This window comes from Leuresthes tenuis, unplaced genomic scaffold (genome assembly GCF_036924035.1).
Source record: "Leuresthes tenuis unplaced genomic scaffold, fLeuTen1.0.hap1 SCAF_9, whole genome shotgun sequence".
NCBI lineage: Eukaryota > Metazoa > Chordata > Actinopteri > Atheriniformes > Atherinopsidae > Leuresthes > Leuresthes tenuis.
In genome coordinates, this window is record NW_027325363.1 from 7,622,936 (window position 1) to 7,866,728 (window position 243,793).

Genomic DNA, 243,793 nt, shown 5'->3' on the forward strand with positions numbered 1-243,793 from the left:
TGCAATAGATTTCTTTGGCTTTGGCATTTAGCATTTTTCCTAAACTTTTGACAAGCACTTGTTATGTTTCCAAAGATGGACTTATTGAACACAACAGGCTGTGTTGCATGCATGAAAGACACAGATTACATCAGACTACCATCCAGACTTTCAGAGAATGATGTGTGTGGTTACAGCTGTGTGTTCCTGGCCTTTGATGTCACAAAATTCTCTCACCGTATAAATCTGAGGTAAGATTCCTATGTTCTAATGCTATACCTGCCTAGCACAAAACGTGAGTCTTGCTAAATTTTAGGATTAACACACCACAGGAACCAAGGCCCCTGGAGAATTTTTGTTTCATATTATTAATGAAATAGTTGAATCATTAAAGATATAATCTTAATATTAATATTAATCATTAAAGAGTTTATGAACAAAAAAGTGTTTTCGGTTATTTTTATTGATTAAGGTCACAATAAGAGTACGATATTGATATTGTTCATAAATAAGGCACAGTTCTAAGGTTTCAAAGTGTTTTGTTGAGTCTTTTGTACAAAGAGCCATAATCCATCCATTTTCTATACCCGTTTAATCCAACTCAGGGTGACGAGTTGGGGGAGGTTCTGGAGCCTATCCCAGCTGTCATTGGGCGAGAGGCGGGTTACACCCTGAACAGGCCACCAGCCCATCACGAGCCAAAAGAGACACAAAGAGCCATAATATAGAATATAAATTGATGAATTAGATACATAATGATACATTTCCTCAACAACTGCACTGATCATTGGTTATTAATTTAGTTAGAAAAGTATACAACCATGTGAAGTGTAAAAATGGCATCCATAAAGGTCACTTTCTAAAAATAATATATTTTGAAACCTGAGACCACCTCCTCAGTTTTATTTTTTTGTTCCTTGGGTATCACCTATCATGGAATCTTGACTCTCCTCCCGTGGCAGTTTCACAACAATATGCACCTTGAATCTTGTGAGCCAGACGTCTCACAGGTTAGAATGACCTATATGACCTCAAAGATGGGCCGGTGAGTCACTGACACACCCCAATAACTCTCAAAGTCTGAATGTCCCAACAACAGCTTATGATGGCAAGTTTACACTTGTACAAAGGTATCTATCTACTTGCTCTCAGACGTCATATACAGATACATTTTCAACACAGATACACAGAGATGAATTCCTTCAAAAAGCTAATAATGTATAGGCCTCAAAGAGGGCAATACATGTTCATTAAATCCATGACCTGGATGACTGAGAATCTACATTAATATGATCATAAAATGCTATAACTAAATAATACAAAAACCTAATGACTCAGTGCATACATGTGATTTTCTCTCGGCTGCCAGCATATTTAAAGCCAACATCAGTGGATGGATTGTAAGGTTTACACTTCTTATTTATTCATTAGGTGAAAAAAAATTCAAATTTATTGACTGTAAAAATCTGAGAGTGGAGATCATTATTAGAAGCCAGCAGGCATTCACCAGGCGTTAAATAAGCATCACTGGGCATTTTATTAACCACGGGTGCCAACAAAATCGGTGAATAGTCGAAATAAAAAATGACATCGCTGAACCAGAAAACTAAATGAGATTCATGTGAAAAAATACTTTATGGCAATTATAGTTTAAAAGTCATCGATAAAATATCAACACCATCCTAAAGCACTTATAATGTATGTTGTTTGAAGATGAGCAGTAGAATCTTTAAAAAATCTTGTAAATAAATCTAGATCTCCAGGTTGACGGGTTTTGAGCAGCCCCAGTTGCTTTCCATCGTTAGTAAACTATAAATAGGCAGCCAATCTGCAAATTGCTACTCAACAAAGTTTAGAATTGCAGTTTCATTCTATAAATGAGTTCAGAACTCATTACTGCATTCTTGTACATTTATAGTGATGTTTTATGTAAAGTGTGTTTAAATCTGTAGTATGTATACTCTGTTTAATGAACATAAAGATTGCTACAGTAACTATAATTGCACATCAAATACGATAACTAGTAGTGGTAGCCTACTCCATCGTCAGCTGGACCCTGTCACAGTTTACATTTGACAAGAGGCAGGGTAGAGGTCACCAGGCCATCAGAGCACTATGAAACAGAGGAACAGATGACCATGCACACCCACACCTGCAACCAATTAAAGATCCCTGATTAACCTAACATGCACCTTTGTGAGAAGAAACTGGCTGCACATGAAGAAAGGTCTCAGCTGATCAGCAGGTTCCAAACACCTGGGCTCACAGTTTAGTACCCTGATAGTAAAATGTAAGCCGTACCAACAAACTACAGCGTTTATTGTACCTGAATGATACTGATACTAACACTCCCCTACAGAACAGAACAGCACACGTTTTTGGGGAAAATTGCCCCATTTTGGCTCAATCTAGGCACCTGTTTTACAGTAAATGTGCAAAAAGACAGCCATTAGAAAAATTAATACAGTGAGGCAACCAATATGTCTCATTTACAATCTTATATATCATTGATAACCTCAGTTTCCATATCTTTCTCAATTTTGAGAAACATTCACAAAAGACAGAAATCATTAGTTTCATGTTCTCCTTCAGGGAGCTGAATAGAGTTTACATCTGTTTTAGAGCGTAGCCACATCACAACAAAAGAAAAAAAATGCATTTAACCATTTAATTAACAAAATGTGGCTAAACATAAGCATAACAGCACTTTGCAGAAGAAGTCTGGCAGCTTCCTATTGACGTGGAGCAAAGGTGACCGACTATAGTAATCGTTCTGTTTAGGTTAGCTTCACCACAGCAGCCTGTTTCAAAGAGGCTGATTGTATTTGAACATTCACATTTCTGTTTTTCTTTTCATTCAAGCAGCACTAAAAACATATTTTCACACATTTTAATTTACTTTTCACAACACCTTTTGACAATGCCTTGACTGATAAGTTGCAGGGAAAATGTGAAATGAAATTACTTTTGTTCTCACAGCTATTAATAAAGGAAGATGATTTACTGATGATAGGAGGGTGGGTCATTCGTGTTTCCTGTGGAACTAACCAGGAGCTTCACATCTGCCAAAGAAAATCACAGCAAATAACTCAGGGAGGGAGAAAAAGTTTCCATGGTTAAATATTATTTCAGTTTATCCTGTCACTCCATGATGCTTTTAGTGACCACCCTTTTTTTAAGCAGTGTTGGTTGAAATGTGTGAGGTAAACACCACAGATGTGCAGTTCAGTAAGGCTGCCATGGTGAATGGGTGAAGGAATTCCCCCATTTGCTTTGTGTTGGCAGTGACTGTTCACGTCAATGCCAATGCTATGCGTTTCAAAATGACAGATCAAATAGTCAACAAATTCTGAGCGTTCTCAAGTGACAGCATTGTGAAGTGTGGAGTAATGGGATTGGATCCCTTATTCTTTCAAATTTTTTCCTTCAAAGGCACGTTTGCTTGAGCAGTTTAATTGTTTGGAGAATTCCAGAGCATCACTACCAATGCAGTGCATTCCTTTCCTCCGCAACACAATGCATTCCTGGAGAATAAAAGTGATCTCCATCAGAATAAGTTAGGCTCCCCACAATGTGTGAGGAATTTCGTCCAGCAGGAGAACGACATGCTGACAATGTGATTGATAGTGTATTAATTAGAGAGCAGTCATTGCTGTAGTAGGTGTTTTCTTTTTTTTCAAATTTAGACAGCTGTTAATCAAACAAAAGCCTGAAGTAGATCTGATACTGAATATTAAAAAAAATCAAAAGAATATTAGAAATGACTTTTATGTTCGCTGTAGGTTTGAAATAACTGAATATATTTGTTTTCTTTCCTCTGCTCTCCAAACAACACTCAAGGTTCCAGTTCAGTTTAGAGCTGAAAAAATATTTTTGCTGACATGCTGAATTATTATTAAGAGTAGTGGATCTATATACCAGAGCTCAGCTGGACTCCTCTGGTTGTAAGAAATGTTCTTGTCTGCATTGCTTGAGGAAAAATGCCAGTTTTATTGATTTCTTGCCTCAGTTCCATGTATTTTTCATTTTTCCAGAAGCTACTGTCAAAACTAGATCAATTATCATTAACGCTAGGTGTTAACACTAAAACAGCTACAGAACAACAAGACACAGATGATTCCGTTTACTGTTTCTTATCATTCACAACACTTTTTCTGTTAGACTATTAAGATAAACACTGAGCATTACTGAGGTGATTTGACTGTCTCTGCTTGAAATGGATGCAAGGTCAGTAAAATAAAACCAGTAAAAACAAAGGAACCACAAATTCAAGCATATAACTTAACTGGTTTGCAGCTGATTTAAGTATGTCACCATGCAAAGAGTAGGAAGAGAGAAAAACAAATAGGCGCTGGGCAACTTGCTGTCTTTCTTGTTACAGAATGCATGAGAGACACAAAGTTGTTCTGATTAGTGAGACTCCCCCTCCCTCCCTTCCTTGTTTTTTATCCACATTAGTCACACACATTCACACCTTGGAACTCAAACTCCTCATTCCTCTAAAACCTCTGAGCACAAACTGTCAAGGAAGAGCAGGGCCCTGCCAGAATTCTACTTTGTCTCTGGAATAAGGTTCTGCATAGAAAGTGAACTTAATGCTTTGTAAACTACACTTATTGTGATGTAATATGCTGTCTCCTCCCTCTGTGTCCTGTTTCAGTATGGAAAAAAAGAATGTAGTTTAGAATCCATAATGAAAAAAGATATACTCACAAAAAAAGTCATGTCCTTTGTGAGACAACTAAGACAGAAAAATATAATGTTTCTCAGCCTGGCATCATGGTAGGTTTGATCCAGCAGCACCAGGGCGATAGCAGAATCAATTCCAGATGCTGCTCTTTCAAATACATACAATAAAATGCATCTATGTGGGTGAAATTAACTATATTTTGGTTCGGCAAACCAAATTATAAGATTATAGTGGCCTTTGTATTGAGCATCGTACGCCTCAACAACCACAGGTACTAATTTTACACTGAAGACTGATTTAACACATTCAAACTGATAAAGCCATATTGTATCAGGTCTTAATGGGTTCATATAATTAGTTCACAGGCCTTAATTGCAGAGTCCTGTCATGGGTATTACAAATAATTTATTCATTCACTTATTGTCCAGAACATGAATGATTTATTGTGGCAATTTCTGGAGACAGCTGAGGCAGTAGTCATACTTAGCAGAAAAGTCTAAAATATCTCTTAAATCACAATAAGTTTGAAGATGACAAAGAGCTTGGTACCCCAGATATTTTCTTAAATAAATGAAAACCATTTGTGCTCTCAGTATCCAATATCCAATATGTAAGTCTATGTAGAATAACTCTGTTCAGTCCATACAATGAATGTGCACAGTGCACAAATATGCACTGAACTGTGCTCAGGTTTCTTAGTTTGATTTATATATGCCTTATGAACGTGTCCCTTCTTCGTGTTTGAAAGATAACATTCAGTGAACCAAAACTCATATATCCTCAAATGCAAAGCAATCTGGGGGAAATCGTCTAGTAACGCTTCTGGTTAGTGTTTAGCCCCAATGAAAGTCCACATTAAACCTCATGTTCAAATCCTTGGGGTCCGAATAAATGCAACTGGACTTCTTTTCCTGCTTCATGAAGAAATTACAGCCCTCATGTAAAAGGCTTATTTAGTTCTTACCAGCTGATGGGGACTTTCAAGCTTAAAAGCTGTAGCTGGGACATGTTCAAGCAATTGTCCAACCTTTAAAAGCATTTTACGCTATTAACCTCAGAGATATAGTGTATATTCCATTATTTTCTGATAACCATGGAATTCCAATAGAGCAGCAATATGAAACCTTACTGACCTCTAGCAAAGGCAGTTTTACATTTAAAAAACAGCATCCTCTTAACAGAATAAATCAGTGATGACTGTGAAATTATTTTTGTTTTAATGTCTTTAGTAACAGCTTAAGTGGTTCACTTAAAAACAGTCTACTATAGTTTAATATCACAAAACAGAAAAAATGAAAGACGAGTAAAGCTATTTCATCTAAGGTTGAATCTTTGCAACAGACTCAATACATTTATCAGTGGTCTTTGGATCAAATGGTGTACTTCTGAAAAATAGAGCTCAAATTTGAAAATAATTCCTACTTTAGAATTGGAACACAAGTGCTCAGAAAGTGGATCTGCTGTCATGGCCAAGGCTTTTGGAATTTTAACTAAACTGATCTCGATTCACACCATGATTTAATGGTTTTCTTCCTGTGCTCCTGCTGCCAACCATACAATTCCCCTTGTTAGTTTTAACATGATCTTCCGAATAAAAAGAGAAAACAAACTCCAATCACATGTGCCACAGCTCTTGCCTTGCAGGAGGAATTACAAGGTAGGAAGATGTGGTATCAGCTGACTCTTACATAGCTTCTCATAGTATTACTGCCTGTGGCAACTGAACAAATGTGGACTTCTGCTACAGTTTGTGCTGGAAAGTCTAATTCATAAGACTTTTAGATTTTGTGTATCAGGTTGGATGCTTCTTTGGTCTGGTTGATGTTAATTCCTCTGACAGAGTGTCTTGTCACACACATATACCTTTATTCTTGATTAAATTTGATCTGTTTATTATTTCTTCCATGACTTTAAGCAAGGCTGATGGAGCCAAGCTATGTGGTTTTTTCTCTAAGCCATAGTCAAATGTCACTAAAATAGGCATCAGAGAAAAATGACTAAGACTACAAGTTTGTGATGTGGACAGCATCTAACCTCAGAGTAGAATTGCAGATTTATCCATTATTACCGCACCTTGGGTTTTATTCATGGTCTGCTCTGACTCACAGGGGCAGTCAAACTGGTCTAATAACCAATAACCTAAGCTGAACTCAATGTATTATGCATCTTAGACAATTTTATGCAGGGATAAGCGACATGAAAATTTTATTGAAAATGTCTCTGAGTGAATCTATGGCAGATTAGCTTTGAAGTTGAAGATATTCAAACCTTTGCTTGAAACATAAGGAACTGGAGCTCTGATTAAAAAACAGCATCAGAGGCTCCAATGATGTTTTCAGCCTATGTAGCTCCAGATCCAGTGATGATACCTAATCTGTCCATTGTTGTTTTTTTTAAAAAAAAACATAAACAATGCATCATTTTGACACTTTAATTTCACCACATCTTTTCTTCTTGCACCATATCTCAAAGTTAGACAACTCTGTCAACATTTTGGTTGATCAGTATGCTGAGAGAATATTTATCAATAAATTACCATGTCCTTCTTTTGAACGAACAGATAAAAAAAGGAACGGAAATTTGCAAATTCCATCTTGATGAGGCAGGAAATTTTGCGTTCCTTAGTAAAACAAAATCAAACAGATAGCGGGTCTTTGTTATTAGTTCAGCTGACAATACGAAACATCCCGCTTGTTGGATACAAAAGGAAATGAAAGCATGAGCAACATTTGTTTTATTTACAGCCACATTTATCTATACTGCTATCACAGTTCACTAGATACTGACTTGCTTATGCAAACCTCATATTTTATGTTTGTGCTCTATAGCTTCCTGATTTACACTTTTGATCTTTTGCATGGGAAATGAAGTTTTATGCCCAAAGAGCAAAACCAACCAAACATAACTTTAAATTGTGCTGTCAGTCTGACAGTCAAATTAGGGCAGTCACTGCAGGTAACAGGCGATTATACCGGTGGAAGCAAAGCTGCAGGCTATCTGGGCACGCTGATTGGTGCTTGCATATCTGTGTGTGAGCCTCCCTCCTCCGCTGTCACAGTCATAATAAGAAGCTGCCGCCACTGGATTTGGTGATAAAGTAGTTCACAGAGTCAGAGTAGGGAGACATATCTGAGCTGCAAAAGGTTCAGCAGCAAAATTGTTGCACTGTGATGGAAAGGACGTTGACCAACCACTACTCATACAGTCTATTTTTCTTAATCAGAACAAAAACAGGACAATGCAGCTATATCTATACTCTGACTCCTACGAGCCATCATTTTATTTTGCTTAAATGATTGGATCATAAATCAGATTAAGTTATTTTGTTGGTTTCAAAATATAAGAAATAAATCATTAAGCTGCATGCATTTATCCCATTTATGTCAGATGTTTCTCAGTATGATGCTGACACAGCAGGATTCCCTTTGTTGTACTCTTATTTATCAGCTCTAAACAAAAAGTGGCAGGCGCTCAATAACTTTAATAGCATTCAGTGATTGACAAGACAGTAAAGCAGGGTTATGACTCCAGCACTATGAAAGATAAAAGTGGGGTTCCTCTTGGGAGTTGACAGATGATGCTGGCTATACTGCTTTCAAGAGTTACAAGATATGAAGAAAAGTTACAGACATTGTCTCTTTTCTATGAAAATTCCCCTCAGGAGGTTTCTTGACTGTCAACATCTGAGGGAAAATATTTTGTGTACTGTGGCCATAGGTTTCCTCTTAATACCGTGTTTTCGTTGAGGGACAGTACTGTTCAAAAGCCTCGAAACACCCCTTACTTTTTTATATACTGGCAGGTAAATGCAAACATCAATGGATTTACAGTATAGAAGGCAAAAACTGTGTTTGCACAATTCTAATGAGTGTCAATATTTGGTTTGACCAACTTTATTCTTCAACACAGGCTAAATCGTTGCAGACAAGCTTTCTTTAGTAGTCTTCAGAAATAGTTTGCCAGGCTTCTTGAAGGACATCCCAAAGCTCTTCTTTGGATGTCGGCTGCCTTTTGTTCCGTTCTCTGTCAGATGATCCCACACTGCTTCAATAATGTTGAGGTCCGGGCTCTTGGAAGGATTCATCCCTCCATAAGACCTGTTGCCACTGATTTTTAGTCCAGCTCTTGTGTCATTTGGCATATCAAATTTTTCCCCCCTATTTCCATTTTTTGATTATGGCCTCTTGACAGCCACCATTCCATAGAGACCATTTCTGATGAGGCTTCAGTGAACAGTGGATCAACCAAAGAGCCAAATGCATCTCCATGTTCTGTGTCAGGTCTTTGCTGGATCACTTTCAGATACTGTTTATCTACAGCAGATAGTTTTTTAGGTCTGATGCTTCTTCTTTTGTACTCCACTTATCCAATTTTCCTTAAACTTTACAACTTACCAAGATATTAAGAACACACTGCATAAGAATGATATATATACGCTCACCGGCCACTTTATTAGGTACACCTTGCCAGTAAAAAGACCCCTTTTGTCTTCAGAACTGCCTTAATTCTTCGTGGCATACTTTCAAGAAGGTGTTCGGAAACAATCCTCAGAGATTTTGGTCCATGTTGACATGATAGCATTACGCATTGCTGCACATTGCACATCTATGATGCGAATAATCTCCCATTCCACCACATCCCAAAGGTGCTCTATTGGATTGAGATCTGGTGATTGTGGAGGCCATTGGAGTACAGTGAACTCATTGTCATGTTCAAGAAACCAGTTTGAGATGATATGAGCTTTGTGACATGGTGCATTATCCTGCTGGAAGTAGCCATCAGAAGATGGGAACACTGTGGTCATAAAGGGATGGATATATAGATAGATAGATAGATAGATAGATAGATAGATAGATAGATAGATAGATAGATAGATAGATAGATAGATAGATAGATAGATAGATAGATAGATAGATAGATAGATAAACACAGTCAAGCCCAAAATTCTTCATTTTCCTGGCAAATTTTGACTTAAAGTTACTTTTATTTAAGCAGCAAGTATGTGCAAGAGGCATCATTGTTGAAAATAATATTTCTCAGCTTTTATTTACATTTGAACAAAAAGTGACATGTCCAAAATTATTTATACCCTTCTCAATAATCAATAGAAAAGCCTTTATTGGCTATTACAGCAATCAAACGCTTTCTATAATTTTAGGTGTACCTAATAAAGTGGCCGGTGAGTAGTATATATATATGTGTGTGTGTGTGTATAATTTAATTTGATATATATTAAAGAATATTTCGGGTTATTTTCCCGTAGGCTATATGTGGTTAGTCTCTCATATCCAGTTTAGGCTGTGCTTAGATTTCAGAGATCCCCTCCACATAGTTAAATTTCATACATGTTATAAATGCTCTACAACATTTTCGGATGGTTTTAAAGGGATATAGCACGTTACATTTTCCACCCTTCGAACAAGAAAGGGAACAATGTGGTATGCATTGAAAAAGCCTTGCAAGTAGTTGATTTACAGTTCCCTTTTGGATAGGATGGTGGCACCAAAGTTCAGCAGTAACCTGGACTGCCTCCCTGCAGTGTGGCTTCTTGAGGTAATCACAGCAGCAGCAGCAGCGGTAAAGAGGAGAGGAGCTGGAGGTTGCACCCCGTCACGTGTTGAATAAATCAGATTTTGGAGACGGACGTCCACTGCACGGCCCCCACATCGTTTGGTTTCAGTTAGCGTGCTGCTGCAGTGTGCCTGCGACCAGACAGCCAGGCAGTGGGAGCCGATAAGTTCATGGTCCGCTAGACGAGGAAAGTTTCACCACAAGTTTGCTTTTTCACTTTGTCTTGTCGTTTGATAAGAAAGAACTTTCTTTTTCAAAGAAACAATTTGTGTGCTGCAGAGAAAATCTCCCGAGTCTCTCTCAGAGTAGACAAGATTTTCCCTGAGATGGATGTAACTCTTCCTTTGTACTTCGTCTTCTTTACGGGGTACTGAGAAGGATATCTTAAAACTGAAAAACACCGGGAAGGGACAGATGAATGTGAGTATCCATCACAACAAAAGGTATCCTCACTCCACAAGTACCCTTACCTTGCGACGAAGTTGGGTATCAGTGCAGTTCTCCATAACCATTGTTCTAGCTGTGGTGGATGCTCTTAGTGGATGGACGTGTTTAACACTTGTACTGGCAACTTTTTTTTGTGCAGATCGGTGGATATGTCATCTGCAAGGTTCAGTGTAACTATAGACTTTTCCATTGTATGAATGCAGGCTTCTCTCTTCACCTTGAAAACTAAAACCTGGAGCATAGTTGATATTAGGAAACGATCTATTTTAGAAACAAAGGAACTGGTGTTGCCCTTAGCCTTTTTCATATAATTAACTACCAAGGATGTTCTACAACATGAAATACTGTTGTTGTGGTTATGCACTGAAAATGAGCATATCATACTCCAAAGCCTTAATTTATTTTTTTTAATACTACCGAAGTCTCTTTGAGGAGCAGCCAAAAAATAAAATAAAATAAAAATGAACTGCCTGTTTTGTCGCTTTCGATTAAAGCCCCCCTGAGACGGAAACATTCCTCTCGAACTGTTCAGCCTATGGAGTTATTGTTATCCTCCCAGTGCTGCTGGAGTCGCTGCGCCTTTTCTCCAATTTAACACACCAAATGGTTTCCCACATGACGGCAGACCTATTGTGGTAACACACTTGTGCTCACTGACCGTGATTAGGTGTTCCTTTCCCTCAATTAATACATTAATTAAATCTCCACTGGGTTCCATCACATCGCACCTAAGTTGTGAGCGTGATGGTTGCTATGGTGAAGATGCACAATTTTGGGATTTTTTTCTTCAGCCACAAGCCACAACAAGACTTTAGGCTCCTCCTTTGTTTCTGTCACCAACAGCTGGAATTACCTTAGCAGACTTAAAGGTTAAGGTTAAACTTAAGGTTTAATTTATGGATTACTTTTGTGTATCTGTAGGTGCTGGTGGTACTTTTTTTATTTGGTGACAGTTATCATGAGTTCTTCATTTGCTGCAACTCTAGTCTAAAACTTTATTGTGAGTGTCATTTTCAGACTCTGGGATTGATTAAAATTTACAGGTCACAGGGAAAAACAAACAAAAACTATTGGCAATGGAGAATAAAACCAAGATTTGGACAACAACTTTTGTTGCAATCCAGGAACTATGTCATAAACTCTTGGTGCAGTGCCTGACATAATCATGTGCCTGTTGCTCTTTGTGGTGTGCATATGTTGTTGATGAAGCTGGCATTCCTTATTTGTAAAGAAAGAAAAAAATAAGAAAGAAAAACACAAGATGTTTATCCCAGATTGACCACACCAAATGCTTGGCTGCAATTATAACTCATCTCACTGTAGTGTCGTCATAAGCAAAATAAGTCATGTGTACATAAATTATGGCCTTTAAGGGTGTTGTGCTGGGCTGCCATCTCAGAGGTTCATTTGATCATTTTTGTGATCTTTGAAATTGATAATCTACACAACTGAAAGCGAGAAACTTGTAAATTCCCAACATTGTTGAATCACAACCAGTCCTGATCTTTTGGGGGATGAAAATGTTCGCACATTTGGTCAACTTTTACCATAGTTGTAGCTGTTGTTACTCCTTGCACTCCTGCTACTGTAACACGATGCACATGTGTTTTTAGTGATGCAATCACTTGTGCTGCCAGTGCAATGCCAGATGGTGTCATCTTCAAAGATATTAGGTGTGTTGTTTTTTTTGACCTGGACATCCCACACAAACAGCTGGACCAACCCATGCTGCTTATTCCGTGCATGGGAAAGCAATGATTTCTCTTGTCACGGATCCTCAGAACCTAGGGCTAAAGGGTTCACCAGGAAAAAGTAGCCAGTGTTCTTTTTTCAACTCAATGTTTGTTGTGACCAGGATGTGCTAATGTATATGAGGCCTGTGATGGCTTTTCCTTGTCTTTTTTCATGCCCAGGGACTGAAGTTTCAAAGGCTAATGCAAGGCACAGAAACACAGCACTTAGTCTGGCAAACATTCAGAGCATTTTAGTTTGCTTTGTGCTGGGCCTGTCATCCTCATGTCCAGGCAATCTGCAGTTCTGTCTGTGGTTTCCATTATGGCTCCAATGCTCCTCAGGCAGGCTGGCATGGTTTTGAAACCACAGACGTTTTCTTTGAGTTAACTGGAATCATGACATGCTCATTTTACAAAGTCTGTCACTATAGTTGTCTCTTTTGGACTTTTGGTCGTGGAAATGATTTGGTTCTGTTAATTAAGTAATGTAGTTGCTATATTACTTTTGATTATCATGTTTTTGATTGATGGAGATAGATTTCAAGTAATGTTTTGTTTTATCTGTATAGATTAGATATTTTAGTTGAATAGGGGACTGTATCTAAATTACTGACATGTGACTAACTCAAATAATGTCTATGTGTGTTGTTTAAGATATTAGATTATGATAACTATTTGTGTTTTCTATTACTTGTATATTTGGGAACTCTAATGTGTATTCTCTGATTAGATTATATAGATTGGCAGTGTGCTTCATGGCTCCTTGTCTATTCTTCTTTTACCTATATTTTCACTCCACTTTTTAAATAAGGATATTAATCTTTTAATATCAGAATGATTTTCATTGTATTCCAACAGTGGTTTCAGTCAGACTGTTGGTTGACTTGGTTTAAAGGATTAAAAAAAGACTGCTTAGGTTATTGCAACAATGTCATGTCAAGAAGTGCAAATTAAATATTTTGGTGACTTGGTAAAGGGTGCATGGGAGTTAATCCTCACCATAACTAAACTCATTAACAATCATCAACCACTAGTAGGATATATGCAGCATGCTCATGGCAATGATGTAAGAAAAGCACTTGAATCGAGACCAGAATGGGATTACCTTACTAAATGCAACAGCTTTTAACCATTATCAGCTTTTCCAAACAGTGCTATTTCCCAGATCTCTGTCCCTTGAGCCCTGTGCATGATGAGACTATCCCAAGTTTCAGATCTCAAACTCCTAGTTCCTGTTTTGGTGGGTGACAGTGTTTGAGGTTGGTTACCCTAGTTTTTAGCTTTAAAGAGTCAAAATGGCTATTGGGCTTCACATTGAGCCTTTTAAAAGCAAATGTTCTACTTAACCTGGTATTGTAGAATTAGCTCAGCCAACTACATCTGTTATATTCATTAGGCTGCACTGCTCTGCATAGGTCCTCCACTGTGGCTCAAATAGAAAGTGCATTATTTCAGTTGTGGCATTTGGTCAAAGATTTAGGCCTTGAAAAGCTATCTTTTGTGCTTTGGAAAGGGCTTTGTTGAAGTTCATCCCCAGTGTTGCAGCAAAGTAAATCATTTCTGAGACTTAAAAGTTTGTGTACTGTCAGTGTTTTTAAGCCGTAATGGATGTTCTTATATTTTTTGCCAAGAACATCACTCACAAAACAACCCAAAATATTGAATGTAGTGGTGAATATCTAGTGCTTGTCATTTGTGGTCTTGTCATTTACAGTTATAATGGTCTCCTTAAATTTAGTATGATTCCAAATCGATGTAACAAATTGGCATTTTTTATGCTTAACTATTGAATAATCTTGCACCAGTAAAGATACAAACAGAACTGATTCTTATTTCATATTTCAGAAACAAGTAGTACTCATAGCTTACTACTCACTCTATGTTGAATTCAAACCGATTTATAACATTAAAGTTAGCATCTTCCGTGTTGTGGGTTCTGAATCACGGCAGACTGAAATTAGCCCTGGAATCTTGTGCGCATATGGCCAACTTCCAGAGGACCTCAATTACAATGCAGCAGAGCCAGAAAGGGAAAGAGGTAGACTGCGTGGAGCCCTTCAATTCTGCTGTAGCCTACTACTCTGTCACTCAAGCACACTGCTTCTACCGTGGCTAAGACAGATCACCACACTACATTCAGGGACACATGGGAGGCATTTAGTGAGTGCACACACACAGACACATGCTCTCTCACACATAAATGTTTTTTGAATGTTTCCATGTAGATGCCAGTTAAGCCACTGGGGGGAGCTTTCAAGAGCTTTCTTAGGAAGCTCAGTTCTTCAAATTTTAATACAGTGTGCTGTGCTTCTACTTATATTTCCTCAAAATTAAAGCTAAATTTAATTTGCAAACATGTCAAGTATTTTTGAATGACACAAATTCAGACAGAACCGCACACAGTTGGAAGCTCCTCTCTTTATTTAGTGAAAATGACACAATAATTTCATGTGTGCCAGACATTTAGTGGTTTTGGATTATTCTGCAGATGGTGACGGTCTTGTTGAACAGTTTCCACACTGCTCCATCATGACTCTCATTCTCAGTTACAGACTGTGTGTAGTGGTGTGGGTCTCGTGCCAAAGCGCGTTTGCTATTTATGCAAGGCATTCTATAGTTTCAAATATTAGTATTTTATGTTTGATTTTCCCTTTGATCCAACACACAAACCATTTATTCTCAAAATATTGCTAGATATGTTAGCTTAGTGAAAGTCAGATATTTTAATTGTTCTCAGAGGAGTGATTTAAAACTGCCTGCTCCATGAGAGCTAAATGTGTTGCTAATATTGAATCCAAGACCTAACCTCCTACTCTCATATGAGAGAGTGTTGCTATAGTTAACATGCAGAGTATCCCTGTAAAAGTGACTCTCACACCTTTTTAATTTGAGCTCGATAGCAACAGTCACAGACTCCCTGTCTGAGGTGGTATGCTGTGGCCTTGGGTTTTGATGTTTCTTTAGCAAAGGAGATTTTTCTGGTACAAAGAGGAACAAGGTGTTGACTTATTAGCTGAACTAAGACATATTGGAAAATGTTATAAGCTGGGTCTATTGTAAGTTGTGTGGTAAGGAACAGAGCCAATAAAACATAAGGGAAGGTGTTTAAGACATATATCTATTTTTCTTAAACTGAGTTACTATAAAAACATTACATAAATATTTTCTCAATTCCTGCTGTTGTAAGGTTTTGATATTACTCAGGTTTTCCTCTTTGTGTGTCTCCAGGTTTAAAACGAAGGAGCAAAAATGAAGACAGCTGCCAAGGGTTTTGGAAAGTCTATAATGGATCCTTTGCACCGTGAGTGTTGGGGGAGCAAAAGGATACTGCTAATGTTGTATGTGGTCTTGGAGCTCATAACAGTCCATTCACCTCTGGTCTTAGCGACCCTTGAGCTACAGCTAGATGAGGAGCAACCAGCTGGCACAATTGTAGGTGACATCAGTGCTGGGCTTCCTCCTGGAGTCACAGCCTCCCTATACTTTATTTCAGACCACGAGGGCACAGGAGTGGGCAGTGATTTGGACATAGATGAAAATACAGGCATAATTAAAACCGCCAAAATTTTGGACAGAGAGTTGAGGGATAGATATAACTTCATTGCTGTCACCATGACAGGCGTGACAGTTGAAGTGACCATCAACGTGAATGATATAAATGACCATGCCCCGAAGTTTCCCAGAAAGAGGGCCACATTTAAAATCCCTGAGCAGACAGCAATCGGCACTAGGTTTCCTCTCGAGCCAGCTGTTGATAAGGATAAAGGCCAGCTTACAACACAGGGTTACCTTATCAAGGATGGAAACGTTGGCCAGGCATTCACCTTGGAGACTAGGAGGGGAAGTAATGAGGTTCTCTTTCTCGACTTAGTGATAAATGCCATTCTAGATCGAGAGAAAAGATCCATCTATACCTTATCTTTGGAGGCCTTTGATGGCGGTTCCCCCAAAAGAACTGATCAGATGACATTAGATATTATTGTGCAAGATATTAATGACAACGCTCCTGTTTTTAACCAGAGCCGCTACCATGCTATAATATCTGAGAACCTCCAACCAGGAAGCAACATCCTGCAGGTGTTTGCCACAGATACTGATGAGGGAGACAATGGGATGGTGCTATATGAAATCAATAGGAGACAAAGTGACCCAGACCACTACTTTGTCATAGACTCTCGCTCTGGAATCATCACTTTGAACAAGCCACTGGACTTCGAGATGAGGAGAGTCCACGAACTGGTGGTCCAAGCGCAAGACAATGCGACCCAGCCAGAAGTGACCAATGCCTTTGTCACCATCCATGTCAGAGATTACAATGACAACCAGCCAACGATGACTATCATCTTTCTGAGTGAGGATGGATCTCCCAGAATCTCAGAAGGGGCACAACCGGGTCAGTATGTAGCGCGGATCTCAGTGACTGATCCAGACTACGGAGAGTATGCCAATGTCAATGTGTCACTAGAAGGAGGCGATGGAAAGTTTGCCTTGACCACTAAAGATAGCATCATCTACCTCATTTGTGTGGATCAGATTCTGGACCGGGAGGAGAGAGATTCCTATGAGCTGAGGGTAATGGCAACAGACTCAGGCACGCCTCCCCTCAGGGCTGAGTCCTCCTTTATCATCCAAGTGACTGACATCAATGACAACCCCCCTCTATTTGATCAGCCTGTTTACAGACAGATCATCCCTGAAGTGGTTTTTCCAGGTAGTTTTGTGTTGCAAGTAACTGCTAGAGATAAAGACCATGGGCCCAATGGAGACATTAGCTACAGAATCATACAAGACCAAAGTTCTTACTACAGCTGGTTCAGTATAGACTCCATTACTGGCATTATCACCACCTTATCCCAGCTGGATTATGAAAAGAATCCTGGTCCCACTATAACTGTCGTGGCTACAGATGGAGGGAAACCACCACTTTCTTCCACCGCAGTGGTAAACATTATACTCCAGGATATTAATGACAATGAGCCTATTTTTGCAAGAAACTTCTACAATGTGTCCATTAAGGAGAACACAGCTCCAGGGACCTGCATTCTGGAGGTAGGTCATTTTATTTAATCAAAAGTTCCTTTGATTGATTGACTGATTTAGGCAACACTTCAGCACTAAAATGCCTTGCTCATATAGGATTCTGCAATCTCTGAGGCTGTTTAGAAGATAATAATAAATATTAATAATTCATTGTATGTCAGATTTCTTTTACTGGATTTGTGAAGTCATTTTATTCCTCTGAGAGAAATGATTACTTAATGGAGAAGCTGTGGTTACTGCATGGTGGTAGTGAGGATTTACCTAATATTTTGGGTCCCGAGGATCTCTGCTTTGGCTGTCCTCATCTTCACCTCTCAAATTGTTTCCAGGGTAACACAGGCAGTTTAAAGTGCTTCATCAGCCCAGGCATGAAATGGTTTTTTGACAGGTTCACAGAAAGAGAAAAATTCAGGGCTTTATCTTAAGAAATACATGTCACTTCACTCTTAAAAGGCACCTTAAGTAAGATTGTTGAGAGCGAGAAAGTGGTCACAGGTGACAGGAGGAATCAAAGTTCAGACAAATTACAGTTACACTCTATTCAGCTGCAGTCTTTGGTTTTTGGCTATCACATCAAAAAGCAAGCAATTACAGTGGGAAAAGAAGCTCATCAGGTGTTAAAGTCATTCCAATAATTCCCATCAGCAGGGTTGTGTTTCTTTTAAAAATCGAAGAGGTTCATATAAAATCTTTTCTACCACTGTCTTCAGAGGAATTGCATGGATCAAGGAGTTGGATACACTGTCCGGTCCACGTTGAAGGCTGAGCAGATGATATCTTGGCCCAGGGTAGGCTGTTGGCAAGCGTAGGGTGAATGAGAATGCAGGCCTTACTGCAACAGCTGGCTTGGACGTACAAATACGAGCTGGGACGGGTGTAGGACGTCTACAAGAATACAAGAATGATGTGGAATCTGAGAGTGTTCTGAAACTGATTATGACAGTTGGAAAATGAGCCAAATAATTATTAAGATATGTATATGTTTTGGAGAGCTGTGATACTCTGTGATAACTGTGTCCAAGACAGTTCTTAGAATATGACAGTTTTAATCAGTGGCATGTTTGGGTTCCACTATGAAGTAGCTGTTAAAAGCCACTGCTCTCTGGCTTCCCTTCGGCCTGGCTGGATGCTGCAGACGTGTGTTTGGCGGACCATGTGAAAACAGACTGCTCTTACTCAGGGTGCCAGCTCCACATCCAAACATCACAGCAAGACATCTGATGTCTGTCTTTTTTCTCTGTAGATAAAAATCACTGTGTCCCCATTTCAAGACACAGTGCTGTCCAAAAAAACATTACAATATGGGTATTGTGTTTATTAATACAGAAGTTTGAAGTTTCACTATTTGTTTTGCTCTGTGGGTCACCAGCACAGCAGTTCATGATTATTCTAATGAAGTCTGGCTCCACAGTTCTGTGCCTGTGATATTTTGTCACTTACTGCTTAACATCAGTTGGTTTTGAGATGACTTTATAATTAGATGTGTGGGGGGCTGGTGGAAAACTAAAAATAAGGACTTAAGCCAATTAACAGCAATCAATCTTGTAATTCAATATGTAAGATCTGCTTCAAAGAAAATAGGTCATCCTTGAGAGGGGAAATCAAATACGACACGAAAAACATTCCACAAACAACAGGCTTCTTATTGGAGAGTTTTTCTGGAGGCATTATTAATTTGATTGTACATTATTAATTATCAAACTGTGTTTGTTAAGTTTTCTGGATGGTGCTGAGATCAAATGAAATAGTTACCCCACAGAAGTGATGTGGGAAATGAACCAAATTGTTGTAGCAATTTGGTTATTGTGGTATTTTTACTGCAATTTGTGCACACATTTTTTTTATCCATGTTTTTGGCAAATTCTGTTTTTATGCCTGCTATACTGTATATATATCACTTTAACACAAAAAAATGCAAAAGATTGTTACATTGTATGTTATGCTAGTGTACATGTAATGGCTAATATGTGAAAGCCCTCTCAGAATTACAATAGGAAAGTAATAAGATGAAAAGAGTTTTTCCTTCACGGTCATTTCATGAGGTTTGTTAAGCACTGGGGCTTTTAAATCCTGAAACGGGAGGGGAAAAAAAACTAATACAAGATGTCGTGAGGGATAATGAGGCACATGAGCCAGCTTTAATATATCCAAATGGCGTAAAGCAAAGCATGGTTGTCTTGGCTTTGAGAGTTAGCCATTTATTCTACTAGTTGTTATTTTACTTATGAAGTAATGAAGTTTTTCAGTTGGTTATGTCAGAATCACGCACTGGGGAATAATTTACACATATCATTGTGGTTTTGGGTTAATGTGTAGGGTCTCTGCTAAGAATTGTTCCTCTGTCTACTTTGGGGGGTTGTTCTGGCTCCAGTAGAAAGGCGAGAGGGGGTCTCTTGGCAGCTGTGGGGGAAATGAACCCTGACAAGCACTTGCAGGAGTGGCGGAGGTGACATGAGCGGGGGGCTTCCTTTTCTGTCCATTGGCCTAGAGCTCTCCAAAATTTTATCTGATCTCACTTCATTTTTCATTAGCGAGGTGTGAGAATAGGCCAGATTTAATTTTTAAACCCACCCCCATGATGTGCATTGCAGAATGGACTGCTTGTCATTGCTGCAGCTCCCAACATAAGGCAATCAGTGATTGCTGCAGTTAAAGAAGCAAACATTTGTCAGTTTTTCCTTGTTTAAGCTGGAACTCAACTGCTGCCTGAAGTTCCTCTTTTGATGCCTTGACTTTTTTCTAAACGTTACTTTACCTCTAAAGTGGGATTGTCATTATTTTGTCAGATTGTTGTATTTAGACTGTGATTTCTGGTGTGCAGCAAAGCTATGATCCTACTAGTTTTTAGTCGAGATGAGTACAGATGCAAAGTCTCTTTCTGTGCTCACAAAGCAACACCCGAACATATTCATTATTTCACCCTGAATTCTTTAAAGGCAGGCTCGTTGAAAGAGGTACCCCAGTGAAGTGGCACTCTTGAATCCCTTCCTCACTCCTGCCAACATAAAAGCAGTCAGTCTTTTGAGTAAAAAGACTACTCATAATTGCCCTGGAGAGAAAGCATAAGTGATTGAAAGAATGTGTTCCTTTCACACCAGCCCGCCATAGTTTTTGCTGCCTTTTTGTTCTATAGTGACCACCCACTGGTAACCACCAGGCAGGTGCTTATACCGATTCCAGTACTTAAAGCCATGTTTTAACTACTGGAACCTCTTAAAAAAAAGAGGCTTTTTCTAATTTAGTAATATTCACAATGCTTGGTGCAGTGGTCGGGTTTTAGATATCTTTTTTAGGTAACTTTTCTCCAGGCTTCCTCCATGGACTTTAAAATTTCTGCACTGCTTTAATGTTTAACAGTCTCTTCCCTTTTAATGTGCCCCCCTCAGAGTATATATTTTTATACAATATAACTGAAATGGTATTGTATAACCTCTCTGGTAAAAAAACAAAAAAAGAGAAATGAAGTTGCTAAATGAATATGGCCTTTGGGACTTTTTTTTGGTTCTGTTGTTTATTAAAACAAATCATAATTTATATATTTTAGTTTTAGAGCACAACTCCACAAAGAGCTTCTCTTCTCTAACTCCTAAGTGACAATCCTTTTTCTCCCCCTTTTAACAACAGTCCATAAAAAGGGCTCATTATAACTTTCACTCTAACTAAAGTTCTGCAAAACATCCATGTGAAATGCAATCATTTGGCGAATAAAAAGGAAACCTGACTGTTCTATCTCAAATAAAGCTTTTCCAAAAAAAGACTCCAGCTTTCTGAAAATGAGAGGAGACTAATTATGGAGATCAGGGAAATTGCTAATTTTAGTCAGGTATTTTGGTTCACAAACCATGTAATCAATTCTCACCAGATATTTTTCTGTGGATCGTGTATGTCACGAGTCTGTTTTAATACTAGACAGCTCTGTCTCACTGTGAGACTGGTTTAGCTTGAGGCAAGCTGACTCTGCATTTGGTCTTTCTGCTGTTTTTTTTTGTACTCCTCCCAACAACCAAGCTTCACTGTGGCTCTGCGGTATAACACTATTTTCAGGGAATGGTAAAATTGCAGGAAACTGGATGTGCTACTTAACGTGTTCGTGAATGTAATACTTCCTTGAACACTTACTTCTGGGCATAGCAGGAGCAATGAAGTGAACATAAACACTGATGTACATCTGGATAGAATGTGGGTGTTCCGGTCAAAGTTGCTATGCTTGAGACAGATGAGCGCATTTTATTGTGCTCAGACATCCATCAGCAAATCTACTGCGCCAACGACACAGAAAGAGGAGAAGGCTGTGGTGAAAATTTTAATGTCAAATGGTTGAATATAGAAGCTGGGAGGAAATACCGTTCATTATTGTAAAACCAAAGATGTGATTGTTTTACCACCAAACTGTTAAACTAAGTGATAGAAATGCTGCATTTTTGTACTTTATGAATCATGGACTAAATTTGGAATTACAAGAATAATAAGGGCGTATCTCCATTTATAGCTTCATTATTGATTATACTTCTCATTCTATTATAGTTAATCATTGAACCATTCAAAAAGTAAGTAAAATATGTCTCCTATAATCTACTTGTTCCACGTGTTCTTCTAAATATTTTTGAAGTTATTGCTGTATCATGCAGGTCTAACCACCAGCCAGTGATGTTGTGCAAAACATGTTGTTTTCTACAGAGAAAACACGTTCTATTTATTGAAATACTCATCAGTGGTTGAGCAAACAGTTAAGAGCTGTGAAGCAGTGCTGCCTGTAAAGCAAAAGTTGTAAAGGATAAAAGTCAGCTGGAGGGGTTTCCTGCCCACATCTGGCAAGGAAGGTGGATGGGTTTATATACATCTCTCAAGGGGCACAAAATTTCATCAGGACAGTCTGTCGGACAGGCTGTCTGCTGCAGGTGAGGTAGACCTCCTCGTACGACTTCCAAGTTTCTGTAAAACAGTGTGAATGTAGTGAAAGGCCAGACACAGAGAAAAAGAAAGAAAACACTTGAGAGTCCTCAGAGGGACTCAGCCTCTGGCAGGAATGACAAAGCTTCTACTCAACAGCTGTATCCAGCTGTTGATTCCTCTTTTAACATGTATCCTCTGACTCTGAGGTGTCCTGTCTCGTACTCTGTTTGTCTTTCTTTGCTCTCTCAGCTTGACCAGACTTCATATCTCTTCTCGTTTCCTTTTCCCACATTGCTTTGTCCCCTCTGTGATCTTGTTACATCTCTTCACTTCCGCCGTTTCCTTGTAGTGTGGTGACATGTGGATCGGGGCAGGTGATAGCAGTGCATCTGCTCGCCTGGGGATGCTCAGTCCTCCCTTAAGTGACCTAAGCAGAATGCCTTGTGGATTTCTCTAATCAGGCCCAAGCTTATCTAGCTCAATGATGCAAGAAAGATGGGGTGTACATTGCAAGCAAAGTGAAGTCAGACTGCAGGTGCATGTGTCTTCACAGTCGCATTGTCACAGTCTTGTATTCAAGCACAAGTGGAGCTTCTTTGTTTGACCTTTGTAAATACGCAGTCTGTCGCTTTGCTTTCTCCGTTGAGACAAATTAATGGGGAGGGGGCTAGACCTTGAAACTGGCTGTGGTGACGGCTGCTAGGCCGTCTGTTCGCACCTCCCTGGTACCCCTGCACATGTGCAAGGCTGTTGGCACTACTAAACAAGTTGGGCATCAGGAAGCATCATCTGCTCATGATATTCTCTCGGTTCCAAAGCAAATCTGTGCTAAATCATCCATCCAGGCCCCTGCTGTCCACCAGAAACCACCAGACTGGAAAGCAGATGCTGACTGACAGCCTGCCAGGTAACAAAAATCAGTAACCAGGAAACTAGATCCCAAACAAAAAGCAGCAAATCACTTTGAGTGTGATGATGATGGACACATACTGTAATGGTACATAGTAGATGCCAGCATGTTAAATTTTACATTCATGACCAAAGTGCCTCTTCCCAAGATCATGCATATATCTACGCTGCCTGAAAATATCTTAACCACTGAGCAAATGTCTTTATATCCAGAACTTGACTGTTACAAAGAATGCATCGCTGTTGACTTCCAGCGACCTCAGCCCTCATTTCTGCTGCACTGACTGCCAGTTGAAATAACGATTGAGAAGAATGTTACTGAGCCAAACAAACTCATTGAGGGGGTGTTGCACTGAATTACAGGGTATGTGTCTTCTTTCAAACAGAGCAGTTTTGGTTTACAGCAACACTAAATAGGTTGTGAAGATAGCTGAAAATTTGAATTAGTCAATACTGTGACTGCCCAAGTGAAAAAGAGGTAAAAGGTACCATTTCATGAGGCAGTAGAATAGGGAAAAAACTATCTGTCTGTGTGGTCAAGAACATGTAGGACCAAATCTTTTTTTTGTACAGGATATTTTGCAGATGTTCTAATGTCACTAATGACATTGTGAAAGCGCTCGGTTCCTAGGTGGACTAAAACAGTGCTTATAGGTGTATATCGAATCACAGTTACTGTTTTTTTTAGTCCTAACTAAGTACTGTATATCTCTCCTACTTTGATTATTTTTCCCAGAACAGTTAGTTTTTGGATTTAAATCCTTGTTTGGCACATTTAACTACATTTTATTGAGCCACAGTTATTGTAAAGAGGCACTTCTTAAAAGCATTTGCTGTTTTTAAAACATTTTTTAAAATGAAAACACTGTGTGAAATACCCACACTCGATGAAGACCCCACCGAATAGAAGAGATGCTGAAAACGTATCAAAAGCAAACATTTTCTCATCCTTGCACCTGGCCCAGTTCCACCATGTAAGTAGTTTTTCCAAGCTTTGTGAAACAGAGCACGAGGTAGAGAATTACAATCCTCACAGAGAAAGAGGTTTGTGGGAAAAGACGCTCCACTTTTACATTGTGGTCTACCAACGTTGCCTGTCTTGGCTGCAGACATAAAGGGATACAGTACTACTTTAACCAGGCTCTCAACCTGTGTGCAGCGATGCTCTGTGGTGGTCCACCCTCACACCACTGTTGGCATATGTTGAAATCTTCACCTCATCTGCCAGAAATAGTGTTTTAAGAGAGGACCTGTGCTCTGTTTTTTTATTCTATGGTAATACAACAAACCTGTAGATTTGTTGTGATAAGAAGTGATTTGGACTGAGTGCAAGGAGGTTGATTTAAAGACTTAGCAGGGGAACTAATTACACAGGGTTTTGTTCCTCATCAATAAAGCTAATTTGGTCTGGTGCTGAAGAATTTATGTTGGGAGTAGTGAACTGCTTCTTTAAGCCATTGAGTTGAAAGGCCAAATCTTTGTTTAGATTGTTGTGTATGGACTGGGGCTTTGGGAGGTCTGGAGGGAGAATTTGGAGCGATTGGACTCTCTGCAGTAATTAAGCAGAGCTGGTATGTAGGACTCAGATTTGTTATGTGGTATCACAGCAGACGAACAAAAAGCCAGGGACGAGAGTGTATGTGCATGTCATGATGTTAACAAGGTTTTGGGTGGGAGAAATTCTCTAATCAGTGCCCTCCATTCCTCCCAGACAGCATTACCAACGTTTTATGTGGGATTCAAACAAACTCAGGAGCAGGATATTGATGAGGCAGACAGGATTTTGGCTTGTCAAATCCATACTAAATGATGCTCTGCACCACCTTTCCGTTATAGCATAGGTTGAAGGCTAAATACACAGCCAGTCATCTCCAGCAGAAGCTGCGGTCACCCTCACTGCGATGCAGCACCTCAAAATGAGACCTGACATTTTTGTGTTTAACTGTAATTGGCTTAAGCACACTAGCAGAGGCTTTCTTCCAGGCTTTCAAGAAAATCTGATCACCCTCAGATGGTGCATGACAAGAGAGTTAAGAAGTGCCCAGAAAAAATGTGGATCGTCTGTAGCGCCTTCTGTCAACTCAATATTCAAATCAATGTAGACATGATTCAGGTAGCCAGCACAATGGGGAAACAAGTTGTTGATGATTTCAGTCAGTACATCATTGCCGGGGCTGAGGACATCCAGACATTTGGTTTGAGAAGCTGTCTCCTCTCAAACCTGCATTATACATGATTATGTTTCATCAGATCCTGTTGCAACTACAAAAGCCTCAAATCCCAGTATGAGATTTCTGTTATGCTACACAGAATATTGCATTATCTCCTCTTTGAACTTTGTGTGTATGTATCCTTCTGCTCTTCCTTAGTAATAATGGTGTTTTCACCTGTTCTGTCAGCTCCATTCTGATAGCAACACTGCGCCTTATTTTTGGCTTGAGCACAACCTTTTAATTCACGTAGAGAGCGTTGATACTCAAATGCAATCTCGCTAAACAAGACTGTTGGATGTAAAGACGTGAAATATCTTGTTTCACAAACCTGCACAGATCTTTGGTTTGATTTAATTAAATTCAGTTTTATTTATATAACCGCCAAATTACAACAAATGTCATCTCAAGGCACTTCAAAGACACAATCTAATTCAAGCCAATTCGAGTTCAATTCATTGTAATACAATCAAATTCTGAATTAGTCCAATTCATACATACAAGGCCAATTCTAAAAAAGTAGCATAGCTAAGGAAACTAACAGATTGCACCAAAACTTCGATCTAATTCCCCATCCTGAGCGTGCACGAGCCGACAGTGGAAAGAAAAAACTCCATTTTGATTGGAAGAAACCTCCATCAGAACCAGAACCAGGAGGGATGGCCATCTGCCTGTTATATGTACATAGAAATCATTGTACATCATGGCAGGCCTCCAGCCATCTAAATCTATAACAGTATAACGATGAGATGTTTCAGGGTCACCTAAGCCATCCCTAACTACAAGCTTTGTCAAAAAGGAAAGTTTTAAGCCTAATCTGAAAGTTAGAGGGGGTGTCTGCTTCTCTGATGTATACTGGCAGCTGGTTCCACAGAGAGGGGCCTGATAACTGAAGGCTCTGCCTCCCATTCTGCTTTTAGAGACTCTGGGAACCACAAGTAAACCTGCAGTCTGAGAGCAAAGTGCTCCGTTTGGAAAATATTGCACTATGAGATCTTTAAGGTATGATGGAGCTCGGTCATTAAGATCTTTATATGTGAGGAGAAGATTTTTAAATTCTATTCTGAAGTTAACAGGGAGCCAATGAAGAGAAGCTAAAACTGGACAAAAATAATATCTCCTGTTCTCATCAGATCTCTGGCTGCAGCATTTTGGATCAGCTGGAGGCTTTTCAGATAATTTGTGACACAGCCCAATAATAAAGAATTACAGTAGCCCAGTCTTGAAGTAACAAATCCATGAACCAGTTTTTCTGCATCACTCTGAGAAAGGATGTTCCTGACTTTGGGAATATTACGAAGGTGAATTATTGCAGTCGTAACTAGACAGTTTCTTCCTGAAATTCTCAGGTCCAAAGGCAACAACTTTGGTTTTGTTTGAATTTAGGAGCTGAAAATTCTGAGCCATCAAGGTCTTTATCTTTAAGACATGCTTGTAGTCTGACCAACCTGTTGGTTTAATCTGGTTTCATAGATAAGTACAGCTGAGTATCATCAGCAAAGCAGTGGAAAGCAGATTGCATGCTGTCTAATAAGATTACCTATAATACCTACCTAATAATGGTAGGAATGATTCCATGAATCTTCTAATAGAAAGAATTTTATTGGTGAAGAAGCTCATGAAATCGTCATTACTGAGAGGAATACAGGGCATTGATGCCGTAAGGCAAGCGGTGAAATAACCCTGGACTGACTTGTTCATTACATTCTGTTGTCTCATTTGTGGCTTTCCAGTACAACCCAAGTGTTTTCCTACTAGTTACCAAGTGAGTTTTCTCAAGTGCGCTTTGTTAACAATGGAATCGGAGTGTATAGTTTAAATTACATTTTCATTGGCATTTTCATGGTCCAAGCAGCTATCAAACTCTCAGTTATGAGATTGCTGCTCTAAGCTTGTGATGATTGTAGTTTCCTGACATATCACTCAGCAATGCATGGAACAATTATAACAAAAGCTTTCATTTAAACACTCTTTTCAACCCATTAGAAGCCATTAAATGCGTTGGACTATCACATCAGAATGGTTTAAAGTCTGCTGTAATAGCCATTAGATGTATGATCTCCAAAGTAAACAGAATCTTTCATCAGACATTTCAGAGCCTCATAATTACTGTACTGCAGATTATATATTACCCTCATACAGAAATGTGCCTTTCATGGTCATGTTTGAATCATAAAAAAGTAAGGCCTAGCAAAGCCACAATACATGCAGGAATTTCATCATTGTTGTCAGTGTATAGATAAACTTCCGTACTGTTAGCTGTAAGTGTTCACTCATCAATGTGCCTAAAGTGTCTAGCCTAAAATATCTGAAACTATATCCTTATACGAGTACCAAACTTATCAATCAGCTGTACTATTAAGCATTTGTGAGTGTTTCCGGATGAGTTCTGAAAGTTTGATGCTTTGAGAGAGACATTTTTGTGAGCAATTGTTTACTAAGTATCGTGACTGTGAACAGGAAAAATGGGAAGATAATTAGTCTTCTCTGATTTTAAATCTAAGCCAGTTTCAAGCATCCCTCTTCTTCCTCATCCTGTCACTTTCTTTTTATTTATGAGCCTTCCCTTCCAATTTATTATCATATATATTTTTTTACCTCAAAAATGCTGTTTTTGCAGTCTAATAGACTTTGAGTCATAAGTTTTTTAAATTTACTTTTATTTTGAATGAACTGCATGGGAATCTCCTGCTAATGTAATGTTCCTACCTAGGCAAGAGGTTGCATTTTGTAACAGTACAGATAGTAAAGCTATTAGCTTTGTTTACTCCGCTTACGTATTTATGAAAGAGGAGCTTTATTTGGGAAACTCTTCTGAGTCCCCCTTCCCCTATTGCAGCTCTGTAAATGACTTGTAAACAGGCTGTTTAAGTGTGAAGTCACCCTGTGCCCTGCTTCCGCTCTTTATTCATCACACTGACACCCATACACATGGAAGTATGGTGAATGTTTTTGCTGAGGAGCTGGGGGAAGGGCTCCACTGCTGCTATGGGACTGGGCCAAGCTCTGACACACTCTGCTTTTTTGTTGTAGGAGCGAAGTCTCTTGAGAAAAAGACTATTTTCAAGTCAAACCAGTTTAAAATTAAGTTTGTGATTAATTGTTGATGATTTAAAGTTTTTTGATAATGACATTTCAAAGCTGCCCATTTAAGTTTATCCCTTTTGAAAATTCCCCTTGGATCCACCACTATCTGTTATGCACAAAGTTTGAGTTCCAACATTCTTTAAGTGGGCAACATCGTGAAAAAGAAAGAAGTCGTGAAGATGCTGGCGCACAAAGAAAATAGCATAAATGCAAAGGCAAGTGGAAATGATTGAACAGTATGTGGAACACGGAAGGAAGAAGAGTGAGAAAGAAAGCAGATGCTGAGAGGGAAAAAGAGGCCATTTACCTCATGCAGTGTGAGTGCAAAAGTGGCGTGTATATAAAGCGCTAGTGGTGCTTTGTTACCATGGCAATATTGGGAAACAAGGGAGGGTAGAGAGTAGCCTAAACAAGAACCTCATCGATTCCATGGGCAAATCATCATGCTAAAGTGAGGGCTTCTCTGTTGTAATTGCAGTGGAGTATTTATGTGCTTGGTTTGTCCCCACATGAATTGAGGAGAGGTAAACTTATGAAACCTGGAAAGCTCAGATTATGCAAACACAGGTCTTTCACTTTAAATTGTACTGTCCTTTTTTTCTAGAGTTCACCCGTCTTTCTTTTTTTGACGTTCTTGCTGTCTCAGCTATCACATGACATTATCAACACATCCTACAGGTCCAGACAACATGTAGCTGAGTCTGGGATGTTTGTTTGGGGATAGAAACATCATGATCCCTTGGCTGGAGAGATTACATTTATCCTGGTGTATAAACACAAAGTATAAACTGAGCTATCAGATGATTGTATATTGTATATCAACTGAGGTTTTCATTTTGAGGGGATATCATGAGAGTGGCAGAGAACTGAGTATGTTTATTCAGCATGTTACCCCTATAAGACCCCCACTCTCACATGTTGTCAGTGGCAGGATCACTGCGTTTGTCATAAAGGATGCACGAGAAAGAGTTCACAAGATTTAGCCTTTACAGGCTTTGCTAGGACATCATTGTCCCTGCTTTTTGTCTCACTGTGGAGCCTTTCATTTACCCTGTTCTTCCCAGCTCTCCTGGGTTCTGATAATAGATGGAGGTGACCTTAATGAAGTGCCAGCTTGATTAGATTTAATTTGCCCTGTTTTTCTTCTTGGAAGGGAAGAGCTATCAGTTTCAAAAACACTTCCCATCAGAGACAGACTTATCCCACACCTACAGCATACTCTCATGTTGCCAGAAGCTGCCTGACTGTTGCTATCATTTAGCCTTTATCTTGCACAGTTTAGCCATGTGAAGAAACAAACACAACTGTTCTGTCTCAGATTGGACAAAGCCTACATGGGCAACAGTGTAAAATATCAAGGGGAGCTGCCAAAACAGGAAGTTTTTGTCTGAAATCTGAAGTTGTTTAAACTTCAAGTCAAGAATAATGTGAAGAATTTTTCCTAGAGTGTCAAATTGCGCTGAAATTGGAAAACCATTTTTTGTGTGTCTAATTCAAAATGTGATTGCATAATAGATTAAGCCTTTTTGGAAAGTCCTTTTTTAAACTTCTTGATTAGTGGTAGATTTGTCCTAGTTGTCAAAGTAGTGTTGGGTCTGTAATGTGGAAGACTGAAACCTAAATAAACACAGTAATGTGTAAATTGCTTGTGCATAAAAGGATATGCCATATCGATGCACCAAAAATTATTAATCAAGATAATTAAAAATAGTTTACATTTCAGTTTTGACATTCTCCTTGGTTTGATTACCTTTATTTTAACCCCATTTATTCAGTTTTCAGGGTTTCTTTTTGCTTTTATTTTCATGTTGTATCTCCCCCTATTATTTATTCACATATTGATATATCCATTGAAGCATCTATTCAGTCTTGCTTTTAGTTTTGGCAGTTTTACTCCTCCTGACAGGAACTCTCTCCATGACAGGAAATTAAAACTTAGCAGGAAAATGTTTTTTCCATCCAGAAGGTTTTGCTCTGAAATTGCAATTAAATGTTTTCTGTGACGCTTTTTCACATTGGAAATTACAAACAAAAGTTGTGTTTTAAGGGAATGAGAGAGACAAATTGCAACACTGACAAATTGTGTCAGTGTGCTCTGTTCCTGGTTTGTGAAGGTGGAACAAAGCTGCAGGATTTGGCCAGGGCCAGTGCAGTAGGAGAAGGGTGCATCAAGATGAGGCCAAAGCACACAAGCTGAAAAGATTTTTGGCTTGGATATACAGGAGAAAAAAGCTTCAGTCACAGCAGATCTATTCAAAAGTACCATTGAGAGCTTAAAGCAATCTGTGACTTAAATTACCTAATTCTTGTGTGTGTGCTTGTGATTGAGTTAGGGTAATGAAATTGGCCTAATAATGATATTATACGGTAGGACAAATATATAAAAAGTGTGTTTTACTGAGGAAAGTGTATTATATAGTTACTCCACATTTTAACATTGCAAAGACCAACCCACAGTCTAAAGTTTTTTGTGACATCTGTAGATGCCATTGGGATGTATTCATAATTGATCACCCCAAGGCTAAAAAGGAACATCAGTGAAGAAAGTGAAGTTAAAGTTAAAGTTCTATAGAAGTTAAAAACGGGTAACACTTACATTCAAAACATTTAACCCAGTAGAATCAGTGGAAAATGTTATCATTAGCTCTTATATCTTGAACCACATTTTGATGATGATCTCTTTTAGGTCAGAGGACACGATTATGGAAAATACGTAGTATTTAAAAAACATTCCATGGGGACATTTTATGTATCTACTGGTTACTGATTTAGAGATCCCTCTAAACCATTTTCACCGCTTAGTTGTTTATTATTCTCCTGAGAGTTGTCTTGAGCTTGGTTGGCATGACCACATCAAATTGGAAGTGGTTAGGTATTTTCCTTGAAGTGAATTAATCTGTCAGGGACACTAATTAACAATATTGTGCCACTAAAATTTTACTAGGGTTGACATTCTACAACTACGTTTTCACATATTAGAATACATTTTCCTTTTTGATGCAGCCTTTCTGTACTGCACGATTCATATTGTATGAGTTAGAAATCAACTTCTTTTAATGGTGGAATCCACCACAGAAAACATGCTTCCTAATACATTTAGAGTGATTTTTAAAAGCCTAATGAAAAATACATTTAAAAAAATCTTCTAGGTTTAGATTCCATTCTGATGATGACGGAAAACAATTGATTTGGACCTAAAGGAAACAAATTGTCAACTTTGTTAACATTACAGTGAAGTCAAGTAAATATTTCTTGCCAATGCAATAGCCTCATATTTTGTGAAGGGAAGTCTTTCTTTCATGAGCTCTAAAGCGTAAACAACTAACTTTTATGACACCTTGTTTACTGGTGCAGTTCTTAGTTGTTTGCCTTCGTTCATTACTGGTGTATTAAACCTCATTAATGCAATCCCTGGGGTAATTGTTCTTCTGCTAATGGAGGTGAGTGAGGGATTCGGTGTTACCTCCCAGAGGCTTGGGTGGTATAGTGAAAGGGATTAATGCTGTGACGTCAGAGTACTCTGACGGGAAAGAGCATCTTGATACACTCGCATAACTGTGTTCACACTGGACTGTATGCTAGTTTCCAATCTCTGCTTAAGCCTGAGAAACCTCAGATGTGGGTACTGAAGGAAACCAGTGGAAAGGAACACCGTGGCAGTGGAGTGATCTGTGTATGAGGATGAAACTGCTCGCTCAAACAGCACCAAACTAATTCTCAGCTTTTGAATCTTTCCGGGCTCACCAAAGAAGACTTTATTATGTAACTTTTTATCTGTATTTGCTGTTTTTTTTCTAGCTCCTTAGTTATACAAAAACAAGGAAAAGGGAGGAAACCGTTTTTCTAAAGCTCAGTGTCAAACTAGATTGATGGATCAACCATTTCCCCAAATTAATGCTATTCTGTAAATAAAATTATTCAAATTAATTCAGTTCAGCCAAGACAACTGACAGCATACTTTGTGTAAAGCCTTTGTTTTAGGTACAGAGCTCATTTAGCTATGATTGTTAGGCAAGTGGTGGGTGATGCTGGGAGGAAAACAGTTTCATTCCTAATACACCAAGATAATTTTTTTTAAATGCTTTGTTGCCTGAAGTAGCAAAGTAATAATGGTAGCTTAAGTTTTTGTGGTATTTGAGGCTTTGCTAACAACCCATTTCCTCCCTGACACTACTTACAAAACTTACTGTAGTTACCACATGCTCCAATTTAGAGGTCCTAATTAGGGGATTATGTACAAGAACATCAGTATCCCTTTTGCTGTTTCTTTTAACCCCAAGTGCTAAAGTGAAGTGATGGTCTCCTGAGAAGACTGGTCTAGACGCTTTTCACTGTGAGCTTGTTGTTGCCAGGCTGTTAAAAATGCCAGAGGAGTTGCCACAATGTGCTTGTATAGAATGGCTTATGGCACAAACACGGCACTGTGTAAGTCTGCAGGGACTGTTGATTTGGGACAGCTGCTTTATGATGGTAAACTTCTTTCCTAAAAGTTGGGGACCCCTGCTAACTCGTTGGCATAACCACATTGCATGTGAATCGAGTCAACATGTTGGATTAGCTGGTTAGATGCAGAGATCCTCTCCATCAGAAGCACAATCATGACATAAAGGGCATTATAATCCCAACAAAGACTTTTCAGTCTTTTCCAGGGCTTGCTTTTCCTGCATGTTAATTATGCATTTCACTACAAATCTATGCAAGAGGTCATATGTTGAATCAAAGTTGAATGGAAACACAAGAAACTGGAGAGCTTTTTGGTTTAGATTGCCTCTGTCTGTGCAACTTTATATACACTGCAGTGATACTGCCAAACCAGTGACAGGGAACTCTAACTGTCTTGGCAAGCATCTGCGAGACAGAAAGGGAAAAAGCAAGTGAATACTGGGATCCAAACCAAAAACCAAGCAATGTAAATTTTTTTCTTTTTTCTGTCATGGTGTGTACACACCGACACACAACTCAGCACCCTAGAAGAAGAGGACCGTGGTAAAGAGATAGAAAAGGCAGCAGCTGAAAAAAAGAGTAAGGATTGTCTTTGCAGAGTAGGAGAAAAAAGAAAAGGCAAGAAAATGGAATAAAAATAGTCTCATGATGGAGATGGTGTCTCGATGAGGCAGCCCACTAACCTCAGAGGCGCCACACTCCCTGCCTTATCCCAGCCCAGTGAAAAGGAGGGGCCACACCACAGATCCTTCTGACTGCCAAGACTCCAGCGCCAGGCCGCCTCCCTCTCTTTCAGGCTGGTCGTGGGGGGGCCAGGCATCTCAGACAGTGAAAGACAACAAAGCCCTGCTGCCATTTCTGTGTGACAGGGTGGCCCCTCATGCCTCAAAGCAGGAACAGTGGCAAAGTCTCAGCCAGGTGGTAATTCGGATGTGAAATTTTTTTCTAAACATGTCATCATAACTAAACAACAGAATAGAGTGATTGACAGTGATGCCCAAAGTTGGATGTATAACCATTTGCCAATAGGTACAGATAGCAGAAAAATTCAGAAGATGATGCATGATGTGGTGGAGGCATGACTAAAATGCAAGACTTTAGCTCAGCAGACTTAAGTTCAAGGGCTAGATTTACTCAACATTTACTATGTACAGGCTCCAATCCAGAAATGTGATCTGATCCAATCCAATGGAAGTGTCTTATTCTGTGGGCAACCTGATTGTGCTGCTCTATGAACACATATAGCTCATTTCAGCAATGAGACCTGTTGATAATAGACTTAGAGCAACTTAAAAACAACACAGGTGCTGCTTTTTTCTTGTACAAATGTTAAGATTGAACCTTATGGAAACAATATCTGAAATTCTTGCTTAACTTCTAGGACAGAGTCCCGGCTTTAAGAGGCTTTAATAGCTGCGCATTTTTCTTATTAGTGACTTGAAGATCAGGGACAGCTTAGATTCAAATATTATCTAGAAAAAAAACCATAAACTATGTTATGTTGAAAAAAGGATAATTGAAAAAGGAGGAAGTTCGTTTTGACTTCCTGTGCTTTTTGTCTTTATTATCACATTATTTCTCTTGTATTGTTTTGACTGCTCATCCAAAGAAGAGTTAAAAAAGCACTACATTGTTCTCCTACACTGTGAAATGCAACAGAAAATGCACGCTAACTTAGCTTACTAAGGTGCTGGAATTATCTTGCAATGCTCTACACTACCTGTTTGTTTCCGTAACACAAATGTTTGGACCAATCGGTGTCTGATGCTGTTAGCTACAGGTGGATTTAAAGTGTGACAGCAATCGACAGTGAAAGGTCCTTTTTGCTGACTGCTTCTGTCAGTGGGTCTACATGATGAGATTAATTTGATTATGCTATAGTTGGACTATGCTCCTTATTTGGGCAAAGGCAATCATCTAAGTATATATTGTGGTGAATAAATCGAATCATTGGCACAAAGCCTGTCACAGCCTGGTACAATAGGTGGCGCTGTCCCTATTTCAACTAGTAGTAATAGAGCCACTTCCGGTTGACCTCTTCACCACCACCACCAGCAACAACAAACTCAGGCATTTGAGATAAAATGTTCAACTCCTTCCGCTGGTTCAGCATGAACCGAGCCTGCTCACCCGTCCGGAAGTGAGCATTGCTTCTTGCATTCTCCATCGCGTTCTTTGTTTTTATTTCTGACGGCGACAACAACAGTAATATCGTCTTCTTCGACTGCCGGGTCATGACCCCAGGAAAAAATCTTGTGCAAGCACAGAACGTAAAGTCCAATTCACCGTATACAAGCACGTTTCGTACGACTATAAATCTAGTTATCTCGGAGTCTCAATCCGAATGCGAGGAACCTGATCCGGTATTATTCAGTCTAAGGTGTATACATGAACTTAATAACTCAGTTCTTATTGTAATTTAGCCATTAATTCAATTCTTTACAGTGCCTTGTAACCCCACTGTGTGTTGTTCCACTTGGTTGATCTGATTGGCTGAAGATCACTCTTGATAGAGAGATCCTCCATCAAATCATCTGATGAAGGTTTCTTGAAGGTGCCTCCACTTTCCCAAACAGTTCCGACTGAGAACTTTTTCACATGGTTCTGTGAAATAAACCCATTCAAAATGATTAACTATTCTGGCAAAGAATGTGAATTCTATGCGTCATGGCCAAGCTGAAGGGAGAAGAATACTAACATTACATTTTGTTTTGACACATGAATATTATGACACTATAAGTGTACTTGATGATTAGAACAAGATGTGAAAGCTTTGCTGTTTAGGGCTGTGACGGTGTTTTCTAGATGGGCTTTGTGTCCTATCTTTTAAAGGATATTTTTTTTGGATATTTTCGTGTTTGCGTCAGATTTTTTGATGCTATGAAGATCTCTACTTGGGTGTGTAGATTGTCTTAGATTCCCTCTTAATTGCATATAGCATGCCTTGGCAATATGTTTTAATTATGTCTACCTCTGGCATTCTAGATAGGTTCGCACAAATGGAGAAATTCTCCTCCCTCACCATACACCCTCTCTGCACTCTGCAGTGCCTTCTCCTCACAATAGTTATCAAAGTCATGTCAAGTGCAATATTTGTTGTTTTGGCTGTAAATAATGGAGCAATCAGCGATAAACTGCCCTTGGCAAACCTTGGTAAATCACACAAGACAGATTACTATGCTGCGCCTTATAGCCACCAACTTATCTCTGCGTCTCCTTAGTCAATCCTGACAATATATATGTATTTTTTTACATTGAAACATGGTTTCCACAAAGCCCAAGTCACACGTTATACCATCCTTCTTCTTTTCACAAGTTTGATACTGAAGGTCATGGTGGACCCTTCATTCTGGTAAGTGAATGCTTCTCTGACATACATACAAGAAATAGATATAACTTTTCAATATAGTCAATGGAAGGGAAGCTTGTCAACTTAAATAAAATCACTTATAATGCTGTAATCTGTGTATTATTAGCTTGGCATAGATTATAATGAACAATTTGGTTGTCTAATTTTAACCTCATTGTAGAAGCACATCTCTCTTTTTCACAAAGCTTCTTTTGAATTTTTTCAGATCGCCATAGTGATGAGTTCCACCAACATTGCTGACATTTCTGAAACAACATTTTTGCGAAGGTAGTTTTACCCCCTGTATGAATTAATCAATGTTTTTTTTCTGCTGGTACGATTCTTTTGGGTTTGGCGGAAGTTAGGGTCTCAGAATTTTGGATGGTTGCTAATGAATCAAAAACTTAAATTGGAACTGTCCAAAATATATGAATGCTGCAGTGTATTTTGTACCAGTTGCTGCAAGGTGGGGGTTTGAAAGAACAGACATGAACCTGGCAGGATGTCAATGACCCACGAACCACTTCCTGTCCTCCAGTGCAGTGGGAAATTTCAGTTAATGTTGGCTACATTTTCTGTGTAGAAAAGCAAATTAAAAGCCAGACTGATCTCTATAATATGCAGCAGACTTTAGCTCTCTAAAGGTAGCCAGTCATTTTAGGCAGCGAGGAACTGTCAGTTTTTATACCAGGGTCTGCTTTCGATTGTCGTGCAGTAAGTAAAGTGGACATTCTACTTCATGCGAAACCAACTGATTCTGATCAGAAAGTCTGTGCTGTCATCTGGGAGATATTGACAGACAATGAAGAGAAGAGGACTAGACAACTCAACATGCTCCATCATCTGGAGGATATTCAGAGAAAAAATATTTTCATAACTGTTTAATATTTTACATATTAGGGGGATTAAGATGACTGTACACACATATTTTCCTCTCAATTCAAAAAAGGAAACATCTGGATAGCATTAGTTGTGTCTTACTTGGAGTAAATGATTCTTTGGATTTGTCATTTTACGGTCAGACAAAGTACTCGCTGAAAATGTGAACAGAAAGACCCGTAATTTTACCTTTAGCTGCAATGGTTTGGAATTTTATTTCCTTAGTGGGTTCATTTCTTTGTTTCTCTAATGAAGGACTTTGTAAGTTGAGTTCTACCTTTGTTGCCTGCCTGAAAAATTACAGAGTGAATGCAGTCTTCTGTTTAGTTCCTTTCTCCACAGAGAAAAGTGATAGTGATGAAGCACTAAAGAAACAAGATTATGTGAAATTTAAACAGTTCAGCCAGAGAAACTCTTTTGAACAAGATTAAGCTTTTTCTGCTAAGACAGATAAATTACATCATTCAAGTTGGTGAATGTGTGTTTTTTTGTGAACCAAGATAGCAACAACAAAAATGTTCTACTACAGCGCTTACCAGACTAACAACCGAGAGTAAATGCAAACCACAAGACAGCGTCTTTTCAAAACGCTGAGACTTTTTTTTGCCATTGTCTATGAAAATTATTAGACAATTCAGGGCCAAGCTTGATTTCTATCTATGTCATACTGGTTTTCTTAATTAAGTGTGGCCATTGATAACACGACTTAGAAAGGGAAGAGTTACAGCTTTATTCAAAACCGCCCAGTTTGCACTCTGAGACCTTTTCATCTGGTAGCAATCTCCTTGTGAGCTTTCAGTCACCAAAAGCCCAATCCATCAGCCACTGTCATGCACCGCAATGAAATGTGAAAGGGGGTGTAAACGCATGGAGGCATAATGTACTTTTAAAATGGAAAATACCAGTTTAAACTTCATTTGTGCATAATTGCTTTTGGAAGGACAGGAAAATAAGGAAATCAGTTAAAAATTCCCTCTATTTATTTTAGCACGAGCATTAACTGAGTATTCACATTTTCTCTTTTTAAACTTGTGCCTGTTCATTACTCCTAAGACAACAGTGGGATTACAGTTAAATGTGCTTATTTCATACATATACAGCAGACTGGTTTTAATTGGTTCCTCTTTTATGTTTCATGAGACAGTCACCATACTATGTTTGGGTTTGATGTGGAAAATGAGCACCAGATTGCATACACTCCTATGCAAACAGAGAAAATGGGTGCTGTGTGCATGCAATGTAAGTGATTGTTGCCAGATTATACGCACCACATGTATTCCTTCAAGAAAGTAGACCAAATCTCCATTTTTATGAAAGTCATCACATTTGGAGCCATATTTACCTGCACTAGCTAACTGGTTCCATGCTTTTCAATTCAAATCATCTTGAGCCTGTGGACAGATGATAAGAGCACAGTAGGTCATAGAAGGATGGGACAGCCGGCAGCTATCTACCATACTTAAAAACACTCATATTTGCTCAACTTTAAAGACTAAGACCTGGGATAAAGGGTAATATTAACTGTCTGAAGAGATGAAAAGCAGCTTTAGATCATGCGGTCTCCTTACTCCTGCCCCAAGCACTGGGCATGCTGCAATGCATCCCCTCACAAAGGTCAAAGGAGGGCTGCATCATGGGATTGTTGGATGCAGGATGTCTGCTTTTACTGGACTGAAAGAAGGAAATGAGAGGTGTCTAAATAAAGCCAGTTTAAATGAGTCAGATATGAACAAGCCTCTTGCTCCATTCACTTGTGGCTTGAGTTGAGATAAATAGGGATACACAGAAAGGAGAGACAAGAGGAAAAGAAGATTAACTAACCAACAGCAGGAGAGAGGGACATCCAAATCAAAGCTGCTGAATGTCTTCTGTAGAGGAATGAGGATTATACATTTTAATGTGTTTATTTAAAAGGAATCAGTGAAGCTAAATGTATTCAAGAGCCTTATTGAGCTGATTCTTTTTACCAAGCTATACTTCAGAAAACTTTATTGCATTAGATCACAATTCAGTCTATGCTCTGGCCATTGACCTCAAGCTGCATGTGACCCAGCTCAACTGTAATCAGGTTTAGAAAATGGATGGGTGGTTAACCTTTTTCCTTTAACATGATAAAGATATCGCAGAGTTTTAAGTGTTTAATTTACTGAAATTATGCAATTATAAGGGAGGTTTGTGGATTGTCCATGCTACTTTTTTATTTGTTGGGAATAAAATCGGACATGTGTCTGTGGAAACATACTGATGTGTGTGAGAAAACAGCCGTGTGGACTGTTACAAGCTACTGTGCATTTATTTGGCAGAACCATGTTTAAGTAATTTGCTCTTTAGATAAAGGTGTATGCTAAAGTTTATCTAAAAAACTTTGAGGAATGGGATTTGGAGGCCATTGTTTGTGTTTCTTGGTATTTTTAATCTGAGGCAATAAAGAATTTGAAAAGGTTAAGAACGGGCTCAATTTTTAATGATGATAAAAAAAGATTGGGGTATGTGGTCGTCTTTTCTTTTTTGTCATTTACACGAATAATTTTACTTGGGTGAAGTGAGTAGCAAGTAGTCAGAACTAAGCAGCTGCTTCTCATCTTTTTCTACAAGCTTGAGTGTTATGACTCCACTCTGATTGGATATCACATAACCTCCCTATAACTCCTGAGCCATTAAAGACTAACTTATGAACACTGTGTTTTTCAAAAAGGAACCACAAGGTTTTTGCACCTAAAACAGTTAAGCAGTTAAGCAGACAAAACATTACACAACTAAAGAGAGACAGAGAGACATGTGCAAGTAAATAAGATTTGATTCATTCATTCAAGTAATTATACTGCATTTCTTGAATTTGCCTCTCATACATTGTAATACTGATGTACTAAAATGGTCTCAGAGGACTCTTTTACTCTTGTGGGGAAGAAACATTTGTAATGAAATTCAAATTTCATTCAAGCTAAAGCCCAAAGGAAACACCAGTTTCTGAACTCTGTTGTTCGAGTTCATCATTATTGGACAACAACTGCTAAAGCACTGTTTAACATGATATATTCATTTTACGTTATCTGAGCTTGCAAAGAGCTTTCCTCCCTTTTCCTCTTGTCAGAGTTCAGTCACTCAGATATAAACCTGGCCTCTTGCCAGACTCGAGCTTATATCTGTTTCTCTGTTTTGTAAGCTGGCTCCTTTACTTCCCGCATCCTGCACAGCAGTCCTTAGGTTGTTTGTGAAATGGAAGTAGCTTGGGATCCCTCTGGGACATAACAGCGAAGGCAAGGTCTGCAGCCCCCTCACCTCTGTGTTCCTGCAGAGTCCCCAGTGGCGCAGTGAACAGTGGGCTTGCTCTGCTGCTCTTTAGACGTCTTCTATGAGTGTTTGTCTGAGAGAGTGAGTGGACTTAACGATTGCTTTTTGAGGGTGGGCCTTTTTACTTTTTGCGGTAGAAGTAGATGTCACAGTGAGTTAGTCCAGCAGTCTATTGAGATCTGGCTAGACTGGAGAAAAATATTTATCCAAGATTGGGCTTAAATTCCAGTAGCCAAAATGAAGAGATTTAAGCCATTTAAGCTTCATCCATCTGTCCGTGTGATACTCTTCGTCCATCTTTTTACTGCATCTTTGCAAAAGGTTAAGAATGTAAATATTTTTCATTTTATAATTACACCTTGTTTGTGCTTAGTTTGTGCTTAACCCCTTTAACGCTGTGAGCTGCAGTGAAATTTGCATATTGTTATCCTTATCTGCAGGATGCACCAGGCAGACTGTGGAAATAGGTTGAATGAAGGGTGTTGCTTTTACAGTAAAGAATCTATCTCCAGCATGGGATTTCTGTGGTGTCATTTGTACTGAGCTTATTAACTTAATTAGACGTAGAAGCAGCCTTTATTCAATCAATTAATAAAATTAATAAATAATCAATTAATAAAAACTGATTTTTTTCCTTTATCCAAACACTAAGCATTGCTCAACCAGAGGAAAATTGACCTGCCTGACTTGTTCTTTCATGTGGTACATCCCCCATTAATGTAAAACTTTGATTCCGATAACTTGTATGAATGAGACCTATGAAATCTAATTTTTTTTTTTTTTTATTCATTTATCTTTGTGTGTGTTAGTCCTTTTTTATGCTCAAAGCAGCAAAATTAGAGTTGAGTGTTGTAGGCAAACAGGCACACCTCTGGACAACTGTCTCAGCCTAGGATTGTGCAATACCTGGATGGAACTTTCCATAAATATAGTTCAGATCAGAGTTAGTGTAAAAAATTATATGGCTACTGCAGAGTCGTTTGACCAAGGAAAGAGTGGCAATGGTACCCTTTTCCCACCAAAGACAAAAACCAGATGTTAGTGTTTACTTTTGCCCATTGGGAAAAGGGTTTTAGCGACCAAGCAAGTTGGCAAGAGCAGCATACTGTTGCTTACATGCTCAAGTTGCTAGCTTTAGTACAAATTTCTTCAACACCCACATGTTGTCTGTCAGCTGCACTAATCTGAAGCTGACAGTTGCAAAAGTAGGGCTGTTAGACGGTAGATCACCCTTCATCTACTCAGTCAATGGGAGTCTTTTAGCTTAATCCTGCAGTAGTTCCTCTAATTTGAAACAAAAGATCCTTTCATCATTGCTGTCATTAAAACCAAAATACTTCAGAACAGACTGATCAGCAGTTAAAGTTTGAGCAATTTCAAATTATTATTGTTCATGCTTTTTCTAAGAATGGGTGCTTAGGATTTCTAGGAAATGAGAAAATGCTTGGGCGCAACACACAGAATTGAATTCAGATAGTTGCAAAAGTATTAGGCTGAATGTATATCAAAAATTGGAAGGCATGATGTAGTATTTTGAGTAGCAAGGATAAACTTCAGGCATATTTCTGTTCTTGTCTGGCAGCAGATCATCAGGGTAGTTAAGGCCAAAGGTCAGGGGTCAGAGGAGGGTCAACAGTAGACTGAGCAGCTCCAGAGCCAGGATTCATAAATTAAAGACACATCTCTAACCTGTGCTCTAGGATTCTCAGTCAAATTAGGTTTTTCCATTTGGAAAGAAAGAGAAATACAACACTGAGGGGTCTCTCTCCGAGTCTCCCCTACCTCTGCTGTTTTCCTCACTCCAACTTTTATCTTTTTCTCTGCTCTTGGTGTGATCTGTTAGATCCATTAGCCCAAGGAGGCCTGCGGGCTCTTTGTCTGAAGAAATATGTCAAACTGTTAGCAGCGTATGGTCTATTGGCACATAACACCATGCAGAGAATTAAACCATGAGCTTCAAAAGAGAAAGCACTAAAAGACCAACAGACAATGGAGTCTGTCAGACAATAACCGTGGAGTCGATTTGTCTGAGCTTCGAATCTTCAAAAAAACAGTCAAAAGGTATTAGTTTGTATTTTACAGCTTCTTGTCAAGCAAATTGCTTTTCATGTTATTATAATTAGTATTTGATAGGCTCTATTCAGCTCCAGCCTAATCCATGCACTTCTCATAGTGCCATCACCAATGATGATGCAGCTTTATGGCGTAATACAGGAAAACTTGATGAGCTATATTGGTATTTTTTCAAATAGGTTGTAAATTTTTGACTGGAAAACTCTTAAGGCTCCAGATGGTAGCTTTAAGCTTGTCCATACATAGAACATGTGTTCTCTTCAGAGGAAATGTCTGAGCAGAGAAGATGGCAAACATATTAACTGACTCAATGTCCAAATGACTACACCAGAGACAAAACATGAGGGAAAAGACAATAAGCTACAATAAAGCTGATTTGAACTTTGAATTATTTTCAGCATAACGCTGCTAATTATTAACCCAGTTATTTGTTGCTGTTTATCTGAAAATAAGTATTTCTTCTTTCTGTATCTGTCCAGAGTCACTGTCATGAAGTATGTGGGCAAACTGCATTGAATTAGATGTCTGCTGAGCCTTGTTTTTACTGGTGTATGTATGACTGGTTTGTTCCATTGCCTCCTCCTGTCCATCTTCTGTCCTCTGACATGCTTCTGTTTGGCAATTCACATTGTTTTGTTGCCTGTGGTGTCAAGCAGCAGGTCCACCGGAATAATCAAGAAGCTAGGCGTTGAACTGTGAGAAAAGACGACTGTGTGATTGGATTAACTTTTGAGCGCCACATTGCTTAATTAATGAAAATGACCCAGTAGCAGAGAGTGAAGACATTGTCTTCACAATGACAGAGCCCTTGTACATTAACATATCCTTAACAGAATTAATAACACAAAGTACAACAGGCATTCTTAATATGTTGGCTTAGATACCTACAGAGCAGTCATAGCAACTGAACAGTTGCTAAGAATCTGCATCATGACAAAGAAGCTGAATTTTAAATGCCATTTGCTTTTAGTAAGTGGCTTCACCAAGCACTGGCAGAACTACAATTTTCTTTGAACTCTCTGACAAAATGCTGTCCAGTAATTAAACCTTCATTTCCATTAAGCAATACAACAACTTATACCTGCATTTTATGATACTCTTACGTGCATCCATTGGACAAATTAACAGTAGCTATAGTTTACTTGAAGGTGAGTTAACCCCTCTCTTTCCATCCTTTGATCCCTCTTCCTTTAGCTTTCCATAGAGGAAGGATGTAAATATGGGTTGGTGTTATGAGGGTGATGACCCTACAGGGTCTTCTGAGAGGTTCAGCAGATTACTTTGCATTCCTCAATGCTGAATGGCTCTCTGGAAACTATTACCTGGAATTACCTCAAATCAAAGACTTCTTCCTATTATCTCAGTAGGATCAGTCAAAGCAGACCATTCTGTGACTGTCAGCTAAGTTGTTAAAATAACAACACCGCATACATCCTCCCCTGCCTGGTTTTATTAAAACAGTCAACCCAAACAAAGCGTACAAAGGTTGAAAGCTTTAGCAGTCACGGTAATAACTCACCAAAGAATGTATTTTGCACAAAAAAGGTAACTTTTTAGTGTTTTTAGATGTTCATGTTCATGTTTTTTTCCAGTAAAATTGCTATTTGACACTATATTTTGCACAGAAGTTAACTTTTTCAACTATCCTGCCCAGCCCATACTAATCTTCACTGATACACAAACATCTCATGAAATGCTTTGCTCTTGCCCTCAAAGAACTATAGACATGTACTCGTATGGGCAATCTGCCCAGAACTCTTGGTCATAGTGCTATGGAGAAAGTAGATAATTTGTCTTTGAGCTGTTGTTCACCTCCCTAAAGAGAGAGGCCCAGCTGTTAGTAGATTGGAACACCACACTAGATCAAAATAAAGCCACTCTAAAGCCCAGACATTGGGCAAAATTAACATTCCAAAGGGGGATTAACTTGATGCTTCCCCCTTAATATTATTCCATTTATAATCATGAAAACTTGAAGAAATCAAACTGAAATGGCACATTCACCCAAGTAACCCAAAGCATAATTCTTATTTCAGAGCGCAAAAGAGGTTAAATGTTCCAGATGGAGTAAAAGCTCAGAGATATCAAGATCTTTGTGAGCCAAGGAGAAATATGAAACCATGAGCACTTGTGGGGGGTGAAGAATAACAAAAGGCAAGAAGCACTGAGAAGAAAGAGGAAGTTTTTCATGCTGTATCAAATTACAGATGATGTCTTAAACAATCAAAGAGCAACTTAAAACACATGCATTCAGAATATGTTCAGATGACCAGTAACAGTCTTGGTCACAGTGAGTAAGTGATTGTCTCTCGCTAGCAAAGTTCAGTGTAAATTAAAACAAAAAATCTATATAAACGAAGTTAAGCATTTCAAATTTTTGTACATTCTTGTTTTCATTTTTACTCAAAAGGAAATAATGACTCACGTTATGAAATGTTATCATATGACCAGACGACACAGTGAACAAAGTAAAATCATTAATGTTTAGGGAATCCTGCAACCTCTGCTTGACCCCATACTCAAGAACTTGATGGCTCCATTGCTTTGCTTTCATCTGGCAGTTGCTCTGTTTCTTCGACTTGTTACACAAGAGTAAGTCTGTCTTCTGTAGGCTGCAGACACAAAGCACACACTGTGTTTCACACATTTTTATCAACATGATGAGTGAGTGAGCATTTAGCTAATATTTAGCTAGTGTCAGTAGGTGTTACCAGTGATTGAACTGCTGCAATAGACTGACAGATGTAGAACCAAGCAGTCTGCGTTTGTTTTTGTTGGTGTGAGTTGCAAATGCTGATTGGTAGGGAGGTATGTGGATATGCTCTTTTTTTGTTTTATGGAGTCGAAATACTGGGCTCCCTCTATCCCTCTGTGGGGTCCAGCAAGTTTTAAGGGCTGTTTCAGAGTCAAAACTCTGTTTTATGATAAGGGTTAGAATTAGATTAAGGTTAAGGTTGGTCAGGAGCCCTTTGTGTCAGTTTTCAGTGCACTGGGCGCTCCTTTATTGCTTTTTCTCAGTACAACTAGCCAGAAAAATAGGAAAAGGCTGTGACAGAGAAATAGATTAGAAATTAAAAAATTATAACAATATGTTAAAAAAAAAAAAAAAAAGTATCCTCCATTACTTTGTGTTCTATACCTGACTTTGAATTAAATCAAATTATTGTAAAGGAGTGGTGGTCAATACACTGTTTGATTAGAGTGGTGGGAATACTCCTTTCTTTCAATGGTCTCCTTCCAGTTTGCTTGTGGGATAGAGAGCTCCTAATCCTCGATGTAAAGCGATCTGTTGTGGAGGAAAGTCTAATGACATCATATGTTCATACAGTGTGCAGCAATTTGGGCATGATGATTTAAACTGGATCATGGGAGAACAGTGGCATTTTCTTCCATTTATGGCATTTTGCATGAATAATAATGGTTTGTAAATTTTCTTGTAGCCACTGGCAAAACTTTACAATTCTCACAAACTGAGTTATGCTGCGTACCTTAGTGTGGTTCTGCCTGTCGAATTTTTCACTTCTTCACCATCAATGTGTTTTTTCAAGGAGGAAATAGTTGGGATTTTGCTCTTTATTATTATCTAACCTTGACCTTATCATGTGTCCTGAGATTTCTAATGTTATAATGTGTCACATTATAAACAGATTGAAAGGCTTTGATGAGCAGCTCGCTCTGCTTTGTGGTACAGCACAATCACCCAGTGTAGTTTAACCTCAACTCTTGTCTACTATGTAGTCCAAACAAAGTGTGAAAATGAATTTTTACCACAGGAACTCTACAATCTGTGTCCAACCATGTCAAGATGAACATAGTGAATAGGTTTTATTCCCTTGGTGGTCATTTCTAACTCGGACATGCTAGAGGTGGGATAAGCATGGAGAGCCCAGCTACGACCTATAGTTTCAAATGTAAATCATAAAAATGTCAGTTAGAGGAACACCATTCATCATTTCACAGGTTTCCACCAGAAAACATTGCAGAAATAAATGGATCCAGAATGTGTAAGGTGCCTAACGGGTTTACATGCTCAGCACTTACTGTATAGTAGTGTTAGTATTACCATCCTTAATCTATTGCACCCTTCCCAATCTGTTCTAGTTAGACGGTGACACACAGACATATTTATATAGTGTTAAAAATAGTTATAACCCAGGTGCGAAATTGATGAGAGTGACTCTTTGAAGTGTAAAAAACTTTTAATGGGCTGAAACATTTAAACATGTACATACTCTCAAAGAAAACACAAAGTTCATTGTCAGAGACATTTCTGGAGGATTATAAGTTTGCAGGTGTGGTGTTTTTAGTGGCACAAGCGTTCACCCCCCCCCCGAGGTCCAGCCAAAGTCCTAACATGTCAAAGTAACATGTTTTATAGATTAATCTCAGACATACTTTTCTGCCTTAAGGGCAACATATGCTGAGAAAGTGAAAATAAGCTCACTCAGTTTTGTATAGAAATCTCATAAAAACACAGTTTAAAACATAAAAGAAAATTCACATTCCAACAGTAAACGAGCCCAGAAAAGTGAGACAAATTACAAGGTGGACCTTTGAGCTTAGATTTGTTGTGTTAAACATGAAACTTTTAATGGTTATAGAGGTTAAGATAGCACACAGATATTAGGGATTCCAACAAACAAGAATACATAACAAATGTAAAAAACTTGACTTTTAAATGATACAGCTTAACCTGAATAAGCATAGGTGCAAATTTTAGTTTTTGACTATGTTAACTTGAATACTGCTAACAGATGAAATCACAAGGCTAACAAAAAGTCCATATTTCTTCTGGCTGGAGCCACATGTGTAAATGAAGTTTGCACAGGACAAAATCACAGACATGTTCTGGAGAAATGAAGATATCTGCCTGCTTTGTATCATGAAAATCTGAGCAGAGTTCAAGACGACATGCTATGAATTCAGCAGATCAAAGTGAATGTGAAACACTTTCCTCTTCTTCATAAGTCAGTCAGTAGAATGTAAACAAATGCCACAGTTAATGTGCTCTGTTCACTGAATTCTAAATACAGCAAAGCTCAACACTGATTTTAAATGTAAACTCTATCCATCTGTGATCACTGATATAATCCTTCCGAGGATGTCTGATTTATGTAAGACTTTAAAATAAATAAATGTACCTTTCTAATATGTGTCCAAAATAGACAAAACTGTGTTTCTTGTAAAATGCATAATGGTTCATGCCAAGGTCACTTTTTTAGTCTTGAGTTGGAGTCATATTTCCCATCTTATGTTTAAATATCAGCCAGAGAGAAAATAGTTGAAAATTGATACACAAAATAATTTTGCTTCCCAAATTTAATGTCACATTAGTGTTTAATGATATTACCATCACCATATACCGGTACATTTACCATATATGCTTATCCTTTTAGGGAGTTGTGTTAGGGTGGCTTGATCAATCCACACTGGACAGGCCTGGTCTGATGTGCTGTGAAGACAACCAATTTATTTAGGGATTTTTCTTGAAAAACATTGTTTTCTTTTTGTAAATAATCCACACTTATAGCTTGGGATGGTAATCGAAAACCTGTTCTTGTTGAGAACCAGTTCCCGGTGTTTCAATTCCTTTGAATCATTTGCCAATTGCCAACAATTTCTTTATCGATTGCAGTGGGCGCGAATGACGTCACCACGCACGTTGCGTAGCTTACGCAACTACGCAACGTGCATGGCGAATCCAGTGTAGCCAGCAGTCAACAACATGGCGCCCAAGCGGTACAAACGGTCGAAAGTTTGGTTACACTTCACTAAAAGAGACCACAACTAACATTAGTGCTCCGGACTAACAATCTCAGCCCAGCAGCAGCAGCAACGTTAGCATGTCCTCGGCTAATACTGCAGGTAACTAACTAACTAACAAACACTGCCTATCATGTTTGCGCCATTTGCCTCATTGTAAAACCTGCTATTAGTAACGGTTAACGTTAATGAATACCTTCTCATGCATTAAATTTAGATGACCATCACGAGAGACAGAGACTGACTGGCTCAGAGCCCAAGGCTGGCAGTACTACCTCCAGTTCACGTCTAGCTTCTCCTTTCACCCGAAGCAGGAAAGAGTAAAATGACCCAGGCCAGGATAGACAAATAGCACAGAGCAGTGACTAAGTTTGTGGTAAAAGGCTTGCACCCATTTGCCACAGTAGGTGCCCCTGTTTGTTGTCCTTTTTTCCCCTAATGAAAATCGATAAAGAAAAAAAAAATCGTTAAGCAGAATCGAAAATGGAATTGGAATTGTAAAAATCTTTTCAATTCCCATCCCTATTTATAGCCTTATTAGATAAATTGAAGTGCTTTGATGAAAGTAAAGCGCTTTGCCATGGTACATGTGTTTTTCATTGACACAGACACTCAGACAGTGTTTTTTATAGTACATATGCACTCTTTGTACTGTATGCAGCACTATTTATCTACAATCACACACCAATGAACAATTTCTGTACTGCCTCCTCTCCTCAGTAGTTCCTCCTACTTGTGCTGTGAGCAGAGGAGGTGAAGATAGACAAAAGGATAGAAGAGACAAGGCAACAAGCACTTAATAGAATAAGTCATCCAATCATATATATTTAATTTTATATATTTTTTGTTTTATATATATATATAATTACTTTTGGTCACCCACGTAAGGTTTTAACATGGTTTTACTACCTATTAAATGCTTCTCTTTGTAATAAAAATGGGGATCATTTATTATTTGTATGATTTTACAATTATTATTTTTCAGCTGAGTCATTTATTCGTATAAAGGACATTATTCTTTAAATTATATGCTCAATGTTGCAGCAAAACAAGAAGAGCATTTGGGGATGGTTATATATTGATATATATTGATTAGCTTGGCATCATCTTCGTTTGATCCGTTTGTCTGTGATGAAATGGGTATTTAGGTGTCTGGTTCTACCCAGCTGTAAATACCAGTGACCTCAGGCCACACACTCAGATCCATGCTGCCTCCCCATTCAGTGCATTTCCTAACCACCCTATGTGCATAACTAATATTCTCATTAGGACCAATGGAACAGCCGCTGAACATGTTTTCACAGCCGGCGTGTGACATCATCACATTTCAAAAGCACCCAATAAACACAAAGTCCTTGGCTGAGGTCAGGTCTGGGAAAGCTTATAGCTACCCCTCCACTCCTCCACTTATTGTCTCTGCAGTGACACTGATCTAACAGAACATGAATGATGAAAGCAGCTGAAAGAAAAGTATAAAGTTGAGGAGATATTTGAACATACAAGAGCTAGGTTTGTATAGCGCTATGGTATCAGTTAGTTTTATTTTATTTTTCATTGAACTTCTTTATTCTTTTCAGTCCAAGGTATTCTCACTGGGCACGCTGGGTACCAGGCTGTACAATGTGGATAAATTAGATTCACTCTGCCATTAAAAAAGTTTATGGAATGTCTACAAATAATCCTCAAAAAAAGAAAGAAATCCTCTCAAACTGCAGTGAAATATGAAACAATGAAAAGCTTACAAAAAGTCATTCCCTGGTCAGCCAAAAAGTCTTGTGTCAGTTAATAAGTGTGTTTCCAACAGCATTGTCTTTTAAACCTTCAAGCAAAGGCCACACAGTGTGCCGAACAAAAAGGGAAATATCTCTAAAACTGAGGCTTTGATCGCTGAAGCGAGTGTTTGGCAAAGAAATTACTGTTTCCCCACAAAAACTGCTTAATGGGGTTAAAAGAAAAGGCAGTAATCATTATCCACAAGCACTTAAACAGCTTGTTGGCATGGTGAATTATTATCTGTGCATGGTTCCAGCAGATGCTTATATCATTCTACATTAATTATTGATCACTGATTTTATTTGATTTCATTTTATTTTTTTTAGTCATCATTTGCACTTTCTTACTTCAAAATCAGCATCAGAAAAAACATAAATGCTGCTTGGAGTTATTGAGCTGCCAAAAACAGATCAGACATAGTCTTACTTTACATTTTTCAGAACTTTTCTGCACACTCTGTCATGGAATTAAAGCGGTAAATCTGCCTTTTAGGCAAAAAGAAAATCACTGGTTGTCCTCATGTCTCCATGTTTTTGTACACAAGTTGTCATCCATCCATCCATTTTCTATACCCGCTTAATCCTACTTGGGGTCACTGGAGCCTAACCCTGCTCTCATTGGGCGAGAGGCAGTGTACAACCCGGACAGGTCGCCAGTCCATTGCAGGGCCACACACAGACGAACGAGACAAACAACCATCCACGCTCACACTCACTCCTAGGGACAATTTAGAATCATAAAATTAACCTACATGCATGTTTTTGGGCAGTGGGAAGAAGCCAGAGTACCTACGCATACACGGGGAAAACATGCAAAGTCCACACAGAAAGGCCCCAGCTGGGATTTGAACCCAGAACCCTCTTGCTGTGAGGCGACGGGTGCTAACCACCACACCACCATGCAGTCCACACCGTTTTTCTTTGCAGACTTTTTAATGATCATCCAGTCCAAACTATGGCCACGCACCAGGTGATCTCTGTTTTATAGCTCCTATTACAGAGTCATTGGCCTCTGAAATCAGATGTAATTTCTGTGAGTGATGCTTGATCAGCTTATTGTATCATAACACAAAGAGCCTGTTTCCCCTCCAAAGAATCTATCATGTGACATTTGAATCTAAAACCTGTTTAATAAGCTTAAGTTAAACTGGTGAGGAAAAGTTAGAGAGGTCCCATGACTTGCCAGTAATCCACAGTCCCCATATCTCATTGGCATTTTGGACTACAAGATGTTTTCTTTGTGCCATTTTTCCCCTATTATTTCTAAAGCAGCCCACGTGGCTTTTGGTTTCTTTATAAAAAGCCACAACTAATCCCTCATTACTCCACATTTAGGCATTTATCGAAGTATTTACAAGGTTTGTATGCAGTCTTACTGGATTAATGGATTCAGCAGTTCACCGCTGAGAATTTGCAATGCACTGCAGTACATGTAGTAAATGCATTTTAGAGGCTCTTTGCAATGACCTGTGCCAATTTTTATCTACACTTGTGTGTCCCAAGCATCGTGCTGATCTATGGAAGTCACAGCCCTTCAGTTTTATGAAATTCTGCAACTGTTTGTAGTTGAAGGGAATGGACTCTAGAGTGCTGATGTAATCTGGTAAAGGGAAGAAAAACACTTTATAGTTGTTGCTGAATGAGCCCTAGACAGCCTGAGCCTTCAAGGAAACTAGTAACAGGGGGTTTGAGGTTTTTTCTAAGACTTTGCTTTGCTTTCCCCCACTTTTTTCCTCACAGCTTTTCCCAGTTTCCTTTCTTTGTAAGGGGGTACTAAATTTGCTGCTGGCCTCATTTTACAATGCTCCCTTTCACACTTTTTGACAAGTATGACTGGCAGATGTAAGTAGCTTTCAGCGTTATTGACAAAAGTACTTGACAATTAAAATTTTACATCCAAATCAGTGCTGCAGAACAGAAGGTATGAACACATAAATTCACCAAGTATATGAGCATTTGGTCACATAATAGTTTTGAAGTATCTTAAACATTGTTGGTGTCCTCTAATGTGGAAGTTTCTATCTCAGTATGTCCAATAAAAGACATCGGCAGTTTTGTAAACCATAACAGAGTTCAAACCATACTTTTTCTATTCTGCCAGTTGACATTATGCCAAGGAGACTTTAGGATGACAATCAGGAAAAAATCTGATTGTAGAGGTTTTCCATGCTGCATCCTAAATATAATTTCCTTCTAATAACTAACCATAAGATAGGCTACAATTAAGAGTAGTACCAATGCTAAAGTCTTGTTTTAGCATACTAAGTTTTCAAATTGAGTAAGCCTTGCCTTGGATAAAGTTTGGAAAAACAGAAAATTGCTTTAGCTAAATTCTTAGATGCCTATCGGATCATAATTATGTTGTTTAATCCCCTGCACACTTAGCAAGTCAGCCAAGAAACCCATGTAATGCTGACATATTCATACACAAGTCACTAATTATATAAAAGACTTTGACTTCTGACTTTGGGAAAAACCGTCAAATTCCACTTGAACTAATTTATCAAAGCTTTTGACTCACATAAAGTCTAAGTTATTCTTTTAATGACTAATGTAATGTTTCCCCTTATGATCCTCCCAGAAACTGTTTGACGGCACCCTGGGGAGGCCCACCTCACACTTGACTCTGCTCCACAACATGTGATCTCAAGCACTGGTTGAGTTTTCATTAAGAGCGTTGTTCGACTCATCAGCAAACCCATAATGATGCCAGAGTAGTAGAGTAGTTGGCTTTGAATGCATTACATCGTGCGGGAGAGAAGAAATACCACATGAAAGATAACCTTTCTTGACTGAAAACAGGTAAAAGAGCTTAATGACCCCTTTTTGTGCCACAGATGGAAAAAACCTATTTTTAACATATTCTCAACTCATTTCATAACTTTGCTGTTTATTTGCTTTGGGCTGTTAATTTCAGTAATTTTTGGCAGCTTTGTCTGCTTGACTTAAAGCTGCTTTGCCATTTGCTCCAGCTCATCCTCTGTCTACTGAATCACTTACCCTGTGGCACCTCACTGAGTTAGTTTTGGCTCTTATTCTGTTTCAGAGAAACAGCAGAAATGTAAGGCAGAGGGGAATGTGTCTTTTAGGCACTTTATCCTCCTTACACAGTATCTTAATTGCACAGTAACCCCTCTCAGTAAACCTCTCTTTGATCTGGTCAAGGTCTGTGTCCTTCCTCACTGCCTGCACTACTGTGTGCATGACCTCTCCTGTATTCCTATACGGAAATTTCACTTTGAGTGCTGTTATCTCCAAATGAGGATACGCCTTGGCTTCCACACTAACATTGAACTTGAAATATACTGACAGTTTTATATTTGGACTGGACTTTGTAGAAGTACAAAGCAGCCTCTTACATGGCTAGATCATTTTTCATGGAACAGGTGTTGAGAAAATGTGTTCAAACTTCTGCCTCTGCTATAAAGACCATATGAGAGTTGACATGTAGTCAGTTTAGGAGCAGCATTGCATACCTGTTCAGAGAAAGACATTTGATGACACTCCTCTCTGTGTGTTACAGTAGAACCAAGAGTCAGAAAGCAGCAGGAATAACTGATGTTGAAACTATTTCCAAGTTGTTAACATATAATTTATCTTTGAGGAAAACTTTGCTCACACTCACGTGCACTGCCTATTGCTCTGTGTTTTAAAGTTTTAAAATGATTTGTGGCTGAAGCCAACAGTTACCTTCCAGTTTAATTTTTTAGAACTGCCTTTTGCCTTTACTTTCTGCGATAATTTCAGGAAAACTGAGTGTACTGCAGCATCTTAAACGTCCTCTTAATTTCCCCTGTTGCATAGAAAAGGAAGGGAGATGGTGACCTACGGCTGTTGTTGTGTCTCTTTAGTCAGGCAGTCTCCACACCATGTGACACATTCCATTCCAACGCTCTGATAAATCTTTCCTCAGGATTCAAACTCTGATTTATTTCTACCATTGTCACAGGGGTCTGGAGTCAAAGTGCTCAGCAGTTACAGGGTTAGGACTCAGGGTCTCCCAGCAGGATGCAACACGTTACCCTATTCAGTTCCTGTGTAATACAACCTTAATGGGCTCATTAGTTTAACTGTTATGGGCATGTTTGAAAGACTTATATGCATACCTATTAATAATAATGTCAAGTGAACAAGAGCATGTTTTAGACAGAAGAACTAATGTAGAATAATTAGTTTCTGAATCACACACTGTCTGGAACCACTCACAGTCTTTGGGCTTTATGTGGTTGGGTTCTTCAGCAAATGATTTGGTGCACATCATTTGAATGTATTTGTTTTGAATAAGCACTGACAAATGTAAATACAAATATTTCCCTGCTTTAAGTTAGTAGAACTTTCATGCTCTGCATTCCATAAATTACTAATTACCTTCTAAGCAAATGCAGTGTTTGTTTAGAGAGCAACATCGCACAGCAGGAGATATGAAAAAGTCTTAACTGCACATGCTGTATTTAAGATAAAAGAAAACAAAAATGCAGATTTTTTTGCCTATAGAAATAAATCTTTTCTGCACTTTGTTTTACAGTTCACCATGGCGAGAATGTTTTTGAATAGAGGCTTAAATGAGTCATCAGTTTATTTGCAGTAATTGGTTTGCATCAATATTCATATGAGTTTATCATACTGACAGAAAGGCTTAAGTGGATCAGCATTATTAAGTTTGGAAAAGAAACCGGTATGCTCCTGTGACTCAAATAAGAGAGAAGTAACGGAGATACTTACATGGGCAAAAAGAAACTTTTTGGCTTCCAGCTGTAGGGAAATTAGGGTATACACTGAAACTGGTGATGATGAAGCTGTGTTGGCAGCTGATTATCTGTATTTACACAAGAGAGCTTTGAAACGAACCACAGCACCATGACATATGCTTTGCTGTACTAATGTATACCATAACCAAACTAACTACTTCACACTGAACCTCCTGAATGTGTTTGCAGATAAGAAGTCGACACATTCACATTCTCTGTGTGGATGATATATGCATTCAGTTATGATGAAATTTCTCTAGTGTGGTCTAAAGGTCACTTCAGCGCAGAGCAGTTTGTGTGATTTGTTTTATCATTTTCATCGCTCATACAGCAGCTAGCCACAAACTAAGATTAAATGAAATACCAGTGATGCCTGGAAATTAGATTTAACATAGCTAATGAAGCATGGACTCCAACATCTAAATGACAGAGTATGAATGCTGCTAGACCGCAGCAAAACATATTAAGGCATTAAATGGAGTGTAGTTTGTTGCTTGACTTTCTTGTTTAATAAGTGGGTTACTGTTTGTGGCTTATTTGAAGGTCACTTGCTGGCCTGGGATGGCCTATAATATCATACCTCAGAACATTAGTTGAGTCTTTAATTACAAAGTAAAAACAGAATTTTCTTGGATCACAGAAAGGCACAAAAGACTCCAGTGAGTTGTTAGATGCCAATTTATCTGAGATTTACATTACCCTTCCTTTTTCTTGCACCATAATTCACTCGTCTGCCTCAAAGTCATCGTTACCGAGTGCTGGATGGCTGGCTAACACATGAAAGACAGAATGAATGGTTGCCAGGCTAAAAGGTCAGAATAGGCAGCTGGACATTTGGCTGACCTGTGACCAAGGAACTCACATGTTAGTCAGAATTTACCGCTTGATTGGATTAGATTAGGCATGCTTTGTACTTCTTTCTGCAAAAAGGCCCAGTTGTACTCACTTGTGGACATGCGCGCAGACAAATGCTGCACAACCACAGGCCCATAGCTTGTTCTTATTATAGTAGTTCAGGACTGATTACAGAATCTCCAGGAGGTGGTCTTAAGAAGTGAGAAATTCAAATCCACACCATCACAGAATATAGGTGAGTTTACACTTTTTTTTATATTTTGCACTAATGTAAATCCCATATATGTGTGTGTATATATATATATATATATATATATATACACACACACACACAGTATGTACCAATTATTTACTCCCTTTGTGACACCCTCCCCACTGGTGTTGTGCCTGCTTTATCACTGTTGTAGAGTGTAGGAAAGCTCACTTTTACCGTGATGAACCAGTGAATGGAATAAAGTAATTTGTGAGTCTTTGAGATTTTATAAGTTTATGATGGCGCGCAGGCCTGCAAACATAATGAGTAAATACAAATCCAGTGCAGTCATTTCATAATACATTACAGTGCCCACATTTTACTCCAAAAGTCATGGCCCAGAATGAGACAAGTCTTGGAATTTCAGGGAGGAAATGAGAGTGTCATCTCTATTGCAAACAGCTCAACAATGGAAATGGGTCAAAGCGACCTACAACATTGTAGAAATATTTCACAATGGCTTTTTGCTGAAAATATACCAATTTATTTTGGGATTCTCAGTGGAACACAGCAACAGTTGTAGCATGGGTCCAATCTTGGTCCTTACACGTAACATTAAGTTTAACTCACTTTGGTATCAAGTTCCTCTGAAAAATGATTAAATTAGTTACTTTTTCGACTAAACTAATTTGGACGTGTAATCCAAGTATTTGTGATTCTGACAGCACCAAAAAAGTATTTTTCAATTCAGCAGCTGCAGATATTTTACACTTTATTCAACTGTCTTTAGATTGTTGACAAATATTTTTTTTTTTTTAAATTGTTGATGCTGCAAATGATAAAATTGTGAAATGTGTAAAATGAGTCTTTAATCTTGTGCTCCAGCAACTTTTTGTCTGTGCCGTACATCACAACCAATGTAAAAATTCAGGAAAAATAAAGAAAAAATATTGCATTTTGTTCTTGGAAACGTGACGTTCAGTGAACCTTCAGATTTTCAGTGGAAACTTGCGTCACTTTACAAAGTTCAGCTTCAGATTATGCTGCATTCGCTTAACTCTGAAGTTGGAAGTTTAAACTCTTGCTCTCCCTTTTAACTTTTTAATTAATTGCATCAAATACCATCATTACTTATACAGTTCACCTGACTTAAGAAATAGATGAGCTCATAATGCTCTACCAGTTCTTTGATGAATGTTTAATATCCTAACAAGAAAGTCTGACTTCCAATTGGTGTTCTTTCATTTTTTCAGAGGTTGTAAAGTCAGATTTACCATTTGTTATTGAATGCACCATCAGCACTGGTGGCTGCCATTGCAAAAACGAATATATAGACAAAATATTGCCCATAGGCAACAGTTCTTAAATTCAATCAGCTATAAACTTAAACAAAACCCAAATAACTGGAGCAACAGGGAAGCCCAGAGTTTATCACGTTGATATGTGACAGAGGAGTTGAGTTCATGGAGGTGTTATTGAACCGTAAAGGGCTGTTATGTTCTGTAGTCCATTTTTAACACCTTCGGGCAGTTCAACACGACTCGTGGCCATACTGTGCCTAATAGAGGGATTGGTAGCCCACCAGCAGTTCATAGCCGAACTGCAGATGAGGCCAATGTAATTCTACAGAATAAAATTACCAGTCAAGTATTTTTCTTTCAGTTCGGTGTGTCGTCTGAGCTCTCAAACTATTTACTGTTTGCTCTCTCGTGCTGCAATAACATGCTCCCAGGGTTAAGTAGAGAGATGGGAAGAGTGGAGCTGAGTACATCACTCCAGTCCACTAAAGTGATCGGCTTGAATAGAAATGCTAATTAATGGATGAAAATTGAGCTGTTGGTGTGCATCCTTGTTAGTTTGACCAAAGCATGTTAGAAGAACTTTTATCAAGATCCCAGGAAATTGTGTCAGCTTATAGAAAAAAAGATAAGAAATGTCATACTATGTCTCCTTTAAGGCTGCTTGTGGAGTTTAAAGCTTGTAGAATCTCCTCACAGAACATCTCTCTCTACCAACTGCGCACAGAAAACATTCCCCTGCACAGCTGGAGAAGTAATTAATACTGAAGCATATCTCCAGACACTTGATGATAACAACCCCATCCTATGCAATTCTCTTTGCTTAGCAGAAGGTGGGAAATGTAATCACTGAGCAGATTTTGGCCTGTGAATAAGTGCTCTTGGGTAGTGTGTGAGGTGAATTTGAGGTGTGTATGCATATACTTTACAGATCAGGGTGAAGTCCTTGCCAGAGCTTTGCTTTGTGTAACCAAAACAGGTTTTTATCTTTGAAAAAAATGAAAAATTTTTGATTCACTCTTGTGTGTGTTCCTTTTAAGAGCTTGCGTGAGTATAATCTTGTGGAGGACATGTTTACTGTGCAAGTCCCTTTTGCTCTGAGAAACAACTCAAGTGCTCACTGACTACCTTATGTATACTCAGAGGGGATTGTTTGAAATGACTCACATGAAGGAGGGGATTGGACATGTATACAAGAGAAAATATAATCACTCTATCACCTAAATATTTTGCTGAGAGCTAAATAAATATCTTAGAGAGGAAATGAAGCCTGTCTATGGGTTTGGAGACTCAAAATATTTTTGAGGAAAAAAAAACTACTCATGAATCAGATGGTAAAGATACAGATATTGTTTAAAACTTTATATCGAGCATGCTGAATAGGAACAATGTTCTAAAATAACAGGAAATTTTCTAGTTTAGGAGGAGGCACACGGTTTACATGCAAGCGGAAAATCTGCAGGTGTACAAGCGGAAAATCCCATTATCACTTTTTACGTAAAATCTAAATTAAGATGGAATTTGTTATGATGACAAGCCACCAGTGTAACAGCTGTGTATGTAGCTGGTAGAAAACAGGAAGGTTATTGATACACGGTTCTCTGTTCACTCAGGTTGAACCTGCGTTGACTTGTAATGAAGCAACTCGGTGAAACAAAAGAAAGAGATGTAAACAGACCATCAGCTTCTGGATTGTCTCCATTGCCACAGCATGTTGTCTTTATGTTACTGGCCCATGTCTGAACCAGGAATGACTTTCAGCCCTGGGCTTACAGTTAAACACAGTTTACTGGAGAGACGGGGCTCACGCCAGAACCCAGCTTTAGCAGACTTTGTTTATTTGTTTGCAGTTATCAGTCAGTGACAAAGTGTGTTTATATGCATGGTTCCAGTAGGCGTTCATGACCCTGTTGCCCTGGTGCACCCCCCCCATTCTCCTCTCCTCTCTCTTGTTCTGCAGACAATAACTTTGGAAAGTTCTCCAAGTTTCTTCCCTCAGGACTGATTATGACACCACAATAGTTAAATTAAACACTGAAAAAAAGCCGTGGCTGTGAAGTTCTTGCATGTTAGAAGTGGGATTTAATGGCTTCTTTTTAATCAGCAGGCTTACAGGAACATGTGTTAATGATCACATGGAGGGTTAAGTTCATCCCTATATCAGAATCCCCTCTAGGGCATGAAGTTTATCTGTGGAAAACTTAAAGAAATAGAAGAAAAATATGTTTTGGGTCTGTCTCACATTACACATGGAAAATGTAAATCAATAATTTGCACGTTCTCCTGAACAGTATCTTATCTGTCTGCTGAGGCAACCCAGTCTCACACTACAGTATGAAATAGTCATGAGAACTCAATCTACGGATTTGTGTCCACCAAACAATAGAAGAACACAGAGTCACCACATGTGGTAAACTTTCTCAACTCTCTATCGTCTTCATATTTTTGCTGAACTGTCACTGCCAAGGCAACTGAGGGATGGCATGGAGCCACTGGTTGCTGTGTTTAGAAAAATGTGATTGTCGTGTCTCTATTAATTTTTTTCAAATAAGAAACATCTTAACTGCAAGATAAATGACATTAGTGCTGGGCGGTATGACCAAAACAACACAGGCTGTGCTCTTTCATACTGCTTGTTTAGTGCAACTGCAAAACAGCCCCTCTCAAACAATGTCCAGCGGCGCCAGGTTCCGCCGCTCTGCATTCCCAACGTTTTGTACGCTATACACGCACCGGGATTTGGGTATATGAAAAATTCATATCGTAAAAAAAATAACACCGGTATTCGGTATGAACCGGTATACCTCCCAGCACAAAATGTTATAAAGCATAGAAAAATGTCATTTAGAAAGCAGCATCGTGTGTTCGGAAGTCTTTGTGCCTTTTTTGCTGCAAAATATTCCAGTTTTTAGTTTATTTATGAGAGTGGACTTTTGTAGACTCTTAACATAAGCAAATACACATGGTGTTATACGGATCTCTATCTTTGCCTCTTAAACTGTATGTTGTAATTATTGTTTTGCTACAAGAAATAACCATACCACTATGACTGCCAGTAAACATATCTTTCAAACTTCTTTACCCAAAAATCAGACGCCTAAAAATGGCAATGTTTTTGGTAGTGCTATGTTTTTCCCATTTCCTGCCCTCTGAGGTCCTGGCATGTTTATTTATATGACACATTTCATACACAAAGGCAATTCAATGTGCTTTACTTCAAGAATATGAGAGAAAACAGCTCAAGGATTACAAAAAGATAAAAGCTGAGATAAAGTATTAGAGTTCAATAGCTGCAGCACAGTTCACAACAAAGGAACACATCCTCAAATATGTGCAGACTATTGATCGTGAAAGGGAGAAAGGTGACAAATACACGAGAACAATAGAGCTGTACTCAAGGCTGAGCTGAGGATCAACTGCAGACTACAGACTCTGCAGATCCACATGATACCTTAGAGACTGTGTGAGAGGGGACAGGGAGGAAGAGGGAAGGCTGGAGGATGAGCCTTGGGAAAAAGAACAAACAGATGACCAGGGCAGGTAGAGGCATTTGTAGACATATGAAAGAAATGTTTGAAGTGTGGTGGTCCTGCTCCTGAACTGCAAGTTCTATTATTTTCAATAAAAGATGCAGAGCATTTAAAGACTTGACCCTCTGCCAGTCGTCTGTCAGGGCTCCATCTGCTGTGTTTGGAAACTCAATCAATCTGTCCAAGTTTTACTTTAACCATTGACATCAGCAGAGCCTTAGGGACTGGCTGTGAAAGTACGCAAAGTGAATGCGCTTGTGCATTTTTTTCTTCCATTTGTGTCAGTGTCCACATGCATCACACAGTAAGCATCTGTTTGTAATGTTGTCCGTAAGGAAGAGATCATGCAAATTCAGAAAGATCTGCTGTGTTATCATTCAGTACAGACTAACACTTAAAATCTGATATTTGGAGTGTGTTAGTCATTATCCATGAACATATGTGGTCATTTACTATACGATGGACTCTGGAAGATAAGATTAGGATGTGGTTGCATGTTTTTTTCAGAAACCTATGCTTACTATCTCCTAGCAGACTAGGGACTGCTGATTCTTTCCTTTTTAACTAGTTGTGATCCCAATTTTACTGAAAGTCGGTTTAAACACTGGAATGTAGCAGCCTGGCTCTGAGGAGAGAATGCTCTGGCACTGAATAATTTCCAGCCATGTCATCAAAGAGGCTCATAGATATATGGTAACCAGGTTCAATTTGGCTTTGCAACTGCATCTGCACTTTGTTTGTGCATGCCAGGCTCAGTGGGCATTCTCCCACCCACTGCAGGCAGCTGTAGCACTTGCCGAACCCACATCAGTACTCCTGCACACCCATGCTGTGCATGGTTCATATTATCTCCCCTCCCACCTACCCAGATGCTGCAATTCACTGCCTGGACTGCCTCAGCAGACCACAGCTAAGCCCTGCTATTGGCTACAGTGAAAGGTTTGAGTAACTGAAACAGAGCCAAGCAACAGTCTGACTGGGCTGCCTTGGTGAGTGTCTGCTTGGAGGTCACATCATTATAGTCTTCTGAGTGAATCTACTCAGCAGTTTTCTGTCATCAGTTCACCTCCCAGACTGATCCTTGGGTTTATAAGAGGTGACTTCAGAGGAGTGCAGCGACCCATCGTATAGCAACAGTGTCACGTCAGTTTTTTTGTTCAGGTTAGAGATATTTTATACATCTTAGGGCTGACAATCATCTGTCAGGCACATCTGAAGCCTTGGCAAACATCTTGTAATTTCACTGATAAAACTTTTTGATTCAACTTGTTGAGTCTGTCTGACCTGACCTTCCTCTATGGAGCTGCAGCCCCAGCGAAGGTAAAAATGATATCCAGCTCTTCACACAGACTTTAGTAAGCTGCTTGAGGTTGTCATTGGAGAATCCAAGACTTCACCCTCTCATATTTTTCATTACTTCCACAACCAACAGGCAGAGCGTCACCAACATTATTGCCCCAATAAAGTTCCCATTTGCCATGTCCTCAACCTGCACACAAACCTGTATGGTGAGATAATACCAGTGGCGTTATAATGAATAAACACTGCTTTGTTTGTATCTTATATCTACAAGGTCTCTTGGTTTCCTTGTTGAATAACCTAGACATGCTACCGCCCCCTTCTGAGCTTTAGAGTTATGTCCTCTTGCACAGCCGAAGAAGGGATGTCTTTAGCTGGCCTTTGAAAGTGGTCTCTGTGATGTGTCTGAGTTCTTCTTGTTGGGCCAGATACTGGTGACGAGCGGTGGGCCAGCTGAGGGCCAGCTGAGGGCCATTTTGTTGCCTCCAGTTCTTGTTGTTGTTTTAGTGTATTAGAGCCCTTAGCTTTGAGTTTAGTTGATCTTAATTTAGTACAAACAAATCCATGTCTTCAAGGCAGCTATTAGCAATTCATTTTACCGCCATTAGAAAGCTATTGTTTGTTAAATCCTCCAACATCTGAAGAAATTTTGATTTGAAAATAATTTGTCTTCAATGCAGTAAAATTTCAAGCTGACATGTCTCTTTTTCTCCAACAACTAACCAGTGTTTAACTTACTTTAAAACATCATGGCAGGTTTGTTTCTCCCATTTGACTTTTGAAAAACAAATTGGCTAATGTCTTGAGCAGAAGCCTCTCTGTCGTTCCAGGTGGTCTGGGGTTAATGCCACACTAGCAGCACACATAACACATCCAGCTGAGTTTTTGTCATATTTATTTTTCTAGCTAGTGTAAAACTTTACATGAGAAATATCCTTGATATTCTGTAAAAAGAGTTTGTCAGCAGTGGTCCAGCTGTGAACCTACACCAAGATCAGCATGCAGACCTCTCCCACTATTCTCTACAAACCTTTGCACACATGTGGTTAACAACAATAAATAAAGATGAGTCTTTTCAAAGCAACCCTCAGGACTTTTTTTTTTCTTTCTTTTCTGACTCAACCAAACAAATCAAGTTTTCTCATTTACTTATTGAGATCATGGCTAAAGTCAAGCATTGACTGCATTCACCAGATCACTTTGAAAAACATGTTAATGTGTTTTTCATGGTGTATTCACATTCCTTCTTGATGACTTAGGACATATTTGCAGACACGCAGCACTATGCACAGAGAGCTTTTATAGCACAGTTACATATGTGTATCCACCCTTCTTCTTCACCAACTCTGGGCATTTTGTCATTATTGTTGTTAGAGTTTGTACTTTTTTCTTAACTTGCACCTTGATTTAAAAGCTGAAAAATTAATTGGCATTGCATGTTTGTTCATGAATGCACCTTCCACTCCAGTCAGCACTATTATCTTTACCTTTTTTCCTTAAGATGAATAATATCTCTCCTCTCTGCCTTTTTAAAAAAACATTCTCTCCTTAAATGGTTATATGTTTAACTGCTTCCAGATGCAGTGTCCAGATGAGAGGCAGACACTTTTAGAAAGAAGTCTAATGAAAGTCTTGAAAACACAGACCACCTAACTTTCAGCAACTGAAGTTGTTATAGAAGAAAAAAGAATGTTCGATTTTCAGTTTGCCTGGGCATATTATAAGACATAAAAAGAAGACAATGTGTGTGTGTGTACATTCATTGTTGCATTTCAGGCCTGCAACACTAGGTTTTACTATCTGCCCTTCACAATGCTTAAAAGATGTCCTTGCTTTGAGGATACTGCGCTTTTAAACATTTCAGTTCCTATTTGTAGGAGTGCAACAGAACTTGTCCCGTTCTTCTTTAGAAATGTTCCACTCTTTATTTATTAAGAACAGGTCAGGCAGGCCAGCTCGCTACCCACACACCCATCTTCTGCAGCCATAAGCTTGTAATGCAGAATGTGGTTTTGCATTGTTGAAACATGCATGGAGGCTGCACAGTGGTGTGGTGGTTAGTGCGACAGCCTCACCGCAAGACCGTGCTTGAATCTTGGCTGGGGTGTTTCTCTGAACTCAAGGGATGATTGAAATGATTTGAAATCATTATTGTATTATCATTAGGATCCCATCTTGATGTTGTTTTATTTCACATTTAATGAATTGATACACTGACCTGAAGCAGAAACACAGAAATTGTGCTATGTCTTGGCTTATTTTTTTCAGCAGTTTTGTATTTACAGTGAGTATATATGGGAAGAAAGAGACAGAAATCTTATACCCTTTTGAGTCTGTAATCTTGCTCCAAGTGTCTTTTAAACCCTGTCTAGTGTATGACCTCCCTTCTGTTCCTCTGCCAGATTTGTGGATTTAACAATATACTAACCCATTGCCCTTAACCCATATCCTCCACATTTATGCATTACATGGATACAGATAAAAAGCTCCAGTTCATAAAACCATCGTTGCTTAGAAATGAATGCCTTCTTGTCTCCACACATCAGAGAGGAGTTTCATTTATGCATTTAAACAAATAAAAGAAATTAATTTCCAAGGCACTAAGACTGTCGGAACTAAAATGCTGCTTTGAACAGCTTTTCTACTGGCAGCCAAATATCACAGGCTTGGAAAATTAAGTGAGAAGTGTAGTTATGTTTACCCTCCTGCATGAGTAATTTCATTTTTTCTAGTGTTCATTTACAGTTCTCATCTGGTCGAGTCATTACCCCTTCAGTGATAGTTGGAACCAACGAGGATATGATTTGGCAACTGGCACATAAGCTGATATTTTTGGGAGAAATCAATGTGATTAAGATGGTTACTGACCTTGACAGTTATACTGTGTTTCACAGGGATATTCCAATTCAGCAGATGTGCCTTAATGCACATCTGGACAGACAAAGTACTTGACAAATCTGGAATAGATTGTCTATGCTCAAGTCATGCAGGGAAACCAAGGGAGGTTTTTTTTCTTCTATTTGCTGTGTGAATGAAACTCTGCAAAGATATAAAAAATAATATGTGGCAGTAGCAGTGCCAGTATAGGGTTACTTAGGCTTTTCAAACAGAATTTTGAATAGGATAGAACTATACTTGTGGTTAAATTGTTCTATCTGAGTAGAATTTGCTGTACTAGCCTCACAAAAAAGAAAAGAGAAGAAAATCTGTTCCCAACCAAAAGGATGTTTCCCTAAAGCAGGTAGTAAGATTGAGGTGTAAGCATGGTTGTGTTGCATATTAGCCCACCTACCCCATGTGTGGCCCTCTGCACTTTGTTTTAAGTCAACATTTTGTCTTTTACAACACATGCAAATGATAAGGTGTCTTTGAGATTGTTGGCTGTCTCTTGGCTCCATTAAATTCACTGTGGATATTAATGGTCCCCCAGAGTAAACCCTGGTGTTTTTGATTACCTCTGGCCTTCCTATGAACTGTTGTTTTTAACAAGTTTCCAACATACCTGAAGGTGAAGGAATACACAAGACAAACCCCCCAACCCCCATCCACAAAAAAAAAAAAGGCATGTTCAACAGTACAGTAGAGGATACCACAGAGTGAAGCACAGCATTGCAGCTTTGGAATCATGCCTTGGGGTTTCTGCTCTGGATTTCTCATATCATGTAGACTTTCTTCGAGTACACATGGTATTCATGATAGCTGTTGAACACAACCAGGCAGCTGGGATGATACTTGAACATATTTCCTGCTTCATCCTCTACATCTTTAGAAATTTCCTTACATGTATCACACTTGCACAAAGCAGGCAGACATCACAGGACAAATTTAGACTCTTACTCATGCATACGCTATGCTGTGAAGATTTCCGTTTTTTGTTTAGTTAGTGACCACCAAAATCTTTCACATATGGTTAGCGTGAATCCAAACAATACTGCCTGTTTGGCAAATGTTTATGTTTTGATATATTCGTCAACAATGTGTGGGCTTCTTCCTTCCACTGGGCTGCTGTGGTCTCCGTGTCTTCCGTGTGGTAGTGGACATGTCTCAAAGTCTCTGACTTGCCTATTTGCTACTTTAGCAAGTAGAGAAAGAGACCTTGAGGAGGTCTCCACCTCGTTTTCCTCATCTCTGCTTTCCTCTGAAGTGATGCCAGGACAATAGAGAGAGAGCAGTGTGCAAGGCGTCACACCAGCTGTGAAAGCTCAAAGCATCTCTCCGTCCACATTTCTGCAGCTCACCCTCTTGTTTGATTTCTTTGAGCCTACGCTTTCCTCGACTGTTTTTTTCATACGTGTCATTTCATCAATCATTAATATGATACTTCAGATTGCTCTTTTAGAAGTCTTACTATTACGTTAGTTTTATAGAATTAAATACTAAAATAACTCTTGCAGGTGGAATATCCAGTTCTGTACCTACTATTATTTCAGTTTTGACCCCCTTTTTTCTGAAAGCCCAGAGATGCAAAACTGTTCCTGTTTGACACCCACAGTGGCCTTTCTAGCATAATCACTTCATTAAACCTGCATCAGCTGTCTGCCCAGCATATATAAGTAAAAGCACTTTTTAAGTGTTATAAAAGCAAGCTCAGTCATAAATGTCAGCTTAATGTCATTGTGTATTTTCTGAAAATGTTTTCATGCCACAAAGTTGTATTTTGTTTAATTTGGGTCAGAACAGTACATCCAGCTTCATACTCATCTGAGCTTGGTCTTTTTGCACAGAGAATCCAAAAACATATTTAGATTTTGACGTCATCAGCTCACAGAATTGACGGGATCTTGCTCGTTTGCTGCAGTTAGTGTGAGGTTTTGATGAGCAATCGCTTTATCCCCAATGTTTGTACGTTTATGTCTTTGCTTACGCATCTAAGATGCACCCATTGGATGTGTGCACACAGAGTTTGATAAATGTGTGTGATAATTACCAAGTTGGCAAACATTTACATGCGTACTCCGTCATTTGTGGCCTGTTTGGATTGGCAGCAGCACAGTCCTGATTGGCTGGTTTCAGTGAAGACTCCGTGAGATGGATTTGTTTGACTGGGCACTCTAAAATACGGAGAGCATGATTAAAAACTACATCCCCTTCATTTCACCTCTTGTTGGCCTCAGTGGTTTAAGATTTGCATCATTCCTTTGCTCACAGTTTTGTACTCTACTTCAGTGGTTTTTTTTCTTTTTTTGCATGGCTGCACGTTGAAGGTGGAGTAAGGAGCAGTAGCTGAGGCAAACAAGGTCATGCTGGCATACACGTGATTGCATTATCATCAGAAATTTATGGACAAGAACTAGAAAACCACACTAGTCGTTCATATGCAGTGATCCTAATTGGCATTTTGGGAAAATCTAAATATAGAAACCACCTAAATTCTTTCCTTGTTCTTTTCTAGCGCTGGTTCTTTCTCAGACCACAGAGTAAAGACACTAGATGTGCCAGAACACTGCGAGCGCCCAAAGGCCTTTGGATCATTCTTCGATTTGGACATATTATACATAAACATACAAAGGCATGTTCTCTACTGTGAGCCCTCTGCTCTTTATTGGACAGTCAGTCAGAAAGTCTCCTGGAAGGCTTTTAGAATTTGATGGTTGAACCACAAAGTGCCCCAATCATCTTTGGATTTCCCAAGCTTGTTTTAGTAAAGACTTTGCCTTTCCACTGCTGATAACACAGCTCCCATCATGCATCACTCACACACAAAGTGTCGGGAGAATACTTCTGGCTGGCCCAGATGATCTAAGACGACCGTGCTTTTGAATTTTAAACTAGTGAAAACAGAGTTTGTGTAAAACCGATCCACTTTGAGGCTATAGTAAAAAGTCATTTAGAATAACTTGAAACAGAGGCTCTTCATGTCAATGACATGATGAAAATGACAAAGTGTTTTGAGGGGGGTTCCTTTTACCGTATGTATGGTACACCTTCCAAAACCTTCTTGGTTAGCAATATTTTGAAATGTACAGAGTGCATATGTAGATGTGGCTATAACCTACATATACCTTCTGCATGTGAGTGCTAGTATTGATACAAAAAGAATGCATGTTGACAAATGTATTAGCGTAATGCCACCATTTTGAAGTAGATTATGGATGACTCCATGCTGTGAGTTAATTGCTGAAGTTGAGTATTTTGCAACATCCCAAGGAAGCATCAGTATCCCACTTTCTTTAAGACTTTGTGGAAATTCAATTCCATTCACTGAAAATTACACTGACTGTGTCATTAAGCCATCCTGAGCTTTTTACAACACTTCTATTGCAGGAGGGTTTGATGCCAGAGGCACATTTTGTTAGATTGTCCTCATCTCTTTGGGTTCATGGTTTGTGGTTTCACTAACATTAACATTTTTAATTTGCATATGGCCTCCTGTGTCATTTCATATGGGTCGTTTGCAAATTACTGAATTTGCAATTCTGCTGCGTTCCAGCAAGATGGCACTGATATGCTGCTATAAACCTATATATATGAGAACTAAAGATTAAGTCTCTGCAGGATCATAAATATAGCTTAAAACATTCTACTGTAGGTTTTTGCAAAAATGACTTTGTGGTCATTATCATAAAGTACATTCCCCAATACAGTAATACACTTACCTTATGGAGCATATTATTTTCAGGTGTTCACGTCACACACATGACTCTGAAAAATCCTGACCACTTTGTGCACAAATTACTCAGACCACTGTCCATCCTCAACTTGTTCTTAACAGAACAGAGGCAGTATTTTTTAAGCATTTTTGAGCATTCAAGTTGGCACTTTTTAAAAACGGAGAGTATCCTAAATCCAGTCTGAATTGTGTGATCTATGAACAGAACAGAGTAAAAGAGCTTCAGCTCCCACCCCACTTTAAGCAACACTCAGCCTTTCCATGTTATCTTTCTTTGTCATTTTTTTCATTTCATTTTACAAATTTTTCATTTTCAAAAGTGAATGTACTCTGTATGGGTGTACTTTGAAAAATATTTCTCTATCAATGGTTTGTGGCTACAATGGAGAGCAAGATGGAGTCACTTTAAAAAGCTCTTGCATTGAAAGAACCAGTCACACAAAAGGAAGAAATACGTACGTTGATCTTTAGGAGATACTGTTGCATATCTGCCAGATTCATGTTCATGCTAAAATGATCCCATTGATTTCCCTCCAGCTGAATGTAACTAACGTATAAAGCTGTGAGTTTGTTACAAATAACCCCACCACCAACACACATGCACACACAAACACACACAACCTCAGCAAAATGATAAAAGTTACAGTAAGCTGTTGCCTCTACACCTTAAAAAATGGAGTGACTTTCTTACATATCTCTTGGTTTCCCTTTTCCTTACGTGGTTTGTTATTCTTCTCTTTGGCTTGCATCTCTGCCAGCTTTACAACTCTCTCACTCCTACACACCACTCACCCTCTGTTAGGAGTTACAGTCAAGAGTGTGGGCCATGCTCTCTGCTGAGTCCTCCGTCTGCCATCTGCTTAGGAAAGAGATGGAGGCTGAATTACTGCAGCCAAACTCATCACCTCAAATGAATGATTTCCAACTACTCGCAGTCATACCAATGGCATCTTTAAAAAAAAGAAGCTGACATTTGATGATCAGCATGGCTTGCCTTATTTTTCTTGGCAATGTTCCTGATGACTGTGCCGTCTTTTGCAGAGGAGTCTCCCTGCTGCTGAGTGTCGGAGCACCAGAGCATTTCTTCTAATTAGCGTTTTGCTAAAACGATCAATTTATAAAACACGGAAGGAAGGAGAATTCTAATCAACTTGTGAGGTTTAACCCTTCTGTAATCTACAGTCTAGAACCAACACTTGCTAACAATTATACTGCTGGTACCCAGGGGCCCGATCTGATTGGTCTGTTTGCCTTGTGCTGTCTTGGGAGATCCTACAGCAATTAAGTTGGCCCCTTGCCTGATGGCTTGTGAGTTGGTTTTATGGCTACAGTGTTTCTATCTCTCTGTAGATGGACAGCATTATTAAAACCAGACCACAGTCATGACTTTACATTAGAATCTAAAATGTTGCACTCAAGAAACTGTGTGGTATCCCACTCCTGCCCAACCGCTCCTGCCACTGTCCTTTTCAGACAGACACAACTCCTGAAGCAGGCAATATATCCTGTTGGCTGCCCTCCCAGAGCCTGTAGAAGTCAACCTCCATCCTGCTAACCCCCACCTTTCCCTCAGAGTTTGTTTCTGCCAAAGGGGCTGTTTGGCTCATATTCTAACTCAGATAAACAACAAAGAACCTGTCCAAAGACGCTCTCAAAGGCACCTGGTATGATGCTCTTGTTTCAGTTTGTGGAGGGCCATCACTCTTACGTTCCTCTACTGGATCATAGATTTGATTTGTTGGTGCTTTAGGGATTTATTAAGTGCAGAAACTGTTAGCCAATGTATGCAATTTTAATTCTAAAGTGTAATATTGGAATGTTTACTTAATAGCATGTCTTCATGTCTGTAGGTGACTGCGACAGATGCTGATGGTGGTTCCTTTGGCTCAGTTACCTACTCCCTCGGGTCTGGCAGTAACAGTGCCGTTCCTTCTCAGTTCACTATTGGCAAGGAGACTGGGCAGATCTGCACTAGTGCCGTACTAGACAGGGATCAAGGGCCGGACAGTTTCGACTTTACTGTTACTGCAGTGGATGGGGTAAGCCACTTTTTTTAAAATCATGCTTAATATTAATCCATTGAGCTACAATGTAATCCTATAAACACAGCAGCCATGCTTTTCCCTACTGACAAGAGAGCAAAGACAGAGCCAACTCTGAAAAAGACTTTGATTTGAACAGCCAAGTAAAAAATAAAAGTTTGAACAGCTCTCCATGGTAGGTGGACTTACTCAACCATCCTATTCAATGACTGCCAAAAAATACTTAAAGAATAAAAGGTTAAAAATGAAAGAAAATGACTCTGGGTATGTTAAAGTAATCAGATTGAGAAATACCTTAACTGTCAGGCTGTAGTATTTTAACAAGTTGGACTGCTGCCTACCTCCTTTCTGCCACCTGGTCCAAATGAAAAGCCTGTACTGTATTCACTGCAAATGAAAATCCTATGAAACAGGCTTGAGTCGCCACAAGCCCTCTCACCCTACATGGGTCATGACATATTGCTCTATCCCAATGGAAACTATCAATCTGTGTTCATGCACAGACCTGTTGGGACTACATTTTAGAGGCTACACCATTCATAGAAATTTAACGGGGTTTACTGCTGGTTTTTACTTTCACCATTAACATGGTGTATGTGCACAAATAATGTGGCCTAAATCCTGCTTTCAAGCCTTCTTTTTCGGTGCATGATTAATGTATGTGAAGGTATAACAAAAGAGTTTTTCTTTCCTTTGCAGGGTGGACTGAGCTCAGTAGCCTATGTGAAGGTAGATCTGGTTGACATTAATGATAACAGACCCTCTTTCTACCCGCTCAACTATGCCGTTAGTCTGAGCACTCAGAGTGCTCCTGGGACATCTGTGGTCAGAGTGATGGCCTATGACCCAGACTCAGGCGAGAATGGCAGAATTACATACAAAACAGTACCTGGAGCGGCTTCCCCATACTTTACTCTCAACAAAGACACAGGTTGGCACAAATATTTTCCCTGTTCCCTCACACTTTTTGGTGTATTTATCATGATTATGTATCAGAATAATTTAAAAATAAATCATAAAATGATACAATGTAAAAATAGTGTGATTTATGTTCTCTTGAACCTTTTTTAGGCGTCATTTCCCTGTCTCGGTCTGTCTATGGGAAAGCCAACTCCATCATTCCAATGGTAATCTCTGCTCAAGATGGTGGTGGCCTGGTCGCCTTAGTCAATGCTAAAGTTAACATTAGTGTGGTCGCAGGGCTGGTGGCACCGCCTGTATTTGAACAGGCCCAGTACTACTTTACTGTATCAGAAGATGCCCTGAGAGGGACAGTTTTAGGCACCGTCCAGGCCAGCACTAAGACAGGTGAGGACAATTCTTTTTATTTAGACTTACTCAATGATTTACACTGAAATCTTTTTTTGATCTGGGCAGCTTTTGTACATACTTTTGTTGGGTTATTTTACATGCCTATATGTGAAAATAATTTAATCAGCATTCCATCAAGGTTTCAAGGTTAAGTCCTTGGTTGTCAGTGACGTGTATTCATTTATTTATTTTTCTGTTCTTGTCACCTTTCTCTCTACCCAGGCACCTCTACAGAGATCTCCTACACCATCAGCTCTGGTGACCCTGCAGGCTACTTCACTGTGGATCCTGACACTGGAGTCCTAAGAACCAGCCTGCCCCTTGATCATGAATCCCAATCGTCTCTTGACCTGGAGGTGCAGGCCCGCAGTGGTAACCCCCCGGCCTTTGGCCAGACCCGTGTCCACGTAACCATTGCAGACGTCAACGATAACCCACCTATTTTTCTGCCCTCATCCTCAGAGTCCTTACTGCTGCCAGAGCATACAGAAATGGGCACAGTGGTGTATCGGGTCCAAGCTCAGGACAAAGACACAGGAGTCAATGGACAACTCAGTTTCGAACTTTTGTCTCCAAGTGGAATCCAGAGGATTTTCAGTGTAGAGCGCAGCAGTGGAGAGATACGATTGGTGGGCAGCCTGTGCTATGAAACTGCCCCCCGGTATGATCTCCAGGTGATAGCCAAGGATAGTGGAGTACCCCAGCTAAGCGCCACACTTATGCTAGTGGTCCATGTCCAAGCAGAGAATGACCAGGGACCTGTGTTTGATACCCTCACCTACCGTGTGGAACTAAAAGAAGGAACACCAATAAGCACACGCTTCCTCCAAGTCAGGGCTTTGAACAGAGATGTTCCTGGCTCAGTTCAATCTGGACCCCTGACCTATCACCTGCGTCCTGATGGAGATGCTGCAGGGTTTGGCATTGCAGCTGATAGTGGCTGGCTGTTTGTAAAGAGTGCCCTAGACAGGGAAGTGAAGGACATTTATCTTCTAACAGTGCTGGCCAGTGTAGGTCACGGACAGCTAAAGAAGACAGGCAGTGCCACAGTGCGGATATCGGTGACTGATGAGAATGACAACTCTCCTAGACTCACACAGGAGAGGGTTTTCATGGCTGTGAGAGAGAACCTGCCTACAGGAACAGGCTTCGGTCATGTGCTGGCAACGGACAGAGACAGTGGCTCCAATGGACGCCTCGGTTACCGCTTCCTGCATCCTGATCGCTGTTTCCAGATAAACACCCATACAGGTTAAAATGGAAAGTTTATGTACTGATACAGTGAGAAAGATGAGCATTAAAACAACACAGAAGATTAAATGCAGTTAAGCACGCATGCATAAAGATGCAAGAGTCATGGTTACAGTTAAAGAAAATCAAGAAAAATAAAAGCGTTGCTACTGCTGTTGTTGACTTTTGGAAGGGATATTCATAGTCTTAGTATATTTATTACATTTGTCTGGAGACTGTGACAAAACTAAAACAAAACTTTTTGGTTTGTTTGTTTCACTTGAGCTAAATTCTAAAATGTGCAGATCCAGCAGCAGTTTCCCATTAAACGTTTTATTTTTCATGAAAATTCAAACTATTGGGACGGAAAAAAAATCACTGTTTCGTCAACCCACTGACTCATCTTTGAAAGATGACAGACTAGACTAAAAGTTGCCCCTTCTGCAGTGTCATAAATAAGGAAGACAGCAGCACTAAGTGTCTTGCTGGGCTCTAATTGGCCTGTTGAGTCTTTTTGTCTGTGGGTGGAGATTCATGCTCTGATTTGTGATCAGTTTCTTGCTGAGTTGTTAGTCTCTGAAGCATCTGCCAACCTTCTAAAATTCATCTATTTATGTGAGCATATGAATGCATAAATCTGCACACTGTGCATGTCTGTTACTTATGTGCCATTGATCAAAGCCTGCTGGCTTCAAAGTTTCTCATCACTATTCCAGGGGACAAGTGTCTCTGCATAAACTTCCTCTCATTCATCCCTCTTCCTCCCTAGGTGAAATCAGTACAAGAATGACTCTTGACAGAGAACAGCAGTCAAGTTATCAGCTGGTGGTTGTGGTACAAGATGGCGGTTCACCTCCTCGTACTGCAACAGGCACAATCTTCATCACTGTACTGGATGACAATGACAATGACCCTGTTTTTAGCCACGGTCAGTCAGGCAAAAACATAATCATACAGGTAATGTCACAGGAACAGAAACATAGACTGTCAGAAAATTAAAATGTTCATGTCTTTACTGATTTCTTTGTTGTTTTTTTTATTCCACAGGTGACAGAGGGTCAGTCTTCAGGAGTTGTACTGGGCTTATTGCAAGCCAAAGATCCTGATGAGGGGGAGAACGGCACCATATTCTACTCTTTGTCAGGTACAGTTGCAGTATAGTACAAGAAATAATACAAATTACCTTGCACTTATTAATGTCTTCTGATAGTAAATTAAGGGAACAGTGTATCTCTCGAGGGAAAAATTTGCCTCCATCAAACTGACTTTCAAGTTTTTTTCTTTGACTGCTTTACTCTTTACTCTTTTTTTACTCTGTCTTTCTTTTGCCTCACTTTTATATTTTCTTGAGCTTATGTAATGGGCCAAGCAGTAGCAAGTAAATCTATGCATAAATCCAAAGCTATTTGCCTTCTTCTTGTAAATAGGGTAAGATAAAGAACACCATGGTCATTGTAATTAGTCACATTTATCTTGCATGTCTGAAAATGTCTTCATTTCAACATTTTGTACTTGTTTGCAACTCTCCAACGCATTTCGTCTCCAGTTAAAGTTTGGCCTTTTCTGTCTCCCAAAGGTCCCAGGGCTGAGCGTTTCTCTTTGAACGCAATCACTGGCGAACTACGTTCATCATCCCCTCTTAGCCACTCGGAACGAGCTGAGTACTCTCTGACAGTGACAGCTACTGACAGAGGACTGCCCCCTCGCAGCGCCTCCTGTTCCCTCACCATTCAGGTCAGACTCCCGTTGGATTCCAGCCAGCGCAAACACCCTCACTACACACCTATTTAATATCAAAGTATAGTCTCGGGGCTGAGAGGATCCATGTCTCTGGGCCCCTCAGACTAGCTGCCGACATATCAGCCTCACTTCTGACAAGGTCCCCTCCCATCCCCTCCCTTTTCTTCCCCTGTGAATTTTCAAAAGGGAAATTTCTATCTGAAATGGAAAAGTGGGTCTGAATCAAATACTCCCAGCTGGCTTATGATGAGGGCCAGCTGTAGACTGCTCTGATCAAGGTCATACTCAATGACTTCAACACTTTTTTAATACAGTAGCCCTTTTTTTACAAAGAGTAGCAGGGCTTTACTTGCACTCTACATAAAACACAGCCTTGAAGGTAATTAAAGTTAATATCTAATATAGAACAGAAATGGACACAATGGAGAAGTCTTGGAAGAAACGCTGATTTATAAGTTCCAGGAAAAATCTAAATTGCATATAAATAGCTACAGTAAGTGCCAGCTCAGTTTTTCCTCCTTTCCAATAACAAAAAATGAAAGTCATAATTATTAGTTAATTGGATTAAACAGTGCAGTGTTGTTCTTGCCCTCTGACGCATTTCCTTTAATCATCTTTTCAGACAAATTTTTAAAATCTGTCAATAACAAGATGGGACTGTGCAATTTATTTTTGGAACACTCCTTTTCCATCTAATGTGGAACTAATTTATGGCTTGTCAACAAGCTTTTTTTTTTTCTTCTTTCGAGTGCCTACTTATTGTGAGAACTGTGCTGTAGGAATTAGTTCTGAATACCCAGATCAATCCGTCATGTTACAAGATTGTAATTTAGCAAAATATTTGGTCAACAAAGTCTCAGTCTCCTGTTCCCTTTTATTGCTGCTGATTTATTAAACAGTGTGTCATGTGCAGTTTTCATACAATCCTGTAGTCTTTGAAGATGCTTAAACTGCTCATCAAAAGAAGTGTAAAGCAAGGAATATATGTCCCACTGTTCAACTCAGAGCTTTTCACCATGTTGTCCTGTGATTGCGTTACTTTTATCATCTTATTTTCTCTGGCATCAACATGAGTATCAGATGAAGCGTGATTAATGTTTGCAACACTTTTATGCAGATCTATAAAATCTCCTTGTAACTAGTCTGATTTATTTCCAGAAGACACAGCACTAGTGAGAGGATATGATTAAATCTGCTTTTACTTTTCATAAAATCCTTTGAATTATTTCACTCTAAGTTGAACATTGCACACTTAAGCTTCCTCCACACATCTAAATGAAACATCTGTTGATCTAGGTCCCATGAATATGCACACTGTGTGTTTCTTTTTTGCAGGTTATCAGTATCAACAGCCTTACCACTAAGACCACTTCACACTCCCTATCTTTTAACTCTGTGGAGGAGGCCAGTCCAGGCTCTGTTATTGGCTCAGTTTGCCTTCATGACAGAGGAACCTCAGAAGAAGGCAAGGTTACCTACACAGTGGTAGGAGGTACAGATCAAGATGGAACCTTTGTTGTGGACCGTCTAACTGGTGATGTCTACCTGGCACGTCCCCTCGATTATGAACGAGACGCACGTTACAACCTGAAAATTGAGGTGGATGACTTCTCTCAGATGCCTCCTAGCAGCACCCTTGTGCACTTGGACATTGACATAGAGGACAGCAATGACCACACCCCTGAGTTCATGGAGGACCCCATCACTATTGTCATCTCTGAGAGTATGGAGGCGGGCTCGTCTGTCTACACTTTCCAGGCCACAGATAAGGATGGCAGTGGGCCTAACAGTGAGCTGATATATTCCATTCTCCACCAATGGCCAAACACCCTTGGCTTATTAACCCTTGACCCAACAACTGGCATTCTCTCCTTGGGCCACCAACTGGACCATGAGGTCATTTCAACACTGATTGTTGTTGTAAAGGCAACAGATTCTGCCCTTGACGCCAGCCAAAGGCGCTGGGGTTCTGTGACAGCAAGGGTGTATATAACTGATGAGAACGACAATGCGCCAGTGTTTGTATCGCCAACGGCTGTGAGTGTGATGGAGGACCAGCCTGTGGGCTTTGTAGTGCTCTTTGTCATGGCCAGAGATGCAGACCAAGGGGAGAATGGTAGAGTGACTTACAGAATCCAGTCCGGCAACAATGGAGGAACATTCAGCCTCAATCCCAATACAGGTATGTCCAGCTCAGTCCCCGTGTCGGATGTAGTGAGTGCTTTATATTATTTTGCACAAAATACAGGCTCAGAAGTCAAGACAAAGGATGTGTTTGTTGCACAGATGACTTACATATTATAAACCAGTGATCATTCTTTACAATTAGTGTTTCCTACAGTATCTATGACCACAACTACAATATTTTACTCACCATAACTATCTGCTCTATAAAACTGTAAAAAATTATATTATTAAGCTCAATTTGGGGTTATGGACAAACTCAATCTGACAGCACTGCATAAGTCATGTATATCTGAGGGATTTGTCTGCATGACAATCATGATAATGTGGTTTCCTTCTTCAGTCTTTAATCAGATACAGAGTATAGTTTTATTTTGACCTCTGGAATGTCTTTAAATATCTCATGTTTTACCCACATGCTGCTTGTATGTCTATCTAGCATACAGTATTTAGCATTTCTGGCTTTGAGAAGAAGTGAACAAATTGCATTCAAAACAAACAGAGCACATGTTAACATAAGATATTGTTATTGTCATTTTCAGTACCTGTAGGGAAGTTCAACACTAAACCGATGCTTTTTGCTTGCTTGAGTTAGAATACTTAGAGAAAAAATGCTTTTGTTAAACATTTTGGGTCATTTAAATCTTTGTCAAACATCTAAATGTAGTTTTGCATTGCTTGTTTGCTTTTCAATGTTCTTCAGCACCGTGGCACCACATTTCTACCAAACCATTCGTTTCACTCACAAATTCTTTTAAAACTCTTCTTACTACTAAGTACAAACACTGTTGCTCCACCTCTCATGACTTATTCCTCTCAGTTGAAGGCCAGACAGAGCAGTCTGCCAAATATTAAACACACACACACACACACACACACTTGAGAATGTGCAAGCACACATGCACACACAACAACCCATCATCTGTTATTGTGGATCTATTCCCATGAAAGACCAAAGAACCTCCTGCTCGCGCTTCTGGGAACCATTAGAGAAGGGATCAGTTACGCATGTTTGTGTGTATTCGTGTGTGTGTGTGTGTGTATTTAGGCATGCACATGTGTTTGTGTGCTTGCTTAGACTGTCACTTAGTCAACGCTGACCTTGGGCTGTTTGGTCCTTTGGGTTTTGTTGTTGTGTTTGAGACACGTGTCAATGTTTGGTCCGCCTTCCCTTCAAGTCCCAACCAGGATGCCCCCTGGAGCACCTTGGGGGTGGAAACATTCAGGGTCTGTCATTCATGTCACTTCTTCTTCATCCCAGTGTGAACTCGTCTTGAAGTGTTTTCATTCACACTGGCTATTTATTAGAATAATGACAGAAGTAATCCTGTTTTAGGATCACTTACTGGAGTCCTGGGACCCACTGTTTTCATTACTTTTGTGTCACTCTTAACCTCAATAGAGAGAACCATAAAGGCTTTATTTAGAATCTGTGAAGTCACAGAGTGAAACTCATTTTCATCCGTCATTGTCACAAGGGAGGTCATTAATTTCACTTTTGGAGCAAAGAGAGAGTGCACTGGTGATAAGGTGAATATATTCTCAGTAAAAGACAACACCATGCAGGGATTAACACATCAAATGCTGATAAGTAGCCTCAGAATAAAAGACAAGAAATATGTGTTGTCTGAGCTACCTCTGCCAGCCCTAACACTGCAGTCCAAGGCATTGGCGCCACAAAAACTACATAGGATTAGGATGTTAGAATGAAAAACATCTAAAAAAGAAGAAAAAACTTTTCCCAGTAACCCACTGTCTGTTCTTTCTTTCTGCCCATATGTTATCAGTGATCGTGTATGTAGCAGGATCACAGAGGAATCAAATTTAGGTGAAAAAATTCCTTCCTGTAACTTTTACCAGATTAAAGCTTGGGGGCAAGTTGTGTCAGTCCTCGAAAGACACAAAGTGAAAAACATACACAAAGAAGTTAAAAGTAAAACACCCCTGACCCTCTTTGTCTTTAACAGTTGAATCTCATTTTAAAGCATGAAATTGAAATTGAATCAATGCAAGCTCTACACTCTTGGGGCAGGATAATGAAAAGGCTAGGACACCCCTAATTCGTATGGAGCACGGCAGGCCTGGCCGTTGCGTGTCTAGAGTGTGTGTTTACTGCTTCTTTCTTGATGGCTGCGGCATTCTTCAGTGGAAAATCTCGTAAACTGTGGCCAGACCATTTGGGCTGTTACAGCAGTGGTGGTGGTAGTACTCAGGTAGGCAACGTTGTATGTGTGGAGGATATTAGCTTTGATTTGGCCCTCACACGGCAACTTTTCACACTCACTTTTAAAATGAGCTGAAGACACACAATCCTGGAAAATGGTTGGTTTAACTGATATAATGCTGTATGTTTCGTAGGCAGCTGACTGCGTGAATAAAACTGTATACATACATACATACATACATACATACATACATACATACATACATACATACATACATACATACATACATACAGTATAGTACATCCATGAATACATTGTAGTTCATTAACAATCAATCTCTTTTGTCAAAGCTGACCCTTGATTAATCTCTGTACAGGCTCTCTGTCTATTTTCAAACCTCTGGATCGTGAGGAGCAGGACATCTTTAACCTGACAGTAATTGCTGAAGATCATGGGATTCCCCAACACTCATCCAGCCAACTGCTGTGTATCCATGTGATTGATGTCAATGATGAAGTGCCATGGTTTGAGGAGAGCCAATATGAAGCCCAAATCTCTGAGAATCAGCCTGCAGGAACTAGTCTTTTGACAGTGTCTGCCTCTGATCTGGACCAAGGTGATCCATGCAGTTATTAGACTTTGTTACTTAAGTTTTTGAACACATAGTCCTATTATGTAATCAACAGTTCAAATGTGAAATCTGACAATTTAAACAAGGTGAAATTTCATTGGAAAGTTAATGTATTAGGTATCCAAACTGCCTTTAACCATTTTTTCAGTCATCTTCAAATTGTTACGTTTTGTTGTGAAACAGATTCTGATAACATCTTAAAATATAATCAAAATATCTTAAATTATATAGTTATCATGTAACCAAATACATTTTTTGTGTTGAAAATCAAGCAGAACGCAAATTAGAATTTTTGTAATGTGCTGAACAAGTGTTCACCCTATAGAAATACCAGTTGTTTTAGTTGAATGCTACACAGGAGGGAAGGGATAAGGAGACAGAGAGGATGCATTCCCTTGGAGTTAGTCAGAAGCACATAAAACAGAAGGGTTATAAACTTTCTACACAAAAGAAATTAGTGAAGTAAACATATAAGGTTGCCAGACTGCTTTCTTTTAGCACGCAATCTGTAGACTCAGACACCTGAGGGAGGGCTATCACTGCCAAAAACTTAGACAGCAAATTCCACAACAAACAAATATAAGAATACAAGCTATTAAAATGAAAATGAGAAGCTGGTTTTGATATCTTAAATTTGTAGGTCATAGGAATGAACATTTTGTTTGACTGAATGCTTTAAAATCTACAAAATGTACATATGTGTGTGTCTCTGTAGGAACCAATGGGCAAGTGGCATATGGTGGCATCTCACAGGGAGATTTTAGCATCAACCCACTCACAGGTGTCATAACAACCACTAAGTCTTTGGACAGAGAGTCTCAGGACTATTATGCTGTCACAGGTATTATCCTCTGACTGTCTTATAGCGTTACAGATAAAACATGGTTTCATGACACATTATATTAAGAGTTGTGATTTGTATGTTTTGGCAGTTTATGCAAAAGATGGAGGTCTCCCACCCAACTATGCTAAAGCAACAGTGAGGATCAAGGTGCTTGATGTTAATGACAATGCTCCTGTCTTTGGACGTCTTTACTACACCATTGAGGTGCCTGAAAACCTGGAGGCATTACCTCTTTTCACCCTCAGAGCCACTGACCCAGATGCAGGAGAAAGTGGGGAGATAAACTACAGAATTGCAGGTGTGAATTTGTTTGTAATGTACCTTCTTTCTAAATGTTAAGTAAAACGGCTTCTTGTTAGGTTGCTGATACTTGATACTCAAACAGCTGTTTGTCATTGCTCCCCTGGCAGCTGGAGATCCATCTGGGGACTTTCACCTGGACAGACAGTCAGGTGTATTGTATACCTCAAGACCTCTGGATCGGGAGAAGAAAGCTGGATATACTCTAACGGTCATAGCTCACGACCAGGGCTACCCTCCCCTCAGCAGCACTGCCACTGTAGAGGTGACAGTTCTGGACATCAACGACCACAGCCCACAGTTTCAGAGCAGTAGCTATACTGCTGACATTTCGGAAGATGTTCCCATTGGCTCACTGGTTCTAGAGGTGAAAGCCATTGATTTAGACTATGGATCCAACAGCCAGGTTGTGTACTTTCTCAGCCATGGCTCCCGGAGTATGTTCATCATAGACCATAAGACAGGCCGCATAATCACAGCAGCACCCCTGGACAGAGAGAGAACTGCCTCCTACACCTTTGAGGTGTGTGCCACTGACTCCTCACCTGCTGACCCACATAACTCCACTGCTCAAGTGACAATCTACATTCAGGATGTGAACGACAATACCCCCTTCTTCATTCAGGACCCACTTATTGTGAATATCTCAGCCAGTAGTGTGTCTAACCGCCGAGTGTTGGCCACAATGAGGGCAGAGGACAAGGACTTTGGGGCTAATGGCTCTGTTTTTTATCGTTTTGCCAATCCAGTGAAGGGTTTTACCATTAACTCCCTTACAGGAGACATTCAGGCCACTGAGAAGTTGCAGACCCTGACTCAAAGCCAGAGGACTTTGATAGTTCAGGCCATGGATCAAGGAAACCCTGCTCAGTCTTCTCTCGGGGTAGTTATAATTTATATTAAGGAACAGAGTTACAGGGGCATTCGCTTCTCACGCACGGCTAGAGATGTCAGTCTGCAAGAAAACGCTGCTAAAGGTTTGATTGATATATGTATAGTTTTTTACTTTTTATTTCATAATTTCTGTATGCATGATGTAAATAATACATTGAAGGGAAATGTTTCAACACTGTCTAATTTTCCCCCTATAGGCACAGTGGTAACACAGACTCAGGCGCAGTACCCTGATGGCTCTAAAACTGGTATCAGCTACAGTATTTTTAGTGGAAATAAAATGCAATCCTTTGGAATAAACTCCATTACTGGTAAGTGGAAAAATTGTTGCACAAACTCCAAGACAATATTTTCCATTTTTCACAAAGAAATTCACTGATATTTTTTGTGAAATAGGTGAAATATGGGTCCAGAAATCTGAAGGAATCGATTTCGAAGAGACCCCAAAACTCCGCCTAGTGGTGAAAGCTGAGACAGCATCTTCCAGCTCCTACATGGCTGTCAACTTAAATCTGCAGGATGTAAATGACAACTTACCACGCTTCCAGCTCCAAAACTATGTGGCGTACATTAGGGAGGCACAAGGCTATGATTTTCCCCTCATCCAGGTGCAGTACTCTCACACCCACATGTTTATTATGGTAGGCCGTTGGTGAAGTGTGAAGTTGTAGAATTAAAAAGAAACATTCAAGCTTCAGACATCTGGATTTTTTTCAGCACTGTAAAGAAATTACTCTATTCATCTGCATTTATTCTCAGTGTCCCAACTGAATACACTCATACATGTGTGCCACAAAGCCAAGTCCTTATAGTTAATTTTTTATGAACTCTTGACTTCCAAGTTAAATATTGCTCACTAGTTCAAGTTACTCTGAAACAACAGTTGCAAATACTTCTGTATTTTTGTTTCCAAAATGGGGCGGTAATTTCCTCAGGTTGCTGCTGATGACCTGGACCAGGGTCAAAATGGTCAGGTGACCTACTCTATCAGGTCATCTTCCATGAGTGGCTTGTTCAAGATAGATCCATTAACTGGCAGCATCACCACTGCAGCTATAATGGACAGAGAGATCTGGACCCAAACAAAGTGAGCCTTGCTCTTTTTTTCTGTCATGTAATAACCTGTCTCAGATCATACATGACCCTCACACATCCATGTTTATCATTTGTCACTGTGAGTTATAATGTCCACCTCTGTCCTTGCTTTAGCAGTTAAACTAAGATTTTTCATTCTTTTTTATCACAAATACTCAAAAAGGAGGTGATCAGTTTCACCTTCCTTTCAACTGGATTTTAGTCTTTTATTGTTTTTATGTCTTATTGTTTAAAAACAATAAGGGGATGAAAAAATATGTAACTAGATTTAAAAAAAAAGTTCAGGTATTGATATTTATTTTGTGGTATTACTAGGCTTGTTGTTACGGCAACAGACCGAGGAACCCCACGACAGGCTGGCTCTGCCACCCTTACTGTGATCATCATCGACCTCAATGACAACAGTCCCACAATTCCTCTGCCTCGGGAGATCCGGGTGCCGGAGGGTAAGCTTCATAGTGGAAGTTAGTCCAGCGATATTATTATAAAGCCTCACATCACACTCGCTGGCAACTAACCCAGCAGGGCTCAGTGTGAAAAACCAGACTTTTTTTATGAAACAAGTTATTGCCAATGTTCTTCTGTTCATTTCCTGTCTGTTAGGTCAAGGCTTTCCAGAACAGGATATTTCTTCACGAAGAGCAGATTTTATTTCCACAACTAACACTCTAAGCTTCACTTGAGCTTCAACCTAAATGTCTGCTGTTCTTCTCCCACCTCCCTTCTTTATTGTCACCCACATATAGATACTCTCATTGGCACAGTTATCACCCAGGTAACAGGGAATGATGTGGATTCAGGACCACCCCTCTCCTATACACTACACCTGGATGTTAACAGCCAAGGCATGTTTGGGATTCATCATTATGGAGGAGGGGTGTCCTTGACTGGCCCTCTAGACTATGAGAAAAGGACATGGTACACCCTGACAATCCGCTCATCTGACTCTAAACATCAAAGTGAGGCCAACCTCACTGTGCTGGTCGATGATGTGAATGATAATGCTCCCATCTTTACACATGATTTGTATCAGGTACAACTAAGTTTTAATACCTGTCATCATACCTTTATACATTCACCTCGTCAAGTACCAGAATGTTTTGTAAATTATTGAATGTATCTGGAAGGTATATGTTCATATGTTGCATTTCTTATCAGGCGACTGTATCAGAGCACTTCCCAGCAGGCAGTGCAGTCATCACAGTAACAGCCACTGACTGTGACACTGGAGAGAATGGGAAGATTACTTATAAAGTAATGTCATCAACTAAGGGTGTTTTCTACATTGACCCAAGTAATGGTAAGATTACTATGCACATATTTAAGGTTCCTTATAACCATTTACATTTAATAAAAAATACAATATCCTAAGGCTCTCCTTCCAAGCTTATTTAGATAACCCTGGCATATTTGCAACAAGCAATCCAAAATTGTTTAAGTATTTTGTTTATTAAGGGAAATTGAAAAATGGATTTTATTATTTTTATTTACCTCTAATGTTCGGGCTGAGATAGCCTCCAAAATTAAGTATTATAAAAGAAGATTGTTTTGCCTCGAGCTCTGCTGTCTCCTGTTTACAATTTGTCAATATATTACAGACATCACCAGTTGTTTTATAGCTAACCATCATGAGTATTGGCTAGCGTTAACAATTAAATCCATGATGTTGTGAACTGTAACACATTTTTATATTACCTTGTTCTTTATTTCTTCACAGGCACTCTCTTCATCAGGCAAAAATTAGACTTTGATTTTGACCATCCCTCCATTCTGGTGGTAATTGAGGCACGGGACCAGGGTACTCCATCCCTGTCATCCATTGCCACTGTCCAAGTGCAAGTGTCTGATGTCAATGACAATGCTCCAATCTTCCACCAGTCAGAGTACAGAGCCTCTGTGTCTGAAGATGGGCTCCCTGGATCAGCTGTTTTGACATTAGAGGCTGTGGATGGAGATCTTTTTCGGGACAACTGCGGTTTTGATTTTTCCATTGCCACTGGCAACACTGGTAATGCCTTCCAGATTGAGAGCAGTGTGCGCTTCATAGAGGGGCAGGGCTTCCAGACAGTTGGCAGCCTGATCCTGGTCGAGAAGCTGGACTTTGAAGCAGTACCAAGTTATAACCTGACTGTAGTGGTGTCGGATCGTGGAATCCCTCAGCGTAGCTCCAGTGTGCCTATCCTTATCAGTGTTACAGACACAAACGACAACCCTCCAGCTTTCACCCGAACAGATTACAGTGTTATATTGAATGAGGGTACCGCAGCAGGGACAGAGATCTTCCATTTATCTGCTACAGACCCTGACTCTGCCCCTAATGGAGAGGTCCAATACTTCATAAGCTCAGGAGATGAGACAGAACTTTTCCAGGTGGATCGTTGGACTGGAACTTTGAGGCTGCAGAGACCTCTAGACAGCAAAACAGAGCAGTCTCATATGATTGTTGTCCAGGCTACTGATGGTCAAGGGCATTACGCTTTGGCCCCAGTTTGTGTTGAGGTAAAGGACATCAATGACAACAGGCCTTTCTTTCCTCTGAAACTAGTAACAGTAAGCATCATGGAGAACCAACCCCAGAATGCCTTAGTTACCAAGCTGCATGCAATTGACCATGACAGAGGTGCTTTTGGACTGCTGAAGTACTTCATGTTAGATACATTTAAAGAGGGAAGAGAGGGATTCCTTATCAATCAAACGTCAGGAGAAGTACGGACTCGCTCCATGTTTGACTTTGAGAAGGTAAACTTTTTCCGTTTTGTGGCTGTTGCCATGGACGCCGGCAACTATTCTGCTACTGTAACAGTACAAGTTTATGTTACTGGGGAAGATGAATATGATCCCGTTTTCACCTCCTCAGAACTATCGTTTGAAGTGCCTGAAGCAGCAAAGAAAGGTCAGATCATTGGCAAAGTACAAGCCAGAGATGAGGACGGAGGTGTGGATGGAATTGTCCTCTACTCATTATCAGACCATTCGCCTTATTTTGAGGTCAATAAATCAACTGGAGCTATCTCTCTAAAGATGGACAGCAACAGTAGACACATGAGTCGCTCTAAAAGAGAGGTACGTCTAGTTACACTGGATGTGATTGCTCACAGCCCTCTGGAAACCTCTCGCACATCAGTGGCCAAAGTTACTATAGATGTCACCCACACATCTTTTGGTCTCACCACAGACATGAATATGCTGCTCGTTAGTGTCATTGCAGTGTCACTGGCGACCATAGTCATCCTAATATTGATTGCTGTGGCACTGTTTTTTGTTAAATTGAGACGTCACAAAACAGAGCAAAAAGCACATAAACGAACACCAATGCCAGGCACCCTGCTGCATAAGCTTGAGGAAACAAAACTAGCAGCAAATGATATGATTTACCATCAGGCTCTTCCTGGATATGCCGCAGATCAGAGTGGCAGCAGCGGGGGTCCGTATACTCGTGGTGGATCCCTGGATCCCTCCCACTCCAGTGGCCGTGGCTCTGCAGAGGCAGAGGCAGCAGAGGATGATGAAATTAGAATGATTAATGAATATCCTCGAGTGTCAAGTATCTCCTCGTCCATGCAGGAGCGTATTTCTGCAAGAGGTCCAGATTCTGGAATCCAGCAGGATGCTGATCAGCTATCAGATGTGTCTTGTGAGCCCTCCTTAGATTGGTTCAAAGGGAAGAAAATGGGCAATTTAAATGGTACTTTATTTGCTGGCCAGGTGCCAGTCTACAGAGATGAAGGTGGTGGGTATGTGGGTGTGGGACGGGGACTCAGCATCTCCCACCCTAAAGACTATACTTTTCCTGAGGATGGAAAGCCCACTGTGGATGGCTCCCTTACAGCCATTGTGGCCAGTGATGAGGAGCTGAGGGGCAGCTATAACTGGGACTACCTCCTCAACTGGTGCCCCCAGTTCCAACCCTTAGCTAGCGTTTTTACTGAAATAGCCCGTTTAAAAGATGAAACTGCTCCTTCTCATCCTCGCAGATCATTTCATCACAAAGCAAAAGCAGAATCCAGAATTGACCCACCGCCTCTCATTACGTCTGTGGCCCACCCTGGAGCTAAAACTGTTCCTCCAAAACCTGCCGTATCAAGGACATTCCCTCAGTTGGCCTCTTTACGAAGATCTCCCATCAGCGCCGAGGGATCCATCTCATCAGTTGCAATGTCTCCAAGTTTCTCCCCCTCTCTTTCACCACTGGCAGCGCGTTCTCCTGCAATTACGCCCTTTAGTGTCTCACAGGGCCCCTCTGCGTCCATGATTAGCACAACTGAACACAATTTGGAACACAGTGAGGAGGCAGAGCTGAGGATTTAGATACTAACGGGTGGATTAAAACTAAATACTGCTGTTCCAAACTTGTTCTACTGTATGACCATCGGCTGCAACTTGAAATGAGTGCAAATCTCTTCTGTGTTCTGTTTCTCAAGAGAACAAGTACAACATGTTACACTAAAAAGTCCAAATAGCTGAAACTGGTGCTTTCTAAAGTGCTTTCTGAGGAGAAACTACATCATTTACAGGCCAAAAAGGACTATGCCTACGTGTGTTTGTGTATGTGTGACAGAAACTTATTCTTATGTTGATTACTGTTGATTTGCACATTGAAATAAAATGCATACATGATGTCAATATTTTGTACAAAATCATTCTCTATATTTTTATACTTCAATGTGGTTTCAGACTAAAAACATTGCATTGAAAGGTTGCAAAAACCTCAAAATATTTCTATATTTGTATATTTGTAGCTTGTACTGTAAACTCGTTCGTACTGTAAGTTTGTGGTATTGCTTGTAATTTTCACCTTTGTGTTTTTAAATGAAGCTTCTCATCAAGGTTTTATGAATTGGGATTTTTGTATGAAATAGTTGTAAATATTTATAGAAGAAGCAACATCCTTGCTTTAACAAATGAAACATCAGTGAGAATAGAGTATCGTGTCATCTTAGAATCCAGTGTTTGATCTCACATCAAAAGGTAGGAATGAATGTGAAATGCTGAAAAAGTTGTCTTAAGTTTTAAACATGCATCCCTTCAAACTGAGCAAAGGAAAATGGACCTTGATATCTCCTGCTCCTGTTCATCATGCACATTTCCTGTCATTTTTCACAAGCCTTACTGCTTTTTATGAAAAATGGTTAAATTAAAGCAGTTGTGTGGCAAATGTAAAACTTTATAATGTTGTGCAGTAATATAAAAAAAACATCACCAACATAATTGGTAAATTAGTGCTGTCATTATACTGACATTTACAACGGGTTCGTCTGATTTCTACCCAGATAAATTTTGTGGTATACAGTTGATGACCAATGTTAAATTAAGTTTTGGACCACATTGCTCCATCCAATGAATGGATGGACTAACTAATGTCATGTGTTACATAAAAAAAGGAAATATTTCTGAATGTTCAAGCACCACCATGGAATGTTACACATAGTGTACTGCTCCGCCTCCACCATGAAGTGTTCATGATCTTAAATGTGTTTTTGTCAGCCTTTATAGAAGAAATTAATGTGTCAGTTTGCATCAGTAACCGCCTAATCATCTCACTTACTAAGTTTTAGACTATATTATTACCTAACATTCTACCTTAATTCCATGTGAGCCTCAGAGGCAGAGAGGTTTGGTAAATTATTTACAGGGATAGTATACTGACCATGGCAAAAATAAACATTGAGAATATCCATGTGATAGAATGAAGGCACTTTGTGTTTTGCATTGTTTTGTATTCAGCAACTGTTGAAAAGTAACCTGCCGCTTGCCTTTCATGTTTCCTAAGGAATTTCTACAAATGTTCACACGTATCATTTTGCGCTTGTCCAGATAGAAAATGTTTTGAGCAAAAAGTGCCTGATTAAAGTACTTGTGATCACATTGTTGCCTCTGTCACACATCTGTCAGCTTTGAAGGATTACTTGTAATTTATATATGTATAAAGATTGCAATTAATTTGTATATCAAGTTGGTTCCTCCTAACAAAGCGGTTTTTTGTTTTGTTTTGGGGTTTTTTGTTCACATCCTTCAGAAGAAAATGTTTTTGTCTGTCTCCAGCTAAGACCAGCACAGACCTATAGGTTTGCATAATTGTCCAACTAAACGCTCACTATTTTCCAAAACAATGTGAACATAATTTGATTCAGTGATAGCCAATCATTGTAATTTAGAGCTTGACAGGCATATATGATGTAACAGTACCAAAATGTATTTAGAGTAAAGGCTTTACATTTTTACTGATAACATCCATGATGACTGTTCTTTCAGTTATTACTTTTCTTATTACTTTTTAGCTGTTTCAAGTATTTTTTTCCCAACATCGTACACAGAAGGTGAAGTACATACATTGAAATAAATTACTTGTAAATCTTTCAGCCATCTGACATTTGAGCTTTTACAACCTCTTGCAGCATATTGGTACAATGGTTATTATTCTAAGAGGGCACCTCATGTCTGAATGGGTTAAAGTTATCGAACTGAAGCACTTTTCAGCTTCAATATTTCAGAATGAAAGCATTTGAACGATGTGACTAAATGGTGTTGTTTTTTTGTAACTACACTTGTCTTGGAAACTCATAACCCTCACTATGCTAAAGGCTGAACAACAGGTCTGCTGCCCATGTGAAGCAGACCTGAAACTGACCAGTGCTATTTGCCTGTGCATGGAAAGTAAACTTTGTGGTATTCTGAGAACTTACCCACGCATATAGAAGTGAATTGATGTGTGTATTTGTTTGGTTTTGCTTTTTTTTGTCTCTAGACTCAAAATAGAAGCAGCTGGGGCTGAATTGCACAAGATGTTGATGATAAACTCAAGCGCGAGTGTCATAGCAGACTCAGGTTATGAGACGAATGCTGTGACCCAAATCAAGCACCTTGGATCAGAGGCCAGTATATACACAACAGAGCTCAGATTATATGAGTAAGAGGGCAAAAGCCAAGTCATTACTCAGGCTTAAATTAAAGGCTTTGCATAAACCAAATGAAATCTGTCATTTTCCTGTCAATGTAATGTGGATACACAGGAGGTTGCTCCGTTTACATGCAAACTTCAGTGCCATCATGCCCTTTTCCCTTCACTGACACACTGCCTTAAACTCTGTCTCTTGATGTGTTGTCAGTGCTTTAATGTGTGTTTTTTCTCTAAGAGTCTTAACCAGTCATTTACTTAATTGAATTCTTTAAATAAGTATCAAAGTAAGATGTTGTAAACTGCAGAAATAAGTTATATACACCTGGGTCTTTGGTTTGTTAAAGGAAACTCACTGCAAAAAGCAATATATTAAAAAATATATACTGAATTATGTTATTTGGTTTATTCAGCAGATTTTTTCTTTTTTCCCAAGCATGCCGTGTGTTCTTTCAAGGTGTGTTGATTACTGTAAGCTGTTTTCATAATGTTCAGATCTAATGCTGTATTTGCACAGACGAAGCATCCAGCTTTTAAAATCCTGAAGAACAAAAGTATCATTATTCATATTGATCAGCTAATCAACCCATTGCATTGTTGAATGATTTCCCTTTGTTACCTGGATTGCAACATTCTAAATAAATGGTAATTCTCTTGTCTTGCAACACTAAAAAGAATACATTTTACTGCACTGGTAAAAAAAGCTTTGCTCTGCCACTGAATTCACGTGTTTTATGTGAGCCAAATGTCGCATAAGTTCCATATAAATATGACTACCTATTCTGAATGACCCAATTTACGTTGTTGCACGTTAGAAAGTGGTTGTCTCAACCCTTTTATAATCTTCACACATCTTTGAGCTTAACATGATGCATGCAAAGTTGCACTTCATTCATTAAATTATAGCTTATTATGCTACATGGCAAAGTAAATAATTCGCACATTATCACTAGTTATCTGAGTACATCAGTTAAAGTCAATTCTACGTTGATGGAAGTCTGTGATGGTAAATTTTATGTCTCAGGACTAACAAACTCTAATCCACATTAACCATTTGTCTCACCCAGACACACTAATTGTTTTAAACTATTTACCTCTTAATTAACACTCAGACAAGTATTTTTTCATACCATTGCCGCTGAATGCTGTGGACTGATCTTTTTCCTTGCAACGAATAATTAAAACTTAGCCGGCGGACAGAAATTCTCTATTTCATTGCTCATCAGAGGTATTATAGGAAGGAAGCGATTGAAAACTTCCATAACAAGTTACAGGTTCCACATTTTATGCATACCTTGCATCATAAAAGGCTATTGATATACAGTCCATGATGGGTCACCATATACTAATCACGAACATATGGCAAAATGAAACTTTTGGTTATTCGTGTGAGCTGTCCTCTATATGGCAAATGAGGATACAGTAAAAGTCTTGGGTGAACAGGATGAACAAGCACATCCAAATGAGATACAGTTTATCTAATATTTGGTCGAATGTCCCTCAGCAAGTTGCACTTTGATCAGATGCTTTTGGTAGCTTTCAACGAGCTTCTGGCAGAATTCTGGCTGGTTATGTAGTCAATCTTCTTGAATTGGTTTAATGAAATTTGTTAGTCTCCGGGCATGGATGCACATGTTAAACACAGCTGCTTTACTTTTGATAAGATTGAGGATAAGACTTTGGGAAGACAATTCCAAAGCTCAGAGTTTGTCCATCTTATCCAGTCCACACACATTTTTTTTTCAGTATTTGGAGCTATTGTTCTGTTGGAACACCCACATGTCTGAGTCCTACATTGTTTGGAGATGTTAACAAATGTACCATTTACATATTTCTTGTGATATTGGGCTGTCATGGCAGATCATTTATGTGTTTGATCCTGATCATTTGAACCATTGCCTGACAGCTAGCAAACCTTCATGAAGTGACTACATTCCCCAAAAGGTAAACATTCATATAGCTTTTTAAACAAGTGATCATAGGGTAATCAAGAGATCCAGGAGATATTCCTGACATGTGTAACACTTCTCTTCTTTCTTTTTTTCAGATCTGCACTGACCTCATTGGACTTTTCTCATGGTAATGTTGAACTGAAAGATTGAACTCTTGTCAAAAAAACAAACAAAAAAACACATTTAGTGATGGCTCAACTACCAGTTGTAGTTGGTCATGATAACCAGGCCAGATAACTAGGCATTTGCTACATTAGAGACATTTTGGAACTGTAGACACCACTGTGTTAACAGTTTATGAGGTATATTTATGAGTAATTACTATTACTTTCAACTCATGCACAGGATTCAGTTTTTTTCTTTATTAAGTCATGGCTCTGCTGGTGAAGTGGTCGTCTTCCAACTGAAAGCGGTTCAAGGATTCAGTCCCCAGCATTTCCACATGTTAAGTGTCTTTCATGATTTGGTTCAAACAGGATCCAATGAGCAGGCTCGGGCAACTGCCAATAGTTTTAAAAGGTTTATTATAGGACGAGAATGTTGTGAGATAAATGAGGAGTGGAGCGAGTGAGTGGCTTCAATTCAGGGGAAGCAAACGAGAGCTCTGTTAGAGAGGAGAGAGTGTTAGCGCTGATTCCAGGGGAGAAGGAAATCCGGAGGTTCCAAAGAAGACCAGGTCAAGATCAGGCTGGCAGGTTGCGAGCAGATGAGTACCTTCTCTTGTAGGAGTTGACGAGCGAGAGCAATGGGGCGTTGCCAGTGGTGTATACACAGTGGGTAAATATGTAAATATATATACAGTACATATACAGACAGACAGACAGACAGAGAAAGAGAAATGAATAGATAACCCTTAAGTCAGATCTTTCAGGGAAATCTTTAGCAGTGGAGTAGCTTTGGAAGAATAATGTTTATAACGACTGGAGGATGTAATGGTTTCAGCAGAAAGGTTTGTATGGTGGGTTCTTTTCACTATTTCTAATCACTTTCTAAAATGAAGCCATCAAATTAGGTAGACTTTCAAAGATAAAACCAGGGCTTGACTTTGTTTCTTTTTAAAACCTGGGCAGTGATCCCATTTAGATGACACAGTGAATTATATGATGTGACAAGTAAAATGATGAATACCAGCTGCAGAGATTAGTCCAATGTGAAATGAGGGAATAGTGATCTTTGCATTTGAGCATGAGCTGCTTAGTCTGCAGGCCTGTTGGTGTGGATGAGACTGTTCTCTGAAGAAACCCAGGCTTCCATCCAGTTAAAACTAGGCCAAACCAGAGCGATGCCCCTGCTCATGCTTGGATTACCAATAAACCCTTCATACCTGAGGCTTGCACGGAAGTCTCTTCTTCTCTTCCCTCAGTAGAGAGCCAGAGTCAAGGGATGCTCCAACCTCAGCTTAACATGATCCTCACTCCAAACTCCACAAAGAGACTTTTTTTTCCTTCTCAGATCCCCTTGTCTCCCATGAGTTTTGTTTTTTCCCCTGCTCTTTCTTCAAGGTCTTGCCAGGCTACTTGCGTGACTAGAGGGAGTGGAAAAAAAAAGGTTTCAAAACCCATTGGCACGCGAGCCCCAAATCTATTTTTGGAGAGCCTTCTTTTTTTCTTTGAAAACAAAAAAGCCACAGGGAGAAATAGGCAATACTGGGGTGAAGGGGGTCTGTTTCTCATTTGGACAGGCCTGCCTTCTGTCCTGCCCTGCCAGTGTCAGAACCACAGCACTATGGGGAAAGAGGGTGGCTCAGACTAGGGAGGAGAAGTGTTTTTTTCTGTGAAACCACGGCCAAAGCTATGGACACTCATCTTAGCCCTTGTCACTTAGCAACAAGCCCAACCTGCTTCCCATTATGAGGCCATCTGCTTGTGTTTCAGGCTTTACTTTGTTTTGATTGGTTTCATCTCCTTTTAACTTTTCTTAAGTTCCCTATGTTTAAATTGGAGCTTTTAAACTCATCTCTCATTGTTAATTCATTTTCATCAAGCATTGTTTGGTAGACCCTACGCAGAAGCATGTGCCGTGATGCTGGAAAAGGTTTAAATCCATTCTCCTTCAGCAAGGGTTTTTTTCTTGTTATTGTGTACTGAAATTGGTGAAAGAGACAGATTATGAGATAGGAATGCAACAAACTATTCATGAGCTGTTTATTGTTTGACAAATTTGAAAATATTCTGGGCTGTTTTGACTTGTTTGTAGACAAACATGTTTACAATATGGGCCGATGACAGCTCTAACTAATGGGCATTTAAGTAACACCAGAGGTTTGAATTAGTGTTGTAATTTCTTTGAAGCAGTTGTTGTGACTACAGAGCAATGATGATGCTGAAGATCAACAAAATTACCAGCTGTAGCAACAGCCCTGTTAACCCCCACCCCCCCACCCCCCATCTCATTCACAGTAATTAGCAGTATTTTAATGGAGACCTATTCTGCTCCTTTTTTCACAAACTTACACAATTTTCTGAGGACTTAATGAAATCTCTGTGAAATAACACAAAGAGACACTTCAGCAGCTCTATCATTATCCATTCATTTACACTGCTATTTAAGCAGATATGTTTAGGAGTGTGGAGCGAGCCACTGGACCCCACCATGCCCCTCTTTTCATCAGGGACTTCCTCTTTTAAGATCTGAATAGAGCTCAGACCACACAACAAACTGAAAAAAACATTTACATTTACATAGTTACATTATGGACAGCTGGGAGGTCACTGATCCATCTTTTAAGCACAAGCTCTTTGCAAGACATGTGTTGCTCTGGCTCAAGTTGCTAAAAATATTGGCTTGCCTATTAATAACATCACTGGGTTATTAACGCATGTCGTAATTTCTCCATTACATATCAGCTCCATAAACTCTGGATTTCACTGTCATTCAATTCATTTGTTTTTGGCAGCTAACATTAAGAAATATTGCTAAAAAAAAGCAGTATTTCACTTGTGTTTATTTTTGTTATGACTGACACATGTGCTGTACTTATGGTGCATTCCAGGACAAATGGGAATTTGGAAAGTCATTCTTCCAACTGGTAAAACAAATTAAAGAACACCTAATAGAAGTCAAATGACCTTGCTGGAATATTGAAAATAAAACAAAGTTCTGGTAGACCATTATCGCCAATTAATTTCATATCTAAATTAGATTTTAATAAATGATTTGATTTTAAAAGCAAAGCAAAAAGCAATATCAAAAGAGTTACATATTCCTACTTCAGGGTCATCTGAGGTTGAAGTTAGGTGGAGATAAAGGGGGAGGAGAGTGGACAACCAAAGTTTCCACTGCAAATGTGAATGGTTCGCTGAAAATCATCTATTCCCCGCTAGGGTGCCCAAAACACAATGCAAGGGTTGTGTTTTGAGTTGGCAGTGACTTCAGACACCCAAATATGTGCTCTCAAGCACAGAAATAAAGGGATTTTTCCATAATATGTTCCCTTTATATGTGACATTTGTTGTCCTGATTGATTATGAAGATTTTTTATACCAAGTATACTTTTCTTAGTTCTGCCAAGTAAAGGCTTAAAAATGACTGAAAAATACTGCACTGCATGATGAAACTGTTTAAACTGTTTAAAGCTTTTACGTAGCGCTTTTCATATTCACAACTAATTTGAGTTTATAATGACAATAGCTGTAATTATGCCATTTTGGTCAAAAGCTGCTGCAATCTATCCGTCTGATGGGCCAAAACATTATGGCATGAATGAAAAGAGGGCGCTTTGTGGTTGCAGAATAATGACTCACAGCAGTGTGCTGCCTTGCTGATGACACAGTATTTCCGATCACTGATTCAGTTGTTTCTAAAATTTCTAAAAGAAAGTTTGGAAAACCAATGTGCCCTCAATGGATTCTGACAAAACATAAGCCTTGTTTCCTATTTCCTGCTATTCCAGGATTATGGGCAGATTAGAAAACATGCTTAAACATCAGGATCAGGGGTTTGCCCAGTCCTAACTGTGAGCCTTAAAACTCCTGCTCTCCACAAAAAATAGAAGAAAAAGAGTTGAAGAAAAGGTTTTGATGTCTCTGGAAACCTGAAGTGGCTGTACTTTTTTTTTTATTAAAACGCACTTGCTTAATTTCTGTCGCAGCAAATCTGGTAGACATGTAAGAACTTGTAAAATAGGTACAATAGCATCGACATGATGACTTTTTCAAATCTCAATCTGAGTTGATGATAGGAAGATTTTCTGTATTTAACAATGTCCCTAATTGTGCCATATCCATAGTGCCTAAGCTTATTCAGTTTAGCCCTAAAATGATGAAGCATTAACTGACTTAATCTGAGGATGTTTTCAGGGAAGTTTCAAAAATAGCCTGGGGCTTAAGGTGCTATGTCCTACTCATGCAACATATGGTATGCATCGTCATGCCCCAAAAGGTTAAAAAACATCTTATTACCTCAGCAAAGGGGGTAAGAGCTTAGTTCTGCTGGGTTTGTTTGCCTGTTTGCAAATAATGTGAAACTATTCTAACCATCAAGATGATTTTAATCAATGGTCTTTATAGATTTTAAGAAAGGAAAAAAATTTAATTTTTTACATTTTGATTGCTACTACCAGGATCAGCTGCAGGGACACAATGGAACTGACAAAGTGTTAGGGTGTTAGAATTAAGGTATGCTGAGTCAGAGCTGATCCAATAGGTCACAAGTTTTAAATGATGGTTTCTGTGCCACAAGCACTGTCGTGTTACCAATAACAATTTGGAGTTCCTCTTATCGACATCAATATAGATGATTCCCACTAATTATATTCTGTTGGTTTCTTTAGACTAAACCAGGTAAATGCCCCCTATGATGTCAGTTTCCCTCATAATAGAAATGATCCATCCATTCATCCATTTTCTATGCCCGCTTTGTCCAACTCAGGGATGCGGGGGGGCTGGAGCATAACCCAGCTGGGTGAGTGGTGGGGTACACCCTGGATGGGTGGCCAGTCCATCACAGAGCCACAAAGAAACAAACGAGATGGGCCACAACACTTTGACAGCGCAACACTTTGACATCCAAATGATCCAAATTAGCACAAATGGTCTTCAGACCGAGCTTCATAAATGGTGCACGATGAATGGATTTGATATTCAATAATAGGAATAGGACTCACAAGGAGTACGTTTCTGGATTTTGTGGACTTTTTTTCAGGGTTTTGTCTTTATCTCATTTCCTTATCATTTGTTATTAGGATTTGTCTTTTTGTTCTTGTTTTTTTGGTTTATCAGTTTTCTTCAGTTAGTCTTGCCTGAGTTCTGTTTCTTGCTCTACTTTCCTTCTCAGTTTTCCTTAGTTCACTGGTCATTACCTCCACTGTCACACCTGTGTTCAATGTTCTCAGCTGCACTCACTAATCACTCTCCCCACAGTATAAATTCACCCTGGTTTCCTTTAGTCCTTGTCAGATCCTCGCTGGAACACTTCATGGATTTTGCTGTCATTTGTGGTTGTCTTCCTGTTCCTGCTCTCGTCCCTGTCTTCAGTCTGATACTCCTGTTCATCCTTAGGTTTTGTTTCATCAGGTTTTTGTTGTTTGGATTTCTGGCTCAACCACGCCTTAACACGATTCTGATTCCGATTGAGGAAACACAACTAGGGCAATACCTTCACTTTGATACCGGTTCCTGAATGATACTTTTTCCGATAATTATTATATTATATTATCAATTCTAACAAAAAGGAAATTACATTACAAATAATAGTATAACTCTTCAGTTTTATTTTTCAGCTAAGTATTTCAATTTCAATTTCTTGGAGGGAACCTCCCAAAGGGATTAATAAAGTTGTCTATTTATTTTTCCAATCCAAGCAGTTTTCTTACAGAAAAAATTAACAACAAATAATTTCCAGTGTAAAACGGTTGCAAACAAGTGACAGGTTGGTGTCTAATACTATCCGACACACCGAGGATACTTTTCACTTAGCAGTTTTTCTTCAGAAACATCAACATGTCTGCTTTCTGCACTATTAAGTTGCAGTAACATTAAGATTACTGCCGGATTTCGCTGAACGTTAATTTACCTGTTAAAATCCCACACACTGCGCCGTCCTCGGTGCTCTTAGATGAAGCGGAGTCCAGTGGTGGAGATTTTGAATTATGTCGCTCGGGCTCTGTAGCGTCCACATGCTGACTTGAATGCAGAGAGGAGGATGGTTGCGATCCGACCTTCTTGCAGTAAAACACGGAGCAACTGTCTGCTCTTAAATTGATTTTGTGCATGTCAAATAATTCATTAAATTAGTCGTGTTGCTGGCCTTAGCAGCGATGACTTTTTGGCATATAGTGCACTGCGCACTCTTGGCATCAATCTTGGTGAAATGGAGCCTCACTTTAGACCTCGGTGGCATTGTTTAACGGTTCGACGACACACACAACTACAGTTCCCCACGCAGATACACATGAACCCCATCTGTGTGTGTGACCACATTTTCCTGCATGCGACAAAGTGTAACTTTAATACACCCAATCGAGGGTGGCATGATCAGTTCTTGATCACATGATTAATCTCTGGGTACCGAAATTTGGCACCGAAAGACGTGGCATGTTTTGATACTCGGTACTACCGAAGCCTTGAAAGAACTGAAGATCGGTACCCAGCCCTAATCACAACAAATTTAGAAATAGCTGCAAAAAACAGGGGGTAGTGAAATTTGCAGAACTGCATTTTGTCAGTTACCTTCTGATATGCACTGCCTTGCATAATTATTATGTCTAGTCACACTCTGAGACGTCCTAATGACAGTTCAGTGTATCAAGAGTGTACCAGGGCTGACTAAAACTTTGATCTGCGAACTCTTGTTTTTAGACTTGTTGCCCTATATGGACAAGAGAGAGTTATATCCCTCTTTTGCATCATGTACAAACTTGCTCAATACAACTATCAGAAATTCTAATTTTAAAGACCCAGAGGCTGATTTCAAAGCTCCAAAAACAATGCCTTCAAATTTGGAGTTTTAAGATGACAAAGAAAAGGCCTTTTGAAGGGAAAATTCATGGTCAGACTCAGATGACACAAATATTTATTTTTTATTTTTACCACAGTAACAAGAGGTATGTTTGGAGAGGTAGGCATTCAGAAGCAAGAGCACTCTACCAGATGTTATGGTGGTAGCATCATGTTCAAGGGCCTTTTGCTGTCAGTGGTACTGGTAGACTACACAGAGCTGACAAAATGACGGAGACAGCAGTTGGTGTTCCAATAGGACATTGACCATAAAGACATATCAGAGCTGGTTGGAAATGTTAAGCTTTTGGTATAATCTCCCCAAAGTCCTGACCTCAACCTTTCAGGGAACTAACTAATCTAAATTCACACTACCAGTTCTTCCAAGAAAAGTGAGAAATATCATACGTCAATTCTGCCAGACGTTCAGGTTCTGGTTAAGGGGCCTCTTGCTACTGGACTCTCAGCAATACATTACAGATTTTTTCTACTCTAGGTTGATTATCCAACAATAAAATCACCTAATTCTTGATTTAATGTTTTTCTTTTCTTTCCCTGTTAAAGATCATATGTTGAACAATCACGCTGGCCCAGAAAATAAATCTTCAAGCCCAATTTGCCATGAAAGTTACATCAATGATCAGAGTATTTAAACTTGCAACTGGACCTGTGGTCGCATTATGGTTACCATGTCTTACTAACATTTCTATTTTTTTTAGAAAGAGTGGTAATAGATTTCTTTGGTTTGGTATCTTTATGGGAATCTGTCTGAACAAACAAAGTCCAGCTCCTCTCTTCAAATTAGCTTGGTCAGCACATTTTGTCAATAAGAGCAGTTTCAGAGAAGAATGTTCAACGGTAACTTTCTCCACACAATGAAGAGCCAACCTGAATCTCCTGCAGAGATTGGATCTGATAAAAAAAAAAAACAACACTTAAATCCAACTGTTGTAAATGAAGAATTCAACATTCAACACTTACTTTAAACAGTCTTTGATACCTTCCAGCACAATCCATCTATGGAGCATAAATCAAGGGCTTGAAACTTGAATATGACAGACATGAATAGGATAACCATAAGAGAGCTTATTTATTTAGTTATTTTAATCTAGTGCATGTTTTACTTGAGAAAACATTGAAACTACTATGCCATTATTTATTTAGCCACTCTTGTATTGGCTAAATTCTAAATATTTCCACATGCTTGCATATCTATTTATTAGTTCAGGTCTCTGTAGACATTCAGACTGCACCATTGGATTGCACACCAACTCAAACAATATCACGCTCAGTTTTGAGTGATTTCCTGCAGTAAAAACTTTAGGTGTTTGTGATATGATTGGGAAAGGTATGATTTCTATCTCACAAACTACACCAATGCAGGCAGTGCAGGTGGGCAGGGATGAGGGAGGCCAAGTCAACATCCTGGGAGCCACTGAGTTCAGGGTCATCAAGCAGGGAGACAACCAGGAGTCTGGAGTTAGGAGCAGTGCAGTCAAACATCTTTGACGGTGCAATACATTAGAAAGTTATTACATTGCCATTCTGATACTTCAACTTGCATGTGACCTCATATCATCTAGTTCACTCTTCTTGAGAATCACTATCTAATTAATGTATGGCTCTTGACCTCAGTATTAGTCCTGGCCATTGAATGGCATAGCAGATACAGACAGGGATAGGCAGTGCCAGCTTCTATTAATAGATCCACTTTTAATGATTTTGACTTAAAAATGTAAAATGTTGAGGAACACAAATATGTTTTAAGGGGATTTTAACTGCTGGAGAGGTACTTGTTATTAAAAGCTCTGTAATATGTGGAAAGATAATGATTTTAAATTCCATTCTGTATTTCATAGAAAGCCAATGAAGAGAAGCTAAAACGGAAGAAATATGATTTAATTCCAGTCAGAACTCTTGAAGCAGCATTTTTGATCAGCTGGAGGATTTTCAGAATACCATTTGCACAATCTAATAATAGGGAATTGCAGTAGTCCAGCCTCAAAGTAACAAATACATGGACAAGATGCTTCAGTTTTTGACTCTGTAATGATGTTGAATAAAGGAAGTCCAATGGGCTTTTTTTTAATGTGTGATTTTAAAGAACATGTTCTGGTCAAAAATAACATCAAGGTTCCTAACAGCTTAAAAGTCAAGGTAATGTACTGCTTGATAAACTGCTGATGACACACGAAGATTTGTCTTTCCCAACATTTAAAATGTATACTACCATATTTCTCCTGTAACACTACATAATTCCAAACTTAGTATTCCAAACTAAGTCTGACCATAATTTAATCATGAAGTGGGAATATGGGAAACTATATCCTGTTAATTATTTGCCAGTAGAAACAAATGACTTTAGAGGCCACAAGAATAATAACATAAGCTGCTAATGAGTAAAGATCTGCGATGAATATAAATAATTTCGTGAAGAAGGGTGATATAATTTAAAAATATATATATTCATTCTTTTAGTATGAAATATAAAGTGCTTCTGGAGCTTTCATCATGCAATCATGCAACACAATCTTTGTACAGTTAGTTTGTCTGTGACCTGTTATTGTAAAAGTAAAAGCACACTGTCTTTAACTGTTGGACATTTAACTCAGGGGCACATAGCATTCTGCACAGACATGAAATCAGTTTCAAATCAAAATTCGTCTAATAAATCTGAACTGACAGAATAAGTGCAAACATCTGTGAAGATGTGAACTCCTTTGCTATGCTCCATGTCCTTCTCGTGAGTGTTTTTCCTTACTTTTCACTTAGCATGTAAAATAAAACAGCCTTATTTGCATAAGCCAACTCTGTTGTGTCTATATACTTTGGGTGCCAGTCTCCATCTCTCCCCTGGGTTCATCCAGCTCAGGAGACAGACTCAATTTGGAAATCAACACTCAACCAAATGACAATGTGATGAGAATAGTGGAATCCATAGAGTTTGAGCATCAGTTCTCCAGCCGCATGTCTGGAATAAAACCAGCTACTGAGTGTGCTCTAAACAAGAGTAGCCCACTTCAAGTGGAAAGAATTTTAGCCTACACTCCCATCTGCTTTCATTTTGATTTCCCTTCTACGTAGATACTCTCCACAGGGTAAGAATGATGATGTATTTTACATTGCAATCCACTTCAAAAATATTGATGTTAAAGAGATTTTTTTCTAATCATCATAAGTTCTTCAGTATGCACCATGTACTTGGATGTTGGTGTTGCACACTCAGCATCTCATAAAAGTTATGGCTCATAATTGCAAAACTTTTTACTGCTCACAGGAAGCTATTACGATTGAAACTTTAAACTCAGACAAGAATGTAATTGATATCCTGAGAAACTGACTGCTTGTTCCTTTGAGCCCCATTCAGTGGCAAAAATATCTTCACGTCTCCAGAAAAATAACACATGAGGAGTAAAGTTTAATCTCACACATAATTTTCTAAATGCTAAACACATCCAACATTCATGTGAGAAACAGCTTTTAATGATCTTGGTGAACAAACTACTATTTACTATCCACTGTCACTTTTCTGGCATCAGTCAAAAAATAAACCTCTTTTATGCATTTGGCAGAAAATTTTATCCAATGTGACTTACACTCATATCCCAAGTTGGCAGGCAGTGTAAGGAGTGTAAGGACCCCTGCTGGAGGTACTACCTTTCATGCAGGGGGGTGTCAGGATTTGAACCCCAGTGGCATCCCACCCCAGTACCACTATCCAGTACTCAGTAGCAAAGACAAAGCTAGTTAGTTAACTTTTGCAGATGATGTTAAACTGACATCACCTGAACAGGAACTTGAACCCTGAACCCTCGGATTAAAAGTCTGATGCTCTATCGACTGAGCTAAAGCTATCCAGGCTCTCTTTAACAATGCTCACTGGACTGAGAAAAAAAAAAATGTCACTACATTATAACATACTTTTATTACATTTTAGCAAAACTGTAGCCAGACCAGCAAAAATAAATGAATTTGGAATTTTTATAATGTAATTTGTATAGTTTGGTGGAAAGCTCTATGATGAGCTAATTAAGCTGGCCATATGCAGTTTTTCAAACTAGTTTGAACCACTAACTAATAACACTGTTATTAATGTTTCACATGTGGCTATGTATATAGACTGATCAGTCTATATACTCTAATTTGTCTTTGTAAGTTGCGATCACTGCGGTGGTGTCTTGTTATAATATGTGCGTTTTACAAAGCTAGTTGTTCTCGGAAAAATAGCATTTTGGGAAGCACCTTCACAGCTTGGTGCTCCAGTAGTAGTGGCAATCTTCAGCTTTAGAAACTTAATCAGATAAACAAATAATTCTACTTCATGGCTATCATTGCCAAATGAGATGGATGAGCTTGGAGCAGTGACAAGGACACAATAGAGTTATCAGAGATGTAGTACCATGAATTTCACCAAGGTCTTCTCTGTAGATATTAAACCTTTTGTTTAATCTTGTGTTTCACAAGTTTACCTGTGTTATTTGCCAAAGCTGTGATGCCATCTGCTCAGCTGATGCCAGCCTACAAGCACAACATCCCAATGCATTTAAGGTGGTCTCTGTAGATTTCCAGTCTTCTCTCTGTGACACACATTCAACTTTTAAACAGCATGTCAACTTCTTTTTTTATTTTCATTTTATGATATGACGAAACACTTTATAATCTGTGTCATCTCCACACCTGAGTCTGTACCTGATCCTGTAATTGTAATCCCAGTACTGATTAGGTTGTGTCCCTTACTGTGTAGGCAGTTAGTTTATCTATACTGGAATCAGTGCTCCACTATTGGAATACATTATCTAACAAGGAACAGCCAGTTTAGATTATCATGTCTATTCAGCAAGACTAAAAAAGTCTTTGGTTCTGTTCCACCCAAGATCCATGAGATATTTTAACAAAATAATTTAATTTTAAAGTAATATTGTTTACTCAAAACCGACAAAAATACAAGCTTTGCTGATGACATATCTTAATATTCAAGAAATGAGCCAGATGGTGTCTGCCTTAACCATGCAAAAACTAGTCTGCACAGTCAGCTTCTTTCCATTATGAAGGAGGTTGTTTTATATTCTCAGTCATTTTTGGATTGAGTAATCATTTTACTTTTACTTTCACACACATTTTACCTTATGTCTTTATATACCTGAACATTATACCTTTATGTCCTGGTGTTAGTCCCCTTCATATAGCATGGAAGAGCAATGGCTGAGGAAAAACCACCATCACATGTACAGTTTAACATTAACACACGTGGAATATGGAGGTGAACAAATCTGGATTTATCAATCTGTTTGGTTTACTAGGATTTACTGAGTAAAAGCTACTGTAGAAGTACATCTGAAAGTCAGCTTATGGTTGTACTGGGTATGAAAAGCGAATGAGAATCTGTATGAAACTCATGTTGCTTTAAAAGATGGGCTCAGCTGAAAAAATTAATGTGAAAAGCAAAAGCTAAAGCAGTCTTAGTGCAACCTGAGTGTAGCGCACACTCCGATTCAGGATGTAAAGTGTACAGAATTTAAGCTGAACTTCCCCAAAGTTGTTAAAGGCCTCAGCGATTCCACGTGTTGGGCCTCTGATTTGCAAATGTGGTTTTAGACTTCAAAGTGTATGGTTTAGTATTCAGAGATAGAGGGTGAATAATGATTCTCCCCTTAAAGTTGATGAAGAATAAAATGTATAAAGGCATTCTCCCCTTGGCAAGATTTTGACCAATCAAATTTCTTAGTACCAGTTAGAAAACTCATTATGACACCCTGTCACCAGATCTTCAGAAACTTTTACTGAAACTGGATAAACTTCACTGTTCCTAATGCTTCCATCTGTTATCAAAATGCACCTTAGAGATGATTTAAACTAACTGCAGTTGTTCAGTATGCACTGTCACTCACATCAAACAGCTGTTCTCAAGAATGTCTCTGAAATGTTCATAAAAATACCTTAATGGTGAATCACTCAAGGGCATCAGAAGGTCCAAACTGACAGTTCAAATGATACTTCCTTTTAGAGCCAACATCCATTTGTCTTCTTTTTTAAATAGTGTCATCTAGCAGATCTACCCACATGCTTACGCTTTTTTTTCACCCGTATATTTTTTTCACTTGTGCGATGACTTTGGCCTTTAAACACTGCAGTACTAACAAAATAAGCAATGATCATATTTAAATGACAAAAAGTGTTATATGTACATAAAGTGCAGAGCATAGTTATAAGGAACTTTCACATACAGTACTAGTATTGCTAATTATGCTGTATCTTATACAACGCATTGTATATTTTTTTCTATCTCCTGGGAGGAGGTGTTGTTCTGAAAAGTCTCCTCTGCATTAGAGTTACCCTAAAAGTATCATTTTAAACAGATTTACATACCACTTTGATCGCTGAAGGCATTCAGCGGAATGCACCGTTACTCATAAAAAGATCTGGAAAGAGGTTTAGATGTGGTTCCGCCTTTGAATCATTAACCAAAAGAGAGGCATGTATATACAGCCGTGAATGAGAAAGGTACAGGGATATTTCAAATGAACAACTTTGAAAAAGGCACTATTTTCTGGGGACTCAGGAGTCTGAGCCTATGATGACAGACCGTAACAGAGATCTCAGCCAACACACGGCTCTTAGTTCATAGCTGCTTCATCATATCAGCCTGCTGCTTTGATTTTGAGAGAAGGGCTCCAGCAGGAGTTATCCATTTACTGCATAGTAGAAAAATTGAGTCACTAAAACAGAAGCCAGCTATACAGTAGTGCAAAACTAATTCTACAAAGTGTGTCTCTTTTCCTGATATCTGATGAAGATTTTTTCGATATGAAATACAGAAACATTTTCAACAGCCATCTGTTTGAAGAGCAAAAATATTGCTATTTTTAAAACTTGAATCTATCAAAAATATAAATATTTCTTGCAGGATTTACTTTATTTATTTATTCTTGTGGTTTTTATTTGATTTATGTTAGTTCACAAAGCCTTTATATTTGCAGAAAATATATTTCTGGTGAAACAAAAGAAAAATTAAGCAAAATGCCTTTCATATAGCAGACATTTTGGCTTGCTACAGAAGGGAAAGTACAGAGAGCTACATTCCATTTAAGTGACATAGCTGAAGGATCTTTCTCACTGTCACGGCTTACTGGGACATTTAATGGAACAGAACCATTTGAAACTAAATTTGCCTCACTTATTCTTTTCTTCCACCTTCATTTCTGGGTGCTCTGGAATTTAATGGATGATATAAATCTATTGTATGCTTGATAGTCATCTGAAAATAGTACACTTAGCCAACTATAGCCAACTAATTCAATTAAATGTATTAATGCAGCATATTTTGGCATTTCCAGTATGTTACATCAATAAAAGCAGATGTGTTAGTTTTTTTAGACAAAAAATGAGACTATATTACAAAAGGACATGGTTATATCGCCTTGAGTTTTAGAGTTGGTTGTAAGTTCAGACATCCAAATACATGCTCTCAAGCAAAGAAAAGAAGTGATTTTTCCATAATATGTCCCCCTGAAACAGGAGTCACTGTTCAATTGGAAAAAAAAAACTTCTGCCATGGGGCTTAAAGTCAGACTCTCGCCAAAGATCAGTCCTACCCTAAAAGAATATTGAGATTTCTTCACAGTTGCAGAACAGTAATTCTTTCATCTAACGGAGGCATTGTGAACGTGCATTAATCCAAATGCAGCCAAATCCCTCGATGTATCCAATGTGAAAATGTCTTTTTTCGCATTGGATATGATTTTTGCACATATTCAATCAGAACTATGACTGTTCGCTGACCTTTCTCAAGCATTAAACTTTTATTTCGAGGCTCTATGTCCTCATCTCTTCATGTTGATATAGAGCATCCCTGAGAACAGTTTGCAAATGTATTCTCTGATTTACGTAAAGGGAATCTGGAATTATAGCACTTGACTTAGATATTCCAAAGTGTAGTTTGAACAAACCTAATTTCAATCTGTACTTCAATAATTGATTTTGTCAGTGTATTTTCTTAAGGGCATTGATGCATACATTACCATTGAAAAAAACATTACCAAGTGAAAGATACTTTCATGTGATCACAGAGAAACAATTAATTTTAAGCTGCACAAATACATGATACGTATCTAAGTGGAGAGGAGGAAGAATATAGCTTTCATCCAGGGGGGGAAAGATGAAGTTGCTGTAGAATAGGGCCCACATTATGGGATATTTTTATCCTGTGGTACTACCTAAGTCATCCTACATCAACAGTAATATCTTATTATGTCCCCTTTACCTGCTTCATTAGAATAGCTCCTTTACAAAGTTGCCTTGAGCGAGTGAGTTATGTCTATATAAGTAATTTTAAACAGTATGTGCACTGATATTAAAGTGGAATATTAAATCTCTTCCCAGGGTTCCTGATTCACTGTTGGGGAGGAAAAAGCAGACAACAGGAGTGAATGCCACTGCAAAAATTAGAAGCCTGCATCAGAAAATTGCATGAGAAAGTAGGTAAACAACAAACTAAACATGGCTTTTCGTGCATATCCTGACCACAGCTTCTGTGCTCCAAGTCGAGGTAGCGTTCATGGAAACAAATAACAGCTACTTTAACACTTCACTGAAAATGCCAACAATCTCTTGCGGGATTTACGATTCTTAAATTGCCCCCTCAGTTTATTTGCGGCCTCTGACTGCTTGTCCCTCTGATTATGCAGGTGAAGTTAATTGGAAACATCAGAGCAGCAGCAAAAGCCTGTATTTCATGGGTGCCACGGTTCTCACGCCATGTATTCCGGCTCTTTGTGCTCATGGCCACAGTGGTGGCTCAGAAAGGAGCAAGTCTAGAATCTGTCTTGAAATTAAAATGAAAAGTGCTCCAGTTGTCACACTAAATGATTAGGTGTCATTTGTGTTTGTTGATCATTTTGTGTTTTAAGTTATTACTTCCCACTGTTGTTTGGGACTTAGCTTAAATAAATAATATTTAAAGATATGCTCTTGACAGCTCTGTGTTTATTCTCAAATGAACACCTTCAAAAACAGTAGAATCACAGAAGATGGGACAAAGAGTCTCTGTGTCATGTGAAAACGTTGTCAGTCAAAGTAATTTTTTGCCATTAGAAAGCAGATATATGCTTCTGAACCACACATTATTTCACAAACACCTGTGCTATCTTTGTAACAAATGCTTCTCCTGACGGAAACTTATGAGGATGTATAACTTACAAATGTGTATTGTTCTTGATATTGTGTTGTATTTGTATACATTCTGATACTCACAACATCCAAAGATGAATCATGATTAATTACTGCTTCTATTGATTGAATCACCAGTTGGACAAAGAGACTGATTGCATTGGCACATTAAAGACACCTTAAAAAAATACTTCCATATGTTCTCATGTACAAATTGAGCAAAATTTGTATTTCCATTGGAGCGCTGACGCAGGCAGTTGTGCGTTTTGTTGTTTTTCTCAATCCCACTATTTCATTCCAGACTCTTGTTTTCTGCTGCAGAGCACAGGGAACTGTGTGAGGATGAAGTTCCCTCCCAACATCTGGAAGCATGCTTAATGATCATTAAAATACAAGATGAACTATTCTCTAAAATGACAGGGGGAGGGGTACGTTTTGGTCTCACGCTCCCCACACAGGCTTACACTGCCTTTGTGACAAGTGGTGCAGTCTCAATGGAGACCTCGCCTGAGACGTTTAAAATTTAATTTGGCCTTGTTCTAAATTTATAGGCGACACTAAATTTACATTTTCCTGCGTGAGAATTGGTGTCATGACATTTCTATTCAGGGCTCAGAACGAAGAGAGTCTGAGAAATAGTATACATCCCCAACCACTGCCTTGTTAGTATAAAAAAAAGGAAACTGTCACGAAACAACATCTGTGATGTTTATCACATTAACATGCTGAATCGTGAGAGAACTTGTGATTAAACTCTGCCTTAATGAATCTTAATTGCAACTTAGCCAACTTGCAATCTTGTGCAATACAAGTATATAACTGCTGCACATAATTTCCCTTATTTCCTCACCAAAAACCAAAACAACATTAGTTTCAACATTCAAGTCCCAGCAACAGAAGGCTGTTTGTGGCCCATGAATAATGCGGAGGTCAAAGGTACCTGCACTAAAGGATGTTGAGTCAGTCACTCTCCTCAAATGGTAAATCAAACCATACTCTTTCAATTATACACTTACGAGCTGTAAAAAAAAAAGTTGGCAAACAACAAAAACATTTAGCTTTGTGACAGTTCCTAAACTTCTATGATTTTCATTCTCGCCTCCTGTGAAAACACATTATTCACTGGCAGTGAATTAGACCATGAAACATATATCAACTTCCATTAAAGAGACAAATACTTTCTTTTGTCACATGTAGTTTTTGCCAGATTAGAAGAGATTTACACTTTTGATGGGGCCCACTCTCAGCAAAAAGTGTTAAGACTTTTGCATTTATGAAAAGTACTGATGATGGACATACATACACTTCAACATAAACCAGATCAGCCATGTAGGCTGATTCATCAATGGGCGAATCAGCCCATGCATCAAGTAAGACTGAAATAAGGTTTTTTATTAGCAATTTACAATCAATATTATTTTTTAACTCTTTATTCAGGTTTAACATGTGTTCACATAGCATTTTTCTTTTACAATTACTGCTGTATCTCAAATTTATGTATGTGAAGCAGCAGAATGGATGAATTCAGGCATGTTTCCTTGATTGTGAGGCTGCCTCTGGTCTGAGTTCACGTCTGTTCAGCTTTAACCATGCAGAAATGTCATGTTGGCCAACACACACTTTGACTGGAGGAGTTTATATCACTTGTTCATGTGTTTCGCCCCAAGCTTAGATCATTATCACACTAATGCAAACTGAAATTGATTGAAAGTCTCTCTCTTTTTTTTTTTTTTTTTTTTTTTTTTTTTTACAAAGCTATAGCTTTGTTTAGTATTTATTTATGGCTCACATAAGAATGGTGGCATCATGCCCACTTTGAGGACAGCTTAGGGCAGGTTGACTAAATGTAGGCCTAATGTGACCATGTTCCATAGAGTTTTTGCAATCTCTCTTACTTTTGAGGAGGGGTTGGAAACGGGGGTATGCATTAGTAATAAGTATGTGGCAATCACATGAATGAATGACCCAAAGTTTCCAAGAATAACAGCGCACTATAGCAAGATGATCAATGAAATGCACTCACCTGTCAATGGATTTTATGTGGTACATGCTCTACATTTCTGATGTGGTATACAGTACTAGTCCAGTACAGAACATAATGCTAAGAAAAAATCAGTGTGTTTACTATTGTTGATCAGGGCGGAAACAAGAATGAAGCAGCTTCATCTTTAGCCATGGCCATGGCCATGATCTTGCGAATATAGTTGTCAAAATTCAGTTTGTATCAAACCCTTAAAAATGTAGTTTCCGAACAGTTTTTTTTTTATGTTTGGAAAGTGTGCGACTTTTGGGTAATCAACACATCAGTGAGAACTAAGCATAACACATTATATTTGTGTGATTGTGTGTGAGAGATTGCTCTCTGTTTAGAGCTTGAGTAATTACAGATTGAGGTTACCATTTGGAGAACACAGGCAATTTCCTTCCATCCCTGACTGAAACAAATGGGGCAAAACATTTGAAGTGGGGTCAGTTTACTAAATGAGATCTATCTTCAGACCCGTCACAACTGAAAAGAAATGACTGTATTTAGACATCATCATTTCAGAATATAATGTAATCAGTGCAACCGTTAAAATGCAGCTGCCATTTTAATGCAATATGGTCCAGTGACATAATGATTTTTTTTTGTCCCGAACTAATGATTTCTGGCCACCAATAATAAATTGAACTAATAGATATGAATATCAGATCTTGGCTACTCAAACACTGAAGCCAAAATCAAGATGTGATTGAAAGATATTTTACTAATTCTTATTTCACTTGTTTTCCAGTTGTTTTTATGTGATAAAAGATCATCACTTTGATCAGGTTTGTTCATAGCTGTGTGCATGAATTGAGAAAATGAAAACAAGAAACTGTACAAATGTGTTGAAAATCCACTGTCCACTAGCAGTTGAGTAATCCAAGACACCACCACACAGAGGTGTCATCAGTCATCAGTGATGTCCATCCATCCATTCCTTCCACTTTCAATACCCACTTAGTCTAGTTCAGGGTCACAGGGGGGCTGGAGTCAATCCCAGCTGCCATTGGGCCACTGGCACAGTACCCACTGAACTGGTCCATGGAACCAGTCCATCATGGGGTAACACGGAGACAAATAACCATGCTCACTGACACTTACGCCTGAGGTCAATATAGGAATCAATTAACCTAACCCAACATGCATGTTTTTGGACAGTGGGAGGAAGCTGGAGTACCCAGAGAGAGCCTGCACACGCAAGGGGATAACAGGCAAACTCTACATAGAAAGACGCCAGCCAGGATTTGAGCTAGTTACTGAGCTTTCGCTCACACTCACCTTTTCCTCATTGACAGTATTCCTTTTACTCTAACTGCTTTTAGGCTGCAGCCATTTCAAATATTGATGTCAAAATGTAAGGTTTTCTTAGAAAGGTAATACTAACCAAGAGTTAGGCCCTAAAGAAAGTGCTCATCAGATGTAACAATCCATGAACTGCGGGTGACATCTTCAGGTGGCTGACAGTACTGCATATGAGCGATAAAGCTACGTCAGCACTGCACTACGTGGAAGGTGGTGCGGGGGAGGAAGCTTCAAGATGACGCTATGCTAAAGGTATTACACTTCAGAGTAAGAGCGCCTATTTACTGTATGGCCTCCAGCTTCTCCTTTGTAGCACATAGCGTACTTTACAACACAAAGTTCAAGTTTTACTGAAAAACGCTTTGCTTTCAAATTTCAACTATGTGGTGTGCATTCAGATGAAAACCAAGCAAACTTTTATTTCGAAGTTCTACTATCAACGGTCTAGATGCAGGGATTTTCTGTCTGAATTAAATGCCAGCAGCCAGATAATCATGTGAACGATTTAGATACATAATCATGTACTTGCATGGAATAGTAAGTTGAAAACAATGGTTGCTCCCTGCTGAATTGATTTTACATATCAAGTCTTCTGCCTGTGCAGTTTGTCTGTCGAGCGACTGGACTTGGTTCTAATAGAGTGCTGAGGATTGGAAGCTAGCAGCAACCAGCCACATCAGCACCGCTGCTATTAGTCAGCCACGTTAGCATCAGTAAGCAAGCTGCTATTTTGTTTTGATGTGAAGTGGATTGAAAAGCTGCATGATTAAGATTATCGTCAGAGTACAAACGTTTTTACCATCTTGCTACTGTCCCTGTTTTGCAGAGATTTTATTATGGCAGACAGTATCATGAGCAAGGCTGCTACCATGGAGATCCCCATTAACAGCAATGGAGATACAGGGACTCTCACAGAGGATGACAGCCTGGAGCAGGTCAGTCACGCTTTCTTTCACCTCACTGACAACATCGTTACGGTAGACACATGATACCATTTTGTGTTCAGTTTGGGATATTCTTTTATTTCACCTGGATATATGTGCTGGGCTAAAGCTGCAAAGGCCAAATGTTACCTAACCTTGCTAAGGCCTGCAGCAATACTACCTTTATCATCACCTTTCATAGCTACAAATGGATGAGGACATGAAGAATAACTAATTGTTATATGAATTGTGAAAGGTTGATTCAGCTCTTTTGTCTTATGCCATGGAAGCTGTCAGTGATATTGACAATGCTATTGCCAATATGTCTAATTGTGGTACACCCCAACAGGGTTCAGAAGGCTTATATAACCTAATATGACAGTAATACGTCTCAGAATTAACACTGAATAATTCTCCTCTAAATGAATAATAAATTTGCTCTTAGTCAAGGCAAGGCCTAAATGTGTCACCTGTGTGCAGGGCAACTTAAATTATAATGTTACAGATTGCAAAAATATGGTGAAAGCTGCACGGTGTCTTTATGTTTCTACCAGAAATTCTTAATTATTGGAATAATCTTCTTTTTTTTCAGTTGGACTGATGGTTTCAAATTGTGCATTTCAAATAATGGTAATAATAAAAACAATATGAGGTTAAGTACATTTATGCTGATACATTTTTTCACAAATCCATCAGGATCTACAGCAGGTGATGGTGTCTGGACCCAATCTGAATGAAACCAGCATTGTCTCAGGAGGTTATGGAGGACCTGCAGGGGGCATCATTCCTACCAGCACCATCAAAGGTACTGCCATCCTTTACAGGTCTCACTGTTTGAGAGAGCTGCTTTTTCAAAATGAATATCTGGATGCATCTGTTCCCTACAGTCATTCTGCTGACTGATATGTCTTTAAGCAGCATACTGTTCACTCTCTGTTTTCACTCTCTGTCGATTGTCAGATATAGGCTGCCATGAGCTGTGCCAGAGATCTGTCAGTGTTGCTGCAATCCTTTAGTAATTGATAGAGGTCAATACTTAAAGCACCTTTTAAGATCCCACAGCAAAGCAAGAACCGCTCCTTGTATTTTAATGTGTCACTAGGGAGCTGTTGACCTGTAGGCTACTGGTTTATATTACAAACATCATATTCCATAGGGCCTGCAGTTCGCTTCAACCCTGAGTATCTGGACAGAAGACAAGCCCCTGCATCAGGACCAGGTGGCTGCGTAATCTGATGATTTTTTTTGCCCTTCCTATAAAAGGTTTTGGTATTGCTTGACTAGGAGTTGCACTATGCAGTCTTGCCTGTACTTACTCAACTCACAACTTCAGCAACAAACGAATGTCTTGGCATTTTAAAACTAAGGGATGCACTAACGTGATATTACAAGGCTGTTACTTGAAATGCGTTGCGGTGTCCTATGAGAATGTCCTCCTCTGTGCTGTAATATCCGCTATACGACACTTTTGTCATTACTTGGTGCTCCCTTTTGATCCATTGATGTCCATTTTCATCTGTTTTTGCATCTTTTCATCCTGCATGAGAAACCTGCACTGTGGATTATTATCTTTAAAACCTTTTTAACCCCAGTTCCTTACATATTGTGTGTCTCAAACCCTAACATTTTCTTTTCAGTCTACATTCTGTGTCGCCCATTTACATAATTCACTGCCAAGCTCCTCTGCATATATTTTTGCTCACTCATTTTATATGCCGTATTTTCATTCTCGCTCTTCACCACAACCATGCTCATTTCAGACATTCGCATGAAATCCAGGGGTGTTAACTTGCCTAACAGTCAGTCTACAGCCAGTCGACTTGCCCATCACACAGACCAGCACACAGGTATAATCAAGCTCATCACCATGTCCATTCTGTCATCACCTCTTGTCATTATCAATGCAATAAATCATCCCCTTTAACTCTTTGAGAGAATAATGATTCATTCTTAATTATTTAAATATTTTTTCCTGTAGGGTCTATGAACCATAACTCTGGTTCAACTGAAGAAGTTTCTCGAGGTGTGGCTGTGGAGAAACTGGACAGCGTAAAGAAATGGGGCATTAACACATACAAGGTATTGCAGAGTGCATGTCGATGCTTTGTTTTTAATGGAGGATTTACAATGTATAATACTTGTTTACTGCTACAACATAGATTACATTTACTTCCTTAGCTATGTTTCCAAAAAATTTCCGTTGCTAAACATTGGCAACATAACACCGTCAGAGGGAGGCTTCATGCTCAATGGGTGTAATGAGCAGAGTCATGGCTAACAGATAAACCTTGTGGAAAGAACTAAAACAAAACAAGTAGCATGGGACATTTGCCAGAGAAAAATGTAAATAATTTGATTATGCTTTCATTAAGCAGTGTCGGCCATGTTGATGCTCTGGAGGCAGAAACAGCTGATTGTTCATGTGATCAGTCATGTGAGTTATATGTTTCCAGTGTCAGCGCTGATTTGCTGTGGGCAGTTTCATTTGTCCTAATAAGCATCAAGTTTTCTTTTTTTGATGAAAAGAAACACCTCAAAAAGTTTTTAATGAAGTTTTATAGAGTTTTGCCATAAACATCAAGCTTAGCTAATATGCTCCCAAAAAATAGATGGTGGTTAAAATGGAAAAATAAAAATAAACAATACTGACATGTCACATTCTGGCTCGATTTGTTACACTTTGTACTGTGCGTAATGTAATCTCTTCATGCACTTTTCAGTGTACAAAGCAGATATTCTCAGAGAAGTTTGGCAGAGGCTCACGGACCGTAGACCTGGAACTTGAGGCTCAGATTGATGTGTTGAGAGACACTAAGAGCAAGTACGAAAACATCCTAAGACTGGCAACTGCACTCATCACACATTTTCAAAACATGGTGCAGACGCAACAGGCTCTGGGAGACACATTCACCGATCTGAGCCAGAAGTCCCCAGAGTTGCAGGTATACTATTAGCAAAGATCTCATTGTGGTTTGATTTGAAATTTCCATGTAAAACATGAATGTTTTTCTGCAGGATGAGTTTGGGTATAATGCAGAAACACAAAAGTTGCTGTGTAAGAATGGCGAAGCCCTGCTTGGTGCCATCAACTTCTTTGTGTCCAGTGTGAACACACTGGTTAATAAAACAATGGAGGACACTTTGATGACCATTAAGCTGTATGAAAACGCAAGGTAACACACCCTGACATCTTGTATAGAAGCCTTACTAGGTTGATCGACTGGAAAATGGCTCATTCTTCTTCCGCTGTGTCATGCAGGCTTGAGTTTGATGCCTACCGTTCTGATCTGGAGGAGATGAGCTTGGGTCCGAGGGACGCAGCTACAATGGTTCGCATTGAGATGGCTCAACAAGACTACCAGATCCACAGAGATAAATATGAAAGGCTTCGTAGTGATGTCACCATCAAGCTTAAATTCCTGGAAGAAAATAAGGTTTGTTTTTTACAAATTACTGCATTTTCTTTGAAATCTTTTATTTTTGTTGAGCATATGTGATGTAATGACCATGGCAACAGTAATATACAATTTTCACTTTACGTGTTTACAGTTGCCTGAAAATTGCTGATTATTATACTGTGTAAATGAGCTTATTTATGATATTTTTAAAAAACGCAAACGGTTGGAGATTTTTCCTTTACATTGTCGCTGCCTATCAGACACACAAACTTCCAATAAGATCACAAAGATAAAAAAATAAGATACAAAAGCTTTGTTAGAAAAGAAACCCTTCTGATGTCATTCTTTTAGGGATCATTGAAGTACTAATGAAGAAGTGTTATTGCTTTGAAACCCTGCTAACTTGCCACCATGTGATCACCCCATGACAACACAGTTGGATGTGGTTACACATGTACAGAGCAGCACAAATATGACAACACCCAAGCTCATGCATCATTGACGCCGGGTGTGGTCTGAGGTGGAAAAGGATTTAAGGTTTCAAGTTTGGCAGTAAACCAGTGCTTTTCAGTTTTCACTGGAAACTGTCATATGTTAATCATTTTGGATCGGGAAATGTATCAAAACATGTTGTGACTTCTGTTTGGATTTCATGGAACTTCCAAGCTCATGGCTTCATCACACATACTGATTTATTGGAATGGTGCTTTGATTGCTTAGAGATGAATAATATAGAAGGAAAGTGAGGAGATTCCTGGACAGTGTTTTTGCCATCATTCTGTTTTTCTGGCTGAGCAAACAAAAGGAAGGAGGCAGACTTCATGCAGCTACAACCATACGTTTGTTGCTGATTAGAAAGAATAATTTTTCCATATAAATGAGACCTATTGAAGGTAAAGACATTCATTTGTAGGATATTCACAGAATTCTTTAAAAGTCTGCTTCAGACTACATATTCGAGGAAGGTTCAAGTCATTAAGTCAGTTCTCAGGAAAGTATTTTGAACACCTCCTGAATGAACTGATTGCTGTAGGCTGTGCTTTTCCTTGAACACTTTAAATTGTATTTGCAATGAAAGGATTCCCCCCCTCTCCCTTTTTTTTCCCTCTAGGTGAAGGTGATGCACAAGCAGCTTCTTCTCTTCCATAATGCAATCTCAGCTTACTTTGCTGGCAACCAGCAGCAGTTGGAACAAACTCTAATACAGTTCAATGTAAAGTTAAAGCCCCCGGGATCAGACAAACCATCCTGGCTGGAGGAGCAGTAGTGAGCACCCAGAGTTCAGCTGTGTGACCCTCTGATCAGAGAAAAAGGTGACATTGTGGTTAGATGGACAGCAGTTAAATGCTTTAAGGAGTATAATGTAGGATCGATAGCAGCCACAGATATCTCTTTTGTAACGTTTTTCAGTATCATTTATTACATAGATGAGATAATTGTTTTTGTTAACGTTTTTTTTTTGTTGTTATTCTTTATAGTTAGAACAATCGTTTACACACATATATCACTTATTTATGTACATCCTTGTGGTCTAGTGCTATTCCTCTTGGCAGTTCTGCAGATGCATTGTTTTTTTTTTTCTAACCTTATCTAAAGATATACAATATTTCAGTGTCTATTAGAGCGGATGAATTCCACAAATTGGATTAGCAAATAAGTGGGATACTCTTTCTGAAACACATTCCTCAGCTTTTTAAAGATTGTAAGTCAAAGATATCAGGTTATGGCATAATTTACCAGATTAATCTACTTTTTCTTTTGTCACTTTGTAGAACAGCGACCTGAATGGTCAATCTACGGATGACATTTAAATAAAGATACAAATATAGGAGAAATAGCAATTTTCTCTAACCTAATATACATTTAGAACTTTGATCCTCTAAATGTTGGTACTCTATGTTGTAAACATTTAGCACCTCTCTAACATTCACATATGGAGATTTTTTTATGTTCTGCAGTTATCAGCATCAATGCATATGTTGGATGTTTTAGTACTAAATGCAAAGATCTTTGCTGTTATTAATAAATCCAAATCAAAATGTACATAGCTACTCTTTGTATAATTAATTATGCTACAGAAGGTGCCAGTGTGCAATCATGAACATCCTTTGAGACTTATTCGTGAAATTTCAATGGCACGTGCACTCTAGGTGACGTTACAAATGCCGCTTTTTTGAGTTTTTTATTTTGAGTTATTTATCTTTGTCTGTTACATAACATTGTATGTTACTGAGATTTCCTTCAAGGTTGTGGTCAACTTATTGTGTATATCATGATCTGCATTTCCAATAAAGTGCTGGATGTTTTGTTTCACCTTCCTGGTTGGTTGACAAAGGTCTGTTACTCTCAACTCCCAGTATGTGTAATATGTTAATTATGTACATGATGATACAAATATTTCTATAGCATCATTTCCAAGAATCATTATTTTCTATAATTACTTTTACTTGAAATATCTTTCAACTCTATCAAGTTGCTGCACCAGGTTACACTGAATCGCTTTGATCACTGCATGCTGTTTATATGATTTTATCACTGCTGGTAAAACTTCAGCAAAACTAAATCCACTAACAGTGCTGCATAATAAAGTTCTGCACACAGTCTGGAGATAAGAGCTTGACTGTAAAATCGCACAGTTTAGTTTACTCAGTTACTTTGGCAGTGGTTACTAATCTCTGATGTGAAGGAATAACTTTTAACACTATAAAAGAACAAAGTTGTAGATGTTACCTATATAGACCCTGTATTGAAATAAAGTGATTGTCTGAATACATCATTTTAAGGTGTGTTTGATTAGGTTGAAGGCATGTACATAGTATCTATGCCACAAAACCAAAGACTGATTTGTGTAGTTTGGGTACGCATGAAATCTAGCTTATAAATTTTTGATATATTCAGCAGGGTATGTTTTTCAGCTTCTGTGTTACACTCTATGACTACTCAGTTTAAGATGTGGCAGCTACTTGCCTAAACATGCTGGATCTCTGTAAAGGTGTGTACAGTTTGTAAAACTTATCGAAACAGGTATGTGACAAATTCAATGACAAATATTTTCTATGTTGATTTCCTTTTCCATCTTTTCTTCCAAGTGGCCTGTAAACTGGGTTTTGAAAATAATCTCTCAACACATCTATTCAAAAGGTAGAGAACCTGAATATTTGAACACTAGGAATATAAACTGGGCTGTAAATGAATACTTGACTCCAACGCATAAGTTTTATATTAACAGAAAGATAATATTAAAACTAGTGGGAGGTCCCCTCATTGTCAGTTCGTATAAAGCTACTGCAGAATAGACTACTATTCTAAACTATTTTTCTGGGGTGTCTTTCAATGTTTCAAGAAAGATAAATGATTTGTGCAAGTCACAGTATGCAGCATAGAGAAAGAAAAGAAAAGAAAAAAGTAAATGTGTACAATCTAATTCACTTGCTACATTATGGCGTGCTCTCTTAATTGTAACCTATTATTTAGTTCAGATGGGCTGGTGGTAAATGCTTAGACATTCAAGAAATCAATACTCCCTATCAGTTAGGACATTTATCCGCCAGTCTGTAAATCCAGTGGACAGCTGACACAACCGCTGACAGCTGGACAACAAACACAGCGCGGCCACAGACGGAAAACATAGCGTCCGTATAAATGCCGGAGTTCCTCCCAGTGGGAAGGTGTGCTCTACCATGGAAATATGGGATTTACTTGGGCGTGTCGTCAAACGCGCAGGTAATTTCGACACTCTTTGCTTGCGATATCCAGGTTGATGTAATTCCGTATGTTATAAGTTTCGACAAGAGGACCAAAAGAGAAGAAACAAATGGAAGGAAACACGATCATGGAACCGCTGCTGACCAAGTAAAAAGTAAGGTGTTCGCCCGATCTATCTGAAAATAATGGTATTACAAAACGAAACTTTGTTTTAATCGTTTGTAGATAAACGTGGATAAGTTTGGCATTGTGTAGAGAAAAATACCATGGATATTCAAGATGGGATTTAGACTTTTCTATTGGAAAAACTTTTAAGATAGTCTTTTAAAAAGCCTTGTCACGTGTTTCGAGACATTCCTTTTTTGTCTTCCACAAGTAGCAACTTGTGAGTAATACAGATAGATAACAGAGTGACCTCTGTATTGGGATTTTTATGGTGGATTGCTTCTACTTAAAGACGTAATGTTTTTTATAGGTACCGGAAACTGTTAATGAGGATATTATGGCTCTCTTGAAAATAAATTCCACACTGTTGAGAAGTGTTTTCTATATCTATATCTAAACACTGGTAAACCTGTGTCTCCACCTTTTTCTCTTTCTTTCAGTTTGAATTTATTCTCCTAACTGACAACATTTTGGACAAATCACTTCGGGACCTACAGCTGCACCACAGTCCTAAAGAACGAAGAAACACTGCAAACTCTGTACAAGCTTGCATCCTGCCTATATGTGAGAAAAGGATTATGAGTCATTTCCAAGTCTGTTGAGATCTTTCGTATTAAAAGATGCACGCAGGAGGCCCTCCCGTTCCACCACCTCCACCTCCACCTCCACCGCCACCACCACCACCTCCACCTCCAGCCCCTGGACTTCCCTCATCCCACCATGGACCAGGCCTCATTGGTAAGGGAACCCGCCGGCTCTCCAGGATGCGCAATTTCAACTGGGAAACCCTTCCCAAACACAGTGTGATAGGAAAGCACAACATCTGGACAGCAGATAAGCCTGATGGAGAATATGAGCTGGACACCGATCACATGGAGGAATTATTTAGCCACAACCAGGGTCAGCAACATCACAAGGCCCTGAACCGCTCAAGTGTGAGGGGGCTGCCAACTTCTGCCACAGGAGGGGAAATGGTGAGTACAACCAGACATAGTGTCACTCTTCACCAGTGAAACTCCAACCCCAAGCATTCGTAGCAATAGATTGAAATGTTTGGCAGTCTTTGCAGCATGGAGACATGTTCCTTTGACCTGGATTGATTTTTTCTTTTTTCTTTTCTCCAGGCATGCATTTGAGATAAATAGGAAACATCCTTGATTGTACAACCACTATTGCAGCAAACTTTCAACTGGATATGGCTTTCCTTGGTTTAGCTCCTCAGTCTATTCGACACAAGGGATTAACTTAGGGAAAAGGAATATGTTTTAGAGACTGTTCCCAAGAGTCGATAGTAAAATGTAAATTCATTACCAAACTGTAAGAAGAACAACATCATGACTGTATTAGAAACATTTCATATTGATGTTGAATGACTCAATTTAAGGGTGGAGTCTAACTATTATTCATATTTGTTTGCTAAGGGAAGGCATAATTCTGTCCTCACAGAACAGTAGTCTGTATAGTAGCCCTCTTTTGCATTTATGCTATTGAATTTAGTCGACAGCATTTATTTAAAAGACTGTAGATCAATCAAAGAAAACACGGCTGAAATATGTTCATAAACGTTTACTTTGACCTAAGAATGTACCTTCTTGATAAAGAGGCACTAAGAAAATGTGTTGCTGATACAATATAGTATCTTTGCTCAGACTGTTCAATACAATCAACTCAAAGAAACTTTAACCTTTGGAATCAACTCTCTCATTTGAAAAGTTGAGGCTACTTTGATGCAAAAGGATACTTTTCAAACCAATTATTAGTGAAATAATTATCGTAACAACTGACAAGCTGATTATAGTCAGGACTCTCTCTATTTCTATTCCCAGGTTTCTATCCTCAGCTCCAAGAGGAGCATGAACATCGGAATTTTCCTGAAGCAATTCAAGCGGTGAGTCAGTGTTAGTACTGTTGAAGTGTAATTGACTTTGCACAGTGCCAGTGTAAAACAACACCGGATCAGGCAGTTAGATGTGTCTGCAACATGCCCTGCATTACCCTCACAAACTCTTTAAAGCCAGCATGTCAAGACCGGCCTGATCTACAATGTTTCATTGCCAAGAGGTGACCTCCCTGTGGTTTTCATCTCAGAAGAGCGACTGAGAGTTATTGTTATTGTATTGTTCAAGGCTGTTTTGCAAGCACGGCAGATCAAACGGGAAATGGAAGAATAACATTGTAAATCAAACTGACAGACATGTCACCAGCAGCTCAAACTTAGCATAGAGTATGCAAATGTTAACCTATCTCCTGCTGGTCAAAAGATGTTGAATCTTTTGTGTCTCGGTGTGGATTGAAAACATGAGCGTTGTGAAGTAGTTTGAACAGGTTGAAGCTTGTATGTAGATGTCAGCAGCCCAAGCATGTAAAGCTATGGGATTAACAGACATACAGCTCAACAGAAGCAAAAAAGCATTGTGATGGTGATGACTGCAGGACTGGATCTCTTCTCTCTCCACCTTCATCCACAGGCCTGTCAAAGATATGATTGAGGACATTAAATCAGGACGTGGTCTCAGTTTCGGTACCGGAAAACTGCGAGAGTTGTGCCGGTTGCTGCCAGATGAAGGGGAGGTATTTAAGCTAGATTCAAATTTTTTTCTTTGAATCATGCAAATATTACAGCATTATTGCTTTTGATTTATACAGACACAGTTTGGTTTCATGATTTGTGGGCTTTATTTTCCATGAATGCAGGTGAAGCAGCTGGTTAGGTTTAAAGGCGACCCATCTGCTCTTCCTGAAGCAGATCTTTTTATGCTAATGCTTGTCAAGATTCATAGGTAAATATTCTGAATGTAATTGCATATTTCAATGTGTTAATTGTTAATCACATTAATGTGGTTTACTGATGTGAGAAGTGGTTTGCTTGGTGTTTGTCAGTTATGAAGAGCGTCTGAACTGCTTGGTGCTGAAAGAGGAATTTTTCCCACTTATGGACGAAATGAAACAATATATTCAGACTCTGACAGATGCTGGAATGGGTATGGTTGTTTTTTTTATTTTAACAATACATTTGACTGATTACACAGAGTTGTTAAGCTATTTAACTTTGTTGCTAACACCATATGTCTTCTTTTAGAGTTGTTAGAGTGTGATAACCTTCATTCTGTTATTCGCTTGGTGCTGAAGACTGGAAACTACATGAATGCTGTGAGTGTATGACGTGATGCTGAGGTGTTGGATGGTTTTCCTTTGTATTTGTGCATCTTTGATCTCAAAGTATTTATTTGATCATAGGGTGGCTATGCAGGCAGTGCAATTGGCTTCCGAATGGCCTCCCTGCTGAAGTTAGTGGATACCAAAGCAAACAAACCTGGAATGAATCTAATGCATTATGTTGTGATGGCAAGTGGCCTTTAGTACTTTTATTCAATTGCAATTTAGATTTTTTTATATATATATATTGGAAAATTCTGTTTTCTAATACAAAGTTATGTTTACCACAGCAAGCACAGAAGGCAGATGTAGCGCTGCTTAAATTTCCAGAACAACTCAAAAACATTGAAGCTGCAGCAAGGTAAACAGTTTTCTTTTTTTAACATATGTGGCATATTGAAGGATGCTCTGACTGTCAAAAGTAGTAATTTGGCCATTGGCTGATAGCTGATTTTTAAAACATTTATTTTCCCTATAATGCCAGGGAAATTGATTATGCTTTGTAAGAATGAATCGAATGTATTTCCACTCTTCATCACACTATCTTTGAATTTCATTCATCCATGTGTCATTAAACCTTTATCATAACCTGTCACATAAAAAGAGCCTTGCTCTAAAGAAAAAAAGGTTTCAAATGTCTTTTTAGCCTGTTGAACCATTACTGAACCAATAACTGTTCAGTGCTTATATAAATAAACACTTTACTAAAAAGATTAAATGTAGATTTATCTTGCCAGTTTCAGGGCAAAGTCACGACAAGCAGTACACACCATAATTGCAGTCAACAAGCCACACATTAGCAGATGCCAGTGTTAGGTCCATACATTTGGCTTATTTATTCTGGCTTATTTCTGAACTAAGTTTAAATACACGTTATTGTATGTTTTTTTTTTTTTAAACATTCTTTTAGACTAAATATAGGTGACATTGAAGCAGAGTTTGAAAGACAATTGAAGAAAGTACAAGATGCCAAAGCAGACACATTGAAAGAAGAAGACCTGATGGAACAAATTGATGAGTTTTTAAAGGTGAGAGGTGCTTTTACAGGTGGGGCATACTGTCCAGTTTGTGTGAAATTGAATGATGAATACATCTTTGTATGGGCTCCCATCAGGAAGCTGAGGTTTACTTGGAGGAAATGAAGTCTGATCTTGAAGAACTGCAGTCAGTAAGTGACTCTGTGGCTGAGTACTTCTGTGAGGACTCAAAGAAGTTCAGGCTGGAGGAGTGTTGCTCCATTTTCAAATCTTTCTGTGAGAAGTTTCTGCGGGCCATGCAGGTAAGTGTATGTGCTGACATGTTTCTTAGCTTGGCTGAAACAGTTCCTTCTTGAGCCATTAACATGGTCATTTTCATACAGGAAAACAAGGCCAGAGAGATGACAGAGATGAAACGGAGACACATAGACAGGTTACAGCCACAGAACACAGCCAAGCGCAGGTCCACAGCTACCTGCTCCAGTAGAGACAAGGAAATGGATGGCATTGCATTAGAGGGCATACTGCAGAACTACCTTACCAATGGCGGTTTGAGGAGGAAATCTGGGAGGCCCTCATCAACTCGTGGAAGTCCCACAAGTGGTAGCCCTATTAATGGGAGCCAATCAGAAATCAGTTCTCAAACAAACCTCCCCACTGGAAATCAGAAGCGTGGTGAAACATTGAGAGCCAAGGAGATATGCAGAAAAGAATGGAATTCAGCAGCTGAACTCACAGGGAACTTTTCTCAAAAGAAAGCCCAGTCACATTCAGAGGACAACAATGCAAAACGTGACACTTCCCTTCAAGAAGAGATCAAAATTTCCAGAAAAGAGGACTCTGGAGTCTTACTACACCCAGCCAAAAGAACCACAAGTGTTACTTCCACAAGCAGATCTTTTTCAGCCACAACTGATGATGATAACGAAGATCTGCAAGACAATAATGTGGAGGAGGCCCAAAAGTTGCGTGAAACATCTAAAAAAGTTTTGAAATTTCAGAACAGCCGTGGCGGTAGTGTTTCATCTGGGGATTACACACTGGAAAATCAGAAGTCTCCTCCTGCAAGGACCACCTTGCGTCGTCAGCTCACCTTTGATGAGGAAACTCAAAGGTATCCAGGAGACCCCACCGATGAGGATTTGGTCCGATTTTTGCTCGATACCCAGTCGTCCTCAATCCATAACCTTGGACGCCGACATACTTTACCTACCAAAGTTCCTAAAACCAAGGAAAAGGAAGGTACTCTGCGGATTCGGCCGGCAGTTAGAAGTCCCAATCATGTGACACATGACAAAATAGCACAGCCGGGAGAGGGAGCTGGACTCAAGGCCTCTAAACCAGTGTTTGATTTTACTGACGCTTCTCAGAACTTAAAAAAATCAGATGGTCAAGACCTGAACACACCGTCAGCAGAAAAGAAGATTAAACCAAATGATTCTTCAGTTCATGTTTTAGATGGAATGTCTTTGGAGCAAAACCAAGGGGACAAATCAATGGAGTGCACAGGCAGCCACCCACAGAGGAATAATGAAAATATTCCCCCGAGGAGCGTGTGGTTTAAGACTGAGACTTCTCGGTTGTTTTCCAGTTTTTTTAAACGTCTTGGAGATATGAGCAAACCGCAGAACAATAAGGAAACTCTTCACAAGGGTACAGATACTAGTGTGTAGTCTTAGAAACATATTTATGAATGAGTTATTTGTTTAATATTTAATTAATTATTGAATAATTATGTATTAATTTAAAGCTTACTTTACTGTTACTTTAACTAGTAATTTATGATAATATAGCAGTGACATGCATCTACTTGTTATATTGGGGTGAAGATTAATTGATTTCTTTGAAGGAAAATGTGTGAAAGAAAGTTCTGAGAAAGTGGTTGTTGAAGGTTACTTGTATGTTTTACCACTAGATGGCGATATTTAACTGTAAGTTGAAAATGGAGACGTGAATGTTGCTGATAATCCGTGGAAAGATGGGCAGACTCGCTGTAAGATATTTAGTCTTTATTTTCTATTCATAGGTGTTGATAATGTGGTAATGTCCTCACTAGTTGGAGAAATGACTAAATGCTTACGGTGTGTTCTGTGTCAGGATAAAAAAGCCCAACATTGCAGAATGTACAGAGGAAGTGTTGAGGGTGCTGAGGTTGACGAAGAGAAAGATTTCAACATTGAAAAGGCTAACTGTGGTAGGATATTGGTCTGTTTGTGAGACACGAATATTTGCTTGTACTGTACATTTCTATACAGTATTGCTAATTTTCATTTATATAAGAATGAATATATTTGCCTTCTGATTCTCCTAACTTTTCATCTCTAGTGGCTCCAGAAACACATCATAAATGCAGAAGCTTGTGGTTGCTTTTATGCTCTTGCTGAATTCAGCCATTGTTTTGATCTGAAATGGGTCAGTGTGACAAAGGCTGCCTGTATGTGAACAGGACTGAACCGTGGACAGTCTGTGGCGAAGTGAAAAGTGCTAACGCCAAACTGACTTGAGAGGAGACTTTCATGGTTTAAGGGCCAACACTGAGTGTCTGATTGTGGTGGAAAGTATGAGCCGACAGTGCAGCCAAAAACAGCCCTGCAGCCTGTGCCATTAAATTAAGGTATTCATACAGTTTGTTCTGCTATTAGCCTCCCTTAGAAATTCATATTGGAGCACTGGAATTACAATATGCCAACCCACTTAAGTGCAACTATGAAGGTGTAAAAAATTAGTTTATGTTTGGGGTTGATAGTCTGATTGCTTTTAATGTTATAAAGTAATTTGCATGGCTGTTCAAATTATAGTAATATGAAAAATGTCTCAAAACTGTTCACTGTAATGGTATCAATAAATAGTTGTAAATAAAAGTTGTTGTCCATATATAATTGAATCGCTGTGCTGTGCTGGCCACACTATTTTGTATTTGTATCTACAAAGAAATATGCACACATTTAAACTGCTACTACCAATATGCTTTGAACACAGTGATCATTCAAAATTCCCACCTGCTCCCCCTAGGATGAGTTTGTTTTGGAATATGTCAACTCAATTTGAACACCGTGTCCTCTCACTAAATTTCAGATTATTAAATTGAGGTTCAAGAATAGACAGAAGAGTTACTCTCCTCATTTCGCTCAAACACATGTTTTATTAAGTTAGTTTTTTCTGCTGTTAAGTCCGAGACTACAGACAGTTTGATAAAAAGAAAGTCGCAATGAATGTATTGAACTGTCGTGTTATTATATAATCATTTCAGCTTATAGCCTTACTTTATTATGTGCGAAGCCTCTTCAGTTTGGTGTGTGATAATACTAATTTTATGTCATTTTATTGTTATTTCATCCTTTTGAAAAAATTAAACACATGTCCTTTATTTGATCGTTGGACATCCTCTGATATTTGTTTTTAGGTAATTCCAGTCATGAAAACACAGATCAATCGAAGAAAGGCCCAGGATATTGAAATAATGATTTATTCAAAGTAAATTTGACTTATCATACTGTAATGCAATTATGTGATGACAAATATAAGAGTTTTGTTTATTGGTATGTTGCAGAAACATTTAGATATATCAAGGCAATGCCAGCCCTGTCAGTGAGACCCACGCTGTGTATGTGTGCTTGCTGCTGATACCAGACTGCAGCAGCCATCTTGACTAAACTGGAAGCAGTCTCCATGGCAACTCCACCTTGCAGAATAAAACCAAAAGATGACTGTTTGCCCCTCACCCTGAGCCCCACCCCCAACAAACATCACTCTGCACTACCACAGCTTCCACAGACACAGTCGAACACATCTGAATACAGTGCCATTTTCTCTCATTCACAGTGTGGACCATGCACAACATACTGACTCCACGCTCCTGACTTCCACCAAAACAACTCCCCAAGACTTGCCCCAAACCTTCACAACTTTCTGCCATCATACACTGAACACTGTAATTAACAGTTTCACTGTTTATGGCTAAAATTGAAAAAAACTAGGTCTTCTGGAGGCAGTACAACCAAACCAACTGTGAAACTCTTTGTTTCATCCAGAAACGTGTTCCTTTTGTCTTTATGTTCCACAAACATTTGCATCCTAACAATTCAAAGCTTATATTGAATATATTGCATCCTTTGTCCTTTTAAGGGTATTGGGTGGTTACTAAAGAAGCCAAACCCCTTTGCACCAGAAAGACTTCTCCTACAGTCAGACCCTTAGACATCACCACTCTCGCATATTCCCTGCCCCCTCCAGACACTATTGGATTCTTCAACTCCTCCCACCGGCTGTTCCACCAATACTGCATGTAAGCCGCGCCCCTAGTCCCTTCCTTTCTCTGTCCTCTTCCTTACTGTCCCCGTCTTCTCCCAGACAGACCCTGCCCTTTCCTTTCTGCCGCCCTGTCTGTGGATTCTGTTGTTGAGGATTGGGATACTGACAATGGGAAGCTTTCTTTACAGCCTGCAATGCTGACACTCCAGACCCTCCTGCTGGGAGTTAATGTGAGTACAGTCTAAGCCTTTCACTTATTTTAGTTTGATCGGATTTCTGTTTTCTCGTCTCGTTTGTGCGGATATCTGGCGTCCGCGATAATATAATGACCAGAGTAACAGCAAATTAATAATAGATAACCCTATCCCGACGAGCATCTGTGCATTGGTAATTGCACAGAGGGGCTGTTCTCATCTGCTGTGATGGTTCCTTCTTCGCTACACTGTATTTTTCAACATTACCTAACATTACATCCAAAGACAAACATTTTGTAAAATGATTTGGTTTAATTCTTTTTTTGAGACCTACTGTTACGATAATGCACTCTGATTCTTTAATGCTTCCTCAACCAGCCCACACACTTCTCCATTTTAGCTCCAAGCTGGCTGCCGGCTCTGAGGCAGGTGGGCATCTCTGCTGCAGTATGAGGGCTGGGCTTTGTAATCAAGCAACGATGCTCTTTTGTGTAGAGGATCAGGTTTTTTTCTATTGCTTTTCTGATCTGAATTTGTGTGGAGTGGCCTGCTTGGAAGCTCCCTGAGGCACATGTGAATCAGCATCTTGCTTGCTTATGTCAGTCATTGACTGCAGCGACGCATCATTCTTACACCCCTGGCCTTGACTGGGGGCTGATAGTTTTGTGGGCCCATATAGACTTATCTTTGTTCTTGAACATAGTTAATCATTGTGTAAATTATTTCAATCAATGCAGCTAACAGAGCTGGTTTCACACAACTGGCTGCTTGCACTGGGTCATTGAGAGGTTGCCAGACCGTCCTGGATGCTGTGCCAGAGGGCAGGTTTCTCAGCAAGGGTTATTGTATCAGTTTGTAGAAGTGTAGACAAACGGGAGCAGGGCTTAAATTGTCGCCTGTCACCAGATTCAGTGTGACCTTTGAATGTGGATTTGATCAAAGCAGACGTGGCAGTACAAGAGATGCAACACAGACTCTACATGTTGTCAAAATCAATACCTTCTGCACCCATGCAAAAGATATGATAGCCAGGTTAGTTAGATATATACATAGAAACGTACACATACTCACAGTGAGTAATTGATCTCACAGTATGTATGTTTGTATATATTAAATATATATATATATATATATAGAGAGAGAGAGAGAACTCAAACTGAAAAATATTTCTAATCTATCAATCATCTCTTTTTCATAGTTAAAGAGGATAATGATGCTGACAACATATGTGTATACATACATATATTCATATATTCATACTATGATATAGAATGTAGTATATATTCTATATACTACAGTCAAACCATAAGAGACAAACAGAACTGATTTCCATATCAGTTTAAATAATCCAGTACATTGCTCTATTGTAATCAAGTTATAATCTTTCTGAAACTCATCTTACCAATCTTCATGACTTCTAACCGTAACCTAATTGTAGTGCAATAATATTAGCCTTTTAGACGGCATGTAATAACTTCAAAGAGAGCAATTCTACACAACAGATGATCATAATGGGTCTTTAGGACTTTCTCCGATCATTTTTGTGGGCCATTTTCACTGTTTGATGGCAATTTTAGTTCATTGTATATGTACTGTTATAAAATCAAAAATGATACAGTCACATCAAACATTATACATCAAGATAGACTGTAAAATGATATTTCAAAGTTATTTACTTTTTTACTTTTATTGGCTGCAAAGCAATGTTTTTCATTTTGAGCTAGACATCAATATTTTTCAGAAGGAATCCTCACCATAAATGCTCAAAGGGGTGCAATCATAATGATTTGTGTCTTCTTCAAATTTAGCAACTCAATTTGAATGTAAGGTTCTTCATAGTGAATGGAGCATATAGCATAACCATATGTTTACATAGTGTATATGCCTATTCGCCGTACGAATCTTGGTGATAAAACTAAGAACAATGCAAAGTAAATTATTTAAAAAATAGTTTTAAAAAAATCACACTTCTCACAATATTTTGATTTTGTTCCTTATTATGGTCGATGTACCTCGTAGAGACTATCAACGCCTTATCCAGAACTTTTTGTGCAGTCGCACATTATCAAGCTGTCAGATTTAATTTTACAGTCTGTACATTCACTTTTCATACCTAATCAATGCATCATAGTGCTTCCAATGAGCACTGGTGATCAGAGAACCATGTGAAGAGGTTTTCCCCAGCACAGAACATAAATGTGACATCAGAGTCACGATATGAGAACCCACATTTGCAGTATATTGCTGCTCTTACTGCAGGTAAATAAGCACTGCAGGCACTGCTTGTGCACTGATCGACCTTTCGTAAATTCTGCATTGCATGTTGTGCCTGCAGACACTGCCTGCATGCCGCATAGTCTTCTGCCAATGTTTATCATTGCCAGGAGAAGCACACCTTCTGACATGATGTGCTCATTTTGTCTCCACTTAGTAATTGTCAGAGCTCATCAATCTGATGGCTGCAAACAGAAAAGAAAAGACAATTTGGTAATACATTTAAAGGTTTCACAGGTTCAGTCACTACTTGCACTTAAAGAAAAAAAAGTAAAAAGAGATTAAAGGACACATCAATATGACTATCTAACTCAGATTAACTCAATAAAAATGACATAACATAATAATAGTAGCTCAAATAGTATCTTATGTTCACAGGAGCCTAATCCAACGTGCCGCACGCTGTTTTCTCTCATTAGAGCAACCTAACATTCACTGCTGTGACGGTTCTGACAGAGATTGATTGCATTGAGACGGATTCCTTCATCTGATGCAGTGAAGAAGAGCTTGTTAGCTTGGGAAGAAGTTTCTGTATTATGTGAATAGTGATTATTGATGAGTCATCATAGAGCCAGGCATTCTTGCTGCCCCCTAAGTTGCCTCTTAGCACTGAAATGAAAAATTCTTGTATTTCTAAACATTGCTCGGGCTCTGGATTGCTGTTGGTAATGCAAACAAGGGAATGCAATCTGTCATGCTTGACCTGCTTCTGAATATCTGAATTAGAATCCATCAGGTATTTCTTATCAGTTTGCTGCCTTATGAGGAAAAATCTGAATGCTTTTGAAACGTAACAGTAACAGTTTAAAGTCCAACAAATATTTTCAGCAGTGCATCTGACATATGATACTTTCATTGATGTAGAAAGCAGTTCAAATATTTCATGAATAGCTCCTGTGGTAAAGCTCCATTAAAGTCTGCTACTAAGCTGTGTTTCTCACTTAAACCTGTCTTCTCTTCCCCTCTGTCTGACTTGCAGATATTTTTTTGCAACATACTGCTACGTTTCCTAAAACTAAAAACGGCTCAGGCAGTGCAGAAATAATTACTGATTTAAGACATGGGAGCAAGTGGTTGGAAACATAAACTACAGTCTATATTTAAACACAATCTTGACAGCACATCAAGGGCCAACACCTCTGACCTCAGTAGAGTTTTACCAATGTTCATCAGTCCTCTACACAGTCAACGTATACAACGTGTACATATACTGAAGTCTAAAAGCTGCTGTTTCACATACATGGTACAGCCATTATCACTGGAGGATAAATCAACCATAGAGGATCTATTCCAAATAACGATGCAAGTAATCTAACAAAGTAGCAGAAAATACAGTGATACACACTTACACAGATTTAAAACACTGGATGTTGTTGGGAGAAAGGACACTTGCTTCTTGCTCAAACAAGGGAAGAGGAAGAGATTCGGAAAATGCTTTTTATGGCCCTAGAAGCACACACATCCTGGAATCTTGAGAAGTCAAGCAAAAGGAATGATTCATAATCTGCAAATGGTATTCTCCTTAAAGGGGCAGTTTCGAATTGATCTTTTCACCATTTTTCAACTTTCAGTGGGATCTAATCAGTACTGTATGATAGTTGTAGACATATATATGAGACGTGCAACAGTGAAACAAACAAACAAAAAAGTTTTATTACTTAATATGCAACTTTGCATGCATTTGATCTACCACGAAAATATACTTATTAAGATGATAGATATGAATTGATTTCAATGATTGGTGTTTATACCAAACCAGGACCCTTCCTGCTGTGATGTGACAGTACTAACCACCACACCCCCATAAGTCATTCCATCCACTTCATTATTTCTTTCATCCATCGATCCATTTTCTATGCCAACTTAATCCAATTCAGAGTCAGGTGGCTGCTGGAGCCTATCCAGGACCCTGGTCGCCAGTCCATCACAGGGACACGAAGCAAACAAGATAAAAAAACGTGCACACTCGGACTCTCTCCAAGGGTCAATTTAGAGACACCAATTAACCTAACATGCATGCTTTTGGATGGTGGGAGGAAGCCATAGAGAACCTGCGCATGCCCTGGGAAGAACATACAAACTCCCCACGGAAAGGCTAATTGAGGTTTGAACCAGCACCATGCACCCCCATAAGTCCTTTCATTAACTTAATTTTTAAATTTTTTTGCAAAGTAGAGAAATGACCAACATACATCTGTTTTTACTGAGTTATGATTTGTTTCAATTTATCTTCAGAATCACACAAAAACAAGATAACATTTGGCTTTGGCTCCATTGTCATGCCTAGCTGCAGACGAAGTCCTGGCAGTTTAAACCAAGGGCACTGTTTACTGTAATTATGAGCTCATGTTGATAAAATCCAATTAGACCATTTATACATGACATGCCTGACTTGAGGAGAAAGACGTTAAGCACGCAAACAACTTATCTCACTCATGGAATACCTTTGTAACATCTGGTGGATGGAGAACCATTGCCAGTCACATAATATTTTATGTGCACATGAGGCTTTTACACTAATTTGAGTTGACTGGACATGGTGGTGTCATCTGAATCTGGGAGACTCGGTAATCTAGATGGCAGACGGGGCCTGACCCTGCAGGAGGACATTAAGCCACTTAGCTGTAATGCAGGGTGAGAGTGGCAAGTGATACTTTGCAGAAATACAGCTGAACTCGCAACCATTCACATTCTGTGGATTTCTGCAAGCAACATGGATTTCAATGGCATATACAGGACAATGTGAGAAAACATGGTAGCACACTGACAGGGATAACTGACCTAAAATATGAAATGCTGATCATGTATTTCCCATGACGAAGCCTTGCCGTAGATATCTGAACTCATGCACCCTCAGACATTAGGGGTCAGTGCAGATTGTTAGTTTCTAGTTTGTGCTCTGATATCACTGTTATTACATCTGATATTTCAATGTTATGTTCAGTATTTCGCCTTTTTTTGTGTTCGCCGTTTGTTTGTTTTTTTGTAGATTGATTAGTGTTATTAAGATTTTGAGGTATGTTTATTTTAGAATAAAAGAGAAATTTCAAGCTATGAGATACAACTTAGTATGCTTCTTATCATCTGCCATGATTCGGTTGTTTTCTCTATGTATACAAACACCTTCTAAGGACTGTTGTCAACAAGATTTTTTTTTAAGCAAGATCATCTTTCCGTGGTGAGGCAAGTGGGAGTAACTGAGCCATGGCGGGCTGCTGGGAGAACAGGCAGGCAGGGAGGGAGGGAAGTAAAGGCGGGGGAGACTGTTGCAATCCCAAAGCCAGTGGCCAGCCAGCCAAGAGGGGAGGAGCCTGAAGGCTTTGGCTCATCCAGCTTCCTCCTGATGTCACTGTTCAGCTGCTACAGTTCAGTCTATGCAGAAGGAAGAAGCACAGGGAGGGGAGGGCCTTTTAGGGGAGTCGAGGGATGGGGGAGGCATGGAGGGTTGGGCAAAGGCCTGTTGTGTGGACAGTGAAAGGGCTCTGCAGAGGCCTTCCAATCACGTGGGAAGCAGCAACAATGGAATCTCTTACAAGATTTCTGTGGTTGACATGAGGCTTGCAGATGCTATATCTACATTCATACAATTTAAAGAGGGAAGAAAAAATGGCTGCATAAAAAAAAGGAAACAACATGGTAGGGAAGGATATGCGGGGTGTTTAGCTGTGAGCAGAGCTGGAATGCTATTGTTAGAGCTTACTGGTCTGTGCCGCAGAGAGGGACAGCTGCATGAAGTCTGCTTGCTCATGTGAGACAGGCAGCCCAGCTTACCGAGAACCCCCCCCCCACTCAACAGACAGACAGGTGGTTCCTGAACTCAGCCTGCTTGGAGTCAAGGGAAGGAACTAGAAGGAATTTGGGGTGTGGTATTTCAAAGCTTCCTCTTTCCTTCTCTTACTCTCAAAGAAAAGGGCCATAGATGCATTTGTCAATGCACAGTTCACAGCTAATAATGATGGGCATTTCCTGATGATTCACTGAATTCTGACGCAATTTTTACAATATTTAGGTTCGCATTTTAGTTTAGACCTGTCCAGGGTGTACCCCGCCTCTCGCCCGATGACCGCTGGGATAGGCTCCAGCCCCCCCGTGACCCGACCCACGGATTAAGCGGGTATAGAGGATGGATGGATGGCATTTTAGTTTATTTTTTTAAGTTGCATTTGCATTAAGTTAAACATGATGGTTGTGAAATCTACAGTTGTCTTGTATAAAATTCATTATATTAGCATCATTATCTATTCAGATGAGTTTAATTTTCATGGAGTCTCTTAGAGGATGATTGCATCAGCATCTGTGCAAGGGTATTATCAACCAAATCTAACTCGGTCAAATTAGAGGCTTTCTGGTTACCAAAAATAAGGTACCTATATGCCGGTTGAGTATGTTTTGTCTTCCTTTTCTCTAAAACTGTAAACTACTGGCTTATATGTGAGCAGTATAATACAGCATATGCAATATGCATATGCATGCTTGTTGGTCATATTTAGCATGTCATAGCATGTCTGTGTTTTTGGACATTATTTAATCCTTGAATGTGCTTACATACAAAATGACAGATGTATGACATATCATAGACACGCTGAGTTAATCTGTGCTCGTCCCAGTGATACAGTTTCATGTGACTGTAACTATGTCATCTGAGAGCTAACAGGACATCCACTGGTCTGGAATTCAACTAAATAATGAAACTGACACAGTGTATGTTAGAATATTGCCAGAAATTAAACACAGGATGCTTCCCAGTGTTTTCTGTTCACATGTTTATGCAGGCCACTCTTAGCACAGGCATGTTGGGTCATCTTGAGAGCATAGTTTGCATGACTGATAGTTCTACCCTGCGGTGTTGATCACATGCATTTTCCCTCCACTGTGTTAACTTAACCAAAAAAGTCAAATGACTATTTGCTGAAAAGCTCACATTACTGACATAGTTTGCAGAGGGACGAAATGAAATGTTGGCGTTTCAGGATTCAGAGAAGTTTTTATGATGTTATAAGCATTATGACTCATTTCTTCCTTAGTTTGCTTAAACAAATACACCCACTTCACTCTGTTTGAATGTTTCCTCAAGGATTTCCTAACCTTTCCTCTGTTTTTTCTATCTTATGTGTCCAGGTTAAGAGGTCCCTTCCCCCTTTGAATGTCTGTCATTATGGCTAAGCGTGAGACCGGCAGCACCAGCCCTGTGGTCAGGCAGATAGACAAGCAGTTCCTGGTCTGTAGCATCTGTTTAGACCATTATCACAACCCCAAGGTTCTGCCCTGTCTGCACACTTTCTGTGAGAAGTAAGCTCTGAATCATTCAGTCAGATTTTTTTCATAGAGCCTTTTATAAAATGACATACTAAGAACAATATGACTGTAAAATGATTAACATGCATTTAGAGAAAAAACCAAGGTACAGTCTAAGTTTCATCATAAATTCTAAACTTAACTGCACTGTAAAGTCCTCTGTCCTTGTGCTCAGTAAAAGCTGTAACCAATGAGATCACATTTACAGCATTCTGAGCCTGACACAAGTACTTGATCACAGCTCTATACCACCAACTAATTTTATTACCGTCTTTTCCTATTGTAGATGTCTACAGAACTACATCCCTCCCCAGTCTTTGACACTATCCTGTCCAGTCTGCAGACAGACTTCAATCCTGCCCGAGAAGGGTGTGGCAGCCCTACAGAACAACTTCTTTATCACAAACCTAATGGAGGTGTTACAGCGAGACCCACAGTGCAGCCAACCCGAGGCATGCAATGTACTTGAGTCAGCCAATTCAGCAACAACCTGTCAGCCCCTTTCTTGCCCCAATCATGAGGGCAAGGTAAGCCAAAATAATATGAGTGTTAAATAGTGGGTGAGAATCATCACATTACAAATTCATGACAGTTATGCCAAATGATAGAGGAACCCATATATATATATATATATATATATATATATATGTATAAATATGATTTTTAGATATGTGAAGTTCTTTTTTTTATGTGCTCCACTGCACCACCTGCAGGTGATGGAGTTTTACTGCGAGTCATGTGAGACAGCCATGTGTCTGGAGTGTACAGAAGGAGAACACAGAGAACATGTGACAGTTCCTCTGAGGGATGTGCTGGAGCAGCATAAGTCAGCTCTCAAAAGTCAGCTGGATACTGTGCGCAACAGGTATAACTTTCAGCGATTTCATCAATATTCTGTTGGTAAATGCCTTTGGAAAAACGGAGAAAGAACGATTTACCCTGTATTTATCTTTCTTCTGCCAGACTACCTCAACTGACAGCTGCCATTGAGCTTGTGAATGACATCTCCAAGCAACTAACAGAGAGGAAAAATGAGGCAGTGACTGAAATCAGTAATACTTTTGATGAGCTGGAGAGAGCCTTACACCAACGCAAGACTGCTCTTATTACTGAAGTGGAAAACATCTGCAGCACGAAGCAGAAGGTCAGAGATCTTTTTCTTAATCATCTCGATGAAAGAGATGAAAATGCAGTGATATTTCACATTTCAGCACAAACTATGCTTACAGTCTGTCTCTGTGTCTTTGGACATTTTTAGGTGCTTCAAACTCAGCTAACCTCTTTGCTTCAGGGCAAAGAGAACATTCAAAGCAGCTGCAACTTCACAGAGCATGCCCTTAGCCATGGCAGTGCCACTGAAGTCCTACTGGTCCAGAAGCAAATGGGTGAGCGAGTCAGTGCTTTGGCGAGACATACCTTTCCTGAGAATCCTCACGAAAATGGACACCTTGAATGCCAGGTAGAGACGGATGGATTGAGGCGCTCCATTCAGAACCTGGGAGTCCTCATCACAACAGGAGCTGTAGGCCACACTAGTGTTGCCACCGGTGAAGGCCTGCGACATGCACTGGTTGGCCAGCACACCACCATCACAGTTACCACTAAAGACAAGGATGGAGAACTAGTGAAAACTGGAAATGCTGCTCTTAGGGCAGAGATTATCTCAGCAGATAGGGTGTGCACCGAAGCTGAAGTGGTGGACAACAAAAACGGCACCTACGAGGTTGGCTATACCATCCGGTCTGAGGGAGAATTCACCTTCTCCTTGCTGTTATATGAACAGCCTGTGAGGGGGAGTCCGTTCCGTTTGCGTGCTGTCAAGCCGTCAGATGTCCTGCAGTCACCAGAAGACGTGAAGAGAAGAGTGAAGTCCCCGAGCGGAGGAGGAGGTCATGTTCGACAGAAGGCTGTGCGCAGGCCCTCCAGCATGTACAGCACCACCAAGAAAAAGGAAAATCCAATAGAGGATGAGCTGATCTACAGAGTTGGTGGGTGAATAACTGTTAGCATTCCTATTAACTGTAGATACTAATTACCGAGCTGCACGACGTTTTTCTCAGCTGAACACTTTGAGTCGTATCTTTAGATTGGTTGGATCATGGCTCACAATGCAGAGAATGCTTTAGTGGTTTACTTTTGTAAGACTGTAAGACCTATGTTAGACTGTAAAACACAAAACAAAAGCTAAATGTATTGAAAAGGATCCGACACATTATGCAGCAGGACAGATGTGCAGTTGTACTCTGATTATTTTCTTATATTTCAGGAACAAGAGGACGAGACAAAGGAGAATTTACAAACCTTCAAGGCATATCAGCCTCCAGTAATGGGCGGATTGTGGTGGCAGACAGCAACAACCAGTGCATACAGGTTACTGTCGATCATTCTCTGAAAAAAAAGAAAGAAAAAAAGTCATCTTTTGGATTTTAGAGTAAATAACTTCCCTTGATTGTAGGTATTCTCTAATGATGGCCTGTTTAAGATGAGGTTTGGGGTAAGGGGTCGGTCCCCGGGACAGCTGCAGCGCCCCACAGGAGTAACAGTAGATATGAATGGCGACATAATTGTGGCTGATTACGACAATAGATGGATTAGCATCTTCTCTTCAGATGGCAAGTTCAAGGTAAGAACTGTGACACAGAGAAAGCAACCACATTAGTCTGGAAACTGAAGATCTGAATGACCAAACTTTTCTCGGGTGCCACAGAATAAAATCGGTGCTGGAAGATTGATGGGACCCAAAGGTGTGGCTGTGGATAAGAATGGTCATATCATCACAGTTGATAACAAAGCTTGCTGCGTCTTTATCTTCCAATCTAATGGGAAGCTGGTGACAAAGTTTGGAGCTAGAGGAACCTCAGACAGGCACTTTGCAGGTAATGTGCGCTCTTACAAGCAACACACAGTGTGATCATGTTGTCATTGTTTCTTACAGGAAGAGATTGGTATCCACATTAAATGAAGCAGCATGTATCAAGGCATTTGACTGGGCCAGATTTACAGATTCTTTTTCCTTTTCAGGAATGTTTTTGGCGATCAGCATGTTTTTGTACACCCTTTAATTTAGAGTCCAACTAGTGTCTGCATGTACAGCTTCCTGCTTACTTACAGACAACAAAACACAGTTACTGATCCTTTGTTGTTGCCATTGTTTCACAGATCACCCTAAATTGTACATGTGCAGCCAATCATCTCAGTACAAAACAGCTGATACTGGAAGAGGCATAAATTCATGATTCCTTTTAATGCATGAAACAATGTGATTTTTATCTGTGCCTCTCAATCAGATTTTGGATTAACAATAATTTGCTTGTGTTACTGGATTCTCTTTGAGATGGGACTTCAGCTCTGCAGTCTCATTTAAGCTGTAACTCACCCTTCTTTCAGTTTAATTTCTCACTTGGACCTTTTCTTTTCTTTTAGAGAAAAGTGGTGCAAACATTGCACTGGAATCAAAGCTTAGTAAATCTGGCCCTGTTTTCAGTAAGTAATTTATTCACTGTGAGTGTGAACGGAGAAAAAAATCTTTCTTCTATCTACGTGTCGCTTCATCGGCTCTGTCATGTCTCACGTGTTGTCCAACGTCAACTCTCTCTGTGACCATTTTGTGTCCTGTTGTCAAAGTCTGAAAATAGTGTGGAACTTCCTCTTGTATGTTGTACAGCAGTATGTGACTCATAGTTACTCTTTACCGCTCTGTCCCCTTTCCTGTTTTCAGGTCCTCACTTTGTGGCAGTAAATAACAAAAATGAGATTGTTGTAACAGACTTTCACAATCACTCAGTCAAGGTAGGGCTTGCTTCAAGTTTGCACATTATTTATTAAAGTTAACTTGCACTGGAAGTTTTATGAATAAATGGATTAGAGAAAGGTATGTGTGTACATTTGACTGGCTGGTGTTACTGGGACCCTCCTTTGCTTTGTCATGCTTATCCTGTTGTACAAGCAAAACTGCAGTTTAAAATACTTGGTATTAGTATATCAAGGAAAGGCAGACGAATGATGAACAGAAGGCTTGTAGCTGGTTTGCCTGACTGGCTTCATTTTAGCAATGCACTTTCAATACTGTTTTGGTATCCATGTTTTCCTTTATGCGAGTAAGTGTCTTTCTCTTATTATTTTTCATATTTAATCTTGGTGACAGGTGTACAATGCAGATGGGGAGTTCCTCTTTAAATTTGGCTCCCATGGTGAGGGGAATGGCCAGTTCAATGCTCCAACGGGAGTGGCTGTTGATGCCAATGGAAATATTATTGTGGCTGATTGGGGCAACAGTCGGATCCAGGTTAGCTTGACAAAAATAGATTTCACTGAGTGCAGAAATCAGCTTTTTGAGATTGTCAATAACTTTCAACCTGTCCTTCTATACTCTAGGTGTTCGACAGCTCAGGGTCTTTCCTCTCCTACATTAACACGTCAGCTGACCCACTTTATGGCCCTCAGGGCTTGGCTCTTACATCTGATGGCCATGTGGCAGTGGCAGACTCCGGGAACCACTGCTTTAAAGTCTACCGCTACCTGCAGTAGAGACCTAAGGCAGCCGTCTCCACCACTACAAGCACTGACGACACAGCCAATGTATTCCACAGGGTGCAATGATATTTCCAGCACAGCCTTTTGATGTGCACATCAGCATATTTTCCAGATATAGTTGTCAACTCATTTTACCTTTATGATGTGTATTGAAAGTGGATTTTTCAATTTGAATAATGTAGCATCCTTGGGACAAATAATGACATAAACAAATGGACTCGTTTTGGACAGGTTACAAAGGCATTTTTGTGCATCGTACACATTGATGATATTATCAAACTAGAATTTCTGTAAGACCTGACACTTTAGGTGATAGACTGAAGTATTTAATCAGCCATAACTTGACCAGATGCATGAAGTTTGATTTTTCTAAATACTTAAGCAACAACACAGTGTACCCATCATTTGCTTTTACCATGAGCTAGTTAATGCTTACAGTGAAATGAACAGTGCTATGCTTCTCCAGCAATGAAATGTAAAGTTTCTCATTTACTGGCAACTCACATAAAAATGTCACCACCATCTGTGCATTGATTTGCTGTATGTAATGTATATACATGAATGTATATTGTGTATATTAGATCACTCTGTATGTATGTGCTATTATTTGAAACACAGTCTTTTGCTTATTCAGAGAGCAGCGGAGGATGAAGGATTCCAGGATTTTAATTATGTGTTTGGCAGCTGTTAAAGAGTGGGCTCTTGAAACACACCCAGCACACAATTTACAGAAAAGAGTGTCGTTTTAATGCTTATGTAAGCAGCACAATAATTATTTTGTTTATGATTGTTTGAAGGGTAAAAACAGTTGAAAATGCTAATTTATTTTATTTTGTACTAGCTCAGCATTTACAAATTATTTTTCTAAATTTTTATGTGCTTTTTTTCCTTTATTTCTTTTTTATTTTTTATTTCACATATTTAAGGGGAAAGTTCCCCTTAAAGCAGAATTCAGTATCCACCAACATCCTGAAAACGTAGATAATCATTTGTGCAGATGGGCAGCTGGTTTCCAAAGCTACATCTTCATCTTTGTTTTAATTTTGGATGCCAACGAAAAACATAGTTTATTAAGTTTCTTTGCTTATAAGCAGTGTTAGGTTGAAGAATTGAATTGATTGTCTAGCCTTTAATACTTTTTTTTTTTTTACTGTTGTCCACTAAAGTGCTACCACCTTACCAGAAATAATACACATATCTCAGGAAATCCATCCAAATTTGATTACAGTGTCAGTGAAACAATATCAGATATTATTAATTTCATAAACACATTAATGAGAGGGCCACATTTATTGCTTTGTGAGAAAACTGTTCATTTGTACAAATATAGTCTGAATCACAGATTACTAAAATCATGAAGATGGAATATGAATTCTGTTTTACAGTGTTTGTTATTTTGTGGCTTCACAGGAAACTAATGTATGACCATTTAGTAGATGCCATCGGCTAGTGAACACTCCATGATATATTCGTAAGCTATCTATCTCTTAGCCCTGAGTTCCTGCCTGCACTATGCCAAGCCATGACTCCAAAGCACGGACTCATGAACCGGTTAAGCTGTTGCTACTCTTGCTCCCCCTTTTGTTCATTTTGTATGATTTCAGAAGAAAACGTTGTGCCACAGCAGAAAAGAGAATGGTTGTGTTCAGGACAGGCCCCTGGTCTGACTTAATTGTCCACAACACTGTGTTTAACATCTAAACACCAACATTAGCCCTCCACACTGTGGTGTTACAGGGCTTTAGTATAACTCAATTACTAACAGTTAAGTCAGCCAGGAAGCTGATGTTTTTTCACGCACTTGATCTGTTGTTTGACTTGTTGCCAAACAGGAGCAAAGACACCTTTTAAAAGTCAATTGCTCATCTTTTTTAGATGTGTCTAAAGTATTTCACCAAACCCATTATTTTGTTTTCTTTCTGAATATGCACTGGTAATAAAAGCACATGGTTTACTGAGCTGTTGTAAATTAATGTGACTACCCATTTCATGTTTAATTTGCTCAGAAAGGAATTTGACCTGTTTTTCATTTAAATTTGAAGATCAATCTTAATCCCTGATTGTAGTGATGAAGAAACTGTACGTTGTCACAGTACAGCAACATATTAGTTTAGGTTTAATTGTCATAAGATGAATAAAAATTACTAATAACATTTCAGTTTTCTTTAAAAAAACTTTTTTTTTTTATTTGCAGACCATGTTGTGCTTATGGTCTATGTTACAAATACAGCACATACAGTAAGCATTTTTAACAGTAATCATTCCCAAAACATCCAAATGATATAATCTTATGCAATATACTGTATATGTATCTACATACATACATAAATGTGCGTAAACCCCCCAGAATACACTCAAAGCATTAGAGCGTAGTAAAAAAAAAAATTAAAAAACCACAATACATAGATACAAGGTCAAATCTAGATAAGCAAGCAGATTGTGCACTGAAAAAAAACATTCTTGGGGTAACATTTAATGAACGTATTATATCACAAGTTGCATAGAATTGTTTTCAGTCTCAAAATGAAATTGCAAATTGGCCAAACATTTATAAAGTAGATAATGAAGTTAGTGTTTATTATAGGATGAAGAGGTAATCAGATTTTGTGGCAATCTGGTGCCTGGACACGAGGCAAAAGAACACTGATAAATGAGAGCTTGTTGAAAGTGTCATCTCGTGGGCACAATGTTTTAATGAAAACACGGCAAAATCATTATTCAACGCAAACATATCATAATGGCAGGTGTGTTGCACAGTTTGAGAAAGAAAGGTTTAAAATGCAAGAGGCAATGTGATACAGGAATTTTGCTAAAGTAACACTGCACTGAAAAATAACTTAATATATCTAATACTAATGAATCATGGAGAGAATCTCTGACAGGAACGATGATGATTTAAGGTAAAACCTTGAATTCCTTTAGTGTGAAATGCGAAAACAGCACAATCATCACAAAGCCATGTTGTGAAAAGGGATGAAGCCACTATTAAGTCACTCTCTCTACAAAACTCCACTAGTCAACTCTTAGAAGTTAAGTAAACCTGGTGATTGAAAATGGTTCAGCTTAGAAATATTGGATCATGAGCCATTACTTTACTATGCTGTACATTGCAGACCAGCTGTCTTAAAAGTTGCTTCAGTAGTACTCCTCTTGTAGAAAAGTTATTCTCTTATTTAATTTAGTGCCATCAGTCAATCACAAAGTCGTGGAGTCATACAGTGTTTCAACAACTCAATATTAGGCTAAATGTAACAATAACAGTTAACTGCAGATAAATACTGATGTGTACAGTAAAATACAAACTGGTGGAAACACAGCAAATCTGACACATTTGTCACAAATCCGATTTAGAACATCATTTTGACTTTATAAGACACAAAATTAAATGCATGCAAAATCAAAGGCACAGGAAACAATATCTATTCAAATGATTTTTTTTGTTGATGTTTTACAGATCACACATAGGACAAACATTTTACATAATAAAATCTCAAAATTTCGTGAACTTCTTAGGCACACATTGAATCGAACGTATTATCAATAACAACAGACAGATTTTATGTAAGCAAACCACTGACAGTGTCTTGATGCACTTGATCTTACAAAGCCTGTCATTAAGAACTACAACAGTGAGCAAAATATCCCGCATCTCTTGACTACCTCAGCAAAACAGCCAATGCCATTCAAGTTAAGAGGGATCTCCTGTAGCACCTTTAGAAACATGTTAACACCTTTTTGGATAAACTGGCATCAAAAGCCAATCAACAGAAGTAGATGAGTACTGACAACTTGACAAGCTCCTAACAATGTCCATCTCCGACTCAGTGTCCAGACCACTCCCTGGCGGTGGAAGCGATGTAGTATTTCAAGTAGTTCTCTGAATAGAAAGAAAGCTTTTGTTGTTTGTGTTGCTTCACACAATCTTTAGCTAAATGTGAGGCACTTGCAAAACAAAATAAAAATATCAACTAAATCGCTCAGTCATCAGTTTGTTAGACCTCAGAACTGTCACTGTTTCTGAGGCCTTGCGTCATCATTGGCTCTGCGCGGCTGGGGTTCCTGGGTACTTCTTTCTTCTCCTGCTTAGACCGTACTAGTAACACCAACACTATAATGAGGAGCACAGTGAGGAGCAATCCAACAAAGATGCCAATGATCAACACCATTCTGTCATCACCATCTTTCTGGTTGAGCTCACGGGGAATATTTCCTCCTTGATGGAAGATTTCCCTCTCTGGACTTGTCTTGCGCTGGCTGCTGCGGTCCAGCGCGATGTGCAAGATGTTAGTGCCACGGTTATTATTAACACCGATCTCGTCTATTATGTCTGGCACATCACTGGTTGATCTTCTGGTGCGAACTTGACTCTTTGGAAGAGAATTAGTGTGCTGGCTCATCACATGGTATTCCAGGCTTCTCTTCCCTATGCCACGGTTAGCATTGTCCCGGGAGCGGACAGTGTAGATGGTGTGTATGAACCACTCTCTCCCTGCTGCCACCTGGCATGGGCAACACAACACATATTGTTTAGAAAGTTCATACTATGTTCATTCACAGGTTCATTATTATTATTATTATTATTATAGAGGGTTTACAGGAATAGGTTTACATACTTTATGTTGAAAAAGCATTTCTCAGATGGTATATTGCTGCTGCACTCCCCCTCTGCCTGAGATGCTAAATTTTTTTAAGGTGAAATGTGCAATCAAAGTAAAAACCATGGGTGTTGTACTAGAGCAGCAGAGCCTATATCCAAAAACCACTGTGCCAAAGCCAAAAGTGCAGCCCAACAAGCAGTTCATCCTAGAGATTTCTATATCTAAGTAAAAATAAATCTATAAGGATTCAGATCATTTCTTTTTCTTCACTGGAGTCTTTTTAACTGAAGAAGATGAATTATTCAGTTGAGGAAGAGCCTAAACTTAGCTCCAAAAGTGTGTATAAACACAATGGAAAGATCTTAAGAGCAGGAAATATGAGGCATGTAGATGGACAGAAGCTGCGCTTTCTGGTAAAAACATCAATACTTCACTAAGGTTTTCACAAAGGAAGCTGCTTTTTGCTTCTGTTTTAACATTTAAATATTGTACACCAGAACTTCAAAGATCTCTTCCCAAAATGACCCGACCGGTGAGCTGGCTTGGTGAAAATGACAAACTGTAACTGGCTTTAACTCGAACAGGGAGAGACCCCTACAGAATTCACTACGTTACACAAAGCACAAACTCATAACCTTTATCTTCATGCACAGTGAGGGGAATCCATATCAGGCAGCTGCTCTTTTGTTGACAGGGTACCACACTAACCATGGCAGGAACTGTGCATATGTGTTAAATGATGACACTGACAAGGAATGGAATAAAAAGAAAAAGCAGGACTGATAACAGGGCATTTAAAACAGTTCAGGAACAGTATTTTTCGTGGAAAAGAATACCTCTCTTTGGTGTGGACTACCAGTGCCCTTTAGCTCTGCTAACATTTTACATGCACAATAAAAGCTAGAACACCAAAGAAAAGGGAAGAGTCCTTAAAGGGCAATATTGTCTCCTTTAGAACATATATGACATAAAGTTATTTTTAGGACAAGGACACCATTTCATGTTAAAGCCTCAGTACTGAACTCAGTAACAAAATAAAAATAAAATTCTCCATTATGATGAACAGTTTCATATTGTCCAAATAATTCAATTTTAATTCTCCTTCTCTAATTCTAATCTAATTCCTTCTCACAGATTGATAATACTTAATGTTTCCTGATGCATTCATTTATTACTATCATTTTAAAAGTTTTGTACTTTGTGTCCCCTACAAAGGAAGCACCTTTTGTTAGTTTCACCACCTGTCTGCCTCTTGCCTCTTGGTCCTGTGTTTGAGTCCTACTCCTCCACCTCTTCAAACCATGGATCATAACAACAGTACATCCAAACATTGTACAACTTTGTACAAAATCCCAAAAGTCCTTGCTAAATATTTCCTGCTTGCAGACCTAATGATTCTTTTCCTCTCAACCAGCCAAGAAACAGAAAGATAGACAAGAAGAAGCAATATACTCGAGACAAAATGCTGAGATTGTGAGTCGTGTTGGACTTCATAGAAAAGCCCACCTACACGGTGAGAGGATTGCTCAGTCAGGAATCTTACCACAGGAGCACAGAAACTGATTGGTCAGTGAATCTTTTTTTCCCTCAGCTTCTCAAAAGGAAAAGGAAAACTGCAGTGGAAAAAATATATCCTGTGGTCACTTTGAGTTGTGTAGATTCTTACTTGCTTTCCACATTAAGGAAAGTTATTATCACACCAATTCCATAAAACCTACATGGCTGGATTAAGTATGAAATGAATAAAATAACCACTGCAGACCATTAGAGATTTTTCAAAATATGTAAATAAGAAATTTGTGAGGATGTGTACTGAATAAGTTCACTCTGGTTGACCTTTATACTGACCTGGAAGAGAGCTGCAGAATCCAGGCTAAAACCATCTGCTCCAGGTTGTCTCACCAGAGCTAAAGCTCCAGGGTCATCAACTGCCAAGAGGGCATTAAAGGCTACATTACCAAATGAGCGGGCCTGGGTCTCTGGTTGGGCTTTATCCTGGAGAGACAAAATCAAATTGGAAAGAATAATGAGGTGTGAATGCATAAAAGACCACGTTACATGATACAAGGAATCCTTTTTTACTTACAATAATTTTGAATCTGTAAAGTAGTGACGGAGCATCAGCCAGACAGCCAAACTCAAAGTTGTTTGGGTTGTATTTAGGAACATATCCATCAGCTCCAGTGCACAGGAACACTTTCTCTATGTTACAAATAAAGGAGTCGCCCAAGTTCTGTACTGGATCCACCATCACTCTGACATAAATCATATCCCCTGAGAAAAGAGGAGGTTAGCTTTCAACATGGCGAGACAAATATTACACATACCCAAACTTTTGGTTTTATGTTAATAGTTTTATGTCCACTGATAAATACAGCATAATAATAATTATTTGCTATTTTACAATAATGACAGAAAACTAAAAAGCCCTGCTACAATTACTTTCTTTGGCTTGATAACAAAATATTCCTATGCTCACTTGGACAATGCCTTCGAGTTTTTAATAGTTTTTTTGTTTTAATTCACACAATTTTAATGATAGTTGGTATTTTATGACTGAGTGCTGTTCTCCTACCTTGAGAGAAAGCAGTGTCACTCTCCTGTCCAAAGCCCATGGAGCCATCTGAGAGCCAGAGAGTCCGCTTAGTCAGTAAGATCATTTGCGTATTCAGACTGAACTCAGCAGCTACCGGGTCGCTAACCTAGAATTGCAAACAAAATGTGAGAATTTCTTCCTCGTGTCTTCCTCATCATAGTTAACTGTCAGTGAAATACTTTCTAGATTGGACAGCTTTGCCATGAATACAGTGTTTTGATCCTGGGATGATAAGATGTTATCAGCACCAGCAGTGACACTGCAGTAAACATACAGTAGAACTAAATGGGCAAAAAGCAGAATCTAAATTTAATTTCAATTAAAATTTTACAGTCTCCACAGAGGACAGAATCAGTGTTAAGTACAAGTTCCTCTCAGTTTAGCTGCTTACAACTTCAGCCTGTGCCATGCATTCATCATGCTTCATCATTTTATTTGCTTTGTGTTCAGTGTATTTTTGGAATGCATTGGAGTGAATTTGGAGCTTATCTATCCTCCCCCAACAGTCCCTTCCTGTATTTATCCTTTGTTCATAAAAGTGTATGCAAATGTTGTGAATGCCAGGCTCTGTGACATGGTTTTAGGATATCAAGCTTCCTGAATCATGTTTGCTGAGATTGTTCCAGACCACCAGTCAAGCAGAGTCAATGGCAAGAAAAAAAAAAGCCAAGCTGAAATAACTTGCTAAATATAGTTTTAAATAAAGTTTCCTGCCTTACACTTAATTTTTTAGACAGGGGAAAATCACCTGCTGAAACCGGATATCCAGATCAAAGGTGAGAGGCTCCCTTGGATTGCAGACAGGAGGGATAGTGTACTCTAGGCTTGGAGGGGAAGTGCATGGGATCAGCTTCACTGTGTACATGCCAGAATAGTCCCGTACCTATAAGAAAAATGATGTTTTGTAGGAATCAAGTGTATTATGAAAAAAAACCCCAACAATTTCTACATTTAAACTGTATCTAATAAACATAGCATCTTCTCACAGCAAAATCTGAGATGAAAGTCCACTGTTGAATGGGCTGGCTGTAGGTTGGCTCATTCCTCACAAGGCTGAGGTTAAAGGTTAAACCAGGATGGTCCGGACACATGACCATGGAGGTGAGCGATGAAGCTGATTTAACAATACATCAGTTAAAGTATCTGCGCCTGAGCAAAAGTTACACCCATGTAGACTAAAACAATGCATAACAACTAACAATAAAACATGGGTAAAAATGTATTTTGTTTAGTTTAACCTCTAACCAAATTGATAGGACACCAAAAGGCAGCCTGATTTATCACGTTAAACTGACATGCTGTACCTGGGTGTCCAAACACAAACAGGCCTCTAAATCGAGCCTCTGTGCGGAAGTTGACCACTAGTTGTCCTTGGCCATTTATACGCATGCTGGTTGGGTAAAGGGCACCTGCAAAGACAAACTACTTTAATTGCCTAACTTATAAATAATCAATTCCTATCCCAATCCCCATCTGGGGATCATTACAAAAATGTACATGTCTTTAACCAAATCACTGTACAAATCTTGCCTTGTAGTTCAGCCTCTGGTGGGCTACCGATACCATCCCTCCACAGGATGGCAGTGTCGTACACAAAAGTGAGCCTGAGCTCTGATTGTAAGTCAAAGTGCTGCCAACCTCCTGCTCCAACAGGGGAATGAAAGACATACGACACATGTAGTGGGACTCGTAGGGTCACGTAGGACTGGATGAGATTCAGCACCTGCAGTGAAAAACACCACAGTGTGTGAATTCCATTAAAACTTCACTTACAAAGCTAGTCCTTTGTTTTGAGATACGAGGACAAAAACACAAGGACATCCTGGACGGAATAAACATAAGCCTCACAACTAAAATATACAAAAAAAAAACACATTTTACCGTCATGCCTAATTTGGGTCCTGTTCTAAACAGCATTTAATTCGATCATCAGATTTATGGGGCCTTGCGATACATAGTTTAGGGAACTTAAATCACACTTTACCATAAAGTTATGCCAATAATTCTCCTTTAAGTTGTCATCAATAAGGTCACTGATGATCTATAGTACAAACATTCATTGCATTCCGTATAGGGTTGGGTAAGGACTCCTACTATTACAGATAAAGGTATGTATTGTTTTTTCTTTTTTAAATCACTACTACTAACAATGTGTGGCTTTTATGTTAAACGCTTTGCTATTCAAAATAATTTTTTCCTAAAATGGTCAAAGTCCTCTGGGTGAGCGCTCTCTGGTATCTGCACTCTCCTCTAACCTATGAGAGGTACCTGCCTGCACTGGCTTTGTGTTCATGTGGAGACGTGCCTATGCCTCTGGGCACTGAGAGCTCAAGCAAATGATTTGCTGAATGGACCTCTGACACATCCTGCTGGGTTTTAATAGATTCCTACGGTCCTGTTAAGTTGGGCACTAAGCTCTACAGGGTGACGTGACACTGCCCCCAGTATCCACTGAGTTGTCTTCAGTTAGTCTGCCTGCCCACTTAGAGAAGCACTTGGGTCACAGGGCAACCACAAACAAAGGCTGTTCCTTTTTCTGTTGATCCTGTCTTGCGGATCCTGAATCTCTGAAGCGTCACTCTACACAGCTACTTTTGAGCAATAATTGAGAAGCTGAATGTATATAATTTCCCTCCCTTAATGAAAAGGTGCAGTTAATCTTTTAAAAAAACTAATCTTTAACCTGGATTGTCTCTGGTCAAAGATATCATTGGTAAATGGTAATTGGACTGTACTTGTATGGCGCTTTTCTAGTCTAGATGACCACTCAAAGCGCTTTTCCACAACAATGTGATCACTAATCTATGGAGAGAAACACAATCAACATGACCACTAATTACTGTGTATTGCATGCATCATGTTTGTTTATTATTTGATTTTTGATTGTAAGGTATTACAAGCTGCTGAGGTAGAAATACTGATTGCAGTAGACTGCTTACTTGTCAAGACAAGTTTATCACTGCCACATTTATATTTATAGTATGCAGTTACAGGCAACAAAGTTCCACTTGTTCCACTTATCACCTGGGTGATACCTTTGTTATTAAATTAACCTGGAGCTATGTTAAATGAGAATCTCATATCATAATGGAAAACCAAGAAACATGTACACTCTTACAGGCATAAGAAGTCCAAATACATTTGCCAGTGCTTTAGGGCTTGAATTAAAAATCCTCAGTAAGGAATTGCGGTTTAAGTGTCCACCGTGATGTGCTCCCTACAGTCTTCAAGTCCAAAGTTATTTTTTTTTAAATTTTTTTTTATCAACTCTCTACTTTAATTAACTCAATGGGAACTCGGAGCAAGTTTCCAAGATGAATGCAAATGTTGAAGGCTGTAAGGCATGTGTGCCAGAAGGCAAGACATCTCCTTCCAGCATCATATGTAAAATATCCTGCTGCAAAGAACGCATTGTGTATGGGGCAAAAAAGACCAACAGGGATTTTTATTTGGTTGCTGGCGATTGACTTCTCACTTTGACAAGACAAATAAACTTGTCCTACCAGAAACTAAAGGGGGCAGGAGTTGGGTTAGACTTTACGGCAGAGGATAACACAAGTCTACAGACAAATTTACAGACAGGTATTTACTTTAGGTTGGCAAGCAAAATTTGTAATATGACTGTAAAAGGAAGACTGGAAAAAATCTAGATTTTTAAATGTGCTGGATCAATGTTCCTATCAAGGACTTCCACAGATTTTTTTTAGCTCAATTGTTGCACTCAGGACTAGGGATGAGAAAAGGGGTCAAAGGTGTACTGAAGCTCAAAAGTAGGGCTTTTTACCTGTCCATCAGTCCCGATGGTGCCTCCACAGTCACTGAGCAGTTCAGACATGTCATAGAAGCTGGTGAATTCCCACAAACAAGCCTCCAAGTTAAGATTTCTATAGAATCGTAGTGTACTAGATCCCCTAAGGGAAATGCTGTATTGGTAAGGCACACTCTTGCCAATCACTTCTGGATTTTTGGTCGCTTCAGTAAGAAAGCCGTAACGGGTCTTGACCTCACTGTAGTCCAACAAATTGGAGCAGCGATGTTGGCCAACACGGGTCCCATCAGGGCTAAGTGTCAACTCAAAATTAGACAGGGGGCGGGTAGACACAACAGGCAACATTCCTGTGGGAGGATAAAAACAGCAGGTATAGAAGGGAATGTATTAGATAAACAATAAAGGATTAACCAAATAAAGCGACTTCTGATTAAAATAATTTGTTTGATGAGTGACACGTCAGTAACAAATGAAGCCCCCATTCTTTAGGTTTACAAGCCTCTTACAAGTTTAGTGATTAAAAATGTTCAGAACTTTAAATCTACATTCTCACCATCAATATGAGGCATAGTGACAGTTAATTTGATAAGGTTGGGGTGGTCTGTATCCTCAGCTCCGCTGTACTTCAACTTGGCAGAGAAGGGCTCGGCCCCCACTGTGCCTACAACACGAGGATGACACATTCCTGCAAACACGCATACAAAACCATGTAAAATTCCCAAATATTTCTCCAAAGACAATTCAGTATTCTTAGAGTGAGGAAAAAGGAAGGACTAACGCTATGGTAATGGAATACAAAATGATTCAGCAGCTGCTTATTGTATTGAGGGAGTTCCATAAAAGAGATAAAATAGCTGAAGTCAAGATATGGGCTGAACTCACCCTCTTCTGTGCTGATTGACACTATGGGGCTACTAAGTTCTAGACCTTCATCCCCATTAGAGTTCACAGCCCTTGCAGCACACTGGACCCTGGAGCCAGCCTGGAAATAGACTGAGTCCAAAGTTATGAGTTTGGAGGAGGTGAAGAACGTGTCAAAGTCAGCTTCCCTCATTGGGCTGGTGACACCGTCCCGGCCAGTGGGGGCGCTAACAAGCCAGCGATACCGAGTTAGCGTGTTGTTGATGTTCTCACTCACACAGATGGAGCCTGTTTTGTCATAATCTGGATACTTGGGGTTACAGGCCTGGAAAAGTGAGGACACACTTGTGAGAGAAATTAACCTGTTTGAAACTGGACTTATGACAAACAGAACCTTTTTGAATGAATCATTTGCGGATCAATGACAGATATGCAATAAGTATTTATTGTTCACTTGTTTTTTATTAGTTGGGACTTACAGTGACACATATGACAGGGTATCCAGCCACAGGCAAAGAGACCCTGGCTCTGTCGATGTCGTCATAATACAACAAAGAAACCACTCTTGGTACTGAGGGAAACGTCACATCTGCCATGCTGTTGGTTTCTTCTATATAAATGATTGCTTTGCTCATCTGTTGATCAACAAACAAGCACAATTAAAAAGATATTAAAGGTGAACAAATAGCTTATTTAATGTGGAATTCTGTCATTTATGCAATTAAGAAGTGAATTGTATACAAATATAGATAACTTTCACCTTTGTTTCTGCAACCATGTTTTCATCAGGCCTTAGGTGGACAGTGAAAGCCTCCCTCATTTCTCTAATACCGTCATATAAAACCTCCACCTCCACATAGTGCTCTGTGTCACCCTGTTTGAACACAATTTCTACAGAGAAAAAGTAGAGTCATTCAACAAATATCTTTTTCAGAAAATTTCAGATTGGAAAGACTAGTAGTATTATTTACCTTCAGATATGGGATGGTAGTCCTCGCCAGAGGTAGCAGATCCATCTTTGGTGTGAACTCGGACAATAGAGACCTTGGAGGTGTCTCCAACACGTGAAACCGGGATCTTCACCACAGAGACTTGGCCATTTTCCTTTGGTTCATTCACACTGAATTTGGTCTCTCTAAAACTAATAATAGGCCCTGTGAAAGCATGTAAAGTGTTTTCATCATACTAATGAAACGTAGCATTACAAGTATACCACATATATACCTATGTCAGTAACATAAAAGACACAATGGTAAAGCTGATCTAATTTGACTAAAACTGACTAAAACTAACTAAACTAATTAAAAACAGGGCTTTTGTGAGGATCAATACACTACAAGAAAGCCAAGCATTCTTACTGTCTGCATAATCTTTAATCTTAATGACGGTTTCATTCTGCTTTCCAATAGATGCTCCAAATGGAGATTCACTCTTTGGGCTTCCCAACACAAGACGCAGCTCTTCCTCCTCCTCATGTTCCATGTCATCAACTAGTACCAGTAAACAAGGTTTTTCAACCTCTCCTGAAAAACATAAAGTAAATTACAATGATCTTGCATCCTTATGTAAGTAGAGAAACACAAACTAAGCAAGGGGACCTGAGTTAGTTTTTTCTACAACACCTGGTAAGAAAGTTATGATGGAGGTATCTGTGTTGGGCCTCTCATTGAAGTCCATCATGACCTGGGCTGTTCCCTGCCTGCTGTAACAGCGCACTGTGGACCTGTAGCTGATATCACCACTACGATAAACAGTGGCTGAGATCTGTCCTGAGTTCTCATTGCCCACGTACACAGCATCACGGAACTGCATCTTTGGCACTAGAATTTTTTTTTTTTCAAAAGTCAAAAGCAAAAAATGAAGTGTGAACATTAAATAAACTGTGTAATCACTTGAATACATTTTTAAAACAACCGAGATATTCACTCACAGTCAGAAACAGAGTCATTGATGAAGATGGTGGTCTTGCTTGGCTCCCCGAGGATCCCATTCATAGGCATTCGTAGTACCAGTTCGAACTTCTCCGGTCCCTCCAGTACTGGTTGACCAAGATCATCCAAGATGGTCACGCGAAACGTCTGCATGGTGACCCCTGGTGCAAAGTCCAGATTCCGGCTGATCCCTACATAATCCACGCTGGCTGCCTCACAACACAATATAGGTCAGGCATGTGTAAAATAATGTGTTTCAAAGAGAGTTCATGGGGTATATTGGCTATATTACCCCACAGACTTCAGCGCTTGATCTCACTTTGACAGCAGTTTTCATGTTACTACACAACTGGTACGTGAATCTCATGCAGTGAGCATAATGAAAAGTCATACACTGCGAGCTGACAAAATATTTCATCATAAAGCCGATAGCAATCAACAGTTTGAATTGCTTCATGATTAAAGAAGCGCGACAAAAGACTGGACATCTCCCCTAGCGCAAACAGGTTCTGTATTTCTTTGACAAGTCTTTGTATTGAGAGCTTAAGCTTCATCCGTAGGCCTTTTCATGTATTTACAACCCATAAAAACATGAGCTTGGATTCCTATCATGCTGCTTATGTTTTGTTGCTAGTTACTTTTATAGTTGAAGCACAGGCAGGAGAAGAGTTGTTAAGAATCGGTTAAAGGGGAGATGACTGCCTGGGGGCAAGAGATAATAAAAGCTGTAGGGAAGACTTGAGGAAATGGCAATCACTCCTAAAGTCCCAAGTGCTGCTAACATGCAGCATCATTTGTATACATTCATCAAACTTCCCCACAGACTGACTAACTTCACAACAATGTGTAGATCTAGTGCCTATAAGACAAGGATTCAACTGCAAAGCCCTGGTTTATCTTCCCCCAACCTAAGACAATGTTTACATTCCTCAGGTCATCCACTCAACATATCCAGTGGGGAATTTTTGCACAGTTGAGCTCAGGAATACAAAGACTGGCAGGATGATGACTTAAGCCTATTGTTTTGTGATGTGTACATCTATCTAAGCATGAACCAGCTGAAGGCGTCAGAGAATCATGTTTATCAGGGAAGCATACCCTCAGCTGAGACAGGATCCGTCTTTTTGGAGCGTACTGTGACAGTTCCTCCTTTGGAAAGATCAGTCCCTGTCCTCCACACCTGCACCTCCACAAAGCCATCACTCTCATCCACATGGTATTCTATGTTGCCAAAGTAGAAAACAGGTTCTGGAAACAACAACAGGAGAGGGAGTGAAACAGATGAAGAAAAGAACATAGGAGGATGGAGTTTAACACACTTACAACAGGAAATTTGAATGCCTGATGTAATTGCAGAGTTGAATCTTTAACAGCAACCATACTCCGTCAGAATATCTCTAATTACAGGAGAGCTGAGGGATCATTTCCATCGAAACAGCAGCAGGTAGTCAACACTGTAATTGAAGACGTTATAAAGCACTTTCTAATTTCCTGGCATCATGTTTTGGGGATATTTCAAGAATCGCAACAAGGTTTGATAGACAAAAAAACAACCCCAGGGCAAAACTGAATTTCCTGGTTCTGGATGAGCCTGGTGGTGGAGCTGACTTTGATAGTGATGGGTCTGTGAGGCAGACAGGAGGCCTAACAGGAGGTCTGAGGGATATAAAGCAAAAAGTGCCAGCCTGGGCTTGCCTGACTGCAATTAGTGTTTCTATGAGCTGAGATTCCACTGCAGCCAAATTCACCCACTGTTGCATTCAACCCTTAAAGAGCCATTTTTGAAAGAGCTTTCAGTGATGTCTAACACGTCACGCTGTTTGTGAAATGGTTATTTAAGATCTTTCACTTCAGAGTATGCTCCCTTTGAGAGGTGTGATCAACTACAAACAGATTCAGAAGCTGCTCAGCCAAAAGTTGAAAACAATCCAGTTAGAATTTTATCCAACAAATGGCTCATATTCTCATGACTGCAACAAATAATTATCACTATTGAGACCAAACTAAACTGTAAAATCCTTGTGCTTTTGAAAACAGCTGTGATCAAATTGTCAATATATTAGGTGAATGGCAATGGAGATGGGTAGAGCTGTGGGTTTTAATACATTCTTATAGTCCTGTTAAGCTGGGCACTAAGCACTACAGAGTGACGTGACACTGCCCCCAGCCTTCACTGAGCTGTCTTCAGTTCGCCTGCCTGCCTACTTAAAGAAGCACTCGAGTCACAGGGCAACCACAAAAAAGCACCGACAAAACAGCACTTAGCTGTTTCTCATCACACAGTACGAGGCATAATGGAAAATAGGGAACTGAGCGATAAATGCAAAGAAAAAAATCCATGCTGTTGTGAGAGATAATTGTGTTATCTCGTGAGGCCAAACTACAGATGCGGGGAAAAAGGGAGACAATGATTAACAGTCAGCAAAAATTCTTGCCAGACAATATGGCAATATTGTCTGGCATGATAATATTGTGTATGATAATATTCTATTATCATACACAATGTAATTATTCCCCCAAGTAATCTGAGTCTTGGGAAAACATTGAATATTTCATTGTTGTCTACTTTGGTGATAATAGCTTGATATCAGTATGAAAAGAGAGATTTTAAAAGAGAAAAAAAGTGTTTTTAATGCAAATTCAAGGGTCTTGCAGTTTTCAAAGAAGCCATATATGTGGTTTAAAAAATTCTACTCTTAAGTTCAATCAAAGGGCAGAAAACTTCTATGCTTTAATCAGTCATGAGTGGATGGCTGGGATAAGTGCCACATCAAGAGGGTTGCAGCTGCCAGAATTTCTCCCCACAGAAAAACCAAACAAAGATGGTTTTGGCTGCCTGCACTTGGTCCCTACCTGGAGTAGTAATCAGATCTACAAGGCTGAGGTTGGCAGCCAGGAACTCAGACCCTGTTGTACTAGTCCAGTAATCAGATAAGGTCTGTGCAGTAGACAAACAAGAGGGCTTCAAAGTCCTCAGGCCCATTAACTGAAAAGTAAACCACTGTCTCCAGCAGCTGTCTCTGGTGCCACAAAACACATATAAGGTTGCATGGATATAAGAGGAGATGATCCAGATTTAGATCAACTTATCATACAACATTGAGTAATGTGTATTTTTATTTTGAAACAAACTCACAAAAAGCACCACTAATATATCTATATACATCTACACCTTTTGTTTATTACTTGTATTAGCTCTGCTGTATCTTAGCCCCCATTTACTTAAAAACTAAAATGACTAAAATGAAACTAGAATTATGAAATTCTAAGAGAGTCAGTTTTTACTGATAAAACAATGGAAATGTTGATTCATCATTTCTCATATGAAATAAGAAATGAGAACACAAAAGGAGCACCTTCTTCTTTATTAAGTCATTATGCTGGTCGCTGCATTTTGTGAATAACCAGAAGAACAATGCCAAAAGAGTAAATATTGTCTATGTTTTATATGTGTGAACATAAATAAAAGAGGAGACATGGGGGGAGACGCAGACATCCCTAAAGGGACCATTAAACTCAAACTGACGGTTTGATTTCACCTGAACTTTACATGACATTCCCACAGAGCTAAGTGGCTTCTCTTATGGTGAAATTCAGCTGAGCCCTGGTAAATGCTCTTCTGCCCACTGTGTGCTAGAAAATTAATTTCTAACAGAAAAAACGATAAAGCTGCTACACTGTTGATACAGAAAACTTTAGCATATTAAGACAGCATCATTTAATTTTCACACCAGGCTCTTGACTGAATGTCTGAGGACTGTGGATTCAAGCCAGTACTTTTTTTGGGTAACTGCTCTGGACATCTGTTTATATCAGTATGAAAGGGAATCCAGGTGAGACATAATGACAGGGTTTGCAAGTTTCCCCTTGATTCATGACGCCCATCTCTAAAGCAGCTCATAATCATACCTTCAGAACCAGAATGAAATTTACAGACAAGTGACTCAAGACTATAAATACACCAGTCAATTCCTGGTGTACATGCATTCTCATGTCTTACAGTCCCATACACCAAAACATTTCCCCGGATGTAGAGTCAATATCAAACAGCAATTACCTGTGCAAGAAAGGACAAGTTTACCCAAACCCATTACAGGCAGAAAACAGAATGGAAATTGTAGGGATGTGGCAGCTTGACGGTCTGCCACTGGGAAAATAGCAGTTATTCTAAGGATAACAGCTGTCCGTGATAACGTAGAACACTTGGACAGCTTGTAGGCTTATGGTCATTTTAGCTGCAATATGATTCACCTCTGTGCAGAAAAAAAGGTAAGCGTAATTCTGATTTAAAGGGAGACAAAAATAAGAGGTTCTGAGCTGATGTACTAGCGCCTCATTAATCACAACAATTTCTATTTCAGCCACATTGTAAGTTTTCAACAACTGATCTTTTTGTTTGTTTTTAACTGTTTGTTACCTCCAGATTATTCATTTTTAGTAGCAAATCAAAGTAAACTGCAAATAATTTTCATGTAAAATAATTGTTTTCCACTATATATGTGTGAAATCCCTTTCTGTGGAAGATCAGTAGCCAAATCTCCTTTAAAGTCTGTTATATCAATTTCCGTGTCATGCAACAGTCTAAAGGTTTTAAATCGAAGCAAAGCAGATCACATCACCTCGCTAGTTGAATTAGTGTGCTAATTAGTAAAATGGTACTCTCATTCATGGTTATTAAACCAGTACACTTCAGCTTATGGTGAAAGAAAAGCAGAATACAATAATAACACAAATGTCACCTCTTGCTTCACTTGCATTATTTCTTGCACACGTAAACACAGACAGGCTGCAAGGATTGTGTGTTGTCAAAGAAAGGAGTTCATACATAACTGATCTGCATTTAATTATGCTACTCAGGTTAATTTGATTTGATAGAAGACATTTTGTTGGAATCCATCTTTACTAAATCAGCAGTCGGTGTTTTTAAGAAGTACTTCAGCCCCAAACCCTGCAAAGCTGCAAAGAAAACCTTCGTGGGGAGTTCCAGTTTATAGACCTCCAGAAGCAGGATCAGGCGCTTGGCCACGCACAGACTCATGTACAGTACAGCAGCTGACAGCTATTCTAGAAGAGCTATGACACAGAAAGATGTTATGGCCCCATTTGTTTAAGCTTCGTATGTGTACTTAAGAAACAGAACCTGTATTACAACCTCGAGTTTAGCCAGGATACCTGCACTAAAAGTGGGAATGAATATTCCGCTGCCTTTCTACTCTTTTAGACATGAAATCAATCATGTTATGCTTACCTCAGAGCTATTTGCCATTTACTTCAGCATCAGTGCTCAAGCTTTTTTATTATCACCTCCTTCAGGGAGATTTGACGGCTTGACATCACCTTATTTCTCCTCGCTCTTCGCTTTCCATTTCTTCAGTGGATGATGGTAACATTATTCCAGTTTCAATATCCACTTCACCCTGTTGCAGAGTTGTGGGGGTTGCAGCCTATCCTTGCTGACTCTAGCTGGGATGTTGCCACTCCTTCACAGGGACAAACTATTAATGTTTATTACTCCAGCAAATTTAGCATGCATTCCTTTGGATTGTGCGAGGAAGCCATAGCACCCTGAGTAGACCCAGAGTCTACTCAGATAGAATTTGCCAATTTTTCTTGAACCATTCTACTATTGAACCATCCCATGCGGGCAGCAATATCCATCACCAAATCCTACATTTACACTGGAGGTCTTGCTTTACCAGCATCATATATATTGTGAGTGCATGTGTTTATATCTGAGAACAGGTAGCCAAACAGCGGTCAGAAATCCTTATCATAGATAAAGCAAGAATACCCGACTGTAGACTGTTAATGATGGTTGTCAGACAAATTCAACTTGTGATGAATGGACCTTTTGAACTAGATAAATTAATTACTCAGGCAAGTGAAGGTTCTGAACATCTGTATTCACACACACACAGGCTTAACTCTCTATAAAGCAGATATAATTTTCATTCAATAGCTCCATGAAAATGCGGAAATGTAAGAACATAAACAAACTATGTACAGGTACCAAGAAACTGCGCCCCACTAGAAAATCAGTTTCCTCAACCATTACCGCTTCCAAAGTAAACCTTAAATTGACTTGTTTATCTTTTCAAATGTTCTCTGATTTCCAGTGCAAGTGAAAAGCAAAAGTACGTGACTGAGACAGACGGTCACAAGGACAATAGTAAATAGTCTCCAATGTAATAGTTGATAAGACATGTGACTTACATTATTAGACCATGACGGTGTAATTTCATAGCTGCAGCAGAGTAGTACTTATTTGTGTGGAAGGCTGAATGCCATGATAACTGACAGGTGAGTCTCAGCAGCTGTTGAGGAAGCTGCTCAGGAGCAGTAGGGGTCAGAAGGCCCTGTGGTCACTCTCAGATTACACCTGAGGCTTCTTCAAGCAGGTCAAATTAATACACTTGAAGTGTCTGCTTTGGGTTTCATGGGAACAGTAGGGAAAAATAACCAGGTAAAAAAGTTGATGCTTTACTGTGACTTGAAAACTGATTATAAAGCCTCAAAGACTAATTTTCATAAGATAGTTTAATAATTTTGGCCACAAGATGAAAAAAAGGAGAGAGAATAAGAAACTATCAGACGTTTTCATAGATTTTTTTGGTAGGAGACATTAATGAATTTCCTTTTTTGCCCTTTTTTTACATGCAAGGGATCCTATTAAATTGTTTTTTTTTCAGCATTTCTCATGCTAGGGGAAAAGGTGCAAACAGCAGGACTATTGTCAGAGACCAAAAATAGCAAACCCCGTTTCAGGCAGAAACCCAACACATTGTATAGAAAACATTCAAACCTTTTCTGCAGCATATTCAGAGTTCTATTAACTTCTAAAGTACTATAAAATAAAATATATCTCTAGATTCTAAATAATTAGAGCAGGTGGGATAATGAGAATACCATACTCTAACAAAACACTTGATTTTCCAGTGGTCATGGTTTTCTGATCATTCAGAGCAAACAATCAGAATGGTTTCTGAGTTGAATGTTGCATCGTCTCTTCAATTATCTAGTTTGATAATTGGTTTTTGATTCATGGGGAAAAACGTGATGGTTTCACAATCATGCCGAGTTTTCAGCTCCACAGTTTCCTGCCTACAATCATAGAGTCTTTGCTTGGCAGCGGTGCTTCTAGAGATTGTCAGAGCGATATAGAGAAGTGAGGAGCGGCTGTCAGGTGCTGGGGAACAAAGAGGCGTCAGGAAGATATGGGAGACTAACGGCCCTCCAGTCTGAGCCTGCAGATATGAGATAAACTCTTTACCACCAGGAAGGACCGCACACCCAAACTGTTTTTGTCGCACACAGGGAAAAATATACAGCTCCCAATTCACACCAAAATATTCAAGTTTGTCTGCCCCATTGCCTTTTCTGTGGATGAGTTTACATCCTTTACAAAACCTTTTAAAAACAACTTGTTTTTTTGTTGCTGCAGTAGTGGTTTTCAAATCTGGTAAAAGTTTCTCTGAGAGACCAATTTAGCCTTGGTGGATACTTGAATAAGAATTGGAGTTTAAATGCTAAAATGTGAAAAAACAATCACAGCCCTATAATTTCTTAGCCTGATTGCATTTCATCGCATACTTACAATCAGTGCAACAGCTTCTTACCGTCATCCATATCTGGAATGATTATGATTCTGGCTGTCGGAAACTGTGAGCCTAGACGGCCCCCTATGGGCATGCTGAGGGTGACATTGAAGCTTTCTTCATCTTCATACAAGGAGTCATCAATGATCACAACCCGGCAGGATTTCTCTGTCTCTCCCTTGTCAAAACGCAGGATGCTGTGGTGGTCTTCAGGTCTGGAAATATAATCAGAGTACGACAGCACTGTGGTGGGGACAGTGCCTGAGGCTGAAACTGAGTGGGCAAAAAACAGAATTACAGAAACAAAGTCAGTGACCAGAACTCTGTCCCAACACAAAGTATGATTTCCTTTATTCTCTTTGATGACAATACTTACAGCACTCTATCAATTTACAGTCGATTTATATTTAAAAATAGGACACCTAAAAACATTTTTCTGTTCACAAAAGCATTTCGATAATAAATTTTTTCCAATTAGATTCAGAGATGAAAGGCACAAGATGAAATGTTTTTCACATGCATCGAATAACTACTGCATGTGAGAAAAAACTACACTTAGCTTAGATAGGTGATAATGTAACTCTTTCAGACACTGAGCTGACGAGACTAAGCCAGAAGTCATTAACACCCCAGATATATCAATACGGCAGCCTTCATCATTTGCTTTTCAGATGTAAGTTATACAGATTGAGCCTCTGTCTAGATCTTATTTCACGGAAGAATAGTAATAAGTATTGGAATCTATCAGACATGCCTGGCAGCGCTAACTAGCTGTAGAAATTAATTACCGCTTGGATTTCAACCCACACATGAAGTTATTGTGTTACCTTGCTGCGTGTAGCATATGACCATAAGCTCTTGACTGACATCTCCACTCCTGTGTACAGGGATAAGCAGCTCACCAATGTCCTCCTCTATGTTGTACACAGCTGAGGGTATAAATACCATTGACTCTGCATGAGGAAAAAAAAACAAAAGTTGAATATTGTTACATTAAATCTTTTCTGAATTCTGGTACAAGGATATCTCTTGTGTATGGGGTTCAAATTTAATATGATAACTGAATGTGAAACTGCACGAACTGAACTTTGTAGATAAAGAAAAAGCTTAATAACATGAAATAATATCTGACACTTTGCATCAAAAACCTTTATTTGGAAAGCTTCTGTACTAGGAACAATCATAGCTCTCAGTACAGTTCTGTCCCTGGTGGCTCCATTATATCATTTATCAGAATCAACCATCTACTCATTATCTATCTGAGGCAGATTTAGCAACCATGATTGGTTTACACAGCATGACGCTGACAAAGTGCCTCTTTTGGCCTGGTAGTTGATACAGATGGATATGAAAAAAAATGCTTTGTGAAAAATAAAGCTGTTTAGAAAATGAGAGAGTGAAAGATTGTATCTGTTTCTCATACACTTGGTTTCATTGGATAAGTTTATTGTTACTTGTCTGCATTAATCTGCTTGAACAAAAGGGTGTTTCAACTTTGTGTGCAAGCAGAAACATGTTAAGCCACCTCTCTCTTCTCTTCAGATGTTTTAGTGCTAGCAACATTTCAGTCATTAAATTCACAAACCTCAGAGAGCAACTTTCAAATTTCCCTTTGTAGTTTGCATGGATGGCAAGTCGCCAATCACTGTACCAATAATGCATAGGATATCATGGCTATTTACCACATCTTGTTCCTAACTCTAAGTAGCTTCCAGTCTGATCTAATTTAGCCAGTCTTGTATGAAAAAACCTTTTTTAACAAATTCATGACGGCAAGCCTCAGGCTGTTCTATTTTCTGCTCTCAGAAAAGAGAACCACAGCATACATTTTCATAAAGTCTTCAGAGTTTATTTGACCTTGAGAGCCAATATACACTCAAACTTTGGTAATCATAAACAGTGTAATGCTATGATAATAGACTTGGCTATAGGACAACACTTTGCTCAAGGCATGAGGCAACACAAATGAAATTTCATATCTTGCAAAAAGATAGTTGACAGTTTTTGTGATTGCCCTTCAGGGACTGGGGTTTTCAGAAACAGGCTCTAGCTAAACATGTTAATTAGCATATATTATTTACAGCAAACTCTCAGTTTTTACCCAGTGAAGCCCCATGGGATCCATATTTGGTATTTGCTATCCCAGCTCTATTGCACTCCAACTGTTTCCAGCAGCACCTTTTTCTCTTTTCCAGCAGTGCCTCTTCCAGATATCCATAATGAACATTTCGCTACATTTGTGGAAAGGCAATACTCTCATGTGTACGCTTTTCTTTTCTTTTAATATTTAGCAACATTTCTCATCAAGTTTGGTTCAGTGCAGTGACATAGCTTTTATTGGGAATTTGTACTCAATAAAAAAAAAAAGAATTAAATTGATCATCTGAATTTATGATATCAATATGTATCGAAAAAATAGTCAAAATCCACTGGAGCACCACTTGGAAAACCCAAGGTAAGTAAAAAAACAAAAATATACAATACATTAAATTTTCAGGCAGGACTTATTAACATTACATTACTCACCATCGTTGGGGTCAAAGATCTCCACAGTAGCAACCTCAGGAAACTCAAGAGCTGCCATCACTGGCTCAGACAGAACAATCTGGAATGTCTCTGACACTTCATATTCACTGTCTGACAGGATTCTGACCTTCCAGGTGGCTGTGGTCTGGCCTGGGTTAAACTGCACCTGTTTCTGAGACTTCCCGCGGAAATCTTTGTCCCTTTTTGCTGTACCGTCCTTTGTGCCGATACCTTAAGAAAGACATGGGAAAAAATTTAGGATTATAATTATGTCACATCAGCAAATCAGTAAAATATCCCAAAACACACAAGCATTAACATCTATTTCTAGTCTGTACCAGTTCTTTCTCTGTAAAACTAGGAAACTTACTTCAAAATATATGGCAATGGTGCACTTTCCATCCCCAGTGTCTGAAAAAAAACATGCTGGGAAAAAAAACAATTATCTATCATGTCAGCCTGGTCTTGGCAGAAGTGGACCGAGGCTGACATGTACTGTCTGACCTTCAGCATGTGAGCTGTTTGATGGAACTCATAGCCAACATAGCTGTTACTCTGGCAGGCCTCCTGTTGAGCGAGGGCACTGAAGCCAGTGAAATGTCACACAGTCTCTCCATTGTCTGTGCAAAACTGGCCACAGAACACACATCAGGGCTTGGGCAGTAAACAGACTAAAGATTGGTGCACATGTTAAAAATCTATTTAAGAGATGAAAAGACGGTAAACTCATGGTTTGTAAGCAGATTAAAAGTCTGTAATGTCAAAAAATACAGTCACAAGGAACAATTTGTGTGGACAAAAGTCAGTCTAAGTACAGTTCAAACTCAGTATGTTAAAAGGATTAAAATACCATAATTCTTCTGAATAATTAATTCATTGTTTATTTCTTTCTGGATGGTCAAAAGTGAATTGTGGTGGAGGAGGGAAACATCGAAAACATGCAGGGCAGTGGGTCATGAGGTCCGGAATTGAGAAACACTACACTAAGGGAACTGGTGTGTTTTCTCACGAGTACAATCTAGTACTTTATTTTATCATCTGTCTTTATCGTGCATATCCTTATATGTATATATGCATGTATAATTTTTATACTATTTTTTTTTTAAAATTCTGTAATGGTGCTGCTGCAATCTTAATTTCCCAGAGGAAACCTCCCAAAGGGATCAATAAAGTTCTATCTAATCTAATCTAATCAATCCCTCACTGAGGAAACATCACCTTAGCACTCCTGAGATTATTTCCATCTATTTCTCAGGTATGTTGTATGTATTAAACACTGCAAAATTAGTTGTAACAAATAAGTTTGAGTTCGAAGACAATGTTGACAATGGTGCATTTTGAGAAAGTGAGAGTTTGCAACTGTGGTAAAATGTGCATGAGCAACACTCCCCTGAGTTAGCTGAGTTAACATTGTAATATTGTTTGTCTTTACAAAGTAGTTGGGTCATTTTTGTCCTCTTGTTTGTCACATTTACACAGTGTATATATGTATAAATACCCCTATATTCTCAAAACTGGATTTTGTTAAAACTGACAAACTGTTGTATAGAAACTGAAAAAATACTCAAATATCACTGGATCACAGTACACTGGATTCCTCAATAATCTGTAGATTAAAGAATAGAGTTTATTTTATTTGTGACTCTATTCTTTGATAAAATGCAAATACTGATAGTGGGAAAATGCCTCTGCATATGAGATAAAACAGACTCACATGATGGGGCTTGAAAGCTCAGCAGTCTTCAAAGAGCAGCTGTGAGAGGAGAAACTATGACTTGCCCCTGAATTCCATGTCTTGAACACGTAAACAAGGCCTGAATTGAATGACCCTGATAGTCTTTTTGAGGATTCATGGCAAGTGTACTCACAGTAGCCTTCAAACTGGTGCCATCTTCAGTGTGCAAATTGACCAGTGAAGCAAAAGCCCACCAGTGCGATAGAACGGAGAGGGGGGGGGGTTATCCTCTGATTAGAGTTTACTCAAGCGGGGGCTGAGCAAGAGCAGATATACCCAGTTTTCATGACAAAAGTACTCACAAGGGATCAGGTGCTTCCTCATCACAGAGTGCCATTTCTATGGTGGTGAGTTTATTTATTCCAGTTAATCAAATAGAATTTCTGCTCCTTCCTCCTATCCTCAACATATCAAAGGAAAACTCACTGTGAGGAATTCTTTGATTTTAATACAGTTTGATAAAACATAATAGCAGGTTTCTGCATGACTTTTCTGATAGTTTTGCTAATGTTTATCTATTAAAAAAAGACAATATTTTCAAAAACTGAACAGAAGGGTATGTGATCAAAGAATCGCTGCCCAAGGATATGAACATCTACTCACTAACTGCAACGAGAAACATAAACGGTTTTAACACTTTCTTACAGAGAAAATGTTGTATTCCTCTTGGTATGTTGTTATCTGTGTATTGGTTTTGACAACAACAAAAAACTCCTTAACTGTCTGCCTTGAAAAAAATGGCACATGCTTTTACAATGTGAACTTCCCATCACCATAAGTTGCATTGTTCTTCCCTAATCCATTATCATTTGCCTTCTCGATGCAGTAATTATAAAAAGTGTGTACAGTAAAAAGCCATAGTTTGGATTTTTAAAGCACACTGCAATGATGTAAAATCATTAAAAACACTGAAAGCTTGTTCTCTATGGGCACTGAACACAGTGCATCCACAGTTCACAGAAGCCCTTGTTTAATTGATTATGCAACCATTAATAAAACATAACATTGCTCCAGTAAATCAAAGCAAATGATGATTATTTGCCTTTTCTCCAAATACACTTTACGTTAATTTGTTGTTTAATAATAACTTGCAGAGATCATTGTGAGGTAATTTCACAGGCGTATTTTTCCATTTCTTTCATTGTTGCATCTCATCAGCACAAACAACAAAATGTAGGTATACTTTTATTGTCACAGTTTTGGATTTATTCATTTTTGTTGTGGATTACTTTGGAAGATTTATGTCTACAATACAGTATAGGGCAATCTCCCCTCAGATTAAATATTTTATTTGATCGAATAACTGTGGCAGAGCAGACACATTGTGCTTTGTGAGGCTTTAAAGGTTAGCACACTTTTTACATTATCCAAGAGATTTAATTTGCTCTGGAGCCCTAGTGCATATAAAGATACAGATGACAGTAAAGGAAATGAACTTTTATGGGATTTGACCTTTGACATCCGGTCATTTGAATCAAAATTCATCTCTATGGAACAGATAAATGGCAGCACTAAAACAGGCAGTTGGTGCCAGTAGTAAGTATTCCTGCCACTGAGATGCATTAAGAGTTATAATTAGTTTAGTTCTGGTCAGTAAATTGCCTCAACTAACATTTGGAGTGGCGCCCATATGGCTACTAACTTCAGGTGACCTTATGCATGTGCATACATAGTCCCTGTGGGATTTTCCTGTGCTGTTGTGTAATTGGAACATAAACACTGGTCAGAGACGAGAGGTTAAAGTTCATGACCTGCATGATCCCACTGAATATCCAGGCCAGCCTTACTATTGTCTCAAAGTGTATTGAAGGTTGTCTATCAATATGTTGACTCTCCAAACAATATATCCTTTGTTTTTTTGTCTGTTTGAATTTTAGTGATCTAACAGAAAAAAGGTGAAGATCAATGCTTTTATTTGAATAAAACTGAATTAATTACTTATTGGTAATTTTTTGATAATACTTGTTGTCATATGATATTAGAATACAAAGTAACTTGAGGCAAAGACCACTTACTAATAAATGAAGTCTCCCCAAGGAAGCCGCGCCGTTTCAGTACCACCTCCAGGAACTTGACTTCCTCATCCACCACGTAGTGCTCTTTTTCCAGAAAAATCCACGCCCAGTTCAATCTAAACTGTTGGTTTCTAAGTTTGTTGCCACCTACAAACAAAAATCATCAATAACAATTCTTTAAATGAATTAATCAACCAGCAAAAGTAATACAGAAGAGAGAAGAAGAGTTAAATTGCCAAACCCCGACTTGATTATGAAAATATGTTTTGAAAATTAAAACATAATTTGTTTCTGGGTTGGCACAGATGTTTAATACCTCTTATTAAAGTCATTTCTTGGATACCTTCAGGACTTGATACTAAGTACTAGCCAGCACACAGCAGGAGGTCTGAGGCTTGAAAAGCTGTTATGCAAAAGTAGAAGGGGTTTGTGCAATCTAATTGCACTAAAAACTGGGTTATTTTATACTTGACTTTTTGAAGTCGCATTCAAAGGCTATAGCTGCAGCACCAGAGGGCAAAACTGCTACCATTTGACCATAAAGGCTCAAAGCACAGGCATATAAACAGGCATCAAACACAAACTCAGACCTAAAAATATGAATGCACACACAGAGAATCATAAAGAAACTATTCAATACCTTATATTGTAATTTCCAGAGCAATAGTTAGCAGCTTAAGTAATAACACACATGTTAATTAAAGTCAAAGTGCATTCACAAGACTGCACAGTGAGGCCTGCTGGGTGCTGCTGTAGATGAACAAAGTGAAATGCGGACTGCAGAGCCAACAAACACCTGTCTGCTCCAAAACTGGTAGAATACAAGCAAAACTGCCAGGAAGGTGCAAGGCCAATCTTTTGAGGGTACAGAGTGTTGCTGTTGTTTATGTTGGGCACAACTTGTCCACCCCACCCTCGTTGTCATGGTCAGTAAATCTGTCACCTCCAGCCTACTACTTCACTGCATTCATTTCCTTCCTTTTGTAAGCAGAGTGAAACCTTTACACATTCACCCTGGGTGTTGTATAATGTGTGTGTGTGTGTGTGTGTGTGTGTCTGCATTTATGACTGTGTGTGTGCACAAGTGAACCTTTCTCTGCACCTGTCCAGTGCTTTTTCCTTTGGCGTAATAATAATAAATAAGGAATTGGGCCTTAATTCTGTTAGCATTGATGTTTTATGGTGCCACCACTGAATCAAAAAAGGGGAATACTCTGTGTTCTGCACATGGACTAAAAACAAAGAGTGTTCTTTTCTTCACTCTATAAAACTAATTTGAACAATTTACTTCAATTATCTTTAATAATGAATGAAGGTACTTTACTTTATTTTCACCTAAAAAAAACCTTAAAGATATAAAATATGCAGTAATATACAAGAGAAAAATGCTGCAACTATTGTACCTTTACAGTTTTGGTCATACACTCAAATAGACTCAGTCAGAAAGAGAAGAACACAGATGACAGATGCTGATACTCTTTGAACTTAAAAGCCCAGAGTGAAAGTTTAGACAGACTCAGTGACACTAAGCTGTAATTAAGTCATAAGCTGAAGAAACTGTGAAGCATGAGCCACAACTTCACAATTCCTTCTGTCCTGCAAAATGAATAAGTATTTTGAATATATGTAGAGTATTTCATTAAAGTCTTGTGAACACTGCATTATGTTTTGACACAACACGTCAATGAGTATCTGACCTTATCATGACTATTTTTTTTAAAAAGGCTAAACAATCTTTCTAAATAGCTTTCCAAATAGAATATCTGACACTCACCGCTAGTGCTTTCTTCTACATCTGCTCTGACATCACATCAGTGAATCTTTCAGTGTTAAAATTAAGATAAAAAATGACTCAAAAGTCATCGGATGTGTGGCAAATAGAGAAGGAATTGGAAACTTCAGTCATGAAAATCTTTCATAAGCTACCAATATGAAAAAAATGACACTATAAATTGTAAAACTAGTTCATGCAAAGAAAACTCTTTATTGGTAAAACTTTGTTTTTTTTCACAACACAATGTGTTTGAAGCAGCACATGTAAAGTGACGTCTATTCTATTATCTTAACTGGTAATAGAAGCCCAGTGAAGTACTTAACAAGTCATGGATCCTTGATTCTACCACAGATTAGGTTTTTGCTTCCTGTGTGTTCCACATCATTCTTCGGAAGACAGGTGACCTTTCTATGGCAGGACCTCACTGCACTGTTTGGATTTAAGCCAGCAGTGTGGCACTCATGCCAGTGGTAAACACTGCATGTGTGATCTCTGAGCTGTGGAGCCTGTCCTCCAATGAGGAAAAGAAAAAAGAAAAGGTCCGTCTAACTTGACTTGTTGGTCACGTCATAAGTATTCACATGACACTGGAGAACTTATATGTACACCAAATAAGGTCTCAAAGGCACTTTCTTTGTTAAGATGAATCCCATTAAACACCTGTTTGCAAACATAAAATGGATCTATAAATTATTCATCTGTTACATCAAGCAAATTTATACAGGGATACATCTCATAAATACACTTTGAAACATAAGAAAAATGATTTACCTTCACAGTTTATAGTATTGCGCATGCAAATCGAGAATGACACGAGCAAACATTTTAGTATATGGGGCCTTTAATTTCCGGTAAAGCTGCCGTAATACGGCCTTCAGGGAACCGGGGAGTGGAGGTGCTTGTTTCCAAAGGACCACTTCACTCCTCTAAATTTCTTTCTAATTAAGATAAGGAGGGGTTGGAGTAAGTCCACTTGAAAGAGGCCCAAAGGAAAACATCAGAGTTAATCTTTAACTAGGCTCACAGCACTGAGGCACAATTTAGTGAACAGTATTGGTAACTCTTATGTTTAGGTCTTTGCATTGGTGCAGTTCAGTAGATGGTCCTGAACTACTGTCAGACTGGATTTCTATACAGTCTTAAAATTTCCTGTGCAGCCTTCATTATTCATTGACTGCTTGTCTGCCTTGTCTGTCTGGTTTATACTAAGCATCCATAATAAAACTTCTAAATCTGATGCCAAAATGCCAGACTTTACATTTCTAATTACATTTACATGAATCGTGTCACAAAACCTGTTGCAGACTTCACAAGGCTGCACAAATTCTGTTCACTCACACGGTGGATGTGTGATGAGGGACAGAAGCCTTTTGAGAGAGGCAAAAGAATGCAAGAGCCTAGCCTGTGCCAACTTAGTGCCCCTGTCTCCCTCCTGCATACATGTTGCAGTCAGGCCTTATTTGGTTACCGTCAAGCATCGCAGAGCTGTGGTGCCCCACGGACCCTCATCTGTTAATTCAGCCAGGCAGACAGACAGGCGGCTCTTTGCCAACAGAGCCAGCACCACTATAAACGAGTTGGATAAACGAGTTTGAAGCTGTGCAAAAAATAGTTAACTGACACAGGACACCTAAAAATACTAAATTATCATCTTCTCCAAATTGATTCCCAAAATGTGTATGTTGTTGACTTTGAATAGAAAATATTTACCAAAGCCCTTTTAAAATGTGAAAGAGATAACATCAGTGGCTGTATCTATCTGTTAAAGCAATAGCATTCAGTCATTCAGACATTGGTCACTTTTGCGTTAATGTGCCTAACGGGTTAACTCAGAAACACCTGGGAAAGTTACGAAGAGAGCCACGATGCACATGCAATATCTGCCATTCATGAAGGATTGGACAGCACATCAAATGAGTTATATCACTCCTAAGTCTCCCACTACAACAATTACTGTTGGCAGCAGCACAGTGGTTGTATAAAACATTCCAGAAGCAGCATAAAATATAAAATTTCTACAAATTTAAGCTTATTAAAAAGTCAGTATTATACTCATATGTGTTTAATTACAATAATGCACTGTAACAGTGCAGTTTATATAAACTTAAGTGAAACATGATTTTACTTCCCTTGAGGAAATAATTTCCTCTCACTGATCAACATTTGGATTCTGAGCATGCAACAGCTGGTCGGGCTGTCACAAAGCTATGACTTTCAAATATTCATGATCCCGGTTGATGATTTCTGTTATAATTCAGCAACACTGAAATTTCTCCCCCACAACAGTTTAGCTCATGCAAGTTATTTTATGTTTGATTCCACACAATAATGTACTGTGTGATGTACATTGCAGCATATCTGCAGTGCCTTCCTTTTTCATCTCTTTCAGTTTCATTCTGTTACAGAAGCAGTATTGCCTTTGAGTTTTATACATTTTTATGGACCTTTTAACTGTGTTAACATATAAAAAAATCCAAATATATTTCTGTTCCAGATACATAACAAAAATATTCATTACTGTGATGGAAACATAAACATTTTATCACAACTTATATGTACAGTGTGTATAAAATGACCTGTCTTTTAGCTCAACAGTGTACCAGACCATACCGGCATACTTTTCACCTCTCCAATTAAGGGAAAAGGGATATGATAATCCTGTTGAAGGGAGAAAAAGCACATGGCAGAGCAAAGAGAGAGCACGATATGGTCTAATCACCCTAAGCCCTGTATCTGCAGTAACGAGTTGGCCATGGCTTGAAAGATTTAGAACAGTTATGATTTCACAGGCCCTAAACCTTTTTCTACCCCCTCAAGGAACTGCTCTGCCATAAATCTGGTCTCTCCTAAGGATTCAGTCTAGCTGCTATTGCCTCCGTGTCCATTCCAACACAGTGGTCACTCAGAGGCGACATTTGTGGAGCCTTAAAGGAGGGCCAGAGGTGCTTATGAACAAAAGTGCTGGGTCAGAGAGCCATGCAAGGCTTAAGACAGGCAATGCTTTGCTCTCAGCGGGGAAAGTTCATTGAGATTAACATCTGAACCACATATAGAGGTGATTAAACTCTCAGTGTTCCTTTTAAATTTGGAATGCAATAGCCAGAATGACTTCAGTTCTAAATGACCATATCCAATTGTTAAAGTTGTGTCGCAGCTGATTGGAAATAAAATAACATATCGCTGTTTATTGATTTTATATTTCATACTCTTTATATATTCCCTGATATCAGAGCACATTGAATTAAAATACAAATTGTATGTGTTTTTTAGGCAAATAACAAAAGTCATGTCTTTTTGTAGTTGCATTTTTGTGGAAAAAAGATTCTAAATTAAGACTAATATAAAACAAATATAAAATGCTAAAGACATAAACAAAGGCCTTGCCACAATAAAACACTTAACACATAACTAAGATGTTGTTCACAACTGGCCGACTGACAGAATAAGTTTTTAAGCAAAACAACAACCTTCGTCAAGTGCATACTTTCATTCTTTGATTCCAAACTGCAGCACAAGGTTGTTGTGGGAACCACACTGTGGCTTTCTTCAAGGGTCAAAAAAGTAACAGAAAACAAGTAACAGGAGCCTCTCACATGTGTGGAAAGACAATGAGGAATTCAAAGAGCTCTTATTTCAGATGGAGCTCCTTTATTTGGGGCTTTAAAAAAAATGTGGGAGAAGAAATACTGTACAATGTGATTATAGGAAAAGGTCACTCTTGTCCTGGGAGTGTGCTTCACGGTCCAGTATCCTCACACGCTGCCACAAATGACGTAATTTGTCGTCTGCAGCAACCCCCAACCGCAACCCCACAAGAGAGCACTTTGGTTGAGGATGTAAGATTTTTAAGAGTTATTGAGAAATGTTAAAACTAAGTTTGTTAAAAAATATAAATCAAGTGTACACTGACAGTGCCAGCAAATATCAAACAAGACGATGACTTTTGCTGATGTATTAAATATAGTACTTGTCTAATTAATGACTTCACATAAGCCAATGCTGACATTCTGGGTATTCAAATATAATCATGTTAGTCTGGGTTGAATATATAAGTTTACCGAGACTATTTTCAAATGATAGTAAAGTAAAAGTAAAGCTAACTATCAGCCTCCTGACACATGAGTCAGATAATCTGTTTAGGTTCACTTTTCACCCAAAAAGGACAAGGGGTGTCCTGCTAAGAGTGAAGGACCTGTTAGTGATCATGGCTACATCTATAGGGCTGGAAAACAATCTGCATGACAAGTTAATAATGTTGATAAACTCCGATTGGAAGGCTCTAGATTCAGTATTCATCTCACAGTCAAAAACATGCTGTGTATGATGTACAACCACTGCACTACATTACTGAAAAGATGCAGAATAAAATTCTCCTGTATCTCTGTGTGAGATTCAAAAATATGTATAAAAGCAGTAATTGAGGGGTTTGCTTATTTTGATTGTGTAGGTGAGGTCAGACAAAGTATTCCTTGATTGCCCTTGAATAACATTCCTGTCAGTCAAAGAGTACGCAGCCTCAAGTGTCTTAATTAACAGTCAGCCACATGGTTTAGAGAGCAAAAGCCTGAACTCTCAATAACAAGGGGAGTAACAACAAAAGGCTGAATTAGTAGCCACAGGGCTTTTTCAGCATTCACATAAACGTCGCTGTGGATTTAAAATCTTGAGTTTCTCACTCATTACCAGTCAATTATGTATTGTATGAACACCCTGATGCATATGCTGCCGAAGCAGCTTTGAAAAATCTACTGAAAGCCACTGAAAACAGAGCATGAAGGGGAAAAATATATCAGTGTAAAGAAAAATTACACTCTTTTTTTTTGTTCAGCTTAGAAGACAAACATTTTAAGACACATCCTGCCTGACTGAGGAGATGACAAAAATATGTCTCACTCTGAGAAATTTAACATATTCATTGTGTGGTTGTGACTGAACGGAGGCAGTAAAATAACAGGTATATACAAAGGTGTGAAAATGTGAGAGAAAACAAAGCAAAATAAGAATTTAGGACGACAGAGCTTCACAAAGGGAGAGAGACGTGCTTTTTTCTTGACTCCTGAATGCATAGTGTTTGCTCTCTTGTCAGACTGAATAATGGTGGACTGTTTGCTGAAAGCAGCAGTGTGAGGCCATAGAATATAAAACCCCATCCCAGTCCCACAGACTCATGAGCTCCATACTAATAAAGCTGGGAATTTGTTGAGTCTGTCCTAAGTGCTGGTCTTCACTGGTGTCATTTATAGCAACATGTTTCAGCTGAATTTCACAGTTGTTACATGCAAATCCTCACATGTATAAAGCCTTTTGCCTGAAAGAAAAACGCTCTCTGAGAAGATGAAAAGGTAATTCCTAAAAAGTGTTAGATGACTCCTGGTCCTTTGTTTACAACTGGTGAAAAGGAGACATCAAGTACAACTGTGCAAACCTGCATGTTAAAGATAAGAATGCTATTCTGCATTCATGAGAAGAGGGAAGAAAATGTCCAAGGATTTAGTGTTGGTATTGTCTTCTGCTTGTACTAATGCACTGAAGATTAGTCTATGCAGTGAAAGAAGCCCATGGCTCAAAAATATGTACTGGCACCTTAAAAGAGACTAATTCTAAGAATGTTCACAAAATATAATTTGGTGACACTTTTCTTTCCATTAAAATCATCGTAAAATCAGCCTTTTAGAGGGGTTTATTGTGAATAGAGTTACTTATTCTGTTATTCGGATAGATTCTGTAACTGGTTAAAATGGTGGAAAAAAGCACCACTGTAATAGATTATATGGGTAGCACACCTCATATTTATGATATAAAGATTTGAATTAATGCACCGCTGTTTCATCCTATAAGTAAGCACAATAGTTGGCATCCAAGTTAATCATAGAGTATCTTGATGTGATGAGCTTTATTTCTCCAGAACAGAAAATTATTAGAATCAAATGTCAGAGAAATGCATGAGAGGCATCCAGAAGTTGCATTTCTGCTGGCATATACATCCTATGCAAAGAATGCCCTTTGGAATACAATTAACTTTCTTAAGGTTTAAAGTTTGAAAATCAAATTGACTCTGTTGGCTGAAGGTTTCACAATGCCTCAAAGTCACAAAAAATTTTCTCCTTGAAAATTTGCTCTTTCACTGACCAGAGATAACCTTTTAAAGAAAGACAGAGCAATTAAAAGGTAACTGCACTGCCTTAGCCAATTTCTTTGGGACTTAAGGAGGGAAATGGGACCATGGTATCAGGCTGCCAGTTGTCAAGATGTGCCCCCTCTGGCCTCTCTTTCGTTCCATCGTCCTATTTGCTTGCTAATGTGTAACTCTTCACTTCAAATCCATGTGCTGGAAAACTAAGATAAGCTCATTCATGGTCTAGTTAATGTCAGTCACCAAGACATTTCTCTGTATTCTTAATGGGGGAAGGGTTCAGCTGAGCTCTCGACATTTTGATGTTATCCATGTGTTAAAGAGCAAGCGTTCAGTTATTTTTAAATGTCAAAAAAAAAAAAATTAGGAAAAGAAGGGGGGAAAAATCAGTGTAAAATGTATGTGTCCATTAAGAATAGAATATGAAATTAAAAAACACTTTATTTTTCCCAAAGAGAAATCATATTAATGATGGATATAAATATGCTAGTAAAATAAAAACAATAAATAGTTAAGTGCAGAATGAAATTGTTTTTGTAAAAAATGTAAGTTGCGAACAGGTTGCTAAGAAGAGAAAAGATACATGTGAGTGATAGCAGAACTATATTGAAATTTTAATGAAAGGATGAATATTTTTCACTTGAATAATAAGTCACACGATGATTCTCCTTTTAAAAACTGATGGCTTAAATAACCACACAGTTTGAGGCAGTGATTTCTCTTTAAATGAAAGTATGTGAGATACATACTTCACATATAAGCATGCACCACATTTTTTGTTTACAGCTAATCAAGTCTATAGCAAATATCAAAATGAGCTCTGTTCATATGTAGATTAGGCTGCAATCATGGACGTCTCACCTACTACATTTCAGCGCTCACAACTTGTCAACGCAGCCGGTGTTTAGAGAGTGAACTGCACATCAGCACATCATTCCATCACTACAGGCGACGGGAAGCAGCTTGAAGTCCTGCCCCCAATACTGGGAGCAACAGAGCACTTCTATCTTTCATCTCCTCAGACTGCTTCTCCCTCCCATTTCTCAGCATATCCTGCCCACCAGACCACACTTATGGGAAGCAGGTGGTAGAGAGTGTGAGCTTGATCCATAAACAGAATCTCCAAAGGGTTTCATCTGTGCCTTTTATGACATGAGAACGCTGTCACTCTCAAGACACACTTCAACTGTGTCTGAAAAATGAAAACCTTCTCAAGAGATTTTGCATCAGTCTGTGCAGCATTTTCAATTCACCATACCATTACATTTTCTTGGCATATTGAAATATTGTCGATAGGAAAATAAAAGGAGCTGGTGTTTTTCCTGGTCAATTTCATTTCACCATAATCAAAAGAGACAACAGCTTAAAATCAAAGACGGAACAGTTTCCAATTAACTGCAGTCGGTGCCTGGCATCTTGATAGAAAATTTTAGTCGTGCCAGCATCATCTCTAATTATGGATTCAGGCAGGCTGTAATGGATAGAACGGTGGATCCTTTGAATGTGCAGCAGTGAATGCGTATAAAAAGTGCATACAAAGGAGGTTTAGTCTGAATTGGACTCCAACTGCTAAACCCAGACTCATCTGGGCAGAGTTGGGACTCCACAGACTTAGCCCAGCTGTCAGAGGCTTATCATGCAGCAGGGCTGAGAGGAGCAGCTCTGGCCCACTGCAGGGATTCAGGGGCCAAAACCACATTATCTAGAATGATTTAGCAAAACTGTACAAAAGCTCTGCTTCTGTGAAACAAGAGATGTCTCAGCAACAAGCTGAAGTACCAACTCTTTTAAAATTACACAACATATTAAAAACAGAACACGCTAAAAAGAGACAAGATTTTAATTCTGATCTTATTGACATGTAAAAGATCTATAATAGTGTCATCTAACTAAGCACATTTTTTCTTCTGCTGTTATATATAATTTGCACATGTATCAATCAGGTTTTCTAGCACTGCAATATATGGGACTGTCCATTAATCAGACGCCAAAAACTTCAGCCACGAAGCTTTTCCTGGAACAATCCTAGTTCTGCTAGACTGATGTCCTTAGGTAGTTATGACGACACATATTATCATCCACAGGACAAGCCTGGGCTTGGGGTTCCTATACTTTCGGGAATTTGCCTTTGCTTTGTTAACCTCAGTTTCATGCACTACTTTTGGCAGCATGTTAAGAGAGAAGGAAAATAATCATCAAGAAGGGTTACACTGTTTTTCTTTGTAAAGGAAATATGAGGGCAGAGTCAACCCAAGAAAAAGACTTCACTAGCTATATAATGTCAAATTCAAAATACAACTATCAAACCTGTCATGTTTTGACTTACTTGTCTTGCAGAATTAGTCAATCACCTTTCATATCTATTAGATCACCATCAATGTTGCATCCCCTCTACCAAAAGTGCAGCTTCTTCCCCTGTTTGATTAGTTGCTGCAACACTTGACATATGTACTTTCCCTTAAATAACCTCTGTTACTCAATAAGTTGCATTAAAAAAAACATTCCAAATATAGCTGCACTGGAAACTGGTGAGAAAAATTCTAATGCATAAAGCATAAGCTTATCCTGTCGGTCAGACCACAGCTAATCAGGTCTTTAGCAAATATCAAAATGAGTTGAGTCTTCTCCCATAAGGACCGAGAAAAGACAAAAATCGCTCCCCAATTAAAATGATTAGAGTAAATCTTCTGTCATTCAGTTCTACAGGGAAGCAACCGTTTCCCAGGAAAAGCTTTGTAATTAAATCCCAGATGTTTTATCACATGTTTTTTTTATCAATAACAAGAAAATGACTGTACCAAACATTTTATTGGCTACAGCACAGGTGGACTGTGAAGAAACCTAACGCCTTAAAATCCCCCTTAAACTAAACAACTGGAGAAGCTATGTAATTTTCTGAAGTTTACAGCATATTTTTTGCATGGGATTCATTCCACATAGGTACCAAGGACAGAGTATGTTATACCCCCCAAGTAAAGTATAGGGTGGACAGTTTTATTAATAACAGGATAGAAACATACAGACAAAAAAACCCTGTAGAGTCATCACCTGAGCTGTGATGGGGATAGTATAGTATACTCTAACCTTGCAACTGCATGTGAGTGCATGTTCTACTTTACTTTTGTTGTACCCTAGCACGCTATGGGGAGTAAGATAATCCCTCCAAACCTGGAATTAAACAGGAGGGGAGACAAGGGAGAAGGAGTATGCACTCAGTGTCACAAGTGATTACACACCGATAACATGTAAGATGTTGACAACACACATATCAGCTGTTACTACAGGCCAAAATGGTTCGGAGGATTTATTAGCTCAAGGTACTCATGATGACCTGAACTTATCTTGTTACATGAAGCAGAAATAACAAACAAACCATACTTCTCAAGGTGGGCTCTGCAGAAGTGCACTGAAGAGGAAACAAATTCCTCTCTATTTCAGGTGCTTTCATGAAAGAAAAAATGTTCCAGTCAGGAATTTGCTCTATTTAGTATTGTGCAGAACCATTCACTAGAAATAAGAAATACGGAAATACTTCAAGACAAATGGGGAACCACAAGGGAGACCTTTTGTTTCACCTTCAGGCATAGCATATATTTGAAAATTTTACTATGAATGATCTTTTTCAGCCTCTTTGTACCTCAGTAAAAGAAAAAATGTAAGGTGGATGTAAGTGCCTGGAATGAAAAACAAAGACCAGAGCAGTTGCATCTGTCATTAAGGACATTTGTAATGCTGACTGATTGGCTGGAGGCAGACAGGGATTCAGGTCTATAAACAACTGCCTGGGAATGCCAGGGCTTGTGTGTGCTCAGGTAAGCTCACCTGAATGCACTTGATTCCCCAGGAGACAAGGGGAGGGCTGGAGTCCACCAAACACAGAAATTAACTGATTTAGAATAACAAGAATATCCCCAGCACAAACACAAAAAAAATTTAAATAAAATTCCAGATACCATTTCATTCTTGTTCTAAACAAAACAGGTTTTAAGTCATTAAACAGGTTTCTGGCCCACGCCTCTGATGGTGACTTTGTTTTCAAAGCGTCATGTTTCTCAAAAACAGTGAACTGACACCCACAAATTAATATGTGAACTTTCAGTCCATGATTCTTCATTCAAGGCTTTGACAAGCTTAACAAATACTGAGACATAAAAGCAGCTCTGGGAGAGTAAGTCCTGTCATCTCCTTCTTGCCAAAAGCACCTTATAGCATGTAGCAGCAGCTTTAAAAGCACACAGTGTCAGTTTCTGCAATCAAAACTGAGTAAAGCAGAAAGAATTACACAAATGGGCCTTATGATAAACTTCTAGATTATACGAAAGAATAAACAACACAAGTTTTGAGCAAATCTAATATAATTCAAATGTTGTGTCCCAGCAGGGTTAAAAGTAGTTGGGTTTAGTCATGCTCTAATCACTAATCAACAGTTTCAAGTATGAGTTTGGGATGCAAAATTCAGTGCCTTGTAGATATTTTCAATGAAAAGCCAATGTTGATGTCTTCAAGTACTTTTTGTAAAATGGGTCATATTATCTGTGCAAAACTAATTTTAAAGGCACTGAAAATCCTTTTTTTTTCATTAAAAAGCATCTCAAGAGTCAATTTATGGCTCGCCCTAAAATAAGAGCTGCTTAATAATCACTTCTATATTGGACTGACTGATAATACGACAAAGTCGTGGGGCATTCTAATCCCAAAACAGTGAACTTATCTGTAAAAACAGACAATAAATCCCCTACATCCCACTGAAACAACAGAAACAATGACCACCTATGAGATGGACAAAGATAGGTGCCCAAATCAACAGCAAAGTCATACTGTACTCAAACTCTAATTTCATCACAGCTGTTTGCACAAACAAATGGGATAACAGCAAGCAGCTGGAACATGACAAGCAACTCTTTACCCAAAGAGCATTTCAAAGGACAATTGTCAAATATCTCCTAATGTACTTGAAGTGAGGAGGAGAATGTTTTCCACTGCTTAACATGATACAGCACAGCCATGTGCCAGTGTATACAATTCAGCTCCTCCATAACATGGCTGTTCAAAGAGCTGCAGAGTCTGTCTGGGGAGGAGTCAGGGCAGCCACAAGCAGCTTAAATCTCATTAAAAAAAATGTTCACTGCCTGCCTCACAAGCTGCGGTGCAGTGTGTGACGAGTCCTCGTGGATGGGTCATCCAACTTTTTATAAGCCATTTAGGCACAGCTATAAAAACACAATTCCCATGTCAAAAGGTGACATTTTAGAGATATGTGTTGTGTCTGACAGCAAGCACATAACAATGATTGAGGATAGAATAAGACACACATTATTTGGAATCCTCTCATAAAGTCTAAAAGTATTAAAAAAGATTGTAGTGAGAGCTGAGAAAGTAAATCCAATTGCCAGCTCTCAAAGACAAACTACCGGTGTAGGATACAAGTATGTCATCAAGAAAATGACAAAGAGGGAGAGAAACACACAGAGATCCATGACAAATACCTAAAGTGAGGTGATAATAGATGGTCTGATGGAAACTCACTCAGCAACAAAAGAGTTCTGCATGCACTCAACACTAACACTTCTCAGGCAAAGAAGTGTAACTGAGGGCCAGCTTAATATCCACCTGTTGGCACTATTTCCAACTGAAGTAACAGATTTGTCCTGAGAAATGACAAATTACAAAATTGGTACAGGGGCCACTGAGGTACTTGTGGGAAAAGAGGGCCCCTATTAGAGTGGTTCTTTGTATTCACTCATCACAGCTGAAGGATACTAGAAAGGACACACTGTAAGGCACGCTGTTTCCACTAATCTGCAACACCGACATGATTGCCTCAAACCTTTCATTGGGCTTGTGCTTGATTAAAAATCTATCTTAGAGGGAAGGTCTTCTCTAATTGCTCTACTAATTAGTTATTTACAAAATCAATCATTTCTAGCTTAAAGAATAATGACTGATTATGGGTTGGACCTATATGGCAGGCCTGTCTACAGAGTAATTTCCAGTATGACTAACATGAAATTTTAATAAGCAGAAAACTTTGATACTCAAATCTTTTGTCTGAGCTACTAGTTGGATAGAAACCTGCAGAGCACCTCGGAGACAAATGTTATCTACGGAAGAAACACCACATCTTTCCCTCATTTACGTGCCGATTTTCTTATGCATGCTGAAATACGATACAGTGTGAAACCACTCTTCTGGAAATCTCTCCCATCTTTGCACACACCTTTTGCATACTAACTCTGCTTAATTAGGAACATGGTGATATGTCTGCAAGCCTCTCACATTTGAGAAATCTGAAATTCTCAAAGTATAAGTTGAGACATTGTAATGAATTCCAATCTCTTAACCATATAAGTCAGGACAGATTTAAACCTTCACACTGATAACACAGCGTTTGAAACACAACAGCTTGAATAAAAAAACTTACCATTATCCTCAATAGTGAAATAAAAGATGTCACTTGTGGCATTGTCACGCTCCCTCAGAACATAGCATATGCTCATATCATCAATCTCAGCTGAAAAAGAAAGCAACTGCGTAAATAACATTAATATCCTACCAAAAAAAACATTTTCAGTCATTATTTGGGTAAATCATGACAACCAGGAAAATAGTTCAAATTGTTCTAGACAGATTTTTGTCAGAGACCGCTTGTAAAGCCTACTTTATGATGCAGACTAAGGCTGCATGTTGAAATACACATCCTGATAGTGTTCGGGGATTTTAAAAGATAAAACTGCCTGATAAAAAGGGTTATATACTTTTTAGACTCCTAAATGACACTGAACATCAACAATGGCTTCACTCTTAGGGCTAAATAACTGATATATGTCGTCCTGATCGTGTGATTATTTGATTCTATGCATCCTCATTGTCTTTCAATATTTTATGGCAAAAAAAATCTCCTGTCAGATAATCTGTGTATCAAAAAATGAATTTCTAAAAATGTCAAATTACAGGGAGGTAGTGTTTCCATCTGTTTACGCTTGTGAGAACTGCTGAAACATTCAGAGTCTCTAAGGGAAAGCATTTCACAGTGGCTCAGTAAATAAAAACGGGGGTACATGGACACTGACAGAACTCTAATGGTGCTACACTGATATTTACCATTTACCAAAACGCCCCTCTGGTCTGTTTGAAATACAACTTCTGCACTACCCTGTGTTGTTTGCAAAGCAAAAAATGTTCTTTGAGCCAGACTACCTTGTGTCCCTTCCTTTGACATGTTTACATTTTCATATTATCATTATGTCTGTAACTCTCTTGGCTTTGGTTTGAAAATATTTCTCCAGTATAAGTATAAATCAACATCAGTTATTTCCCAAAGTGAAACACATTGGGCACTGTTTGACAAAAATGCACCTCTCTGGAGATCTGTTGAGCCTGAGGCACAGGGATACTTCTTCTATGATGCTCTCTTGAGTGAATCTTCAAAAAAACCTTCCCGATTAGAAATGTGTATTTTTTTAGGCACTAAATGGGGAGTGGATTTAGCATAATAGGTAAATGTAAAGAGAGTTTAGAATTGGCATAGAAAACCTCTGAGAATTAAAACATCTTCAGTGAGAGTATACAAATGTTGCAGAATGGCACAAGATTGCAAAGCAGTTTAAAAACATTTCCCTTACCTTGTGTGAAGCTGGTGATGGTGGCATTTCCTCTGCCAAGGTTAATCAGATAACCATGTTCTGGGGCTACAGTAATTCGAAAGGTAACAGAACCCTTAATGCTGTCTCTATCCTCTGCTTTTAGGGTCTTACTGGTGATCACAAACCCTAGGTGGCCTGTCTCCAGAACCCGCAGAGTTGGGGCACCTTTGTTCACTATGATCTGTGGTACCCCATTATCCACAGGGAGAACAGCAATCTTCATCACTTGGGGCTTTCGAGTCTCAAACACTGTGTCAGGGAAGACATAGAAGTCCGTATGGGTTCCATCAGTGACAGTGAAGGAGAAACTGTCCTCTGGAGTCTCTGTGCCATCATGTTTGTAGCTGATTAAGTTCTCATTCAGGTCTTGCTTTGTGAAGGAGGTAACAGGTCGGGTGTTATTGAAGAGCAGGCGCCCATGAACTGGGATTTGAGTAACTGTGAATTTTAAAAGCTGGTCAACAGTGTCTCTATCTTCAACTGTAAGCTCAAAAGGTGTGATGAGTTTATTTTCTCCCTCAGTCACCAACAGGCTGTGAATTGTCACTACAGGCTTTTTATTGTCCACGTCAGTGATGGAGATGCGGAAAGTGCGGAACACAGGATTGTAGCCATCAGTCACTTCAAATTCAAAGCTATCCATTTTCGCCTCATCGTCAGCAGTGTGGATGTAAAATATTTTGTTACCGGCCAGCTGGAGCTGTGTAAAGGACGAGATAGGCATCCCAGGTATGTCTGTGCATTCCAGGTGTCCTCTCATTGGAGCGCGGGTGATTGTGAACACCAAGTGTTCATCTGGGCTGTTAAGGTCAGTAGTCCTGAGAAGGTCAGTTGTCAAAGTCACTCTTCCACCCTCTTTAAGGGAAACCCCTTTACTGACCACATCAGGAAACACCATGTCAATGCCACCAATTGTAACATAGAAGTATCTGTCAATTAAAGGGTTGATGCCATCTGTCACATCAAATTTAATGAGGTCTCGAATTCCCTCTTGCCCGTTATGGATGTAGACAATCAAACCCTGATCTACTTCACTCTGTGTAAAATTCATCCCAAATGTGATATTTTGTAATGTCCCAGATGGAGTTGTTCTCTGCAAATACCCCTGATCAGGTCCATATTTAATAATGTAAGTCAGTGTGCTATCCTCTGAGTCCAGATCAGTAGCTTTTAAAACATTACTGTTAATGACTTTAACGTCACCAATCTCAATTTCAAGGCCATCGTTGATAGCCATCCTCGGGGTTTCATCGTCCACAGGGATAATCATAACTACTACAGTTTTCTCCACACTGAACTTTCCATCTGTGAGAAGAACGTCAAAGCTGTCCTCTGTGGTTTCAGAGTCATCATGCTCATACACAATAGTGGAGGCCTCCCTGATCTGATCCAAGGTGAAGTTAGACATAGGGAAAGTGCCAGTAGTGAGCTGATTAAGAATAAATCCATGCCTGGGGGGTTTGGTGATGAAGAATGTGAGCTGATCAGAAGGGAGATCTGCATCGGCCCCATTCAAAATGGGAGTGTCAATGACGATGTTCATGCCCTCCATAACGACAAACTCTCTCATGTAAATCTCGGGCTTTTCATCATTAGAGGGGATTATGGAGATGGGGAAAAAGTGCCTTTCAGAGAAATTGATGCCATCAGAGCATCTGAGGGTAAACCTGTCCTCCACTGGCTCGACTCCTTTGTGAATGCTTTGAACATAGTAAATGTGATTCTGTCTGATGTCCTTGATGGTGAAAGCACTAATAGCAGTTCCGGACCTCGATTTTTCTGAACCTGGGGCAGGAGAGATATTTTCCACATACCCTGAAGTTGGCTGTACAATAATTGTACAAAGAAGGTCATCAATGGGGGTGTCAAAATCACTGGCACTTATATGAAGAATCCGAATGACATTTTTCTCCCCCTCAGTAACAGTGAACTGTGGCCCCACAAAGACCTCTGGAGCCTGGCTGTCCAGGGGAAGAATAGTTACATGCACTCTCACACCTGTGATTTTATTTCCTCCAACAGTCCACTCATCAGACATATCCGTCAGAGTGAGATTAAAATAGTCCTCCTTTGTGTTAACGCCAATCTCCCCACTGGTATGAGCATAGACCACAAAGCCATTAATGATATCGGCTTGAGTGAATGTGCCAGATGGAACCCCTTTCACCAGGATTTCACCAAATGATGGCTTGTCTTCAACAATGAACGTCAAACGGAGGTCATCGGTATCTTCATCTCTTCCCTGAATGACATTACTTGTGATTTCTGTAGCTCCATTTTCCAGTACGTCTATGTAAGAGCCTATTGTACCTGCTGGAAGACTGATAGTTGGTGTCTCATCGTCAATGGGCTTCACGGTAATCTTTATAGTAATCGGGACAATGTGCACCCCATCACTGACATCTATTTGTATAGAATCCAATGTTGATTCAGCTCCATTATGGATGTATGAAATCAACCCATTTTCAATATCCTCCAGGCTGAAAATATATCCTTTGGTCATGTCAGTGAATGTAAATTGGATCTGACCATGTAGTGGAGGCTGGATAACAGTGAAGGTTATCTTGTTGCTGTCTGTGTCTGTGTCTGAGGTGTCCAGCTCAGCTCTAGTAAGGATATGTCTTCCACGTTCAAGCACAGTAAACCCAGAGTTTGTTATTTGAGGTGGTTTGTTGTCCACAGGCTTTAAATGTATTGTGAAAAATCCCTCTACACTATTTCCAGACACATCCTCCACGGTGTACCTAAACTGTAAAACACGCGTAGTAATTCCAAGTTCGAGATCGGGTGGTTTGTAAGCTATTTTATGGTGGTTAATTTGGGCCTGAGTGAAGGTTGTGACTTCAGCGTTTGGATTTTCGGTCAATACCAGGGCTCCTAATATAACAGGACTATTCTCATCTGTGTCTGTTGGTGGTTGGATGATTGTATATTTGAGATCCCGATCCTCTGAGTCTAGGTCAGTGTAACGGAGGAATTTCTTACGGAAGTAAGTAAGGTGATACTCATGTACAGTCATTTGTAAGGTTGTGCCGAGGTACAGTTCAGGTGGGAGGTCATCAACAGGGAGAATTTTTATGATGAATGAGTTCTCACCTGACTGATTTGGAGGGTCATTGTCATCTTGTACTCTAAAAAAAAACTGATCCATGACTGTGCTGGTGCTGTGGGGCCCTATATGCATGTAGAATAGTTTCCCATCAGTAATATCCTGCTGCAGCCATTCAGTCACGACTTTCTCATACATTTCATCCTTTGTGTTAAACTTCCAGGTTGATGGGTCCTCCGGTGCCTCAGACTGACGTAACATCACCTGCCCCACTGTAGAAAAGGGAGGCTCAATAGTGAATTTTATGGTAGAATCTTCTGAGTCGATATCAGCTGCACTGAGCATAAGTGAGGAAATTTGTATAATTTGGTTTTTGAATAAAACCAAACCCGTGTTAGCATTGATGATGGGAGGCTCATCATCTGTTGGCACAACAGTGATGGGAAACAGAAACTCCACTTCATTTGTGCCATCTGTCATTTTGAAAATAATGTTATCACTGTATGTGTCACTACCATCATGTTGATAGATGACTACTCCAGCATCGAGGTCAGCAGGGGTGAAAAATTTCCTCCTTGAGCCCAAAACAGTTAACTCTCCATGCCTGAGCCCATCAATAACAGTAATACTGACTTTGTCTAAATTGTCCTCATCACTGATTTCCAGATTCTGTGAACTTGACAAAGGCCTGGACTGTCCTTCATACAGTAACTGTCCAGTATTCCTTGTGACCACAGGGGCTAAGGTGTTCATTGGCTTAACAACAATCATGAAAGCAAAAGGGTCTGACACAGCCCCCTCTGTGTCCACAACCTCAAACTCAATCTGGAAAATCCGCTCAGTGTCTGAATCCACAGCGGGAGGTTTATATGCAATTTTTAATTCTTTCAGGTCTCCTTGGTAAAATGAGGTTATTGGTAAATTCCTGTCATCTGTGCTGACTATGTACCCCTCCTCAAAGGACAGAGGGGACGTGATGTTGAAAATTAATTCATCAGTATTAGACTCCACATCCTCTGCAGCCAACATATCCATGGTTATTGCTGTCATTACAAACTGGTCTACTTCCATCATCATCATTGCAACAAAGCTGGGTTTAGGGGGTGTATTGTCCTCTCCATCTTTTATTCTCACCAAAACCTGAAAGAATTCCTGCTTGAGCAAATTCCCTTCTTTATCGTGCAACTCCACGAGCATGGGGATGTAATCTCTGTTAGGAGACTTCAAAGAAAAAATATGCTGATAACGGGTGTTCATTTGGATAAATTCATCACAGTCCACCATTGTTCCAAGGCTGTCCTCATCCACAAGTTTTCCATACCTGGGAAATACGCTGCCACTGGAGAGTGATGCTATTTTGCATTGTTGTGCACTTCTATCATAGGTAAATTCTAAAATTCTTCCATCAATGGGATTACTTGTACCGAGCAGTTTCTCAACAGTAAGTGGCATATTTTTTGTTAGCACTTCCAGCTGTGTGAAAATGACCTCCACCTCCATCATGAACGGTATTATTATTGTATCCGTTTGGGTGTCATACCTGAGCTGTAACCTCACTCTGTCCTTCGGAGGACTCCTCGAGCCAAAGTGAGAATACTTCACGTCGTTGGGACCAAATTCACACGGAAACTTTTTCGGAGACAGTTGTCCAGGCCTTTGAGATAAGGGATCATTGTCCAAAACTGTTAAGCTGCATCTGTCACCGGGCTGAACTTGGATAACCAAATCGTTAATGGGATCAATAAAAACTGATCTCCCGAAAGGCACGCGGATCCCATTATTGGCAACCAATATCGTGTCTTCTGAAAGCTCAGACCTCAAGGCATACGATAATCCATAGCTGTCAAAAACCTGTGTAATTGCATCACCTGTCAGAATCACCGCAAGCAGAATCAAGGCAGCGCCGGTCCCGTGCAGATGCGGGGAAATGATCCAAGCCATTTGTAGAGCGGAACCGCAACGGGGACTCGTTCAACTTTGTGCATACACTCTTGTAAACTACGTACCTCGGTTAAAGTTGCAGGAGTAAAAAATCGGAATTGGTTGATACGCAATGAAGGTGCACCATTCTCACACAGCAGTTGTGCACTGTTCAGCTTAACTTCATACTCCTGCTTTGCTAGAGTAAGGCGAGTCACGCCCTCCTCCCAGCTAATTGGTCAGTTTCATCGATGGAACGCATTTGTCAGATTTTAAATGGACGTGGCTTGTGTCATTCTGGGCAAAGAAATTTAAGTCGGATAGGAAATGATCAGGTTGATCAAAGAAAAAGAAACGAGCGAGTGATAATTTGGTGAAATGCTGCTGTCTTTTCGGCTGCAGCCTGTAGTGTGGCTTGCTGTTGAGATCGTCTGTGAATGATTTGATTTGATTTCAGAACCCCTTGAGCAGATCAAAATGCGTTCAGTCATTTTTCTTAAATTAGTCATGACTGCTCCTTCAACAGTTATAAGAACAATGAAAAGCCACAAGAAGTAGAGCTGTATAAACACAAAATAAATCCTCTAATATAACTCTGACTGGAGAAGATCTTTGTCTCCCTCTCCTGGTTTGAATTGCTGGTAGAATGATATACAACTACTGTACAACTAATACACCCAGGTTTGTAACCTTTCTTCACCCTAAATATGTAAACAAAAAAAATAAATTAAGTCTATCATATTATTTGCCACAGATCTAGAAGTGAACTACTTATTAATATTTTTTATTCGAGACACTGTAGACGTTTGAGTTTATTAAGTGAGGAGTACAAAGTGTGTCCTCATTGTCTGATAGAGATTGAGCATGTGTCAAAAATACTGCATCATATCTCAACATATTTACAATTTACTCCTGAACAGATCAAAGTTCTACTTTTTGGAGTCGTGCAGTGGCATTGTCCTATTTTCTCCTGTCCTCCAGGTGTCAGACACTTTTCCAAGCAGAGCATTCCCCTCTGACTCTTAACAAGCACAGTCATGATTCAGCCTCTTTCTGCGCCACTTTCTGTAGGGGCAGAACCAGTGTTGATTAAGCAAACACCCACACAGATACTTGGCAAAGCAGCAGGGCATGTCAGAATTACTGAATTACAGTATGTTAGCAGTAAATTTGATTAGGACACAAAGCACACTGCTGCAAACCCAGATAAGATGCAAAATCCCAATTGCCTGATGTCGTTTGCACTGTTACTACATTCAATTAACATGTCAGCAAAAAAAAAAAATTCTGTAACTCAAATATGGTATTCATTATATGTATATATATATATATATATATATATATATATATTTGTGGAGCACCCCTGAAGCCTTACATCACCTGAAAGAATTTAACCTCAGCTGTGCTCACTTTCCTTTGATCCCCTTTAGATGATTTTCATTCCATCCACAAGTATGTGAGTGCAGCAATTGTGTCTTCACCTTCTTATAGTTATGCATTAATGACAGACAAACCATCTCACAGCTGGCATGTGTTGAAATCAATACACAGTAGCTGCCATGACAAACACTGTATTTGAGTTTGCACTGGACGCTGTTGACAGGGTCCAATTATAAATATAGCCAAGCAAACTGCAAGGCAAAGCCCCTGGGCCTTGACAGCTTCTAGTTACAAGAGAAAATGAAAAAGAAGATGAATAGAATTTTCTGACAGCAGCGATAGTATAGAGGGAATTGGATCATACCCAAACCTTAAAGCTTATTTTGGAAGCAAGGGAGAGTTTGATGATATTCTGTCATAACATATTTATATCAAATTTATCGTAAATGACCAGTCTTTCCTAGTAGATAGAAGTGTCAGTCTAATGCACTGAGATTGTAATCGCACACCTGATGTTCAGAGGATTTATTGCTGGGTAGCTACACAACCTGCAGGTGGGACTGAGGATGAAATATTGACGTTCAGTTCACCTTCTTACACCATTCATATTTGTCAGAACAACCTACAATGCATTTAAGTTGCTCATCTAGCTCATCTAATTTTTGTTTGTGGCTTTTGGTTCTCAAAAACTGGTGTGTTTTGATTTGTGACGACTGTTATGAGAGCTCCCAATACGTTTTACCAGCTGTACAAAGAAATAGTCTGCTTGGACGTAAGCAATATAAAGATACTTTGACTTTGGAAATCCATAAATATCAGTTTTGCTTGTTGTTTCCATTTGTTTCCAAGTGTCACTTTCCCCACAGCTGAATGCCCCCCCACCACTACACACAAGAACAGACCAAACACTGAAGGACTTGCATTCTCTCCTGTCAGTGGCACCAATGTTATTATAACCCTGTTAACAGAGATGTGCATCATGTAAGGCAACTTGAGCTCGAAGAGGTGACATCAAGCTGACCCGATGCTTAGATAATGAGGAGCTGCAGAACGGACCATCTGTGTGTTCAGTCTGAGCTCAAATCTGCAGCCAAACTAACTCTGCACTGTCCTATTTTGTATCTATATGGTGCTTTTGTTAATAATAATTTTTGTTTCTCTGCAAACATGACACATTTCAGAAATATATGTTGTTTTTTAGGCACCATGACAATGTGGTTAGAAAAAAGTCAGAATTTGGACTTGTGGAAAATTTTAAATGAGATATAATCTTTGGGTGAATTATGACTCAAGACAGAAAGTCAAATCAGTGCAAATTCATAGTATTCATAGTTCAAAGGTGCACTGTATCTTGTCTTTAACAATATTGTCTCAGTTTGCTCTATTTGTTCACTGTCACATGGGGTATCTGTGTCTCAGTGATGACTCCACTCTAACAATTACTTGGACTTATCAGGACTATTTTTGCAACTGGTTATATTCCCAAGAGACAATACAACCTTTGGCTCACTGATCTTATTCAGGTTATTTTTGCTCATCTTATATCTGTCACACATATTTCTTCCAAGCTGAGGTGCTGTTCTAAAATGATTGCAGAAACTTCTCTGACATCTTTTTCTACTAAAGTAAATTGCGTAACCTATAGAACCACAACACACAGCTGACTGGTAGCCAAACCAGTCAAGTTAAATTATATTCTATATTTGTGCACTCTTAAATTCCCCAAGCAAATGTGGACCTATATATAAAGAGAATGACATATGACCAGCGAAATCACACAGCTTACAAAACAAGTTAGGTGTATCAACAGAAGTCTTTTTTAACATTTAGGTCTGCTGCATGGTATTTGTTTGTGTTACCTCATTAGAACTTAAATGCCTGCAGCAGTGTTTACATATGTCATTATGACATGACATTTATTAATAAAATTGATTCTAATCAATATAAGCTGTTACACATTAGTTTATTAATTTAATTTGAAGAGTTGGTCTTAAGTAAATTCTGGTCCATTAATTTCCTGTATCACACTCATGGTTTTCTGTTAATGATTGCTTTAGAATATGTTCTTCAGGTTTTTCTCTTTTCAGTGAGAGATCATCATCATAGCTTTCTCTTATCAGTCAGTCAGTCCTGTGTTTTCTCTTGAGTTTTCAGTTTAGCACTTTGGTATTCCTGACTTGGTGGCACCTTTTGTTTATCTATTCTAATGTCATCATTTGTTTCCCCTGCCTTTCCCTCCTTTTGCTCATGCCATGAACAGTGACTACAATGTTGGATCTCTCAGTTGTCAGAAGTACAAGGCAACAGATATAAACAAACAGGAACAGTTGTGTATAGTGTAGCTTAGTCAATGCTAAGGGAGCATTTCACTGCTGCCACAATGAGAAACCCAACAGATAAAACTGTACAAAGAAGAGACACACATCCAGAGAGTAGGGACTAAATGTTGGCAAACAATAGATAATAGGCAATCTGGCATGGAATAAGCCAAATATGGCTAATGGAAGATGGAAGCAGGTGTATAGGCAACTGTTGAGAAAGTCTGACAGCATATGGTCAGAGGGAAATGGAAGGTCAGGAAAGTTTCAGAGAACTCAGTAAAGAGTGAGGTGAAAGAGTAGCTGAAGGCAAGAAGAGACCATCCTATCTAATATCAGATATCACACTCTGTATGCATGTGTGTTATGCTGTTTTCAGCATAAGACTTAAAGAGTCTGAGCTGCATATGGGGCCATTTCATAAGTATTTGTTCTTTCTCTGGTCCTAAATTAACCATTATATCTCTTTTTAATCTAGTTGGCAAATCTTATGGTATCTGATGAGATAATAATGTCACAAGCAGCGCATAGACTATGAGTAGTTGTGTTGTAATTGACTCAGTTGAGTTGTTATGTAGAATGGTAAGTTTATGAATGTTTTTTAGATAAAGGAAAAACATAAAATGCATATATTTTTTTCATAAACTACCCTTCCCCCAAAAGTTTAAAGATATTAATAACATAAACAGTTAAAACAAAAATACCTGTCTCTGTCTCAGTAATTATTCACTAAATGCTCTTGTTGCACTCCTTGATAGACAAAGTTTTTGATAAAGTGTCATGTGTAATGCTCTGCCTGAAACTGTCTGCAGTACAACAGTGCCAATGCAACTGCAGGGGCATCAGAGCTCTGTCAAAACTGCTTTCATTGTAGTCTGATACATATGACTGGTACAGTGCCAGTTGAGAACACAAGCTAAGGCTTGTTTTTAAACTCATAATCATGGGCTTCCGGTGGGGATGTGGTCACCTACAGGTCAAAGGTTGCATCATTTAATTGGATTGCTGCCGGATACCCCGCAGGCCTTCCTACTCCTGATGAGTTTTCAGACTAAGAGGCACTTAACATGTATGCCCACCCTGTGGACTGAACTCATTTTTCTGCTTAACAAGAAAGAAAAAGCGTATTCACCTGGTGGGAATCACGGTGTGACATTTGCACATTTTAATGTCATCAGCAGAAACCCAAAAAAAATAATTGGATTTCCATGTGATTGTTAAAAGAAAGGTAAAAATCCTGTCATGTGACCTTGTGCACTCAGATGAGACGTCCTGAAAAAATAATCACATATAAAAATGATCTGAATCCCAAATTATCCTCAACCTGTTTGTAAGGTAGACTTGAAACTTTTCTAGAACTCGTTTCCTTACTTTACTGAATGTTTACCATTTGCAGCAATGCTGGATATCAGGGAAAAGAGTGTATTAATTGCTCATGAAACAGCAGCAAACAACTGTACAAGTGAGATTAATAATGATTTCAGTCGGACTTCACTCAACTTCTGTCATTGCTATTATCACCAAGATTGATCTATTTTTATCATTAGTGTATAAATATAGCTCATTACATTTTTGTATTCTATCCTTACATGCTGACATTGACTGTCACAGAGAGCCAGCACACCTGTGGATGCCTGTTGTTCGAACATTCTGAGGGAATGTCTCAAATATTTCTGAGCCCCCCCTGCTAAGCTGTAATTGACTTAATCTTTCCATTAGCCCCTAGTTGTCAAAGCCAGTTGTCATCTGTTAAGTTAACTGTTGTAACAAGGTGCTTTCTATGCTTTCCGCTATGTGAGTTTAGCTATGAGACTTCAGCGTGATTTTTAACCCGCTGACTGCCAGCAACACATACGCACACACACACACCCATACCCACACACACACACACACACACACACACACACTCACACACACACACAGCCCTGCTGACAGCTCTAATAAGCAATAGCACAAAATCTGACAAACTTGATCTTATTGAGCTAACATAAACAAAACCAATAGCCGCCATCCCTCATCACCTCTTCATGTAGAAAAATCTAAATTTTTTAATAAACATTGACTATTCAAATACATACATTTAGCACACACAAAATTAAAAAATCTTTACATTTATCTTTACATGTGAATACAGTACATTTACCAGGCACTGAAGTTCCAATGCCAGGAGACAGCATCATCACATTACATCTGCCGTGATGAAAACTAGTTTAATGTTAGTGTTTGTGTCCATTTTGCATCAGCAGCTTATTATGGCTAAAGCTAATAAGTGCTATGAGACTAAAAACAAAAAAAATTGTGATAAAAACAATAATACTGAGAAAGAATCATGAATTTGCCATTTCATGTGACTATTTAAAATGCAGCAAATGGAAAAAACTGATTATACAACTCATAACATAATAGTCTAACACATTGACAATGTCTGAAATAGTCACTATAGGAAACTCCATAGTCATATAATTTCTAAATGACTCGTAATAAAAAGTTAATTTCTTCTTGTCAGTCAGATCTGGCACAAAGGATGTGGAAATAGTGCTACCATAAAATTCGGGTCAGTCAGACTTTGCATTCAGTGAATGTGTTCTTCACCACTTTAAGACTCTTAACACTGGCAGGCCTAATTACTTCCACTTCTTATCTAACAGCTTTGAACCTCTCCTGCTGGCTTGACCATTGCATCAATTCCTATTTTTAGAAAAAGGGTTGAAACCTGACTGATACACACTACATCTAATTGACAGAGAGCTGGACTGCATTGTCAAATAAGTTCTACAGCCACAAGCACAGCAAAGGTCAATAAATTCTTGTGAAGTCAAACCAAGGATGTGTAATGCTTATTGCTAATTTTTAAAAGGGCACTGATTTGTTGATTTGACATACAGTGACACTGCATCTTTATCCTATGTATTTACGTGTGTATTTACATGTATATGCACATTACATATTTGTCATTAGCTTATACAAACTGAATATCAATTCTTTTGAAGCAAAGATTAGATTTAGAAGATTATCAATAAAGCCTGTTAGAAATTAGGAATAGACTCGTTTGAAAGGGTTTAGCCTTTGTTTTTGTTCAAATCTCAAGATTAGATCTTTGCCTTAGCAGTGTAAGTTTGGCACAGAGAACGTGCACATCTTGAGTATATTGGAGATTTTATTATTTATTATATGCACATGAAAGTCACAAATCCCAAGCGCTGGTACAAGAAAGTGAGTCATTTACTTCTTAAGATAAACAAGTTAGAAAAAAAAACAATCACCATGCTAGTAACTGGGTCAAATCTTTGGTAAACAGACTTTTGTCCCAGATTTTCTTACATTCCCCAAACATAATGTAGGAGCATGTTGATAAGTTTCATTGTCATTTTCTAATTGGAAAATCTTCTAAGATAAAGATTTTTTATTTATCTATTGACTTTTTCTAACAGAGGGAGTTGTGATGGATTTTTATAATGTCCCAGCTGTGGATACATCCATTTAGCAGACAAGGCAGATAATAATGAATGCTATTAGTTGTCTCATTGGCTTAAAGTATTTGCATGAAGTGAGTCTCAGCAGAATTTATCAAAGAGGAAAATGTCTTTGTGTGCCGCACGGTGGTGTGGTGGTTAGCGACCGTCTGCATGGGTTCTCTCCAGGTTCTCCGGCTTCCTTCCACTGTCCAAAAACATGCATGTTAGGTTAATTGTCTCAAAATTGTCCCCAGGAGTGAGTGTGAACATGTGTGATTGTTTGTCTCTGTGTGGCCCTGTGACGGACTGGCAACCTGTCCAGGGTGTATCCTGCCTCTTGTCCAATGACAGCTGGGATAGGCTACACCCCCACCCCCCACCGCGACCCTAAGATTGGATTAAGTGGGTTTAGAAAATGGATGGATGGAAATCTCTTTGTGCCATCTAGTGGCAAATTAGTTTAGTGCTTAACTGAGTGTTCAACTGCTGTTGCTATGAATGATGAGATAAAATCACCAATAATTAACACCTTTGAATTTTTAAAAACTGAACCTCTGTGTGTTTCCTACAGCTGAGAATCAATGAAACATCTGCTCCTATTATTGCAGCTTTTCTAATACAGATTTTGCAAACTAAAAAAAAATCATAACTAGTCAAATTTATGCCAGCTATCTCCATCAATGACTCTCTTATCAAAAGACATTGAAAATAACAACAATGCACATTAGTTGATCATACATTGTGACATCAAAGTTACGTGACAATGTTATGGTAGGGAATACAAGTAGGAAAAGGATGTGTCTTTAAATAAACAGGTAATCTTCAAAATGCAACCACATCAGAGCTTTTAGCATTCCTGTATGTACATATCTCTGTGCTCCTCTGGACCAAAACTTAGTCAGAAACTTGAAAAAAAATTAAAATTAAAATAAATAGCTGATTAAATAAATGTCTAAAAAAAATGAAAGATAAAAAGCTTAAAACCACTAAAGATAGAGCAATCGATATTATGGAGATAATTGACACAACCATATCAACTTTATGTGCACCTCTTAAAACTGATACATGACTGCAGAATTGGGAGGACTTGTGTATTCTTGATGCCTATCTACAAATTCTTATTTGGAGCAAAAATGACACATTGTCTATGTGCTTCAGTTCAGTTCTTATCAGTGGCTGTCTTCACTGTCGCATCTGCAACAACTCTTCTTAAATCACTCAAATGGAATGATTGAGCTGTGCTTTAAAATGATTTTGCTGTGCATTTTTGACTAATTTGAACCTTTTGGAGCCATCTGTCTACTGTATGAGAGAATCTGTTCAATTCTAAAGAAGCAAGATTTATCATATACTATGTTCACTCACACAGTATATGCTAATATCATACAAAACACACACAGACACACATATTTCTAACTCCTCAATTGCAGTGACAGCAAAGAAAAGTAGGACATTCTGAATGCGGACGGAAGAAAAATAGAATATGAAGTATTTGATGAAACCCACTGTCTCACAACAGTTAAAGTACAATGCCAACTACTGAAGAAAGTCAGTTATTATTATTAGAAGAATTAAAATGTTTATTTGCTCTAAACACAAATGCCTACAACACACATATATACACACAAGGTCTGTGATCAAACCAAAATATATAAAAAATTATTGATTTTTACATTGTCTTATCATATACAGTTTATACATTAGGCTGATTATGCCTACAACTGCAATTAAATTTGTCACGAGTTATTGGTCTAATGATATTTTTCTATCAAACTCAAATACAGAGTGGATTGTGCATTATGCAGACTCATACACTGGCTATATATAAAGTTTGGAAACGTTCATTTTACTTTTGTGCTGGTGACTGGTGTTACACATCTTACACGACATCTTCGTTCACTCCTCCCATCCAAATATAACCAAGAATTCTAATTATCGACACAATTTGGGTTTTTTAGTGGATACAGGGCAGAAACAGCCAGAGGTTAGAGCAGTAGAAGAGCAATTGTGGAATGCAGCATCTCCTATGGTTTCCATGAAGTAACAGAAGCTGAACTTTTTTTTGGGAAAATGCTTGGTTCAAACACCAAAACTTCGATACATAAAGCATACTAACCATGACAGCTAAGTTGGTATTATTTTCACCCGACAAATTTTTCCATGTGAATATGTATCTCAGTGTGTGTGTGCATGTGAATTCAACAGTTTAATTACCCTGTGTAAACTGCAACCTTTTAAATTTGCATATTCACATTCACACCGTTTGATTTTAGATGCAAACAAAGGTTAGCACCATAATAAGCATGTGTGGATATGGATAAATGTGGATAAAGGAAGACATCACAGCTCCGAATATATGGAGACCTACCGGTTCTTTGAAGATGAATTGTATGAGGTATCTTATGTCTGTATAATTATAACAGCAAAAAGCATGCACCAAAACTGCCTGTTCACAGCACTGAAATGCTATCACAAATGTCGATAGCTGTCGGCAAAACATTTAAACAGTAAATGTACAACAGTGAGTACAACCCTCAGTCAGCAACGAAATTAAACGGTAAACATGTGGTGTAGGGAACAATTCTGGAATCCACAAAGTTGGACCTTTTGTTTATATTACACTGGAGCACAGAGATGTAATTGGGTGACATTTTTTAAAAAAAGCAAACACAGTATAAAAGTAATTTCTGAAATGATGGAAGTCGTGGTGGGTATTGTTACAGTGCATGAAGTTTTTACACTAAGTTTGGTAACTTAGACTCGTTATTATTATCATATTATTTACAATATTTATATACAAACCAAAATGCCACAGCACAAAGATGAGACTCATAAATGCTGCACGGAGAACAATTAGAGTTTTTTAGGCATCGTAGACCTCCCTTGTAACTACTCAAGGCAACATAGTGAAAGGAGAGGAATTGTTGTAATGAACTTATCTAATTCTGGGCTTTTCTTGGGGAAATATGTGACATAACTAAAGGGCAAATTTTGTAGTTAGGTCTAACTAAATCAAATAATTTGGTCAAATATCAGTCAACAAGGCTCCTGTGTGTAATATTGTCTTCAGTATCTGCTATGCATTGATATTTGTGTCATCCCTGTGGTTTTCAGCAAATACCATATGATTTATGTTTAACATTGTTAGATAAGTGCACTTATGGCAAATGTACTGTCCACAACAACTTTATCATTAGCTCGGTGCCCTCTCAGTACTCATTCTCTGAAGTGCTCCACATCACTGCACTGGATTAAACTGTGGGTTTGAATGATTTAGTTTATTGACGATGAATTTGTGATTTGGCAGGACTGTACTAAAGGCATCTAAAAAATGCAAGCATTAATAGTTTAACTTTCCCTCGTGCATGTTGGAGCAGCTAAAAATCTCAATTAACTCTCCTTTTGAATTTGTTTTTCCAGTCAACCCAGTTGGTATAAAAACAGTGAATGGGTAAGTGTTTCTGCTCTCACAAAGTCTAAAAAAAGAACAAATTTAAGCTACCTGCAGCAAGAATCTCTAATGAATAATTAACTACACTGATCTGTAGCACAAAAGTAAAACTAAAATTTAAAATTAAACGTGAGTGTGTCCCTATGAAAAGAAAACCAATTGGTTTGACGTGTCAGGTCATACCTTGCCTCACACATCTTAAAGTACAGAATGAACTAACCACTAAGTGCACAATAACAGTGACCGATGGCTCTGACCTTACCATTTAAGCAGAGATGCCGCACAAAATGTGTAACCTGTACACAGTAGTTTAATAACTGAATACGTTTGTAGACCAATCAGTACTGCACAGTAGGTACAGTTCAAGTCAATGCTGGCCTACAGACTATTGGATGAGAAAATACATAACTGTGCATTTTGACTTGGCTTTGGTCAACAATTCTATCACTAAGTCAGAGGTGCAGTTGTCTTTTTTGTAAACTGTCTTTTTCCTAAAACCCAACTAATCCCATTCAATTAAGGCAACTACCACTTTGTTTTCTTAAGGAGGAAAATGAACTTGTAAAATGTACTGTACTGAATTGTAGGCATTTCAGAAGGGATTTAGAAGTGGGTATATTCTACTCTGGCTGGAAAATAAGTGGGTGTATGCTGTATTCCTGTGAATACCCCACACTTGCACCGCTGCATCAGAATAGCATAGCCTGTTTTTATCACACAACCATGCTATGAAGCACAGAAACAAAGACGTTGGGATATTTGTCTTTTATTTGTGTATTCTCTTGGCACTACATAAATGTTCACAAGGATATTTTATCTCTAGAGAGGCTGAAGCAAGGATACAGCACGGTACTGGCAAGAAAACAAGTAAGACAGAGCACTGGGGAGTATTTTGCATTAGCTCATTTATCACAATGTTTTCTGTGTAGTTCTCTAATGGTAAAGGGAGATCCAGGTGATCCTTGGGATGTCACCAACAAATACTCCTACTGAAATACAAATTAATGAAAAGAAAATATTGGCAGTAGTCTGCCAAGCTTTCCCGGACCACATGTCAAAGTGTCCTTGGGAACTGCTCCCCACATTGCATCATGGGATAGAACTTTATCCACCTCTCCAATGCCTTCCTTAGTGTGTGTGATCGTGTGTGATAGAGAAAAAAAAAGTTGTAAGCTGTAAAACTTGTGTAGGCTGTAAAATTCACTTCTAAACTCCAGACGTTACAACGCAACCATAAAACCTAAACAGCGTTTTTATTTAGTAAATTCTCTTCTAATCCATAGTGGACAAAATTTGTTCTATCAACCTTCAAAATAAACAAGATACTGGCTTACATTTACCCCGAGACACCATTGTGGAAAATATCCCACTAACCATGGTCGTGCATAAAAAAAACAAAACCCTGTTACTTAGTGAAATTCTAAAAAATTCAGTCTCTTAAATACATTATAGCTTATATTTGACAATATTAAACGATGTAAAAGGCACTTCAATAAAGATATTTGCTCAAGAAACATCCCTCTAGATTATAGAATCAAACCTAATTTACAACAATAAAAGCATTCATATATTCTTTTCCATAAAATACAAAGAAAGAAAAAAAAGGATCGTAATTGGTCACATGTTGGTAGCCTAGAACAGCAAACCCACGAGTAAAATAGGGGCGTTGGTGCCAGTTTATTCAGTTTGTCCGACGGCGGACTGATGTGTCACTTGAATTTACAGTACTTGACTCGACGCGTAAGTTTGGAAATTTGTTGGACTGTAACTACAGTAAAAGGGTTGGTCAGTGGTTGGGGACGCGATATGTCACAGTGTCTTTGAGGAGGATTTTTGTGATGAAAAGAGGATCTTCGCAACTTCCCTCTGTGACAGCCGCTGCGCATGATTCTCTGCCGAGCGATTCATGTAAATCCCTACCAGAGAGCAACAGGAGAACGGTGAAGTTTAGTGTTTTGTTCATTGTCAAATTACACTGTCTAATGGTAGATTAGTAAAAAACAACTTTTAATCACGTTTCAGCATATGTTTAACGTGTTGGGTGTTCACAGGAGTCGTACCAACAGCTAAATTATGTTTAAGTACAAAAATAAATGCATGTATTATCATACTGTTTATGATAATATGTTTGTTCTTCAACTTTGGTATTGCTTTTTTAAAATCATATTATTTGAATGGACTTGATGGCTGTTCCTGTGTGTCTGGAGATTTAAAGGAAATGCTGAAACTTGACCCTGTATCTTTTCTTTTTTTTATTTCCCAGCAATTCTCAGCTGGGACTGAGACACTGTAATAGCAATGTCACAGCTATATTACAAGAAAACTGACAACTCCTCATACAGGGATCGTATCCCCCTGCGAATAGTGCGGGCAGAAGCTGAGCTCTCTTCTCTGGAGAAAGCCTACCTTGGGGCTGTTGAGAGAGGAGATTATGCAAGTGTAAAGCAAGCCTTGGAGGAGGCTGAGATCTACTTCAGAATCAACATCAACTGCATTGATTCTCTGGGACGCACAGCACTCCTCATTGCCATTGAAAACGAGAATCTCGAGATCATAGAGCTGCTTCTCAGCTATAATGTATATGTAGGTGATGCCCTGCTCCATGCTATCCGTAAAGAAGTGGTGGGAGCTGTGGAGCTGCTGCTCAACCACAAGAGGCCACGTGGGGAAAAACAGGTAACAGAACAGAAGCAGGATATCACACACAAATATATCTCATGTGATTTCTGCCTCTAGATTACACTACAGAAACATTTGCAGAGATAATAACATTATGAAGCATGGATACATCTTGGGAAAAGTCTGTCTCAGTCCTCATTCAATTTTTCTTTGAACTAAATGTAAATGCAATTAAGTCAATGACAGGAAAATAAAAACATGTGTAGTATATTAGTATAATATCAACAGATACTGTAAGTATGTTTTAGTAATTCATTTCCAGAGCTGTATAAAGCTATTTCCCTATCAACAGAATGTAATTGCTCATGTGATTCTAGTGATGTTGCTGGTAACCTTTCCAGATGCCATCCTGCTTCCCTGGACTCCTAAACTCCAGAGTTTAGAGCAAAAACAATTTAGAAATTAGATTTTTTCATTAACCACAGCACTAAATAGACAGCAAGTATTAAACTATAAGGACATCATGAGCCATTTAAGTCAATTTTACACCAGATTTTTCTAACTTGACTTCAACAAAAGCATTTTTAGGGGGAAAAAGGGTAGAGAAGAGGATATTAAATTATTTTGTGTTTAATAATTTTCTTTTTAGCAGATGCTGAACTGATGGGTTTTTCTGGTTTTTAGCAAGAATTCGTTTTCCACACTCTCTGACAAAGACTCTGGTTAAATAATGTTTTTAAGCAGCTTGGTCTCCCTGTAAATGACTTGGGGTATTATGCAAACAGAAGTGAAAAACAACAGTATTGCTTCAAACCAGAGAGATATTCTGAGGCCAATTGAACCACAAGCCATTAGTTGTGTGCTTGATGTTAGTGAAGATGTCAGAGTCAGAAGACGGATTAAATTAGAGCCATTCAAACAGTTGAATAAGTTCCCGTAAGGAGTTTAAAAGCAATGCTCTTTTGTAAACTATCAGATAAAGTACTTGTACATTGTAAATGTTTTCAGTTTCAAGTCTATTAATTTGTGTTCTCCCTTTTTGCCTCACTGATAAGGTCCCACCAATTCTACTGGACAAACAGTTTTCAGACTTCACACCAGACATTACTCCAATCATTCTTGCAGCTCACACCAACAACTATGAGGTCATCAAACTTCTTCTGCAGCGAGGTGTTTCCATACCCCAGCCACATGCTGTGCGTTGCAACTGTGTGGAGTGTGTGTCCAGTTCAGATGTGGACAGTCTGCGTCACTCACGCTCTCGTCTTAACATCTACAAGGCCCTTGCCAGTCCGTCTCTCATTGCCCTCTCCAGTGAGGATCCTTTCCTCACAGCTTTTCAACTCAGTTGGGAGCTGAAGGAGCTCAGCACAGTGGAGAATGAATTCATGTCAGAGTATGAGGAGCTGTCCCATATGTGTAAACAATTTGCAAAGGACCTGTTGGACCAGACCCGAAGCTCTAAAGAACTCGAAATAATCCTCAACTACCGTGATGACATCAACCCTCTGCTTGATGAGAACACTAATGATCTGGCTCGGCTGAAGCTAGCTATCAAATATTGCCAGAAAGAGGTAAGCTCTTTATTGATTATGAAAGCTTTAGCCTGTAGCTGTACAGCTTTAATCGTAACAAGTTCAAGACAACAGTGGTACAGCAGTAAATAAAATAACACAATTTGTCGAGGTAGCAGTCTACCTGTACTCTGTAAAAAAGCACCTGTAAAAGGACAGGGTCATGTTACAATTGAAGAAGAACAAGAAGAATTAATATTACATGATATGAACAACATGAACTGAATGACGAGAAAAGTGCAAAAATGAGCTGTAAATGGCTAGATGGGTGGAGACATCCTTTGGGACTCCACAACAACATGTAATTGCCAGGCTGGCTTTTAGCAGCACATTACAGTAGACCTCTTAGACAGTCCCATGATGATTAGATAATTAGGGATAACGAAGGAAGAAGTAATGGCCATTTCCTTCGAATACCAACTCATAATATTTTAATTAGGGAGAAAGCCTTTTACTGTCTTTAAAGTCTGCTTTGATGTATGCATCCACTGACTGTTTTGTGTAATTTGTTGTGAAATAAAACTAGATTTTGTAATTTGTAAAAATTAAATTGTGATTGTACAGTGGCAGTGACACAGTAAATCTGAGATGGGGGAGAAAATTAACAAAAAAACGTGAATGAGTGTGTTAAGAAACACACTGAAAGCAGAATACATGGCACAATTAAAGTATTAATGTCCAACCATGCTCCTGTGCCATGAAAACACAATGCTGTGCAGGCCCAGTGGATTTTAATTTTGCCTCTAAATAGTAAGAGGAGAGGCACAGAGCCTGAAAGGGCAACACATAATATTTTAAAGCCACAAGATAAAGTAAGTAATTAAACATTTTGCTCACATCTTTAGTTATTGTACTTGTGTGCACAAGATAAGAGTACATACACAGAGCTACAAAAGCAGACAGGCTTTCACTGTGACATCACAGTTCACACTCAAACCTTGGCTGCTCTTAACAAGACATGAGATGAAAACTTGGATTTGTGAATTCTTGGTGCCTTTTCTAAAATACTGACTGTATACTTTTTTTTCTTAGATGCATTTATTTTTGTCATGGTTCATGCAGAAACCCAGGAAAAATATGTTTAGTTTGTTTTAGTCAGTTTAGTAAATAGTTTGTCTCTGTCTCCTCAGTGGTTTCCATTTTTCATGAATCAGTGCATCTTTCATAACTCTTACTATTCATATTCCTTCTCAGTGCTTCAAGTACAGCAAGGGGTCAGGTGGCAGCAATCTGCACGTCTTCCCTTGTCTATGCACTAAAAAGAATAAATGAAAAGAAATCTTAGCCTGGAAACAAAAAGGTCTTATCTGAGTAGTTAATCTCTACACTGTTCCCTCTGCTGATTAATAAATGAATGCCTAAATAGATAATGCTTCATTTGTGGCAACAGTTAAGTTTTGTTAGTTTTAACCAGCTTCAACACTTCTTCAGCATTTGTCTCCATCCAATGTTCCACTGAAGCAGAGATTCCTCTATGATCTAGAACTTCTCTGTAAACACTTTATGTGTCTGTTGATGCCACTTCAGTTTCATTATTGCAATATAGGACAAAAATCGGAAGAACTCATTCTCAGGGGATTCAAAATGTTAATGCACGGTGTAATCAGACTTTCAGCAGGCACAGTTTATCTACAGTAAACAGTTACATTAAGGGATAAATTACTGGGTGGGGTAACTGTGTGTTAAGGCCCCATTACAAAGTAAATTTCACTTCAGGAATTTAGTAGTGTTATAGCCATAGGCACTGGCCTGAACAGAAATGGTAGAAAGTGATATGATGAAGATAAGGTATTTGTCAACATATTATAACCAGTGTGCAAGAACCTGTGAGGTGTACATCAGCAGACTGATTCTGGACTTAATGCTTTATCTCTGAAGTGACTGTGGTGCATGACAAGGTTGTTCAAAGTAATCACCCTTTTCCACTGATGAAAATGTTCTACTTTCATGGCAATGGCGTTTTCATGGATGACCATGCCTCCATCTGTGGGGCATAAGGTTTTATGATGTGTATGGTAATGATGTGAATCATGTGTCGTCACCAGATCCAATTCCATTTAAATCATTATGTTGAACTGATGTGTAAGGCAGTGATCCTCACCATCAACATCTGAACACCTAAATGAAGGAAAATCTTTTGTGTTCCATCACAGCAGTACAGTTTCAAGACACACTGATGTTGCTCTGGCAGCATGTGGTGAGGGCAATGTCCTGCCAGGGGATGTCACTGCTCCCCTTAAAGTTAAAATGTGCTGTATGCAAAAACCAAAGATGTCCCAATAATATTCAGCTCATCTATCAATGATCTGAAAGTTTCCTTAATACTGCACAATATGACTATAATCTTTAACCTAAATTTACTACATAACAAACTTAGCTGATATAAGTGTAGGGGTTATTTAGTTTTTAATGTTGTATTTCTTTATTTGTAACCCCATAAAAGTTGCATACCATATGCAGCAGTGGCTCACAATCCTTGTTTCCATTCAAATTTAGTATCAACTGTAAGAATTTATGCTATGTTGTGGCTTACTGTTAGATTTTGACAACACATTGTGCAATGTGAGATTGAAACATAAATGTGACTGTCAGCAAGTCCATGTGCCACAATGGGCCTCTGTGGAAAAGATTTTACAGTGGCGCCTCAGGCAAGCTTGCTACTTATCTTCTTTATTGATTCTTTTGAGCTACATAGATTGAAGTAAAACTTTAAAAGTGGGTGACTTGCCTAATATAATTTACCTGCCTCATTGTGTAAACCATTATAGCTATTATTTGAATTATTTATATGGTTATTCTTCTTCATGCACATGGTAGTCATATAGTACAAAAAAATAATGATAATATTTTTGTATTCCACTTATTAATTTGGACAGTTCATTACATTTGCCCCATACAAACTAAAGTCATTTGGATAAAGATGAGTTGCAATGGAAATGCAATTGAAAAGCTGGGTAACTGTAAAAGCTACTTAGCTACAATTTTCATTTATTATAGAAACTTAACATGAGAGCAACTGAAACTTGTCACGGGTTCAGTAGTATTCAAGTGAGCCAGGGAAAAAAGAAATAATAAATGAGGCCTTATTTGCTGATTTTGTCACACTGGCTTCTCTTTAAAGTACAAATAAACATGCTCATACTCTACACAAAACCACACATCACTGGAGTTCTTGTTCTGCCAAATTAGCCTGTTGATGTTTGTGGCACATCTTTTTTAGTTTTTTAACACCTACATGCTCTGATTGGCTGGTATTAATAACCGCTGCCCAAACACTGCAGCCTAGAAATGTTTCTTACCCCTCAACTTCCTGAAAAATCTGAATAAACAACCCTTCTGATGGTCATAAGACATGATTAAGAGGCATTACTTTGTTATACATACGATTTTGTTTTAAAAATATTTTGCTTAGTCTTATCCTGAAGTCATGTTCAAGAGCATTATGCATTCAAACATTATTTAAAAAAAAAAATTTACCTTTTATTATTGCACTTGACAGGGGACATTTATAACACTTTAAAACCGCTGTTTGAGATGGTAGCTCTACTTTATTTTGTGATGTCTCAGAACTAACAGACTCTCCAATCTGCATTAACCATTTGTATCACCCACGCTAATTGTTTTAAACTATTTGTCTCTTAATTAACACCCAGACAAGATAATTGTTTTAACCTCCTGTTTCTTAATTATCATGAAGACCACATCCTGCATCCTGACATTAGACATTAGACATTAAAAGGTACTTGGTTAAGGTCAGGAAAACGTCATGGTTAAGCATTATAATACACAATAAAAATTATATTCTTTATTTAGGAAAGTTTTGGGAATGGGAAACAGTTTTGGTTTCAGTAGCACAGATTTTATTTTCCTTTTTAAATGCATTAAGCAAAGACTTGGAAGGGATGTCTTGTGACTGTTTTAAGATCATTAAAAGACTACTGAACATCCTGACTTTTTTTCTCATTCGTACATGAGGTTCATATTTATTTAGCTGACTGGAAAATTGAATTGGTTGTAGCATGACATTTGATGATTGAGTCTTTGAATGGAGCGTAGTCTGACTTCCTGGCGTTGCCAACACAGTGGTGATATTTTTTGTGAACCTTAAGATTAAATGATTAAATATGGGTTCGCTTCATTTAAACTGTAGAGTGTCTTGTCTTGATAAATGTGCCGCAGGACTAGGGATGGAGGGATTTTCGATCGGAGGGAGTATCTTTTTTTCAAATGGCGATCTTTAAGGTGATCTTGAATTAATTTAATGTCATAAGATGTTAAAGAAAAAATCTCTACAACCTGCGCTTTACTGTGTACTTAAAATGTTCCCCATGGAGCAACGTGCCCGCATACAGAGCCCTTTGATCTGTGCAACTGAGGCGTGAATATTAAACTCTTAATTACACCCTGTTGCATCTTTTTTCCTTCTCACTTTTTATCGGAGGTGCGCGCCGCAAACGCAGGCTCTCTTTGTCTCCTCTGTTCTTCGTCTTCTTGCTTGCTTACCTAACATTTTTCTCTGCGCCACGTCCTGTGTGTTATATTATCTTTCTGGGGTCAGGTAAAGTTTTTTTTTTTAGCTGACGTAGCTGCGCCCGCCCTCTCAAGCGATTGGATCGCCTATCAGAGATCGACAGTGGCCACGATCGAATGATCTGAAGACAGGGCCGATTTCACATCCCTACTCAGGACAAAATTGATACAAGGGAACTGTGGTGTGGAAATTTGAGGTTCATGTTGTTTTTCACCTTCAAAAGGCTACCTAGAGAAAACATGTTTCTTCTAGATGCCACCTAGATGGCTTGTAAATATCTTACAAGGAAAGCCAAAACATTTTTTAGATTCTGATGTATGACCTCATCACCCATGATTTAATGCTACATACTTGAGAACCATTATGGGGATCCATTTGGCCATAAAGTTGTTAGACTGAAATTAACATCCAGCTCCATGTGCAAATGTCCATCAGATGCCTATATCAAATTTCAGAGGGCAAAGAAAATGAGCGTGGGAAACAGATTTGACAGTTACTTCTGAGAGGGTTCACTTCTTAAAACTAATGTCTTGCAAGGATGCCACAAGATATGTTCCTGATCTGATTCCTGTTTCTTATGAGTCATACCTCATGTGTTGCTACAAGTCATAAAGCTTAATGTTGCATGCTAAAAATGATATGACCATCATAACCTATTAGTTTAGTGCCATTGCTGCGTACACCAGAAAGACGAGTCATCTTTGAAATTTTGCTTGCTAGCATTGGATATGGGTAGTAGCATGTACTATTATACTGGACTTATTTACATGAAATGAGAAAAAAACAAATCATTGTGTTAGTTCAACCAAAACTGGACATTTGAAATGAATGTTGTATTGGAAATCGAGATTCGCAAAGTGAAATGAACACACCCAGATTGTGTTGGGAGATGAATCACTCTGCATGTGTGCCCTCAGCTAGACCTAAATGTCCCAAAATTATCCATACATGCTCCAAAGTGTAATCTCTTTGCATCATTTTTGTTAAAACACTAAAGTGCATAATAATGCAGTCAAATTCCCAATAAAGCTGCTCTCATTCACAATTTTTTATGTTTCCTAAGTCAAAGAACTACACAGACTCTAAATCAGCCCATTAAGATTAAGTGTCAACTTGCAGTTGCTTAAAACATTTCCAGGTTGTTGCTCTGCTCTGAAAAAAATCCCAAATTGAATAATCACAGTATCATCTGGCAAAATGGAATAATTAAGCGACAACATCCGTGGAGTGAATTCAGCTGTACTTACATGTATGATAATCATTTAGAGAACTTTTAAAGCAGCAAAATGTTGCTCACAGTGTCCATGGCATCACAGAAATGGACATATTTCAGTCAATAACTTCATTCCCCTCCCTTGCTAAACTGGTCAAATTGAGCTATAAGTGTAGCTTGATTCAACTGTGCAAATAACTGCACTGACGGTTTGCAGGGTTATGGATGGTAAAAGCTTAACTTATTTGTTATGTGTCCTTTTCCAAACATATTTAGAAGACAAAGAACAGATAAGAGGTTAATTTCAGTTGACATATCTGATCTATCTTTGTCTCTGTCTTTCCCTCAGTTTGTTGCTCAGCCTAACTGCCAGCAGCTGCTGGCATCTCGGTGGTATGATGAATTTCCAGGCTGGAGGAGGCGTCACTGGGCAGGAAAGCTTGTCACCTGCATCTTTATTGGCTTCCTCTTTCCATTGTTATCCATCTGCTACTTGATCTCTCCTAAGAGCCGCTATGGACTATTTATTCGTAAGCCCTTCATCAAGTTCATCTGTCACACTACTTCCTACTTGACCTTCCTCTTCCTGCTCTTCTTGGCCTCACAGCATATTGACTCTACAGACTCAAGCTGTCGAGCCCAGGACTTTCAGGGCCCAGCACCCACCGCTGTGGAATGGATGATCCTCCCCTGGGTGATTGGTAACAATTCACACAAATACTCCCTGGCTGTTGTTTATTCTATTGTTGGCATGCATTTTTGTAAATATGCAGTATGCTGCTGTCGTCAATTTTCTTATTCTGGGGAACCATACCCAAGTTGCAATGCTGCAATGACACATTACCATTGGTATCTATTCATCTCTCCAAGGTTTTATATGGACTGAGATCAAACAAATGTGGGATAGTGGTTTTGAGGACTACATGGATGACTGGTGGAACATAATGGACTTCATAATGAACTCCTTGTATCTTGCAACCATTTCTCTGAAGCTTGTTGCATACATAAAGGTAATGTATATCAAGACATTTACCAAAACACTTGATACTTCAGGTGCTGTTTCAGAAATAATAAATTAATCACAGTTTATCACTATATAAAGTACAAATGATGCTGCAAAATCTGAAACTATACTTTATTGTATGGCATATTTATTGTTCTTATTTTGAACAGTACAGGGGGTACAAATCCAGAGACAGCTGGGAAACATGGCACCCAACTTTGGTGGCAGAGGCGTTGTTTGCAATCGCCAACATATTCAGCTCTTTGCGCCTAATCTGCCTCTTCACTGCCAACTCGCACCTGGGTCCTCTACAGATTTCACTGGGCCGCATGCTTCTGGATATCCTGAAGTTCCTATTCATCTACTGTCTTGTGCTGCTGGCTTTTGCCAATGGCCTAAACCAGCTCTACTTTTACTATGCAACAGATGGTGAAAATAATTGCAAGGGTATTCGATGCAATCATCAAAACAATGCCTTTTCAACGCAAGTCAAAACTTTTTGATTAATTGTCCCTGCCAGATTTGTATTCCATGGGTTTTCAGCATATTCACATGATTTTTCGTTGTTTTTCAGGTTGTTTGAGACACTGCAGTCATTATTCTGGTCTATATTTGGTCTGATATCCCTCTATGTCACCAATGTGAAGCCACACCATCACTTTACAGAGTTTGTAGGCTCCACCATGTTTGGTACTTACAATATCATCTCCCTGGTGGTGCTTCTGAACATGCTAATTGCAATGATGAACAACTCTTACCAGCACATAGCTGTGAGTGGTGTTGATAATCCAATTTTGTTTTATTTACAGATTTATAACAGTAATTTGTTAAGATAGCTTTCACAAAAAGTTGAATTAATTATTTGTTTTTCTTTTCAGGACCATGCAGATATAGAGTGGAAATTTGCAAGAACAAAATTATGGATGAGCTATTTTGAAGAAGGGGGGACTTTACCATCTCCATTCAATATAATACCCAGCCCAAAGTCAGTTTATTATCTAATTGGATGGATAAAGATAAATGTGTTCAAGAGACCAAACAATAAAACACTTGAAACCTTTGAGACTTTGGGGGTAAGGATTTTCCCAGAGATTCGCTCTGATCTGACTTGTCACCACAGCATTCCATAAGTTTTAAAATGCCTTAAAGTAATTTAATTCAAAAGAATTAGACATAAATTTGATTTCCTTTTCTTCTCATAAATTGCTTAGGCTATGTTATTGTGTATCATAAGACCTTCTGTTGAGAAATAACAGTCAGTTTCACCATAACACTGAAAAATGAGAAAACATGTCACTTGTGCTTTTTCTTTAATTGTAGAGACGCGCAGCTGAAAATGTCAGATCAAGCCATGAGTATCAGGTTTGTTGTCCATAAAGCACTAAAGTGTTGTGATGATTAAAAAAAAATATATATATATATATTTTCATTTTAACATTTGAATCTGTGCAATATATATATTTCAGGAAGTTTTAAAGAATCTTGTGAAGCGGTATGTGGCTGCAATGATCAGAGATGCCAAGACAGAGGAAGGGTTGACGGAGGAAAACTTCAAGGTGGTGTGCAATGATCTAACATTTAAATCTTAATCATCATAGTTTAGTTTTCTTAGCCAAGACATCTGTGCTGCTGTTTAACTTCTGTTTTTTCCAAAATCAACAGGAGCTCAAGCAAGATATCTCCAGTTTCCGCTATGAAGTTCTGGGAATGATGAAAGGCAAACCTCACTGTGGAGTAACAGGTCAAGTTGCAAGCTCCACCTTGGCTTATCCTGGAAACTCATTCAAATATTATCCCAAATTCACTGCTAATGACACCCAACAAAAGCGAAACAAATATGATGTCATCACCACGGCCACCCTGCAAAGTGAAGCTGCTAACACCACCCGCTCTGTTCACTTTGATAAGCCAGCAAATGGTTCTGTTGTTTGGCCCAGTACGGAAAAGTCTCAGAGCAAAATTTCAGAAGAAGTCTCAAATGCAGGATCCCCTCAAAGACAGCCGGAACTCCACTTTCAGAAGTGTGATGATGAAACCTGTTTATTTTCAGAGGAGGATATGGTGAAATCTGGCAAACAAAACCAAGACCACCTTGAAACTGAGAAAGTAAATGTGGCAGTCTCATCGACAGCTGAGATGGACATTAAGGAGATGGAGCTTCCTTGCACCATCCAGTCTGAAGAAGCAAACAATGGGCTGAAAAAAAAGAAAAAATATAAGAATTAAGTGAGTTTTCAGTGATTAAAATATCAAAACCATAATAGAGAAACATTTTTGGTTTAATTTTTAAACCTTTCATTAATTCATCTACCTATCCTATGTGTTTAATTACATTAAAGTCAGTCATGAGAAACAGTAATTGAACTTAATGTTCTGTTAAATTGATATTGCATCCTGTCAATTATATAATGGTATAGTAATAATCTTATGTTGTCTTGAGAGTGAGGATAGTGCTCACTTGGTGCTCAGGGAATTGTCAGGTTAGTTATTTATGTTTTACCTTGAGCAATTATTTCCAAAGAGTTCAGACACCCTGCTGCCTTTTCCTGTACTCTTCCACACAAATGTGCTATCTTGCTGTGATATAAAAACCTTAAGTGTCTGCTTTTCGCAGTAGTATTTCTCTTAATTTGCTGCTGTTTTTGGCAAAAATGAATTACACAAGATTTAACAGTTTAATTGAGACAATTAACGCAGAGTGTAAACATTTGTAGTCAATACCTAAGATAATTTTAGATTCCATTTGGACAATTAATGGAGTTGTTTAATGAGCAGTCACTGGCTAGCTAATTAGAGGCAACTTCTCCTTTACCCCAATATGTACAAAGTGTGAGGGAAAATGTTATATTAACTTTAAGACAGGAACAGACAGACCATACTGTCTAATCCCAATGGGATTTGTGTCCTCAAATACTTCCAACCCATTTGCTCTTGTGTCACTGTTATATTTAGCAGGTTTATAGGCCTTTTAGAAAAATTTGAGTACTCTACTACTTGTGATATGTATTGGAACTCATGTGTGATCAAATAAATCCAAATGGTAATTCAAAGGGTTTCTGTCATTGCTTGGTCTTGTCCACAACATACTTTGATTTTAAAATAATGCAGGGTGAACATTAACAGCATGGCAGAGGAAGGAAGAAGATAGTTTAACATATTGCATAAACTGGTCTTTAAACCTTTCCTGTGTTTACTGGAGAAAAGATTTCAGTAAATAGTTTACAACTGTCCTGCTGACAAAGTTCACTAGATGCACCACTTAACATCAACATGTTCCCTTTTCTCTTCGACTGTGTGGACTGTTAGGAGAACCATTACTTAGCTCAGCTGTCCTCTCTGATTAGCGGAATTAATACTATTTAGGTGCAGGATTTTTGTCCCTCTGACACAAGTCAGCATAAACTGACTCTGCCTTGGTGATTAGAAGTAAAAAAATAAAAAACTCCGGTGCCAGTGAAACAACTAGTCAGACAACAAGCATGTGAGCATAAAACCATGAAGATATGTGAACATTGTTTTCACTGTTTATAGATTGTACATTCAGTCATCTTACTGGTAACTTCTGATGGTCATGAAAACATACAGTGAAAGCTGTATTCAGGTACATAAAATTGTATATGCCTTGTCCAAAGGAACAGTATTCCAGCCAAAATATCGCCGCTATAAGCATATATAATACAGAGCAGGTTATCTAAGATACTGACACTTAGTTATATATATTCTCTGTTTGCTCAGATATAAAGCCTCACATTCTCTTAGCTTGAAGTTGACAAGCTTCAAGTGCTGGAAAAAAACACAAGTCAGTTCTTGTTACCATAGAAACCACACTATCTTTAGTAAGTCAGTCAACAAAGTGTTTTGGTCTTTGTACTATATCTAAAAAGCTCACTCCATTTAAACTGCTGTTGCATTTCATTTTCACTTAAAAGGCGCCCTCTAGGAAGATGCAAATAGAGACAATTCTTATTCAGCATCAAAGTTCACACTTTGTGGCTCATGCAGTGCCTGTGCCTGTGTGTCAATATGCATGAAAGTGACTAATTGAGATAGAGTGTGTACTGCATCTAAAGTGCAAAAAGCCATGCTGCATTTCATTATCACCAAAGTAAACCATATAAAGCTGTTATTTTCCATTTCAAGCAAGGACTTAAATCTTAAGTTGGATCCAATAATGGGAGTGCAAAATGAATGTATTATAGTTTTTTTAATTATTGTGGATTTTAAGTATAAGTGGTTTGATAAATTCTTTGACTCAAGGTGATATGAGGCCTGCTGCCTTTAAAGATAATTTGCGGTACAGATAATTTTGCCCACTGGTTAAAAAAAGCAAATTCAATACACTAACACAAGTGAGTGCACTAATTTTCAGTCCCAGATTGCTGGAGCATTGGTATCTTTATTTCCTTGCCACATTTGGGGCATCTGTCTTCAGCCAGGAAATTTAACTGCATAAGGAAACCTGTTTGGTGTAAGTGATGTCACATGGGTATGCTGTGAGTATCAAATGTTAGACCGTATAATCTTTGAAGGGCAAAAAACTAAAATGCGTAGGAGCTGTCATTTACAAGAATAAATAAAACTACTTAAAATAAGTGAGCCACTTTGTATGTTTGACATGTTCTCTTTTTGTTATGAATTGTTACATTGCTTCATTGTCAATTACTTAGAACAGCTGTTGTAAGTGTTGACTCACTCAAGTCAAGTGTTGTCTTGAGTGAGTAGCTGACAACAAAAATAAAACTAGTGTAAGAGCTGTCTTCGTTGATTCAGAAATGCAAACATATGTTTTCTCATTTAGAATTGAAAATACCTAGTGAATTTTAAAACTTAAGACATGATTTTGGGATGTCTTTGTTCTTAGCTCTCACCATTGATTCAATGTGATCCTCTCTGCTTACACTCTATCCCGCCACCAGGGGGAGCAAACAGCACATTTGATCAACATTTAGTGCTCTGGCGTTTCTTTAGAGCAGAAGCTGTTCTTTCTTTCTTTCTTTCTTTCTCTTTCATACTCAATACTGTATCCATGTTTTTGTTATTTGTGTAATCAAAATGCATTTGTAGCATTAACATATTCATATATGAAATTTCTGTTAATATCTTAAACTGTATAATGTCAACAACCTGTATAGACAAGGATCAGTAATAAGTTCTGTCATTCTTTAAAGCTTCTCTACAAACAATGTAAAGCAGAGAAGAATACTAATAATATAAATGTAAAGATTTACAATTAATAAATAATAACACAAATGGTGATAAAGCACAGTGTCTGACAGAAATGTGCCAATTAAAAGGGTCTGGGTGGTCATGGAAGAAATTTTCCCATCCTCCTGGAGTGGAGGGTAAGACTTGTGGTATATAAACTGCTGCTGTGAGTCTGCTCCCATTACTCTGGGACTTGAAGGGCTTACTGGAAACAACCATGAAGCTCCTTTTTGTGGCTGCCTTTGCACTCTTTGTGCTCTCTGCATTTGACTATGCTGACTCCTCAGCTTATGATAAAATAGTTTCCCACAGTCGCATCAGGGCGAAAAAAGAAGGGTAAGCCATCGACATCAATGATTATTTTGGATTTTTTTTGTTTGTACTTTTTTATGCTGGGTTATATAATTTTCTGTGCATGACTCTTGAGCTCAATGAGCATCAGTCTGTATAATTTCCACAATTAATAATTATTTCTTTTGTAATCAATATGCAGCTCGGTTGCTTCAGAAATTTATCAGAAATGTCACTGAATAATGTTTCTTCAGTTTGAGAGGTTTTAAGCCAATTATGTAATAGTCATTAAATCATAACTCTGAACTGACACATTTCATGCACAGCAGGCGTATATATCATTATTCATATCTGACTGCCTGGTTTCAGAAGCAGCATGAGTAGTTGCCAAATAATTATTCAAAGTTGACAGTCTGATGTCTTACCCAGCAGGGCTGTTTTTCACATTATAATTTCCATGTGAAGTATTTCATTTTGAATACATTCTTACTCATCTTTTACCGGCCAATTAATGCTTTATCCTCTTTTCTCCTACAATTCTTAACAGACCCAATGTCTGTGCACTCCAGCAAGTCATGGGGACCAAGAAGAAGTACTTTAGCACTTGTCGTAATTGGTATCAAGGGGCCATCTGTGGAAAGAAAGCGTAAGTGTTGCTTTTTCCAATCAGATCTGTTGATTTAAACATATTAAATGTATATTTAGACAATACAGTAAAGTCTAACTTAAGCTTCACTATTGTAAGTTTCTGAATATGTTTCATCCGTCTCTGTCTGCTTCACAGTCTTCTATTACTTCTTAAGAATTTTTATGGAAACTTGGATGTTTCCACACAGATAGACATCTGCTATCTCACTCTGAATTACACTGCTGCATAAAATGAAAAACACATTCATGGAACCAAGCTTTTAACTCTTTGTATTGAAGACAATCCTATTTGATCCCATAAACTGCAATAAGATTTCACAATGTTTGAAGTCTGGTCACTGTTGGATGCCACAGTGGTGAACCACTGATTCCAGGATATGAAGTGGCTGCAAAATGTTGACTGTATTCATAAATGGAAACAAACTCAACCATTAAAACCTACTTTTCTGTTGTGATTCCAACTGGCTCAGCACTTTAGAGTTTAAACATGGATCCAAGCCTTGTCTAGAGACCCTATTCTTTTTCTCCCTCCAGTGCACATATGCATACAGTACATGGGGGAGGGGGTGCAGATTCAGAGACATGATCTGTACCTACCCCCCCTACCCCCCCTTCACGATGAATCCATTTGACAAGTTCAGTTTTAATTGAATTTACTAATTAAAATCTTTTACAGTGTGGTGTTGCAAGGTCATTTTAGAATATCACTTTAACTTTAACATTTAGATTATAGTTAAAGTTTCACAATAATATTTATTTCTATTTTGCATTGAGAGCACGAATATTTTATTACTCCATAACTGCACTGACTATACATTTAGAATAGCTTTACTCGGTGCTAATAGTAACTCGGTGGATCAACATATCAAAAGCTAGTTTAAGTGAATGTTGTGGTTTCCTGACGCCATTACTTCTTGTGAGCTGAATTTCCTTCGCCAAACAAACCTTATAATTTGTTTCAACATACCCTTCTCATGGTCTTCCACAAACTCTCCTGACTTTCACAACAGTAATAACTGTTAATAATAATTGTCTAAGTCACAACCGACAGGTCCGAGAACATTTTATGATATACTATAAACTTATATTTCAGCTGGATACATGGGCATTCAGCATATTTGTACATTGACACATTTAAGTTTCTTGTGAAACAAAATGAAATATCTCTCCAAATGCATGTCAGCATCAAATAAAAGGCCACTGCTTCAATTTTGAGCACTTCAGATTATTTGAATGACCACTATAATTCACAACAATATGGCTTAAATTGAGCTTTTCTAAATGTTTTAGTAGGGATGCAGTTTAACTTTCTCTTTCTGCCTCCAGAGTGGATCAGTCTCCAAGAAAACTTTGAACTACCGCACTGCCAGACTTCCTTTTAGTTATATGTTTTATTAGAATAAAACCACATACATTACATTCAACATACTTTACAGCAAAGTTATCAAGATTCGCAGAGGAACAGTTCTTCTCTAAAGATGCTGACCATCAAAAGTTTCCAGTTCCACAGCCAAACACAATCCCTCAGTGTGGGAAAGCAATATAACAAGGAGTTTTGCTGACTCTGCCCCAATGGGCTTTGAGTGATCTCATCCCAGACCCTGCAACTCCATTCAACCTTGATTCAAATACAGCTGTTGTAGACATGTGGTTAGCCATGATCCAGAACCAGTCTTCTATACTTTGTCAGAAACATCAGCAGAGGATGAGACAAAGAACAATGTGCGTCAGTAAGCCCTCGGTTGGTGAAGTTTTGACTTGTTATTTTGAAGGTCTTGATTTTTATAAATCAATTACTGATGGATGGCTGCCACTCGATTATGGCTGGGATAGTTTCCAGCCCTCCAGCAACCCTGAATAGAACAAAGCGAGTGCGGAAAGTGAAGGAATTACTAATGACTTCTGACTGTTCACACACGTTCTTGTTAATGGTAGTGTGGAAGTGTTTGATGTTTCCTACCTGCATTACAAAACTCTGCAAAAATACTTCATTTACTTATAAAATACTTTAAAAATATGTAATTTTAGTCACAGATGTTCATTTTGACCTACAAATGGCACACACATGTGGAGCTGTCCTGGTATGTAGATTTTACACAAAACTGCTGGTAAAGAGGAACTCCTAAGTTTTGCAGTTTAGCATCAGTTTACAGTCAGTGGAACCACCATCGTGTTACACTGTCACGCTGGCGATTCCTTTAAGAAACAAAAAGACATGATATTATTCTTCCCATTTACAGTGATTACAGTAATTATGTAGACCTGAAAGCTGGATCTGATGCAACTTCTCGAACAGTAAAAATGAACCCGAATGAACTCCCCAGCCAACTCTGAGTACAGATGGTATTGTTTAGCTCTAACAGCTACATCTGGGGTGTTCTTTATGTTTTGTGGGTTTTGTTTATTGTTGAATACCTGCTAGTTATGTAGGGTGAATTGTACACCACAACATGCCTAGTTTTCCCATAGATGGAGTCATTGCTGTAGTTTCAACAAGATTCAGCATGCTGACACAAGTTCTGTTTTTACATCTCACAGCTGCACTTTAATTGTACTGTCCTCCTGAGGCTATGGTGTCAGGAAAAAAAGAGGAAAGAGCACCAGTTATGGTATCTTAGTCAAAGTAGAAAAAATAAATTATAAATGAAAGAAAGAATTTTAAATTAGTTTTAATAAGGTAGAAAAACTTAATCTGCTTTCATACATTTTATGCTGTCTTGTTAACCATGAAACATTCGAATCACCCAGCAATGTTCCAAGTTTTAAATCTCAATTTATCTGAAAGTAAAAGCCAAGAAGAGTCCAAACTAATTGGTTAGCTTCAAAGAAGAGAATTTCGTAATATAAATCTACTACTGTAATGGTAGCACAAGCCTCAAGGCACCCATTTCATTAGGGTTTGGCTCAAATTTACCACATGGTCTATTTGGATGATGCAGGAGATAATGAGTAACATTTGAACATCAAATTCAAGTCACTGATGTTAGCCTACAAAGTGCTTAATGGAACGGCTCCCATCTACTTGAATGCTCTTGCAAAGGCTTATGTCACAACTCGTCCCAGGATTGTCGTCTAGCAGTGCCTACACCACACCTAAGACAATCCAAACTCTTTTCATGTGTCGTCCCACGATGGTGGAATGACCTACCGAGCGCTACCAGAACAGGGGCATCCCTGTCTATCTTCAAGAAGCTCTTGAAAACCCATCTCTTCAGAGAGCATCTCCTATCCTAGCACTTACCTTGTACTTACCTACCCCCTCTATCTTTGCACTTTATCTTTCTGCACTTCCTTCAATGCCTGCACCCTATCTCTACTCTGTCACCTCTGACAGAGTCAGACTAGTGGGTTCTTTCTATGTAGTTTATTGTTAGCTTTTTATATAGCTTGTTATATCTTCAATTGTAAGTCGCTTTGGATAAAAGCGTCTGCTAAATACATAAACAGAAACAGAAACATTTGGAAACAGAAAACAATGCATAATCACAGAATGATTACTCATTACTCACTTACTTCTTTCACAGCTATGTTGTAGATTGTTGTAGATGATATTTCAAGGATGTGCTACACTCACCTTTGTGGCCTTTATGTTTTGGACGCAGGACTGTGCTTTATGAGTGCTGCCCAGGGTACATCAAGCTGGAGGGAATGCGTGGTTGTCCTGCAGGTACAGTTTTTGCTAAAGCATAGTAGGTGTATTAAGGTTAGCTGACAACAGACTATTCAACTGTCGAACAGTTGTTTTATTTTGTAAATCATACCAAGCAATGTTGAAGAGGATACCACACAGTCCACACAGCTGTCATATTGTCTTAATTCTTTTAAGCCTTTCAGTTTTCTTGTTTCAGTTTTCTGGAATACAGGCAGGTATCTAACAAAACTTTTCTTTTCTCCAAGTTGCCCCAATTGACCATGTGTATGGGAGTTTGGGTATAGTGAAGGCCACATCGACCCAAGATTTTTCTGACAAGTCTAAACTAAGACCTGAGATTGAGGGACCAGGATCCTTTACTTTCTTTGCTCCCAGCAATGAAGCCTGGGACCTATTGGATGAGGTGAGTCATAACAAAACAAAAAGCCTTTGAACAGCTCTTTTTGTGATGTTTAAACATTTTATTTTTATCATCTAACAGGAAATGAGGAATGCATTGGTCAGTAATGTCAACATTGAACTGTACAATGCTCTGCATTATCACATGGTCAACAAACGCCTCTTGACCAAAGATTTAAGGAATGGATTGACTGTCACTTCTATGTACAATGACCTTGATCTCCAAATTAATCATTATGCCAATGGGGTGAGTATTGACATTTAGCATTGCTAGAGCTTGTAGTTTTACTGAAAACACTTGCCAGGGGTGTAGCATTGAAATGTGTGTTATGTGCAGGTGGTGACTGTGAACTGTGCAAGGATTGTCTATGGCAACCAGGTTGCGACTAATGGAGTTGTGCATGTAATTGACCGTGTCATCAGTGCAGCTGGAAACAACATCCAGGAATACCTTGACATGAGTGATGACTTGACAACTCTCAATGTAGGTATACATAGGAGTAGGCAAATGTTTCAGATGTATTTTATTGTGTGTTGAAGTTCAGTAAATCTAACCAGCTGGTAAAAACACCTTCTAGGACATGGCTCAAACAGCTGGACTGTTGGAGAAACTGGGTCAGCCTGGACATTACACTCTATTTGCCCCCACCAATGAAGCCTTTGATAAGCTTGGCAGTGATATGCTAGAAAGGTTTCAGAGTGATAAGGATGTCCTCAAAGGTAGATGCAACAATTCTTTATGGGTTCATTCTAACTGTAACATATTTCATTCTAAGGATGAAGGAATAGGTTTTTTCCTCTTTTACATGTTGACTCTGTTCTCATTCAAAAAAATGTGACAACAATTAATCTAGAACATATCTATATTATTTTGTAAATGCCAAATCTGCACCTTAAAGTATGTTTATGCATTTGACAGGCACTTTTATCCAAAGCAACATACACTCATATTTTAAGTAGGCAGGTAGGATAAGGGGGTGTTGCCTAAGGACCCCTACTGGAGGTAGTACCTTTCATCCAGGAGTGTTAGGATTTGAACCCTTGTTACCCACATGAAAGGCAGCAATCTTATCACTACACAATCCAGTCCAAACTAAAGTAAGAGAATAAATATTCTGTTGAAAGTTACTAACAACACAGATTTAAAAAGGTTTAGAATGTACAGTAAAAGTGAGCTTTGGAAAATAACTTGTTTTATAGAAGCAGCTTCTTTTTACATATCCACTGAGAAGCAGGAAACAGCTGCCTCAGTGAGCAAGTTGAACAAACAGGCAATATGTCAGCTTTTTTTTTTTTACTTGCCCATTGCTTGCCCTATGAGATCAGAAACACTTAATACAAATTCAAACAGAGCCTCTAAAGTCCTTTCTTATGAGAAGCTCAGGGATCCAAAGGGTCTGCAGGTTTCCTGGGCATTATTTCTTCAGCTGCAGTGGAACATGAGACATAACATAAAACTGTCAGTGCATCAAATAAATATCTAACTATACAACTTCACCATACAATAACTTAAAATGTCATCTGGTTTCAGCTCTTCTCAGTTTCCACCTCTTGGACTCAGTCCAGTGCTCTGAGGCCATCATGGCAGGAAGTTCTTATGAGACCCTGGAGGGAAACAACATTGAAATCGGCTGTGATGGCGAAAGTTTAACAGTTAATGGCATTAAAATGGTGCTCAAAAAGGACATTGTCACCACCAATGGTGTCATCCACCTTATAGACCAAGTACTCCTTCCAGACTCAGGTAGACTCACATTTCTTCTTCTTTTCGTACTTGTGCAAACCTTTTTTTTTCTGAAATATGTAATGTTTTCTGCCATTCATGTTTTAATAGTTTCTGAAATCTCTGTCCCACTTCAAGCCAAGCAGGTAATGGAACTTTTGGGAAGCTCATATTCAACCTTTGGTGACATGGTGAATGAGCTCGGCCTTTCTGCTGCCATGACACCAGGTTCTGAGTTCACTTTGCTGGCCCCTCTCAATTCTGTCTTCACTGGTGAGTCACATACTGCTCATGTATGTGCCTCTGTTTTCTACTCAGCAGGAGGCTGAATATGAGTGCTGGGTGATTGTCTCAGAGGAAGTGAGGTACATTGCTAATCATGGTCAAGTCCCAATTGTTGGTATACAAGAAAAATAATGTAGGTATTTTCCCACAGAACAAAATGTTTAAGACATGCACATATTAAAGATATTAAAATTTATACTTCATTTGGTTGGTTTTATGTTGTTTAAGTTAGCTGTAAGAAAATAAATATTATAAATAAATAAATTAGATCATTCTTTCAAAGTGACAAATTATCAAATCATCTATCTAAAATGTCCCATGGGTTTGATGGAAGTACATCCAGATGGTGCAACTTACACTCGAACTTGAATCAATTTACCCCAAACAATACTTTTTTATAATAAGCAATATTTTAAACCCTTTGTCATTGATGCATTTTGATAATTTAAATGAACAGGAAACATCCTGGATACACGGTGAAAGTTCACACTGACATCTCACAACAAGAAGGTTCCTGGTTTGAATCTTGGCAGGGGCCTTTCTGTGTGGAGTTTGCACATTCTCCCCTTGCATGTGTGGTTTCTCTCTGGATACCTGGCCTTCCTCCCACAGTCCAATAATATTAATGTTAGGTTTACTGGTTAATCGAAACTGACAGGCGTTTGTGTGAACATTTGTGGTTGTCTGTCTCGTTTGTCTCTCTGTTGGCCTTCTGATGAACGTGATGTGTCTTGGCTGTACCCTGCCTCTCGTCTGATGTTAGCTGACTCCAGCCCCCCACATTCCTCAACTGAATAAAGTAGGCATAGAAAATGAATGGAAGGACGCATCCTTAAATTTGATCAAAACCTTTCATTGTACTACATATAATGAGGACCACATAAGTAAAATGGCCCATTTTATCCCAAGGTCCTATTATAACTATAATAGTTAAGGCTAAACACGCTCTTTTTTACAGCAAGACTTTTACCTTCATGAATGCCATATTTATCATTTCCAAGCAGTTGTTCTCACGATTAGTAGAAGTTGCATATTCTTCTAATGCAATTACACGCCGTTTTGTCTTTCACAAACAAATAACCCATGGGGACGAATTTTGGAGGAAGAGAGTCTCTTATTGAAGACCATTGTTACCAAAATAATCAGAAGTGTAAAACATTTAGTCAAAACATTTCCTTTAACTGTACAATGTGTTCAATTTTACATAAAGAAACTATTTTAAAAGAAATAAAATAATCGTTTAAAGAAAACAAATTGTTTCCAGATGAAGTGATGTTCATGGACCAGAGCTTTCTCAAAAGTATTCTGGAAAACCACATTGTGAAGAATAAGGTTGCCCTGGGACAACTCTACAATGGCCAGCGGTTGGAGACCATTGGAGGAAAAATACTTCGGGTATTCATCTATCGCACGGTGAGTCATCTTCTATGAAGTTGTGCCTGAAAATCATGGCTGTATGCCATTAAACATATCTATGTGCATTACCCGTCATTTGTTCATCAATCATATTTTATTTGAGACGTCACATCAATCCCCTTGCCAATAACTTGTGGATTTTATCTCCAGGCTGTGTGCATTGAGAATTCCTGCCTGATAAGAGGCAGTAAGGAAGGAAGCAATGGGGCTCTGCATCTCATGAGGGCTATGTTGAAACCTGCCGAAAAAACTATGTTAGAGATTCTGACAGAAAATGGAGGTTTCAAGTAAGCACTGGACAAAGTTAATAAAAACTGACTTGCATACAGCATGATTCTCTAACCACATCTTCCTGTATCTTTCCATTTAATCCACAGCACATATGGGAATGAGAAAGTGCTGTCAATGCAATTTGTCAGCCCACTGTGGTTTCTATAACAGTCAAGTTGCTGCTTTCTTCTCTGTGCTTTAGGATCTTTTTGTCTCTGATGGAAGCTGCTGGCTTGACTGACCTGCTCCAACAAGAGGGAGACTTTACTTTGTTTGCCCCAAATGATAAAGCATTTGCTGCCTTAAGCGAAAGAGATGTGACCTTGTTAAAGGGTAGGTTTGCCTCACTGTCTTTTATATTTCGATGCATTTTAGGGCGCTCTTGTAAATCATGCAAAAATGATTAACAGATTATGTGTTTGTTTGTTTTTTATTCCAGGTGACATAAATGCTCTCCGAACTATTCTTTTGTATCACTTTACTAATGGTGTTGTCATTGGTGGTGGTTTGGAAGGAGGGGTGACAAACCTTTTCAAATCTCTCCAGGGCAGCAATCTCAAATTGATTTCTGTAAGTATTTCATCCAGAAACTTTGAGAAATACCCAGCAGTTATTTTTATGATAGCATGAGTCAGCATGTCTTATTCAATCTCCAGACGTTGTTAATTCATGTCATTCATGCTTCATTTTATGGTCTGTGATTGTTTTAAATGTCTACCTCAGGCAAACAACACTGTCAAAGTGAATTCTGTCCAAGTCCCAGAATCTGATATCATGGCCACAAATGGCGCCATTCATTTTGTAGACCAAGTTTTGTACCCTGCAGGTATCAATTTAATTAGTACTTCCTTTATTAAACCTGTCAAAACATATATCTGGTTTCATAGTCATAGCAAATATTTGTGGGTAACGCCCTTTGCAATCTTCCAGATATCCCTGTGGGAAGCCAGGATCTCCTAATGATATTGAGGAAACTCATTACTTACATTCAAATTAAGGTGAGAATTATCTTCACGTTAATAAAACTTAACTGCTTGTAAAGAAGCAGGGTGGGGTTCTCTATCATTGCCAAAACATATTTTTATGTAACTTAAAATGAAGTACAAAACAATAATCTTCTTAAAAAACATCTCTGCAGTTGATTTTATTTTGATGTTATAGATTACAAGAGTCTGAAAGATAAACTGCTTTAACATTTTTTCGTTTGTTTGTTTTTACTATTTTTTACAGTTCATTTCAGGGTTTAGATATCAAGAAATACCCCTTACATTTATGAGTAAGTAGTGATATCTTTATGATACACAATTAAAATCAATTTAATTCAAAACAACTTATTTGTCCCTAACGGGGTAATTTGTAAAATTTGTAAATTATGATATTTGTGAGGGTTTAATTTCCTGATAGTTATGTCTTAGTGTCTCTAATTCATTTATGTCCTGTTTTTTTTAGCGAGGATCGTCACACGTGTTATCCAGGAAGGTAATGATGACTTCAGAGTGCCAATAATCATGTGATTTCTACTGTGCAGTCAGCTAGATATGATATGTTGATAAAATAGCCACCTCTTTTGGCTTTTTTACCTTTCCGTTGTCCTGTAAAATCAACAAAGCATCATCAGGTTTAAAGTACCACTCATTGGCATAGCACCAAAGGGTGCTTATAACCTTATGGTATCATAAGTGTTTATTTTGCGACAAAGAAACAATCTCTTGGGTTTATCCCAAAATGACAAAAAACTTTAATTAAAAAATAACCCCAAAAACACAATTTTATTGTGTTTATTTACTTTTATAATTTGTGGGTCTCGAGTTTGGCTTTCTGCAAATGTGGCTAAATAGCACCATGAAATGAAATGTGGTACACATGTAAACTTCACGAAACCTGCAAATTCTCTTGAAATCATAATGTTATTCCAACAGGAAGTCAGACAGAATGTTCAACTTTGTGATTTCCAGATGCTGCATTTAACAAACTTTTCAGAGGGATTTAATGGAATAAACGGCACATCTTCTATTGCTAAACTAGACAGGTTTGCAGTGTTACAAATATCTACCATTCCTGTGGTGGCCTGGTTTTTGATGATTCACATGAGAGAAGTTGTTTGACTCATGCATACTGGACCAGTCGTAATACATTTAATCAGTTTCTATGCCTGTATACAACCATAGTATTGACAAAACATCGCACTGCCACCTACTGATAAGAAGTATAATATCTTTGATTTACTGCTCCCAGACTGTTAAACTGATCCCCTTGAAAGCATTGATGATGCTATTTTATAGAAAACTGTGAGCATAGCTGGGACCTGGCAGTATTTTAGGCCAGCCTTCACATGCGTGATCAATGTCCTAACCTGAAAGTATCTATAGGTGAATAATCAGTTATGATCACAGTGCCACCTAGTGGCAGAGGAAGCCATGGAGACAAATATATGTTGTGCCAAGCCACTTCAACAACTACTCAAAACAAGAAGGACAAGAACATCTCAAACCCCCCAAACTGAAATTGATGTTAGAGTGAGTGCTGTATTGTGGATTTTTACACCTCATCACTTTCGAGTCAGACGGGTATTTATTTTGTCATGTGCGCTAACATGGATCATGTTGCAGCAGAACTCGGACTGGGGTTATCCCAACTGTGAGTGTGCTGCTGAGTAGTCTCTACTGCAGGCAAGGCAAATTTATTTATATAGCACAATTCATCAACTAGATGACTCAAAGTGCTTGACATAGAATAAAAAAGCATTAAAACAAAATTCAAGGTTAAAACAGAAAGAACCATATTGAATGGTTTAGAGTATAGTTCATAAAAACTTTAAGATACTTCTCCATGTTTAGTTCTAACACTGGGAACAGAAAGCAGTTTGGCTCCCAATGACTTGAGATGTCTTAAACGTTCATACCGTACCAGAAGATCTGAGATGTACTTTGGTCCTAAACCATTTAGAGCTTTATAAACCAACAGCAGTGTTTTTAAATCAATTATTTGATGAACAGGAAGCCAATGCAGGGAGCTCAAAACTGGACTGATATGATCCACTTTTCTGGTCTTAATGAGTACTCAAGCAGCAGCGTTTTGAATTAGCTGCAGGTGTCTTATTGATCTTTTAGGCAGACTAGTAAATGCATTGTTTTAGTAATCAAATTTGTCAAAAACAGATGCATGAACCAACTTTTCTAAAGCCCTCTGACACATTAGTGCTTTAATCCCCAAGATATTTCTCATTTGACTTGGGTCATTAAGATGTGGGATGGATTCAAACCAGTTTGGTGTTGTGGCAAAAAGACCTACCCATATTTGTGGATCAGTTTTGTTGTGGTTGACTGTATCAAATGCAGCACTGAGATCCAGCAAAATGAAGACAGAAAAATTGCCCTTGTCTTTGTTTCAGACACTGACAACTCATAAGTATTTTACACAATCCTAATTTGTTTTTCATGACGCCAACAGAGCTGAAATTCTGAACTTCTACAGAACTTTGTATTTCACCTGTTTTGAGAGCTCCTTAGTCTTCATTGTGCTGCATGCTTGACTGTTTCACTTTCTTAGGAGTATCTCAGAATCTCAGGCCTTTCACAACTTGGGTATATATAGAGATGCTGTGACAATTAGATTGCACATGGTTGGACTTATTTGCACTAATCATGTGAAATTTAAAGGTAATCAACAGCACTGTATCACAATTTATTGTAGAGCCATTTTTCTTAATCCTTGTCCTGTGGTTTATTTGCATTGAAAACAGAAATTCTGTGTTATAAAGCATTCTCTGTCTGCTTATACAGGTCCCACCAAAGTGACCAGGATTGTTGAAGGGCAGCCCACATTCACCAAGGTTACTAGGGTCATTGAGGGCGAACCTTCCATCTCCAAGGTTACCAGGGTCATTGAGGGCCAACCCACCATCACCAAAGTCACTAGGGTTGTTTCAGGTAAAAACTAAATTACCTCTGTCTATCTGTCTAACAATCTTGGTATATCTTACACTCTCATTAACTCATGAATACTGTTATTTTCAGGCCCTCAGTACTCAGTCAGCACTGGCACCAGTAACATTGACCTGGAAGGTAGGAAAATTTGAAAGCATATATTCAGGTTTAATTGTTGTCTGTTTTAAGCAAAAGAGCAGATTTTCCTAGAGTGTGTTTCACAATAACGTTCACAAGTATTCAACAGTAGGTTTTATTGAAGAGTTTTTGCTACTAGCTCATGTACAGGCATGTTATCTGAGCAATGAGATGATATTGAGGTTGTAGAGGAGTGTGACGTGATGCTAATAATATAACTGTGACATCACAAATAATACTGTTTTGCTTGGATAAAATGTTCTTTTCCCATCAGGAGTTGACCTTTCAAAGATTACAACCATTGAAGGGAATGCTAATCTTGACTCTGATCAACTTTCCAGACTGATCCAAAGTGAGTTTTTATAATTTTGTACATCTCAGCAACTGAGAGAAATGATCCAAGAATGATACATGATGTGTACATTTGCTTGCCTCTATAGAAGGAAGAACTCCTCCCCGAAGAGTTTTAGGTAAAATTAAGAAAGAATATTAGCCAGTCTAAATAAAGATCCTGCATTTGTAGACGATGTGACACTGTCTGTGAGCTGATTCTGGCTGTCAATTAATGTCTGTCACTGCATTTATATGGCATACTCTGCATTATATGTGTAATCCACCCCATCAATTATGTTGGGTGTAATTGATGGAATAGCTTTACATTTTGAGAACATTTTCTCACACGGCTTATTTCTTGCACAGAGTTAGATGAGAAGATAATTTGTGCTTGGTAGATTTGAAACAAATTACAAAAATGATTGCTTGGATATGTCTAAAGATATCATAGTCTTTGGAGCTCACAAATTAAGTTGGTTTAATCATAGGCTAATTGTTTTGCAGGGGATTATGTGCTGGAATATGTTTTGGCCAGGTAGAGTAACCTCTTTGATCTCCACTAGTCATGTGGAAGTCTCAGTGAGAATAAAGATGTATTTGGATTCTAGTCACAAAATAGTTCTGCACATAACTACTTGTAAAACCACAATGTGATATCCTAACACTTCACAAATGAAACAATAATGAATAAAGTCTTGAGGGGCTAGTAAGTGGGTTTGTTTTGTTTTGACAGAGTCAAGCTGGCTGATTTCTTCTTTTTCCAGTCCTCAAGCTTAGTCAAGTTAGGCTATTAAGATTGTACATCTTCACATTTTCCATCCAAACACATCCTCTCATCTAACTCTCAGCAACAAAGCACAAATGTATTTTCCAAAAAGTCATCCATTTCCTAAATGTCATCTCTGGACTCTTCACTGTCATGCTTGCTGCAACAATGCTCACCTGAATGCTATGCTGACATTTGCCGTGCCTCTGTAGCTGTGGTTCATATAACTGTTTCATGACTCTAGGTTCTGAGTCAATATGTTCCCCTGTGTGGGATGTTATAATCATCATTTCTACTCCCTGCTATGCTTGGTGTTTCCATACCGGGAGAGATGAGATCAGAGCACAGATGCCAAGCTTTGACACAGTCCATATCTCACATTTAGAAAGTATTTAGAAAGTAATCATATCTAGATGACTGACATGTGTTTATTGTTCTATCTCTTTTGGCAGCTGGCAACAGGCGGAGGGGAAGGGACTGAACGTGGACAGATGAGAATACCTTCCTTGTAAAGGCACAGAAAGACTTTAAAGTTTGAAACTGGTGTTGTAATACAGAGGATACACCCGAAGTGTCAGTGTTTAGAAAAATAAAATGACTGTTACTGACAAAAAATGTTTTCAATTTAGTGGTGCTTTACGTATACATATATGGACTTTTTGTTCAATATATGTTAACAGTTTGAATACAGATTTTTGCATGAATTTAAAAACTAGGACAGCAAAAATTTCAAGCCATCACACTTTTCCTAAAACATTTTAATTCTATACTTTACAGCTTTGCTAGTGGTGAATGTTAGAGCAAGGAAATCTTGCAGGCTGTTTGAGAAGAATTCAAAATCTCAATAGGGTATAGATGTGTTCGCTCACTTTAACTTTTTTTTTCATTTCTTTAGTAGTACGTTGTTTGAGGTGTCATGTAAATTGTGTCTGCTGCTTGTGTTATTTGGGATGATGTAGCCAAATCCAGGCATTCTCCTTTCTATTTGCCCAACATTCTCAAATAAATTGCTTTAGTCAAAAAATACATCACTTTTATGTCTTTACAAAGTTCTTAAGTTGTAAAGTTGTAAACATCTTTGGTCAAATCTAAATATAATGTCTATTTGAATTTTATGCAAGTAAGTAAAAAAAAAATTGAGTCACTCTGTTAAGTGTTCCAGTCATTCTGTCTGTTTAAGGGGGGATTTGGCAGCTCACTTGTGGAAACACCCTAAAGAAAATATGTAAAACATAAACCCAGACAGTATCAAAGAAGTGTATGCATATGTATGTAATCTACCATATGAAACTGCATATGAAAATATGTGTGCATGTTTATTTAAAAAAAATATCACCTTTTAAAAGGTATTGTTTTACAATGATATACGTTTAGGAAATTATATATTCTAAGACTAACAACAATGAAAGCACTTCTGCTTGTTTGTTGGCATGTGTGCATCAGACTCAACAGTAAGGTCATGTTTCAAGGAAATCATGTGAGCTTTTGTGTTCAGACTTTTGGGTCAAGGCCAGACTCTTTGCTGTTTGGCTCAAGTGCCAAATTCTTCAGTGCACTTTACTGCTTCTTGGACAGATGAAAATGAGTAAAAAACCTGAGCAACTGCCAAGATACAAACACAAGTTCATGAAATGTCTAAAACACAGCCATTGTGAAATCCAATGTTATTCTTCACTTTAAAGATATTTCCCAAGATTCAAAGCCATATTTCATTAAGCCAGGCTGCTGGTTCACCACTGCCTGACCTGACAAAGTCAACATACCCATCTTGTGTTGCTGTTTACACAGTGCACATTTTAAATGACGCCTTAAGATGTAATCTTTATGTTCATCCACACATATCGTCACACAAAGCTGTGTATCAGTTGCTCATACACAACACAGCTCTAACTGATGCACAGCTTTGTTGTTTCATTGTTTGTTTCATAAATGTATTCACATCTGAATTCATTCTGTAATGAGCAGCCAAAAACATATGTGCTTATCAACATTCCACTGAAGTTATTTTGCAACATCTTCATGAAAAACAAAGTATAGAAGTCACTCAATTTGATATCTTGTCAGTCTGTTTTAAGTCTGCATGCAATATTTTGTCACGAGTGAGGCAGCGGCAAGGAGAGAGAGGACCCAAAATGCAAACTAAGGGTAAACAAGATTTATTCCAAAAACTGATAAAAAACAAAATGCAAAGAATAAACAGACCTGACTAGACACAAATCCCAAGACCTCACACAGACCAAGTTGACATGAGGGGTGACAGTGAGGAGCTTGCAAATGCTGAGGACAAACCAGGAGACTAAATACTGTGGAGGGTGATTGGTGAATGCAAAAAATTAATGTATCGTAAATGAGATTATAAAAAAACCCACAAAATATATTGGGCTAATACCTTTCGTAAAATGAAAAGTCAAGATAGATATACAAAAAATTTTGCTTTATATTGGCATTTTTCAATTTAGGGATATTTATAAAAGTATCGGAGTGGTGCTGTGATGGACGGGCAACCCATCCAAGGTGTTCCCTGCCTCTTCCTCAATGGCTGCTGGTATTAGCTCAAGCCTCCCCTTGACCCTGAATTGGATAAGTGGGTATAGAAAATGGAAGAATGGATGGATACTTATTGAAATAATAGAATACATTAAAGGTGCTCTGCAACCAGTTCTTTCAGCATGTTGAAGAAGGAAGAGGCACAAAACATCTGATGGATGTTTATACAATCCTGTGGTCATTCCAAGAGGGTTTAATCTTTTTTATGTAATTAAGGACAATAAAGTATTTAAATGGTCAAATAATAAGCAACACAGCTTAAACAACATAGATATTGTGTAGCAGTGTACAGACATTAATACGTTCACATTTCATAGCTGTTCATACACTCAGGGTGGAGAGTCATTAATGTTCAGCATCATTTATCCTTGTCTTTGCTTAAATACATAGAATAATACTTTCCCTATCATTAAAATCCCTGTCAAGCTATATAATATGACTATAATATATTTAGAGAGCCACTGTGTATTTATGAGTGTACCAGCAGAGATTAAGGAACAATTGAAACACACAGATATTTGAAAGTTAGAATAATGCTTAATGGAGACTGAATACAAATTGCAGTCAGATGCACAGTGAACGATATTCAAACAATGTTCTGCCTTCTCAGATAACTGAGATACCATCTGCTGGATGATTCCGTTGCTGCTGACTTGAGATTTTCCATACTGTATTTGGCAGTGATCTGCTCATAAATTATTGAGTAATTTATAATACTGTTGATATAAACATAACAGACTTAAATTTAATTTGACACAAACAATTTTTATCACCCATCACCAACAAACAGCTATTAGCTTATGCTTAAGTTACTATAGTGGCAAATTCATGTGCCTCAGCTATGTCTTAAATAAACTTTCGCTTAGATTAGCTGTTTCTGAACAGAACACTGTTTGTCAATACATGCAACTATTTAAGACCTGATCATTTCTAGGAAATAAAACTGGAGAACACCTAATCTCCTTTAAATTTCAATCCAATTAGTTAAAGACTGCACACTTTTAACCACTGTTATTGTTACTCTATGTTTACCCCAACTGATCAAGGCTGAGAATCAATGATTTCAGTTATCATATCAAACTCTGCCATCTAGGAATGATTAATTTTGATGTAAGAGAGTACAATGTTCTTTACATGGAGGACAAGTATACCTGATCTGACCTACAAATACAGGAATTGGCTTTAGCTTGTCTTTAACGGGCCCACATTAATTATATGTGTAACAGAAGCACACACTGGTCCAGTAAATGTGAATTGTAGTGATTGCCTTGGATGCAAATTTGTGTGACTCATTGTTTGAATTCAACATCGGTTCCAAGGTGCTGACATGTTTCTGGCACAGTGGCTCTGTGCTTGGTAATTGATGAGCTTCCAAAGCGGTGCCATTACATGTAACGATAAAAATAAAATCTGAACTCACCCACTTGAGATGAAGAGTACAACTGAATATCATGTACTAAGGAAGGCTGACAGTTCCAGGTCAGTGAGGAGTTATTTTACCTTGTGTGGCTGCAGAGCAACTCTTCAGAATTTACAGGGTAACTTAAACCTTATATGCTACAGATACTGATTATCTATGTGAATCCAGTAGTAAAATTAAAGCATATAAAGGTGTCGGGCATCAAAGAGTTTGCCTTTCAAACCTCAGATGGAAGCTTGTAGGTTTACCCCAATTTCCACGCTCAGATCTGCAGTGATGTATCACTCCACTGAAAGCATTAAGGCCGCTTTTTATAAGGTCCCTTTTTCATTGAAAGCAATGCATTTCTCAACTTTTTGTTGCTCATCGACATCACTGTTTCCACTAACAATCAGGTTAACTTTGTTGTTCTAAATATTGTCAAAATGTTTGGGGAAGTGTGATCAGGTTTGGTATTATTTGAGCTACTTCATAGTCCTACCTAACACAATTAAACCTGGCGTGATCACATTTGTTATTTGACATAAATTATAGGGTCCTGTACAGCGTTGCCATTTAATTTTTCCATTTTTTTGTGGTATGCATTATGAAGAGAAGCAGTCTCAAAAGTTCCATTATGGCTAGTGCTCTGACAGTCTGCCAGGAATAATTGCCAGTGGGGCATATTTGGAGCCCAATAAATAGTCTTTTCTATTTTAAATGAGATTGTCTTTTACTTTGAGCTGTATTTACTCTATATCACTGTATGAATAAAAATTGCTTTCCTTAAATATATGGTGGCTTCTTTACTTTAAAAAAGTTTCTATATCTTTTATCAAGTGTTAAAAAAACTGCTACACATCTATACTAATGATATATAATGACATATAAAATAATGTTTTTCCATACATTAGAAGATTGTTTTTTTCACAGCGAATAGGCTTTAGAAAATTTCAACAGTCATAGGTATTCAACTAGTTTTACTGAATAACAGGAATAAACTGAATTAACAGGTTGGATCTTTTTTCTAATTTATTTAACTGTATGTGCTTCTAGGTACTAATCAACTTTAAGTTCATATTAATGCAAAATGATACAACATTTTATTGTTGTTTATGGTTCAAAAACTCTCAAGCACAACTGCGTGATTTTGTAGATTATCTAACGTTACAAAAGGAAAAGAATTTACCTGTAGAACATTGGAAAATAGAAGATTAAACATAAAGGCTTTTGCAACAAGCACCTGTCAGTTGTTTTGACAGTTGAGCAGCACCAGAAGACAATCTGACACAATTTTGCTTGTACTGAGGGAGTGTTCAACTGATTCTGAAGCTCCCAATGCATTGTAAGTGTCCTGTTTTGGAACATTCACAATGTAATTTTCAGCTGCAGCAAGCTGCTCTTAAAATTCACTGAAAACTATGCACATCATCAAACAGCGGACAATTAGGGGAAGAAATCATAGAGCAATTAGGAACCAAGAAGCAATACAGACTTACTTATGGAAGCCAAAGACAGAGTTCAAATAGAACCATAAACATTTTAGTACTCAGATATGTTGAAATACAACACAACTGCGAAAATAAGCAAACGCATGAAAATAGGCTTGTCCCATTGTCTTCAAGGATGGTGATAAAACAATGGAGTGATGCATATTTTGCTAAAAGAAGTTAAAATCAGTTACTGTGGATTTCATGCACACTACCTTTTTATAAACCAACATTACTTGACTCATGAGACCACAGCACAATCACATCACCGTAACACTGGCTTGGTGGTCCTAAGAGCCAACAATCTTATTGGCCAGGTGGGTCAGTGGGTCAGTCAACAGCTGTGAACGACTCCACAAGAGTTTAAATGATGAAATTAGAAATATCCTCAAGAAACCAGAAAAATTTCCATTTGCCTTCTATTTGAATGTCCAATATGCAAAATGATATCTAGTGGTGCAAATTGCAAAATGCAAACAACTGAACACGTATCACTGATCCCAAACATTGGCAGCAAAAACTAGTTGCCCCATCTAGGCTACTGTAGTTACAAGGCACAATTATGGAGGAGCAATTTGGGAAACCCAATGTTTTTTACATAGAAATGATTAATTCTAAGGAAATAAAAGCACAATTGTTCTCAATAAATTGTACACTATGTAAAAATTTAGATATGAATATTATTTTACATCTCTGCTAATAGAGCACCCTCCGGGAGCCCCGCTGCAGTGATAGGTGGCCTGGCAGGACCGGTGGGCTGTCACTCACAGGGCCTTCCTCTGCTATCGTCATGGTAGGTGCAGGGTTGTCCCTGCAGAAGGCTGCCTGAGTTCTGTGCTCCGTGGGGCTGCTGGCTGCTTGGGTTTTGGGGTCCTCTCTGCCTGCTTCTGATCCCTGGGAGTGTGGCAGTGGCCCTCTGCACCCATGATTGAGCACAATTCATAAGTAAGATCTGTACCATCTATTTTGCATGTTCATGCACACACATTCAATCACTGAGTCATTAGCTAATTATACAGTTGCTGTGTTGTCCTGTGGTTTCAAACCATCAGTATCCACTGTTATGTCCCCTGTACTTGCTGCTGGTGTTGTAGCTGTTTGTGACTTTTTTTCTCAGTTTATCTTCCTGCAGGTGCTCCTGATGATTCTTTACCTGGTTTCCCCACAGAGGCCATATGATGTTTTCTGTTTAGTCCTTCTACAGATGTTACAGCTAGTTGTCCAGTTTTGTCTTGTTTTTCTCATCATCTTCTCATATCATTTATTTGTATCTCTATCTTGTTTCCTTTTCTTTTTCTTTGCTCTCCTTCTTCCCTTGTCCCCCATCAGGTTTGGCATTAATATACCGTATTTTGAGCACCTGATTATAAGGCGTACGTATCACCTAATGTTCTCTGATTGGTTTATCATTGCCAGCACATGTAGTGTATGTATTAAGTCCCTGTGTCAGCGGGAAATGGTCAAGGACAACTTTGTCGGTCGTTTTTACACTTATAAACTTATAAATTCCACGTTGATCTGCATCATCCATCTCAGACTGAAGAACAGGCACTCACTGGGACATGGGCAAAAGCATTAATGATGACATGAGTCAATCGCTAAGTACGAGCTCAAAACAATCTTCGCCCCATTCAGAGTGAATGGCTGGGATCCGCCTATACTCGGTGGATCCGCACCGGATTATATAGCGCACGGCCGTTTTTTGTGAAAATTTAAGGCTTGTAGGTGCACCTATATATATAAATAGCTAAACTTGTAATAAAAATAAGCTGAAAATAAGCTGTACTTGGGCATCAAGAAGAACTTTATATTCATAAAGCCTCCCTAAAAAAATACATGTGTTGTTCTTCAGGGTATACTTGTATTATACACTGAATATTCCTCTCCTATGAGGATATGGATTTTATAATGTTGTTATGTTTTAAATTCCTCCTTTCAGGTCTAGAATAATAATATTTTGGATCCAATTTAAGTATTTGCATAAAATGCAATGAAAATAACATGTGGAATAAATACAATCTAGAGTCTGATAAAAATATTATAATTTTATTGACCCACAAATCTCTCCAAAGTAAGAAGGATCTCTCCCCTTCCAGGGTTCCTGACCTGCCAAATCTTTGTAAAAAATATGACACAACAGCAAAGTGCAAAATAGACTACTCACAGTTGTATAACCCAACAATCTTTAAATGTTCAGTGTGACAGACTCTGCAACAAATGGGGAATTTGCTGGATCACTGCCAAATGGAACCCATAACTCACTGAGCAATATGTGAAGAGCAAGCTGCTCCTGGATTCTTTTGTGGTACTGGATTAAAGGTCTGTCTAAATCATGTAAGGATGACACCTATGACTTATTATGAGATGTGCAAAGGAATTCGTATGTACAGTTTTTTTGCGAGAACATTCTCATGTCAGGTGGAATTCTTCCGTACAGGACTTTTTAAAAAAAAAAGTGTCATAAGGTTGATAGCGATATCTGGATTTTAAACTGATGTTATTTTATATACTGTAAATTTACAAATTTACACTGCTTCAAAGTGAGTACTTACTAAAATTCCAGAGATACACCTCTTGAATACATTGTTGTTGTCTGTAAATTTGTATTGGCTCTACTAGAAGCTTATAATACTTGCAAATTGTGGAATTTGTGATGCTGTGAATTATTTTGCATCACATAACACGTAGCATGATTACATTAAGGAAAGATTATTTTGGCATATTGTGAGAGAATCTCATCTTTCGCCAACACTGTACTTTCCTGCTCAAGGCTCCACTGTTATAAATGTCTTTTGTAGATATCAGCGTGAGCCTGATATACATGCACTCTTCATATGTCAGCATGAAAAAAGGCTCTATGGGAAGTTTTACCACCTGCAGCTGTGGTCTTATGGGCTTCTCAAATTCCATGGTTGGGTCAAAGCACGCTAGTGAGCAACAGAATCCAGCAACTTCCCATACAGTGCATCCAACAAAGGCAAGTGGTTGTTCAGTTTTTATGAAAAACACATGAAAATGTCTTACTGTAACAACTACAAGCTCCAGTTTTGGGAATGTTCTCCTTTGCACAGCACAAATGCAACAACGGTACTATGAAAACATGTTTCTTATGTTTTTACCATTAAAACATTTCTGAAAACAATGCATGACATATATTTTGAGTTATTACATGACGCCAATTCAATGTTCTGATAGAATACCTAAGGATACAATAATCAAATCTTGCTTGTTAAAGCAATATATCACATTCAGGTTTAACACCTTTTATTAGCCAGGCCAACCCAAATACTGTTTATTATTAGAAGCCCTAGCTTGCAGGACAGCTTGCATAGCTGATGTAAAACCTTAGTGAAATTATAGAGACAGAACTGACATCCAAATATGTGCATTGGCTTGCTATGTTACTTTTTTTTAAAAGTAAATGTCACATTTGTTGCTTCTTCTCGCTTTTTTTCTTTTCTTTTTTTTTTCTTAGCTTGTTGATAAGTGTCACGGAATGTTGTGTAGATCCAGTTTCTAGTTCTAGTGTATGATGCTAATCAAAGAGCAGATATTGGTTTGTGCGTTTCAGTTTCCGGTAAACCTCAGTACGGAGTCCTCCATCCTTCTCAATGTGCACAGAACTGTCCAAAATGGCATCTTGCTCTCTTTTGCATCCTCCCTCATAAACTTGATGTTGCTGTCAACTGTATTGATGTGCTCCGTGAAAGCATCCATTTCTTGAGTTTTGATTTTGACCCAGGTGTCGTCAAAATTTCTGAAGCAGTGTCGAGGTGTTGTTCCTTTGTATGAGCTCAGTGCTTTACTTTCCACCTCCTCCAAATAAAGGGTGACCATAATGGGGGACCTTAGAAATTCCATGGCACAGCAGTGCTTCTGTCTGTAGAAACAGACCAACCAACTAGTTTAGAACTGAAGAAACCTTTCGGGTGAGAGGTGAAACATCGTCAAGATGCAATAAGTCCAAGTCCGATTGCTCTTAGTAAAGCTCTTAGGATTAAGTGTAGCAGAGGGAAAGTGATTTTCTGTACAACTTTGGTGATTCTAAGACTTATATGTGGAGTTTAAAAAGCCGAGTATGGGATGGTCATGGCTGGTAGAGTGCTCTTCCCCAAATCACAGTAACCTGAGGTTCTATCCCCGGCTTCTTCACACTTAAAAGTGTCCTTGGATAAAACACTGAACCCCCACTTTACTCCCGATATGCTTATTGTCGGGCAATTGTACAAAAATAGTGCTGCATATATACAGTGCAAATAAATAATAAGTACTGTATGAGTGTTTGTGTAGAACCTGGCTAAGGTTAAATAAAACTGTGCACCGTTTACTGTACCATTGGTACACCATTTAAATTAGTATTCTGCTTTCCATTGGAGCACCATCTTTTTATATTATACATTATATTAGGCTGTGGTTTCATAACACATGGCATTTTTATTGGGTATGTACTTCAGTGCTTTTGGCGAAAATGACACCATGAAAATATTTAATATAATGGGACAACTGCCAGCTGGACAGTATAACCAACAGACCATGTAGAGAGGTTTGTGCAACAGTCTTTAGAGTTCAGTGCACTACAAGTGAAATTCAGCAATTAGATTACATGTGTACTATTGTATCTACATACTGCCACATAAGAAAATGTAATAAGATTTATGAAAGCCGACTTTATTTCAAGGTATGCCTATTTTGATTTTTAAAAATGTGTTAATTGGAGAATAAAAGAAAAATATGTATCATGACAGAAGAAAAAAAAAGTCTAATCTTTCAGAAATAAAGATGGGTAGGAGCTCAATGTTCTGTGAAAGTTTGCATGCACAAATAGATCAAATATCTTAATGATGGGATTGAATGTAAATTAAAGACATAATCTTCTTTGGTACAAGCTATAACTTATGATATAAAAATGCAAAGAATAAGACCAGAATGGGCTTGTAACTATAATCTTAAGGTAATTAGGTAGCCCTGCAAACCTGGTTCAATTCAAATCCATCAGTAACACTCCAGTCACTTTCTGCAAGTGCAAGTTTGAAATTTAAAACTTCTGACACAAAGAAAAAAATCACATACAGACAAGATCTGAATATGCTGCCACGTTCTTTGGGCCTAACTGTCTTGTGGTCTGACCATGAAAGTATGAAAATTCTTTAGGAAATCACGGATGTGATATCCTCTGGGTCAAAGATGAAATGGCTCATCCATCTTCTTGTCGAAATGAGATTCTTCAATCGCATGGGTGTGTACAAACTCAGGATGTGGGATCTAGTGACATCAAGTTGCATAAGAAGCAGATTGCAACCCACCGAACACTCTAGAAAGCCTGATAGCTTATCTGCCTTTTGGATAAAATCCAGTCTAAAAAAGACACAGAAAACACAGCAATTAACATTTTCACATGATCCCATGTTTCTGAAAATATAACTATGAAACTATGAACTATATTACGTATAATGTGTAGGCTCATAGGTCACCTTACTTTAAATGTTTCACAGAGGAAAAGTAATGCTAAATGACATGAAACAACATGCTTTTATCAGAACCACCTTGATGACCTCTTCTACTTCTGTTTGACAGTGCAACATTCTGCACGTACTACAGCAGTCTGATTCATAGTTTAAACTAATCCCTAACTGATCCTGTTCTGTCCCTAAACTGAAAACCATTGGTGCATTATGTAATGCGCCAATGTTTCAGCAGTTCCTGCACTGTTCTGCTGCTAGAATGTTACTTCAAGCAAGAATTGTATAACTTTTGACAGTAAATAAAAGATAGATTAAGTCAACATCTTGTCATCTTTTAGAATGAGGACTCTCTACTTGAAGCCTTGAATATGTCATTTGGCTGTTGCTGTCATGGATTTCTCGAGCCAAAAGTGACATATAAAGGAAGTATCTCATCGAGAAGCTCAGATTGGATTTTGGATAAAAACCATGAGCCATTTATCACTCAAAATGATCACGCCTTTATTTATTCAATAATTGAGGCTTTGATATTAGGGGTGTCTATGTCTGTCTTGAACACAAGCCAATATGTGTTTAGATAAATGATTTACATACGACTCAGGGATGATACACTTTTATTAATGGTAATTTAATGCAATTCAAATTGGTGCTTCAGGCAGTCTGATACAGTATGAATATTTGTTCAATGTGAATGTTTTTATCCTATGCTTGCATGGGTTCTCCCCTGGGTGCTTCGGCTTCTTCCCACAGCCCAAAAAGTCAAGGCTAATTGGTGACTCTAAGATGACTGTAGGAGTGAGAGTGAGCATGTATGGTTGTTTGTCTCATTTGGCTCTGTGTTGGCCCATGATGTACCCTGGCTTTCACCCAATATATATTTTCTTGTAAGTTTTTATTCAGCTTCCTGTAATTTATGTAAATATTAACAGAGAATAATGAGTTATTGTAAAAAATAGAATAGAATTGGTACACTCAGTTCTGAAAAAATGTTTCTAGTTCGGTGTTGTCAAATTTAATGTGCCACGTTGCCACTCATAAACCTGAACTCAGGAGACATGCTGATATGTTCGAACACTCGTCTGCTATTCCTCTTTGCTGCCTGTACTTTGTCATTGTGTGTTGACAGAGAGTTACAAGAGTCAGAGACCAAAACTCTTTACATCTGGAACATTTTCTTTCACTGCTGAATTATTGGATCCTTTTAACTGTATCCTGTCAGGGATTTTTTAAAGTTAGTTTGTTGGTTTTAATAGTTTTTAATTATATTAAGATGGATTTGACCACTGTCATTACAGAATAAGACTTTTCTTAAAACTGAAACATATGTTTGGGTGTATGACTTATTGAAGCCAGTCAATTTAAGCACAATAATTTCCACATGATGAGCCTCAGTGGAGACTTGAGCGGAAAATGTGATGTGTGTTAGGAACCGCATTAATTCATTTGAGTGCACATGAGGTGAACTTTAAATCTCAGTGTCAGACATGTTGGGCAGAGTGCACATCTTCCCCTACCACTAAAAATGATCACACCTTTAATTAATTCATTTAAGCTTTAATATTAGGAGTGCACACAAGCCAATGAGTGTATTTAGATACACTCATTGATGCATTTTCTTTGATAATGATTTACTGCAATTCAGTATGGTGCGATTTCATGCAGTCTAATAAAGTAAGAATATTAGTTCAGTGTATATGTTTTTATTCCATGCTTGCATAATTGATCATTCTGAATTGAGAAGGAGTGAGAGTGAGTGTGCATGGTCTCATGTGTCTCTGTGTTGACCCTAAGATGGACCCTGACTCCCACCCGAGAGACTTGTTTCTCCTGCCACTCGATATGATGTGGATTTTGTGAAAGTGTGTGTTTGTGTCTCTGTTAGGCAGTCAGGTTCGTTGAAATAGTAGAGAAAGCAAAAATAAACATCTGCCCATGAATTCAGTGCCTCAGATTGCTAAATAAGTAGTTTGGCCGAGAGATGTCAAAGGTAGGTTGATAAAGTCCTTATAAGAAAAGGACGGAAGTTTTCACAAACATGTTTCATAAAGGTGTCATCAGGAGAAAGCAACTTGGAAAACAGAGCTGGGCTCAGACAGACAGCAACAGTGAGAGAGAGTCAGTGTTTCAGTTTAGTTTGTTGACCTTTTATCAGTGTGATGAAGTATGGAGCTCTTTCACATTTAAAATAGCAAAAACATGAAGACAGCAGTCTTTGTGTTGTACTGAATAGTGTGTTTGCCAGTTCTCAGAATGCAAAATAGATTTGGTCTGCTTTAAGACAAACGTATTTCTTCCAGATTCTGTAAAAGAAGTAGAGACCGATATCAGGAAGAAAACCTGAGACTTTGGATTAACTCACAGGGGACAGGAGTAGAAGCACAGGGAATGATGATAAAAACTGAAGTTGCAATTTTCCTCTCAGCATTTCTGCATGATGAAGGTCAGTTCATTCAGTGCTTAAATGCGTTTGCAGACTCAATTCACTCAGCACACCATCAGCATGATAACCAAGTGAACTGATTAACGTATATTCATACTTAATTTTGTCAGATGGTCCAATAGCATAAAAAATCAGTCCACACCAACCGAATAGGTTTTGTCCACTACCTGCTCTTTGGGGACTGGATTTGGTCTCTTAGAATAAGCTCTAAAGGCCATGACATGGTTTTGAAAGTCAGAAGGGAGCGTTGCATTATCTTCAGAGAGTGTAATTTTGAGATGATATTTTCAGAGAAACATCAATATTGTTGGACTGTGATTAGAATATTCAAATTGCCACAAGAGTTCGGTGTTAACTGAAAAGATTTAGCTAAAATTATGGTGCCACACTGCTCCCTCAACGTCTCACAGCTGGCCAAACAAAGCATAAAGTGGGTGTGAATATCAGATCTTTTTCCTGATTGTTAAGCTCTTGGTTGAATTGTATAGTGAGGGTAATATCTCTTGTGGGTTTGACAGAGGTTTGCCTCGTCTGAGATGAGCTGAGTGATGACACCAGGGTTATCTCAGCTTGTGTTAGGAAACAAAAAGCCTGTATTACGACTATGGACATGAAAAGAGGATATATTGCTGTAAGGAAGGCTCCAATCACAAAACTTAAAAGTTAAAAGCATAATTTGTGACACAGAATAATCATTGTTCATTCTAGTACTCAAATAGGATTTTGTTGGGACTGCTGGTCACAGCAGTAGGGAAGCAACATGTCACTCTTTTCCTTCAAGATCAGTTAGATGGCCGGCAACCTTCCCCCTCCTCTCCTCCATCGCTCTCTGGGAGTGATGAGCCACGTAGATGGGATTCCCTGTGCTTTTGTGGTCCAAATCTCTAGTCTGCTATTTCCTCTCCACTTTCCTCTGTAGCCAGTGGTGGCCAATAACTGAGAGTTCTGTGTATTCACTCAACACAGTCAGGAGACACTTCCACATAAAATGTGAATAATTCATTACATATCCTTACACAAGTAATGTTTCGAAATTCCATGTAAGTTGTTTTGTTTTGATCAAATGAAAGTGGCAGAACTGGGCAATAGAAATGTATATTTTAAAGAGAAAACAAGTTTCACCAAAGAAAAAAACCTGATTTTCATTCATTCAGAATCTCCATAGACTGCAGAAAGATATTGGGCATGTTTTCAAGTACTTTTTCAGGATCACACAAGTTTGTTATGAACTAACAACACTCTTCCAAGAAACTGGAAATTAAATGCAAAACTACAGGAAAATGTGTATAAAATGATTTATAATATTCTGAAATATCCATGTAATGAAGCAATGAAGTCCATGAAATACATATGGGAATGAATAACTTAGATTAGAATGAAGGAACAGAATGAAATATGTGATGAGTTCAAACAACATAGAAGTATAGAAATATAGAAATGCCTGAACGATTAAAGAATATATTTACCCTA

At 38.7% G+C, this 243,793-nt stretch overlaps 7 protein-coding genes across 10 annotated transcripts; 6 read left to right on the forward strand and 1 right to left on the reverse strand.

Moving 5' to 3' along the window:
- The first annotated feature begins 10,390 nt into the window (after positions 1 to 10,390).
- LOC140314084 (protocadherin-16-like) lies at positions 10,391 to 88,963 on the forward strand. Its single transcript, XM_072392118.1, has 21 exons — positions 10,391 to 10,660; positions 15,649 to 17,469; positions 70,513 to 70,701; positions 71,404 to 71,635; positions 71,776 to 72,012; positions 72,238 to 73,266; positions 74,015 to 74,202; positions 74,293 to 74,389; positions 74,822 to 74,979; positions 76,321 to 77,167; positions 79,711 to 79,950; positions 80,681 to 80,806; positions 80,898 to 81,107; positions 81,220 to 82,086; positions 82,201 to 82,314; positions 82,400 to 82,611; positions 82,939 to 83,090; positions 83,414 to 83,544; positions 83,845 to 84,131; positions 84,257 to 84,398; positions 84,816 to 88,963. Exons 2-21 carry the CDS (start codon positions 15,670 to 15,672, stop codon positions 87,404 to 87,406), a joined length of 9,849 nt encoding a protein of 3,282 aa, XP_072248219.1. The 5' UTR covers positions 10,391 to 10,660; positions 15,649 to 15,669; the 3' UTR covers positions 87,407 to 88,963.
- A 22,688-nt stretch (positions 88,964 to 111,651) lies between these two features.
- LOC140314085 (arfaptin-2-like) lies at positions 111,652 to 118,010 on the forward strand. Of its 3 annotated transcripts, XM_072392119.1 has the most exons (10): positions 111,652 to 112,086; positions 112,200 to 112,308; positions 112,993 to 113,101; positions 113,453 to 113,515; positions 114,057 to 114,143; positions 114,275 to 114,375; positions 115,017 to 115,238; positions 115,312 to 115,469; positions 115,556 to 115,730; positions 116,806 to 118,010. In XM_072392119.1, the coding sequence occupies exons 2-10, from the start codon at positions 112,210 to 112,212 to the stop codon at positions 116,959 to 116,961; spliced, it is 1,170 nt and encodes a 389-aa protein (XP_072248220.1). In that variant the 5' UTR covers positions 111,652 to 112,086; positions 112,200 to 112,209; the 3' UTR covers positions 116,962 to 118,010. The 3 variants fall into 3 exon arrangements, with proteins under 3 accessions (XP_072248220.1, XP_072248221.1, XP_072248222.1); XM_072392120.1 differs by lacking the exon at positions 113,453 to 113,515 and having other exon boundaries at positions 111,654 to 112,086; XM_072392121.1 differs by lacking the exons at positions 113,453 to 113,515; positions 114,057 to 114,143 and having other exon boundaries at positions 111,655 to 112,086.
- A 2,086-nt stretch (positions 118,011 to 120,096) lies between these two features.
- Positions 120,097 to 125,672, forward strand: LOC140314086 (uncharacterized). The gene is made up of 11 exons (XM_072392122.1): positions 120,097 to 120,538; positions 121,391 to 121,452; positions 122,033 to 122,135; positions 122,259 to 122,344; positions 122,445 to 122,545; positions 122,644 to 122,714; positions 122,802 to 122,913; positions 123,015 to 123,081; positions 123,631 to 123,748; positions 123,835 to 123,999; positions 124,081 to 125,672. The coding sequence occupies exons 1-11, from the start codon at positions 120,185 to 120,187 to the stop codon at positions 125,368 to 125,370; spliced, it is 2,529 nt and encodes an 842-aa protein (XP_072248223.1). The 5' UTR covers positions 120,097 to 120,184; the 3' UTR covers positions 125,371 to 125,672.
- A 2,333-nt stretch (positions 125,673 to 128,005) lies between these two features.
- LOC140314087 (tripartite motif-containing protein 3-like) lies at positions 128,006 to 142,202 on the forward strand. Its single transcript, XM_072392123.1, has 13 exons — positions 128,006 to 128,178; positions 135,535 to 135,705; positions 135,998 to 136,238; positions 136,425 to 136,576; positions 136,675 to 136,855; positions 136,970 to 137,699; positions 137,978 to 138,081; positions 138,167 to 138,334; positions 138,419 to 138,587; positions 139,135 to 139,194; positions 139,430 to 139,500; positions 139,856 to 139,996; positions 140,086 to 142,202. Exons 2-13 carry the CDS (start codon positions 135,560 to 135,562, stop codon positions 140,236 to 140,238), a joined length of 2,316 nt encoding a protein of 771 aa, XP_072248224.1. The 5' UTR covers positions 128,006 to 128,178; positions 135,535 to 135,559; the 3' UTR covers positions 140,239 to 142,202.
- Positions 142,203 to 142,409: 207 nt separating this feature from the next.
- frem2b (FRAS1 related extracellular matrix 2b) lies at positions 142,410 to 188,547 on the reverse strand. Its single transcript, XM_072392124.1, has 24 exons — positions 183,400 to 188,547; positions 182,199 to 182,288; positions 167,871 to 168,017; positions 164,121 to 164,351; positions 162,422 to 162,547; positions 161,616 to 161,867; positions 155,098 to 155,247; positions 153,999 to 154,208; positions 153,691 to 153,888; positions 153,427 to 153,591; positions 153,040 to 153,222; positions 152,829 to 152,959; positions 152,548 to 152,703; positions 152,090 to 152,393; positions 151,761 to 151,892; positions 151,223 to 151,554; positions 148,969 to 149,161; positions 148,743 to 148,847; positions 148,425 to 148,552; positions 148,187 to 148,321; positions 147,418 to 147,544; positions 146,929 to 147,116; positions 146,691 to 146,837; positions 142,410 to 144,743 (listed from the first exon to the last, which is right to left on the reverse strand). Exons 1-24 carry the CDS (start codon positions 188,408 to 188,410, stop codon positions 144,237 to 144,239), a joined length of 9,348 nt encoding a protein of 3,115 aa, XP_072248225.1. The 5' UTR covers positions 188,411 to 188,547; the 3' UTR covers positions 142,410 to 144,236.
- A 12,224-nt stretch (positions 188,548 to 200,771) lies between these two features.
- On the forward strand, positions 200,772 to 212,578 carry trpc4b (transient receptor potential cation channel, subfamily C, member 4b). The gene is made up of 11 exons (XM_072392125.1): positions 200,772 to 200,933; positions 201,257 to 201,669; positions 202,668 to 203,186; positions 209,280 to 209,631; positions 209,801 to 209,940; positions 210,104 to 210,417; positions 210,508 to 210,703; positions 210,812 to 211,006; positions 211,254 to 211,295; positions 211,400 to 211,489; positions 211,596 to 212,578. The coding sequence occupies exons 2-11, from the start codon at positions 201,292 to 201,294 to the stop codon at positions 212,157 to 212,159; spliced, it is 2,790 nt and encodes a 929-aa protein (XP_072248226.1). The 5' UTR covers positions 200,772 to 200,933; positions 201,257 to 201,291; the 3' UTR covers positions 212,160 to 212,578.
- A 2,749-nt stretch (positions 212,579 to 215,327) lies between these two features.
- On the forward strand, positions 215,328 to 230,011 carry postnb (periostin, osteoblast specific factor b). Of its 2 annotated transcripts, XM_072392126.1 has the most exons (22): positions 215,328 to 215,474; positions 215,977 to 216,075; positions 219,680 to 219,744; positions 219,975 to 220,132; positions 220,211 to 220,375; positions 220,466 to 220,612; positions 220,707 to 220,848; positions 221,660 to 221,872; positions 221,990 to 222,124; positions 223,401 to 223,549; positions 223,703 to 223,839; positions 224,025 to 224,155; positions 224,262 to 224,392; positions 224,546 to 224,648; positions 224,753 to 224,820; positions 225,053 to 225,098; positions 225,272 to 225,301; positions 227,605 to 227,751; positions 227,839 to 227,886; positions 228,161 to 228,238; positions 228,327 to 228,356; positions 229,438 to 230,011. In XM_072392126.1, the coding sequence occupies exons 1-22, from the start codon at positions 215,356 to 215,358 to the stop codon at positions 229,464 to 229,466; spliced, it is 2,370 nt and encodes a 789-aa protein (XP_072248227.1). In that variant the 5' UTR covers positions 215,328 to 215,355; the 3' UTR covers positions 229,467 to 230,011. The 2 variants fall into 2 exon arrangements, with proteins under 2 accessions (XP_072248227.1, XP_072248228.1); XM_072392127.1 differs by lacking the exon at positions 228,327 to 228,356.
- Positions 230,012 to 243,793: the final 13,782 nt, after the last annotated feature.

Bases quoted from the DNA above. Each gene is read 5' to 3' on its own strand.
- LOC140314087 (XM_072392123.1), top strand. From the start codon at position 135,560: ATGTCTGTCATTATGGCTAAGCGTGAGACCGGCAGCACCAGCCCTGTG. The intron at 136,239-136,424 runs GTAAGCCAAAAT...CACCACCTGCAG, and splicing joins GCCCCAATCATGAGGGCAAG to GTGATGGAGTTTTACTGCGA. The intron at 139,195-139,429 runs GTAAGTAATTTA...TCCTGTTTTCAG, and splicing joins TAAATCTGGCCCTGTTTTCA to GTCCTCACTTTGTGGCAGTA.
- LOC140314086 (XM_072392122.1), top strand. From the start codon at position 120,185: ATGCACGCAGGAGGCCCTCCCGTTCCACCACCTCCACCTCCACCTCCA. The intron at 120,539-121,390 runs GTGAGTACAACC...TTCTATTCCCAG, and splicing joins CTGCCACAGGAGGGGAAATG to GTTTCTATCCTCAGCTCCAA. The intron at 123,082-123,630 runs GTAAACAGTTTT...ACATTCTTTTAG, and splicing joins AACATTGAAGCTGCAGCAAG to ACTAAATATAGGTGACATTG.
- LOC140314084 (XM_072392118.1), top strand. From the start codon at position 15,670: ATGAAGACAGCTGCCAAGGGTTTTGGAAAGTCTATAATGGATCCTTTG. The intron at 72,013-72,237 runs GTGAGGACAATT...CTCTCTACCCAG, and splicing joins CCAGGCCAGCACTAAGACAG to GCACCTCTACAGAGATCTCC. The intron at 80,807-80,897 runs GTATTATCCTCT...ATGTTTTGGCAG, and splicing joins GGACTATTATGCTGTCACAG to TTTATGCAAAAGATGGAGGT.
- frem2b (XM_072392124.1), bottom strand. From the start codon at position 188,410: ATGGCTTGGATCATTTCCCCGCATCTGCACGGGACCGGCGCTGCCTTG. The intron at 152,704-152,828 runs GTGAAAGTTATC...GTTGATCAACAG, and splicing joins ACATGGTTGCAGAAACAAAG to ATGAGCAAAGCAATCATTTA. The intron at 147,117-147,417 runs GTAGGAGAACAG...CTCTTTTCTCAG, and splicing joins TGACACTGCTTTCTCTCAAG to GGGATATGATTTATGTCAGA.
- trpc4b (XM_072392125.1), top strand. From the start codon at position 201,292: ATGTCACAGCTATATTACAAGAAAACTGACAACTCCTCATACAGGGAT. The intron at 203,187-209,279 runs GTAAGCTCTTTA...TCTTTCCCTCAG, and splicing joins TCAAATATTGCCAGAAAGAG to TTTGTTGCTCAGCCTAACTG. The intron at 211,490-211,595 runs GTGGTGTGCAAT...CAAAATCAACAG, and splicing joins TGACGGAGGAAAACTTCAAG to GAGCTCAAGCAAGATATCTC.
- LOC140314085 (XM_072392119.1), top strand. From the start codon at position 112,210: ATGGCAGACAGTATCATGAGCAAGGCTGCTACCATGGAGATCCCCATT. The intron at 115,239-115,311 runs GTATACTATTAG...GTTTTTCTGCAG, and splicing joins AGAAGTCCCCAGAGTTGCAG to GATGAGTTTGGGTATAATGC. The intron at 115,470-115,555 runs GTAACACACCCT...TGTGTCATGCAG, and splicing joins AAGCTGTATGAAAACGCAAG to GCTTGAGTTTGATGCCTACC.
- postnb (XM_072392126.1), top strand. From the start codon at position 215,356: ATGAAGCTCCTTTTTGTGGCTGCCTTTGCACTCTTTGTGCTCTCTGCA. The intron at 220,849-221,659 runs GTAGATGCAACA...ATCTGGTTTCAG, and splicing joins TGATAAGGATGTCCTCAAAG to CTCTTCTCAGTTTCCACCTC. The intron at 224,156-224,261 runs GTAGGTTTGCCT...TTTTTATTCCAG, and splicing joins AGATGTGACCTTGTTAAAGG to GTGACATAAATGCTCTCCGA.